A 207,998-nucleotide genomic window follows, 5' to 3' on the forward strand; every position below is an offset into this window, starting at 1 on the left:
AGACATACCACCTCCCCTGCACAAACTCACATAGAACAAGCCTTCCCCCTCTCCCTCACCCACTCACCAAATTTATCACTGCTACAGAGAGCAGAAAGCTGAGAATATTTTCCATTTGCAAAAGGCTGTCCTTCCACGGTCCTGGTGTTGGTCAGGAGAGCCCAGACACTCAGCCAAGCCCTGGCCCGCAGCCTCCTCTCCAACGCCTGACTCATTCAGAGGGGAGCAAGCAATTAAGAGGCCAGCCATCAGCTGCAACTCCCAGGGTGAGGCTTTGCAAAATGCAAAGCAGCCTGAGAAGAGGCTCCACCCAGGAAGGAAGAACAGTTGGCTTTGCAATCCCATAGGGCTAAAACTTTGCATAAATGAGCACATGGAAAACCAGGCACAGACTCTCAACACCTAACACGGGTTCCTGTGCCATGACTAAGGATTTCCTAATTCTGACATGATTAAAGTGGGTAGCCGTGTTGGTCTGTCCGAAGCAGCATAACAAAATCAGAGACCAGTGGTCTTAAAGGTCTTACAGATGCCACTAGACTGATTATGTTGTGCTAATCCTGACATGCTAGGCTTTCTCATCCAGGCTTAACCATATATATATATTGGGTGATATGACCATACCCCCCCTTCCAAAACGACCAATGATGGGCCTGGAGAGGGTGGGAAAGGGAGGTGCCCCAGATGGGTGAGTATACAGTTATGCTTCCCAAACATATTCCACATGCTTGCACCAGTCCTGCAGTTTCTCAAAGCCTGAACAATGTTTCAGAGGTTTCTCAATGGTAAAGAAAGTTGAGAAACGCTGTGCTGGAGGAATGGCATGCTGCAATGAGCAGGAGCACAATCCAAACTCCACAGAATATGTTAATCCACAATTGCAAACCGTGACTTCTTCAAGTAGAATATGTTAATCCACCACTGCCGCACTCTACAGCTCCTTGCCCAGTTTTCCCTGCCACATCTGTACAGAGCAAGGAAAGATGGCATGGACACAGAGTCTGGAGCAGGGAAAGTGCCACAAGTGTTACTGAATGTTGCACAGAGAAAGGCAGAGAATGGATGGGGGGCATGAGGGATGCACAGACAGATATAGACATAGGCAGGGAAGGGGAGAGGAGGAGCCGTGGGTAAGCTGTGCAACTGGACTTCAAGGTATCTGTGCCTAATAGCAGCATAAGAAACTGAAATTCTTCATCTCTGCATATGTAAGATGTGAAAAGTTACTGCTTAGTCACAGAAATAAATCAAGCTACAAGTGAGTTGATCTTTTTGCCTGTTGAGCATCTCTCACTGTAAAGCCTTAGGAGGATCCTTGAGCGGGTCCATCCATTCTCAACTCTTCAAAGATGATAGAATGAGGGACAGGGGCTAAACCAGGGGACCATAGATTTCCTGAACCCCCTTTAGAATACTGATTGTGGGTGCAATCACAAAATGGCTGATGCATAAGGCAGAGCCAACCTCAGAATGTCAGGAAATGAGATTGTGCATATCATCAACAGTAATTCTTCCATAAATTCATCTCCATTTATAAAATTTTACCTCCATAAAGCTCTGAACTGCCCAACAAATACCTGCAAGGGAATTAGCAGTTTGCCCTCAAAGAAGTTCTGGTCCATCTTCTCTCTTCCTGTTGCAGGCCAGACTAAGGAGAAAGAGACTCCATCATACCCTCAGTCACAACCCAGTTCATAGAATCATAAAATAGCATCATAGAATTGTAGAGTTGGAAGGTACCTCCAGGATCATCTAGTCCAATCCCCTGCACAATGCAGGAACTCTACCTGTCTACCCAGTGAGCCCATTTCATTCCCAAGTTATCCCTCTACCAACAATCTCCAGAATCCAGCCAGGCCTGGAGGAAATTCACCTCCCATCCCACAGAGGCAATTAGCAATTCCCTGAGTATGCAAGGAAGGGCCACAAGAGACCAACACTGGTACATCCCTGTGCCAGTTAAAAAGGGGGAAAGGGGTGGGAACCAAAATATCTGTTCAGGAATTAGCAGTTTTCCCTCAGATAAGATCTGGAACATCTCCTTCCAGCCATGTGCTGGGCTGACTGAGGGAGAACAAACTCTAATCATATCTTTAGTCACAATTCAGTTGAAAAGGGGAAAAGGCTCACCCTCTCCTATGTACATCAGATACCTTCCAAGGAATTAGCGGCTAAATCAAAGGAATTAGCTGCTAATTCAAAGGAATTAGCAGTTTTCCCTCAGAGAAGCTTTGGGATTTTCCTCTCCCCTACCGCAGGCCAGACTGACCGAGGAGAGAAAGCCTCCATCATACCCACAGTCAGCACTAAGTTCAAAAGAGGGGAACTTCTGACAACTTCTGAGCCTTTTTCTCTCTCCTGCTGCAGACCAGACTGTCTGAGGGGAAACAGCATGCATCATACTCTCAGGGTGTTTCTGCATGCGAGAAATTTAGCCATACAGCCTCCAAAGGTAGGTGGTATATTCTAGCCCCACCACATGACAGAGGCTGCCCCCAGAGGCAGCTGGCTTGCATATCCTCCATTTTAACTCGTGACTTCAGGAATCACAAAAGTGGATTCAGCAACCTAAAATGTACAATCCCCTGGCAAACGACCAGCCTGCAACCTGCCGAAAGAAGGTATGAAGGGTGAAATGTGCTATAGTCTTTTCAGCTTTGTCCCATACTCGCTTCTGCCCATCCATTTCCTGCACATGATACTCCGTTGGATACAGCCCAAAGTCCCATTTGCCTTTTGAGCCGAGTCACACTGCTGACTCATATTCAATGTATGATCAACTAAGACTCTTAGATCCTTTTTGCACATGCTACTGCCAAGACAAGTCTCCCCCATCCTATATTGGTGTCGATGGTTTTTCCTACCTAAATGCTGAGCTTTACATTTGTCCCTATTGAACTTCATTTTATTCAGTTTAGCCCACTTCTCGAGCCTATCAAGATCATCCTGTATTCTGATTCTTTCTGTTGTGTTTGCTACCCCTCCCAGTTTAGTATCGTCTGCAAATTTTATGTATCCCTCTAATCCCTCATCCAAATCATTTATAAATATATTGAACAACACAGGCCCCAGGACAGATCCCTGGGGCACTCTACTTATTACTCTTATCCAAGAGGATGCTGAACCATTAACAAGTATCCTTTGGGTATGATCTGTAAACCAGTGATAGATCCACTTGACAGAACTAGAGTCCATACCGCATTTTACCAACTTGTCAACAAGAATATCATGTGGAATCATATCAAATGCTTTACTGAAACCCTTGGATGCAATTCATCTGGCCCAGAAGACTTTGTTTCATTTAAAGAAACTAGGTGTTTATGGACTGCCTCACAGTGATCCTAGTCCACCATTCCCATTCCCCTTGTGTTATGTTTTTGCCACATTGAGCACTATTTCCCTCAAAAGAGAAGACTGAGGAGAAATAGGAGTTAAGGAGTTCAGTCACTACTACCAAGTGTGCCCACTACTTCTACCTCATTCACCAGTTCTTCCCTATTGATGAAGTTTGATGATTGGTTCTAAACCTTCAAACATCAAGCTCATGGGTTGGTATTTATCTGGATCCTTCTTCTTTCCCTTCTTGAAGACAGCAACAACATTTGCCTGCCTTCTCCAATAAGTGTCAAAAATAATAGAAGCAAAATTGGCAGAGCACTTGTGTATGTGTGTGTGGCGTGTCTTCCCACTGCTCTTATTCTGGCTCCCATCTAGTCACTGAGGTCTGCAAAGCATTCCTCACAACCTTTCAAGCCTGTTCTTGTTTATAACTACCGAGTTATCTGTATTGCTTCCCTGTTTTAAGTAAACCGCAACAAGCCTCAAGGCAGGATATAAATATAATCAATAAAATAAATTAATAAAATAATAGACACATGAGTCCCTTACTGTCAGTGCTAGGGTTTTCTTGACTTTTATTTCAAAGCTGCGATCCCTGAATTGTCTTTTGAAAATGACATTATGGACCTTTTCCACTCACACTGTTCTTGGAGGGGTGGGGTTACCTCCCCCACCCCACCCCCAGGCAGATAGATTGTTAGTTTGGTTCTTTGGTGGGCAGATGGCATCTCTCCTGCCTGTTGTAAGGAGCATAACCATAGAGCAGCCATATTCCAGCCCAGCCGCATCTCAGAGTCCAATGTTGAAAGATGTCCTTTGACTATCAAATGTTTGCCTTCTTGGTGTCTGGAGCCACCACACTTAAGTCTCTTGCTTCTTGAAAGGGCTTTAGTCTTCTCATGAGCCTCCCAACAGTGCAAGCTGCCTTCGTCCAACCACCCCGGCTCTGCTACCCCTGCCAACCTGGTAGCTGCCCCATTAGCTCCACTGATGCCAGGCCACCGCCTGGCTTGCCCACCCTCCACTCACCAGCCTGCCCTGGGAAGCCATGGCGCAGGGAAGCTAAGCCTTTCTAGTGCCTGTGCTTAAGCATTACCCCAAAAGGCTTGTGTGAAAACTCAGACCTGGCACAGCACTGACATAGCACCCCTGCCAGATCAGGCCAGGGTGGGTCATTCAAGGCAAGCGGCATGACCAACTGGTGGTCAGGTGCCACAGGGAAGTGCCTAAGCAGCCGGCTTGTGCCCTACACAGGCCAGCCTGGCAGATACAGTGTCTTCTCCCACAAGAGAAACCAACCGTACAGTTCTGAGGAAAGAGGTGAACAGCCCGGTGTGTGCTGCAGGAATCTCCAGCAGGATCCTGGGCTCAAGAATGGTCATGATACTAGCAGTCCTCAGCCTGCATCAGGTAAGTGGAGAACACTCAGAATGTTGTACTGGAGCAGACCTTGTGCCAAGGAGCCCACCGCCCCCATGAGGCAGAGTGAGGAGCCAAAGGAATGGCAGCCTGTTGCACAGGACACCCAGGTGCCCCCACTGTCTTCTCTCCCCAGGACAATTGAGTTGTTCTCTGCTTCCGCTAGGGAGAGTTCTGTGCACAATTCAGGCCAGGGCGGAGGGTAACTGGAATGCTCAGAAGGAAAAGCAGGGAGTAGGGGCAGCTGGGCAAGGCCTCTGGTTGCTGCTGCTGCCGTCGCCAAGTCACCAACCAGAGACCTGCCTGGAAGTAGCACAGATCTTAGAGCCACCTCCGCTATCCCACCATACCAAGCTGCTCCCAACTCTGTCCAACCAGACTCATCTTTGTCTCTCCTTGGGTGTCCTGACTCACCTCCAGACAAAATGTTTGCCCCCCTCCCACATGCCACGTGGCAAAGCTGGGGGCAAGGGCCCTTCCCCACAAACCAAGGCAACAGGGGCATCTGCACAAACATGAGGCTCCCCTTTTCCTTGGCATCAAGCAAAGGCAGAAAGGCGGAAGGGCCCACCTGTCCCTCCCCAGCCCTGGGCAAGAAGCCGGTGTCCTCTTTGCCAGCCCCCACCCCGCCATGCCCCTACTTGTAAGTCCAGCAAGCGGTCGCCCACCCCTGTCCCTTGCACAGCTCCTTGTGCTTCAGGAAACAACTCTGCACACGGAACTTGCGGCCACAGTCTTCACAGGCATAGAGGTTGCCATCATGCGTTTTCATGTGCTCTGTGAGATGGTGCTTCAGCTTGAACTTTTTGTTGCAGATGGAGCAGCCAAACGGGCGCAGGCTGAAGGTTAGCATGATATGCCGGTCCCGCTTGGGTTTCACCGCAAACCGCTTCCCGCATAAGCAGCCAAATTTTTTGCCATCAGGCGCTGACATCAGTTTCACAGGTGCATGAACCACCTGCCCGTGGACAGCATGGGCAATGATCTCATTCCCGTGCAGGTCAACCGGCTTCCAGGAGCTCTCTGGAAAAGGTACTGATGAGTCCGAAGAGAGTGTCTGGGCCTTCATGGAGAAACTGGGTGTCATGGTGGAAGAAAATGCCCCACTGGGAAGGATATAGCTTACCTCTCCGGTCTCCTGGATCTCTGCTTGACACAGCCCAGGCACATCAGCCATGCTGAGTGGCCGACCAAAAGACTTGAGGAAGCCGGACTCAGATAAAGAGGACCCTGGGCCACCACCCAGCACCGAAGTGGCTGCCTCGTCAGTGTCAAAGCACTCCTGCTTAATGTAGAAGATTTTGGGGGTCTCATGGGGGGCAGAGCCTGCCTCCCTAGATCCTTTAGAGCAGTCAGCACGGTCCCCCTCCTCAGCTTCATCCAGGATGACCTTCACAGGACTGTCAGAGGAGCCACTGCAGATGGGAGCCTGCCTCTCATCATCCTCTTCCTCCTCTTCCTCCTCTTCCTCGTCATCATCGTGGGGTACCTGGATCTTCAGCACCTCATCGTCTGGGCAACCGTCCTGTACACGAGGACGAGCACGTTCACTCACAGCCTCCCCCTCATCACGGGCTCCAAAGTAGTTGCTGCTGCTGGGCGACTGGCTCTCACTGGCCCGGCCCGACCATGGCCGGCTGGGTCCCCCCTCCAGCTCCTTCAGGATGCCCGAGCACTGGTCCACCACTTGCCACATCTGAAGGCCGCTGGCCACCAACAGGTGGCTGGGCAAAGCCTCCAGAAGCAGCTTGAGGCGCCCGGAGTAGATGAGCTGCAGCAGGTTCTCGAAGGCATCAGGCTCTATGACGCTGGGCAAGACAATGCAGTTAGTGTCATTGAGCAGGAGCTTGTCGTGGAAGTAGGGTGAGGAGGCTGCCAGCACGCTCTTGTGCGCTTGGAAGACGCGGCCCTGAACGTGAATGGAGATGTCACAGAACTTCCCCTCCAGCCGGTGCTTGTTGAGTGACTCCAGCAAGACGGCCGCATAATGCGGGAACTGGATCTGGACGCTGCGCGTCTCAGGTTCCATGGTGCCCCGACTGGCCTCAGCCATATGGGTTGCACAGACAGTACCTGCAGCGACGGGGAGGGCCAAGGAAAAGGGGGAGGGAAGACAAGAAGCCAATAAAGCTCATCACCAGAACCTTGCTGGAGGTTAGATAATCACTAGGGCTACAAGTGGCCACTGACAGGAAGCTCTGTCCATTGTGCTCCCTTTTCCAGCCATCTGTGCTGGTGGCCAGCCGGACCTTAACAGGCAGGGAATCATGTGATAACTAACCCCTTTCTCCTCCAGATGCCCCACCTTGCCCACCTCCTGCAAGGGGAGATATCTTCGTCTGCCCCCTTCCAGCACTCGCCCTTTCCCCCAGCTCTACGTCCACGGATGCCCCACCATGCCGGCCTCCTGAGAGGGGGAAAGATATCCTCCAGCCCCCTCCAACACTCATGCCTTTCCCCAGCTCTGCAGCCACTGCCTTTCAGAGACAGGTGATCACTTTGGCCAGGGAGGCAGAGACCTCCACCTACCAACCCCCTTCCTCCGCCGGGTGCCCCACCATGCCGGCCTCTTGCAAGGGGAGAGATCTCCGCCCGCTCCCTCCAGCGCAGGCCCTTTCCCCCAGCTCTACGGCCAGGGATGCCCCACCATGCCGGCCTCTTGCAAGGGGAGAGATCTCCGGTCGCCCCCTCCAGCGCTCGCCATTTCCCACAGCTCTACGGCCAGGGATGCCCCACCATGCCGGCCTCTTGCAAGGGGAGAGATCTCCGCCCGCTCCCTCCAGCGCAGGCCCTTTCCCCCAGCTCTACGGCCAGGGATGCCCCACCATGCCGGCCTCTTGCAAGGGGAGAGATCTCCGCCCGCTCCCTCCAGCGCAGGCCCTTTCCCCCAGCTCTACGGCCAGGGATGCCCCACCATGCCGGCCTCTTGCAAGGGGAGAGATCTCCGGTCGCCCCCTCCAGTGCTCGCCATTTCCCCCAGCTCTACGGCCAGGGATGCCCCACCATGCCGGCCTCTTGCAAGGGGAGAGATCTCCGCCCGCTCCCTCCAGCGCAGGCCCTTTCCCCCAGCTCTACGGCCAGGGATGCCCCACCATGCCGGCCTCTTGCAAGGGGAGAGATCTCCGCCCGCTCCCTCCAGCGCAGGCCCTTTCCTCCAGCTCTGCAGCCAGGGTCTTTCAGAGCCAGGCGGTCACTTCGAGCAGCGAGGGAGAGACCTCCACCTACCGACCCCCTTCTTCCGCCCTGCCCGGGGGGAGCGCGAGGCGGCGTGGAGCTCCTCCGCCTCTCCCGGGGGCGGCGGCCTGCACGGGCTCAGGGGCGCCCTTGCCGGGCGGTGGGGGTCTCTCCGGGCCAGGCCGCCTCACCTGTCGGCCTCCTCCACCTCTTCGCCGCGTCTCTTCCGCCACAGCGAGAGCTCCTCTCGACTCCCGCGCCCAATCGGAGAAGCGGGACGTCCCCGTCAAGGGTGGGGGGCTGACTCGCCCCACCCATCACCGCAGCCAATAGGCTGGTGTTTCCTGTAGGAACTAGCCGGTGAAGGATCGAGAAACAGGAAGCCCGCCTCCAGAGACCCTCCTGGCCAACCATCGCCTCCACAGACCTTGGGGCCCCGCCCTCAACGTCACCGCCGCTTTGGCCCGGCCCAGGTGGGGAAAAAAAGCTAACAGGGGAGAGATAGGGGGAAGCCGGCCTTTCGGAACCCGGATGCGCAGCCGTCTTCCGATTGGCTGTGCGTCCATGAATCTGCCCTATCAGAGGCGATCCCATATTCCGTTGGGCGCCCGAGAGGTGGGCGGGGCGGTCGGAGGCCGCGCGGGTCACTGATCGGCCCCGTATGACCTCCCTGTGCGCAGGCGCGTGCAGGCTTTCCCTGTGCGACGGCTGCCCTGGGGCTCTGGGGCACTGTATGCTGGATGCCGAGCGAGGCGTCGTGCGCGTGGCCTGTGGGACTCCCCGACACAAGACCAGCCACGCATGCACGTTGCCTGACTGGCGAGATGGGGCAGCACAACATCCCTCGGGTGCAGGCCGCCCGGGCCTCCAGGGCACACTCTGCAAAGCTGCCTGGGGCTGCCTGGCTCAGGCCCCTCGCGGCCCCCGCGGTGGGGGTGGGGCTGGGCTTCTCTTGCGGGCTCCTCAGGGTCAATTTCCTCCAGCCGTTCTCGGGAGGCTCCTGCGGGAGCCTCTCTAGCGAGCCCCCCCCCCCCCCCAGCCTTTAACTGGAGTGGCTGCTGCTGGCGTCGAGCCAGAGACACTCTGCGCGCCAGGTAGAGCCCCATCACTTAACTGAACCAGAACGGTTAGGGATAAAACCAAATATGGAGTAAAATAAATAATTATTAGAGCCCAAAATTATAATAATATCTGCTTTTTAATGAGACGTTTTATGTGTGACTAATAGGTATTCTTTTATGTTTTGAAAACATTTTGGAACTCTAATAATAAATTGTTCATATTTTTCTACATTTGGTTTTATCCCTAATGTTTTTGGAAGTCACCTCTTTTCCGGGTTGGGTTTTTGTTACCCATCTCTGAAGCCATGAATCAGACTGGCCCAATGGAATCCATTTTTGGAAGTACTGCCTTCAGCCATAATATTGATATGAAAAATAAATGCATTGGCAACTTGTATGCCTTGTATGAGCTTAGCCACACTTTGGTGATCCCTCCAGCAGAAGGAAAACAGTTTGTGGTGCCTGTGGAAAAAATAGCACCTGTGGTTTGCTTTTAGAGTGCGGAGAGGTGGCTGAAGGTGAAACGCCTGGTGGTATGATCCTTCCCCTTGTGGATCTGATGTGGGGGAAGGTCACCAACTAGGAAGGAATGCCCCTTAGCCTTCAACCGTAGCAAAGAGCACAAAGACATCATAAGTCTCCGGGTGTCAAAATGTTCCACTTCTGCCACGAATAATAGTAGCTTTGTGACCCATTAGTTTAATTAACCTGTTGGCCATGTTTTATTGATTTGGTCAGTTCCTCCTGCATTGGCACCAGTCCCCCACCCATCTCAGTTCCCCTCTGTAATGCACAGGGGGGAGGGGTTCTGCCTACCTGGTTGCTGTGACTGCTTGATCGTCCCTTGCTTTAGGGTGCTTAGGGCTGATCCTGCATTGAGCAGGGGGTTGGACTAGATGGCCTGTATGGCCCCTTACAACTCTATGATTCTATGATTCCCACAATACACGGGTTCTCACGGGGGAGGGGAGTGCGGGGCAAGGGGCTATATGTCTATTTGACTGCCTCAGTTTCAACAAATTGTTGAGTATGCTTGCTTGCTCTGAATAAATGAAATATTTTGCACCAAGTCAAACATTTTTCTGAGCAACTGAAGATCCTCACAGAGTGATCACTCCTCCAATGCTGGTACTGCTGAGCCACAAGGACCTCAGTACCTAGGTGGGGAGCCAAGTTGTTCTGTAAAAAAATCAGAATCATGTTCCTCAGAGACCAACAACATTCCTGTGACATGAGCTGGCCCATTTGGAGCCCTCTTCATCAAATACTAGTAAGGAGCACTTTACAGAAAATGCCAGGGGCTGCCTTATCATAGGGCCCCACAATCTGATGCCACCCCTCAGAATCATGGAGTTGGAAGGGAACTCCAGGGTCACTTAGTTCAACTACCTGCCCACGCAGTGACCCTAATTCCATGCCCAGATGATACCCCCCTAAAATTGCTTGATTCTCCTGTCCCAGCATCCATGAACATCTTTAAAAAAACTCTCTATAAGGAATCACAAAACCTACTAAATGCCCTGTAAACATACAGTAGCCACTAAGTAGTTTCCACAAAGAAATAGTGTCTTCCAGCCAACTGCAGGGACACATTCTCTGACGTTTGCTCCACATCTACCCAAAACAGACCAATAGAATGATCCGTTGGACTGACTTGGTGGAAGTGTGTGCATGCGCACTGCACACATGTGCAGATTTGGTACAATTTCCACACACATTTTCAAAGCCAGTCAACAGCAAAGCCATACCATGCCCAAGAGGCAGAGCACAGAACTCACTGTCCCTGGTGTGCAGCGAGGAATGTCCCAGGGAGAAACCCTGAACTGACCTTCCCTGGAGCCATCTGACAAGGGGCTGAATCTGGGAAGGTTCAAGGAGGTGGCAGGTTACAGTAGATGAGCGATAGGGTTGTGAGTGTCCTGCATAGTGCAGGGGGTTTGACTAGATGACCCACAATGTCTCTTCCTACTCTGCAATTGTATGAGTCAATGGATCCTGAGACCCACAGAGAGGGTCAGGATGAGACCTGGTGCCCTTGCACAGCCACTCCCCTCACCTGGAAAAAGGGGCTCCTTTGCCTGTCAGAGAGCCAGGGGCAGCACACCAGGAAGAGGAAATGGAGGGACATTCTCAGGGAGGAAGCAGCAGCAGGTGGGCCACCAAGAAGCAAACCTGGCTGAAGATCCCCCTCCCCCCCGAGCTGCCTGCGCCTTGCCTACTCCCATTCTCAGGGAGATTTTCTACAAAGTATCAGCAGTGGCAAGGAAATGCTGGAGACCCTCTCAGAACAGACTCGTTCCTGAAGTCCATCACAGCAGCAGGGGTCAGTAGAGAAGGCTCCCAAGGCACTCCCTGCTTCTTCAGCCGGGATGAGTGGCACCGCTTTGGAGCAGTGCAGGAGCACCTGGATCCATGCGAGGTGGACTCCGACTCCTCCCGACCAGGAGCACTGCTGCTTTCTGCTTCCCCGTGTGTGTGTTTGTGGATGTGGCCCCCATGGCAGAGTGTCCCTGCTTCTCTGCCAGTCTGCAGAGTGAGGGAAGGTTGAGGTTTTAAAATGGCATCTTGATCTCTTCCCTTCCTTTGCTCAGTGGCTGTTTCCTCAGCATTTCTTCTTGGGTGGTCTGTGCCTTGATTTTTTTTAATTGATCTCTATCTGCACATACCCCCTAAGGAGCACATAGGAGTAAAATTGCCTCAAGACAACAGATCTTACTGCCAAGAGATACGCCTTATTTGATTTATACCTGTTAAATGGAACATAGATTTTGGGGTGGAAATAATTGAGGAAGAATCAGAAAACGAGAGAAATGTACCTGGGAACCTGTTCTTATTGCCAAGAAGTTGAATGATTGATATACCTGGTACATACCTAATAAGAGTGAATGAGAGACTCATTATTTTGATTTCATTTTTGGCTCATCTATAACATTGGGAAATCAGCGATGCAGTTCCTTTGTATAGAACGCCTCTTGGCATAGCCTGCTGGGATGCCCTGGAACTTGAGTAGTGGCCAGCTCCTCTCCCCATACGATGGAAGCTCCCCCTTGCCTGCCGCATGGATGGCCCTAGAGTTCCGGTCTGTTCTCCCAGGTCCCCAGAGCAGCTCTGCCTCCTGTTTCCCATGGTTCACAGATTGTAAAAGACCAATTGCTTTTTATTAAACATTATCTTCTGTTTTCACCACACACTCCAAAAAAAATGAGAAAAAATAAATTTGACATAAAATAAACCGGAGAGCTTGAGAGAGAGAGAGAGAGAGAGAGAGAGAGAGAGAGAGAGAGAGAGAGAGAGAGAGAGAGTTTGCCCAGGGGCCCCAAAATGATGTCAAGGCCCAAGAATCCCACGACCAGAACTCCCTCCTTTGGAAGGTAGGCAATATGTACAGAGGATTGAGGTCCACAGAGTTCTTCTTATGTACAGTACAAATCCCGCGGTAATTACACCAGGGGAGGTCCACGGGGAGCAGGCAGCGGGGGAGGGGCGGGGAACAGGTGATCAAGGGATTTCACATATGTACAAACTTTTATATAATATAATAATCATAATAATCATAATAATCATAATTCAGCATCATAATAATACGTATAAATATCTACGGTGCCCGCCTGAGCCACCGTCATTGTCCGGGGAGGGGGGAGGGGGGCAGAGAAGGGGGGAGCGAGAGCAGGAGAGACCTTACAAAAGTAATATGGATCAGAGAGGGCAAAATGGCCAGTGGGAAGCAGGGGGAGGGGAGGGGAGGGGAGAGGAGGAGAAGGAGGGGGGAGGGGGGAGGAGAAGATGCACCAGAATAGCGAGAAAGAACAGCCACGAGAGTTCACCACGGCGCCCAAGAACACTTTTCACCCAGCTGCAGCTCAGGAACCAAAGCACGACGGACAGACAGACGGACTGACGGACAGACGGCGAGCGAGCGAGCGAGCACCACACGCGTGGGGGAGCCGGAGCCCCCTTTCCCTTCGCTTCTCTCCAGCAGACAAGTGTGGGGCAAGCCCCAACCTCCACCCCACCCCACCCTCACCCTGCCCTGAGTGCCCTGCGGCTGGGCAGTTCTAAAATGGCTTCATTGAGATAGTTTGACGGCCCCTCCGAGGAAGGCCGGGGGGGGGGGCAGCTTGAGGACAGGAAGGAGAACAAAAGAGCAAAAGTGTGGATTCCCCCCCCCGAACTGCCCCCCCCCCACTGAGGAAAATAGAACTATGTATATATAGAATAAGAATCCAGAGTAATTTCCAGAAAGAAACAGGGTGGTGGTGGGGGGCACTGTACAGAGCAGGAAAAGCCCTTTGTCAGAGGATGGAGAGCACAGAATGGGGGGAGAGGAGAAGGGGGGCACAGCGTTCTTGGATGCAGGAGGAAGCCTCCCTCCCCGTCTGATCCAGTTCCCCTTCCCCTTTGCTGGAGAGAGCATGGGCAATGGGGAAGGCCTGGCAGGGCGGGGGAGGGGGAATGGGTGGGGGGGGGAGCTACCCCCAACCCTCCATGGCCATGGCCTGAAGCTACCCCATCCCAAGGGACCCGGGACCAGCCTGCCCTGGGGGCAAAGTGCTTTTCCCTGCAGCCGCAGCAGCCGCAGGAACGGGGCGGGGGGGGGGAGTTGTGTGAAGGGAAGGTCCCCTCCTGCGGCCTTAAAAAGCATTATGGCTGCATGGGGAGGGGGGAGGGGATGCCACTCCTGAGAAATATTGGGGGACAATGGGAGGAGCCCCCCTATGACTGTTTTTTTTTGGGGGGGAGGACAAAAAGTGCTCCGGCACTAGGTCAGGTGTGGGGCATGAGAAGGTTTAGATTGTCGTCTGTGTCCTGCTATAAAACACCCTGAAAATGCATCTGGACCCTTTCCTGGCCCCTGCTGTGTGTGGCTCCTTCCGGACCGGCCCCCCACCCCACCGCACCCCACCAAACCCTCTGGCTGGGGGGGCGGGGCAAGGCAGGGGGCAGTCTCGCTAGTGCTCAGACGCGGTGTTGCGAAACTCTCCATTTTCCGTGATCTGGAGTCGCGGGGGCGGAGGCGGTTGCCCGGGTAGGATCCCGTTCCAGGGCTGACCCATAGCGACGCTCAGACGCGGGTTTGCTGCACCCACGGCGGAAAGCTGCCTCTCCTGCAACAGAGCCAGAGGGGGGAGAGAGAGCGCCACTTATTTATTAACGTTGGGGGGGCAGGCTCTCACGGTGAGGTACCCTGACCCCCCCCCAGGCAGACCCAGCAGAGGACGGAGGAAGGGAAAGGGTCTCAGGCAGTCCTGGGGCGAGGCCATGCTCCCCTGGCCACCTCCCTTAAGAGGCCCTGCTCCACCTTTCCGTGCCCACTGTCCTTCTTGCACCAGGGGAGAGAGGCCAGCACGGAGCACCAGCGCCACCTACCGCATTCCTGGGGACTTCCTGGAGGCTGGCCTGTGACCAGGCACTGCAGCCCCTGGTGGGCTCTGGGGGCCCTTAACCTCTGGGAAGATGAAGGGTGAAGGGGTACCCTCCTTGTTGCCTCCATTCCTTCTCAGCTGCCCCAGCTCCCTCCCCATTCATAGGCTCTGGGGCCTTCCCAAGGCAGGGCGGGGGGACGACACAAACCATGGAGAAGGGCTCCCTGGCCTGTTCACACAAAGGAGCGGCTTCTATGGACTCTGGGGTCAGATTCCCCCCTTTTCATAGGAACATAAGTGCCTGCTTTCTCTAGCCCTTCACCTGGCAGGTGGTTCCTTTTAACAGCAGAGCTGCTGTTTCACAATATCCCCTCCCCCCAAGCTCAGGGGGGCAGGATGCAGGTCTCTCTGCAAATGTGGTTGGGCATGGGGAAATTAGGCTTTTGTTTGCGCCCCACCCAAAACACACACTCTGTGGGGCCAAAGGGAGTGAAGGGAGGTGCTCCCTTGAAGCCATATGGAAGAGCAGTATCAAAATCTAATAAATCAATTTTAGCCGAGGACCTGGCACCCAACGTCCGTGTTACTGTCAGCAAGGCAGCTTCCCATTCATTTGACTGATCCTGTCACCCCTAATGCTGGAGCCAGACCAGAGTAAGAGCTTCCCCAGATCAGCTCCTCCATACCACCAAAGCCCCCGAGGGGCAGCACTGAGTTTCAGAGGTCTTCCCAGAGCCCTCAGCAGGCAGGGGACGTCCCGATTTCCAGCCCCTAGGCACCTGCCACCCGCCCAACACTATCCTCTCTGTGCCAGCTGTCCAGAGTAACTCTCAGTGACCTATGCCAAGAAGTCTTCAGAAACCTCTCCTGCCGGACAGCTGGGTCCTCCGCCCTGCCCTGCCTTCTCCTGCCCCCTCTATTTCAGCATTTATATCCTGCTTTTTAAAAAACAAGGTGATGTCCAAATCTGCCCCTTCATGCAGACACACAGATACCAGCGTGAATTCTCTCTCTTTCTGCAGCATCAAGCAAGGACTGCTCATGAGGAAACAGACAGTGGTGCTCTGGTGGAATGTGGTGCAGACAGGCACAAGACAGGGGGGGAGGCAGTGATGCAGGAGGCAGGGCTGGGAGGGGAAAGCCCTGGGATCATACTGGGGGAAATCCTCGGGGAGTGCCGGAGAGGACGTTAGGGGGCCTCCCTCTGCCTCCTACCAATGTTGGCGGGGGGAGGGGGAGGGCAAACAAGGAGCTTCATGGGAGGAGCTTGAGGCAGAAATGAGAGTGGTGGGAGAGGAACAGACCTGACAGAACTGCCCCATCCTGTAAGTAAGGCTTGAGTCTCCCCTCAAGGAAATGCCTTGCTGCACCTTCACTCAGGTGCCAATGGCCGAGCCCTTTGCTGGGTGTGAAAACACCTCCCCAATGCACCACTCTATGCCGCTGACCCCTCCCTGTGGGTGAGGGCACCTCTAAACCCCCTCACACACAGTGGGCAGTGCTGAAGGAGTGGGAAGAGGGAGGGGCTACTCTATGGGGAGGGGAGAGGGAAAGGGCATGTGCAGGACCCACCTGGTCTGCTACCGAACGGCGAGGGTCCCCCCGATCCCTCCATGTGACAAAAGCAGGGTCATACAGAGTTACCTGATGAACAGCTAGGACGAAACGGAGAAAACACACATGGGTCAAGGCCCTGTGGGAGTCAGTGGGTGGAGGCCAGGGGCAGGGCTGGGATCCCCCTTTGTCCTGCTCAAGTCTGGCCGGGGGGGGGGGGGCTGAGGGTTCCTCTCCCCACCTCACCCAGCTGGAACCAGCAACCATCAGCCCTGCTCCCTTTGCTCAGAACACCCAGCCTCATTGCACCTTGCTCTCCTCTTGGGAGCTGAGAAGAGGGCTGGTGAGGCAGGACAAATGCAAATGAGTGGGGTGGTCTCAGCTGCACCCTTAAATGGCTGGGCCAATCCTGGGAGACTGACGACCTGCAGAAGCCTTTGTGGTTTTGACTGTTCCCTGCCTACCAAGGCTGCCCTTTTGGATGGTGGCCTCCCTGGACACATTTACACGAGGAAGGGTTGTTGTGTGCCCCAGCTTGGATGCTCCTGGGAAGCAGGCTTGTTTTCTGCTTCCTCACCACCCCGGGGGCATTCTTGGGCAGCTCTCCAGTTCCTCTCTCTCTTGCCCTCTTCCCAGACCTTGGAGGCAGCAGAGCTGAAGGCAGAATGTGGCTAGAGAAGCCCAGCTCTTTGCAGTCCCCTCCTCCTCTTGGGGCCCTTTTCTTTGCCCCTGGACCTTTTGGCGGCCTTCCTCTTCCCCACAGGGCTTTTTCCTAAAGAGGCAGTGGGCATATCATCGTTATAGAGTTATAACAACCTGTATGCTCCCAGCTTTGAGTTTTGAAACATTTTCTCTGGAGAGGTAGTTTAGATTTAAAAAAAACAATATTTCTAGTAGTAAATCTCTAGCCCCACTCACCTGTTTATTTATTCAAAACATGTGTTAGCCATCTTTCTCCCTTACTAAACTCAAGGCTGCTTACAATGTAAGTAAAACTAAATAAAGACAACTATTATAAAACCTATAAAAGTCACCAATTAAAGCTCCATTTAGGATTGCCAAGAACAAAAGCTAAATCATTCAAAGTGTATTCCAAAAGACAACTGTCTTCAGCTGCCTCCATTCCCCTTTTATCTTCACAGGGAGAAGGCCTGGAGACTTACCTTCTACACAAAAGCTGGGAATTCAGAGGAACTGATGCATTGTTATAACACTATAAGGAAATGTCAATTACTGTTTTTTTTAAAAACAGGAAAAGGGAAAATGCAGGGAACCTGTTATGTGGAAGTCAGTCTGACACTGCAGTGGACCAACACAAGCCTGTCCCCATGTCAATGCCCAGCCAGGGGGCTTCTCTATGCATCACATCTCACCCTCAGCCTGCCTGGACCGCACAGCCTCTTCTACATGTGAGGCCCAGGCCAGGGAAGACAGTGCTGTGAGCTTCACCAGCCAGTTACAGATGGGAGGGTCTGATGTGGACCCACAGGCCCCCAGCCTCCATAAGGGCCCTGGGCTCTGCCCCACATGAGGACAGACAGAAGCACAGCAGACAGGGGCATGCACAGGCGGACAGACAGACAGGCAGACTGAGGGAGACGAGGACGGGAGTGGGATGGCCATGAAGACATGGAATAGAACAATGACATTGTAATTTCCACCTGAGCGTCGAGCAGTCGTTTCCGCGTTTCGGAGGCGTCGAGGGCGGCCGAGTGATCCCTGCGCAGCTCCTCCTCCACCAGCATCAACCTGCAGGGACAGGCTTCACTGGAGTCAATCCGGGCCCCCCCACCCAGCAGGCAGGCGGCGGGAGCCGGGGCCGCCAGCAGCTGCGGGAAGGGGGGCTCCCAAGGGCGGGGCCACAGAGGGGCATGCCCCTCAAGCCCAAGGCCCCGCCTGTGAGAAGCCCCCCAAACCTATGCTGATGACCTCACCAGAGACCCCGCTCACCCCCTTCTTCCTAATCCAATTATCTGCCAGTCCCATCCCTAAACCACTACCTCTGCACCACATGCCCATCTCCTGTCCCTTTGGTGATGAGCCCAGCAAGGGTCTAATCTCCCAACGAACAGACCCCATCGTGGACCCCCTCCAACCCACAGATAAGGGGCTGCGTGGCCACACCTCTAGGTCCTCTCCTTGGCTAGCTCACCTGGCTACGTTCATTACCCATCCCCCCCCCCCCCCCGGCTCCGACCTGCAGCTCACCTGCCAATGATGCTTTTAATCTGAGAGTCCTTCTCCACCTGCTGCTGCCGGAGCCGTTTCTCGCTCTGCTCCAGCCGCTGCTGGTATTGCTGCAGGATTTTGCTCGTCTGCTCCTCTTGCGTCAGCAGGCGTCGCTCATATTCCTCCAGCTTCCGGTTAGACATGTGGAGGCGCTCTTTCAGGGAGTGGATCTCCTCCTCATACTCCTTCACCTGTTGGGCGTGATACAGAACAGTGGAGAATGGCCACCCACTGGATGGGGAATGGGATCCATACACTTGATGCTTGGCTCCTGAGGCCTTGCTCCCAATAGGGAGGGGGAAAGGGCCACAGCACAGCTGGCTGTGTGGCAAGTGCTGCTGGGTCCTCTTTTGCAAGGCCACCTTTAGGGGAAGGCCACAGCAGAAGCTTTGAGGTGAACCAGCCCATACGGCTGACAGAACACGGCTGGGATGTGCCCCTGCTCCCACACAACCACCCACCCTATAATCCAGCCCAACTGTAGACCATGTCCTGCAGGGAGGGTAGAGGCCAGTGTGGGAGTTGGGACCACCGAGCCTCCATCTTACCCGGTCCAGCCGACTCTCATCCATTGACTTGGAGTACTCCTTGAGCTTGTATTCTTCCCGCTCTATGTGGGAGCTCTCAATGTCAGCTGAGAGGTGAGGCATGTTGGAGACCCAGGCAACTGTCCGCTCTGAAGCTGGCATAACGGGGTTCAAGGTGGACGGTGTGTGTGAGGGCTGCCAGAGGAGAAAGGAGCCGGTGAGCAACGCTATCCCAGAGCTCCGCTTCCCCATAGCCAGGCCTACGCCCCCGGAATGTGCTGGCCTTGGTACCAATCACGGGCTCCAATTCAGGCTCATTGGTCCCCAGAGCAGAACAAAGTGCAAGGTCCCAAGAGAGGGTGGGGCAGGGTCTGCCTTTCGGGCAAGGCCACTAAATGGGCTGGCACCACTTAGGTTGCTCCAGGATGCCAGAGATTAGGAAAGGAGTCCTCAAAGCTACGAAGACACTCACAAGACCACGGAGGCTTGGCCTCGTGTGGGCGGCTTGTCTCCGATTCGATCCCCAGCAGCCTCTCAAGTTCAAAGAACCAAGCGGGAGGAGGAGAGAGAGACCTTTCTCTGTTCGAGAGACCCCGCAGAGCTGCTGCCAGTCTGAATGGACAAAGCTGCCCTTTATGGACCCCTAGGGGCCTGACTCAACAACAGGACGCTGCTAGTGCTTGTGTGCCATATATTTCTGCAGGCACACACACAAACAGTCTCAGAGGGAAGCAAGCACTTTTACAGGCGCCTTTAAAGGTGGTTACGAGTCCAGAGTTCTCTCTGGGAAATCTTTTTTAAAGAGTGACCATGAGGAGATGGGTGCCTGTCCAAACAATCTTTGGGAAAGCTACACAAAACCATCTTAGCCTGGCTATCTATTGTTTATGTTTACGGATTTAAAAATTCCTACCTCAACTCCTGGCTCAAAACCAGGCCACCAAGGCAGTTAAAAACTAATAATAATAATAATAATAATAATAATAATAATAATAATAATATTTGATTTACAACCTGCCTTCCCCAAAGGCCCAGGGTGAGAAACATCATACAAACTATAATTAAAAGCAGCCTATTACAAAACCCATAATAAAGTCAGTTAAAACCATAAATTAAAAACATAGTAGATGTGCCTTCTATCACGAGATGGATTTCAAAAAATGCTAAAAGGAACATATCATCATAGGTGGTAGCAGTGCAAAGGGAGACAAAGGACCACGTGATCCCTTTGGCCTGCCTTCGGTGCTCCTGGGCAACATGACTGACAGACAGACAGACAGACAGGGGAGCCATAGGGAGGGCTGAGCTTGACAGCCCGGGGCCTGTCCTCACTAACAATGGAGCTGAAATTATAAGCAGCTTAACAAGCTATGTCCCAACACTGTGGAGGCTGGAAGCAAGGAGGTGTGCTGGTCAGAGACAGATGTTTGTACAGTACTCCAACATGGTTAAATTGAAAGATAAAACGAAACATGAAATTTACGTTTGGCTTCAACCAGGGCAAGGACATTTTCCACTCTGGCCGCTACCTGGTGGGATGAGTTCCTGGAACTAGCATAGTTCTGCAGGCCTTGTAAAGCAGAGCTCTTCTGCCAGGCTTTTGGTTGGGGCCAAAGCTAAATAACATCTACATATTCCATGGCCACACCCATCTACCTACTAGCTACCAATACCGGGTGGAAGAAGCCCCAAATGACTGCCAGACTCCTAATCGCTCTGCTTGTGTCAGCAACTTTTTAATTAATTTTAGCTTACATTTTACTGTTTTAAGTTACTGTATCTAATCATTATATCGTACACTTCCCTGAATTGGCTCACTGGGTAGGGTGGTATAGGCCCAGAGCCTCCCCCCATCCTTCTCAGCAGGACCAAAGGAGGACTAGAGCCTGGACGGGGTTATGGTAAACCACTTTCCCTGATGCCGAGACCACCAAAAAGGGAAACATGGGGTGTCAGGTTGCTTCTGTTGCCCAGAAAACACAGTCTTTGACTTGGCACAAAAGATAGGTTTATTCTAAAGCAAGAAAGTGAACATGACATATACGTTGTCAGAACTGGGGTTCAGGAAACTGAACACAGCATATAACCCTTTCTTCTCCCACCCCCACCTGTGAGAACCCAAATAACACGGGAAGCTTCAAAGGGAAAACAAGCCAGGCTGGTGACAGGGGAGTCCACAGGTAGTCCAAAGGCAGGGAGGATGGATGGGGCGGGGGAAGGTATGAATGGGGAAAGGAAAGGAGGAAGCAATAAATTTTCTTGAGTCAATCTACACATCTAACAACAATAAACCAAATAGCATAGGCATGTTGATGGAAGAGAACAGACATTCCTAGTGGTTTGTGAGAATTTCTAAACTCGGGAATCTACAGGCAAGAACTGGAGATTTCAAAGCTCTTAGTCCAATGCATCAAAGAATCCCAACAAGATTTACAACACAAAAGCAGTTCTTCACAGGAAGACAACACACCAGTCAGTTATAGGGTTGTGCGATTCGGCCGCACCTGCATGGTTGCGCCCGCTGTCACGCCGCTGCTGGCACCGCCCTCCCCCCCCCGCCCTCCCCCCCTGCAGTTCCCCCCCGGAGGGAACGGCCGCCGAAGCAGCCGAATCGCACAACCCTAGTCAGTTACTCTTCAAAGACTAATAGTGTAACTATACACAGAATAAAGTGGGGGGTGGAAAGATACACAATGGAAACACAACAATTTGACTGGGTTTCTGGATAGGTCTTTGGAACGGGCCAGGACATTCCAGTCTGCAATTCCAAAGTGGGACTATCTCTGACAGCTGAGTCTCAGGCCACCACAGAGGTCCCCAGAAAGAAGAAGAAGAAGAAGAAGAAGAAGAAGAAGAAGAAGAAGAAGAAGAAGAGTTGGTTCTTATATGCCGCTTTTCCCTACCTGAAGGAGGCTCTAAGCGGCTTACAGTCGCCTTCCCATTCCTCTCCTGAAAGGCTTCCCCTGAAGACGGTTTCTGTTCTAGAGGCTCTGGTGCACCTTACGTTGAACATGAATTGCCTGCAGCCAGTACATAGCCAGCGTGTCCCTCTCCAAGGCAGAAAAGTCCTTGCAAGTACTCCCGGGATGGTGCCATCTTAGAATCATAGTTGGAAGGGATCTCCAGGGTCATCTAGTCCAACCCCCTGCACAATGCAGGAACTCACAACTACCTGCCCACCCACAGTGACTCCAATTCCATGCCCAAGTGATTCTCCATCACTACAAAAAATCTCCAGAATCCAGCATGGTCTGGAGTAAATTCGGGTAACATCCATAGTAGCTATGCAGGGAAAGGCCACAAGAGACAAACACTGGAACATCCCTTCCTGCCCATCCACTCACAATCTGCCTAAGTTCACAAAATCACCATTTCTGTCAGATGACTAAGCTCTGCTTAAACACTTCCAAAGAAGGAGAGCTTGCCACCTCCAGAGGAAACCTGCTCTACTGAGGAACTGCTGTAACTGTCAGGAACTTCTTCTGGATGTTTAGCTGAAAATTATATTGAATTAATTTCAACCCATTGGCTCTGGTCCGACCCTCTGGAGCAACAGAAAACAACTCTGCTCCATCTTCTATATGACAGCCTTTCAAGCATCTGAAGATGGTTATCATATCACCTCTTAGTTGCCTTCTCTCCAAGCTAAACAGACCAAGCTCCCTCAACCTTTCCTTATACAACTTGGTCTCCAAACCTCTCACCATCTTCGTAGCCCTCCTCTGGACAAGCTCCAGCTTGTCTACATCTTTCTTCAAGTTGTGAAGCCCAAACCTGAACAGAGTACTCCATGTGAGGTCTTACCAGAGCGGAGTAAAGCGGTAACATCATATCACTTGGCATGAGTTGGTGTGCCATGTGTGGCGGGTAATAAATTGAATATGATAATAATGATCTGGACAATATCCTTCTTTTAATACAGCCCCAAATCCCTTTTGCCTTTTTAGGCACTGAGTCACACTGCTGACTCATGTTCAGTGTCTGGTCTACTAAGACCCCCAGATCCTTTTCACGCATACTACTGCCAAGACAAGTCTCCCCCATCCTATTGTGATGCATTTAATCTTTCCTACCTAAATGAAGAACTTTACATTTTTAACTTTTGAAATTCATTTTATTTATTTTAGCCCAGTTTTCTAGCCTGTCAAGATCATCCTGTATCCTGATTCTGTCTACTGCTTTGTTTGCTACCCCTCCCAGGTTAGTGACAACTGCAAATTTAATAAGCACTCCCTTCATCCTTCCTTCATCCAAATCATTTATAAATATGTTGAACAACACAGGCCCCAATTAGTAGAAACTGTAATCAGTGGCAGAATTGTTAGGCACATCAAGAGACAAGCCTTCTGAGGGGAAATCAGCCTGGCTTCTGCAAAGGGAAGTCCGGCCTCACCAACCTTTTTGAGTTCTTTGAGAAAATGAACAAACACATAGACAATGGTGATGTGAGAGACGTTCTGTTCTTGGACTTTCAAAAGGCTTTTGACAAGGTACCTCACCAAAGACCTGGCGGAAGAACTCTGTCTGGGAGACCTCAGCTCTTCCTTAGATAAAACACTGGGCCTACAGAGCCAGGCACTCATTCTACAAAACCTGTGGGCAAACTTCTCCCCTAGCTGGCCAGTGAGGAAGGCCAGGAGACATCATCCAGAGCCTCCCACGGCCCCGCTGGCCTCCTCCCTGCCCTCCGCCCTCCCCGTCGAGGCCCCTCACCTGCTTGGTGATGGAAGGCTTGAGGGCGGAGGGGGTCTCCTTGGCAGAGGACTGCTGGCGGGCCATGGGACGGCCGTAGGGCAGCTCTGGCTGGAGTAGGTTGCCGCTGGATGGGCGGGGCTTCTGGGCAGCGGAGACAGTGAGCTGCTGCTGGGACTTCCCCCGCTGCACGGAGGGCTGCGGCTGTGGCTGCGAGGGGGCCTGGCGCTGCGGCCCGATGGTGATCTGGGGGGGGGAGAGCATGTTCTGCAGGTTCTCCTGCAGGGAGAGCTGGCGCTTGGTGAACTCGGAGCCCTGGCGGGTGAACTCGTCACTGTAGCTGTGGCTGTGGATGATGTGCTTGCTTGAGGAGAGGTCCTCGCTTTTGCTGTAGCCATGGAAGGGGGCAAAGGTGTCAGGGTTGCCCTCCACAGGAGGGCGGTGTGGGTGGGCCGGCCCATCAGAAGCCATGTGGAAGAGGGGGTTCTGGAAGGAGAGAGGGATCCGGAGCTGCTGGGCAGAGGAGGTGCCACCCCCGCCACCCCCATCCGTGGTGACGCCCATCTGGCTGAGGCGTAGGCCAGCTGCGATGCTGGAGCCACTGCCCTGGGAGAGACGGCTTGGCCGCAGCCCCAGGCCTGCTGTGATGGAGGCCTGGCTGCTGTTCAGGAGGTCACCCACGCTGTGCAGGTTGGAGATGCTGTTCATGCGGCTGTCCTGCAGGTCCAGCATTGAGACACTTTTGTTGACACTCAGGACCTTCTGGTCTGGTTCTGTGATGTCCGAGCTGCTGGTGCAGTAGGCAGGGGAGGAGCGGGCCAGGGGGGGCCGGGCCACAAAGAACATGTCCTTGGAGGCCTTGTCCTTGGTGGGTGACGGCAAGCGGGTCATGTCCATGGAGCTGTGGGGGGAAAGCCCTGTGGGGGTCACGCGGGGAAGCGGCAGAAGAGACAGAGGGGCCTTTCCCAGCAGAACAGCCCAAGAACACCAGCACAGGGGAAGCCAACCCCAGTGACCCCTCTGCCCAGGACTGTGTGAAGCCACAGAGAGAGCAGCCAGAGTCATCACATCCCAAAAACCGCAGCTCCCGTGGGGAGGGGCAGCTGGTGCTGCTGCTCTAGAGACTTGGTCTACCCCTGAGTGGGGGCAGGCCTGCAGGGGCCACTGCTCTCCCTCCCTCCACAGGTAGCCCAGTGGGACTCACCTGTTCATGCCCCGCATCATGTAGGGCTGCATGTCCACAGAGCTGTGGGAACAGAGGAAGAGTTGTTGTAAACCAGCAAGAGCCCTCCATGCCAGAAGCCAGCCTCCCTGGCCACCCCACCAGCCCCTCACCCCTGAACTGCCTGGGGGAGGCATTTCCCATCTAGGTGGGGGCAGTGGAGGTTGCTCCTGCTCTTTGGACAGCGTACTGGGAAGACTGCAGGAGGGGAGGGGATCGCCATGCTTCCTCAACGAACTGGGGTCCCAATCCTCTCCAGCTCCCAGCTCTGCCCGCTCTGACCTGTTGAGGTCACGCATCATGTAGGAGGACTGCATGTCAGCCGAGGGTCCACGGAGGATGACAGGCTTTGGTTGCAGGCGCTCGCCCTGGTGGCTCGGCTGTCGCTGGAGGTGTGGATTCCTGAGAGCAAGGCTGATGTCGTTGAGGAGGCGAGGCAGCGGACCCAGCTTGATTAGAGCTTCCTGGAGGGGACAAAACAGAGGCCTGAGAGGATGGGAGGGGGAAGGGGAGGCCCGCCCTCCCGCCTCCACACCATGATCGGCCTACCCACCTTGCTGAGCTGCGGCATGACCTCCCAGAGCAGGGCGTGCAGGGCGGAGAGCTCCCGGCCGAGGTCGATGTAGCCCTCAAAGCTGGTGCTGTTGGTGAGCGTGTCCAGGTTGGAGATCTCAAAGAGGAACTGCTGCATACTGGCCCATTCCAGCTCCAGGAACTCGTTCATGAAGGCCATGTACTCCTCCTTGCTGCCGAACCTGCCAAAGAGGGTGGGGTGGGGTGGAGGGGAGAATCTTAGGAGGGTCTACTGGGGGAAGGAGGGGGAGGAGGCCTCCTGGCCAGCCAGGCAACACACAATGCCCAGTCCCCCTGGGCAACCAGCCAGCTCGGGCCCGAACTCCCACAGTTCTGCAGGGCATGCGAAAGGGAGCTCCTCCACCAGGCATTTGCCTGAGACCGACCACACCTCAGACATCCCTTCCATAGCCTGAAGCAGCCTGACCTCTCTAGGGGGTTTAGCTTGTTATGTTGTTATTGTTAGGATCACTGAAGTGATCCAGTTTGGTGTCGTGGTTAGGAGTGCGGACTTCTAATCTGGTATGCCAGGTTCGATTCTGCGCTCCCCCACATGCAGCCAGCTGGGTGACCTTGGGCTCGCCACAGCACTGATAAAACTGTTCTGACCAAGCAGTGATATCAGCGCTCTCCCAGCCTCACCCACCTCACAGGGTGTCTGTTGTGGGGAGAGGAATGGGAAGGCGACTGTAAGCCGCTTTGAGCCTCCTTCGGGAAGAGAAAAGCAGCATATAAGAACCAACTCTTCTTCTTCTTCTTCTTCTTCTTCTTCTTCTTGTTTAGAACCTCTGTTGGGCTGTTATTGTTGTATATTGACTATGTTGTATGTTGACTCGTTCCATGTATCCCCCTATGATGCTGTATGTAAATCGCCCTGAGCCATATGGAAGGGCGGTATAGAAATAAAATAAAAGAAAGAAATATCCCAGCCAAAGGCAGGTGCAAACCTAGTGCTACAGTGGTCAGAAGGCATCCGGGGGGGGGGGGGGAGTCCACAGAGACACCTGAATTTTTCACTTCCTCTCTAGGTGACTTCCGTCTGACTAGCTGGTCACCATTCTGTATCTTGTTCCCCCCAACCAACCTCATTTGTTACGGGTTGCTGCTAATTCTGCCTCTCATCACTCTGCCTCAATACCACCTTTCATACCAGGCACAGAAAACTGACCCTTGAAGATCCCCGACCAAACTTACACCAAAGCCGCCGCCCCCTCACCCCCCACTGTAACATCTCTTTCCGGTGAGAAGAAGACCCAGCGAAAGCTTTCCTCAAGAGGTCTGGAGATCTACCACCCACAAAAGCCCCTCTGGGATGAAACAATGCTTGTTTTTCAGGGGCTCCAGGGACGGCTTATTTTCTTTTGCTGCAACTGTTCTTTGGAAAATAAAACTGAAGTCCAGGGTCACCTTAAAGAGCAATGACAATTCTTCCACTTTGAGGTTTTGCTGAGTCAGAACCCAATTCCTTAGCTGTGTGTTGGAAGGAAATCATTCTGAATGATCAGGAGAAATGCCCTCTACTCTAGAGCTCACCCCAATAATCCTATGATTGGCTCCACCATACCCCTGCCACAGGGCCCCGTCTGCAACTCCATCATGGGCAGTCAAAACAAGAACCCGTTCCCCCAAATGCAGAGTGCTCAAGCACTTGGGGATGTGAACAGTGGCACCAGGAGGCCCTGCCATTTCACACTTCGATAGAATCTCAAAGCTCCAGGGACCAAGTGTGGCCGGAAAGCATCTCTTCTTCTGGAGCACAGATTCCCAAACAGAGGAATCCTCCAAGCCTGAAAAATTATTTCAGGGGCTCCTCCAAGGTTAAAAGGTTAAAACAGGCTGCTCCAGGGGCAGGAAGATTAGAACGACTGCCATGGATGACAGACTAACAAGGGGAGATTGCAAGATACAAGCCTCAGCCTGTGCCCTGTTGTGGTTGGCTGGCCCCTGGATGAGATGGGTGGCTGGACTGGATGGACCCAGCAGGGCTCTCCTAATGTCCTTAGGAAGGCCTTGGCCTCTCTGCCCTGTGGCTGGCCCTCCAGAGGAACTGGCTAGCCCCTGGGTGAGACGGGAGGCTGGACTGGATGGACCCAGCAGGGCTCTCTTGAGGTTCTTATTAAGGTCTCGGCCTCTCTGCCCTGTTGTTGGTCCTCCAGAGGAACTGGCTGGCCCCTGTGTGAGACAGGGGGCTGGACTGGATGGACCCTCACTGGTCTGACCCAGCAAGGCTCTTCTGGTGTTCTTAGGAAGTGTTCTTCTGCATCATTCTTGTCCCTTCAGAGTAAGTGGCAGGCCCCTGTGTAAGACAGGTGGCTCAACTAGATGGACCCTCCCTACTCCGATCCAGCAGGGCTCTTCTAGAATCGCAGAGTTGGAAGGTACTTACTAGAGTTCAGCCCCTTGCAGAATACAGGAAATTCACAACTAGCTGCCCATCCACAGTGATGCCAATTCCATGCCCAAATGATGCCCCCCTCAAAAAAATCCATGGGTAGTCTAGGCTGGAGGAATTTGCCTCCCAACCCCGAAGTGGTGATCTGCATTACCCTGGGCATGCAAGAAAGAATCACAAGAACCAAGCATAGACATAATCCCTTCTGCCCAGCTACTTATAATCTGCCTAAATTCACAGAATCAGTGTTTCTGTGAGGTAGCTATCTAGTCTGTGCTTAAAAGCTTTCAAAAAAGGAGCACCCACGTCCTTCCGAAGAAGCCTGTTCCACTAAGGAACCTCTCTAACTGTCAGGAACTTCTTCCAGATACTTAGCCAAAAACAGCTCTGCTCCATTCTCTATGCCGGGCCGTGCATGCGTGTTTGCGCCATGCATGGCTGCAAATGTGCATGCGCGGCACTCCCACTCATGCATGCATGTGCTACACTCCCAGGCATGCGTGCATGCATGGCATGCATGGCCGGGCGATCGCCCTCCCTGCTGCCGCCGGTCCGTAGCCTGAAGAAGGTTGCGGATCACTGCTCTATGTGACAGCTCTTCATGTACTTGAAGATGGCTATCATATCATCACTTAGCCATCTCCTCTCCAGGCTAAACTGATCAAGCTCTCTCAAGCTTTCCTCATACGTCTTGGTCTCCAAACCCCTTACCATCTTCATAGCTCTCCTCTGGACATGCTCCAGTTTGTCTATATCCTTCATCAATTGTAATGCCCAAAATGGAACATAGAATTCTAAGTGAGGTAGAACCAGAGCAGCGTAAAGTGGTAACATCCCCATGATGTTCTGATGGATAAACTGAAGGACTGCAATCTGGATTTTCAGATAGTCAGGTGGATAGGGAATTGGTTAGAGAACCGCACTCAAAGAGTTGCTGTCAATGGTGTTTCATCAGACTGGAGGGAGGTGAGTAGTGGGGTACCTCAGGGCTCGGTGCTCGGTCCGGTACATTTTAACATATTTATTAATGATCTAGATGAGGGGGTGGAAGGACTACTCATCAAGTTTGCAGATGACACCAAATTGGGAGGACTGGCAAATACTCTGGAAGATAGAGTTCAACGAGATCTGAACATAATGGAAAAATGGACAAATGAGATCAAGATGCAATTTAATAAAGATAAGTGTAAAGTTCTGCATCTGGGTCAGAAAAATGAAAAGCATGCCTACTGAATGGGGGATACATTTCTAGGTAGCACTGTGTGTGAACGAGACCTTGGGGTACTTGTGGATTGTAAACTAAACATGAGCAGGCAGTGTGATGCAGCGGTAAAAAATGCAAATGCCATTTTGGGCTGTATCAACAGGGTCATCACATCAAAATCACAAGATGTCATAGTCCCATTGTATACGGCACTGGTCAGACCACACCTGGAGTACTGTGTGCAGTTCTGGAGGCCTCACTTCAAGAAGGACGTAGATAAAATTGAAAGGATACAGAGGAGAGCGACGAGGATGATCTGGGGCCAAGGGACCAAGCCCTATGAAGATAGGTTGAGGGACTTGGGAATGTTCAGCCTGGAGAAAAGGAGGTTGAGAGGGGACATGATAGCCCTCTTTAAGTATTTGAAAGGTTGTCATTTGGAGGAGGGCAGGATGCTGTTCCCATTGGCTGCAGAGGAAAGGACACGCAGTAATGGGTTTAAACTTCAAGTACAACGATATAGGCTAGATATCAGGAAAAAAATTTTCACAGTCAGAGTAGTTCAGCAGTGGAATAGGCTGCCTAAGGAGGTGGTGAGCTCCCCCTCACTGGCAGAGTTCAAGCAAAGGTTGGATACACACTTCTCTTGGATGATTTAGGATGCTTAGGGCTGATCCTGCGTTGAGCAGGGGGTTGGTCTATGTGGCCTGTATGGCCCCTTCCAACTCTATGATTCTATCACTTCATGCGAACTGGTCACTATCCTTTTAATACAGCCTAAAATCCCATTTGCCTTTTTCGCCACCAAGTCACACTGCTGACTCATGTTCAGAGTATGGTCTATTAAGACCCCCAGATCTTTTTCACACGTACTACCGCCAATATAAGTCTTCCCTATCCTATAGTGATGCATTTGATTTATCCTACCTAAATGCAGAACTTTAAATTTTTAACTTTTGAAATTCATTTTATTTATTTTAGCCCAGTTTTCTAGCCTGTCAAGATCATCCTGTATTCTGTTTCTGTCATTTCCTGTATATGCTACCCCTCCCATTTTAGTGTCATCTGTAAATTTAATAAGCATTCTCTCTATTCCATCCAAATCTTAATAAAGCCCATGGTAGCTGATATAACGGGTGGTAGCATGGGGGGAGGGGAGAAATAGCAAAGACAGACAGCTAGAAAGAAAGAGAGTGATTAAGAAAGAGAGATATAAAGAAAGAGAGAAAGAGGATAGAAAAAGAGAAAGAAAGAGATAAGAGCGAAAATAGCAAGAAATATAGGTAGAAGGAAAGAAAGAAAGAGAGAGAGAGAAATAAAAAGAAGAGCAGAGAGACAAATCTAGAGATAAAGAGAGGGAGAGAAAGACAGAGAGAATTACAGAGAGAAAGGGAGAGAAGAAAATGGAGAGAGAGAAAAAAAAGACAGAGACAGAAAGAAAAAGAGTGACAGAAAGAAAGAGAGAGAGAGAGAGAAGTAGAGATGTAGAAAGGGATAGGAAAGAGAGAGAAAGTTAGATAGGCAGCTGCGGCATCTCTCAGGCTGGCCAGGGCATTTTTTTGGAACTCTGTCCCCCCCTTACCTTGAAAAGGCCCCTCCAGCTTTGTAGACACTGCGCCGGGCAGCCCTGCAGCCCACACTCACCTGTGGCCAGGATGGCTGCCTGGCGCAGCGTGTCCCAGGCTTGCCAAAGCTTTCTGGGGACAGGGGATGACACCACTTCACACACCCCTCAGCCTGAAAAGGGCCTGTGAACCTGGGAGACATTGTGCTAGGCAGCCCTCCAGCCTGCACTCATTGGTGGGCTGGTGGGCCAGCTCCCCTTGGAGGCCAGGCTACGTCTGTTGGTGAGGCTGCCAGCCTGCACTCATTGGTGGGCTGGTGGGCCAGCTCCCCTTGGAGGCCAGGCTACGTCTGTCGGTGAGGCTGCCAGAGCGCCACGTGGCCACCTTGTGGGAATGGTTGCTCTAGGAGTCAGCCTAATCAGGGAGCACCCAGCTTTGCTGGGCACATCCTGATTGGCCCACAAAGCGTGTCCAGCTGGGAATGAAGTCCAGACACACTTTGGCCACTGTGGCTCTGCGCCAATATATATAAGAACCACTAAGTGTTAAGGATATGTTGAACAACACAGGACCTAGAACAAATCCCCGAGGCACTCCACTCGTCACTCCTCTCCAAGAGGACCCATTTACAAGCACCCTTTCTGTGCCATCTGTCAACCAGTTATCAATCCACCTAACAGTAATAAGATCCAACATGTCACCAACATGTCACCAACATGTGAACATCATGTGAGACCATATCAAAAGCTTTACTAAAATAAAAGTAAACTATATCCACATTACCCTGATCCAGCAATGTAATAACTTCCTTAAAAAAACGAGATAAGGTTAGTCTGACATGACTTGTTCTTAAGAAAGCCATGCTGACTCTTAATAATCACAATCGGCTCCAGCTTCTCAAGGACCGACTGTTTGATGATTTGTTCTAAAATTTTGCCAGCTATAGGCGTCAAGCTGATAGGTCTGTAGTTACCTGACTCCTCCTTTTTCTCCTTCTTGAAGATGGGGACATTTGCCCACCTCCAATCTTCTGACACTTCACCTGTTCTCAATGAATTGTCTAAAATAATACATTACATCTTCAGAAATTATAGAAATTACATCTGCAAGTTCTTTTAGCAACTTTGGATCCAATTCAAATAAGACTTTGTTTCTGATGTTCGTAGGAAGGCCTCCGCCTTTCTTCCCTGTTGCTGGTTCTTCTGAGGAACTGGCTGGCCATTGTGTAAGCTGAGATGCTGGCCTCGATGGACCCTCAAGGGTCTGATCCTGTAGGTCTCATCTGATGCCCTAACTGCAACTTAGCCCCTGGTTTGTCTGGGCCTCTAAAAGGACGGTCAACAGGACTCCTCCTTCCTTCCACCCCACAAGGTCAGGTCTACCGCACTTGACTGAGGATCCTCCATATAGCCTGCTGCCCAGGGGCTAGAGGGAGCATTGTGTCAAGCAAAAGCCCACCCCGGACCCTTCACATCCCTCCCACGCCCGGCCAGCACTCACTTGGTGAAGTTGGCGAGGTTCTGGATGACCTTGGCAATGAGGGTGAGGGTGCGGGAAGTCTGTTCATCAGGGTACTCCTGCATGAGGCCAAAGAGGCTGGGGGACATTACGGCTGGACACAGGAAGCGTAGGAAGAGAGAGGCACTGATCAGGCGGTCGGCAATGTCCTCCCTGCCCCGCTCAGCACAGCGGAGCCGCCAGGATGCAAAGACCTCCTTCAGCTCCCGAGGAAACACGCTGTGGGGGGGGGGAGGCAAGACAGTAGTGTCAGGGGGCCCAGCGGGAGCGCCCCCCCTGCCACTCCTACCCAGGCAGAGACCCGACTCTCCTCCCACCCCTGCTGCTGCAAGCAGAAGAAAAAGATCTCTCCTGTCCCGGCCAGCTCCAAGGGCTCCTCCTGCTCCCCCCTCCCCGCCAGACAACTGGCACTGACCAGTGGGAGTTGACTACTTTGCAGAGGGCCAGCTCACAGCACATGCGGAGGTTTGCTTGGTGATCAGCCAAGGTGGACGCGGAGCACTTCATGGGGTCCACCTCACAGTTCTCCTCTGACTCATACAACGCCCGGATGAATTCACCTGGGAGGGGAAGAAGAGAGGGGCCGGTAGGGCTGGGCCAGGCCAAGCTGGCCTCTGCCGCAGTGCCCCCAAGTTCTACAGGCTGCTGAGCTTCCTCACCCTACTTGTGATGGGAAAGCAGGAAGCCGCATCAAGTCCTGGGGCAAGGGGACTCCCTCCATTCCCCCCCCCCCATTATGGGACCAATTTTCTTAATTTTTCATTTTTAACTAATTTTATACTCATATAACTGAATTTTAAATCCTACTGACTTCTACTGCAATTGTATGATTTGGGGCTTTATATTGTTTGCCCTATTTTGTGCCATGTTACACGCTACCCCAAAGGGACCATTTGCAATGGACCATGACAGAAGTCTCAGAATAAATAAACTAAATAATGGTGCTTCCTCACAGTGGTGTCCCTCTTTTTGCCCTGCTAGGAGGCACCCTTTCCCTGCAGCCAGGTTGCCCCAAGTCCCCAGGCCTGGGGCCCTCCACCCCACGGCTTTCTCAACCGCCTTCCCTGCCCTCCCCATGCTCCCTCCCCAGCATCTCCATGCCCAGCCTAACTCTCACCAATGGCATCCTTGAGGTATTTTTGTCCAATCAGTTTGAGATACTCCTCTATGGCTTTTGTGGCCAGCGTGTTCTCCCGGAAGATCAGATGCTCCCGGTCCATGAAGCGATCCACTTCCGTCATGGCCATGTCAGACAGGAAGTCCTGCGGGGAGTGCTGTGTGAAGCTGCTGCCCACCGCCACAACTCCAGGCCTGCCTGGGCTCCTCTCCCTCCCTCCCTCCCTCCCTCCTGCCCCGGCCATTACCTTCGCCTTGCCTGTGCTCTGGAGGATGTGCACCAGTGCGCAGGCCACCTCCTCCTTGCTCTTGACACTGAGAACGGGCTCCAGCACTGCGCACAGCATGCGGTAGTTGTTAGTGACGTACTCCGCAAACTCCTTGTAGAGCTCCATGGGGAGGATGCTCATGGTCTGGAAGCGGCTCTTGACGCGGACAGCGGGGCAGCCGGACTTGCTTTTGCTGGCGCTGGGCTGGCTGAGCGGGTACCACTGCTCAGCAAAGTGGCGCCCGGTCACGCTGGCGATGGGGATGCTCACCATGCCCACATAGTTGCTCTTGTCCTTCTTGCGTTTCTTGTCGGTGTCCTTGTAGAGGTGCAGCCGGATGGTCCGCACGGCAGGTAGGTTGTTGAACTCAAAGTGCTCCCCCCAGAAGACATTGTCCGTGCGCACCTTGCTGGTGGTGCGCGCATACAGCATGTCGTCCAGGCACAGCTCGCAGTAGTAGCGCTTCTTGGGGGGCAGATCCCGGGCCTCGATGATCCACAGTTTCAGCACATTGTCCACACGTCGGCTGTTGTCCTGAGCAAGGGGAGACAAGCCAACTGCAGTGAATAGAGTCAGTGGAGCAGAAAGAGTGGCGCACAACAGGCGGTGGGAGGGGGGGGGCACGTCAGGGTCTGACGGGGAGGGGCAAGGCAGCTGAGGAAATACATGGTTTGTTTGTCTTTATTAAAACATTTATATCCTGGTTGCCTCGTCATTCAAGGCAATTCCAGCAATTGTTACACTAAGCAAATAAACATGTGCAAACATAAAATGCTAATTTATTTTTTAAAAAACACCTGGGCAGAGAAGGAAGCGTCTTGCCCACAGAAACCACCCACGGTGTTCTACAGTCACTGGCCCATGTTCTAAAAGTTGGAGGGAGGGAGGAGCCCACCCCACATCAGCTGTCCAGTGGCTGGGGACGAAAGAGCCAGACCAGGAAGTGTCCCTGCACTTGCCTGGACAGGGTGTACGTGACAACTGCATATACAGCCAGAAATTTGGGCATATTTGTCAATAGAGGCTCAAGTCACAATAATAATAGCACTGCCTTTTTTCCATCTTTGCCAGGCTAAGCTACTAGCACCCTACCTGGCCCCAGAACACCTGGCCTCAGTGATCCATGCAACTGTCACCTCTAGATTTGATTACTGTCACACACTCTTTGTGGGCCAACCCTTGACCCCAATCCAGAAATTACAGCTGATCCAAAATGCTGCCACGTGAGTCCTCACTAGAACACCTTGGACCAGTACTGCAGTAGCTCCATTGGCTCCCAGGCGAGTCCTGGGTTCACTTCAAGGTCTTGATTTTAACCTTCAAGGCCATACGCAGCCTGGGCCTGGTGTATCTAATGGGCCGCAGGTCTGAATATGGGCGCTTTACATAATTACATAATTGAACATCAGTGATTCTCCCCTTCTCTTCATTCCTGTTCACTTGTCTTCTGATCAGGATAATAATGGTGCACCCAGCTCTATTCTGACTGACCCAACCAACTAGAGCCGGCTCATGGGATTTATTGCATTTACAATCAGGGATTAAGATTTTAACTGTATTTCAATTGTAGAAAGGGCTGCTGCGGATCAAATATCAGCATTCCTGGAGGAAAATTCAGCCCTTGATCCATTCCAGTTGGCCTTCTGGCCTGGCCATGGGGTGGAGACAGCGCTAGTCGCCCTGACTCCGCCACCAGCTGGATTGTGGTGGGTCAGGACTGCTGGCACTATTAGACCTGTCAGCAGCATTTGACATAGTCCATCAGGAGCACTTAGCTCACCACCTTGCTGACACTGGGATATGGGGGACAGCCAAGTGGCTGATCTCCTTCCTCCAGGGTTGTGGACAGAGGGTAGCAGTAGGAGAGAGAGTATCAAAATCGTCCCCAGCTCACATGTGGAGTCGCACAAGGAGCAGATCTCTCTCCTATCCTATTTAATATCTTCATGACTCCTCTTGCCCAGCTGTTGCGGAGGTTTGGCCTGGGTTGCCATCAATATGCAGATGACACAAAGGTCTTCCTCCTGATGGATGGCCACCCTGACTCTCCCCTAGAAGCATTAGCCAGCTGCCTGGAAGCAGTGACAAAATAGCTCAGAGTCATCTGAAGCTCAACCCTGCAAAGATGGAGGTCCTATGGCTGGGTAGGAAGGGATCATGTGAGGAAGCGCATCTGCCCACCCTGGACGGTGCGAAGCTCTCAGCAACTCACTCCGACAGAAACCTGGGAGTGATCCTGGATGCTTCCCTTTCAATAGAAGCCCAGGTCACAAATGTAGCATGGCTAGCACTTTACCACTTCCACCAAGCCAAGCTACTGGCACCCTACTTGGGTCCAGAACACCTAGCCTGCCTGCTAAGGAGCTCTGTCACAGGCCTGCCAGCCCCCCACTTGATCTGGCTGTGAGCTATGGCCCAAAGCCACCTTAAGCTGCTTGGCTGGGGGCGAGGGGAGGAGGCCGTTTCAAGGCCTGTTCTTAGGAATGGGCTTTGCAGCTAATGATATAATAAAAGCTGCTGTCATGCTCTGCAGGCCCTGCGGAACTGTAATAGCTCTGTCATGGCCCTTAGCTCTCCTGGGAGCTCATTCCACCAGGTTGGGGCCAGGACCACAAAGGCCCTGGCCCAGGTAAAGGCCAAGTCTGCTTCCTTAGGTCCAGCAACTTCCCAGAGATTAGCACCTGCAGAGCCAAGAGCCTTGCTGGGGCCATAAGGAGATAAGCAGTCCTTCAGATAGGCAGGACCTGCCTCAGCACCAGCTGGATATGGGCCCTCCAAGTTGTTCCTGTGAGGACCCTAGCAGCTGAATTCTGAATCAGCTGGAGTTTCTGTGTCAGGGACAGTCTGAGGGCAGGTAGCCTTACCTGGTAAAGATGGTAAAATGTCATGTGGGCTACTCTAGTGACCACAGAAAGGGAAGGCATCCAGAATCACCCCCAAATTCTTGGCTGAGGACAAGATGTTAAACTGAGCACCCACCAGGGTGGGTAAACGTGCTTCCTGGTCTTTCGTCTTTCTGCCCAGCCACAGGACCTCCTTCTTGGTGGGGTTGAGTTTTAGGCGACTCTGGTCTAACCATCTAGCACCTACTTCTGGCAAATGGTTCCAGGCAGGAGTTTGGGTGGCCATCCATGAGGAGATAGAGCTGGGTGTCATCCGCATATCAGTGACACTCCAGCCCATAACTTTGGACCACATATGCCAGAGGGTGCCTAGAGGAGAATACCGCCCCCTGTGGGACCCCACAGGGGAGTTGATAAGGGTGCAATAATTCCTCCAACTGAACGGCTGTCCCTTGAATCCTGGTCCCAGTGAGGTGGTAGGCTAACAGCCTATGTTCAACCATGTCAAATGTAGCTAACAAGTTAGGGATACATATTTGATGACCATCAAAACATGTACATGTACATACATGAGGATGGCTGATCCGTCCAGATCCAGCTTGCACTGGAGATCATCCACCAAGGCGACCAGCACCATGTGACCTGGACGGAAACCTACTGGTATGGGTTGAGCACCAAAGCTTCCTCCAAGTTTGCCAGGAGCTGGTCCGCTGCAGCCTTTTCAACCACCTTGCCCAGAAATGCAAGATGATCTTTCCCAGAGGGCCTCCGATCTGCTGGTCCCTTGTCTTGAGCAACTAAGATGGACAGGGATCCAGGGGGCAGGTAGTTGCCCTCATCGACCCCAGCAACCCATCCCCTTTGGTTCCTGAGAGCCAGCTGAAGCCATCAAACATGTACCCCCAAGATGGACATGGGGCCTCTAGTTTCTTCTCTGATTAAAGGCGGCAGGAAGATCCCGGCAGATCAACAAGACCAGGGATGGGGCACTTCTCTTCTCATGTCACACTTCAGAGAGCACAACCGAGCGGACGGGGTGTTTTCACCCCGCTAGGATCAGGCTTAGAGCATTTGGAATGTTGGAAAGTTAGCCATCTGACAAAGAGGCTGATTCTGTGAAGGCTCAAGGGGGTGGCAGGTGACAGTAGATGAGCGAGAGGGTTATGTGAGTGTCCTGCATAGTGCAGGGGGTTGGACTAGATGACCCACCAGTCTCTTCCAACTCTATGATTCTATGATTCTAAGACCTTGCCCGCGAAAAAGCTCACTAAAGCCTCACAGCCAAGAGCCAATTGCCTACTATTTTGGCACCCTTCCTCAAGGGCAGTCAGAGATCAAACTACCCTAAATAATTGGGCTGGGTGAGATCTCCCAGATGCGATGGAGGTGGCATAAAACTCTTGTTTAGCTGCCGCAACCACCATCTCATGTCCCCTCGTAAGCGGGCAGTAGGATGTTCTTGCCGCTTCGTCACGAGTCTTCGTCCACACTCTAGCAGTCTCACTTCCCACTTCCTCTCCCTCACCTTCCAGGTGTACTAAGGGCTAGTTTGAGGTAAAGACGGAGAAGGTGCCTGGGAGCAATCTTGTCAATGGTAATGGCCAATCAGGACTGCCAGGCCTCTACCAGTGCTGCCAGCGAGTTGCCAGGAGGCATCGGGTCCCTCAGAGCATTCAGGAATTAAGTCGGCTCCATGAGTCTCCATGGGTGAGCTAAACTACGCCTGCCACCCACACAGGGAAAGGATAGTATCCTGAGCCAGGCCTTCAGGGCCTGGTGGTCTGACCATGGAAAGGGATCAACTGCCATCAGATCCACCCCTACCCTTGCACCAAATATAAGATTGAGTGTATGGCCAGCCCAATGGGTGGGTCCAGCAACAAACTGGGAGAACCCTAGCGCCACCATGGTCAGCACCAGGTCCAAACCAGACTCAGAGGATGGCAAATCCCCATGGGCACTGAATTCCCCCAGGATTAAAATCCTGGGCTGCTGCAAAGCCCAGGCCATCACCACCTTCAGGTAGCTTGACAGGCTAGCTGGGAGAGCGTTGGACAGACCCAGATAGCCAAGTCCTCTACCGTATCCCACCCTACTCTGACAAATCTCCTGGAGTTCCCCAACCTCTGCCCTGCACCCCATCCACTGGCCAGGGGGACCTGGCACACATGAGGTCAGTGCTCAATCCCCCCCCCTCCCCATGAACTCAAAGTAAGTACACCCAGGAGCTCTGGGTGAGGAAGAAGGAAGTGAGACGACTTGAGCGAGCGTGGAGGAAGACTCGTGACGAGCCCACACAAACCTCTCTTTGCACGCTTATGAAGGAGTATGAGAATGCGGTAAAAGCGGCGAAACAAGACTTCTATGACGTGGAAATTGCATCTGCAAGGTCTCGCCGGGCTCAATTATTTAGAGTGTTTAGATCTCTTACCGCCCTTGAAGATGGGCACCAAACGATAAGGAAATTGGACTTAAGCTGTGCGGTTTTATCGAGCTATTTCGCAGACAAAGTTCTGTCGCTCCGCCATGACCTACCAGCTGCAATTGATAAGTTAGCGAACTGGAAGCTCCGTGGCCGTCACGAGGGTTAGTGTTTGATGGCTTCAGGCGGCTCTCGTTAACCGAAGTGGAGAGATTACTAAGCACAGTGAGGGTGACCACTTGCCCCCTAGATCCTTGTCCGTCCTGGTGGCTTAAATCCGGTGACCAGCGGATAGGAGGTCCTTTGAGGGAGATTATCAACCTCTCCTTAGCATCAGGAGAGGACTTAAGGAGGCAGTGGTCCACCCTTTACTGAAGAAACCATCGCTAAACCCGTGAGACCCGGTCAGTTACCGCCCAGTCTCGCATCTTGCGTTTCTGGGTAAGGTGATAGAGCGGGCAGTGGCAGACCAACTACTAGCATTTCTGGAGGAAACTTCAGCCCTAGATCCATACCAGTCTGGCTTCCGTCCTGGCCACGGGGTGGAGACCATGCTGGTCGCCCTGACGGACGATATCCGGTGCCAGCTGGACCGGGGCGGTTCCGCCATACTCGTGTTGTTAGATCTGTCGGCTGCATTCGATGTAGTCGACCACGAGATATTGGCTCACCGCCTCGCCGGAACTGGAGTTAGAGGGACTGCGCTGCAACGGCTGGTCTCCTTCCTGCGGAACCGATTGCAGAGGGTTGCAGTGGGGGATGAGTTGTCAGACCCCTGTGGGCACCCTTGCGGGGTTCAGCAGGGGTGATACTCTCCCCCCCACTTTTTGACACCCAGCTCTACCTCCTAATGGACCGACGCCTGGACTCCCCCCCAGATACATTTGCCAGTTGTTTGGAAGCGGTGGCTGGATGGCTCAGGCAGAGTAGTCTGAAACTCAACCCCTCCAAGACGGAGGTCCTGTGGCTGGGCAGAAGAGGGCAGGACCAGGAAGCGCGCCTCCCATGCCTGAATGGAGTACAATTTACACCTGCACCAGTTGGCAGGACTTTTCATGCCTCCCTTTCAATGGAGGCTCAGGTCACAAAAGCAGCCAGGACGGCTTTTTTCCACCTTCGCCAAGCCCGGCTACTAGCGCCCTATCAGTCTTCAGAATACCTGGCCACTGTAATCCATGCAATGGTCATTTCCAGATTAGACTCTTGATTCTTATATGCTGCTTTCCTCTAACCAAAATAGTCTCAAAGCGGCTTCCAATCCTCTTCCCTTTCCTTTCCCCACAACAGACCCCTGTGAGATAGGTGAGGCTCTAAAGAGAGCCCCGACAGAACTGCTTGGTCAGAACAGCTCTATCAGTGCTAAGATGCGCTGAAGGTCACCCAGCTGACTGCATGTGGAGGAGGAGCGGGGAATCAAACCCAGCTTGTCAAATTAGAAGCCACCATTACACCAAGCCAGCTCCCATGGCTCAGTGGCAGAGCCTCTGTTTGGGGTTCTGAGAATCCCCAATTCAATCCCCTGAACTTCCAGACTCTTATAGAGCTATCAGTGCTGGGGAAGAGGTCTGCCCAAGACACTGGAAAGTTGGCATCTTATCCTCACAGCAGCCCTGCCAGGCGGAGACAGAGGGCACATGGCCTCAGGGAGCCAAGTGGAAAACTGAATCTGGATCACCCTAATTTCGCTGTGGGTCAGAAGGGGCCTCATGCAGGCTGGCCCTCTCTCCCCAGGGACAGCACAATGGCTTCCACAGGGACATGCAGAGAGGGAGAGGGCAAAAGTCATCCAGGGGCCGCAGGAGGAGAGGACAGTACCTTGTTCGGCTTCACAGCACGCTGCAAGTTCTCAATCCATTTGTCCCGCTCAGCAGCTGATCGACAAGCAAAGCATTTTGTGCCAGAGGAGGTGGTGACCTACAAAGCAGGAGGTGACACGTGGTGGCTGTCTGCACGCCTGCAAACTTGCGCAGTGCGCCTTTGAGCCTGCCCCCTGCCCGCCGGAATACCTCGAAGCAGAACTCCTGGCCGAGGATGCTGCTGTGGACAGGTTTGATGAGGGAGTCCTCGTCCAGGTTGAGCTCCAGGGCCTCCGCGGCGCTGCTGGGGCTGAGTAGGGACTCGTGGGAGTGTGACTCCTTGAAGCTCTGCATGAGGCGGGCCCTGCCGGGGTAGAGGGAGAGGTGAGGAGGAGAGGGAAGTAGGGGGTGAGAAGAGGCGGAGGAAGAGGAGGCGGAGGAAGAGGAGGAGTCGGTCGGCCCAGGGTGCTGTGTCCAGGGTGCAGGGCAGATGGGGCACATCTGGTGCTAGCCACGTCACAACACACGCATGGGGGCAGGCCACAGGAGGGGGGGGGCAGTGGTGCGAGACTGCTCCTGTGGGGCAAGGGAGGGGGGAGTGTGCAGGAGCGGAGGGGCTGGTGGCTTGGGCGAGACCCACACTCAGGTGGGGTACCTGGTGTCTGCCCCTAGAGGGGCAGTCCTGCGGCCTGAAGAACGGGATCGAGACAGATGAGAGAGAGAGAAAGAGAGAGATGGAGAGAGTGTCAGACACAGTCAGCCCTAGCTAGAGAGGCGAGAGGGCGCTGGGGGCCGGGAGGAGCCCCCCACCACCCCCACTCCATCCCAGAGCTCCCTTGGGCATCAGCACAAGCACACTGGAGGCCAGGGTGGGGCAGGTCAAGGGGCTCTCCCGGCAGGTGCGGCAGTCCAGCTCCTCTCCGCCCCACCCCATGACTGGAGTGCCCTCCCAGAGGAACTCCCCCCATGCCACGGGAGGAGCGGAGGAGGAGAGCGGAAGCTGCCGCACAGAAATCCCCACTGCTCTCCTGCTCTGCTCCCAATTGCCGCCCCCAGGCGGATATTTTTAGCCACAGGCGTCAGCAGAGAGCGCCCATGCCTGTCGGGGCTGCCGTCAGGGGGGGGGGAGGCGGGCAGAGGCTAAAAATACACAGGGTCCCTCGGGATGAGGAAGGGGGGGGTGGTCAGAGGCAGTCCACCATCCGCAGCCACCGAGTGGAGGCCGAGTCCCTCAAAGGATGCCCAGGGGAAGGAATGGTATGTGGGGGGGGGGAGGGATGTGAGGACAGGAGCCTGACCGGGAGGAGGGAGGGGTGAGATGGAAACAAGGAACCAGGGCAACGGGATGGGGCATATGCAGGGGCCGGAGGGCCGCTCTAGAGAGGGAAACCCACTCTTTCAGGGGTTCCCTGAGCTCAGCCGATGGGGGGGGGGCATTCCTCTGGCAGCCCTGCACCTGCTCCTGGGGCAGAGTCCATCCTTTCCTGCACCTCCTCTCACCTGTCATGGTCAGCGCTCCGGAACCGAGGCAACATCTGGCGGAAGCTGCTGGTGCGGTCCAGTTTGGGCTGGCTCTTGGTTCGTTTGATGGAGCTCTTCAGCCGCCGGCTCAGGAATCCCTGCTGCTGAGGAAAGCAGAACAGGAGAGGCATGCGGCTGCTATGGCAGGCACCCCTCCAAGCCACGCAGTACCACCCCCAGCAGACAAGGGGCACAGAAAGAGCACCCACAGACATGTCCCCCTGCCTACCGAGGGCCAAAGCAGAGTTGTCACCAAGACAGCAGGAGCAGGTCCTCCCAGCACCTTGAACGCTGCTACAGCAGCTGCTCAGGGCCCAATTCAGATTAGCCCAGGGTCAGGAAAGAGCTGAACCTGGAATGCCCACTCACCACCGGAAACCGCACCCACCCAGCACCAGCCGTCACTAGTCCCTGAAAGGAAACGAGCGGCGGGGGGGGGCATGGGAGAGGGTTCATTCTCCTCTTCCCCCCACATAATAGCTCGCATAGGAAACGAGGAGGGGTAGGAAAGCTGCTCTTGAAAACCGCAATTCAAGTCACCCCTGGGTCCTCCCAGTGTCATGTCACTGGAGCCGGAGGCTGACCAGTACACCTCTGGAGTGCTCCCTCACACCAAGTTCAAGTTCTCAAACAGCTGCCTTTCCTTACAGGGCAGAATAAAGTAGCTCACCCCCCCCCCCATCCCAGTAAACTCTCTGCATATCCCTCTGACTCCTTAGCCAGCTCCTTTAGCTTAGGGGGGACTTCATACCCGGAGGTGTGCATTCAGATAACTCGAGTCAAAATTACCTGGAGAACATCTTTTTCAGGCATTATTTGTCAACCACAGATCCTTGCATCTGATCAGCTACAGGTACAGCTGAGCCAAAATAAATGCCAAATTTTGGCTTTATTTAGGGATATTCAACTATATCGAAGACCAGCTGGGTTGGTGGCAAGACAATCTAGCCCAGGATAGGCACTCTCAGCTAGGGATGCATGATTCAGCTCAGATACTCCTGAAAATTCATTAATGCTGATTCGAGTAGTTTTCAGGCTTATCCAAACTGAATCACATCCCATCCGTTTAAATCAGCCAAATTAGAGACCCCAAATTGATTTGGCTGATCCCCTCTGCTGGGATCAGTTGTTGGCCAGGGACTTTAAATGTCACCCCTGTAGACCCCTCTGAAATAGATTCTGCACAGCCTGAGAAGGGTATGAGACCCCACCAAACAGGTGCACCTCATCATCAGCTGTTTGACAAGTCTCCTCCCCGCATCCCCCCCCCTACAGAAGCCAGTTTGAGGCTGGGATGGAGGGTGCAGAGCTGATGTCAGCCCCATACCTGGCCTCTCTGACCCTGTTGGAGCTGGCTTAGCAAACTCCAAGCCTGTCTGCTGCCCTCCTACACATCCCAGGCTGTGCCGGAAGCATTTAAAAGTACCTGAGCTGCCAAACAGCTGATCCCCAAAGAGGCATATCTCCACAACAGGATCAGCTGTCTGGTGGCTGATTCAACCAAATTGGCTGAATTCAGTTGATTGGAGCTGTACCAAATTAGGAAAATTTGAACCCAAAAAGTACCCATTTTTTCCCCAGTGCACACATCCCAGAGCCGTATGGAAGGGTGGTATAAAAATCTAAAATAGGTAGATAGACAGACATCCCTACTCTCAGCTGATGCCACCCCAGCCAATCCCCTCAGGTCTGTGTGCCTCCCCCCCTACCTACAGGTTTGGGGTCAACTTCTCCTGAAGTGAAGTTTAAACCATGTTGCTTTTTCCTCCCCGGGTCTTTTGACCCCACCCCCACCCCAAATTCACGGTTTAACAGAAAATCCCAGATCCAAATGCCATACTAGTCTTTGGACCCAGGATTTTTTTTTTGGAAATACTGATTTTCGGGGTGGGTCCAAGAACCCTTAACCAGAAACAAGTGATTTTTTGCACACCCCTATTCACACCCTATCTGGAGAGGCTTCCTGAACTCTGGAGAGGCCAGTGGGCGGGCGGGGGTCTCAGGAAGCATGAGCAACTGGCCTGGCCAGCCATGCCCTTGGCTCACCCACTCAGTCCTGGCAAAATGATGCTTGCCAATGGCCCAGGCATCCCAGAGACAGGACAAACTGGGGAAACTGGGACACAGTTAAACTAGGAAGATCTGCAATGGGACAGGGACTGTAAAATGTATCCTGGGGAAATACAGGCCTTCACAGCAAGACTGGGTGGGTGCCTGTTCAGCAGCTGAGGCATAGAGTGGAGGCCCTTCTCTGTTTTTCTTTCTGCAACCAGGTGAAACATTTCTATATTTTAGGTGACTCTTCTCATCCCTGTCTTAATGTCTTAACTACTTTATTTGTTCACAGGGGGGGCATGAATTTTAGAAACAGACTAGAATGAGAGACTGCTGAGTTACAAGTAATCACCACAGAGCAATCACTACACTCAGAACCCAGGGCTTAACGGAGACATTGGTTTCTTCTCATTACACCTGCTGATGTCCTTCAAGACTCATATACACTGTAAACTAACTTGCAGTCATTCACAGGTCTTATCCAGTACCTTCATTCTCTTAGTTATATTTATTGCTCAATTACCTAAACATCTTGACTCTAATTGGCTTTCCTGGCAATACCATCCCCGACCCCCCACCTATAAGGAATGGTTCTGTTTTAATGTATCTGAAATAAAGTATGTGTGCACACCCAAAATAAAATGCTGTTGGTCTTAAAGGTGACACTGGACACAAACTTTGATCTAATTTATTAGAACCTGTGTGTATTTTAAAAGTATTTTAACACACTGTTCCCCTCACCCCCAAGATTCAAACACATAGATCTGTTGTTGGTGTTTAATTATTTTGTTGATTCTGAAGCACCCTTCTGCCTAGCCTTTGGGGTGGGGGTCTGGCACCCAGCAGATGGAGAAGGCCAATCAGGCCCAAGGAAATGCAAGGCCCTCTCCCTCCCACCCTCTAACCTAGCCCCTCATTTCAGGGGTGCCCCATGGGCGGCTCAGTTGGGCCTCTTGCTGGCCCTACACAGAATAATGGACCCCCCAGGCCTCTGCACCCTAGGACAAGAGGGAGGGATATGTCAGCCAGACAGAACAAGGAGGTGTTCTCTCACCGAGGGACGGAAGGGAGGGGCTGGCGGGGTGTCCATATTGATGCTGTACTGCTTCCCTCCAGGAACACTTTTCCGCCGGGAACGGGCTGCGTGATAGTCTGGAAAAGAATAGGGGGTAAAGGATCCAGGGGTGCACCGGGCAAGAGGGAGGGGCACCATCCTGCCCAGCAAGCCCTACCCCTGCTCTTGGCATGGAGACCTACAAGAACAATTCAGAAAGGCTGTGCCATCCACATGCGGGGGGGAGGGGGGGGAGGCCTGGCTTCCAAGACAGCCTGGGGGTTGGTGGCTCAGGGAACAGCCCCAAACCCTACATCTTGCCAAACAGGAAGCCCCTCTGCCGCCATCCCCCCCACTGTAACAATGACACCCTCTTGCCTGCCCAAATATAAGGAAAAGGGACTGCAGCTCCTTCCTTGTGGGCTTCTCTATCCAGCCCCAGGCCACCCAAGGGCAGGGTGCTCCTGGGCAGATGCCAATCCAGACCCTACACAGAAGAAGAAGAAGAAGAAGAAGAAGAAGAAGAAGAAGAAGAAGAAGAAGAAGAAGAAGAAGAAGAAGAAGAAGAAGAAGAAGAAGAACGAGGAGGAGGAGGAGGAGGAGGAGGAGGAGAGTTGGCTTACAGTCACCTTCCCTTTCCTCTCCCCACAATAGACACCCTGTGAGGTGGGTGAGGCTGAGAAAGCCCTGATATTACTGAAGAAGAAGAGTTGGTTCTTATCTGCCACTTTTCTCTACCCGAAGGAGCATCAAAGCGGCTTACAGTCGCCTTCTCTTTCCTCTCCCCACAAAAGGCACCCTGTGAGGTGGGTGAGGCTGAGAGAGCCCTGATGTCACTGCTCAGTCAGAATAGTTTTATCAGTGCCGTGGCGAGCCCAAGGTCACCCAGCAGGGCTGCACGTGGGGGAGTGCAGATTAGAAGTCCACACTCCTAACCACTATACCAAGCTGACTGAGGCTCTGGAGAGGGAACTCCTGAGTCCTGCCCACTCCCCAAGCCCACAAAAGAGCATTGCTGTGAATGAAAGAGGTCAGCTCAGGAAGCCCTGCAGCTCCAAACAGAAGGGGCAGAGAACAAGCAGCCAACAGGACCAGTGTCAGGGACCAAAACAGCAGGCTGGAAGCCCCTCTCTGCCTTTGGCGGCCTGGGGGGAGGAAGAGGAAACCCGGCCCATCAACAGCATGGTCTCTTTTTTGCCTTCCAAGAAGCATTTCAGAGGGAGCGGAAGGGAGGGGGTCCCTGCAGCCAGGTGCTCGCCTTCCAGCCATGGCCTGATGGGAGGCGGATCCATCCCTGGGGTATGCAGGTCACCTGGAAGGCCACTGCATGGGGGGAGGGGGAAACAATAGCCCAACCCAGCTTCACTGCCTGGAAACAGGCTGTGGACAGCCTGTTGGGGCCCTGTCCCTCTGGATGTGGGAGAGGGGCAAGTCCAGCAGCAGCCCTGCTTCTTCTTGTTCCCCCCCCCCTCATCTGCACAGAAGCAGGTTTAGGGGCCCTGGCCCAACAGGTGCCTGGAGAGCCAGCCCCACAGAAGGAGTGAGGAGAAGAGTGGCACTGGCAAGACCCAGTCTCCGTGATGACCCGGTCTCCAGGTGGGGAGGTCCTCCACCCACACCTCCTCCTTTGATGGGTGGGAGGGAATGGAATCATGCCCCAGGCTCACAAATCCTCAGGGGCAGCCTCCCCCCATAGCTGCCCCCCTGCTAGCCAAGGGGTGGTCAAGAAGCAAGCTCCCACCAGGCACAGCCATACCCAGCAGCCCAGCTCAGGGGTCATGAAGGCCATTTGAAATGGCCTCCAAGCGGAAGAGGCTTTGAGAGCAGCCCCCCCCCCCTGAGAAAAACCTTTCCTAGCCCCTATTGGACATGCCACAGGATAGGAAGCCTGGGATCAGTGCAGGAGGTCTGTCCTCCCGCCCCAACTGTCTGGCTGTAGGGTCTTTGTTATGCCCTTTCCCCACAAGCACATGTGTGCACACAGGGATAACTGCCACCGGAAATCAACTGCTGCTGCTGCTGAACTTTCTGCAGGGGTGTGAACCACCCAGCCATGCCCCCCCCCCCCGCCTGTCTACAGCCCAGCACATCCATGGGGTGGCTTCACTTCCTGGGGCCAGGAGGGGACATCTAAGGAGGGCTGAGACCCCTAGACTCTGGCTCTGGGTCAGCCCCTGACACAGAAAGGGTGCTGGCCCAAATGAACCCTCCCTGGTCCCATCCAGGGGGCCTCCTCCAAGGCCCTGCCATTTGGCCCGCCTGCTAGGAAGCCTGACCAGAGCACCCCCCCCCCCTCGAAGAGGGAAGGAGAAGGAGCCCCCTGCCCACCACAGCAAGAGCAGCACCTCCTCCGTCTGGCCATGCGGCTGCCTGGTTCCTCCAGAGGAAGGCTCATCCCTCTTCCCTCCACAGGCAGGCAGGCAGGCAGGCAGACCGGGGATCCATACCCCCACCCAACCTGCGCCTGCCATCTGTTGCCAGCCACCCCCGGCCAGGCAGGCAGGCAGGCAGGCAGGCAGGCAGGCAGGCAGGCAGGCAGGCAGGCAGGCAGGCAGGCAGGCAGGCAGGCCACTGCTCCATCCAAGCACATGGCCGCTCCGGGGTCCCTTTGCCATGGCTGACTTTCCTCCCTGACTCCAGGGGAGCCATTGTGCCCACCCTAGCTCACCCAGGAACAGAACTGCCCCCCCTGCCTCCCACGCCAGGCATTGCTCCAAGAGTCTATGAACATTAATTAATGGCCCTGGAGAAAAACCAGCAGTGGAGTGGGGGAGGAGAGAGGGTCTCGGAAGGTGGGCTGATGGGGAGGGGGTCTCTTGCCCCCGAATTGGAGGGCCCACTTGTGGGGGGTACCAATGGAGGACATCCGGGAGAATGGGGGGCGGGGGCAGACTTCTGCTGACGTTTTCAAGTGTGTGACTTCCCATGATCCTGTGACTGAACCCCCCTCAGAACATCTGGGAGAAAGCCAAAGCGTCACTCCCCACCCCCATGGGACTCCAAAAGAGCCAGCTCACCCACCCCCGGGGGGACACCTTCTCAAGGCCTTCAGCATGGCTCTGAGGGAACTTTCCTCTCACCTCCTCCTCGACTCTTAAGGGGAGGGGAGTAGGCTGTTCCTGGACTCAGCCTTCCCCACGCCACATATCGGTATGGAGACTTCAAGCACTGGGGCAGAGACCCATCCTCTGGACCCATGGCTCTTCAGTGCCCCCAAAGTCCCACACCTCTTCATCCCATCTAGCCAAAGTGGGGGCCAAGCCCAGAAGGACCCAGACCAGCCCTCTCCAGAGGCTGCTTGCTCCAGACCCCGTGTGGCTGCAGGTGTGTGTGTGGGTATGTGTGTGCATAACGCAGGGCAGTTCAAAGCAGCATTTCTCCTGGGGGGCAGTTAGTGTCAACAAAAGGCTTTGCATGGAGGGAGACTGCACAACTTCGCTCTTAGGGTCCCTTGAAAGGGGAGAGAGTAGGCCTGGGGGCGGTCCACCATTTATTTCTGAGGGATTTCAAGGGTGTCAGGGGCAGGAAGAAGGAAGAAGGAAGGGCAAGCCATTTCTGCCCGAAGAGGGTGGCTGCCTAGGAGGGGAGGTGGGAAATTGGTTCTTGGGGGAGGTACCAAAAACAAAAAATGCTGGCGGGGCCACTGCTCCCCAGGTCCGCAGATTTGATGTGGGGGGGGCTGGCACCAAGGCCAACGAGGACCCTCCGGACAGAACTTGACCCTTGGAAAGCGCATGAATGCTACACCGCTCCCCCCCCCCCCCCATATCAAAGCACGCGGAGCCAGGCCAGGCCCGCGGGGCCAGCGCAGGGATGCATCAGCCGAAAGACGGTGAAGGCCTTGCCCCCCTCCCAGCCCCGTCCGCCTGGTGCACGTGCCTGGTGCGCGGAGGGAGGCCTCTGCCCGCTCTCCTCCGAGGCCTCGGCTGCCAACCGGCCGACCTCCCCGTCGTCCCGGGCACGTGCTCTGCCCCCCCCCCCCACGTCCGCAGCACCGGCAGCCCACCTACGCGCGCACGCCGACAGCAAGCAAGCGCGCCGCCCCGCCCGGGCACACTCGCGGCCCCGCGCCCTCCCGCGCGCACGGACCGACGGATGGAGGAGAAAGGAAGGTGCTGCGTCCTGCCCCGGCCCGGCGAGAGGGGCTGCCTCCCACCATCACCACCTCCCCCCCCCCCGCCCTTGCACGCCCCCGGCCCCTCTCCCGCCCGCGTGCCACCCCGCTTGCCCGCAGAGGCCGTCGAGCGTGCGCGGCTGCTGACCTGCGAGCCCCCCGCCCGGGGCTAGGGCCGGCGCCGCATGGCCGAGGCGGCGGGCCGGCGGGGGAGCCTAGGGCGCCATGGGCCCGGCCGGCCGGCGGAGCATCCCCCTCGCAGCCGCCTCGGCCGCGGGGCGGGTGGTGCGGTGCGCGGCCGCCGCCTGCTCGCCGGGGCTGCTCCCGGCCGCGGGGCCGCTCTGTGGCTGGTTGGACGGATGGACGGATGGAGGCTCCGCCGCCGCCGCCGCCGCGCTCGGTGCCGCCTCGCTCTCCCGCAGCATGCCGAGCCGTTGCTAGGAGACGCGCTCGCCTGTCAGCGCCGCTCGCACGAGCCGGGCGGAGGCCCCCCGGCACCCGCGGCCACGGCAGCGCCCGGCACCAGCCCCCCCCGCCCCGCCCCGCCCCGCCCCGCCGCCCGCGCGCGCCCGATCGCCGGCCCGGGGGCAGCCGCGGGAGAGGCCCTGCTCGGCGGCACAGCCCAGGGCCGGGCGGGGAGGGGGCATGCGGGGGGAGCCCGCTGTAGCGAGCCGCAGGGGCTGGGCTCCCCCCGCGCAGGCTGCGCCGCCCACCACCGGGCAGGGTCAGCCGGGGTCATAGCGCGCCGCGGGCGGGCAGGCGCGGCTCGGAGGGGCTGCGCCTCCCGGAACGGGGCATCCTTCCGGCAGGGGGCGCCAAAGGTCCGCGGCAGACGATTGGGGGGGAGGGGCGTCCCTGCCTGGATTCGGCCTGGAGCCCCGCGCCGATCGGCTCCCCTCCCCTCGGGGTTGCCATGGAAACCTTTTAAGACAACTTCGCAGGGAGACAAATTTCTTTTTTTAAACCCCCAGCAGAAGGGCGGGCGGGGGAGGGGGCAGGGCACTGTGACTCTGACCGGGGCAAGGGGCAGCCCCCCGCCGTTCGGCGTCCGGGTGGGCATCGCAGAGCCGGGAGGGCGGGAGGCCCCCTCTCCCCCGGCTGCTGAGGGCCCCATGCAAGTCTGCCGCATCCTGGCAAGACCCCCAGCGCTGAATAGGGCCGTTCGGGAAAGCTGCCAGAGCGAGAGTTCCTATAGCAACAGTTGTCAACCTCCTCCTTGGTGCCGTTCAATGGGATGGGATGAGATGGGATGGCTGGGATGCTGCTGGGAGGAAGAGTCCCTGGCTGGCCTTCGGATCGCAGTATGCGGGAGCAAGAAAGGACAAGGGGAGCGGCACAAGCTGACCTTTCAAGGCTGTGAATGCAGCCCCCATGGGAGGTTGATTGCCACCCTCTCTCTGCCCCTTCCACATAGGCGGCAGCAGGGGGGGGGGGCAATGATACTGCTTCCAACTGGTGGCCCTTCGAGGTGAACCCCATCCATTTAGTCCGGCAGCAGCTCTCTGGGTGTCTTTTGGGCCTTGCCTCCTATTTCAGCCCACTGGGGGTGGTGAAGGGGGACCTTCTGCATGCCAAGCAGGTTCCCTGATATTGAGCCACCAGGGCCCCTTCCCAGGGAAGAGCCCCCAACCTTCTTCCCAGAACAAGGCTTAAGCGAGGAAGATGCAGGGGGCAAGGGGGGGCATGTACTCACTGCTCAGCCCTCCGTCCTGGAGGTTTCTGACACCTCCTCTCCCCTGACAAAACAGGTCACAAATGAAGAAGCTGGGCCACAAGGAGGAGGAGGACGCTGTTCCATGCATGCCAGCACAGCGGCTGCTCCCGCTAAGGGAAGGGGGGAGGTTACAGGTGCAAATTCTGCCTCTGGGAATCTCCACTTCCTCTCCCAGCAGGCACAAGTTGCCCTGGGGCTCCGTGGAAAGCCATTCCGCAGGGGAGCACAGGGATGGGGAAGCAGCTGCCCTGACCACTGCTGCCCTGATTGAGGGCAGCAACCCTGCTCAGAAGGGGGCCAGCCTTTGAAATGAGGATGTAGGCAAGGAGGAGGTCTGGGTGGGGCTCGAAGGAGGAGGCTGGGATAAAACCACAGCTGCCGCTTCATCATCCTCACCCTCATTTATGTGTGTTTGCACCCTGCCCAAAATGCTAGGCGAGCTGCTCCCCAGTCTGGGTATGTGGGTGGGGGAGGGGCTCGATATTGCCACTGCAGCCCGCATGTTCCAGACGGGTGAGGAGGCAGAGCCCCCCCCCCCTGCACCTTTTCCTACTGTCCTCTCCGCCACAATGCCGGCAGAGGCCATGTCGGGGGCAGGCCTTGTCTTCCTTGCCACAGCAAACAGACAGAGAACAGGCAGCCTGCAGGGAATGTGGGGGGAGACCCTCACTGCAGACACATCCTGTGCTGAGTAGCCATTCTGTCCACCTGGCCAAAGGTCACCAGAAGCTTCCTTCAGGCATCTGCTGGGATTTGGCTCTGCACAACCTTTCCCCTCCCTCTCCATCCTTGGCACGTGTTGGAGTCAGCTGCTCAACCCTCACCCCATCCTCAGAGAGCCCCCCTCCCACAAGTGCCCATCTGGGCCCCTACCGTGCTCTGGCTGGGGTCGCCCCTCCACAGGGACGCTGACAGTCCGGCGTAACAGCTTGGTCCGGGCAGGATCCCTCTGGCGTTCTCGGAGGAGCAGGGGGTGAATCTTGGGGTGGGGGGGAGAGGCACAAGACCAGATTAGCATTCAAGAAACAGGCTGAGCCCAAATGGCTTCCTCTCTCCCCACCTTCCACACCATCTGTGGTGGGGAGGCCCCATATATGTGTGTCTCCCCTCCCCACTTTGGTAATTTCCCTCATAGAGACATGGAATATGATTTCCTCTTCATAGCATTTGAAGCTCTGAGTTACAGAACTTTGTGCAGAAATTACCTGAATGTTTCTGGAAGGGGCCCCTGGGGATGAGCACCTTTTGTCCAGAGACTCACACAGAATCCCATCAGAAACCTTCCAGGCAGCTAAACCAGTACATGTAGGGCCTCCCCTTCCTCCTCCAATTCAGATTCACTGGGCCTGCTTTGTGATTATTCTCATGTCTGGAGAGAAGGTAGGGAGTGCCTTTCAGTGACCCCCTAGAGGCTGCTCCTGAGAGGGACTTGCCCTCGACCACCTGGGGACTTGCCCTCCCAAGAGCCCCACAGAGAAACCTACCCACTGGATTGCATCTAGGGAGTCTGAAGGGTGTGGCTGTTTCTGCGTGGCATAAGAAGAGCCCTCACCCAAGGGCCAAGCAGTTTCTCTGGAGGGCCAGCAACAGGGCAGAAAGCCTTTCGCTGGGGATAGAGTTGGAAGGGACCTCCAGAGTCATTTGGTCCAACCTCCTGCAGAATGCAGGAAATTTACAACTACCTGCCCACCCACAATGACCCCAATTCTATGTCCAGATAAAGCCCCCCCAAAAGAAAAAAATCCCTGGTCAGTCTGGTCAAAGAACATCGGAAGAGCCCAGGTAGGTCAAACCAGTGGTCCATCTAGTCCAGCATCCTGTCTCACACAGAGGCCAGCCAGTCCTCTGGAAGGTCAACAAGAGGGCAGGGAGGTTGAGGCCTTCATAAGAACCTCAGAAGAGTCCTCCTGGATCAGACCAGGGAGAGTCCATCTAGTCCAGCCTCCTGTCCCACATAGGGGCCAACCAATTCCTCTGCAGGGCCAAAAATAGGACACAGGGGCTAAGCCCTTCCCCTGATGTTGCTTACCGGCTCTGTGACTCAGGTTGACTGCCTCTGACCATGGAGGCTCCCCTCAATCACCAGGGCTAGTAGCCACTGATCTGTCTATCTTTCATTAATCTGTCCAATCACTGTTTCAAACTGTCTGTGCCTGTGTCTATCACTACTTTGTTAGCAGTGGTGTAGTTATTTATTTATTTTTGAATTTGCCTGCTGCCCTTCCCCAAGGACTAAGCATGGCTGACAACATTTCATAAGAGCAATGATTAAAACATATTAAATATTTTAAAACAATCAAATTTGCATTAAAGCAATCAGGAGAACTCAGTGTCTTCTTTCAAGTGGGGGGGGAGGGCAAAATGTGAAAACCAGTTGCAAATTAAAGAACAAACCCAAAAGCGCAGACTGCAGTGGTTGGGCCATGTCTGCAGAATGAACACCAGCAGACAGCCTCATAAACTCCTCTGGCAAGAACGACCCACTGAATGGAAGATCCAGCAACTGGCACCAAAGAAAACATGGCTAAAACAGACCGAGGGAGACCTTATAATGTGTTATAACATATCAACAAGGCAAAAAATCCAGCAGCACCTACAGCAGCAAATCGTCAGCTAAAGGATAAAAATGTATTTTTAAAGGATAAAAATGTATTTATTATATTTATACACTGCCCTCCCTGAAGGCTCAGGGTGGTTCACAGAACAGAACAGGAAAGATACAGATAACTTAGATTAAAAAGAAGGCGAAAGAAGGAGGGGTGGCGGTAAAGCACTTTGTTGCTTATGACTGAGGGATGAAGTAGCACTGAATCTGCCAGTTGCAGCAAATTCCACATTTTGGTCAGTTGGGATGTAAAGGAGTATTTCCTTTGGACTGTCCTGAACTTGCAGCTAAATTGGATGCCCTCCAGTTCGCCTCTTTTGGGAGAGGGAGATAAATGTCTGTCTGCCCACTTTCTAGCCCAAAGAAAGCAGTTGGGCCTTTGGACCATAAAAGGATTGTTAAAGGAAAATTGGGAGATGGCAGAGATGCTCAATGGATTCTTTGCATCTGTTTTCACTGTGGAAAAGGTTGGGCATGGAAATGTTATGAAGATTAGAAGCTGCCGCTCTTAATGGAAGGTGAATTTCTTCTCAGCCAGACTGGCCAGGGATTCTGGTTTTTTTGGGGGGGGGCATGGAATTGGGGTCACTGTGGGTGGTCAGTTGTGAATTTCCTTCATGCTCCAGAGGGCTGGACTAGATGACCTTGGAGGTCCCTTCCAACTCTGATTCTACCACACTGACTCTTGGGACAGTAGCAGATAGTTTACAGAATGCATTCACAGAATGCAAGGCAGCAGTTAAACAGGCAAAGAGAATGAGCAATAGCGTAGCCTTATATGGAATGCTGTGTGCAGTTCTGGTCTCCCTATCTCAAAAAGGATACTGCGGAACTGGGGAAAGTACAGAAGAGGGCAACGAAGATTATGGGGGGTGGAGTTGGAGCCTCTTCCCTGTATAGCAGTGGTTCTCAACCTGGGGGTCAAACGACCCTTTCACAGGGGTCGCAGCAGGGCAAACAGCTTGGCTGGGGGGCGCCATCTACACAGCAGTCTTGTGGGGTAGATCAATATAGAGCGTTCGTCTGTCTGGAGCAGCGGAAAAGAGCGAGATCAGCATGGTGGGACAAGAGGCAGAAGTGAACTGAGAAACCCCGGGGAAAAAACAATTTATATACAATCACGAACAATGGATCTTCATGCCATCGGTCAGTTTCGGTTTAATTTCTGTGAAAGAACACTTGCATGTTTTTATGGTTGGGGGTCATTACAACATGGGGAGTTGTATTAAAGAGTCATGGCATTAGGAAGGTTGAGAACCACTGCTATATCGGAAGGCTGGAGGACCCGGGACCTTTCATTTGGGGGTGGGGGTGACACATGGTGCAACACCAGTTTGATGCAACACCATTGACAACAACTCTTTGAGTGCAGCTCTCTAACCAATTCCTTATCCACTTATCTGAATATCCAAATTGCAGTCCTTCAATTCATCCATCAGAACATCATGGGGAACCTTATCAAAAGCTTTACTAAAATCCAAGTAAACGACATCAACCTAATTTCCACGATCCAGCAAACCTGTTACTTGGTCAAAAAAGGAAACCAGGTTGGTCTGGCAGGACCTGTTGGAGACAAATCTATGCTGACTTCCTTGGATCACCAAATTGTCCTCCAGATGTTTGCAGATTGCTCCCTTTAATATCTGCTCCATTATCTTCCCCACAGCAAAGGTCAGACTCACTGGTCTGTAGTTTCCCGGGTCATCCTTCCTCCCTTTTTTGAAGATCGGAATAACGTTTGCTCTCTTCCAGACCTCTGGGACATCTCCAGTCCTTAAAGAGGTCCCGAAGATGATGGACAAGGGTTCTGCAAGTTCTCCGGAAAGTTCTTTGAGCACTCTCGGGTGCATTTCATCCGGCCCAGGGGATTTGAACTCATCCAGTGCAGCTAAATGCCTCTCGACAACCTCTCTATCCATGTCAACCTGCCACCCAGACACTATCGCTTGGCTACTGCTATCTTTAGATGCCCCTAAACTCCTTGACTATGCTCAAAATCCTACAAGCTAGGCTCCAGCAATATGTGGACCGAGAACTTCCAGAAGTACAGGCAGGATTTCGAAGAGGCAGAGGAACTAGAGATCAAATTGCCAACATACGCTGGATCATGGAGAAAGCTAGGGAGTACCAGAAGAACGTCTACTTCTGCTTCATTGACTATGCTAAAGCCTTTGATTGTGTGGAGCACAACAAATTGTGGCAAGTTCTTAAAGAGATGGGAATACCAGAGCATCTTATTTGTCTCTTGAGAAATTTATATGCAGGTCAAGAAGCAACAGTGAGAACTGAACATGGAATCACTGACTGGTTCAAAATTGAGAAAGGAGTTCGGCAAGGCTGTATACTGTCGCCTTGCCTATTTAACTTGTATGCAGAGCACATCATGAGAAATGCGGGATTAGAGGAGTCACAAATTGGGATCAAGATTGCAGGGAGAAATATCAACAACCTCAGATATGCAGATGATACCACTCTAATGGCAGAAAGTGAAGAGGAACTAAAGAGCCTGTTGATGTGGGTGAAGGAGGAGAGTGCCAAAGTTGGCTTGAAACTCAACATCAAGAAAACAAAGATCATGGCATCCGGCCCTCTCAATTCCTGGCAAATAGAAGGGGAAGAAATGGAGATAGTGACAGATTTTATTTTCCTGGGCTCCAAGATCACTGCAGATGGGGACTGCAGCAAAGAAATTAAAAGACGCTTGCTCCTGGGGAGGAAAGCTATGGCAAATCTAGACAGCATCCTAAAAAGCAGAGACATCACCCTGCCAACAAAAGTGCGTTTAGTCAAGGCTATGGTCTTCCCAGTTGCAATGTATGGCTGCGAAAGTTGGACCATAAGGAAGGCCGAGCGTCAAAGAATTGAGGCTTTTGAACTCTGGTGCTGGAGAAGACTCTTGCGAGTCCCTTGGACTGCAAGGCGAACAAACCAGTCAGTCCTAGAGGAGATCAGCCCTGACTGCTCTTTAGAAGGCCAGATCCTGAAGATGAAACTCAAATATTTTGGCCACCTCATGAGAAGGAAGGACTCCCTGGAGAAGAGCCTAATGCTGGGAGAGATCGAGGGCAAAAGAAGAAGGGGACGACAGAGAATGAGGTGGATGGATGGAGTCACTGAAGCAGTAGGTGCAAACTTAAATGGACTCCGGGGAATGGTAGAGGACAGGAAGGCCTGGAGGATCATTGTCCATGGGGTCGCGATGGGTCGGACACGACTTCGCACATAACAACAACAACAAAACTCCTTGACCTGTGGAAAAAAATTGATGTAAAATAGGCGCTGAGCCTTTCTGCTTTCTCTTCATCTTCCATTAGAGTTTTTCCATCTGCACCCAACAGTGGGCCTATTGCCTCCTTTACTTTATGTTTGCTCCTCACATAAATGAAAAATCTTTTCTTGTTACAATGGGCTTCCCTGGCCAATCTTAGCTCACTCTCAGCTTTGGCCTTTCTGATGATTGCTCTACAGTGCCTAGTAACCTGTAGGTATTCTTCTTTAGAGTTCTGTCCTTCCCCCCATTTCCTGAACATTTCCCTTCTCTTTCTTAATTCCTCTTGAAGTTCTCAATGTGGCATATCACAAAACAGGGGGATGGGAATGGTGGCCTAGGATCACTGTGGGGGCCAGAAACACCTAATTTCTTTAAATGAAACAAAGTGTTCTGGGCCAGATGATTTGCGTCCAAAGGTGCTAAAAGAACTTACAGATATAATCTCTGAACCACTGTCCATTCTTTTTTGACACTTCTTGGAGAACAGGTGAGGTGCCAGATGATTGGAGGTGGGCAAATGTCTCCATCTTCAAGAAAGGGAAAAAGGAGGATCCAGGTAACTATCGACCTGTCAGCTTGACATCTGTAGCTGGCAAAATTTTGGAACAAATAATCAAATGGTCCTTGAGAAGCTGGAAGAGAGAGCTGTGATTTCTAAGATTCAACACGGGTTTTCAAGAACAAGTCATGTCAGACCAAGCTTATCTCTTTTTTTGAGAAAGTGTGACTCAGTGGCTAAAAAGGCAAATGGGATTTTGGGATGTATCAAATGGAAAATCATGTCCAGAACATGGGAGGTGATGGTACCACTTTACTCTGCTCTAGTTCGGCCTCACTTGCAGTCCTATGTTCAGTTCTGGAAGAAGTTCCTGACAGTCAGAGAGGTTTCTCAGTTGAACAGGCTTCCTCGGGACGTGGTGGGTTCTCTCTCTATATTTGGAGATTTTTAAAGAGAGGCTGGATAGCCATCTGACGGAGAGGCTGATTCTGCGAAGGCTCAAGAGGTGACAGGTTATAGTGGATGAGCAATAGGGTTGTGAGTGTCCTGCATAGTGCAGGGGGCCGGACTAGAAGAAGAAGAAGAAGAAGAAGAAGAAGAAGAAGAAGAAGAAGAAGAAGAAGAAGAAGAAGAAGAAGAAGAAGAAGAAGAAGAAGAAGAAGAAGAAGAAGAGATGGTTCTTATATGCCACTTTTCTCTATCCGAAGGAGGCTCAAAGCAGCTTCCAGTCGCCTTTCCTTTCCTCTCCCCACAACAGACACCCTGTGAGGTGGGTGAGGCTAAGAGAGCCCTGATATTACTGCTCAGTCAGAACAGCTTTATCAGTGCTGTGGCAATCCCAAGGTCACCCAGGAGGACTAGATGACCCAGGAGGTCCCTTTCAACTCTATGATTATATGATTGTTACTTTCTTTGTTTTTGTTTATATTGGCTTTTCTTAACCACTGCTCCCGGGGGTTAGGGTTAGGGTTAGGGAAGCATGTTCATCCAGTCTGGACAACATACAATTAACTGCTTTTGATAAGGTTCCACATGATATTCTTATTCACAAGCCGGTAAAATGCGGTAAGGATCCTAATTCTGTCAGGTGGATCAATAACTGGTTGACAGATCATACTTGTTGTTGTTGTTGTTATTGTTATTGTTGTTGTTGTTGTTGTTGTATTTATATTCTGCCTCCCCAGAAGGCTCGAGGCGGCTTACATAACCCCATCCCCTAAAAACCATAAGGTAACAATAAGTTCCAATAAATTTACAATAGTTGGTGATCAGTTGGACCACAGTGGCAACAATGATGGCTTAGTCTAACTCATTTAGTCTCCATATCCTCAACTACAGGAGGGGGGTTGACACTCTCTACCGCCAGTTTATGGGGGGGGGCTGATCTTCTTTTCTGCCCGGCCTCAACTATAAGCCTGGCGGAAGAGCTCCGTCTTACAGGCCCTGCGGAATGCTGGTAATTCCCGCAGGGCCCTCAGTTATTCCGGGAGCTCATTTCACCAGGTTGGGGCCAGGACCGAGAAGGCCCTGGCCCTGGTCGAGGCCAGGCGGGCTTCCTTGGGGCCGGGAACGACCAATAGGTTAGCCCCCGCAGAGCGTAAAGCCCTGCGGGGGATATAGGGTGAGAGGCGGTCCCTCATATATGCTGGGCCAAAACCACAGATGGTCTTGAAGGTCAGAATCAAAACCTTGAACCTGATCCAGAAGACAACCGGTAACCAGTGCAGCTGCCTCAGAACTGGCTGGATGTGAGCCCTCCACGGTGGGGCTGTGAGGACTCTAGCAGCCGCATTTTGGACGAGTTGCAGTTTCCGGATCAAGCCCAGAGGCAGGCCAGTGTAGAGCGAGTTACAGAAATCTAGTCTGGAGGTGAGGGTTAATGGTTCAGCATCCTCTTGGAGAAGAGTGACAAGTGGAGTGCCCAAGGGATCTGTCCTGGGACCTGTGTTGTTCAACATATTTAGGCACATCTAGACTTGGATGAGGGATTAGAAGGAATACTTATTTAATTTGCAGATGGTACTAAACTGGGAGGGGTTGCAAACACAACTAAAGACAGAAACAGAATACAGGATGATCTTGATAGGCTCGAGAAGTGGGCTAAACTGAATAAAATGAAGTTCAATAGGGACAAATGTAAAGTTCTGCATTTAGGCAGGAAAAAACAAATACACCAATATAAGATGGGGGAGACTTGTCTTGGCAGTAACATGTGCCAAAAGGATCTAGGTGTCTTAGTAGACCATACATTGAACATGAGTCAGCGGTGTGACTTAGTGGCTCAGAGGGCAAATGGTATTTTGGGCTTTATCAAACTGAGTATCGTGTCCAGATCACGGGAGGTGATGGTACCGCTTTACTCTGCTCTGGTTCGGCCTCACTTGGAGTCCTGGGTTCAGTTTTGGTCACCCCAATTGAAGAGGGATGTTCACAAACTAGAACGTGTCTAGAGGAGGGCAACAAAGATGGTGAGGGGTTTGGAGACCAAGACATATGAGGAAAGGTTGGGGGATCTTGGTCTGTTTAGTCTAGAGAGGAGAAGACTGAGAGGGGTTCTGATAACCATCTTCAAGTATTTAAAAGGATGCCTTATAGAGGATGGAGCAGAGTTGTTCTCTCTTGCCCCAGAGGGACAGACCAGAACAAATGGGATGAAATTAATTCAAAAGAAATTCCATCTAAATATCTGTAAGAAGTTCCTGACAGTTAGAGCGGCTTCTCAGTGGAACAGGCTTCCTCAGGAGGCGGTGGGTTTTCCATCTTTGGAAATTTTTAAACAAAGGCTAGATAGCCATCTGACAGAGAAGCTGATTCTGTGAAGGCAAAGGGTTACAGTAGATGAGCGATTGGGATGTGAGTGTCCTGCAGATTGCAGGGAGTTGGACTAGATGACCCAGGAGGTCCCTTCCAACTCTATTACTATGATTCTAGGATGGGGGAGACAGTAGTATGTGCGAAAAGGATCTAGGAGTCTTAGTAGACCATACATTGAACATGAGTCAGCAGTGTGACTCGGTGGCTAAAAAGGCAAATGGTATTTTAGGTTGTATCAAACAGAGCATCGTGTCCATGTCACTGGAGGTGATGCTACCGCTTTGCTCTGGTTCAGCCTCACTTGGAGTACTGTGTTCAGTTTTGGGCACCCCAGTTGAAGAGGGGTGTAGACAAACTGGAGAAGGGCAACATGGATGGTGAGGGGTTTGGAGACCAAGTTGCATGAGGAAAGGTTGAGGGAGCTTGGTCTGTTTAGCGTGGAGAGTAGACGACTGAGAGGGGATCTGATAACCATCTTCAAGTATTTAAAAGGCTACCATATAGAGGATGGAGCAGAGTTGTTCTCTCTTGCCCTGGAGGGATGGACCAGATCCAATGGGATGAAATTAATGCAAAAGAAATTCCGCCTAAGCATCCGGAAGAAGTTCCTGCCAGTTAGAGCGGTTTCTCAGTGGATTATAGTATTTTTATGACTGCTGTGCAGACCATCAGGAATCTGGTGGTGATACCTGATGCCTCCCTTTCTATGGAGACTCAAGCCACCAAAGTAGTTCTGCTGGCATTTTTCCACCTAGAAACACCAACGTAATCCAGTCTAACCCCCTGCCCAATGCAGGAACTCACAACTACCTGCCTACCACAGTGACCACAATTTCATGCCCAAATGATCCCCCCCTCCAGAATCCAGCCTGACCTGCCTGGAGGAAATTCACCTATCATCCTAGGCTACTAGTGCCCTACCTGGTTCCAGTTCACTTAGTCATCCATGCAATGGTCACTTCCAGACTTGACTTCTGTAACTAGTCATTATCATTTATCAAATGGTAGATGAACCCACAAGAGGTTCAGCCATGCTGGACTTAATACTGACCAACAGGCAAGAGTTGGTGGATGAGGTGAAGGAGGTGGGGACCCTAGGGGGAAGTGACCATGTCTTCATAGAATTCCTTTTGAGATGGGGAGCCAAGGAAGCTTGTAGCCAGACGCGGAAGTTGGATTTTCGTAGGGCAAACTTTAATAAACTCAGAGATATGATGAGTGTCATACCATGGACAAGAATGCTGGAAGGGAAGGGAGCATGTGAAGGGTGGGTGCTACTCAAACAAGAGCTATTGCATGCTCAATCAATGACTATCCCAGAAAGACGAAAACACTGCAGGAGCTCTAAGAAGCCTATTTGGATGAACAGAGAACTTCAAGAGGAACTAAGAAAGAAAAGGAAAATGTTCAGGAAATGGAGGGAAGGACAGAGCTCTAAAGAAGAGTATCTACAGGTTACTAGGCACTGCAGATCAATCATCAGAAAGGCCAAGGTCTGGAAGAGAGCAAACGTTATTCCGATCTTCAAAAAAGGGAGGAAGGATGACCCGGGAAACTACAGACCAGTGAGTCTGACCTTTGCTGTGGGGAAGATAATGGAGCAGATATTAAAGGGAGCGATCTGCAAACATCTGGAGGACAATTTGGTGATCCAAGGAAGTCAGCATGGATTTGTCTCCAACAGGTTCTGCCAGACCAACCTGGTTTCCTTTTTTGACCAAGTAACAGGTTTGCTGGATCGGGGAAATTCAGTTGATGTCATTTACTTGGATTTTAGTAAAGCTTTTGACAAGGTTCCCCATGATGTTCTGATGGATAAGTTGAAGGACTGCAATCTGGATTTTCAGATAGTTAAGTGGATAGGGAATTGATTAGAGAACCGCAATCAAAGAGTTGTTTTCAATGGTGTTTCATCAGACTGGAGGGAGGTAAGTAGCGGGGTACCTCAGGGTTCGGTGCTCGGCCCGGTACTTTTTAACATATTTATTAATGATCTAGATGAGGGGGTGGAGGGACTACTCATCAAGTTTGCAGATGACACCAAATTGGGAGGAGTGCCAAATACTCCGGAAGATACAGACAGTGTTCAACGAGATCTGAACACAATGGAGAAATGGGCAAATGAGAACAAGATGCAATTTAATAAACGTAAGTGTAAAGTTCTGCATCTGGGTCAGAAAAATGAAAAGCTTGCCTACTGGATGGGGGATACGCTTCTAGGTAACACTGTGTGTGAACGAGACCTTGGAGTACTTGTGGATTGTAAACTAAACATGAGCAGGCAGTGTGATGCAGCGGTAAAAAAGGCAAATGCCATTTGGGGCTGTATCAACAGGGGCATCACATCAAAATCACAAGATGTCATAGTCCCATTGTATACAACACTGGTCAGACCACACCTGGAATACTGTGTGCAGTTCTGGAGGCCTCACTTCAAGAAGGACTTAGATAAAATTGAAAGGGTACAGAGGAGAGTGACAAAGATGATCTGGGGCCAAGGGACCAAGCCCTATGAAGATAGGTTGAGGGACTTGGGAATGTTCAGCCTGGAGAAAAGGAGGTTGAGAGGGGACATGATAGCCCTCTTTAAGTATTTGAAAGGTTGTCACTTGGAGGAGGGCAGGATGCTGTTTCTGTTGGCTGCAGAGGAGAGGACACACTGTAATGGGTTTAAACTTCAAGTACAACAATATAGGCTAGATATCAGGAAAAAAATTTTCACAGTCAGAGTAGTTCAGCAGTGGAATGGGCTGCCTAAGGAGGTGGGGAGCTCCCCCTCACTGGCCATCTTCAAGCAGCAGCTGGACAGATGCTCACCCTGGATGCTGGAGGCTGATCCTGCATTGAAGGGGGTGGAACTAGATGGCCCCTTCCCACTCTAGGATTCTAGGAATCTAAGTTGAGGAGTGGGATGGGCTGCCCAAGGAGGTGGGGAGCCCAAGGAGATGGGGACACCTAGGAGCGCTGGCTGTCCATCAAGGAGACAGCTCGACTGTGATGGCTGCTGCAGAAGCAGCCTACCCCCCACCTCCTGGGCTTCTTCCAAGTCTGTTTTCACTGAGAAACTAGTGGCATTCTCTGCCACAGGCCATGAGGGCCACAGCATTCATAGAGAAGAGCACAGGGGTGGTTGTGAGCCTCACAGACTGACTCAGTAGAGCCTCCATGTTCATAGGCAGAGACACACTGAATGGGGAGGGCGAGACCAGCAGTGGGAGACTTATAGCAGCCCCCAGCTGGCTTTTCTGCACAGGACCTGGCTGGGCTGGCCAGGCTCCCTCTCTGCCCTCTGGACAGCAGTCCTCCTGCCAGGAGATTCTCCAGCCCCACCAGGAGATTGGCCTCAGGGGGTTGAGGGAGGAGTGGAGCTGAGATCAGAGCTTCATAGAAATCCAAAGGAAAAGAGCTTAGGGACTGGGTGGGGCCCCCAGGGAGGTGATGAGGGGAACTTGGTGGTGGAGGAGAGTCCTACAGCCCTGTGTTTGAGATAGGAGCAGTCCACTAAAGGCTGCGAGGAGCTCCTTCCTCAGGGAGAGCAGAGGCTCCCTCCTGGTTCTCTTGCACGGGGGGGGGGTGTTCCAGACCCTTGGAGCGATTGGGTGGGTGACTCCCCCCCCCCCACGGACAGTAGTCCCCAGGGCAACAAAGTCCTCCAGTTGGTGGCATGGAGGGGGAGGAGGTGCACAGGCAGAATTGGCAGGCTCCCCCAGCCCCCTCACTCACCTCTTCCTCGTCCAGCATCAGCAGCTGATTTCCGGAGATGATGCAGAATCGGGGGTTCCAGGGGCGGTCGTAAGGGGAGTGCATGTACTGGGCCCGGTGCAGGGGGGCTCCTCGCACATCTGCAGAAGGAACAGGAAGAGTTAAGAAGACATGGGCAGTCAGCTTCCTTCCCTGCCCTTCTGCCCCCACCCCACCCCCACATATGCCTTGGTATCTGCAGCAGCCCCCCTGACCCCTCTCCCCCACCCAGCACTCCAAGGGGGGACCAGCAGCCTCCCAGCCCTCCAGAGACCAGCTTGTCAGGAAGCCCCTCTGGAACAGCCACCCCAAGCAAATCCCCCGGAGCACAGGAGGTGTGCCACCTGACCGTTGGGGAACTGAAATGCAGGTGTTGGGTTGGGGTTGGGGGGCAGGAAGGAGGCCTATTTGACCCTTTCCCCTGGGACATTCCTAAACCACACATACCCAGCAGAGGTACTCCATGGTCCTTGGGTGCCCTGCTCACCCGGGGAGGCCAAACCACCCGCCTGAGGCTGCGTGTGCCAGAAGGATGTATGTACAAGGATGTATGCACTGGAGCACCACTTATTTTCCAGAGGAGGCCTGGTGCAAGGCAACCTCTGCATCCCCCAAAGGCCTGGCTGCCACTGGCCTAAACGGTGCCAAGAAGGGGCAGCCATGTGATGGGCAGCTGGGAGGGGGGCATGGGGCACCACATAGGAGCTTGCCTTCCTGCACCACAGGAGAATGTTTGAAGCCTCAGATGCCATTGCGGGGCTTCCAGAGCATCCTCTGGCTCAAAGAGGCGGGACAGTCCCCCTTTCTTCCTGTCCCCTTCAGGCTTCCACACACACCCCACCATGACCTCTAGTGGAGCCTCCTGAATCTCCCTAGGGGATGGCAGAGGGAGGGGGTGGCAGAGGGAGCGTTGTGTAAGGAGGACCTCTGATGGGAGGGTGCTGCCCTCTGGTGGTGAGAGGAAGCCACCGGACTGAGGCTGGGCACCAACAGTGGCAAGGCGGGCGGGGGGGGGAGGGGAGGGGAGGTGGGCAGTAAAGTGTGGGTTCTTCTCCCTAGCATCTCCCACCCACCCCCATCAGAAACTCTGAGGGCGACTTCTGATGGGGACATCAGGGAACCAAAGCTCAACTTGTCAGCATGTGCTTGGTGTGGGATATTTTTAGATCCCCAAAATATATGGCAAAAAAGGAGCACAAGGAAAGGCCTCTGTGGTTCTCTCAGAAGTCCAGGCCTGTGGAGAGTCCCCCAGGGCCATCTTTGCCCCATATCTGTGCCCAGAGAGGGGGACTGCCGGCAGAGCCAAGGGCTCAGCCCCTCTTGACCCCCTTTCCCTCTGCCCAGCTCACAGGAAGCCTCTGAGACCAGCTCCAGAGAGAACTCCTTCATGGAGGGATGCCCCACAGACACAGGCCTTGGCTGCCTAGGACCAGTTCACTCCCCCCTGACCCACATGTGGGGACTTTCCACCCGGGTCCCAGCCGAAGAGAGGCCTTCCTCACCCCCATGCCCATTTTCTGGTTTCTTTGTGGGTTTTATAGTCTGCAAGCCCAGCAGGAGTGCCAAAGTTCCTGCAGGGTTAGGTGTCCTCTTGCTAAGAATTACATCAGGCTGGGGCCAGGGCCAAGAAATCCAATTGGAAAAAACACAATATGTCGATTTATAGGCACATTCAGATCAGATGAAGGGTGGGTGGGTGGGAAAGTCTCCAGAGTGCCCAGTAAGGGCTCCGGGCAAAGGTGCCCTCCTTCGCAGATTCTCTCAGGGACTCTGCAACTCGTCCAGAATGCAGCTGCCAAGGTCCTCACTGCAACACCTCGGAGGTCCCACATCCAGCCCATCTTCCAGCAACTGCGCTGGCTCCCGGTTGAATTCCGGATCAGGCTTATGGTGTTGGTTATCACCTTTAAGGCCATACGCGGTCTGGGCCCAGCATACCTGAGGGACCGCCTCTCCACCTACACCCCTCAGAGAGCCCTGCGCTCTACTACATCCAACCTCCTGGTGGTCCCTGGCCCCAAGGAAGCCCGCTTGGCCTCAACCAGGGCCTCAACCAGAGCTTTCTCCATTCTGGCCCCCACCTGGTAGAACAAGCTCCCAGAGGAGATCAGGGCCATGACATAACCTAAACAGTTCCACAGGGCCTGCAAAAGGGAGCTCCTCCGCCAGGCATTTGGTTGAGGTTGACCCAAACCATCACTTCCAATTGGCCCCCAAGCCCCCCCCCACTGCGACTGACACTAATCGGCCTAACCCACTGGGTCTCAGTAAAAGTTGAGCTGAGGCTCTTGCAATTCCATTTTCTGTTATTGTTATTATCATGTCATTATTGCTATAATGTTATTACTGTTATCACCTGTTACCATATGTTATCTGTATCTTTTCCTGTTCCCTGTAAACTGCCCTGAGCCTTCGGCTCATATATAAATATAATAATTAAATAATTATAATTCACATCCAGGGGCTGGCCTTGTGCCAGGAGACCAACCCCGCCCACCCAAACAGGCCTCTCCTCTGGCGCCCGCTGGGCTCCGGCCTCTCCCTCCCCTCTCCTCCAACTGCAATGAATTCATCCACACATTCAAGAGTGGGGAACACCCTCAGCCCCAGAAGAACCGACCTCACTCCAAGAAGAAGGAAGGAACCCCAGGGGGAGGCCTCGGCCCCCTGCTAGCTCTTCAGAATACCTGGTTGGCCTCCGTGGGTGGAGGCTGGGCTAGATGGACCCTCACCCGTCTCTTCCAGCAAGGCTTTTATGATGTCCTCCTAGGGAACCTCCACATTAAGTGGCACTAAAGCTCCCAGAGCTAGGAGGCAAAATCAGGGGGGAGGCCTCAGCCTCTCTGCCCTATGGTTGGCTCTCCAGAGGCTCCTGGCTCCTGGGTGAGACAGAGGCTGGACTGGATGGACCCTCCCTGGTCTGACCCAGGAGAGCTCTCCTGAGTTCTTGTGTCGTCTGTAGTTTCTGTAGGAGGAGCAGCACATTTGGATGTGCCCATGCAATTGAGGGAGGGAAGACTAGTCTCAGGTGAGCCCATCTGGCAGAACTAGGTCAAGTTCACTGTGGAGGGGATGGGCTGTGGCTTAGTGGCAGAGTCTCTGCCTGGCATACAGAAGGTCCCCAATTCAGTCCCTGGCAGCATCTCCAGGAGGCGTCTGATGGGAAAAGACTCCCACCTGACCCCTGAGAAGTGCTTCTGGTCTGGACCAAAGTCTGCACCAGAGGTCTGATTGTGTCTAAGGCGGGTTTGTGCGGGGAGCCTTCGGGAGTTTGTGCGGGGAGGGGGGAATCTTGACCCAAGCAGGGTTCACACACACATCACATTGGGGAGGCTCAGCATGCAGGCGTGGTGATTATGGGAAACCATTGCAACTGTCCTGGTCCAGTTCCTCTTTTGAGAGCCAGCAGGAGGAGCAGTTCACCTTTGCAGGTGAGCCAGGACTCCACACCAGAGCAGAGGTGCTCACCCGGGGTCAGTGCTCTGTGCCAATCCTAAGCAACATGAAGATACTAATTCTCCTGAGCATCTACTGAGCACACACCCCTGATGCCTGATGCAGGGGACCTACTGGTTCTGGGCTTTCTTGCCCCAGTGGCACCATTTTGACCTTGACAGACTTTGGGATCCAGTTGTAGAACAGAGCTGAGGGGACTGCTGGTGAGCTGCTCACAGGCCTGCCCCCACTTCACCACTTGGTTCAGCCAGGCCTGTCCTCCTCTGAGAGGCAGACTTGGGAACACAAGGGAACACAAGTTCAGAAACCAAGACGGCATGGGAGCCCCCCCCCCCCCGGAACCCACCATCTCTCCATCCTACCCTCTTTGAAGGAGCTCAGGGAAGCATGCAGTACATCCTCACTATAACCCAGCAAGGCAGGGCAAGCTGAGGGAGTGACCTGCGGCTCACTGTCTTGAACCTTGGTCTATAAGCAATCCAAGATCATAGAATCATAGAGTTGGAAGGGGCCATACAGGCCATCTAGTCCAACCGCCTGCTCTATGCAGGATCAGCCCTAAGCATCCTAAAGCATCCAAGAAAAGTGCTTGAAGCTAAAGCATCCAAGAAAAGTGCTTTGCTTGAAGACTGCCAGTGAGGGAGAGCTCAACACCTCCTTAGGCAGCCTATTCCACTGCTGAACTACTCTGTGAAAACATTTTTCCTGATATCTAGCCTATATTGTTGTACTTGAAGTTTAAACCCATTACTGTGTGTCCTTCCCTCTGCAGCCAACAGAAACAGCATCCTGCCCTCCTCCAAGAGACAACATCTCAAATACTTAAAGAGGGCTAATATCCCCTCTCAACCTCCTTTTCTCCAGGCTGAACATTCCCAAGTCCCTCAACCTATCTTCATAGGGCTTGGTCCCTTGGCCCCAGAACATCCTCGTCACTCTCCTCTGTACCCCTTCAATTTTATCTACGTCCTTCTTGAAGTGAGGCCTCCAGAACTCCAGAACTGCACACAGAACTACACTGATGCTGCCTCATCTTGCCTGTTTCTGGGGCCTGCAATGAAATCCAGAAGAAGAGGAGGAGATGGAGGAGGTATGGCAGAAGGGACTCCTGTGATGGCTGCGTTTAAAGAAACACAGAAACCACAGAGCTGGAAGGGACCCAAAGAGGCATCTAATCTAAACCACTGCACCATGCAGGAAATTCATGGCTACTCCCCCTCCTCCAGTGACTACTCCTCTGTGCCCAGAAGAAGGCAAAAGCAGCCTCCAGGATCTCTCTGGCCTGGAGGGAAAGTCCTTCCTGGTCCCAAAGTGACCCTCAGCATTACCCTGGCCATAGAAGAAAGTGCCCACAGGGTGGAGCGCCGGCTCCTCCCTTCCCCCCCCCCACCATTTGCCCACCTTCAGAGCAGCAAATGCAGCAGGAGTACAATGACACCATAATACTAGTGCACACTAGTGCAGGAGCCCACTGAGGATATCTGGGGTCTCTGTGCAGAAGGAGAACCCCCACTGGCCTTGCAAACCCCTCTCCCCCAGGACACCCTCAGTCGGCCATAGTTTGATGCTGCCCAGGCTGGCCCAACCTTGTCAGTTCATGGCAGCTGAGCAGGATGGGTGGCCCCCAAGGTTAGAGACCCCCAAGGAAGTCGAGGCAGGCAAGGGCACACACCTGCTGAGGGTCTCTTGCCTTGGAAACCTCCTGGGTCACCATGTCAGCAGCTTCCTACCCCCTTGATGGTGCTTCCCACCCCCAAGACTTGTGCCAAGGAGTTCCCCAAGTGCCCGGTGTGCAGCCATTCTTCCGTCAAGCCATCGTCCCCGAGGGCCAGGCTGCCAGAGGACAACAGATGGTGAGCCTTCTTTGGAGGCATTATCGCCTCCCTAGTTGGGCTCCCAACCCTTCCATCCTGTCCCTCCTTCCAGCCTCACAGGCCTCAGGAGTGGCAGCCTGCTCCCACCCCAGCACCCTCCTGCCAGGCAGCTGAGGGATGGTCCACAGAGCAAAGGTCTCCCGGGAGGAGGGCCTGTCAGAGGCCTGGATATTGAGGGAAGGGGGCTTAGCTGTGGCAACCAGAGCAGATCTAAAAAGGGTGGGGAAGTGGAAGGAGCAGTTTTAAAAATCCCAGTCTTTAGGGGTAATAGTGCTAGCCCCCCTGTCTTTGTGATCCAGAAATCAGACCCTGAGCTGTCCTATGCCCCCTGTTGAAGCCCCTCCCCAAGAGGCGATGGGGCAGCGCTTGGGGGAGGGACCCGGGGGAGGCTGAGAGAGCTCCAGAGCCATCTTGCCCGATGGGGAGGGTCAGGAGGCCCAAGCGGAAACGCCGGACAGGGCAGCCAGACCCATGCCGACTGGCCCTGCTGAGGCCCCCGGATGTGCTGCGCGGTCTCCCGAAGGCTCCCCTGCGCCCGACTCCAGCATCTCTGCTGCCCGGCTGTCCTGCACCGCTGGCCCATCCCCGGGAGACGAGGAGCAGCTGTCCAGCCTCCCTCCCTCCCTCGTCTAGCTCCAGAGCCCCCTCTACCCTCCCCAGGCAAACCGGGGCCAGGGGATTAGCCCCCCCCCCCCCTCCGGCCAGGGTCGAGGCCTGCCCCCTTCCCATCCTCAGATGACCGGAGGGGCGGAGGGAGCTCCCTGCAGCGCATCACGACTCTCTGGCAGTTAGCTTCACGCTGGTTGGCCGAGCCCCCCCCCCCGCATGCCTCTCCAGGAAGGTTGCCTGGCAACGCCCTCCCCCACCCTGCCACTGGAAGCCGGCAGATCCGGAGGGCCACGGAGGGTGTCCCCCATAGACACCTCCCCTCAAGCGAGAGCCACGGAGAGCTGCGGTAGAGAAGATGACCCCCCCCCCCCACCTGCGCCGAGGAACAGGAGAAGTGGCAGAATAAGGCCATCCCACATATACACACATAGCATAACACAACGCAGCACTCCCAGGGGCTTGAATCATGGTCAGACGTAGGCTTGCCAACTTCCCGGAGGGGCCTGAAGACCCCCCCCAAGACAAGTAATCTCCAGCCGACAGAGAAAATGGACGCTTCAGAGGACAACCTACTCTATGGTATACCATAGATTCCAGGCACAATAATCCCTCTCCACATCCCCTTCCCCCTCCCAAACCTCCAGGAATTTCCCAGGAGAGAGCTGGCAACCCTAGAGGAGGGGAGCTACGCCAAGGGCACTATCAGTGGATTACGGGGGGCAGGGGCTCGTCCCATCTCTGCAAAGGACAGAGCAGCCAGCCCCTGTCGCCGGGACCCCCTCCCCCCCCCTCCCCCCTCCCCCCTCCCCCCTCCCCACACTTTGGCAGGCACAAGCGCATGGCCAGCTCTGCCACACAGCCTTCCGCAGCTCCCGCTTTCCCGCCGCACGGAAAGGGGGGCGCCGTGGCTGGGTGCGAACAACGGTTCCCTCTCCCTCCCTCCCCCCTCCCTGCAGAGAGTGGGCGCCCTGAAATCTGTGCAAGGCGCGGCGCCTGAGCCGGCGCGGAGAGGAGGCGGGCAGGAGCACACCTGCGCACGGGCCTGCCTCCAGCCGGTCAGCTTTCGGCGCCAGAGGGGAGCAGCCCAGCTGGACGTCGGGGGGGGGAGGGGAAGCAGAAGCCCCAGAGGATGGAAAGCCGCTGGGATGCTCCGCTGCTTTCCGGGGGGGGGGTGGGGGAGGGGTGGACCCGGCCAGAGAAGACCCGTGGCCCCGTTCTGAAAAAAACGGAGAAGGCGGCAGGCCGAGTCGCCACGCCAGGGAGCAGGCTAACGGGGGGGGGGGGGGGGTAAGAGAAGGCCCGGACAGAAGCGGAGAGATGGGAGAAGCGGGCCATGAACCACCGGCGCCCCGGAAGGGAAGGGGAGAGGTGGCCTAAGCAGCCCCGTCCTCTGGGGGCCACTCTGTCCCCGCAGGACCCGCCTGGACGGCCTCACCTATTGCCGGGGCGAGCCCTCCCCACCGGCAGTTGGGGGGGGTGCAGCGCGGACTTACCAGTGACCTTTGCATCGACCCCCCCTCCCGAGACCCCTGCCCCGCCAGTCCGTCTCCCGGAGCAGAGGTATGCCTGTGTCCGGCGCGGCCTCTCCCCATCCCCCCTCCCCCCGAGACACGCGCGCGCGCGAGCGCCGGGAGCCGACTGGCGCGGAGGGTACCTCGGAAAGGGGCATAGGACATGGTGCCTTCAGCCGGCCGCTGGCTCGCCGCTCATGGACCGGGCGGGAGGGGGGCGCGGGCTGCGGGGGTGGGGGGCGCCGTTCGGCCCGCCCGCCCGGCCGCCCGGCCGCCCGGCCGTTCGCCCGCCTGCCTGCCTGCCTCCCCCGCACCAGCCGCCTGCCCCGGCCGCCCCCGCCTCTCCGGCTCCGGCTCGGCGGCGGCTGTCCTTGGTGCTGAAGCGGGCGGCAGCGGCTGGCGCTGCGCAGGAGGGAGGCTGGCGCGGATGCAGGCGGGCAGGCAGGCTGGCCCGCGCGCCCTCCCCGCTGGCGCTCGTTCCTCCTCCGCCGCCGCCTCCTCCGCTTTCTCCTCCTCCAGTAGCGGCAGCGGCAAGCAGCGGCAGCCGCGACAGCATCACCGGCGGGCGGGCGGGCGGGCCGCGTAGCGCAGCGCAGCGCAGGGCAGGGCAGGAGCGCCGCGCCGCAGCGCCGCCCCCTCTTAAAGGCGCCCTCTGCAGCGGCCTGGGCGGAAACACGCGGAGAGCAGGAACGGCGACCCCCCTCGCGCCTCCCCTGGAAGTCGCCCGGGCACCCCTCGCTCGCCCAGGGCCCCCGCCCGGCCTGGTGCTTCTGCGCCTCCCTGGGCCTATGGCAGGGCTGGCTCTCCTCCTCGGGCCCCGATGAAGCATGGCCTCCCCACCCTGCCGGGCTTCCGCAGCCTGAGAAATAGCCCCCTGGGGTGGGATGCGGTGGGGGCGCTGGACTATGCGCACCCTCAGGCAGATCCTGCAGGCCCCTCCCGTGTTCCCAGATCCATTCCCTTGGCATCCTCTGAAGTAAACTACTGCAGTGCTCTTCAACTCAGCCTGCCCTTGGGGACTCTCTGGGCAGTGAGGATTTGGGGGCTCCTGTTCTTGAAGAGTCACGGTGGGTGCCAGGCCGGGCTGCACCGGGGAAAGAAACTGGTCTGCACGGCTAACGCCTGGCCTCCTGCGGCCTCCCTCCCCAGGCCTGAAGGTTCTTGGGCAGAGGAAAGGCTGCAAGATGCACAGGCTCCCTGGGGGTGGGGGCCCTGCTCAAAGAAGCTGAGGCTGAGAGACAATGGTCTTTTTAGTGGACAGACAATGGTCACTCCCCCCCCTGTTTGTTTCCCCCTTTTGGAGCACTCAATCTGCTTGGCAGGCAGAAGGCCTCAAGTTCAGTCCCAGCAGCCTCTCCCCTTGAAGGGTCCAGGCTGAGGGGGGGGGGAGGTGGAAGAGCCCTGCCTGAGACCCTGGAGAGCTGCTGCCAGTCTGCGCAGATGAGACTGACCTTGAAGGAGCAGGGAGGTCTCATGCAATAGAAGGTGGCTTCATGGGGTTATAGGTTTCAGAGGTTTGCTGGGTTGGGCTGCACCAGAACAGTGAGAGTTGTTTATTTGCAACTCTTCCACCAGGCCTATGGGTGAGGCTGGCGCCTCCTTGTTAGATTGGGCCCCCCTTCCCCCCTTCCCCTCTTAGGGCTCTATATGCAGTGTTCCCTGGTCTCCTCCCTGGGAATGCTGCCGCTGTCGGGTTGGTTGGGTTGGAAGGTGCATTTGTTTTTGTAGGATGTTTTTATGAATTATGGGTTTTATGGGTTTTTATATGTTGTCACCTGCCATGAGCCTTAGGGGAATGGCGGGCTATAAATCAAAGTAATAATAATAATAACAATAATAATTTGTTTATGTTACATTTTGATGCCGCCCTTCCTGTTAGCAGAGTAAATAAATCATTGATATGCATACGCTGTATTTTTGGGATTAGGAGAAAAGGATTTATTAAGGAACAACCATACTTGAGAGTGCAGAGGAGAGATAGGAATAGCCTGACTACATGGCTGAGTAGCAGAGAGAGAATGAGAGAGAAGCTTCCGAGAAGAAGCAGGAGATTTTCCCTAAGAGGAGCAGTCCGGAGACATTCAAAAGCGTAGCCGATAAAATCAGAGTCCAGAAGCTTCCTCAGACTATGATATCAGACTCTGATTTTATTAATCTGGAGACAGACAAGGAAAGACACTTAACAGGAGAGAAAGGTCTTGACTTCACTGACCTATCTAATGGTCTTCCTTCCTGCTGGCCCCTTCAGGATCTTCTTCTCTTTGCACACCAGACATTGCCCACTTCAACACTTCCCTCGTGGGCTCAGTGCGATTTGCAGCACTAAAGAGTCCAGCAACATGGGGGGCAGAGAGGTCAGATTTCAGGAGTCAAAGCCCTTTTCATCATATATATATGTGGGGGGGGGGATGAACACATGTTGACGTGTCTGTGGGGGGTGCGATCATGATGTCAGTTATAAATTACAGTGTCTCTATGACTGAATGGTCTAGCATTAATAGCCTTGTAAATGGAGTGCCATGGCTGGAAATAACTGGAAGACACCCCCAGATGTATCTAGTTCTGGGTACCCTGTACCATTCCCCCCACTTCTGCACTATGGCCATAGGAAGTCCAAAACCCTCCAGGATCCCTGGGTCAGTCTGGCCTGGAGGGAAATCCTTTCTTGATCTCAAAGAGGTGGTGATAGGCATCACCTAGAACACGTGAGAGCCCTTCCCTTCCTGCACTCCCGCTCACAATCTTCCTTGACTCACACAGTCTGCATTGCTGTCCAACAGTCATCTAGCCTTTGCTTCAAGACCTCCAAAGGAGGAGAGCCCACTTCCTCCTGAGGAAGCATCCTCCACTGAGGAACCACTAAAAACTCTTTTGATTTCATTTCAGTGCCTTGGTTCTGGCCCCACCTTCTGGGGCAACGGGAGCAATTCTGCCTCCATCCCCTATTCCAAATACAAAGAATCCTGAAGAAGGGCTCAATAGAATACAATGGGAATAAAGCAATCAATTGAAGGAAGATTATGTTTTTTGTCCTGTTTTTTTCTTATTTTAGTTTATTTGTAGTTCAAAGGAACATACAACCCTGTCAGGTTTAAGGCATACCACTTGTTGAAAAAGTGATTCCCTGTCTCAGTGTTTTATGTTTAGCATTTTGGATGACTCTTGATGGATAGCCCCTTAGTAAAAGTGCTGATTCAAGCTGCCCTGCTGCTTGTTGAAAACCTTCCTTAACTCGTAGATCCCCATTCCTCACAATCTTCTCTTCTTTATTTTATTTGGGACAATGTTATGTGAAGGTGATGCTAGTAATAATATGTAATGTAATAATTTTGAATTTAACTCTCTGGTCTCAGGACAAAATAATTGCCAGCAAAGCTTTTCACTTTCAGGGATGTTTTCACTCTTGGGTGGAGACGAAGGGGCCAGCAACACATAGTAACTAGATAGATTTATTTCTCCTATGTTTTTGTGAACTACAACTGAATTCAAGGGGGCTGACTGGCTGTTTTAACAAAAAAATATCATATGCCTGTATTTGGATGTTGTGACACAGTTTACTAATTTAACAAAATTAACTTTCACTTTATATTTCCTCTGTTATGATGGTAGTTCATAGTCTGAGAAAGTGCTTGCCCTCGAAAGCTCATACCTTGAATAAATCTTTGTTGATCTTGAAGGTGCTACTGTACTCTGATTTTGTTGTGCTTCTTCTCTGGTGTTAATCCTGTTATGCAGGGAAGACCCATCAACCCAATCTCAGGAGCAGGAGGGAGAAAACCAAGCTGTTTACTTAAAATAAGATAGTCAAAACTTGTCCTGGCTCTTTTTAGACCATTTTCAGCAATGTAGTCTACCGGTGACTCTGAATCATTATTTAACTTATCATTCAAGTGTAAATTAGCTTCAAACTGTATTTTCCTGCTAAATAGTTTTAAAGGACCACAACGGTTCCCATATTCATCAAAGTGTAGTGATCAACTGGTGCAAAGCCTACCTTAATGTCCTGTTAAGCCTCTTATGCCTAGCAAATTCACCTACAGGTAAGCTGTTCAGTCAGTGTGTAGGGTGAAAAGAACTGAAATGTGGTCATAACTAGATACCCATAAAACATTGTCTTCTCCCCTGTGAACCATGGCGTCTAAAAAGGAATCTTACAGAGGTCAATAGAGATTGCAAATTTTATGATGGGGCAATTAGCGCACGATAAAATAATCCAGCAGGTGTGGTGCTGTAAAAAAAAAAAAATCCAGAAAACAGCAATAAAATATATGTTCATAACAAGGGTTAACACCTGCATTGCACAATTGCTTGTTTTCATTGTCAGCCATAAATAGGTTGGCCACCCCTGGAGCCAAGGTGAGCCCATGGCAATTTGAAGCAATTGTAAAAACAATTGGTCCTGGAACCTGAAAATTGTTCTCAATAACCACATGAAAAAGGTCTGACAAATGGTGGGGATAGAACAAATGAAATTTTGTAAGATATGGTCAACAAATTGGGCTAGAGCAGTGGTTCTCAGCCTGGGGGTTGGGACCCCTTTGGGCAGGGTAAGCAGCTTGACCGGGGGGGGGAGGGGGGTCACCGCCACTGTTGCCACTCCTCCTGCAGGCACCCACGCTCAGCTGCCAGCCACTCCAGCAGTGCCTCCAGTGCAGCGCAGTCTCCCACCAGGCATGTCCCCCTCCAGCGCCGCCTCAGCTCAAACCACCACCAGCCATAGCCTGGCCACCACGTCCTCTGCTGCAGGCTGCTGCTCCTGCTGTGCTGTTACCGCTAGCTTCTGTGCCAGGCACCCATTCATCTCCTCCAGCACCTGCTTACCCTACAGCTTGCCCCGCATGGCTGTGCCTCCACCTGCTTGACTCGCCAAGGTCGCTCACCCTGGCAACTAGCTTGCCCGCTCTACTCCGCTGCTTTGGGTCAGGCAGCCGGAGAACACCCCTGATGGACACGTGCCCTGACCTGGCCCAGACATGACAAGAAGCTGTGCTCTCGGGCCCACCTGTGTTGCCTCCCCCAAAGCATGGGTTTCCTTGGCTCCTCCCCTACTCTTCTCTCCAAAGGGGACCCAAAGTGGCCCACATCCCTTTACTGATGTCTCCGAATCAACTTTGTCTAAGGGCGGGTGCCTGCACACAAAAGCTGAATAAATCTCTGTTGGTCTTAAAGGTGCCCCTGGACTCAATTTTTATTCTTCCAAATCGTTGGTTTTTGTTTCTTGGTTTGTACCCTGCCCATTTCTCCAAGGGGGTCCAAAAGTGGCTGACATCGCTTCTCTTCCATTTCATCCGCACAACAAGTTTGTAGGGTAGATCAAGATAGAGCATTTGTCTGTCTGGAGCAGCAGAAAAGAGCGAGATCGGCACGGTGGGACAAGAGGCAGAACTGAATTGAGAAACTCTGGAAAAAAAAACAATTTATATACAATCATGAACAATGGATCTTCACGCCATTGGTCAGTTTTGTTTTAATTTCTGTGAAAGAACACTTGCATAGTTTTATGGCTGGGGGTCACCATAACATGATAAACTGTATTAAAGCATCGTGGCATTAGGAAGGTTGAGAAACGCTGGGCTAGAGGTTCAGGGTTTGTGTGTGTGAGGAACTTTGGTTACTCTGAAAAGCAAACCCTTGGCTTGATGCAAAAGATTTCTTTACTCAGAGCAAGCAAACACTCTAACAAAACTTTGTTGAAACTGAGGCACAGGCAAGGAAGCATAGCGTTTAACCCCTTGCCCTGCAATTGGGAAGACTTCAAAGAGCCACAGCAACCAGATAAGGAGATCCTCCGTTCTGCAGGGGAACGGAGATGGATGGGGGACAGATGAGGGAGACAGAATGGGGGAGGGGTGTGGATGCGGGGATAACTGACCAGAGCACTGGAGCAACAAAACATGGCTAACAGGCTAGATAAACGAACAGACTCCCTGATGGCTAACAAGCTAAATAAACCAATATAAATCACTGCAGGAGCATAGCATCCTGACAGGGGGATCCCCTTCCAGCCACAATAGGTCTCCCTGGAGGAGTGAAAACAGCGTGTGAATCTTAAGTAACACATACATAGTAGGCATTTTAATAATGTTTTTGCATTCCAAAATCTGGCCACTCTCTGTGAAATGTAGCCCAAGCTAAAACCACAATCTTCATAAGGAGATGCCGTATGTTTGAATCGGGGATGGCAAGGTAATATTTTGTGTCACATTAAGAACTTCCTGTTCATAATATGAAATGCTGAGGGCATTTCCACACATTGCTCTGAATAGCAAAACATCCGCGGGATGGCAAAGTGTGATAGTTTATCGTGCCTCACTAGACCTCCACCCCTTATAGCTTCCTTGTCTTTTTCAATCGCATTTTCGTGCTTTTTCCCCTCCTTCTTTGCAGCCTTAAAAGTCATAAGAGAGAGCAACATGCTTTAAACTTGTTGCACTTTGGCCTGTCTATCACTTTAGGCAACTAGTTCCCTCCCTCTTGCTGCTGTTTAAAGGTCTGGTGATGGCCACAATGAATTTTTCTTAATTAAAACGTATTATTTGAAATGCATAGGCACATAATCAGAGAGGCATAGGGTTCTTTAATTAAATTTCAACAATGCACAGTTTTATTAGTTATAGACATTGATCTTTCCTCTACACCCCCATGACATCCCATGACACACCCACAGGTCACTTGAATAAAGCCTCCAGGAAGCACATCTGTAGGCCATTGCTCTTTGCTTCTTCTGAGTGGCCATCTCTGGAGCAAATTTGAAATGGAGAAGCTCCTGCTCGCGCTACTGGCTCAGATCTACATTCTCATGGAATGAGTTTATGCCACCCTCCTTTGAATTAGGGTGGACACGGCATTGTTCCACAAGATGATGATGATAATCCAGAGGAAGGTTCATCCTCCTGGATCCTTCCCCAGCTGTGCTCTGCAAAGCCAGACCTTGGGTCTCTCCAGGAAGACTTGCAGGGCAGCAAGGAAAAGGTGGTTTGCTCTCTCCGAGGTGCATTTCCCCAAGCAGATGTGAGTGGACAAGAGAATCACAGACTGGTGGGATAATTTTGTGTTGTCCACTTGGAGTGATGACCACTGGATCCTCAACTTCAGGATGTCCAGGATGATTAACAAAATCATCAACATGCTTTGGGGGAGGGTGGAGTGGCAGCCAACATGCATGTGCCTGCCAATCCCAGTGGAGAAGAGGGTGGGCGTGGTCTTAGGTACCTCATCAACTCGACGTGCTACAGGCTGGTTTCGAAGCACTTTGGGATGGGAATGTCCACCATTGGTGAGATCGTGCAGGAGTTCTGCTTCGCAATGGAGGTGGTATGCCTTGGCAACGGAATTGGCAAAGTAGGTAGTCTTTGGACCTCCATAAATTTATGAATTTTTTTTACTAGGAAGAACTGCAGCAATGAGTATATGTTTGTGCCCCCCCGCCCCCAGGTCGGCACATGCCACTTTAATTAAATAATTCGGTTTTCCACCAAAACTTTTATCCTTTGTCTATTTCTTCACTGCAGAGTATGGATGGGTTTGGAAGGCTGGGCTTCCCACTTTGTTCTGCTGCGGTGGATGGTTGCCACATCCCCATAAGAGCACCAGAAGGTAGCATCAAAGAGTTCAGGAACAGGAAAGATTTCTGCTCCATGCTCCTTCAGGGAATTGTGGGCCACTCCAGACATTTCATAGATACTGATGTGGGCTGGAGTGGAAGACAACATGATGCCTTTGTCTTCCAGGAGTTCAACTCATGCAATGCCATGGACGCTGGAGTTTTTGTCCCAGGAAACCCAACAGTGACCATCGAGGGAGTCCAGGTTCCAGCTCTGATTCTAGGTGATGGGGAATACCCCCTGAGAAGGTGGCTTATGACATCCTACAAACAGCCACACACCAATAGGCAGAGCTATTACAACCTTAAGCATTCCCGTGCAAGAAACGTTGTGGAGCCGTCAGGACTCACAGTTGAGACCCAGCAAACCCATGCCAAAGACATCACTCTCCGGCTCCAGGCTGAAGCTTTAAGTAGAAGTCTTTATTTGGTAAGTCAGCATCCAGAATCTGCACTTTGCATATGCTTACAGACAGAATCTTTGACAGAGACACCAGGGTAGGGGGTGGCAAGACCTATATACCCGGGCCGTGGGAAAGGGGGCAAGACCAGGGACTGGCATTAGTTGACAATTGGACATTCACACAGGAAAGTAGCATCAGTGTGCTCTTTGAAAGGATAGTTGTCAAAACAGTAGTTCACACATCTGTTGTTTTGGGTATCTGGGGGAAGACAGCCTTGAAGGGAGATAGCAAGGTGGAAGCGGGATGAGATCTTTGAAATGCAAGTGAGGAGCAAAGGGAAGGGGGGTGCTCCTGAGCTTGGCAGAGATGACAGAGCCAGGCAGGAGTTCCAGGAACTATTGGGAAAATAAGCACATACATAGGTGTGGGGATACCGGTCTGTATTGAAAGTAGCTCACATAGGTATGGGGATACCGGTCTGTATTCAATACCGGTCGGTACTGAAACTGGCCACAGGCACCTATGTATGCCTGTGGCCAGTATTATACTATTAATATATATAAGGTTTAAATTCTCAATACTTATTGATAAATATACTGAAGACTCAGAGGACCTGTCACTGATGAAAGAATCTCACTGAAAACGGATATTACCTGGATTCTGTTTTGATAGAAGTCCTACGGAATAAAGAAACAAGGAAAACTACAAAAAAGGACACTTTTCTTTCTTTTATGAATATATTTGCCAGTGGATAGGTCTGCTTCTCTCTGCTTAGTTTAATTATTAGACCGTCCTTCTTATACTCTTGAAGAAGATTACATGGCAACCAATTCCTCCCAGTTCTGTGTCATTTCCCTTCTTGTGTGAATTAGGCCACAGACACCGAAATGCCCCTCTGCCCTAATACATATGGGGTAGTCACAGTACACAGGTTTCCACCCTGTTCCTTCTCCATTTCTTCACTGTTGATAAAATGTTATGTGCCCACATGTTTCTTTCATGGTTGCTCCTTAGAAGAACAGATTTTTGTACCCTGTTGTTTACTACCCAAAGGAGTCTTAAAGCGGTTTACAAACACCTTTTCCCTTTGTCTCCCCACAATCATCAACCTGTGAGGGATGTGGGGCTGTGAGAGGTCTGAGAGAACTGGGAATGGGCCGCAGTGACCCAGCAGGCCTCAGGTGCCTCAAAGCATTTTCCAATCGTCTTCCCTTCCTCTCCCCATAGCAGACTCCCCATGAGGGAGGTGGGGTAGAGAGCCTCACATGGAAGCTGGCAACCCTAAGAGGAAGACTCTCTGTGCACAGCAGTCTTGACCTCAGTAAAGTTTTTTATATTGTTTTTTTTATTTGCCAGGCCAAGGTTAGAAAAACTCATGTCAGTTTCCATGTCTCTCCAGCCACTTACTTGTTTACTATTTACAATTTCAGGCTGTAAATATTTATTTAGATCTTCCTGCACTTTCCAGACTCACAGGACTGATGCTGGTCTGCCTGTCTGCACCCTAGAATAGCGATCCCCAACCTGTGGGCCCCGGACCACATGTGGTCCGTCGACTAACTGGAGGTGGGCAACGAAGGACACCTCCCCCCCCCCCGGCCCTTTACTTCATCCACAATCCAGCAGGCGCACATGGGACTATCTCATTGCAGAGAAACAAGCTCAGGGTTCCCATTGATTTGTCATTGTCATGAGTTAAAATTTCCATGAAAATAAAATGTTCCTTATGTTCATTGTTGTGGCGTGTCTGTATCTTATTTTGAAGGGATGTTTAAACATTACCATAGCGACCAGAGTCAGAGAGCGTTAGGGCAGTGGGCCTCAGTAAAATTGTCAAGCGTTGAGTGGTCCCCGGTGATAAAAAGGTTGGGGACCACTGCCCTAGAATACAAAGAGTTGCTGGTAAGGGCTGGTCATAGCTCATAGCCCAGGAGGGACACACCTGCACCACTCCCTCCCAACTGCAGGCAAAAATGGCTCCATTGAAGGCTGGACTCTGAGACATTGTACGATTCTGAAGTCCCACCTCCAAACCTCCAGGAAGATTTCCAACCCAGGGTAACCAAAGTCCAGGTGGGGCCTGGAGAGCTCCTGGAATTACAGTTCACCTGCAGAGTCTAAAGATCAGGTCCCCAGGCAGAAAAGGCTACTTTGGACAGGGTTGTGGTAGAGAAGAAACATTTAAGGCCTCCCACACAGGTTGTTGTTGAACTGAAAGACTTGAGGCCTACTGCACAGGGTTGCTGTGCAGATGAAACAGGAGACAAAAGAACCTCTGAAACTGCATCCAGTTTCATCTGCAGAATAACACTGTGCAATGGCCTCAAATCTGCAGAGTTGCAAAGAAGAAAGACACACGGCTTGGTCAGAGCAGTTTTTTAAGTGAGAAGGGGCTTTTCTGTGGCCTCCCTGTCAGCTGTTTGGCAGGAGAAATCCCCCCCTCAAAAGGAATGCCCACCCCCATGTCCTCAGGCTCCCCTGCATTGCTCTTGGAAATCCCTCCCTCCCCTCAGTCAGGGGCTGTCAGAGGCTCCTTCCCAGCAGGCCTGCAGGGACAGGGAGGGAACACACTCTGCAGCCTCCTGCCAGCTGTCAGGATTCTGAGGAAAAGTTACAGTTGGACATGGCAGTTAGGACAGCCTTGGGGTGAAAAGGGCTGGCACAAGCCTCTGTTCTCATCCCGCTTGGCAGCCCTACTGACCTCCTCTCCCTGTGGTGGTCAGGGGCAGACTGGCAGCGATGTCTCCAGATTGTTCCTGGCTGGGCTGGGTGGGCGGGCCCTGTCAGAACTTTGGCTTTGTGCCTCCCGACTGGCTGGAACTCTGGTCTGTCCTGGTGAGGGTACAATCTGCTTGTCAGTCTGGGGCCAATCCGGGAGTTTTGATCACAGACTCAGCCCACCCAAACCCTCCTTACTGTTTTATTAAGAGGGACAGATGATGAAGTGAGGGCTGAAGTGCTTAACTCCTATTTTACTTCTCTTGTGAGGGAAATAGTGCTCCATGTGGCAAAAACATAACACAGCACGGGGGATGGGAATGGTGGCCTAGGATCACTGTGGGGGCAGTTCATAAACACCTTGTTTCTTTAAATGAAACAAAGTCTTCTGGGCCAGATGAATTGCATCCAAGGGTACTAAAAGAACTTGCAGATGTAATCTCTGAACCTCTGTCAATTCTTTTTGATACTTCTTGGAGAACAGGTGAGGTGCCAGACGATAGGAGGCAGGCAAATGCTGTCCCCATCTTCAAGAAAGGGAAAAAGGAGGATCCGGGTAACTACCAACCCGTCATCTTGACATCTGTAGCTGGCAAAATGATCAGACAGTTGGTCCTTGAGAAGCTGGGACAGGTAGCTATGATTTCTAGGACTCAGCATGTTTCACAAGACCAAGACATATCAGACCAACCTTATCTGGTTTTTCAAGAAAGTAACAACCTTGATGGATCAGGGGAATGCTGTAGACATAGTTCATCTGGATTTCAGTAAGTCTTTTGATAAGGTTCCACGATATTCTTGTTGACAAGTTGGTAAAATGCAGAATGGATCCTAATTCTATCAGGTGGATCGATAACTGGTTAACAAATCATACCCAAAGGGCACTTGTTAATGGTTCAGCATCCTCTTGGAGAAGAGTGTCAAGTGGAGTGCCCCAGGGATGTGTCCTGGGGCCTGTGTTGTTCAACATATTTATAAATGGTTTGGATTTGGATCAATAGGGACAAATGTGTAGTATGTGCGAAAAGGATCTAAGAGTCATAGTCGACCATACATTGAATATGAGTTAGCAGTGTGACTCGGTGGTTAAAAAGGCAAATGGGATACTCAGAGTACCGTGTCCAGATCACAGGAGGTGATGGTACCGCTTTCCTCTGCTCCGGTTTGGCCTCTCTTGGAGTCCTGTGTTCAGTTTTGGGCACCCCAGTTGAAGAGGGATGTAGACAAACTGGAGCGTGTCCAGAGGAGGGCAACAAAGAGGGTGAAGGGTTTGGAGACCAAGGTGTATGAGGAAAGGCTGAGGGAGCTTTGTCTATTTAGCCTAGAGAGGAGATGACTGAGAGGGGATCTGATAGCCATCTTCAAGTATTTAAAAGGCTGCCATACAGAGGATGGAGCAGAGTTGTTCTCTCTTGCCCTGGAGGGATGGACCAGATCCAATGGGATGAAATTAATGCAAAAGAAATTCCGCCTAAACATCCGTAAAATGCTCCTGACAAAGCAATTTCTCAGTGGGACAGGCTTTCTCGGGAGTTGGTGGGTTCTCCATCTTTGGAAATTTTTAAACAGAGACTGGATGGCCATCTGATGGAGAGGCTGATTCTGTAAGAGCTTAAGGGTTTGGCAGGTTACAGTGGATGAGTGATAGAGTTGTGTCCTGCATAGTGCCAGGAAGTTCCTTCCACTTCTATGATTCTAATAATAGTCATAGTCATAGTAATAGTAATAATATTCTTATTTTGTCTTAAACAAAAATACTAATAAAAACTGGTAATCCCAGCGTAAAAAATAAAATACATGGCAGAATCATGTGGGTACATGACTTCGACGCCACCCAACTGAATCTATCCCAGTTTTGGGCACCCGTAATAAGACATTGCATAGAAAGGGGGGAACCTGATATGTGTCTGTATTACTAGTGGCGTGCAGGTACAGCAAGGGACTCCACTTCAAAAGTGGCCAGAATCCGTTAGCACCAGAGATGCCCAAGACTCAGCTCCATGAAGATGGAAAGTCCTGGAAGAGGAAGCGCCCCTCTCCCATCTTGCCAAAGTACAAGTGACAACTTTGGGGGTGATCTGGAGATTTTTGGTATGGGGGGGAATCACTTGGGCATGAAATTGGGATCACCGTGGGTGGACAGGTCGCTGTGAGTTCCTGCATTCGGCATGGGGTTGGACTAGATGACCCTGGAGGTTCCTTCCAACTCTATGATTCTATAGGCGTCTCTAGTTACATTTCGAAGAAGCAAACTCACCCCCTTGTTGAGGTGGCTAATCTCCCTTGGGCCACTGGCAAAACCTTCCAGAATCCTCTAACTAGGGGGAGGGGGGTCTCCGGGGACTTGCTTGCTTTGCCCCCCCCCCACCTGTCACGTAGTTATTTCCTGCAAGCGTAAAACCATTTTTCTTGCCTTGAAACCGCTTTCTGCCTGGTGTTTCATCTTTGCTGCTTGTCTCAGCAAAGACCTCTCTTAGGGGGTGGGGTGCGCACCCCCTTAGCCCCACGTCTCCCCCCCACCCGCAATGCAATCCCCATGGGGTGGGCGGACACTGTGGCCAGTTGCTCCGCGTTCGCCCCGTCAGGCGTGGCTTTGCAGGGGCCAGGGCGATGCACCCTCCCACCTTGCCTTGCCTCGGCAGCGCCTGTTGTCAACAGGCCGGGAGGAAAAGCCCTGCTCGCCAGTCAGGGGCCGACGACTTGCCTCCCTCCCCGCTGCAGTAGCGTCACGTGGGTAGGAGGCGCCCGAGTCTGGCGGGCAGGGGGACGCGGGACTCCGACGGGGCCGAGGCTGCAGGTAGGGGGGCGCCGATCCGGGAAGGGGTTCCGGGCCGGAGGCGGGCGGTGCACCCGGCAAACTTCGGCCCGGGGGGGGGCGGGGCGAGCACGTGTGCCGGAGCCCCCGTGGCCGGAGGGCCTGCTGGGGAGACTCCCGGCCGGTCGCCCCGCCCTCCGACGGCCCCCTTCCGCCCCGCAGATGCTTCCGCCGTCGCTGCTGCTGCTGCTGCTGTCCGGGCTGCGCTCGGGGCCCCGCCGCGCCTTCCCCGCCGGCCTAGCCATGGCCGCCTCCGCCTCCTCCTGCAACGCAGGGGGCGCCGACCCGGGGCTCTCGGCCGCCTTCGTCACCTGCCCCTCGCCGCAGGTCGCCCGGGAGATCGCCAGGTGAGGCCGGGAGGAGCGCGCGGGAGCGAGCCCTGAAGGGCGGGCGGGCGGGCGTGCTGGGCGGGAGGCTGACGGGCGCCCGGCGGGGGCGTCGTCTCGTGTCTGTCGTCTCCCGGCAGGGCGGTGGTGGAGAAGCGGCTGGCGGCCTGCGTGAACGTCGTGCCTGGCATCACCTCCATGTGAGTCTCGCCGCGCCGCGCCCCTCCCCGGGAGGGCGGGGGACTGCTTTTGGGGGGGACGACCCCCTCCCCTCCTCTCCTCTCCCCGGCCCTGACCCCCGCCGGGCCTCTCTTGGCTGCAGCTACCAGTGGAAAGGCCAGATCGAGGAGGACGCCGAGGTGCTGCTGGTGAGCCCCCTAGGGGGGAGGGGGGCGCTAATAACAGAGGGGCCCTTGCAAGGCGTCCTGGCCCCACGGGGCATGCTGGGATCTGTAGTTCGGCGGGAGGGGGGCTGGACCCATCGCTGCCCTCTTGCCTCTCCAGCCCCTCCTGCTGGCCCGGAGGCCGCCTTGCAGCTGCAGGTGGGGGGAGGGAGTGCAGCAATGCCCTGCCTGGGGTAGGGGCTTGAGTCACTTTGCCTCCCAGGAGAGCCTTGGGCGCCCAACGTGCAAGGGGGGTGGCCTTATCAAGCCCCCTCCCTCTGGGAGAAAGTAGGGGAGGGTCCTCACAGTAACAGCAGACTCCTCTTCCTGCTGCAGATGATGAAAACGCGCAGCTCCCGCATCTCGGCCCTGGCAGAGTTTGTCCGGTGAGTCTTATGGGAGGGGGGCAGGAGCAGGGGGGCTGGTCCCCCATTGGGGGGAGGGGGTTCTGGGCAATAAGAGAGCCTCTTGTGGCACAGAGTGGTAAGGCAGCAAACATGCAGTCTGAAGCTCTGCCCATGAGGCTGGGAGTTCAATCCCAGCAGCCGGCTCAAGGTTGACCCAGCCTTCCAACCCGAGGTCGGTAAAATGAGTACCCAGCTTGCTGGGGGGTAAACGGTAATGACTGGGGAAGGCACTGGCAAACCACCCCATATTGAGTCTGCCATGAAAACGCTAGAGGCCGTCACCCCAAGGGTCAGACATGACTTGGTGCTTGCACAGGAGATACCTTTACCTTTCTGGGCAATAAGACACCCCTCCCCATGGTCTCCCTTCTCTGCTTACAGGTCGATGCACCCTTATGAAGTGGCTGAGGTCATCGCAGTCCCGATCCAGCAAGGAAACCCCCCTTACTTGCAGTGGGTGAAGGAGACAGTGCCAGAGTAGGGCTCACACAGAGGGGGAGATCTCCCCAAGGGAGACACAATAAAACTGGCCTCAGCCTCACGGAGGAGGAGTGTGAATGTCTCCGTTTTTTGCCATTTCCCTGGGGTAAGGGGCTTGCTGGGCCTTCCACAAAAGTGCTCCCACCTGGCCAAGTGACTTTGACCCGCAAACACCACAGGACAGGCAGGACAGTTGGATGGGCGGGGCTCTTGGGACCCTCCAAAGTCGCAGGCATTTCTCTTTCCCCCCCCCAGCCATGCTAGGCCTCCCGCAAGAGCAGCAGCTGACCGGGCTGCGCTCGGGGCCCCGCCGCGCCTTCCCCGCCGGCCTAGCCATGGCCGCCTCCGCCTCCTCCTGCAACGCAGGGGGCGCCGACCCGGGGCTCTCGGCCGCCTTCGTCACCTGCCCCTCGCCGCAGGTCGCCCGGGAGATCGCCAGGTGAGGCCGGGAGGAGCGCGCGGGAGCGAGCCCTGAAGGGCGGGCGGGCCCCGCCCATCCAACTGTCTTTGTTTTCAGCAGAGGGCCTCCCCCCTCCCAGTTTGGCCACACTCCCTGGGCCCAGGAACCAGCCGCAGGCAGGGTCTACCACAAGCTTGGTCTTTTATTCAGCAGTGGGAGGGCTTTGTACAGAGTCATTTCTGCAGCAGCTACAGGAGACAGAAGCAGCGATGCAGGGGGGGAGAGGGAGGGAGGGAGGGAGGGAGAGAGGGGGCAGCCAACCCTTCCCCCCTCTTCTACCCCCTCCCCGAGGAAGCAGTGGCCAGTCCCTCATCCATCTTGGGCCTCTTGAAAGCAGACCTTTCCCAAGAAACAGTAAAAAAATAAGCCAAAGGAAAACTCTGGGTGAGCTAGCAGTCCATCTCTTCCCCTGTGTCTCCAGGCTGTGGACCAGGCCCACATCCCAACCAGCCGTCTGGTTGGTCCATGTCGTTTCAGGCAGGCCTTTGCTGGGCAGAGGAGGAACAAGCTGGCTATGGCCCTGTCCCCCGTGGGCGGGGGGGGGGCTCTTCTGGGGCCTCCATCCAGGCTCCGGGGCATCTAGAACATGCCTCCCCCCCCCCATTCCACCAGGTACTGGACAGTGCCCTCAGTGGTGACACGTCTGGCCAGGACCCGCACGGCGTCTCCACGGGCCAGCCGTCCCACGGCACCAAAGTAGCTGCTGCTGGAGGGGGGGCTTGTGCGGGCGCAGAGGGCTGAGGCGGTGGGCCGGGCAGGGTGTTTGGGGGCGGGCGACGAAAGGGGCAAGAACGGGGGTGAGGGATCTGGGCTGTCGTGGTCCATGGAGGAGGAAGAGGCATCACAAGGGTCGAGGGAGGGGCCGCTGCTCGTGCTGCGGAAGGGGAGAGAGGGAAGGTGTTAGCTTGGCTGGCCCCCAGCCTGGCCTTTGGCCTGTCTTCACCCGGGGGGTGGGGGTATGTGTGTCACAATTCAAGTTGCCCTCACTGCTTTGGCTCTGACCAATTTCAGCTATTTCTGCCACTGTCAGGTGAGCAAAGGGTGCCCCCCATACAGAACGTGGGAGAGTTGTCCTCACACTACCTCGCCTGCCCTCACACTACCTCACAGCCTCGCCTGCCCTCCGCGGAGAACTCGCGTGGTGCTCAAGTGGCAGGAATCTCCCCCAGAGGCAGGGGCTTGGATGCCCAGCCCAGCCCAGCCCACCCCGTGAGTTGTGCCTCTCTGCCAGGGCAGTCTCCAGTGGGTGGGGCCTGTTCCTGAGGGTAGATTGAGTGCTCTCTCCTGCTACGTGGTGGAGAAGGAGGAGGTGGCCTCCATGCGGACTGACTGATGGGTTTGGGCCGGTCACAGCAGGCCCAAGTGTGAGTCCAGCAGGGCCCCTTGAAGGCCCCGCCTTTTCATTCCATGGGGTGAGTACATAGGAGCTTCCCAGGGTGGGCTGGGGGCTGGGAAAATGGTGCCTGCACCCGGAAACTCCTCCCTTGCGCGAAATCTGATGGGTCCTGAAGGTGCCTGATGGGACTCCCACTGGCTTATCCTTGCAGGCTTCTTGCTGGACCGGTCAGGCTGGATTACAGCTCATGTGGCCTCTGCAACCCACTACAGGCAGGCAGGCAGGCAGGCGGGAGGGCAGCTTGGCCAGCCTTGCTTCGGAGGTGCCTGCCTGGGACCCCCAACTGACCCTGGAGGCAGGTGGGACTCCAGAAACAGTCCTCACCTCAAGGTCCCTGCAGTGTTGGCCGAGGGATGGAAGGAGGCAAACATCCGGATGGGTGCGCTGCAAGGAGAGAGGCAGGCTGTCAACATGGGGTGGGGCGAGACCACTGCCCCCTGCAGCCTGCCCCACCAAGGAAGCCCCTCACCTGAATTGGCAGCGGGCATCCGTGCGGCGGAAGTTGTAGGTGCCGGAGGCGCCCCTGTAGCCGCCATAGCTCTGGCTAGCGCTGACGGGGGGGTTCTGCACCAGCTCCTGTCAACACGAGAGGTCACGTGGCCATTGACACGCCCCGCCCTGTTGGGGGGGCTACAGGGTCTCTGTCAAAGGGCCCTCCCCCAACTCCTCCTTACCTGAGTGAGGGCTCTCTCCAGCTGCCCCCTCTCCATGGTGCTGCTGCTGCTGCTGCTGCTGCTGCTGCTGCTGCACGGGGCCACGCCTGGGGTGGGCTCCCCGTGCCTGCGGTGGTGGGGGTGGCGGCGCGGTCTGGCCCTCCTGCGATCCGGCCCCTTCCCACACCTGCCCTGGCCTGAAAGGAAGCTGTAAGAGACCCTCCTTATCTGCACAGCACGGAGGGGGTGCTGGAGGGGTGTGCTCCCCCCACTGCTCCCCCCACTGCCCTGGGGCCGGAGACGGGAGAAGGGAGCGTATTCACCTGCTGTCCGAGATGAGGGGGGAGTCGCCATCCCCACCACCCAGAGTGTGGGGCGCTGGAGGCGGGACCCTCAGGTGCAGCCCAAAGAGCCCTTTGCGTTTCTTGATCTCCTTCCCAGAAATGAACCTGCAGGGTGGGGGTGGGAGGGTCAGGGCCGAGGCAGGCGAATATTGCCCGGCCCCTGACCAGGAGAAGAGGCGTCCCTAGCAAACCTTACTCCCCCACCAATGTGGCTGCTTACCTGTCCTTGTGTGTGGTTAGAGCATTCAGGAGCTGACTGTACCGCTCCCCCTTGGGTGTGCTGGAGAGCTGCAAGGGACAAGAAGGCAGTCAGGTGTCTGTCCCAGTTGCTGCCCCACCCGGGTCTGTGTCCTGCCCCTGGGGTAGCAAACCCATGGTTCCACCTGCCCCCATCCCAGGGGGTTTCCAGGCTCCATGGAGCGTGGGTGTGGGTAGGAATTCTGCCCTGCTCTGCTCGCCACAAGCCCCTGCTGGCCCAGTGGACAGGGGGATTGAACAGGCCCAGACCCACCCTGCAGTGGCCCCTCACCTCTCCCAGGAGCAGGCTATCCCAGTTCTCGCTGGCAAACGGCAGGATCTCTCGCTCAAAGTCAAAATACTTCTTCTTGCAGCAGATGCTCAGGTGGTAGAGGATGAGGTGGGCCACGTCCACCCTGCCGAGAGGCACCACCACTGCCCTGCATCAGCCTCCCCTGGAACAAATCTCTCCCACCCTGCCCCACCCCAAGCAGCTGCAGCTCCCAGAAGCCCCCCCCCCCAATCCACAGAACATAAGAAGGTGGAGAAACGGAGCAGGGCAGAAGGGACTGGGAATAAATGGGGGCCTTGACTTCCCCTGCTTGTGATGGGGTGGGGGTGGGGAGCTGGGGAGGCCCTGCCTTGTCGCCCCTGTTCCTGGGCTGCCCTGCCAAGGAGGACCGGTGGCAGCTGCTTTCGAAAACAAGCCAGAGAAGGATGCAGATCAGAGGGTCTTTCCCCATGGCGTCCCCTTTGCGCACCCAACTAAGGAAGGCCTGCTTGGGTGGTCCTCACGCTGGCTGGCTGGCTGGCTGGCTGGCTGGCTGGCTGGCTGGCTGGCTGGCTGGCTGGCTGGCTGGCTGGCTGGCTGGCAGCATCAGTATCCAACCCTTGCCTGGGCCTTTTCCGTGGTGGCTCCTGCTTGTTGCAAGAGCTATGCTAGGAAACCCAGAAAGTCCCTCCTTTCCATGGCAGCATGAGGCTGGCTTATTTTGACAGACCACAGTCTGGCCACAAAGGTCTTAAGCCACAGAGAGCCTCTCCCCAGAGTACCACAGGCCACGTCAGCCGGAAAGAGAAATGGCGTGGTCTCCCCGCCCCCACCAGACAGGTGAGTGGCTGACTTACCATCTGAGGGGGAGGCGGCGGACAGTCTCCGGGCCCCCTGTGCACACGCAGCACTCAAAGACATAGAACCTGCCAAAGAAGAGAGGGGCCCAGAGGGTCACCCTGAGCTCTGCGCCCTTCCTCCCTCCTTGCAACCCCCCCCCCCGGGCCACAGTCACCTGTCCCCGTAGAGAAGGGGCTTGCTCAGGCACTGGGTGCAGGCCTCATGGAACCACTGTGCACAGCCACGGCACTGCAGCATCTTCAGGTTCCACCTGGGGCAGGAGGGAGAGAGGCAGCTGGCTCTCACTCGCTCGGCTGCCCCCCAACGCTTGCTATGGCGCCCCCCCCCCCCACACACACAGGAGACCACACCAGATGCTGAACCCCAGGGCCTCTTAAGGGCTGGCAGAATTGCCATGCGGGCCGATACCAGACCAGCCGAGCCCTTTCTGAGCCCAAGCAGTCTGCGGGTGACTCTTCCGCCACCCTCCCCCAGGACCCCTCCGCCCCCCCCCTGGACTCACTCCCCAGGGCCTCCGCAGTAGCAGTAGCATTGTTGCCGGTTGGTGAGGTGCTCCCCGTCCCACTCCAGGGCCTTGAGCTGGTAGGGCAGCACCAGCTTCATGCTCAGCATGGCCTTCGCGTAGGGGCCTTTCTTGAGGGCACCTCCCCTCTGCAAGAAAGACAGACGGGCTCACATGAGGCAGAACTGGGAGGGGTCCTGGCCAGACAGGCAGATGTTCCTTTGCATCCTGGCAGGTGAAAGATCATATGAGGGCCAGCTAAACAGCACAAGGCAAAAAACTTAATGCGGGCCCTCAGAGCCTGGCTGGGCAAGAAGGCTTTGCCTGGGCAACTAAGGAGAATAACTGGGTGCAAGCACAGGCACACTTCCCATGCAAAAAACTGTCTTAGGAGACAACCCCTCCCCTAGGGGCCAGGGGCCAGGTGTTTGCTACACCGCCTGCCCGCTGGTCAGGAGGGGGCACCTACCTTGGTGGCCACAGCAAAGACGCACTGCCTGCACACCCACGGGCCATCTCCAAGCACTCTGGGAAGGTGACATTCCTGGTGGTAGGCTGCAGGATGGGGGAGAGAGGGCAAGGGAGGGGGATCAAGAACCTCCAGCTACGTGGGGTTGGGGGGGACGCAGGGATGCCAGCCTCCAGGTCCAGCCTGGGGATCCGCTGGAATTACAGCTCATCTCCAGATTACTTCTGGAATAAAGGGTGCTTCTGTGGTCTTGTACCCCACTGAGGCCCCTGTCCTCCCCAGCCCCCCTCCCCCAATCTCTAGGGGTCCTCAGGGGGTGGGGTCCATACTCACCATGGCTGCATTTCTCGCACCTCACCAGCTGGTTCTCAGGGCTGAGGTCCTCCACGTGGCAGATACAGCATGCCCACTCCTCCCCCGGCACAGCAGCTGCAAGCAAGGCGGGCATGGAGCTGAAAGGTGGCTGGCCAGCTAAAACACTGCACCCCCCCCCTCCAGCACTGCACTGACTTGTGGGCTGCCCACTAGTTTCACTCCTCTCCGCCCCCCCCCCCCGGCCCTGCAGACAGAGTGGGGCTGACCTGGGTTAATGTCCTTCCAGAGCACGAGGAACTGGGAGTCATCCTCAAACTGGACGAGGCACACCTGCCGCAGAGGGTCCACCTGGCAAGAGGGGTGGAAAGTCAGTGGAGGGGCAGCCTGGCCCGGCCCAGCCAGCCCAGGCCATGGCAGCACTTACCTTCTTGATGGTGCCCAGGTAGAGCAGTCCATCCGTCCAGCGTGCCAGGACATCCTGGCCCTCCCAAAATCGGGGCCAGCTGGGGATGGTGCAAGGTCCGCCCGCAGCGGGGGTTCCAGGTGAGGAAGAGGAGGAGGAGGAGGCTGTGGCTGGCCGCTTCCAGGGGCCAGAGGTCAGGCGGGAGGCAGTCCGTGTCACTCGGGCAGGGGGGGTGGGGGGCTCACTCGCCATCACATTGCGCCCCACCTGTAGAGCCGAACAGAGCAAACATCAGCTCCCTCCTTCAGGCACCGAAGGAGGAGCTGTCCCCCCCTTGGGCAGAGGACGCGGGGGTCCTGGACCATGCTTCCCCCACTGCTGCCCTCCAAAGGTGCCCAGAGAGGGAGGGGGAGAGGTATTTCCACCTCTCCCCCCAAATGCATTGGGTGTGCGGCCGCAGGAAGGAGGGATGAGAGATGCTGCTGGTGTGTGTGTGTGGGGGGGGTGTCTGCCTCCCTTTCCGGGGCTGCCCCCTCCCAGCTCACCGGCTCTAGGGTCTCCTGTCGGGGGAAGGGGCTGCCCTGCCCCGGGCGGGGGTGGGGAGCTTCAGGGGCGCCGGAGCGGGACCCTCTGCGGCTCCATCCTCCAGCCGAGCCGAGTGACGCAGCAGCCAGCGCGGGGCGCAACGAGGGGGGATGCCGAGGCACGCCGGCACTGGAACCCCCCTGGCGCCCCCCGGCCCGATCAAGCCCCGCCCGCCCGGGAACCCTCCCGGCAGCTCCTCCGGGAGACCGGCGAGGAGGCGCGCTGGACCCCCAAGGCCAACGGGGTCAGGCCGCGTCCAGGCCGCCCCCAAGGCCCTCGGCACGGCGCGCCTGCAGCCCCCTCCGCCCCCCGACAGCCGGACCCTCCTCCTCTCCCCGCAATGACACCTGCGCCCCCCCCCCCCCGCGCACACCTTGGCGCGTCCTTCAGGAGCCCCTGGGCGGGGGGGGGGCTGGCTGCTTCCTCCCCCTCCCCTCCCCCCGGAAAGGTGGACAGCCCCCCCCCCCGTCCCTCACCCGCTCCAGCTCCCTTGACGCCTCCCCCCTCCGCGCTGGGCTTCGGCAGCAGAGGCAGTCGCGGGAGGGAGGAGTTCAACCGGTAGAGCTTCCCGGGGAGTAGCAGAAGCGGCAGCGGAGAGGAAGCTGCACCGGTTGGGTGGCCGCCGCCTCCCTGTTCAGCTAAGGAGGGACTACGGCCGCCCCGCCCCCGTTCTCGGCCCCGCCCCCGGCCCGCCCCCTCGCCCTGCCCGGGAGCCGCGCGCCGCCGCCGGTAGGGAGGGGGGGGAGCGCGCGCCCCCGGGAGGGAGGGAGGGAGAGGGAGATAGGGGCGAACGGGCGCTGATTGGGCCGTCTCTCCGAGGATTGGTTGCGTCCGACAAGCTCGCGGATTGGTTGCGTCCGACAAGCGGCGTGGAAGGCCATTGGCCGAGCCCTCAACCTGTCGCGGGGACCGACGGGAAGGGACGTTTGAATCCGACGGGCGTTGGAGGGAGAGCGGCGGCGGCGGCGGCGGCGGCGGCTGAGGGGAACCGGTGGGTGTGCGCGCGCGCGGCCTCTTCCCTTCCTCTGGGCACGGGCAGAGTGCGCCGAGAGCGGCGGCGCGGGACTGGGCTGGGGAGGCCTGGCCTGGCCCGCGCTCACCGCCCCCCATCTCTCTCCGCAGCCCGGACGTCGCTCCGCCTGGCGATGGAGGGAAGCGCCTTCCCCGCGAGGGACGCGCCGCAGGTGAGTGCGTGAGTGGGCGGGCCCCTCCCCTCCCTGGGGGCGCCCACGGGGCGGAATAGCAGCCCCTTTCCAAGGCTGTAGCAGGGCGCAAACCCGGGCCCTGGGCCACGTGTCAGACTTGCGTTGGTTCAGGCGCCCATGAGAACCCCACTCCTCTACGCTTTTGTCCTCACGAGGGAGGATGGGCTTGGCTCAAGGGCACCCAGCACCCCCTCCCCGTGCAAATGTGCCCTGTTGCCGCTCGTGGGAGGGCAACCAGGATGGAAGGGAAGGCCTCTGGCAGCAGCCGATGCATACGGACAGCCCTGCTTTGGGCCCTCGGGGCTTACTGCGAAACACTTCTTCGTGCCAGGCTTCTGATGTTCCCCTTTTTCCCTCGTCGTCAGTTCCCACTCACAGAACAGAAGGCGAATGTGGACGGCGGACGGCTGCCCCTGCTGAAAGCTCCCTCCCGGCTTCCCGTGCCCGGCTTGCAGCCCAAACGGCCAGCCACCAGTGAGAATGAGCCCCCGAGGGAGAATAGGGTGAGACGGGGGAGGGGCTGTGGGAGTCTTGTCTCTGTCCCTGTGGTAGACTAAATTGCAGTCCTGCTGGGTAACATCTGGTCTCCGCTTCTTCCTTCCAGAAACGTACCCGGGAGTTTCCACCACCAAGGAGCGTGGCAATGTCTGTTGCAGCCTCCCAGCCAAAAGAGGCCTCTGTGATCCGGCATGGACCTGGCCGGCATGGACCTGGTAAGTGGGGAATGGCTGGGCAGAAGTCCCCTGTAGCTTCTGGGTCTCTGGCTCCTGACTGTGTTTCTCTGTAGGTCGTCGCTCATCTTCTCGAGTGGGAAGGGCCATGGCAGTGGCTTCCACAACAGGTAGGAAGGGGGGAGGCTGGGTTGTTCTGGGGACAGGGGCCGCAGAGTAGACCATTGGCAAGCAGAAATCCCCAGCCCTGGTCTCTGGCCTTCTGCAGCCCTGTGGCCAGTCAGGGTTCTTGAATGGATGGAATGAGTCAGAGTGGTGCTGGGGGACCTCCACCGCACACTCTCACTTCCTCTTTCCCTTCCAGTGCTCAGCCGGCGGCCGGTGCCTGCAACAGTTGCTCCCAAATCAGGTAGGAATGGAGAACTACCTCTGGTGCTTGTGACGGGCTTGACCTCCAGGGAATAAAATGCGGACCTTTAGGGATAATACGCAAAAAAAATCTAGAAGTATACATGTTTCAGTATTGGGCAGCATAGCATCAAAGTCAATCTAGATGCCATAAACATGACTTTAAAAGCTAGGATCCAGGGGCTACTTTAAGACAAGGGTTTATTCAAGGTAGAAGTTTTCACTTGTGTGCACGGAGAAAGTTCTACCTTCACTGAAATGTGTAAGTCCTAAAAGTGCCCCAGGGTTCAGACTTTCTTCTGCTGCTTCAGACCAACACGGCTACCCACTATGAATCAATGACATTTTAGACTATTTAGCAATATGCAATTAAGGAGTACAATGTTTTCAACATTATGAACTTTAACAATTTTCAAATATGCTGTTAGTTTTACCTGCACAATTTCTTTCTCTGACGCAATAATAATTAAAAACCAACAGATCACAATTCTTTCGAATGTGCTGGGTATACTTGGAATTTTTCTGTTGAATTCTGTAAGCATGCCAAACAGTAGGATTCTGTGCCAGAGCAAATGGTGCCTTTCACGTTAAAGGAACAGAAAGAGCCTAGGTTCAATTAAAAGCAACACCCATGTTTCAGTTGTTCCCCACCCCTCCACTCTGGAAACGTTTCTGTTTAAGGCTTCAAAATCTCTGGAAGCCCCCCTCCTCATGTGCCTTGTTGCCTGTGTTTTGTCTGTCTCCTCAGCCCCCCCTGTTCCTGCCCCAGGTGCCGGGGAGAAGAAACGCCCTCCCTGGGATCTGAAGGGGCAGGTGAGCGACCTCCGGGCCAAATTGGGTGCCTTCAAGGAAAAGGTTCAGGACCTGGACAGCGAGAATAGAGTGCTGAAGCGGCAGGTGGCCAGCCTCGAGCAGGAGCTGCAGCAGAGCATTGCTCGGAGTGGGGAGCTGGGTGCCCAGGCGAGGTGAGTGGACCCCCCGGGGGGGGGGGATGGGGACTGTACCTGCTGACTGCCTCTTCCTTTTCCTTTCCACCACTGCTGTTCTTTTTTGTATTTGCTCCTTTCCTTTTGTTTGGCCCACTAGTTCACTAGCTTCAGAACTTCAGGCTTGGCAAGTCCAGGCTAAAGAGAGCCTCCAGAAATTCTCTGAGATCTTGGCAAGAGAGCAGCAGCTGCAGGAGACTGTGGGGAGCCAGAAACAGACCATCGAGGAGCTGGAGGGGGCCAGGAAAAAGGTGGAAGAGGCCAACCAAGGTCTGGCTGCCCAGCTGGAGGCCACAGAGGTGAGCAGCAGCTGAAGGTGGGGGTGGGGAGCAAAGTCACAGAGCTGGGGAGTGTGATGGAACAGAACCCCTGCTTTCCACATGTGCTATCCTTGGTTCTGTGTGTGGCTGGCTTTGCCCTGAGAGGGATGCTGCAGTGCAGTGGCTGAGCCCAGCCGGACTCAGGCAGCTTGCTAAGGTGGCAGGGTTAAGAGTCTGTGGCTGGGAGGAGTGCCATGATGACAAAGCTCCGTTCCCTTCCGTGCCCTCTCTTGTGGCATCACATTCCATCTGCAGTGGCCCCTGCCTGGCCTCGTGGAGGTCTCTGTCATGCTTGGCGGCTGGAGAGAGACTGATCCCCTTTGGGGAGGCTCTCAAGCTGGTGCAAGACAGCCAGGTACTACTGCCTGGGGCAAGGCTTGAGGAGAGTGATCCAGTGATCAGCCCAAGCCCCCTCTGCTCTGTCGTTCTTCCAGGGCCAGCTGCATCTTGCTGAGGTGGTTCTGGCCCAGCAAAGACAGGAGAATGAGGTGCTGCAGTCCCAAGTGGCAGAGCAGGACAAGCGGCTGCATGAGTCTGAAATGGAGCGCCGGAGTCTGCACAATATGGTGCAGGAGCTGAAGGTGAGGGATTAGGACCAGGGTGGGCGGGCTGTCACAGTCCAGAGAGGCTGCGGCTGGGCCCATCCATTGTCATGGTTAGACCCTAGTGACACGTGGTTCTCCCTCTGGTCAGGGCAACATCCGCGTCTTCTGCCGTGTCCGGCCGCTGCTGCCACATGAGAAGCAGGCCCATAAGGGGATGGGGCACCTGTACTTCCCGCCTGATGACAACAGGACCATCATGCTCTCCAAGGCGGAAGAGGTGGGGCTGGCGTGTCTCCCAAACATCGGGACTCTGCTTCCCTTGTGCATAGTTGGGTGGGGAAGAACACTCTCTCTCTCTGACACACACACACAGAGGGAGGGGGAAAGGGAGTGGTGGTGGACTGACCCAAGAATTCAGGTGTGTGCTTGGGGGGTGGGGAGCTGCTGGGTTTTTATGGACTGCAAAGCTTTAGGCAGAATCTTTTGGCCAAATATGGGACAGGGTTTAGCAGAAATGGAATGGAAGTTGAAAAGTAAAGTTTCAATTAAGCTTGAAGTCAAAGGCAGTGGGGGAGGGGGAAGAATTATAGGGGAAAGGTACTCAGTGCTTTCTTATCAAACCTAAACTTCTCTTACTTGTGGAGTAACATAACTTGCATCATTTAGATAGCATGTAAAATTGTACTGTTTGGCATGACTTCAGAAACCACTGCATCCTATGGATGGTGAGATTTTTTGCCATCTATAGAAAATCACAAAGCTGTCTTTGATCTGCTCGCATTACTGAAAAGTAGAGGCAGTCAACAAGTTGACTACCTTGTTTTGTACTGTCTGGCTTAGTAAACTGACCTAGAATTGCATGCCCAGCACAAGCGAGCAAAGCCTGTCAATGAATCCAACTAGTTTAGGTGGGGGGGGGGTGTCAATGTAGGCAGCAGAAAACCTCTCACAAGTCAGATGAGTGTCTGTCCAAAACAAAATGTGAATCCAAGGGCATCATTGAGACCAACATTTACTTAAGGTATAAGCTTTTGTGTGCATGCACATTTCTGCAAACACACACACATACACAAAAGCTTATACTTTGAACAAAACCTGGTTGATCTCGAAGATGTCCCTGGACTCAAACTTTGTTTTACTGCTTCAGCTCAACACATCTGCCCCCCTGAGTCCAAAGCAAGAGTGCAGCAAAACACAAGCCCTTCCCCCTTGCCTTCTGGGTCCACCCTAGACTTCCAGGTACTTGGCAAACACAGCTGCAGGTGAGGAGGTCACCTTTGCACTGGGGATTATTGGAGGAAAGATTGAAAGCAGAGGCCAGCAGTGCAGCGGGGCGGGGGGGTCAAGGTAATGTGTAAAGTAGAAATAATAATAATTATTATTATTATTATATAAATTATAATAAATATTTATAAATACTTATAAATAAATAATAAAATAATTATTATTATTTATTTTCCACCACTGCCTAAACGGCATGTGGTGGGTCGCAATGTCTTAAAACCCCATTTAAAAAAAAATCCAGGAATTGCAGGAACCAAAGTAAACCAGGTGCACAAATATGGCATAACAATATTTAGAAATCAAAAGTAATATCAATAAAGTAGATTCCAGAGTAGAAGGAGTACATAAATTGCTCATAAACAAATAATAAAATATGAAATAAATGCAAAGGGAAGAGCCACTTGCATGAGTTACATGAAATGGGATGGAAAAGCGAGTTTGTCTCTGCAGGGCAACTGGCAATGGGGGAGGGAAAGTGGTAGCCCCTCGCCCCAGAAAAGGACCACTGGCTGCCTTTCTGCAGGAAGAGACCCAGAGAGAGCTGGAGAGCTGCCAGGCTATGCTGGACAGGAGGGGGCAAGCATTCCCTTAGACAAAAGCAGCCTAGGAAGCGCTGGCACACTGCTGTGTCTGCACAAGGTCACCAAGTCATTCCCTGCCTGGGATCACCAATTAAGAAAAGAAAGCCCCCAGGTTGTGTGAAAGACCTGCAGAGAGCTGCTGGTCAATCAGAGGATAGTCAGGCAGCCTCATGAGTGGGTATGAGCTATTTCCTGTGGCAGAGGGAGTGTTTCTTTGAATGCCAGAATATGAGGGTAGTCAAATCTGCAGTCTGGACACAAAGAAGTTGCCCCTACAGTCCCTCCTGAGTGTTCAGGGGGCTTGCTTCGGGGAGGGCGGTATATAAATACAATAAATAAATAAAGCCCTCGAGTCCAACTTATGTCATGGTCCCGGGGGGGTCCATGGCTGGGTGCCCTTCCCTTTGCCAAAAAGAGCTCTTCCACGGTTTGCATGTCCTCCCAGCGAGTGGCTCCCTCATGTGCTCGCTCCCTCTCCTTCCGGTGCCCTCCTGCTGCCTGCAATATAGTGTTTTGGTGGGCCTGTGGGTTGAGTGGGGAGGCCATGGCTGTCTGCCTCACCCCCACCAAAGATTGTGGGTACTCCTCACAACCTTTGAGAGCCTCTACACACCACTGAAGGCTAGCACAAGGGTGGCAGAGCCAGCTGCATGCCCAGCAGAATTCAAGGGGCAGGGAAGAAGAGGGGTCATTTCAAAAAAGCATGCTGAGAAAGGGGAGTGAGAGAATGAGGTGCCCTTTGGGGACCCCCCCTAGTTGCTACTCCTTCTGAAATGGTAGGCCCTGTGCCACCAATGCCTGGGCCCCCAACGCACAACTGGGTGGGAGATGCCCTCCCTCGGCCACTCATGGTCAAGCTACTTCTGTCCACAGTCCCATGTCGGGCGTGAGCGCAAAGATGACATAATCTACGAGTTCAACTTTGACCGGGTCTTCCAGCCCTCCAGTTTACAGGAAGATGTCTTTGAAGAGATTGCTCTGCTTGTGCAGGTGGGGGCAAGAAGAGTGGAGCGTGGTGGGGAGGGGAGTCACTGGTTAGGTCAGAGGTCAAGCCTGGCCGCCTTTAGGCTGGCTGGTAGGGGCTTGTTGTGCCTGATGGAGGTTTCCTCACCTTCTGCCAGTCGGCCCTGGATGGGTACCACGTCTGCATCTTTGCCTACGGCCAGACGGGGAGCGGAAAGACCTATACCATGGAGGGGCCGGAGGAGCTGTCCCCGAGCACGGCTGGCATGATCCCTCGGGCCATGCAGCAGATTTTCCAGGCAGCCCGCCAGATGGAGGCCAAAGGCTGGAAGGTGAGACATGTGGGGAGGGGAGGGTCCTGCTGGTGGGATGTAGGAACGGCCAGAGGGCCTTGCTTTTTCAAACTCCAAGCTGTAGAGAAACACCTCTGCCAATCTGCAAATTACCCTGGGGTCCTGCATATTGTAATGGATGCAGTTGCTTCCTCAGAGGCCATCAGAGGAGGCTGTCGACTGCAGGAAGGCAGCTACCTGTGCATGTACAGAGGCCGTTCTGCTTCTTCCAGGAGCACGCCCTGGCTGTGTTTAGTGTGTGGTGCTGTTTGATGCTGCCTTGCTCCAGCTTCCCTGCCTTGGGAGCTGCAGGAATGATGAGCGGGCAAGCAGTTAGTGGAAGGGGCCTCTCCACGTCCCACCCTCTCACAGGCCCATCAGAGTCCTTCCTTCCCTGCTCCTCTCTGCCTCAGCCAACCACTTCTGTTCCTTCCCCTTGACGAAGGAAAGAGCACCTTGTGGCAGGGGGAGTGTTTCCATAGAATCACAGACTTGGAAAAGTCCTCCAGGGTCATCTAGTCCAACAGACCTTACAACTACCTGCCTACCCCACTGATCCTCCCCACCAGAAATCGCTAGCATTCAACCTGGCCTGGAGTTGAATACATCTACCATCCCTCAGTGGTGATAAGCAATTCCCTGGGAATACAAGGAAGAGCCACGAGAGACAAACACTGGCACATCATTTCCTGCCCATCCACTCATCTGTCTAAGTTCATAAAATCAGTATTTCTGTCAGATGACTATCTAAGCACAGTGCTTCTCAACCTTCTTGGAGCCGCGACCTCGACTTTGGCAGGTGGTGGGTGTGCAGGCACACGACAATCAAGGCGGCGTGGAGGGGGCCACTACCATGGCTCTGCTGCCAAAGTTGGAGTTGCGATTCAGGGAGGAAGCGACCACAGGGAAGCACCTCTCCCTCCCCAGCTGCTGCGCCTGGCCTCCTCGCCTGCTGCTGCCTCTGCCCTGTCCCTTGGCTGAGTATCCCATGTAATGCAATATGCCTGCCCTCTTTGCCAGCGGTGGCAGCAGTGAGCTGTGGGCGAGCGTGGACAGGAGGGGAGCAAAGGGAAGGGGGGTATCCATTTCGGGAGGAAAGGAGATGATGGGGGGGGGTGAGGAGGTCTGGCTCCACCACCACCTGCTGCCACCGTGGCCAGTAATGGAGTGACTCCAAATTGGGTCGCAATCCCAAGGCTGAGGACCACTGATCTAGCCTCTGCTTAAAATCTTCTCAAGAAGGAGAACCCACCACCTCCCAAGGAAGCCTGTTCCTGAATGTCAGGAACTTCTTCCGGATGTTTAGACAGAATTTCTTTTGAGTTAATTTTATCCCATTGGTTCTGGTCCAACTCTCTGGGGCAACAGAAAACATCATCATCTTCTATATGACAGCCCTTCAAGCATTTGAAGATGGTTATCATATTACCTCTTAATCGTCCTCTCCAGGGCAAGCAGACTAAACTCCCTTAACCTTCCCTCATATGCCTTGGTCTCCAAACATCTGAGCTTTGGGGAGTTGGGAGACTAGCCCTAATTCTTGTGGTCTAGAGCAGTGGTCCCCAACCTTTTTATCACCAGGGACCACTCAACGCCTTTTTCTGAGGCCCGGTGTGTGTGTGAGGGGGGTAGTTTACTCCTCTACTCTCAACCACTGCCCTAACGCTCTCTGATCGTTATGGTAACGTTTAAACATCCCTTCAGAATAAGATAGACACGCCACAACAATGAAGTGTGTTGTAAAGGGCTGGGGGGGGATGAAGTAAAGAGCCGGGGGGGGGGAGAAGGCGTCCTCCGGGGCCCACCTCCAATTAGTCGAAGGACCACATGTGGTCCGCAGCCCACAGGTTGAGGATCACTAGTCTAGAGTCACTATCTACAGGGAGATCCTGAAAACGATTTCTCAGTGTCAGGGACAGAATATCTCCTTATCTTTTGATATGTTGGGGTAATGTTTCTTCCAGCTGTTGTCCTCTTGTATTGCATCCTGTAATTGGTGAGACACATTTTCTACCTCTCCCAATTGCCCTCAAAAAGTGCTCCATGAGTTCTTTCTAAGAAGACTTCACCCTTCTTTTTAGAATAAAGTGTGGACAGGCGTTCTTCTAGCTTCTGTACCTTCTCCTCCAACAGTGGTACTAACCTGCACTTTGTGTATGTGTATTTAAAGTTCTTGTTGCAAAATTTAGGCTTAAATTGAAGAAAGTAGGGAAAAGCACTAGGCCACTCAGGTATGAACTAAATAATATCCCTGACGAATATACAGTAGAGGTGACAAATAGACAGAGTGCCTGAAGAACTATGGACAGAGGTTTGCAACATTGTACAAGAGGTAGCAACTAAAACCATCCCAAAGAAAAAGAAATGCAAGAAATCAAAGTCGCTTTCTGAGGAAGCTTTACAAATAGCTAAGGAGAGAAGGGAAGTGAAAGGCAAGGGAGAAAGAGAAAGATACACCCAATTGAATGCAGAATTCCAGAGAAAAGCTAGAAGAGATAATGCCTTCTTAAATGAACAGTGCAAACAAATAGAAGAAAACAATAGAATGGGGAGGACCAGAGATCTTTTCAAGAAAATTGGATATATGAAGAGAACGTTTCATGCAAAGATGAGTATGATAAGGGACCAAAATGGTAGGGACCTCACAGAAGCAGAAGAGATTTTAAAAAGGTGGCAAAATTATACAGAAGAACTATATAAGAGCGAGCTTAACATCCCTGATAACCACATTGGGATAGTTACTGACCCGGAGCCAGACATCCTGGAATGTGAAGTCAAATGGGCCTTAGGAAGTCTGAGCAACAATAAAGCTAGTGGTGGTGACAGCATTCCAGTTGAACTATTCAAAATCTTTAAAAACGATGCAGTAGAAGTGCTACACTCAATATGCCAGCAAATTTGGAAAACTCAACAATGGCCATAGGATTGGAAAAGGTCAGTTTACATTCCAATCCCAAAGAAGGGCAATGCCAAAGAATGTTCAAACTACCGCACCATTGCACTCATTTCTCATGCTAGCAAAGTTATGCTCAAAATTTTACAAGCTATGTTCCAGCAATATGTGGACCGAGAACTTCCAGAAGTACAGGCAGGATTTCGAAGAGGCAGAGGAACTAGAGATCAAATTGACAACATACGCTGGATCATGGAGAAAGCTAGGGAGTTCCAGAAGAACATCTACTTCTGCTTCATTGACTATGCTAAAGCCTTTGATTGTGTGAAGCACAACAAATTGTGGTAAGGTCTTAAAGAGATGGGAATACCAGAGCATCTTGTTTGTGTCTTGAGAAACTTATATGCATGTCAAGAAGCAACAGTGAGAACTGGGCATGGAATCACTGATTGGTTCAAAATTAAGAAAGGAGTTCGGCAAGGCTGTATACTGTTGCCTTGCCTATTTAACTTGTATGCGGAGCACATCATGAGAAAGGCGGGATTAGAGGAGTCACAAATTGGGATCAAGATTGCAGGGAGAAATATCAACAACCTCAGATATGCAGATGATACCACTCTAATGGCAGAAAGTGAAGAGGAACTAAAGAGCCTGTTGATGCGGGTGAAGGAGGAGAGTGCAAAAGTAGGCTTGAAACTCAACATCAAGAAAACAAAGACCATGGCATCCGGCCCTCTCAATTCCTGGCAAATAGATGGGGAAGAAATGGAGATAGTGACAGATTCTATTTTCCTGGGCTCCCAAGATCACTGCAGATGGGGACTGCAGCAAAGAAATTAAAAGGCGCTCCTGGGGAGGAAAGCTATGGCAAATCTAGACAGCATCCTAAAAAGCAGAGACATCACCCTGCCAACAAAAGTGTGTTTAGTCAAGGCTATGGTATTCCCAGTTGCAATGTATGGCTGTGAAAGTTGGACCACAAGGAAGGCCGAGCGTCAAAGAATTGAGGCTTTTGAACTCTGGTGCTGGAGAAGACTCTTGCAAGTCCCTTGGACTGCAAGGCGAACAAACCGGTCAGTCCTAGAGGAGATCAGCCCTGACTGCTCCTTAGAAGGCCAGATCCTGAAGATGAAACTCAGATACTTTGGCCACCTCATCAGAAGGAAGGACTCCCTGGAGAAGAGCCTAATGCTGGGAGCGATCGAGGGCAAAAGAAGAAGGGGACGACAGAGAATGAGGTGGCTGGATGGAGTCACTGAAGCAGTAGTTGCAAATTTAAATGGACTCCGGGGAATGGTAGAGGACAGGAAGGCCTGGATGATCATTGTCCATGGGGTCGCGATGGGTCGGACACAACTTCGCACCTAACAACAACAACAACATTTAAAATTACCCTGAGGTAAAAATACAAACATGCCACAGACAGTACATGTCACAACCTGAGGTCCATTGCCAGCTATGCCGCTTTAATCCATTGCACAAAAAAAACAGACATCTTCTGCGACCTCTGGAAAACTTACAGAGTCCCCTGGCTTGATCCACAAGCCAAGAGCCCTTTAGCTCTTGCCCTTTGGCTGGGTGAGGAAGAGCCTTTTATAGCACAAAGGCCCACCCACCAGAGGGTAGAACTAGCAGTCAGCCCAAGGCAAAGTTGCCAACTAATGCAGATCAGCTAATGTGATTAGCAGCTGTCCCTCACCACCCAGGCAAAGAACAGACCAAAGAAACAACACTCAAATATCCCTCACTGTCCTGCAACCTATATACCCTCACACACTGTAAGCAAGAAACACTCAGCAGTAGCTCCTGAGCTGGCACTTTCTTCTCCCTGCCCAGGAGTTTGCTCCGAGAGACACACAAGCTCCTCCCTGCCTCCAGTACGGCTGGTCTTGATGGTGCTTCTGGACTTGGCTCGTTTCTCCTGCTCCATGCAGACTAATGGGTCCAGCTGCCTTGCTCTCCTTCCCCTTGTAGTACCAGTTCACGGCCAACTTTCTGGAGATCTATAACGAGTCGCTGCGGGACTTGCTGGTGCTGCGGCCGGAGCGGAGCTGTGAGCTGGAGATCAAGCGGGTGAATCAAAGCACAGAGGAGCTGCATGTCCCCAACTTGTCCTACATCCTGGTCAACTCAGAGGAGGAGGTACAGGGGGCTGGGCACAAGGGGCAATCTTGGGTGCTGCACAAGCTTCTCCCCCAGCAACCTGCCTTGTGCCATAAGGCTTCACGGGGGCAGGCGGCTGTGAACTTGAATGCTGCAAGCAAGCAGAGCTGTGCGTGTGTGCAAGTGAGTGGGCTGGACATTCTTTTGTGGTGAGGAAATGATGGACTGGTGGCCCTGCGTATGGCACTCCCCTCTCCCTTTGCTGGTGTGGCTGGCCACCTTGAGGAGCTTGTGGGGGGATATTGGCCCCCAGCTTCTGTCCACAAACATACCTCTCTCTTGGTCAGGTACTGAAGCTGCTGCAGACAGCCAAGGCCAACCGGTCTGTCGCCAAAACCATCCTCAACGAGCGCTCCTCACGGAGCCACAGTCTGTTCCAGCTCCACATTGAGGGCCAGCATGCCAACCGGGATGTGCGCACTTCCTGTGAGTGGCAGCAGCCAAGGTGGAAGAAGGCAGCTGTCTGTGTGTGTGTGTGGGGGGGGGGAATGTGTGTGGTAGTGGATGCCAGGGCTCTCTTCATCTCCTCTGGGAGGAAGGGCGATGCTGCCAAGCCCCTCTTCCTTTCAGTGCAGGGGCTAGCCCAGACGCTTAGCTCACACATGTGTTGGGATCTCAGCCCCCTTTGTAGTTTGTCATGACAGCTGGAGGCTACCCCCTCCCTTCCTCCCTCCCCTGTTCTGATGGCTCTTTTTCCTGCCCTGCCGCAGCGGTACTGAGCCTGGTGGACCTGGCAGGCAGCGAGCGCTTGGACAAGTCTCTGTCGAAGGGGGAGCGGCTCAAGGAGACCCAGGCCATCAACAGCAGCCTCTCCAACCTGGGCTTGGTCATCATGGCTCTCAGCAACAAGGCAAGGCAGAGAAGAGTGGCTCTCCCATGTACACAAGGACAGGGCTCAGTTAGGGACGCCTTGCTGGGCCTTCTCTCCTCTGGAGAGCCCCACACACAATGCTGCTTGGCGTTTTTGGGAGCAGCTGTCTGGTTCCCTGGGGATTAAAGTCCTGGGGCATAGTTCTTCTCCCGAAATGGTAAGAGGCAAGAGAGTACAGAATATTTAATGCTGTACTTTCCAGAAAAATGAACAGCAGATGAGTAAAAAATAATGGTCCAATACAGAACTAGCACAAAAAGTAAATTAGAGAGGACTGAGGCATACATTCGTTGATTCTACCAGGCCCCATCTAACACCTCTCACTCTAGCCCCAGATCGTACCCTGGCCTTTGGGAGAGAACATTGATACTCTGAATATGGGTTACCCTGAGCTGGCTTGCTGGGAGGGCAGTATATAAATATATCATAAATAAATGCTGATACTATAATATATTTGCATGAAGAATCATTTTGAAAACAGTTTTGCAGTGGATGCTGTTCATAGAATCCCAGAGTTGGAACCCTCATGGGTGATTTAGTCCAACCCCCTGTGCTATGCATGACACTCATAACCCTATCACTCATCCACTGCCACCCCTTAAGCCTTCATGGAATCAGCCTATCTGTCAGATGGCTATCCAGCTTCTGTTTTAAAATTTCCAAAGATGGAGAACCCACCACGTCCCAAGGAAGCCTCTTCCACTGAGAAACCACTCTATCTGTCAGGAACTTCTTCCTGTTTAGACGGAATTTCTTTTGAATTAATTTCATCCCACTGGTTCTGGTCCATCCTGCGGAGCGGATAAAATAAAGCCCTAAGGGCTAATGGGGAGGAGTTAGGGTGGGCCCTGTCCTCGGAGCCACAGCTCCTGATTCACCCCTCTGAGTGGCACTCGTGGGCCAAGCAGACATGGCTGCTTGGCCTGGCCTTGCCCACCAGCGGACTCGCCGAACAGAAGGACAAGCAGCCTTCCAAGGGTGATTCCTCCTGGCACCTTCCCCTCGCCTTAGGGAAAGGACCAGGTCCCTGCTCCTTTCCCGCCCCCCAAAACGCTCCCACCCACCGCCAACTACCCCTCTCATCCCCAGACCCCTTCCCATGCCACCGCCGCCGCTTCAAACACAACACGCACACACACGCACCCACCCGCTGCTAAATACCCCCCCTTACCCCCCGGACCCCTTCCCACGCCGCCACCACTTCAAACACAGGGTACTATTATTCTGTGCTGGTTCTAGGTTTGATCACTATTTTTCACTATTTTTCTGGAAAGTAGAGCATTAAATTCTGTACCATTTTGCTTCTCAGTTTTTTCCATATATTTTATTTGTACCCTGTGGGCCATTCCTTTTGGTTGTCCTGAAACCAGCACATTGGATAGGAAGAAAATCACCTATCGGAGTCTTTTTTATAGCAGCTTAATAGCCTGGGCCCGGTGATATGAATTTTCTGGATGGGCTTAAACCGACCCCACTCAACACTCCTGTGGGATTAAGTAGGCTAACTACATTTCCAGATTCAGATGTCTGTGTTTTCAACCCCAGGCTGTCCTCTATTAAGATGGCACTGGCAACTGAAAAGATTCCTTTTTGGGGGTTCATTCCTGGTGACATTCCTGGTGGCAAACAGCCTCTGCAGCAGCAGAGGAATGACGGGGAGAGGGGGCAGGGAGGGCCTCAGTGGAGTCCAGTCACTGCTTGATAGCAGTGATCCCTGGATTGGTGTCTGACCGTCCACTGTCCTGGCACATGCCACTGTTTTGGTTTTAAAAGCACTTTCCAATCCTTGCCCCCAATCCTCTCCATCTTGCAGGAAGCCCATGTGCCCTACAGGAACAGCAAGCTCACCTACCTCCTCCAGAACTCCTTGGGTGGCAGCTCCAAGATGTGAGTGCATGGGAACAGGGTGGCTGCATGGTGGGAATTTGTGTGTGGGGGAGATGCATACAGTAGGCCTTGTGCCCTGCAGTATTCTGGGCAGATGGGGGTTTTTCTGTGTGTGAGAAAGAGAGGTGATTTATTGTCCCTTCTTTTCAGGCTGATGTTTGTGAACATCTCACCCTTGGAGGAGAACTTTGCAGAGTCCCTCAACTCCCTCCGCTTTGCCAGAAAAGTAAGTGCTTGTTGGAGCAGGCACAGCCTTCATGGTACTTCCCATGGGGCGGGGATGAGGCATAGGGACCTGCTGCTTACCACAGCCTACTTTGGTCTTATGTTGCAGGTCAATGAGTGTGTCATTGGCACAGCACAAACCCATCGGAAATGAGGCAGCTGGAGCTCACCCATTGGCATGCAACTGCCATGTCCTAGGAGTTGACTGTTCTTTTCCTCCTTTTAAAATCTGATTCCTTTTCCTTGTAATTTTCTAGTGCATATATTGATCATTAAATTTTTCTAATCAGTAGCAAGTCTTTGTTTTGTGTCAGCAGCTGTTTGGGGACTAACCATGTCCCTCTGTGTGGTGGGAACAGGATCACTGTCCACTGGGTCTCCTTTTGCATGCTTGGGAGGGAAGATGCAGCTAGCCCAGACACTGACGTCAGCTACCATCCTGGGGCCTCTACAGATCCCTGGAAACTGACTTCCACACCCATCACATATAGAGGGGCCAGGAACCGCTAGAAGGGAGCTTCCAGCTTTCCGCAGGGCCTGTAAAATGGAGCTCTTCCACCAGGTCGTTGGATGAGGCTGGGCCGCAAGAACGATCTGGCCCCCCTTATAGCAGAAGTAAGAGCCTCTTGTGGCGCAGAGTGGCAAGGTAGCCGTCTGAAAGCTTTGCCCATGAGGCTGGGAGTTCAATCCCAGCAGCCAGCTCAAGGTTGACTCAGTCTTCCATCCTTCCGAGGTCGGTAAAATGACTACCTAGGTTGCTGGGGGGTAAACGGTAATGACTGGGGAAGGCACTGGCAAACCACCCCGTATTGAGTCTGCCATGAAAACGCTAGAGGGTGTCACCCCAAGGGTCAGACATGACTTGGTGCTTGCACAGGGGATACCTTTACAGCAGCAGTAGCGTGGTTCCATCAGCACCCTCTTCCCTCCCCCCTTGAATGGGTCATTTTGGGGTAGTATAGATAAGACTGGAGTTTTTTTGCCGCATCTGTTTTTACTGTTTTATTGTGTTTAATAATATATTGTATATTGTTTTATTGATTTTATTGTATGGTTTTACTGGGGTTATATGCTGTAACTCGCCTCGAGCCTCCAGGAAAAGGCGAATAACAAAGCTAATAAAGAAATAAATAGCTAGAGGCCAGATGCATGTTACTGGTTAATACATATAAGTAAGGTTGCATGAAAGAAGAGGAAGAAGAGTTGGTTCTTACATACCCAAAGGATTTTCAAACCGGCTTACGGTCACCTTCCCTTTCCTCTTTCCACAACAGGCACCCTGTGAGGTGGGTGAAGCTGAGAGGGCTCAGTCAGAACAGTTTTGATAAGCAGCCCCCCCCCTCCAATTTATAACTTAATCAATCAAGACCCCCAGGTCATCGTGTTCAGGGTCTTCAGCTGCTTCCATTCCATTTAATTAAGCCACCATCTGCTGTCGTTGTTGCATATAAACTTCTTTAAATTTCTTTAAACCGGCACATAAATAAAAAGGCCTATCGCGAGGTCATCCAGCAAGAGGGAGGCGACGGCCAAGCGGGGGAGCCGCGGCTCCTTTGGACGAGGCCAGAGACCCAAGTCTTACAGGGCAGAGCCAGGCGCTACCACCATTCCCGCTACCCCCAGGGCAACGCCCCTTCTCGGCCGCCGTAGGCATTTTGAGGACCGAAGCGCGCGTGCGCAGCCCCTCCGCAGCCATCGCCGGCTTCTTCCGCCGCATGGGGAGAGGGGTATGGGCTGGGAAATCGAGCGCATGCGCAGAAGGGGTCGGCTGAGGCGATCAACGGACGCTGCATCTTTCGAACGTGGGGCCACGTGAGAGGGGAGTGCGCGGGAACAAGGCTCAGTGGCCTCAAGATGGCGGCAAGCAGGCCTTGACCCCGCTCACCGGAAAAGGAAGTCAGCGGCGGCGCAGCCCTGGGGCCAGGCGCTTCCGGTCTTGCGCGCTGGGCGGCGGCGGAGAGCTGAGCCTCGCCTGCCGGGAGCCGCAGCGGCGGCGCCTTCGAGGGAGGGGTCTGGGGCCGGCGGCCCACGTGGGGCGGCGCCCCTCCCCCGGCATGCTCCCCCCTCCCGCGCAGCCCCTCCGCCCCTTCTGCTGCTGCTGCTGCTGCTGCTGCTGCTGCTGAGCCCGACCCGGCATGGCCTCGTCCCCCGGCGCGGGGGTGGGCGGCGGCGGCGGCAGCGTCATCGTCCTGGACGGCGGGGAGGAGGAGGAGGAGGCGGAGGGCGAGGCGGAGCTGGGACAGAGCGGGAGGGGTCCCCCGCCGCCCCCCCAGGCCAACGGCAAGGACCCCGACAGCCTCCGCGCCGAGAACCAGCGCCTCTTCCAGGAGGTGAGCCTCGGGGAGGGGGAGGGACCGAGACCCCAGTCGAGCCTCCCCAGTCCGGCGCAGAGGCTGAGGGGGCGGGGCACCCGGCTGTAGGCGGGCCTTCCCTCCAGGTGGGTTTTCTGAGCAGCTGTCCTGCCTGCAGACCCCCTCGCCGAGGCCAGGTTAAAATAGCTTGCTGCGTGCCCTGCAGCTGAGGCCTTTCGAGCGCTGCTGGCTGTATCGGGCTAGAGCCTGAAGCCCGTGGCTTTTCCGTTGCCTTGAGAGGGATTTTTTAGAACAAGTCTGTCTCTTGGAAGGGGAGAGGTCAGGAGGTTTCCTGGTGAAGGATACCAGGTAGGGGTCTTACTCCTCACCTTGAGCTCAGATGGAGAGACATTTCTGGCGAAGGGGGCTCTCTTGGAGGCTTCTGCCCCATTGCTCTTGTTTGTCTGTCAGGGTGCCTCACTTCCATCCTGTCTGCCCTGCTGCAAACCAAGGTGGCTGCCCCCTTTGCAGCCAGGTCACAAGACTGACATATGGGAGTGGAAAATACTTATCCCTCCCCAGAGGAGCCGAGATGCCATCTTCTCAGGGGCTGGAAGCGTTGTTGTCCCTTGCCTCACATCTTCCTGGAGACCACCTGCTGTCTGTCGACTTCCCAGTTCTGCAAAAGCAGAGCAGAGGTCATCATACTTCTTGTCAAAAGTGACCTGTCCCTCTGTCAGCCTACCCACAATGACACACAGGCCCCCTTCACTACATTCCCATGAGAAATAGATGGCCCTGTTGTGGCCCCCAGGTGCCGCTTTTAGCAGCTCGCATCAAGGATAATATTCCAGCCTCCTTTGCCTCACGGCACCATCCTGACAACAGCACACTTCCAGCCATCAGTCTACTGCACTGAGATCAAAAGCAAAGATGAGCCAATGTGTGGCATTCTCCTCCCAGCCCCCTCAGCCGAAATCATGGCGGGATGCTGCCACTCAAGCAGATCCTGACCAGCTGGTGCTCAGTCAGACAGGAGAGAAGGGCTGGATTGCAGAAGGGAACTGGCAGTCTTAGCCTGGATGTCACTCTAAACATGTCACCTCAAGTCTGCTATACTTGTCTGTCTACTCCTCTGGCAGTGCCAGGTTGTTTCTCTGGATTACTGTGCCTCCCTCAGAGAAGGAAAGTCCCCCCCCCAATCCTCTCTAATATGTGCTGAGTTGCCTTTGCTCTCCCCTGCAGTTTGTTGACTTCTGCTCACAACACACCAAGGAGCACCCAGAGGTGATGCCCTACCTGGGCAGCCGGCACCAGAAGACCAGCCCCATGTACCTGGCCTCGGTGGAGTTCCGCAATGTGCTGGGCCGCTGTCTGACACGTGTGCAGGCTAAGCGCAGCAAAGTCTACGTGTACATCAATGAGCTCTGCACCATCTTCAAGGCCAATTCCCAGAAGAAGAAGCTGGTGCTCAGCTCCTCTGCTCCTGAGGGGGCCGTTGAGACCTACACTGCTCCAGTGGGCTCCTCAGAGCCTCAGGCCGAGCCCCCCAAACCCCGGCGGGGCTCCAGACGTCAGATCCAGTACTTGGAGAAGTTGTTGCAGGCGCACGCAGCAGAGATCCGGCGGCTGCAGGAGCAGGAGTTGGACCTGGAGGAGCTGAATAATGAGGACTCGGCCTACCTTCAGGAAAACCGCTTAAAGAGGCGCATGATGCACATCTTCGAGCGGCTTTGCGAGCTGAAGGACTGCAACAGCCTGACAGGGCGCGTCATCGAGCAGCGTATCCCCTACCGTGGGACTCGCTACCCAGAGGTCAACCGCCGCATCGAGCGCCTCATCAACCGCCCGGAGGCCTTTCCAGACTACAATGACATCCTCAAGGAGGTGCAGAAGGCCAATGGCCGGCACAGCCTGGGCCTGCCCAAGCGTCAGATGGAGAACATGGCGGCCGATGCCTTTCGGGAGGTGGGCAATCGCCTGCAAGAGCGGCGCCACCTGGACCTGGTCTACAACTTTGGTAGCCACCTCACTGACCAGTACCGACCAGGTGAGAGGGAGAGAGGCAGCTGGACCAGAGTCCACCTGTGGGGATGCTTCTGGGTTGCTGAAACATGGCTCTCTACACCAGCCCTTAGAATGCTAGAAGGACTGGAGGCAAAGCCCTCAAAAGAAAAGTTCACAAGCTCTGGCTTTGAGCGAGGGCAGCAGCCAGAGTGTTGATAAGCCCAGTGGTCCTGTCAGTGTGAAGTCCAACACCCCCCTCCCCCCAAGTCCAGAAGAATGGCACTTGATTTTAAAAGAAGAGGAGGGGACTAATGGGAAGGGTGTTACGGGGGAGTTTTAGGAGAGTCACTGTAGGATGATAGTGGATAGTGGATACCAGGTAATAGAAAGGTAGGTAACATTTATGTATATACATATGCATGATTATATGTTTTGCGTCCGACCAACAAAGATTTATTCGCGGCATGAACTTTCGAGTGCTCTTCCTCAAACTCTTCCTCAGACAATAGAACAAGGGTCATAAGAGTAAACATAAACAGCTTTCCAAATAATTGAATAATATAATCGATTTATATAGAAAATGGAAGGAGGACCTTATAAACAAGGAGGAATATAAACAAATAACCAATGCTTGTAGGGAGAGTGTTAGAAAAGCTAAAGCTCAGTATGAGCTTAGGCTAACAAGGAAGTAAAAACAATAGCAAGGGGTTCTTTAGTTACATTCAGAGTAGGAAAAAGACTACATTGTAGGACCATTGAGGGGCCAGACATAGTAACAGTTGATGACAAGAGGGTTGACCTGCTCTATTTCTACTTAGAATCATAGAGTTGGAAGGGGCCATACAGGTTATCTAGTCCAACCCCCTGCTCAACGCAGGATCAGGCCAAAGGATCCTAAAGCATCCAAGAAAAGTGTGTATCCAACCTTTGCTTGAAGACTGCCAGTGAGGGGGAGTTCACCACCTCCTTAGGCAGCCTATTCCACTGCTGAACTACTCTGACTGTGAAAAACTTTTTCCTGATATCTAGCCTATATCGTTGTACTTGAAGTTTAAACCCATTACTGCGTGTCCTCTCCTCTGCAGCCAGCAGAAACAGCATCCTGCCCTCCTCCAAGTGACAACCTTTCAAATACTTAAAGAGGGCTATCATGTCCCCTCTCAACCTCCTTTTCTCCAGGCTGAACATTCCTAAGTCCCTCAACCTATCTTCATAGGGCTTGGTCTCTTGGCCCCAGATCATCCTTGTCGCTCTCCTCTGTACCTTTTCAGTTTTATCTATGTCCTTCTTGAAGTGAGGCCTCCAGAACTGCACACAGTACTCCAGGTGTTGTCTGACCAGTGCCATATACAACGGGACTATGACATCTTATGATTTTGTTGTGATGCCAAAAATGGCATTCGCCTTTTTTACCGCTGCATCACACTGCCTGCTCATGTTGAGTTTACAATCCACAAATACCCCAAGGTCTCGTTCACACACAGTGTTGCCTAGAAGCGTATCCCCCATCCAGTAGGCATGCTTTTAATTTTTCTGACCCAGATGCAGAACTTTACACTTATCGTTATTAAATTGCATCTTGTTCTCATTTGCCCATTTTTCCATTGTGTTCAGATCTCATTGAACTCTGTCTCTATCTTCTGGAGTATTTGGCACTCCTCCCAATTTGGTGTCATCTGCAAACTTGATGAGTAGTCCCTCCACCCCCTCATCTAGATCATTAATAAATATGTTAAAAAGTAACGGACCAAGCACCGAGCCCTGAGGTACCCCGCTACTCACCTCCCTCCATTCTGATGAAACACCATTGACAACAACTCTTTGAGTGCGGTTCTCTAACCAATTCCCTATCCACTTAACTATCTGAAAATCCAGATTGCAGTCCTTCAACTTATCCATCAGAACATCATAGGGAACCTTATCAAAATCTTTACCAGAATCCAAGTAAACGACATCAACCGGATTTCCCCGATCCAGCAAACCTTCTTCTCAATCTTCTCTTGCAAGGGCAGTTGTGCTCAACATGGCAAGATCATTTCATGTGGTGAGGGATCGGAGCTGCAGCCTAGGACCATAAACACCTACTTTCTTTCTTATTTATTTTCGTATTTCTATACTGCTGCTCTCCAAAAGTCTTGCAGTGGTTCACAAGTATAGATAAAATATAATAAAAACTCCTAAAACCATCCCTTACATCAGTGGTCCCCAACCTTTTTCAGGCTGGGGACCGGCAGCAGCAAGGAGAGCGATTGCCCGGCCATGCACGCGCATTGCTCCTGCTCCCCCCCCCCACAGTAAGAAGCTTGCCGGGGCGCAAGCTTGCGGCCTGGTAGGTTTCTTACTGCGGGGGGGGGGGGCAGGGAGAGGGAGCTGCGGCCCAATGTCAGAGCCCGGTGGTTGGAGACCACTACCTTACATGACATTGATCAGATGGCAATCTATTCCTATTAAGTGTTATAATATCTCACTCCCCTGCCCCACCATTCAGTCCATGGGTCAAAGTTCTCCCTCACTGGGAGCGAGGAACCAGATCTAGTCACAAATAGGGATCCTCTGATGAAACACCAAAACCCCGCCCTGGCCTCAACCATACGCCTGGCGGAAGAGCTCCATCTTGTGGGCCCTGCAGAAAGCTGACAACTCCGACAGGGACCATAGCTCTTCCAGGAGCTCATTCCAAGAGGTTGGGGCCATGACCGAAAAGGCCCTGGTCCTGTTCAAGGCCAGGTGCATGTCCCGGAGCCCTGGGACAACCAATAAATTCATACCCGCAGAACGAAAAGCGCTGCGGGGGGCATAAGCAGATAAATGTCAATTACTTGGATTTTAGTAAAGCTTTTGACAAGGTTCCCCATGATGTTCTGATGGATAAGTTGAAGGACTGCAATCTGGATTTTCAGATAGTTAGGTGGATAGGGAATTGGTTAGAGAACCGCACTCAAAGAGTTGTTGTCAATGGTGTTTCATCAGACTGGAGAGAGGTGAGTAGCGGGGTAACTCAGGGCTCGGTGCTCGGCCCGGTGCTTTTTAACATATTTATTAATGATCTAGATGAGGGAGTGGAGGGACTATTCATCAAGTTTGCAGATGACACCAAATTGGGTGGACTGGCAAATACTCCGGAAGATAGAGACAGAGTTCAACGAGATCTGAACACAATGGAAAAATGGGCAAATGAGAACAAGATGCAATTTAATAAAGATAAGTGTAAAGTTCTGCATCTGGGTCAGAAAAATTAAAAGCATGCCTACTGGATGGGGGATACGCTTCTAGGTAGCACTGTGTGTGAACGAGACCTTGGGGTACTTGTGGATTGTAAACTAAACATGAGCAGGCAGTGTGATGCAGTGGTAAAAAAGGCAAATGCCATTTTGGGCTGTATCAACAGGGGCATCACATCAAAATCACAAGATGTCATAGTCCCATTGTATACGGCACTGGTCAGACCACACCTGGAGTACTGTGTGCAGTTCTGGAGGCCTCACTTCAAGAAGGACGTCGATAAAATTGAAATGGTACAGAGGAGAGCGACGAAGATGATCTGGGGCCAAGGGACCAAGCCCTATGAAGATAGGTTGAGGGACTTGGGAATGTTCAGCCTGGAGAAAAGGAGGTTGAGAGGGGACATGATAGCCCTCTTTAAGTATTTGAAAGGTTGTCACTTGGAGGAGGGCAGGATGCTGTTTCTGCTGGCTGCAGAGGAGAGGACACACAGTAATGGGTTTAAACTTCAAGTACAACGATATAGGCTAGATATCAGGAAAAAAATTTTCACAGCCAGAGTAGTTCAGCAGTGGAATAGGCTGCCTAAGGGGGTGGTGAGCTCCCCCTCACTGGCAGTCTTCAAGCAAAGGTTGGATACACACTTTTCTTGGATGCTTTAGGATGCTTAGGGCTGATCCTGCGGTGAGCAGGGGGTTGGACTAGATGGCCTGGATGGCCCCTTCCCACTCTGATTCTATGATAACCGGATCCAGCAGGGCTCTCCCGGGCTGCTCTCCTTTGTGCCCAGGGGAGTATAAGCTGGCTGCCACTGGCATTTGCCTTTGCTTTCCTGGTGCACGCTGGAGTTGGCCCTGGGGAAATGGCGGTGAGGGGACAGACTGGGGACAGAAATACTAACTTGCAAGGAAGTTCAAACCACGAGGCACACAAAGGATGGATTACAGTGTCTCTACACTAATGGACAGAGCATGGGAAACAAGCAGGAGGAACTAGTAGTCCTAACAGTAGTTCCTAATAGAGGAACTAGTAGTCCTAATAGAGATGGGAGTCCAAGAAGGCTGGGAGTTTTCTAAAAGTGAAATACTGAAGGCTCAATCTCAAACAATTCCCTTAAGAAGAAAAGATGGAAGGAGCCTAAGGAAGCCAAGGTGGCTCCATAAGCAGTTGTCAAATGATTTGATGAATAAAAAAAGTCATTTAGGATATGGAAGGAGGGCCTCATTATCAAGGTGGGTAAGCGCACTTCCTGAGCTGCCCCCTTATCACCAAACCACAAGACCTCCGTTTTGGTGGGGTTCAGTTTCAGGCGGCTCTACTCAAGCCGCCCGGCCACAGCTTCCAAACATCTAGCAAATGGTTCCAGAGGGGAGTCCCGGGCGGCTGTCCATCAGGATATACAGCTGGGTGTCATCGGCATACTTGTGACAACCCAAGCAGTAGCTCCGCACCAGCTAAGCCAGGGGGCACATAAAAATGTTGAAAAGCGTGGGGGAGAGCCCTGAGCCCTGAGGAACTCCACAAGGGAGCCCAAATGGACTTGATAACTCGTCGCCCAACACTGCCCTCTGGATCTGGTTTAGGCGGAAGGAGCGTATCCAGCGCAAGGATGTAGCCCTTATCCCCAACCCAGCAAGGCAACACGCCATCAGTTCGTGGTCGACCACATCAAATGTGGCCAACAGATCTAATAGAACCAGCACAGCAGAGCTGCCTCGGTCCAGCTGGCAACAGAGGTCATCCGTCAGGGTGACCAACACCATCTCCACCCCGTGGCCAGGACGGAAGCCAGACTGGTTTAGGTCGAGTGCCAAAGTTTCCTCCAGGAACGCCAGGAACTGGTCCACGACTGCCCTTTCAGCCATCTTCCCCAGGAACGCTAGACGTGCAACTGGTCATTAGCTGGCTGGGGCCTGTGGGTCCAGCGAAGATTTCTTAAGAAGAAGGCACACCAACGCCTCCTTCAGCAACTCTGGAAACTCCCCCAATTGAAAGGAGCAGTTAACAATCTCCGAGAGTTCCTCTCCTATCCGCGGCCCTCCAACTTTGAGGAGCCATGACAGACAGGTATCCAGAGAACAAGTGGTAGCCCACATCTTCCCCACCAGCCTGTCCACTTCAGGTATGAGGAAAGGTTGGGGGACCTTGGTCTGTTTAGCCTGGAGAGGAGACGACTGAGAGGGGATCCGATAGCCACCTTCAAGTATTTAAAAGGTTGCCATGTAGAGGATGGAGCAGAGTTGTTCTCTTTTGCCCTGGAGGGACAGACCAGGACCAAGGGGATGAACTTAATTCAAAAGAAATTCCGTCTAAACATCCAGAAGAAATTCCTGACAGAGCGGTTTCTCAGTGGAACAGGCTTCCTCGGGAGGTAGTGGGTTCTCTCTCCATCTTTGGAGATTTTTAAACAGAGGCTGGAAAGCCATCTGATGGAGAGGCTGATTCTGTGAGAGCTTAAAGGTGATAGTGGATGGGAGATAGGGTTGTGAGTGTCCTGCATAGTGCAGGGGTTGGACTAGATGACCCAGTAGATCCCTTCCAACTTTAGGATTGTTTTCTGAATCCAGCTTGTACCTCTGATATTTGCTTGCGTGAGAAATTAATTTGACAGCCCAGTAGTCCCTGCAGTCCTTGACCATCTCCTTTGGGGGGACTGGGTTTCAATCAAGTGTTTCCAGTCTGCTGGCTGTTGTTTTGTTTTCCATAACTGTGGGCATAATGTTGTTACAATTTTCCATTTCTGCGGCTTGGAGTAACTCTATTGAAATCCCTGGTGTGATTTGTTCCTCCTGGTTGCTCTCAGTGCAGATTTCACTTAGGATACCTTTTGGAGATCAAGGTGTGTTTCATCCACAGCATTCTCACACCCGCTTGATTTAGTAATACTGTCAAACGGAAATATATTAGAGTGAATCGGCAGGTTTCCAAATCCTCCTCCATCATTTTTGTGAAGACCCGGCCACGTTTGCCAGTTTTCTGGCATTCCGTGGCTGTCGGAGCTCCCAAAAGTGATAGAGGCCTTGAGAGTTAATTACCTTCTGGGCCTGAGAATGCTGTTCCTCTGGCAGACGAGTCTTCCTTATGCCCAGGCCTTCTGCTGGACTCCACACTCCTCTTCAGAAGGAGCTTGAGGACGTGGGTAGGGCTTAACCTGCCCTCTGAACAGCAGAGAGGGAAGCCAGCATGGGCCGGTGGTGCATGGATGGGGTGCTCACAGGCAGCTGCCGTCTGCTGGCGCAGACCCTGGGACCCTCCAGGTTGGTCTTGTCCACTCAGGCTAGCAGCAGCTCTCTCCAGGGTTTCAGGCAGGTGGTGGTCTTTCCCCAACACCTGCTGCCTGGTGGTGCTGTTCCCTTGAGATGCAGGCGGGACTCATCCAAAGACCTTGGGCGTTTACAGCCAGCACCCTCATGGGGGGGACCCTTGGGGAGGGTGTGTCCTGCCAGCACCTTTGCGGAGCAGGGCCCTGGAATCAGCCATCTTTCTGCCTCTCTGCAGGCTCAGACCCCGCCCTGGTGGACAGTGAGCTGGCCCGTCAGCTGCGGCACAACCGGGAGCACGGCAAGCAGCGCCTGGAGCAGGTGGTATCACACTTTGCACAGCTCCAGGACAAGAGCGAGGAGGGGGAATGGCGCCGGAAGCGAGGGGAGCCGGCCTCTCCTGGGTCCACAGGGGCTGCCGGCAAAGAGGTAGGGGGCACCTGTTGTGCTGAGGGGGGGGCTCCTGCAATGAGGCTTGGGGGGTGGGGAGGGGGGAGGGGAGGAGGGGAGGGGCGGTCAGCGAGGGCTCCCTTTCTAGTGCTGGAGGTAGGGAGGGAGCAGCTTTTCTTGTCCCCTCTCCCCAGAAGATTTTTTGACAGATAAAGAGGGAAAGGGTCCATCAAAAAAAAAGGCAGAAGGAAAAAGCAAAGAACAGACGTCAATTTCATTACATGAAGGCTTCTGCCAATCAGCTAATCTTTAACTGCTCCTGCGGAGCGGATTAAATAATTCGTTAAGGGCCCCGAGGGTGGGTTCTGTCCATGATGAGGAAGGTTGCCGATAGGCCCCTTCCTCTGGATTGACAATCGGAGGTCCCAATCGGCAGGCGCGAATCGCCTGCCAATTGGGCCCTCCGATTGTCAGTCCGCCGACAAGGGACCAATTGTGAGCCGCGCACAGCGAAGCGTCTACTGATCCGCCCCCCCAACTCGAACCCGTGCAGCCGGCCGCCATTACCGCCCGACCCCCGAAGCCGCCAGGTCCACGACTGGCCGCGTGCCGAAGAGCACCCGCCGACAACCCTGGCGGCGGATACGCCGCATCCCCACAAGCCCGAATGCCTCCTGCGACCCCGCGCCCGCCCCGACAACACCGCCCGAGCCCCTCCTGCCTTCCCCCGCGGCTGCCGCCCCGCCACCAGCCCGGCCACAAACACCGCCGGGCACCCTGCCTTCGCTGACGCCACGTGCGCTTGCAGCCCGCTCCAACCCCACCAATGGCGCCGCAACCCCCTCCAGCTGCACCCACCCCAACTGCGCTCACACCGACGGGTCGCGCCACACGCTGCCGCGCCAACACTGACGACGCCCCAGACCCCAGAACAACCGTCTCCTCTACTGACCACCTTCGGAGACGGCCTGCCATCTCGCTGCTGCCCTGCTACAACTTCGGTACGTCCCACTCCTCCCCCAGACATGGAGAACCCCGCAGACGCCGACGGCCCGAAACAGGCTGGCCCATTCCCGGCCTCCGGTGCTCGGCCTCACACAGCACAACTCTGTGGGCCCCCTAGCGCCCGCTGCATTTAAACTGCAGCGGGCTTGATTTCTAGTAAACTATAATCAAATTTATACTAATTTGCTTTATTTAATCACTAAAGCCACATGTCAGCCAGTCTTTTTTCCCTCGATATTTCCTGCAAGGACTCATAGAATCATAGAGTTGGAAGGCACCTCCAGGGTCATCAACCCCCTGCAAAATTCAGGAAATTGACAATTTCCTGCCTGCCCACAGTGATCCCAATTCCATGCCCAGATGATCACCCCCACCCCATCCCCCCAAAAAGGACCAGTCTGGCCTTGAGGAAATTCACCTGCCATCTCACAGTGGCAATCAGCAATTCCCTGAGTGGCATATCCCTTCTTCCCCACGTATTCACCATCTTCCTAAATTCCTAAAATCAGCATTTCTGTCAGGTGACTATCTGGTCTCTGCTTAAAAATTTCCCAAGGAGAACCCTCCACCTCCCGAGGAAGCCTGTTCCACTGAGGAACCGCTCTGACTGTTGGGAACTTCTTCTGACTGTTTAGCCAAAAATTCTAGTGAATTATTATATTTCTAATTGAATTAATTTCAACCCATTGATTCTAGTCTGGCCCTCTGGTCCATCTTCTATTGGACACCCCGTCTAGTACTTGAAGATGGCTATCAGATCCCCTCTCAGTTGTCTCCTCTCCAGGCTTAACAGACCAAGCTCCCCAAACCTTTCCTCATATGTCTTGGTCTCCAAACCCCTCACCCTCTTTGTCGCCCTCCTCTGGACACACCCCAGTTTATCTACATCTTTCTTCAACTGTGGTGCCCAAAACTGAACACAGGACTCCAAGTGAGGTGTTAGTCCAGCTGGTCTGGACCCCCTGCTGGTGGCTTGCCGCCTGCCTGCTGGACTTCTTGGTGGGCATGGAGACAAGGAAATTCTGGAATTCTTCTCCCCAGGGCAGGTTCAGTCCCAGAGTGGCCAGGAAGGCATTTCTGCAGACGGAGGAGGAGGAAGAGGAGGAGGAGGAGGAGGAAGAAGAGGAGTCCTCCGAATCAGACCTTGAGGCAGAACTGGAGAAGGGCTTGGAGGGCGGCGACGAGGAGGGCGAAGAGGAGGAGGAAGGCCCTGTACCAGGTGGGTCACGGGGAGGGGGAGAGAACAGGAGAAAGGCAGGCTTGCCCCAGGGTTTGCTCTCTCCTTGAAAAAAGGAACCCAGCCCTGATTTGGTTCTAATCACAGCTTCTGGTAGGAAGAGGCGGATGGGGGGGAAGGCAGGAGGGCCCTGCCGTGACGTGTTGGCAGCTTTTGACATGGCAGCCTCTTGGTTGGCTCCTGCGCCCTTGCCCTCCCTACCCCTGGGGGAGGTGTAAGTGTGCTGAGCATGACTTCCGGCAACCCCATGGGGTGTAGGAAGAGCTTGGGAGGTTCTGCCAGCCAGCCCCTGATGGCTTCCTCCTTCCCTCCTCTACCCCCCCCCAGATGAAGACCCCCCAGCCCAGGAGGTGGAGGCTGACCAGCACATGGGGCCAGAGGAGGCAGCAGAGGTGCCAGAGGTGATTTTGGACTCCTCGACTGAGGAAGAGGAGGAGGAGGAGGAGGAAGAGGAAGAGGAGGCAGCAGGAGGGGAGGAGAGGAGAGCGGTCCTGCCGCAGGGAGAGGGTCTGCAACCCCCGGAGCTGCCAGCTCCACTCTTTGTGTTGGAAATTGAGGAGGTGCTGCCCCTGGAAGGCAGTGAGACGCCCCCGCCCTCCCCTCCATCCTGGGCCCAGAAGGGCCGCTTCCCCCTGCTGGGTCCAAAGGGTTCGCCCCCCGTCAAGCGCAGCCGGGCCCTGGAGAACGGTGACGGGTGCACTGGCCCGGCTGACCAGACCTCTCTGCGGGAGCCCAACGGACAGCCCCCCCCATGCAAGAGGGGCCGGCAGGAGCGGTGCCTTTCCCAGAGGTGAGGTCCAGTCCTTTCCCTTCGTGAGGGGGTCCTCCCCAGATCTGCTGGGAGGAGATTGGGGCCAGGAAGACCCTACCAGGCAGGCAAAGGTTGCCCCTGCCTCCCTCTGCCTGGTCAGAACGGTGGCTCATGAGGAGGTGGATGGTGCTGATGCGCAGCCCCCTCTCTCCCCCCCCCCACGCCCTTTCCAGCAGTTGCATCGAGGTGCTCAGTGGGGGCTCATCTGATGAGGATGTTGGTCTCTGCAGCCCACCTCCCCTGCCCAGCCCGGCCCCTGTGGCAGCGGCAGATTCCACCTGGGATGATTCCCCGGGGCTGGCTGTGGTCTCCAGTTCCCAGGGGAGCCCGGCCCCCACCTGCAAGGTAAGCAGCTTAGACAGCGGGAGCAGAGGGGGTGATCCCTGGTGATGTCCGCAGTGGCCCTCCACCGATGCCTCTCCTCTCCCCCCTTCTCTCCAGGCCAGCGTAGCGACACAGTGTGACCCGGAGGAGATCATCGTGCTTTCGGACTCTGACTAAGGCGGCTCACCTCCAGCCACTGGCCCCACTGGAAGTGGGGGGCAGTCAAGGCAGGGGGGTGCACTCTGGTCCCAGTGGGGAAAGGTATCTGCCCGGTGCAGAGGCCTGGCAGCAGATACCAGTATGCTCTCAGGCCCTGGGTTGCTGACACTGGGGTGTGGGGTTGTGGTTGTGCGTGAGGACTTGGGTGAGCTTTCGGGGGGGGGGGGGTTGGTTGGGCTGCATTCAAGCTCGGTTGTCTTGGGAATTCCTTTTGCAAAAAAGCAGGAGGTGGGGTGGGGGGAAAATAAATATTTTTATGTATTGACTTCTGGAGTGTGTGTCTGTTTCCTGATGTGACCCAGCCCGTAGAGAGGGGTTCGCCCCCCCCCATCTCTTTCTGGAAGCAGGGAGGGGGCTGCCCCGAGTGTCTGGCCCCTTGGGAAATATGAGGAAAGGAAGGAGTCCCTGACCCTCAGAGCAGTTCCTCAGTGAATCAGGCTTCCTGGGGGTGAGGTGGGGGGATTGGCTTCTCCTTCCTTGGAAGTTCTTCAGCAGAGATGCGGGACACTCATCTGACAGATGCCGGTTCCCTAAGCCTGGGCAGATGGTGAGTGGGTGGCTGGGCCGGAAGGGATCTGTCCTTCCTTGCAAAGACACCGTGGCTTGGGACGTGACTCCCATCCGGCTGTGCTGGATCTGGGGAGGGGGGGGGACTTCATCTGGGCCTGAAATTGGGGTCGGGGGAGGCAGTTGTGCATTCCCGGCATGCTGGGGGGCGAGGAAGGGCAGTGGCCTCTGAACTGCTGGCCTGGGTTGGATCCCCTCTCCTGCCCCTTCAGCCACGTGAGCCGGCCCAGTTCTCTCTCGTGGGGAGCGCGCACTTCCGCCTATAGCCCCGCCCCTGTGCGCGGGCCCTGGCGAGGGCGCATGCGTGAGGGAGACAGAGGCGGGGCGGACGCCTTAAAGGGGAGGGGGCGGCGGCGCCTTTAAGGCTGGGCCCGGGGCGCGGCGGGAGGGAGGGAGGGAAGGAGGAAGGGCCGCGCTCGTGCTCTCGCGCGTTCTCGCTCGTCCTCGCTCCTTCGCTGCCTGCGGTGAGGGTGCCGAGAAAGGGGCGGCTGGGCAGGGAAGGGGCGCCTCTGAGCGCGTGCAGAGCGCCGGCTGCGTCGCTGGGGAGGGGCGGGACCCGCGAGGCGCGGCTGCGTCCCAGGCCCTCCCCAGGGCTTGCCCGAGGCCAACTAGTCCAGCCCCGCAAGCCCCAGGCCAGGCGCGAGGATTCAGACGCCCGGGATCAAGGGGAGGGGGGGGCCTGGCCACTCCCCTGCAGCCCGCAGCCTCCGACCCACACGAGGCCTGGCCCTATGCGCGTCTAGGCGGGTGGCGTGGCGTGGCGTGGCGGGGAGCTCCCGGGTCTGCCCCATAGCGGCCCTGCCTGGGCCCTGCTTGCCGGCCTCCCGCCTGAACCCGTGCCCCGTGTTCTGCTTTGCAGGGAAGGCGGCCGTGAGCCGCGACACGCCATGGACGCCTCCATCGTGCACGTGGACTTCCCCGAGATCACCAGTGCCCTGCTGGAGAACCTGAACCAGCAGCGTCTGGAGGGGAAACTGTGTGACATCTCCATCCACGTGCAGGGCCGCGTCTTCCGGGCCCACCGGGCGGTGCTGGCGGCCTCCTCGCCCTACTTCCACGACCAGGTCCTGCTCAAAAACATGATGTCCATCGTGCTGCCCAGCGTGATGGACCCCGTGGCCTTCGAGACGGTCCTGGGCTCGGCCTACACCGGCAAGCTGAACATGGCCTCCGACGAGATCGTCAACTACCTGACGGTGGGCAGCGTCCTCCAGATGTGGCACATTGTGGACAAATGTACAGAGCTGCTCAAGGAGCGCCGCGGGGCCCTGCTGGGGCCCTCCTCCTCCTCCTCCCGGGCCCACTCCAGCCGCACCAGTGAGAACCAGTCCCCCAGCAGTAGCAACTATTTCAGCCCACGCGACTCTGGTGACGGCCCCGAGCACGGCAAGTACACCCCACGGGGAGCCTCCTCCTCCTCGACTGGGGAGCGGGACGGCACGGAGGACCACGATGAGGAGGTCATCTTCCAGGCGGAGAAGGGCCCCTCCCGCTGCTCCGACCCTTTTGCCGGGGGCAGCAAGTTCATCCTGGAGACGGACGATGACGTCAGCGACAGCGGGGAGGCGGGCAGCTGCGAGGGGCGCCGGCCAGCCTATGTGCGGCCCAGCATCATGCCCCAAAAGCAGTGGGTTTTCATCAAGAAGGAGCGTGCCCAGGAGGACCTGGTGCTCACCTGTGAGGAGGACGAGGACCCCGTGGAGGCGGCAGCAGTGGGCCCTGCACCGGAGGCCGCAGCCCTCAGCATCACTGATGTACGGACCCTGACGCACCCTGGGGGGGGCAAGCTGGAGGAGCAGGTGAACTTCTGCGAGTCCTCCGAGGACTTCCCCTCTCCCTATGAGGGCCTGGAGGACGCCTCCCCGCTGCCAGGCGCCTATGCCCCGCAGCGCCCCCTCCTGCCCATGGACATGCAGGGCAACCAGCTCCTGGTCTTCCCACCCCAGCCCCCCGTAGAGCACGGAGCCGTTCAGCTGGCGGCCAGTTCTGGGGACGGCAACAAGATCTTCATGTGCCACTGCGGGAAGGCCTTCTCCCACAAGAGCATGCGGGACCGGCACGTCAACATGCACCTCAACCTGCGCCCCTTCGACTGCCCTGTCTGCAACAAGAAATTTAAGATGAAGCACCACCTGACAGAGCACATGAAGACCCACACGGGCCTCAAGCCGTATGAGTGCGACGTCTGTGCCAAGAAATTCATGTGGCGAGACAGCTTCATGCGCCACAAGGGCCACTGTGAGCGGCGCCACCGCCTTGGGGCAGTGGGGGGCACGGGTGGGCCGCTGCCCTCGGGGACAGTCAAGAAGGAGGCACCGCCATCCCCTGTTAGCAGGGACCCTGAGTGGGCACCCGGCAGGCCCCCCCGAGGCGAACTGGGCTCTGCGGGCAGCAGCAAGATCTGAGGGGGAAGGGCCCAGATGGGAGGGCCCTGGGAAGAGACTGGGCTCGATCCGGGTGGTGGTCCCTCTACGGGTCATCCCATTGCAGCCCCTTGCCTGTGAGGGATACCACTCCCTGGGACTTGGACTGAAGGCCTTGGCTACCCTTCCTCTGTCCTGCCGGGGGGGGGGGGTGAAGCCCCTAGGGACTGCCCGTGCTCACTGAACCCCTCCCATCCAGTCTTTTGGCATCTGCTTCCCTTGTGCCGGGGGCTGTCTCTCCCAAGAGACCGAACACAACACTAAACACTCCCTCCCCAGCATGCTGTTGAGGTGGGGAAGGCCTCTTTGTGTACCAGCAGCCCTTCTATTGACCCTCTCCCCCCCCCCCCAGCGTAAACGGGGGCTGGGACCTGCCGCCAGAGAAAGCAGGCTTGAGGGGAGGGAGGGAGGGAGGGTGGATGGGAACTGACATGAGGCTGAGCCTCTGCTTGCAAGGCAGAAGGTCACCAGTTCAAGCCTGGCAGGCTGAGCATAGGTTGCTTGAACCCAGCCAGAGATGACCTTTCTCTCCCCACCCCACCCCCAAGACCCCAATGGGCTAATTCCGCAGAAGGTGGTTTGCTGGGGCTTACCTTGAGAGGAACTCTGCATTCAGGTTCACCCACTGGCCCCCTTTCCCAGCCCATCTTCTGAGCAGCTGAGGTCCCTGTGCCTGGGAAGGTCAAACATCAAGAAGAAGTAAAAGAGTTTGTTTCTTATATGCTGCTTTTCTCTACCCAAAGGAGTCTCAAAGCAGCTTCCATTCGCCTTTCCTCTCCCCACAACAGACACCCTGTGAGGTGGGTGAGGCTGAGAGAGCCCTGGTATTACTGAAGAATAATAATAAGAGATGGTTCTTATATGCTGCTTTTCTCTACCCAAAGAAGTCTCAAAGCAGCTTCCATTCGCCTTCCCTTTCCTCTCTCCACAACAGACACCCTGTGAGGGAGAGGATGCTGAGAAAGTCAGAACAGCTTTACCAGTGCTGTGGCAAGCCCAAGATTACCCAGCTGGCTGCTTGGGGAGGAGGAGCTGGGAATCAAACCTGGCTCACTGGATTAGAAATCTGTGCTTCTAACCAGTAGGCCAAGCCAGCAAGGAGAACCCAAGTTCAGCAGCCATCCCTCCCACTCCTTTCGTGGACCCCCCCCCCCAGCTCTGCCACACCCTTCTGTTTTTCTCGTCTCCGTCGCACCCGTGAGTTTGAGTTTTGGTAACCATATCTGGTTCGGGGTTGTTGTTTTTTTTTTAAGTGATTATAAATATTTATTGATCTGTTTGATGCCCTGCCCTGGCTTCTTTCGTGTGGTGGTTTTTCCAACTAAGGAAGGGATGGGCGGCAGCTCGGTTCTGAAAAACGATGGAAGTTATCGGTCTAGTTGGGGTGGGATGGGGGGAGGAGGTGTTCTTCTGTATGTTCCTCCAAAATTCCTTGAAATTGGAGTGAGCAAGGAGTGGCTTTCAAGGGAATTGGAGTCTGGAAGAGAGGCAACCAAGAGGGGCCTTGAAAGGAGTTCAGAAACCGATGTCCAGGGGGTGAGCGGGAGAACTTTTTCTCCTTCTCTCAAGAGCTGGAGAGCATCCAATTAAGCCGATGGGCATGGACAAGACAAAATATTAATTTTATACCGAGAATGACTAAAACGTGGAATTTGCTGTCAGAGGATGCCGTGATGGCCACAGGAATCTACTGCATGAAAGGGGAGAAGAGGCCTCTCAGTGGCTATGAAGACGGAGGGAAACCTCCATATTCAAAGGAAGTAGAGCCTCTGAATACCAGAGGTAGCAGGTGGCAGCAGGCTGGACTGGGTGGACCCTCCCTGGCCTGACTCAGCAGGGGTCTCCTGATGTCCTTAGGAAGGCCTCAGCCTCTCTGCCCTGTGGCTGGCCCTGCAGAGGAACTGGCTGGCCCCTGTGTGAGATGGGAGGCTGGACTGGAGGGACCCTCCCTGGCCTGACTCAGCAGGGGTCTCCCGATGTCCTTAAGAAGGCCTCGGCTTCCCTGCCCTGTGGCTGGCCCTGCAGAGGAACTGGCTGCCCCCTGGGTGAGACGGGGGGCTGGACTGGATGGTCCCTCCCTGGTCTGACCCAGCAGGGTAGAATAATAGAGTGGGAAGAGACCTCTAGTCCAACCCCCTGCAGAATGTAGGAAATTTGCAACTACTTGCCCACGCACAGTGACCCCAATACCATGTACAGATGATGCCTCCCACACCCGGAAAAAAAACCCTGAATCCATGGCCAGTCTGGCTGGGAGGAGATTCCGCTCCTGACACTAAAGAAGAAGAACCCGCCACCTCCCGAGGAAGCCTGCTCCACTGATGAACTGCTTTAACGGTTAGGAACTTCTTCCGGAAGTTTAGCCGAAAATTCTTTTGAATTAACTTCATCCCATAGGTTCTAGTCTGACCCTCCAGAGCACTGGTTCACAACCTTCCTAATGCTGCAACCCTTTAATACAGCTCCTCATGTTGTGGTGACCCCCAATCATAAAAACATGCAAGTGTTCTTTCACAGAAATTAAACCAAAACTGACCAATGGCGTGAAGATCCATTGTTCGTGATGGTATATACATTGGATTTCTTCCGGGGTTTCTCAGTTCAGCTCTGCCTCTTGTCCCACCATGCTGATCTCACTCTTTTCCGCTGCTCCAGTCAGACGAACGCTCTATATTGATCTACCCCGCAAGACTGTTGTGTAGATGGCACCCCCCTGGCCAAGCTGCTTGCCCTACCGCGACCCCTGTGAAAGGGTCGTTTGACCCCCAAAGGGGTCCTGACCCTCAGGTTGACCACTGTTCTGGAGCAACAGAAAACAACTCAGCCCCATCCGCTATGTGAGAGCCCTTGAAGTATTTGAGGATGGTTATCATATCAGCCAGCTTGCTGGGGGGTAAACAGTAATGACTGGGGAAGGCACTGGCAAACCACCCTGTATTGAGTCTGCCATGAAAACGCTAGAGGGTGTAACCCCAAGACATGATCCGGTGCTTGCACAGGGGATACCTTTAGCTTTATCATATCACCTCTTAGTCGACTTCTCTCCAGGCTAAACAGACCAAGCTCCCCCAAAATTTCCTCCTACGACTTGGTCTCCAAGCCCCTCACCATCTTTGTTGCCCTCTTCTGGACACGCTCCAGTTTGTCAACATCCCTCTTCAACTGGGGTGCCCAAAACTGAACACAGGACTCCAAGTGAGGCTGAACCAGAGCATAGTAAAGTGGAATGCTATACTCTGTTGGATACAGCCCAAAATCCCGTTTGCCTTTTTAGCCACTGAGTCACACGGTTGACTCATCTTCTGTGACTGGTCTATTAGGACCCCTAGTTCCTTTTCGCACGGACTACTGCCCTATTGTTCTTATGAAGGCCTCTCTGCCCTGTTGTTGGCTCTCCAGAGGAACTGGCGGGCCCCTAGGTGAGACAGGAAGTTGGGCTACGTGGACTAGCCCCTTTGTCACTTCCAAAAGGATGTAGACTAAATGGAGAGGGTGCAGAGGAGAGCAAGGAGGATGATCTGGGGCCGCCTGGGGACCAAGCCTTAGGAGGAAAGGCGGAGGGATTTGGGAAGGTTCTGCCTGGAGAACAGTTGGCTGAGAGGGGACAGGATGGCTGTATTTTAAGTATTTGAAAGGTTGATTCAAGTGTTAGTATGAAGCAACAGGGCGGGGGGGGAGCATTGGAGGGGAATCTGTTCCTTCCCCCGCTAACCCCAAAAAGGTTTTCTGAGGCCCCTCCAGGCTGTGATGGGCCCTTTCAGGAGGGGGGGGAGCACTGCGGGGGACTCCTTCCCTAGACATCCCGGGCAGCCATGCCAAGGCCTGGCAAGATAGCGGCCAGAGCTGCTTGGGGCAGCGGGGACACGGGTGCTGGGTTGCCTTCTCCCCCCCCCGCCCCCAGCAGCTCCGCCGAGGCCTGACGAGGCCAGGGCTGCTTGGGGCAGGGGCAAGCATTGGCAGCAGCTCCCTCCTTCCCCCACCCACACTGGCCCCACCATCCCAGGCCCGAAGCTCCGCCTCCCAGCTCCTGCTTACATGTGGAAGACGTTGGAGGGGGATGCAGCCAGGGGCAGGACATCCCTCCAGATTGGCTGTTTCATGGATGGATGGCCAATCAGGAATGGGACAACCTACCTGAGTGGTAGGCAATGAGTCCCTCCCAGCACACTCTTCCCATCTTTAACCGGTCCTGTGGTAAGGGCGACTGGGGAGGAGTTAGGGTGGGCCCTGTCCGGGATAAATACTCGGAGGGCCCAATCAGGAGCTGCAACACAGCGAGGCTGCTCGGGTTGGGAGAAGGCCCTGGGACGCTGCCGGGGGGGGGGGGGGGGCGGCGCCGGCCTTGTCCCGGGGATGAGGGCCTAGTGCCCATTTTATTTAAATATAAAATGGGCTTATATTCTAGTTTTATTTATATGATGATGATGACTGGTATCAAAGCCCATTGTAAAAATGGGCTTTTAAAGGGGCGGACTGGGGATCCCTTGAGTGGCACTGCCACGGGAGGGTTCCTTTAGCCCGGGAGGTTCTCTTGCTGCAGTGAGAGAGCTTCCCGGGCTAAAGACATAGCAAAAGCTACCCCCCCTGGCGGCAGTGCTGCCATGGGAGGGTCCCTTTAGACCGGGAAGCTCTCTATCCCTTCCCCTGCAGCCTAGAGGCAGCAATCGTCGACCCCCTGCCCCCCACCGGTGAAAGCGCGGCTTCCCCCCAGGCCGCAAAGCACACCCGTGGCCTAGCAGAGGGGAAGCGATCCTCACCCCCCTCTACTCACGCCGTCGCAATGTATCCCCAGAGGCCGCAGACGGGCGTAGAGGTAACCGCCTCACAACGCTCCCAGTGGGGGGGGGGGGAGGCGCAACGCGGCTCCCATTGGCTAGAATCATAGAATCATAGAGTTGGAAGGGGCCATACAGGCCATCTAGTCCAACCCCCTGCTCAACGCAGGATCAGCCCTAAGCATCCTAATGCATCCAAGAAAAGTGTGTATCCAACCTTTGCTTGAAGACTGCCAGTGAGGGGGAGCTCACCACCTTCTTAGGCAGCCTATTCCACTGCTGAACTACTCTGACTGTGAATTTTTTTTTCCTGATATCTAGCCTATATCGTTGTACTTGAAGTTTAAACCCATTACTGCGTGTCCTTTCCTCTGCAGCCAACAGAAACAGCATCCTGCCCTCCTCCAAGTGACAACCTTTCAAATACTTAAAGAGGGCTAACATGTCCCCTCTCAACCTCTTCTTCTCCAGGCTGAACATTCCCAAGTCCCTCAACCTATCTTCATAGGGCTTGGTCCCTTGGCCCCAGATCATCCTCGTCGCTCTCCTCTGTACCCTTTCAATTTTATCTACCTCCTTCTTGAAGTGAGGCCTCCAGAACTGCACACAGTACTCCAGGTGTGGTCTGACCAGTGCTGTATACAATGGGACTATGACATCTTTTGATTTTGATGTGATGCCCCTGTTGATACAGCCCAAAATGGCATTTGCATTTTTTACCGCTACATCACACTGCCTGCTCATGTTTAGTTTACAATCCACAAGTACCCCAAGGTCTTGTTCACACACAGTGTTACCTAGAAGCGTATCCCCCATCCAGTAGGCATGCTTTTCATTTTTCTGACCCAGATGCAGAACTTTACACTTATCTTTATTAAATTGCATCTTGTTCTCATTTGCCCATTTTTCCATTGTGTTCAGATCTCATTGAACTCTGTATCTTCTGGAGTATTTGGCAGTCCTCCCAATTTGGTGTCATCTGCAAACTTGATGAGTAGTCCCTCTACCCCCTCATCTAGATCATTAATAAATATGTTAAAAAAGTACCGGGCCATGCACCGAACCCTGAGGTACCCTGCTACTCACCTCCCTCCAGTCTGATGAAACACCATTGAAAACAACTCTTTGATTGCGGTTCTCTAATCAATTCCCTATCCACCTAACTATCTGAAAATCCAGATTGCAGTCCTTCAATTTATCCATCAGAACATCATGGGGAACCTTATCAAAAGCTTTACTAAAATCCAAGTAAACGACATCAGCCGAATTTCCACGATCCAGCAAACCTGTTACTTGGTCAAAAAAAGGAAACCAGGTTGGTCTGACAGGACCTGTTGGAGACAAATCCATGCTGACTTCCTTGGATCACCAAATTGTCCTTCAGATGTTTGCAGATCGCTCCCTTTAATATCTGCTCCATTATCTTCCCCACAACAGAGGTCAGTCTGTAGTTTCCCGGGTCATCCTTCCTCCCTTTTTTGAAGATCGGAATAACGTTTGCTCTCTTCCAGTCCTCCGGGACATCTCCAGTCCTTAAAGAGGTCCCAAGGATGATGGACAAGGGTTCTGCAAGTTCTCCGGAAAGTTCTTTGAGCACTCTCGGGTGTATTTCATCCGGCCCAGGGGATTTGAACTCATCCAGTGCAGCTAAATGCCTCTCAGCAACCCCTCTGTCCATGTCAACCTGCCATCCAGACACTATCCTTTGGCTATTGCCATCTCTAGATGTGCCTAAACCCTTTGACATGTGGGAAAAAACAGATGTAAAATAGGCGCTAAACCTTTCTGCTTTCTCTGCATCTTCCATTAGAGTTTGTCCATCTGCACCCAACAGTGGTTCTATTGCCTCCTTTACTTTACGTTTACTCCTCACATAAATGAAAAATCTTTTCTTGTTACAGTGGGCTTCCCTGGCCAATCTTAGCTCACTCTCAGCTTTGGCCTTTCTGGTGATTGATCTACAGTGCCTAGTAACATGTAGGTACTCTTCTTTAGAGCTCTGTCCTTCCCTCCATTTCCTGAACATTTCCCTTTTCTTTCTTAGTTCCTCTTGAAGTTCTCTGTTCATCCAAATAGGCTTCTTAGAGCTCCTGCAGTGTTTTCGTCTTTCTGGGATAGTCATTGATTGAGCATGCAATAGCTCTTGTTTGTGTAGCACCCTTCACATGCTCCCTTCCCTTCCAGCATTCTCGTCCATGGTATGACACTCATCATGTCTCTGAGTTTATTAAAGTTTGCCCTACGAAAATCCAACATCCGCGTCTGGCTACAAACTTCCTTGCCTCCCCATCTCAAAAGGAATTCTATGAGGACATGGTCACTTCCCCCTAAGGTCCCCACCTCCTTCACCTCATCCACCAACTCTTGCCTGTTGGTCAGTATTAAGTCCAGTATGGCTGAACCTCTTGTGGGTTCATCTACCATTTGATAAATGAAATTGTCAGCCAGGCAGGTCAGAAAGTTGCATGACTGAGGACGCTTCGCAGAGTTTGTTTCCCAGCACACATCTGGGAAATTGAAGTCGCCCATGATGACAAGGTCCTGCCGCTTGGATATTTTCTCAAGCTGCTCACAAAGTGCAGCATCCACATCTTCTCGTTGGTCAAGCGGTCGGTAGCAGACACCAACCACCACACTGTTTGTTTTCCCCTCGCTTATTTTCACCCAGATGCTTTCCATTGTAGATATACTCTCCTTCACTAGAATTTCCTGACAGGTAAGCCCTTTCCTCACATACAGTGCCACTCCTCCACCTCTTCGATCTATTCTGTTTTTTCTGAACAGTTCATATCCATCCACTATTACATTCCAGTCATGAGAATCATTCCACCAAGTTTCTGTGATGCCTACTAGATCATACCTTTCCATCAGCATGAGAAGTTCCAGCTCTTCCTTCTTCTTGCCCATGCTTCGGGCGTTAGTATAAAGGCATCTGAATCCATTTACTTTTGGTTCCCTATGAGCTGGCCTTCCTGGCTGGGCTGCCCCCAATCGGTCTCCTTCCTTACACTCCCTATGTTGAACGTCTCCTTCTCCTTGTAGCTTGATGAATCTCCCCAAGTTCCTGCCAAACACATTCTTCGATAAGTGCAGTCCATCAGGTGCTAGTAGGCTTTCCTCAAGAAAGCCTATCCCATGGTCCCAGAAACCAAATCTCTCCTGCCGGCACCAACTACGCAGCCAGTGATTCACCTCCATTATCTTCCTCTCCTGATGCATTCCTCTTCCCTTGACAGGCAGGATTGAAGAGAATACCACTTGTGCCCCCATTTGCTTGAGCTTCCTCCCCAGATCTTGATAGTTTTAATAGGAGCGATGGTATTCATGGACATGTCATTCGTTCCCACATAGACCATCACAAATGGGTAGCGATCCGTAGATTTGAGGAGTTTGGGAAGCCGTTCTGAAATGTCTTTAATTTTCGCCCCTGGCAAGCAACACACCTCTCAGGTTAGGGGGTCGGGCCCAGCCACATGGCGATCCATTCCTCTTAGCAGGGAGTCTCCAATTACCAGTACTCTCCTTTTTTTATCTTCTCAACTCCATTTCCTTCTATCCCCATGGCCTCTTTACTTTGTCTTTGACTTTGTTTTGGGACCTCTTCCCTCGTTGACACTTGCACCTCCTCTGCAAGGGCCTGAAATCTATTCTGGAGCTCCAAAGGCCCCAAGAACCATCTTACTCTACGCCGTTGAGTCTTTTTCTGAACTTCCTGCAGAGGCTCCGAATGAGGTCAATCCCCTTATCCTCTTCAGGACTGGTTGTATCCTTTGTATTCCGAGTTGCACAGTTCTGGTCTATGAACTCCTCCCTTTTCTTAATTTGGGTCAGAGTAATAATGCTGTCTTCTAATCCCCTAATCCTTTCCTCCAAAAGGCTTACCAGTTTACACTTGGGGCAGATGTAGTCCATCTTGTCTTCAGGGAGGAAGGCAATCATGTCACACTCACTGCAGATGATGGGATGAGTGTCCTGGAGGTCCATTGTATCTTCTACGCAGTGCAACTACTAGGGAAATATAATCTACTGATTCGAATTGCTAGGCCAAGAACCCCAGGCCAAGAGCCCTTTGTCTCTTTGGCTAGCGCCAAAGGCCTGGCAAGGAGCAGCCCTTTCTAATCCTCCCAGCAATCACCCAGCAATCACCTCACTCAGCACCACAATAGGCTCACCTGGTCAGCAGCAACACTTCCCAGTAGCTCTCTCCACGTGCTCTCAGTTGTCTGAGCTCCCGGCTAGAACTCCCAGGTTGCCATGGCCTGCCCGGGTGAGGGCCCTTATCCTGGATGCTTGAGGCTGATCCTGCACGAAGCAGGGGGTGCAACTGGATAGCCTGGAAGGCCCCTTCCCACTCCAGGATTCTAGGAGTCTAGTTCAGCAGTGGAAGGGGCTGCCTAAGGAGGTGGGGAGCTTCCCCTCACTGGCCGTCTTCAAGCAGGGGCTGGACAGATCCTTCTCCTGGATGCTGGAGGCTGATCCTGCACTGAGCAGGGGGTGGGACTAGATGGCCTGCATGGCCCCTTCCCAGTCTAGGATTCTATGAGTCTAGTTCAGGCATAGAATGGGCTGCCTAAGGAGGTGGGGAGCCACCTCCTTAGGCAGGACCCCCTCACTGGCGGTCTTCTAACAGTGGCTGGACAGATCCTTATCCTGGATCCTTGAGGCGTATGAGGAAAGGTTGAGGTAGTTTAGTCTGTTTACCCTGCAGAGAAGATTAAGAGGTAATATGATTGTTGTTATGTGCGAAGTCGTGTCCGACCCATCGTGACCCCATGGACAATGATCCTCCAGGCCTTCCTGTCCTCTACCATTCCCTGGAGTCCATTTAAGTTTGCACCTACTGCTTCCGTGACTCCATCCAGCCACCTCATTCTCTGTCGTCCCCTTCTTCTTTTGCCCTCGATCGCTCCCAGCATTAGGCTCTTCTCCAGGGAGTCCTTCCTTCTCATGAGGTGGCCAAAGTATTTGAGTTTCATCTTCAGGATCTGGCCTTCTAAAGAGCAGTCAGGGCTGATCTCCTCTAGGACTGACCGGTTTGTTCGCCTTGCAGTCCAAGGGACTCGCACGAGTCTTCTCCAGCACCAGAGTTCAAAAGCCTCAATTCTTTGACGCTCGGCCTTCCTTAAGGTCCAACTTTCGCAGCCATACATTGCAACTGGGAATACCATAGCCTTGACTAAACGCACTTTTGTTGGCATGGTGATGTCTCTGCTTTTTAGGATGCTGTCTAGATTTGCCATAGCTTTCCTCCCCAGGAGCAAGCGTCTTTTAATTGCTTTGCTGCAGTCCCCATCTGCAGTGATCTTGGAGCCCAGGAAAATAAAATCTGTCACTATCTCCATTTCTTCCCCATCTATTTGCCATGAATTGAGAGGGCCGGATGCCATGATCTTTGTTTTCTTGATGTTGAGTTTCAAGCCAACTTTTGCACTCTCCTCCTTCACCCGCATCAACAGGCTCTTTAGTTCCTCTTCACTTTCTGCCATTAGAGTGGTGGTAATATGATAACCATCATCAAATGCTTGAAGGGCTGTCATATAGAAGATAGAAACAATTTGTTTTCTGTTGCCCCAGAGGGTCAGACCAGAACCAATGGGTTTAAATTAATTCAAAAGAATTTTTGGTTAAACATCTAGAAGAAGTTCCTGACAGTTGGAGCAGTTCCTCAGGAGGTGATGGGTTCTCCTTCCATGGAAGTTTTTAAGCAGAGGCTGAATAGTCATATGACAGAAATGCTCTTTTTATGAATTTAGGCACATGGTGAATAGGTGGGCAGGAAGGGATGTGCCAGTCTTGTGGCCCTTCCTTACATACCCAGGGAATTGCTAATTGTCGCTGCGGGATGGGAGGTGAATATCCTCTAGGCCAGGCTGGAATCTGGAGATTTCTGATGGGGGGGGTCACTTGTACATGAAATTGGGGTTGTTATGCGTGGGCAGGTAGTTGTGAGTTCTTGCATTATGCAGGGAGTTGGACTAGATGACCCTGGAAGTACCTTCCATCTCAATGCCCTGCAGAGGAACTGGCTGGCTCCTGGGTGAGACGGGAGGCTGGACTGGAGGGACCCTCCCTGGTATGACCCAGCAGGGCTCTCCTGAGGGTCTTCTCAGGGGAAGGCCTCGGCCTCTCTGCCCTGTGGCTGGCTCTGCAGAGGAACTGGCTGGCCCCTGTGTGAGGAAGGAGGCTGGACTGGAGGGACCCTCCCTGGCCTGACCCAGAAGGGCTCTTCCGAGGGTCTTCTCAGGGGAAGGCCTCGGCCTCTCTGCCCTGTGGCTGGCCCTGCAGAGGAACTGGCTGGCCCCTGGGTGAGACGGGAGGCTGGACTGGAGGGACCCTCCCTGGCCTGACCCAGCAGGGCTCTTCCGAGGGTCTTCTCAGGGGAAGGCCTCGGCCTCCCTGCCCTGTGGCTGGCCCTGCAGAGGAACTGGCTGGCCCCTGGGTGAGATGGGAGGCTGGACTGGATGGACCCTCCCTGGCCTGACCCAGCAGGGCTCTTCCGAGGGTCTTCTCATGGGAAGGCCTCAGCCTCTCTGCCCTGTGGCTGGACCTGCAGAGGAACTGGCTGGCCCCTGTGTGAGATGGGAGGCTGGACTGGAGGGACCCTCCCTGGCCTGACCCAGCAGGGCTCTTCTGAGGGTCTTCTCAGGGGAAGGCCTCGGCCTCTCTGCCCTGTGGCTGGCCCTGCAGAGGAACTGGCTGGCCCCTGGGTGAGGAAGGTGGCTGGACTGGAGGGACCCTCCCTGGCCTGACCCAGCAGGGCTCTTCTGAGGGTCTTCTCAGGGGAAGGCCTCAGCCTCTCTGCCCTGTGGCTGGCCCTGCAGAGGAACTGGCTGGCCCCTGTGTGAGATGGGAGGCTGGACTGGAGGGACCCTCCCTGGCCTGACCCAGCAGAGCTCTTCTGAGGGTCTTCTCAGGGGAAGGCCTCTGCCCTGTGGCTGGCCCTGCAGAGGAACTGGCTGGCCCCTGGGTGAGACGGGAGGCTGGACTGGAGGGACCCTCCCTGGTCTGGCCCAGCAGGGCTCTTCTGATACTCTTATGAAGGCCTCGGCCTCTCTGCCCTGTGGCTGGCCCTGCAGAGGAACTGGCTGGCCCCTGGGTGAGGAAGGAGGCTGGACTGGAGGGACCCTCCCTGGTCTGGCCCAGCAGGGCTCTCCTGGTCTCCGCCGAGTTGAACTGATTGGTCATTCTGAGAGGCCAGTGGGGCTTTTCTGAGGTTCTATGGCTTGTGGAGTCAAAATGGTTACCTGGGTTGAGTTGTGGGGGGAGGGAGTGATCCAGGGGCTTTTGGGCCATTGTCAGATTTTATAATTGGAGGGGGGTGTCAGTCTATGTAATTGACAGAGAGGTGTGGCAAAGACTTTCCTTTATAATCCCCGAGGATCAGACATGACTGAAGAGATATCATCATCATCCTCTTCATCATCATCATGTTGGACAACACAGCCCCCAGGACAAATCCCACTTGTCACTCTTCTCCAAGAGGATGCTGAACCATTAACAAGTGCCCTTTGGGTACATTCTGTCAACCAGTTATCGATCCACCTGACAGAATTACGATCCATACCGAATTTTACCAACTTGTCATCAAGAATATCATGTGGAACCTTATAAAAACCGTCACTGAAATCCAGATAAACTATGTCCACAGCATTCTTCTGATCCAGCCAGGTAGTCACTTTCTCAAAAAAATGGTTAGTTAGTCTGACATGACTTGTTCTTGCAAAACCCGTGCTGGGACCCTCCACCGGCTGCCTTGGCGGGCCGCCCCCTCCCCTGTCCTCCTCAGCCGGTCCTGGCGTGGCCCTGCAGAGGACTCTCAGGACATCAAGGCCTACGGGCCCCGAAATTATCCTGCCCTGTGCTTGCTCGGAGGCGGCCCAGGCCGAAGCGCCGCCCGGCTCCCTCCCTCCCGTCGGCGAAGCGAAAGCGAAAGGAGTCCTGTCCGCCGCCGCGCGACGTCGAGCGATCCGAAGCGGCTGGCCAGGAGATGGGCGCGACGCCGGGGCCCCGATCCAGTTTCCCGCTGCTGCTGCTCCTGCTGCTGCTCCTGGGTCAGCCTGCTGCTGGTGGGCGAGGGTGGGGAGGCCGGCGGGCGAGCCCTCAGGAAGCGCCGCCGGGGAAGGCTTGGCCTGCCGCATGGATGCCTGGCGGCTCGAGCGGAGGGAGTGGGGGGGGGGGGCGCGCCGTGTTTGGCTCCCCTTCCGCTTTCTCCTCAGGCGCGCGCGCTCACTTTCTCTCCCCCGGCCGGCTGTCTAGGCGCGGCGGCGGTGCTGGGGGCTTCTTCCGCGGCGGGCCCCCCGACGGTCACGCTGGCCTGCTGGTTCGTGGAGGAGGCCGCCGGCGGCGGCGGCGGCTCGGTGATGCCCAGCAAGCTCCAGCAGCGCCCGGCCCTGCTGCTCCTGCCCCCGCCGGGCACACGAGGGACCGACCAGGGGCGCTTGGCGCCGGACCTGCCCGTCGCCCACCTGGAGCCCGGCATGGCCTTCCAGCTCCGTGGTGCGTTGGGGAGGGAGCGGGGGTCGGGGGCTAGGGTTAGCCTGCCCCCCCTTGCAGGCGCTCTACGCCAGCAACAGCAGCCCCCCAAAGAGTCAAGGAGCCCCGTAAAGAGCAATAGGGGCGGGCGGGGGCGGAAGCGCTTGCAGGACTCCCGGCTCCCTCGGCAGACGCAGCTCTTCCTCCTCAGGGACCCCAGGGCCTCCCATGCCCTCTAAACAGTCCGCATCCAGCAGGCCCCCCACCACACCCCGGAGTGGGGAGGGAATTTTTCGGGCTGGCTGCTCACTTCTGCGGCAGCAGCGGGGGGGGGGGGGATTCATGTCCATACACAGCTGGAGCAGGATTTCGGATGCAGGTGAGGGACAAGAGCCTTCAGGACTCACAGGGGAAGGGCTTCCAGGGGCCACTGAGTCCAGGATATGCTGGAGACACCCTCGTGGAATCTCCTCTTGGCCAGGGAAGCCAAGCTTCACTGGTACTTGCTGAGCCTCACCTACCTCGCAGGGTAGTTGTTGTGAGGATCAAACCGAGGCCTAGGACAGGAGCCCCGTTGAGTTCCCACAGGAGGTAGAGTGAGGTATAAAGGAAGCCCCTTTATAGTCAATGTAAGCAAAGCATCCTTAGAGTGCCCTAAACCTCCCAACTGCCTTATTCGGAATGGAGACTGGGAGCCCACATCCTCCCGTTCTTCCACTGAGGAAACTGCGGCGGGGGGGGGGGGGAGGGGCATGCAGCTGGATCCCGGCAGGGCTTGGTTCCAATAAGATTCCCGGATTCTCTGGCCTCTTTCTCCTGGCCTAGGGAAAGTCTGCGCCTTCTAAAAAGACCAGGACCAACCAGCTCACCTTCTGAAAGGTCAAGAACTGGATACAGAACCTGAGGCCTTCCTGTGAGGTGGTCTCCCTGTCTCTGCGATTCAGGGGTTTAGTCCCTCTGAATGTGGGGGCTTTCCTCAGTGACCATGACTTACCCTCCCCGAATCCATCTAACCCCACCTTGCATGTTGTCTATTCCTGTGGGCATCATCACTGCAGCAGCCAGTGCCCCCTTTTGACACCACTCTCTTTACGGAAGGGCCTTCTGGAAACCTTCTGGCCTCTGAGCCATCTTGTGTCACACCAGGGGTGGGCTGGAGGTTGTGGGGGAGCTTTCCTGAGCTCCTCAGGCCGGCTGTTCTAGGACAGGAGAAGGATGCCCATTGGCAGGGTGGCACCAGCAGAAGCCTCGGGACAGATGAGGGAAAGGGTTGAGGCAGAGCACGGGGTGTGAGTGGTCTGGCAGTGCTTTGGACAGAAGAGTCATGACCTGGAATGGAGGCTGGTATCTGAGGGGCAGGCTGGGGGCCTTCTCTACCTTGCTCTCAAGAACAGCCTGCTGCCTCTGCTGCCGTCCTCATATTGCCCCCCCCCCAAGACAAGGCCCTGCAATACAGTCATCTTGGTGTTCCTGTGACTGAGGCCTACTAGCTGGCCACATCTGCTGTGGAAAGGGAGGCAGCATAAAGAGGGAGCAATCCATCCCCGTAGGGCCTGAAGGTAGAAAAGCTCTTTTGAATCAGAGCTCACTTGGTCAGGCACAGAGGGAGGTCCAGCGTCCACCCAGGTCAAAGGAGGGCCGGTTGGAGTCGACATGCCAAGAGGCTAAGGACTACAGGTGGGGGGGGGCAGAGGTGGGAAAAGTCAGAAAGCACACACACCCCACACACACGCCTCTGCCACCTTAACCCACCTTCTCCCCACTACTCCCATCTCTGCAGACCCGTCTGGGACTCTGTGGGGAAGGGGCAACCCCAGTGCCCCTCCCTTCTGGCTGGGGACAGCTCCTGACTCCGTGTCCTGCGAGATCAATGCTTACACACCCCAAGAAGCCCACGTGTCCTGGGCGGCAGGGCTGGGCAGCCAGGAGAGCTGCCCCCGCTCCCTGGAGAAAGGGAAGTGGTTTATCACCAGCATCCAGAGCCCAGAGGCAGGCTACGGCATCAGCAGCATCCTGCATGAGGAGGTTCCGTTGCCTGGGAAACAGGAGGCAGCCACCAGCAGCATCACCATGACAACAGGTACCCAGAGCAGCAGCATTTCCCCTTCCCCCCCCCCCTCGGTTAGTGGGATAGAAGCTGAGGAGGTTGGGGGGGGGGGTTGCAGCCAGATGTACAGCCCGGAGTGTCCATTATTGCTGGCTAGCCTGCCTTCTGCCGGCACTGCGGTGCTGCCTTTGGTGACAAGGGAGCCGCCCTCTGGTGCCGGAGAGGAGTCACCTCTGTGATCTTCCCAGGGTTGGTTTGGTCAATGCAGTGACCTAACCCTGATCTCCTGAGGGGCTGTGAACACAGGAGGACAGGCGACCTCTCCTGCCATGGAGACGGCTGTTCCCCGCCCCAGAACAGGGCAGCAAAGTGGTCTTTTAAGAAAACGGCAGGGCTTCCAGCAAGCAGCTGCTGCCACTAGCAGATCATTGGGGAGACTGGCCAGCCTTCCTGGCCAACGTGGAAATCTAAATGCTCTAATGCTCGTTTCCAGTGTGGTAGCAAAGGCAGATCACACAAAGAGAGCCGGAGGCAGTTAGTTTAGACTGCAGTCCTCAGCACAATAGCCCAGGGATATCATAGACTCATAGAATCATAGAGTTGGAAGGGCCATAGAGGCCATCTAGTCCAACCCCCTGCTCAACGCAGGATCAGCCCAAAGCATATCTAACTGATAAGTCAGATCAACTGATTAAGGGACTTTTGATTGGCCCCAGAAAGGTCCCGGCACTTAGTAAGCGCACCCTTGTCCAGAAGTAATTCTGTTTCAATGAAGCCAGTGAATGGTTCCAAAAAAAGTAGCTGGCAGGTGCCCTCTTAGTACATCCTCCTCCTCCTGCAATGGCCTTTCTGCTCTGGGGAGGGGCTGCATCCTCGGGGGGTGGGGGGGGACCGACTCCCACACAGGAAAAGCAGGGCTGTTCACTTATTGACTGTCCAAAACGCTCCAGAGTTTGGGGTCATCTGCAAATTTAATAAAGTCCCCCTCTATTCCTTCGAGTATGCTGAACAACACAGGGCCCAGGACAGATCCCTCATCACTCCTCTCCAAGGAGATGACAGGCCATTTAGAAGCACCCTTTCTGTGCAATTTTTCCACCAGTTCTCGATCCACCTAACAGTCCACCTAATCCACTCCGCATTTTATCAACTTGCCAATAGGAATATCATGGGGAACCTTATCAAGAGCCAGCTTGGTGTAGTGGTTAGGAGCACAGACCTCAAATCTGGCGAGCCGGGTTCGATTCTGTACTCCCCCACATGCAGCCAGCTGGGTGACCTTGGGCTCGCCAGGGCACTGATAAAGCTGTTCATACTGAGCAGTGATATCAGGGCTCTCTCAGCCTCACCCACCTCACAAGGTGTCTGTTGTGGGGAGAGGAAAGGGAAGGCAATTGGAAGCCTCTTGGAGACTCCTTCGAGTAGAGAAAAGCGGCATATAAGAACCAACTCTTCTTCTTCTTCTTCAAAAGCCTTGTTAAAGTCAAGGTAAACCATGTCCACAGCATTCCCCTGATCCAGCAAAGTAGTCACTTTCTCCAAAAAAGAGATGATGATGATGATGATCTGTAACTGCTCCGCATAAATAAAACAGTAAAGGGGGGCGCTGTCCGGGATGGGGCGGGGCAACGGTTGGCCCCTGGCCCCGGACTGACAAGCGGAGGACCAATTGGAAGGCAAGGGGCCAATCAGCAGCCGTGCGCAGCTTGCCCCAGGACTGACCACGTGCAGCTTAGAATCATAGAATAATAGAGTTGGAAGGGATCTCATGGGTCATCTAGTCCAACCCCCTGCACTAGGCAGGACACTCACATCCCAATTGCTCATCTAGTGTAACCTACCACCCCTTTGCCTTCACAGAATCAGCCTCTCCATCAGAGGGCTATCTAGCTTGCCCCAGGACTGACCCCCCCCCACGTGGGCCACACCCACCCCACAGCAGCCATTCCTCTGCTGGCCACCGAGAGGCGAGGTAGGCCCAGAGGTAGGACAAGAGGGGGAGGGAGATGCGCCGGCCCAGTTCTTTCCCCGGCTACAAAGCCAGGAAGCTAGGCCAGGAGGGGGGCGGCCTTTGGGGCCGGGAAAGAAGAAGGGCCCTGCTTCTTTCCTGCCCCCCAAGCCACGGCCTCCGGTGGGGGGGAAGACTCGGGGGGGGGAATACCCTTCCCCATCGCTCGGTCAGCGTGGCCACCAGGTCAAAGAGCTGCCCAGGCGGCATGCTGCCCAGGCAGCGGGGAAACGCTCCAGCCCGGAGGGGGGAAAGCCCTCCCCCACCGCCTGGAGCCGAAGCTCTCCCCCACACCCAAACCGCAGACCCCTCCTTCTCCTCCCCTCCTTCTCCCTCTGCCCCATCCCCTTCAATGGCATCTTCCTTCCTTCCTTCCTTCCTTCCTTCCTTCCTTCCTTCCTTCCTTCCTTCCTTCCTTCCTTCCTTCCTTTTCTATCTCCTTCCTTCCTTTTCTATCTCCTTCCTTCCTTTTCTATCTCCTTCCTTGCTTCCTTCCTTCCTTCCTTTTCTATCTCCTTCCTTCATCTTTCTCTATCTCCTTCCTTCCTTCCCACTCCACTTCCAATCTCCTGCCTGCCTGCCTGCCTGCCTGCCTCTCCCTCTCCCTCTCCCTCTCCCTCTCCCTCTCCCTCTCCCTCTCCCTCTCCCTCTCCCTCTCCCTCTCCCTCTCCCTCTCCCTCTCCCTCTCCCTCTCCCTCTCCCTCTCCCTCTCCCTCTCCCTCTCCCTCTCCCTCTCCCTTTCTATATGCTTGCCTGCATGCCTACCTTCCCTCCTTCCTTCCTTCCCTCCCTCCCTCCATGGGGGGGGGGGTCTCCCACACCTACCGATTGCCCGCTAGCGCCCGCTGTATTGTTCTTACAGTGGGCTTAACTTCTAGTTATTTATTAAATTTGTTTCCCACCACTCTCAGAATCCCAGCTCCTGACGGGTTACAACATAACCCGTCTCTCACAACGGGAGAATTCCTGGAGGGATTGAAAGAGGCTGTGATACGCCCACTGCAAAAAAAAAACATATCTAGATCCGTGAGAGCCTCACAATTACAGACCCGTCTCGCAGTTAGCTTTTCTGGGGAAGATAATTGCAAACTAACTGATGGAATACCTGGAAGAAGCTTCGGTCCTAGACCCATCCCAGTCAGGTTTCCGGCCTGGCCATGGGGTAGAGACAGTGCTAGTTGCCCTGATGGATGACCTCCGTCGCCAGTTGGATCGAGGCGGGTCAGCACTGCTGATATTACTAGACCTCTCAGCAGCGTTCGACACAGTTGGACTAGATGACCCATGAGGACCCTTCCAACTCTGTGACACAGTCAATCACGAGCTACTAGCTCGCTGCCTCATTGATGCCAGGATACGAGGGACAGCCCTTCAATGGCTGATCTCCTTCCTCCGGGATCGGTAGCAATAGGAGAAAGAACATCAGACCGCTGACAGGGAGCAGTCCTCTCTCCTATCCTATTCCCACAGGGAGCGGTCCTCTCTCCTATCCTATTCAACATCTTTATGCGCCCTCTTGCACAACTGGTACGGAAGTTTGGACTGGGTTGCCATCAATATGCAGATGACACCCTGCTCCTCCTCCTGATGGATGGCCGCCCTGACTCTCCCCAGAAGCATTAGCCAGCTGCCTAGAAGCAGTGACGAGATGGCTCAAGCAGAGTTGTCTGAAGCTCAATCCTTCAAAGACGGAGGTCCTGTGGCTGGGTAGGAAGGGCCCATGTGAGGAAGCACGCCTGACTACCCTGGATGGTGTGCAGCTCTCTATGGCTCACTCCGCCAGGAACTTAGGCGTGATTCTGGACGCCTCCCTCACAATGGAGGCCCAGATCACAAAGGTAGCGCGGCTGGCATTCTACCACCTCCGCCAAGCCGAACTACTAGTGCCCGACCTGGCCCTGGAACACCTAGCCACAATGATCCATGCGACGGTCACCTCTAGACTGGACTTTTGTAACTCGCTCTATGCAGGCCTGCCCTTAGTCTTGACCCAGAAGCTACAGCTGGTTCAAAATGCAGCACCAGGATCCTCACTGCAACACCGTGGAGATCCAAAATCCGGCCCATTCTCCATCAACTGCAGTGGTTGCCAGTTGAATTCTGGATAAGACTAAAGGTTCTGGTAATTACCTTCAAGGCCATACGTGGTCAGGGCCCAGTGTACCTGAGGGATCGCCTCCCTGCCTACGCCCCCAAAAGAGCCCTGAGCTCCACTGCTACCAACCAGCTAAAGGTCTCTGGCCCTAAAGAAGTCCTCCTGGTCTCAACCAGGGCCAGAGCATTCTCTGTTCTGGCCCCCACCTGGTGGAACGAGCTCCCAGAGGAGATCAGGGCCCTGACGGGGCTTAAACTGTTCCGCAGGGCCTGCAAGGAGGACCTCTTCCGCCAGGCATTCGGTTGAGACCAGATATATATAACCAGCAGCGACCAAAGGGCCCCTGCTCCCCGCCCCCCTCAGAACATCACCTATACACTCTGGACCTGCTTGTATGTTGCAACGTTGTATTGTTTATTGGTTACACAATTATAATGTTATATGTTTACAATTATGTTACTATTGCACCATTACCCAAATGTTTTATAAGACTGTTCCATGTATTGTAAAAGAGCCTCTTGTGGCGCAGATTGGTAAGGCAGCCGCCTGAAAGCTTTGCCCATGAGGTTGGGAGTTCAATCCCAGCAGCCGGCTCAAGGTTGACTCAGCCTTCCATCCTTCCGAGGTCGGTAAAATGAGTACCCAGCTTCCTGCTGGGGGGTAAACGGTAATGACTGGGGAAGGCACTGGCAAACCACCCCGTATTGAGTCTGCCATGAAAACGCTGGAGGGCGTCACCCCAAGGGTCAGACATGACTCGGTGCTTGCACAGGGGATACCTTTACCTTTTACCATGTATTGTTCTTGTGTTATTATGTAAACCGCCCTGAGCTCCCGGGGAGGGCGGTATATAAATATATAATAAATAAATAAATAAATAAATAAATAAATAAATAAAACTCCACATCAAGTAAAATCCCATTAAATCCACATTAAAACACATTACAAAAATTACTGCATGGTACTAACAAGCAATCCTTCCGGTGGATGTCTGCCACTGGGGCGGCAGAGGGCATGTCATCTGGTCGTCATGACTCATGATATTCTAAACAGGTGGCGTGTCTTCCTGGGGGGGGGCAACCAGATCTTCTTCCTGCACCAGCCTCAAACATAGACCTGGCAGAAGAGCTCAGTCTTACAGGCCCTGTGGAAAGCTGACACCTCCCACAGGGCCCGCAGATCTTCCAGGAGCTTATTCCACCAGGTATGGACAGCCATCTGATGGTGAAGCTGATTCTGTGAAGGTTCAAGGGGGTGGCAGGTGACAGTGGATGAGTGAGAGGGTTGTGAGTGTCCTGCATAGTGCAGGGGGTTGGACTAGATGACCCATGAGGACCCTTCCAACTCTGTGATTCTATGATTCTAAATTCTGTCTAAACCTCTGGAAGAAGTTCCTGTTAGAGTGGTTTTTCAGTGGAACAGGCTTTCTCAGGAGGTGGTGGGTTCTCCATCTTTGGAGATTTTTAAACAGAGGGTAAATGGCTAGATGACCCATGAGGTCCCTTCCAACTCTAGGATTCTATGATTCCCAGCATGGCTACTAGTGCCCTACCTGTCCTCGGAACACCTGGCCACCATGATCCATGCAACGGTCACTTCCAGACTACACTTCTGTAACTTGCTCTACGTGGGCCTGCCCGTATCACTGACTTGGAAATTGCAATAGGTACAGAATGCAGCTGCAAGGATCCTCACTAGGTCCTCTTGGAGGGCCCACATCCATCTGGTGCTGCAGCATCTGCAATGGTTGCCAGTTTGCTTCCTGATCAAGTTCATGGTTCTGGTTTGGACCTTTAAGGCTTTTGTCCTACCTCTCTGACAGACCGCTTATCTCCTTATGCCCCCCACAGGGCTCTTCACTCTGTGGGTATGAATCTGCTGGGTGTCCTGGGGCCCCAGGAAATTTGCCTGGCCCCAACCTGGTGGAATGAGCTCCGAGAAGAGCTAAGAAGAGCCTTGACAGGGCTCTCTGGGCTCTGCAGGGCCTGCAAGATTCCGCCAGGCGTTTGGTAGAGGCCAGGGCAGAGACCGGAGTTACCAGTCTGGGGATCCCTCCCTGCCTTGTATGATCTGGGCTCCCCCGGACTAACAACGCCCAGAGTCATCTATTAAAAGAACCAACGACTGGGAGCAGTGGAGCAGCAGGTCCACGAGGGTGTACAATCCATTGATTATGGATTGTAAAGGGGTTTTTATGTTTCATATTTTGTGATTTTTATTGACCTGAATTTTGTAGAATGCCATGAGATGGCCAGGCTGAGAGTGGCAATCTATAAATCAAATCAATCATCAATAAATAATACAACATTGATGTGGGAGAATCCCGGCCTAAATAAATAATAGTCCAGTGAGGGCGGCTCCTGGTTTGACCGGTGTAGCATAGGTGGCCAGCCAACCACGTCTTCCCCAGGCAGCCAGCCATGGGCTGCCCCATCAGCCTCCTTCGGTCAGGGGTCCGAGGGACGCCCCATCCACAGGCACCGCCGTGCCTCTTGAGGTGGCCCTTGTGGGCACAGAATGGAAGGAACCGCTGTGGGTCTGGCATTGCTGGGTGCCTGTCGGGAGGGTCTACTTCCTGCTTTCCTGGCTCTTCTCCCTCACCTCTTTCCCCTCCTTGTCCTCCAGCGGTCTTCTCAGTGTTCACTCGGACCCCTCACCTGCAGTCCCGCCTGGGCCAGGACGTGGTCTTGGACTGTGGCTTCTCAGCTCCGGCTGCCCCATTCTCGGTGGAGTGGCGCCATCAGCACCGTGGGGCAGGGCGGGTGATCCTGGCCTACGACGGGGCTGCCAGGCGGATCTCTGTGGCGGAGAAAGGCACTGAACTCTTCCTGGACCCAGAGAGCGGCAACGTCTCCCTCGGGCTGCGTGGCGTCAGGGTGCATCACGAGGGGACCTACATCTGCACCATCTACCTGCCCCACCTGCACGCCCAGCAGGCCCTGGAGCTGAAGACTGTGGGTGAGTGAGTGAGGGAGGAAGGGAGGGAACATCTGGACCTGGGGTGGCCTGTGTCCCTCCTACATCCCCCCACTCCATACACACACACCGGCAGAAATTGACCATCCCAGGAGGAACTCCCCCACTAGGTTAGAAAGATGTAAAATTTTCAGAAATTTGAAGCCATGGGGAAAATCCTATGGGTCTCTTTCCGGTAAAAAGCTTGAATGTGGGGAGAAAGTTAGGGAAATACTTTCTTCCCCAGCAACATAATATGCATCACTAAATTAGCATATGTAATGGTTCTCTTTGCTCAGAGCGGGGGGGGGGGGGGCGTGAGCTGGACAGGCTTCTGGGGGGTGGGGGGCACATTCCCATGGGATCGCCAGGACTGTCCCCGCGGCTGTGGATGGCTTCTTTTTTGCAATGTCTGCCCCTTTCTCCGCAGAGCCTCCCAGGGTGACCCTGCGCCCTGCCCCCCTCTCCTTACCCCCCAGCGGCCATGCTGAGCTGGCCTGCGAGATCTCTGGCTTTTACCCACTGGGGGTGTCGGTGAGCTGGAAACGCAGAAGGCCGGGGGCTCCCCAAGAAGCGATCCCTGAAACCTGGGAGTCGGGACACAGGCAGTCGCCTGACGGCACCTTCAGCCTCACCAGCTACGCCCGCCTGAGAACCGTTCAGCCCCATGACAATGGGGCCTCCTTCAGCTGCCACGTGGGCCACGCTGGGTTGGGGGACTTGGAGCTGCAGAAGGCCGTGAAACTCCAGGTGGCAGGTAGGGAGGAAGTGGCCGTTCAGGGGGAGGAGAATCTGAGCGATGGGGCATTTGGGGTCTCAGTACTAAGCCCCTCCCTCGTCCCTGGCAAAGCCTCCAGAGGCACATCAACAAAATGGCTGCTGCAGGAGGCGGAGCCAGCCACAAAATGGCAGCCGAATATCCTTGTACTGGGTTGCCTCAGCCGCTCAGGGCAAAAGCCCCAGCAGACTCCGCCTGCTCTCAGGGAATATCCTGATTGGGAGTACAGCGGCTTGGCGGGTCATGTGGCAGGGCTGTCGTTTGGGTGGTCCCGGAACCTCTTGTAGCCTGTGGGTGTGGGGAGAAATGAATCCAGTGCTGCAAGCTATAAACTCCCCAGGCAAGATTTGGGGGTTGGTTTTTAGGCTGTACCGCTTACTACACACAGTCTTGCAAAACTAGTATTCTTTCAGTGTGGGGGATTTGGGGTACCAGACCGAGAAAAGCCAGACCCAGTTCCTACGAGCCAAGGGATCTGCAGGGAGCCTCTCAGCTGTGGCTTTCTGGCTCCCGAGGGGCCAAGGAGCTCTTGCCAAGCGCTCTGCTCTCCTGTGTCCCCAGCAACTCCTCACTTGTCCAGATCAGCCCTTGGAGTTGCTGGGTGACTGCTTGGGGTGAGCTAGCAAATACAAGGGGGGCAGTGCGGAGGCCCTGGGGTGAAGGATGAAAGTGCATCTGGCTTTCAGACGAGATGGGGCAGCCAAAGGGTTGGCCTGCGACTGTGGGGCACTGGGAGCCAGGCAATGGCTCTCTGCTGAGCCTTCCTCGCAGGATTGTCATGTGGACAGCACAGGGGAAGGTGTCAGCTCCTTAAGGAAGAGATAGAAACTCTCAATGGGGGGGGGTGGCCACTCCTCACGTTTCCCCTCTAATTCTCCCTCCCCCAGGCTCCTCGGGACCCTCCTGGGAGGATGCCACCGGGCTCTTCTTGGTGGCTTTTGGGCTCTATGGGATCCTGCAGTTTTTCTTCAGGTGGGGTAAGTGACTCCCGGACAAACCTCACTCCCCTCACCCTGCCCCAGCCCCACAACTTCCACTGGCCCTACGTAATCTTCCCCTCTCTCTTTCTCTCCTGGGCAGCCTCCAGGGACAGGACCAAAACTCAGGTAAATTCTCGGATCCCTTTGCCTGTCCAGGTCAGCCTCTGGTATCCATGGGGGCGGCCAGACCCTCCAGCACTTTGGACCAGGCAGCCCGTTGGGGGGAGGCAGCGGGGGTGTGGGGTTCCTGAGCCCCCCTCCTCAGAGACTAGAGGCCAGGCAGTTTTTCCTAGCTGCTCCCTACATCTTGTTGGAATGGCCCCACAGTGTGTGGGGAGTTCTGGTCATGCGGGACAGGACTTGTCTGCCGCATGGAACTAAAGGCAGCTTTCAGTGCAGATAAAAGTCACACCGAAGACTGGGAGGGGGGGGCTGCTGCTGGAAAGTCCCCCTCCCTCCCTTGTGTGCTCCCTAGGCAAGCTGCTCTGATCGGGGGAGGGGGGGGGAGAGACGCAGGCCCCATCAAGTCTACTTTCCAGAGAACGGGGCAGGCAACATCCTCCCTCCATGACCCCCTCCTCAATAAATCCTGCATTCCTGTCTCCTCTCCACAGAAACTGGAGTGAATGTGGATGGCTGAATCCCCCCTTGGGGTTTGTGAGCCTGGCCTCAGATGCCTTGGAAGAAATGGAAGAAATGGAAGAAGTACAGACTGGCAGCCTCTTCTCCCCCCACCCCTCGCTGTGTAGGAAAAGTGCGCCCTCCCCTCCCTGCATGGCTTGTGGGGTGGGGGAATCTATGTTGTGTGTGCAGAGCTGTAATGGGGGTGGGTGCTCAGAGACAGCCACACTCCCCTGGAAGAAGCCTCTTTGGGAGGGGGCTTCATTCCCACCCCCACCCCGATTGCTTCTGGGAGCCTCTGGTGAAGTGCAGGGGTTCTTTTGGGGTTCTTTGGACCGCCTCTTAGAGCACTTTGTTGCTCAGCCCTGGTGGGACCCAGACACGCCGTCCGTCCGGGTGGGCCTGTGGTCCCGCTCTGCTCTGGACTTTTGGTCTTTAACTGAACGTGGGCTGGCCGGGGGGGGGGGGGGCTTCTGCACCGACCTTCTTGGGAGTGAAATGGTCAAGTGACCGCTTGTCTTGTCCCGCCCCCGACTGTGCTGACGGCAGGGAGTGAGTCCTACGGCTGCACAGGGGCTGACCCTGTGGCCGGTCCCCCCCCCTGCCGAAAACCAAAAAAGGAAAACCGCCGGTCTGTAAGCCCTGCGCGGAGGGGCAGCCTACGCTGGAAATAAACACGTTTTGAAATGGGTGTCGCGTGTCACGCCGCGGAGCAGAGGCAAAAACGGAACCGAAGCTCGGGCGGGGGGGGCGGGGAGTCCCTGCCGGGGGCTAGAAGACAGCTGCAGCCAGGGCTGCCAGCTTCCCGGTGGCGGCGGGAGATCCCCGCTCAGACCAACGAGGCCCAGCTCGCGCATCAGTTCCCCTGGAGGACGTGGCTGCCTTGGGTGCATTTCTCGACCGGGAGTTGGCGACCCTAACAGTTCTCGGACAGCCGCTCTTCCTCTTCCGGCCCCTCCCTAGGAGCGCCCGGGTCCAAGATGGCGGCCCTCCGTCACGAAGCAGCCGCCGCGCCCTGGCCCATGATGGACGCTCTCGCCTCCAGTTCCGCAGGAGCCCTGAGGCGACTTTCCTTCCGGGGCGGACGACGGCCGGCTCTGATTGGAGGGGGTGCTTCGTTCCGATTGGCTGGCGGGAGGCGCCCGGAAGTGGTGGTGCGCGTGGCGGCCAGGGGCTGCGCGTGGGTGCGGGAGGCGCGCCATGGCGGGGGGCGCCGGGCAGGTGAGACCCCACAGCCCTGCGATATGGGGGGGGCGGGGGGAGCGGCTTCGGGCCCGGGCCCGCCTGGGGATGGGCTCGGCGGCCCCCTCGTGGGGCGCTTTCGGAGCCCCCAGAAGGGGAGGGGGCTGGACGGGGTGTCCCTGGGAGGCGGGGGTCTCTTGCGGCCCGGTGTGGGATTCCGATGCCGCCTCGGCCTGAGGCAGCTTCCGGCAGGATGGCGTGGAAGGGCCAGGCAGGAGGGAGGAGAAGCGCCTCAGGCTGAGCAGGCGATACTCACCTTCGTGCGCCGCCAGCGGTCCGATTCGGCCCAGGATCGCCTCGTACCTGAGCAGAGGCTTGAACGTGGCTCATCTATTCTACACGCTCCGTAGCGGCAGTGAGATTTGGGACCGGGGCAGCCTCTCCAGCAGCCCAGGTGGTGCCCAGGTGGTGACCATAGGTGGCAGCTTCTGTCTGTGGCCAAACCTCTGACCGCTGGACCACGCTGGCTCTTCAGGAAGACATCTTTAAAAACAATTGTCAGGGATGCTGGAGTTCAGCACCTTCCAAGAGCTAAGCAAAGAACTGAGATGAACCCTCGTCTTTCTTCCAGGGGTGGGGGAGACTGGGGTTTCAGTGTCCTGGAACATGCCAACCTCTGAGCATGTGCAGAGCACCGTTTCCTCCCCACTTGCAGGACCAACAGAGGGGCAACTTCCTTCCCAGGGGATCCCGGAGGGTAGCCATGTTAGCCCCCAGGAGCAAGGCAGATCTCAAGACCGGCAGCACCTGAACTTAATATTAGCTGGGGCTGACCTGGCCTAGCTTCCAAGATCTGCCAAGGTCAGGCTACCTTCTCGCCCTGCCCTGAATAACATCCCCTTAGTGGTTGGGCCTCTCCCCCCAGAGGCCCTCTGCATTGGAGCTGTTTGCGGACTGCAGCCGTCCAAACGCCCCCTCTCCCTGCCTTTGGTCCCCAGAAGAAGAGGCCGCAGCGATACTGGGAGGGGGAAGGGAGGCAGCCTGAGCCCCCACAGCAGGTGGATACCCTGGTCCCAAAGAAGCCACGTCAGGATGGGGGCCGCATGGAGAAGAAGTTGGAGCCTCGCAGCAGGGACCAGATTTCGGGGGTAAGGTGGGGAGGCAACATGCTACTGAACCAGTCTGGGGGAGGGGAAGGTTCTCTGTGGTGAGGGGGCTGGCCCCTGCCCCCCCCCAGTAGCTGGCCTGGTCTTTGCAGAAGGTGGACCCGTTTCCTGGGGCAGCCATGGCCCCCCACGAGCGAGTGGAGAAATTCCAGCGCGTGACCAAGCTCAAGGTTGGTAACACTTCTCCCGCCTCCCCTCAGCCCAGTGTGGACTTTGGAGCTGTGTCTGATCTCTTCTCTGCCCCATTTGGTGCCAGTTTGGTGTAGTGATTAGGAGTGCGAACTTCTAATCTGGCATGGGTGACCTTGGGCTCGCCACGGCACTGATAAAACTGTTCTGACCGGGCAGTGATATCAGCGCTCTCTCAGCCTCACCCACCCCACAGGGTGCCTGTTGTGGGGAGAGGAATGGGAAAGCGACTGTAAGCCGCTTTGAGCCTCTTTCGGGTAAGGAAAAGCGGCATATAAGAACCAACTCTTCTTCTTCTGCAGGGTAAGGTGTCCAAGAAGCACCTCCGCCACCAACTGACCCTGCAGGAGGAGAAGGCTGAGGCGGCAGCCCTGCAAGCCGCTCGGATGGACCTGCTGCTCCTGGAGGAGCCTGGGTAATCCTCCCGCACCTGATGTGCCTGCCCCCTTGGCACCTGGGCTCTGTTGCTTCAGCCCCTCCTCCCTGATCACTGTGGGCTGGCTTCGGGGGAGGGGGAACGTTCTGGCAAGGAAGGCAGGGTCTGTCTCGCTGGTGCTGCAGTGCAGCCCATTGTCTCCTGCCGTGCCTGAAATGAAGAGGTTGGGGGTGGAGGTGGTGGCTACCCAGAGAAGAGGCTGGCTAATCAGCTGCACTGTCCCTTGTGGGCCACCTGTTGAGGAAGCTGTGGTGTTTTCCACTAGGCCGCTTTCTATGCTGATAGCAACCAGGGCCATGGTTGTTTGGGGACATTCATCTGCTGCAGAACTGGCTCTATTTGCGGGCAGGAAAAGGAGCACTTGGGGGTGGGGGTGAGCCCTGCTGTTCCTGAAAGGCTACTGGCTAGACAGCTCAGAGGGCTGTGGACTCCCCCTGCCTGTGGGGACAGCTGCCTGGCCATCAGGAAGGCTGGTATCCCGGGCAGGGGGGTGGCAACTAATAGCCCCCCCTCCGGGCTCTGGGGCTGCCCTAGAGTTTTGCCCTCTGACTGCTTTTTGGGTGCAGGATGTCAGAGAGCTGCTAGTCTCCTGGGGGCCACAAGCTACAGTTCAGGGCCAGGAGCCTCCATCAGCAGGAGGGGGGGGGTGTGTGTGTCATTTTTTTGTAATCCTAGCTAGGAGGAGTCGAAACTTGCTATTTCCCTAAAGGGAGCAGAGGCATTCCTGATGCTGAGTTGTATGCCTGGTGGGTTGTGCCATTGCTCTCCAGCAGGCCCAAAACACAAAGGAGGAGTTTCCTTCCTGAACTTCCCTCCCTGCCTTAGCTGGGGGGTGCTTGGCCTGGGGGGTGCCCCCTCACTGAGCCTCCCATTCCCTCCCCCCCGGCAGATTCCTGGAGGGCGAGGAGGGGGAGGACACCTGCACCATCGCCCAGGCAGACATCGCGGATGCTGTGGACCTGGCTGCCAGCGCCAAGGTGTGTGTTTGGGGGGGGGGGGGGACGGGACAGACTGAGATGGGGGCGTCACTTCCTGGCTTCTGATCCGGCCCCTCTTCCTGCAGAGCTTTGAGCTGCGGCTGGAGCAGTTTGGCCCCTACCGGGTGAGCTACACACGCAATGGCAGGTGAGGAGGCCAAGGAGTTCCGGAGGAGGGGCTCTGCTGTGGGTGCAACGTGGGGGGAGGCTCCTCCACCCCACACCACCCTGTTCTGCTTCTCAGGCACCTTCTGCTGGGTGGACGGCGGGGCCACGTAGCTGCTCTGGACTGGCACACGAAGGCCTTGATGTGTGAGATCAGCGTCATGGAGTATGTCACGGACCTGGCGTGAGTGGGGGCACAGGGGTCACAAACAGTCAAAGCGTGCCTGCAGAAGAGAGCAAGGATTTGGGAAGTTAGAGAGCTGCAGAGGTCGGCTTTTTGTGCTTAGCCTGCAACACTGCCTGCACCCCTTGGTGGGCAGAGTTCCACAGTCGTGGGTGCCAGGGTGGTGGCTGAGGTGCCCTCTTTTACCTCCTCCCCAGTTTCCCCTTCTCTCGGGGCTGACCTGGACCTTATTTGGGGGATCTCAGTAGCCACTGGCCACGAGGAGTAGAAGGAGCCACCCATGTTCAAGGGCAGTCAACCTCTCAGTACCAGAACCAGGAGTCGGTATCATGGGAAGGCCTTGGCTTCTCTTGCCCCTATTGTTGGACCTCCAAAGGAATGGAACCGGTTGGCCCTTGTTTGAGACAGGGAGGGGGCCTGTCTCGGATGGGACTCTGCTGCTGACCCCTGTTCCTCTGCTGGCAGGTGGCTGCACACCGAGAACATGTTTGCGGTAGCCCAGCGCCAGTGGCTGTATGTGTACGACAACCAAGGCGTGGAGCTGAACTGCCTGAAGCGCTTCCACCGAGTCCAGCGGATGGAATTTCTGCCTTACCACTTCCTCCTCGCCACTGCAGTGAGTATGGGGGTGCGCTTTGCCCAAATCTCTTGGAAGACGCTGCAGCCCAATTGACATTTTAGAAGATCGGCGCAGCTGAATCCCTTAGCCCCCCCCCCTTTTCCCATGGCCTGGTCTCCTGAGGAAGAGGGTGGTGGCAATCTCTCTCTCCCTCTGCTGGCCTCCAGTTCTTGCCCTCTGCTCTGGGGGTCTTTTGGTGGAAGCATTGCCAGGAGAACTCAGGTTAGCAGTCACTCTCCTTCCCTGCCCTTCAGGGGGAGAGTGGGGGTATTTGGGGATGGGGCAGGGGGGAAGTGTGCTGGTCAACTTGGTCTCTTGTAGCAGACCTGGCTCCGCCCTGCACTGGCTTCTGCCCGCAGGAGGCCCTTGTGAACAGCCCAGGCTGTGACTTGGTCAGCCTTAGAGGCAGATTCATGGTCCAAAGAGCCATTATGCACCCTGCTTGCCCCTTCCCCAGTAGAAGGGGTGCTGCTGCTGCTGCTGCTTGCATTTCGTAGGGAAAAACAGTCTCTGTGTGGGGAGAGGGTTCTTGCCCAGGAGGTAGGCTTCACAGCCAGGCAGGGGGGAGGCTGGTGGAATAACCCAGGCAGGCAGGCACACACAGAACAGTGTAGCTGGGAGTCAGGAATCCCCCACCCCCTGTATTTGCTTCCCCCTCCTGGGCCAGCCCCTTTCCCCACAATGCTTCATAGAATCATAGAGTTGGAAGGGGCCATACAGGCCATCTAGTCCAACCCCCTGCTCAACGCAGGATCAGCCCTAAGCATCCTAAAGCAGTGAGGCCCCAAGTGGGCTTTGGATGGAACAGCCGCCCCCAGCTGGGAGCTCACCCTCACCTGGCACCAGGAGGCTGGCAAAACCTTCTTTGTGTCCGACACCCAGTACGTCCTCAAAGGGGCAGAAGCGCAGGGCATGGGCAGGGCGTGGCAGATGTAGGGCTTGGGGGAGGGGCAGACCAAAATATCCTTGTATACCTGGGGGTGGGAGGAGAGAAATGGGGGCAGAGCCAAGACAACTCGGGGGGGGGGATTCCTCCCCACTTCTTTCCCCCTCCCTGCATGGTAGGAGCCCACCCCTCGCCTGTCTGCTGGCCTGCCTGCCTGCCTGCCTCCCTACCTGGGGGCGTCATTCAGGGACCCTCATGTATTCGCCATCCCCAGATCGGGTCCGAGGGAGTGGGGCCTTGGGGGAAGGAACTGCTTGTCGGTCTCACCACCGTTTCCTCTGCTGCGCAGAGTGAGACAGGGTTCCTGCAGTACTTGGACGTCTCCGTGGGGAAGGAGGTGGCAACCCTCTGCACCAAGGGGGGGCGTTTGGGGGTCATGGCCCAGAACCCCGCCAACGCCATCGTTCACCTGGGCCACAGCAACGGTGAGTCCGCCTCCCACCCACCCCCTCCAGGGCTCTCCTCGCCCCTCCCTCCGCCCCGGGTCTCTCCCCCAGGAACTGAATGCTTCCCTCCCCCCCCCCCCCCCCAGGCACGGTGACGCTGTGGAGTCCCAACATCAAGGAGCCCCTGGTGCGGATGCTGTGCCACCGCGGGGCCGTGAGGGCCGTTGCCGTCGATCCCTCTGGAACGTGAGTCGGGGCTTCTTCATCGCCCCCTTGCCTGATTGATTGAAACCTTCTGCCGTTCCTTGTGGAGGAGGAGAAGGAGAAGAGCTGGTTCTTCATGCCCCCACTTTTCATCTACTGGAGCAATCCCAGAGTGGCTGGAAAACCCTTTAGTCCTCTTGGTGTCCTGATCAGGAGTGCGGACTTCTCATCTGATCCCCCCCTCCTCTCCCACAGGCAACCAGTTGGGTGACCTTGGGCTTGCCACAGCCCTGATAAAGCTGTTCTGACCAAACAGTTCTTTCAGGGCTCTCTCAGCCTCACCTCCCTCACAGGGCATCTGTTGCAGAGAGAGGAAAGGGGAGGCAAATGGAAGCAGCTTGGAGACTCCTTTGGGTAGAGAAAGACCCCTCCTGAAGCTCTCCCCGGGGTGGGACCCCCTTCCACAGAGCAGGAGCTACCAAGAAAAAGGCCCTTGTTCAGACTGATGGATGCCGGGGAGGTTGCCTTGAGCAGTGGACCAATGCCTGTAGTTGTGGGTCAAAGGGGGGGTGGGGTGGGGTGTGCCTGACAGAGCGGAGCAGGTCAAGCCCTGTGCTCTCTTCCGGCACAGGTACATGGCCACCTCCGGGCTCGACCGGAAGCTCCACATCTACGATGTGCGGGCATATCGGCGCCTACACTCCCTGCTCCTGCCCACGGGGGCTGGACACCTCGACTTCAGCCAGCGGGGGCTCCTGGGGGCCGCTTGTCAAGAGGTGGTCCAGGTATTTTGGGGGGAGGGGAGGACACAGGGATTCTTATGAATTACGGGGCAGGGACATCCATGGGGGACACCATTTGCTTAAGTCACTCCGACCCAAATCCCCCAAGTAGAGTCCCTGCTGGACAGACCCACCTGTATAGTGCTTAGAAGGGGCCCTTGGCCCCACCCTACCCCCCAAAGGGCTGCTGGGCAACTTGGAGCTTCCACCAGGGCCTGGCTTTGCTCTTGCTTCTGATCTGGGTCCTTTTGGAGTTCTCTGTGGTTATTCCTCGTCCCCTGGAGCATGGCCATTCACCCTGGTTTGGCTCCCTCTGATGGATGTGTCTGTAGCCTTGTGGGGCAATGGGGCAGGGGGTTGGGTGTGGGTGAGATTCCCACCTTTGCTCTACAATTCCTGCCCTCTCCGGTTGGGTATTTGAATCGGCTAATGCAGGCTGGTGGGGGAGGGGAGTCGTCCCTGTTTGGTGCTTAGCAGTCCTGCGGCTGGCCGGGCTCACTAGAAATGCCTGGCTGGATCCAGCCCGGGATCCCCAGCTGTCATCCTTTACAGGGATCGTGGTGGGTCCCCTGCTAGAAAGTTCCTTCTGTTCCCCTCAGCCCCAACCAGCCTGGGAACCACGCCCTCCCTTGGTCCCCGAATCCCCCCCCCCCCGAGTTGTCTTGGCTCTGCCCCCATTTCTCTCCTCCCACCCCCAGGTATACAAGGATATTTTGGTTTGCCCCTCCCCCAAGCCCTACATCTGCCACGCCCTGCCACGCCCTGCCCATGCCCTGCGCTTCTGCCCCTTTGAGGACGTGCTGGGTGTCGGACACGAAGAAGGTTTTGCCAGCCTCCTGGTGCCAGGTGAGGGAGAGCTCCCAGCTGGGGGGGGGGGCTGTTCCAACCAGAGCCCACTTGGGGCCTCACTGATATTGGTGCTTTTTGCAGGAGCCGGGGAGCCCAATTTCGACGCCATGGAGATCAACCCCTTCCGGAGCCGGAAGCAACGCCAGGAGTGGGAGGTCAAGGCACTGCTGGAGAAGGTAACATGGGGGGCAGTCCTCCATTCCCCTATCACTGGACAGCTAAGCGAGCAGATGTGCAGAATAGTGGAGAGCATACGTTCCTCCAGCACGCAAGTCAAGCTGCAGAGGAAACTGCGCAACCCCCCCACCCCCCAGTCCTCAATTGTCATTTCCTTGATGGCTTCTAAATGTTGAAGCCAATCTGTGGGAGTTGTGTAGGGGTTCCTGGTGGCTTTGCGTATCTGTGGAGCAGCCGGTATCCCTTGGGCAGCTCCTTCCTTTCTTCCCTGGGGCCTCCAGCTGGCCATGTGGCAAGTTAGGAACATAACAAGAAAATAAAGAGCCAACCCAATCCCAGGAGAAAAAATAAAGCCAAGGCCAATGGTGCAAACATTTTAGGTTTAGGTGTTTTCTGAGTTAAATTTCCCAACATTCCCTGCACGATACACCAGAAGGCCTTGTTAGGAGAATCTGCCACATTTAATAACAACAACGGGGCTGAGATCAGGTCGAGTTAGGGGGAGAGGCACCTGAGTCTTCCACCATGTCCCCCTGTGGGTGAGCCTGCTCACGGGATCGGGTTGATGATCCCTACAGATCCCGTCGGAGCTGATCTCGCTCGACCCTGGGCAGCTGGGCACTGTGGACGCCGTCTCCCTCGAGCTGCAGCAGAAGGAGCGGACAGCCAGGCTGGTAAGGGGCACAGAAGGGGGGGGGGCGGCACAGTGAACAACAGCAGCAGCAGCAGCAGCGCATCTCCAGCAGGCTCTGTTGCGGCTGCACTTTGGGGTGCAGAGGAGGCCTTCATGCATCCCTCTTCTCCCACCCCCCCCCACCCCACCCCACAGGGCTATGACCCCCAGGCCAAGGGCAAATTCTCCCCTCGCCGGCGGCAGAAGGGGAGGGACTCTACAGGAAGCCGACTGAAACGCAAGCAGAAGGTGGCTGCTGAGCAGCAACGGGTAAGTCTCCTCCTTGAGCCCTCACTGCCAGAGGCTCCCAGGGGCACGGAGGTGGCACCAGCATCAGGGAAGGCTTCAGCCTCTGGGCGCTGCTTGCTCGCCCTCCAGAATTGCAGGGCTGGAGGCCCTTGCTGCAGGCAGGCTCAGCCCAAAGCACCCAGGAGAAGTCTGTCCAGCCGCTGTTGAAGGCGGCCAGTGAAGCCCACATAGGCCTCTGTGTGAGGCGGGGCTGGAGGGCCCCTTCCTAACCTGAACACAATGGAAAAATGGGCAAATGAGAACAAGATGCAGTTTAATAGAGATAAGTGTAAAGTTCTGCATCTGGGTCAGAAAAATGAAAAGCATGCCTACTGGATGGGGGATACGCTTCTAGGTAACTCTGTGTCTGAACGAGACCTTGGGGTACTTGTGGATTGTAAACTAAACATGAGCAGGCAGTGTGATGCAGCAGTAAAAAAGGCAAATGCCATTTGGGGCTGTATCAACAGGGGCATCACATCAAAATCACAAGATGTCATAGTCCTATTGTATACGGCACTGGTCAGACCACACCTGGAGTACTGTGTGCAGTTCTGGAGGCCTCACTTCAAGAAGGACGTCGATAAAATTGAAAGGGTACAGAGGAGAGCGACGAAGATGATCTGGGGCCAAGTGACCAAGCCCTATGAAGATAGGTTGAGGGACTTGGGAATGTTCAGCCTGGAGAAAAGGAGGTTGAGAGGGGACATGATAGCCCTCTTTAAGTATTTGAAAGGTTGTCACTTGGAGGAGGGCAGGATGCTGTTTCTGCTGGCTGCAGAGGAGAGGACACGCAGTAATGGGTTTAAACTTCAAGTACAACGATATAGGCTAGATATCAGGAAAAAGTTTTTCACAGTCAGAGTAGTTCAGCAGTGGAATAGGCTGCCTAAGGGGGTGGTGAGCTCCCCCTCACTGGCAGTCTTCAAGCAAAGGTTGGATACACACTTTTCTTGGATGCTTTAGGATGCTTAGGGCTGATCCTGCGTTGAGCAGGGGGTTGGACTAGATGGCCTGGATGGCCCCTTCCCACTCTGATTCTATGATAACCGGATCCAGCAGGGCTCTCCCGGGCTGCTCTCCTTTGTGCCCAGGGGAGTATAAGCTGGCTGCCACTGGCATTTGCCTTTGCTTTCCTGGTGCGCGCTGGAGTTGGCCCTGGGGAAATGGCAGCGAGGGTTTGGTGAGGGGACAGACTGGGCTAAGACCTCCAAACACACACACACACACACCCCCACACCCACAATAGAGCCCATGTGCTCCCCCCACGGAGCCTCCCCTTCCCTCCCCTGCCCTCCCTTCTAATGCCTGCCTCCCATTTCCCTCAGACTGCCCTTCGGAAGAGCCTGGCCAAAGACTCAGCCCGTGAACTGGAGAGCCCACGAGAGGCGGTCCCTGCTGTTCAGCGGTCAGTGCTGGATCGCTTCCGGAAGTAGGAGCCAGACCGGAGGAGGAGGAACTGCCCTCCCCACCCCAGGGTGAAAGGAGCACTGTGTGGGCAGTGGGGGCGTTCTTTCTGCTGTGCCCTGCTGGACGTTGTGGGCTCCCCCTGGTGGCTCGTGTTGGACTCCCTGGCGCTCTCCTGCTTCTGGGCTCGCTCCTTGGAAGGCCGGCCAGTGGCGCCTGAGGGAGGCGGTCCTTGGGGGGCTTGCCTGCCAGAGGACCTGCATGGGAATCCCCCTCCCCATTATGGACCTTGGTGATAAAGACCCTTCCGAGGTCTCCTTCCTTCGCATTCTTCCCGCCTGCCTCGTTCTTTCTGCAGGGATGGGGGATGTTCTGGCCTTGTCGGGTGGATGGGGGGGGGGGGCTGGCAGGTGGCCCAAAGGCTGCTGGCCTTGAGGGGTTGTCCCTGCAGCCCCTTCAGTGGTGTGTGTAGAGGAACTCTGTACCACCCCCCCTCCTCCCAGTTCTGCCCAAGGAAAACAAAATGTGCCAAAGTTATTTGTGCTGGGCGACATCTCTCTTCTTCTCCCATCTGTGCAAGGGAGGGCTTTATCCTCACGCCAGCCCTCTGAGGTAAGGTAGAGACCTGTAGTTGGATGCTCTGGCCGCTGGACCATGCCCCATCCAAAGGGGAGAGCTGAATGGCTAGGGCCCTCCATAGCTGTCCTGAGCAGCCTTCCCCGCCCCCTTTCAGAGTCTTCTTTGTGGAGTGTCATTCTGGATGTGCCCCTCAAGAGGCCGGAGAAAGACCTTTGTTCCAAATCAGGGGCTGCTCTCCTCCACAGGCATGTTGTGCCAACAAGGACCCATCTCCATCAGGGAGCCTGGAGGGCGGTCTCAGCACGGGGGCAGGGGGGGCCCTTCCCACCCCAGGGCGTCAGGGGTGTACAAAGGGGACCCACCATTTCCAATTCTCCTTTTTGCATCCTGGGAGAATGGCATCTATTCCAGGAGCTTGCCTCTGTTTAACCAGTCAGTGAATTACTCAATTCCTTCTAGAAGAAGACTTGGTTTTTATACCCCACTTTTAACTACTCATAGGAGCCTTAAAAGAGGCTTACAATCCCCTTCCCTTCCTCTCCCCCCAACAGGTACCCTGTGAGGGTGGTGGGGCTGAGAGCTCTGAGAGAACTGGGACTCACCCAGAGTCTCCCAGCTGCTACATGTGGAGGAGTGGAGAACCGAACCCAGCTCTCCAGATTACAGCCACCACTCTAACCAGTACATTAAGCTGCCTCTCAGCTAGAGAGACTGGGCCAACCTGGCACTTTTGCAGGCTCTGAGAATCAAAGTTAGAAGGGGCTATAGAGGCCATCTGATCCCAGCTGCCTGATCAAGGCTGGGCCTTCCTCTTCTCACAACAGACATTCTGTGACAGAACTCCTCTGTGAAAACAGCTCTGACTGGACTGCGACTAGCCCAAGGCCATCAGGCTGGCTGCATGTGCAGGAGGAGTAGGCAATCGAGCCCCGCTCTCCAGGTTAGAAACTTTGACTCTTAACCACCACACCAAGCAGATAGTGAATCCACTGAAACATCTGGACTGAGAAAGGCTGAGCAGTAAGATCGAAGGTCTAGAGGTGATCAAATAGCTTTTAGATTGCTTTTGATCCATGGTGACCAATTAGCTTGGCAGCCTATTCTGACAGTATAAAGGCTAAGGGAGAAAGGGGCAGATTGTACAAAGGGGGGGGGTCAGCTAGAATAAGAAAGGGAAACGGTCCTGCTCCGTGATCCTGAAATCTCCCAGTGTCCAGGGAGACGGAGGGACCCGCCACCCCATAGTCCTCTGCACTGGATCTGTTAGCAGACCCAGGAGAGCGATCATCCCCAGGAGCTGAGCTGCCTAGTCTTTGCCAGCCAGGGCTGTCGGCCGATTTGGCTGGTCAGAATCCTGCGAGATTGCAGGCCTGATCTTTAAAAATCCAGTGTAACTTGTAACCACGTCAGGTCCTCCCCCAGGAGGTCTACTGTAGCTTCCTCCAACACACATACACTATCATCCAAACATTAAAATCACCCAGTAACCGAAACCTAGCTTCCGGAAACTCCACAGTAAGCAGCCATGTGCCCTAGTCCCCACAGAGAGGCATGGCCATGGTAGAAGGATCTAAACCAGTTTCTCTGTGTGTTTGCCGCTCAGGGGAGTGGCCGGACCTTGCCTGGGGAGGCTTCCATTTTAAAAGAATGGCGACCATTCAGATCCGCTAGGCCAGTGGTCCCCAACTACCGGTCCGTGGATCCTCCTTGTCCTCCTCGGGGGCTGCCCTGCCACTCTGCCACCAGCTCACTTTTGGTGCTCTCCAGCAGCCGCCATGGCTGGGGCTCCCCCTCAGCATGACACTGCGCAGCTGATGCTGGCAGCGCCCCCAATGGGCAGCGGGAAGTCAGGGGCACCGGCGGGAAAGCAAGTGGAGCAGGGGCTCAGGCAGCGGTGGTGACATCCCTTGGCAAAAGACTACCCAGCCCCACCGGGCCTCAGTAAAATTGTCAAGCAATGACCAGTCCCCGGTGATAAAAAGGTTGGGGACCCCTGCGCTAGGCTGTCCAAGCCTCACCTGTAGAAAGTGAATTCAGAATGATTTCTTAGGGGTCTAAACCATCTTCCTTGTGCGGAATCAAGAGCCCGGCCAGTCGGGCAGGGGCTGTGTTCAGAGATGAAGCTTACTTGGGAAGGTCGTCTGTGGGTGGAGGGGCCGTTCTGGCTCCCAGCAGTCTATTTCTGAACTCCAATCTGGCAATTATTGCTTTTTGGTCTCCCAGTGGCACGAAATCCTCCCTCGCGGAGCTCTCCAGCTGAGGAGGAGGAGGATCCCAATTATGACATCAGCGGGTGACCCGTCTGCTGAGCCCCCTTCCTGGGCCATTTCTGTTCTCTGCTCAGTTCTGCTTCTGGAGAATTCTGGGAGGAGGGGGAGATGGTTGTGTTAAGGAAGAGGCACAACTGAAAAAGGCCTCTGTGCCCAAGTCCTGCTTATTGGGCCTGTTAAGAATTTTGGTTTTAAGCGGATTCATCGGGGGAAGGCACTGTTCTTGCGTCTCTTACTCAAAGGGTGCAGAGGGTGTTGTGCTCGGAGCTCCGCTTGGGCAGGGAGAGGTCTGTTAAGGGGGCAGGTGGCCAAACACGCTTTAGTGCCTTGTAGGACCAGGACTTGAGGGGCACTTTTCACTGTGGGGAAGCCAGGTCCCTGTTTGTGTTGTGTGGAAAGAATGTCACATAAAGGGCCTCCTTCCCAACTGTCCCTCAATTGCTAACCTCCCCCCCCCCCGCGCCCCAAGGGGTCCTCCAGCCATTCTTGAAGGAAAGGAAAAGAGTGGTTTAGCGATGCATTTCACATTTGTCCTTCGTAGCAGACTCCCCTTCCCCTCTTTCAGCCTTAAGGGTCTCCTGTGCTACGTGCTCTTGTGCCTTATCTGTGCTGTCATCTAGTGGAGCAAAGTAATTTCTGACTGGCAAGTCATAGAAAACGCACGTCTCTGCTGGGGAGAACGCCATAATGTTGGTTTGCTTTGGGTCCTCTTTCTGGCATCCATAGATTGTTCCTTTCCTTCATAGGATAGCTGCTCCTTGACATCATAAGGCAAGATTTATTTTTGTCTGACTAATAACTAAATGTTAAGCTACTGATAGTAGAAGTTGAAAACTTGCAGTGAGGTTAGTGTCCTCTGTCCCCAGAAGCAGGGGCCACAGTGTGTGTGTGTGCATGTGGGGGGGGGGGCTTCTGGAGTTCAGGACCTGCGGGTGGCTCTCCTGACAGACCCACTGTGTGACTCAGAGAGTGGCCACTGGCTTCTCTTGTGCTCTTCTCCCAGCACCCCCCCCCCAAGAGCGGCCCCCTGGCAGGTTCTGCTGGAGGTGTGTTCTCTGCCTGGCACCTTCCCCAGAGCATGGTCTGGGTCTTGGGGGGGGTGGGGGTGGGGGGTAGAGACTAGTCTGGGGCCTGAGCTTTGCATTCAGGAAGTCCCCAGTTCTATTCCTTGCAGGCAGTGCAAAGAAGCCCTGGAGGGCTAACTGCAGAAAGGGGAGGAGAGGCCGTATTTGGGGGGCGGGCGATGCTTTGGCAGAAGAGCCCAGCAGCATCTGGCCTGCGGGGTCCACCAGTCTCTGCCTTCTGCCTCCCTCTGTGACCAGCCTCTTGCTGTGAAGGAATCGTGTGGCTGGGGTATGAGGCCCCTGCACAATGGGCAAGCCAGCCAGAGGGGTAGTGTGATGAGGATGATATTATTATTATTATTATTTGATTTATTTCCCGTCTCTCCCTATAGGCTTGAGGTGGGTCACAGTAGTCTCAACCCCATTAAAACCCCCATTAGGACTTTAAAATACCAACATGACAGCAGAAAATCCCACCCACCCCTCCCGTTATTAATAATAACGGAGATAATGGGAAAGAGCGATGTACACTTCCTGACTCCTGGGGGGGGGGGTGATGTCTCTGGTTCGCTGGCCCCAGCCTTAACCAAAAACCTGGTGGACGAGCTCTGTTTTGCAGGCCCTGCAGAAAGCTGGCAAATCCTGGAGGGCCCGCAGCTCACCCGGGAGCTCATTCCACCAGGTAGGGGCCAGGACCAAAAAGGCCCTGGCCCTGGTCGAGGCCAGGTGAGCTTCCTTAGGGCCGGGAATGATCAATAGGTTCTCACCCGCAGAGCGTAAAGCCCTGCGGGGAACATAGGATGGCAGGTGGTCCCTCAGGTATGTGGGTCCAAACCCGCATATGGCCTTAAAGGTTAGAACCAAAACCTTGAACCGGATCTGGGCAGCAATTGATAGACAATGCAGCTGCCTCAGCACGGGCTGGATGTGGGCCCTCCAAGGTGTGCCAGTGAGGACCCTGGCAGCTGCATTTTGCACCAGCTGAAGTTTCTGGATCAAGGACAAGGGCAGGCCCACATAGAGCGAGTTACAGAAATCTAATCTGGAGGTGACTGTTGCATGGATCACTGTGGTCAGGGGACAGGTAGGGCGCTAGTAGCCGAGCCTGGCGAAGATGGAAAAAAGGCCTGCTACTCTCTTGACCTGCGCCTCCATAGTCAGGGAGGCGTCGATGGTCACATCACACCCATATTCCTACCTTGGGGCACGATGGTAAGTTGCACCCCTGCTAGGGTGGGTAGATGCGCTGCCTGTTCCAGCCCCCTTCCCCCCAGCCACAGGACCTCCGTCTTGGAGGGGGTTGAGTTTCAGGCGACTCTGCTCGAACCATTCAGACACTGCTTCCAAACATCTGGCAGATGGTTCTGGGGGAGAGTCTGGGCGACCATCCATTAGGAGACAGAGCTGGGTGTCATCAGCGTACTGATGGCAACCCAGCCCAAAGCTCCATAGCAGCTGGGCCAGAGGGCGCATAAAGATGTTGAATAATGTGGGGGAAAGCCGCGCCTTGTGGGACTCCACAAGGGAGTCTATAGGGCTGCGAGAACTCCTCCCCCACAGCAACCCTCTGGGACCGGTTCTGGAGGAAGGAGCGTATCCAGTGGTCCCCGGTGATAAAAAGGTTGGGGAGCATTGCCGTAGAGCATTCCGGAAAACAAGTGGATCCATAAGTCTCTGCGAGCGGGCAAGAATACGCCCGCTGCCCAACTGGGGAGCGGGTGGTATCCCAAGCCGGGCCTGCAGGGCATAGTGGTCTGACCATGATACAGCTAAAGCTGCATCCAGCTCCGCCTCTATCCCGCCGCCACAAATCAAGTCGAGCGTGTGGCCGGCGTGATGGGTTGGCCCGGCCACAAATTGCGAGAGCCTCAGTGTCACCATGGATGACACCAGGTCCCCACCAAGTCCTGAAGAAGGCGAGTCCGCGTGGACATTGAAGTCAGCCAGGATCAAAAGCCTGGGAAATGGCCATGCCCAGGCGGCCGCCGCCTCCAGCAGGCAGGGCGGGGCAGGGCGTCTGGTGGCGCCTTGGGCGGATGGTCTACCAGCCAGATGGCCAAGCTCTTGACCGCATCACACCCAATACTGACACACTCCACTGACTTCTGGCCCCGGGAGAGCCCTGTAGGAGAAAGCCTCCTGGACCAAGATTGTGGGCCCGGGATTGGTGAAGGACCAAGTAACCTGGGGGGGGGGGGGTGGCGGTTCTCTCAAGGCCACTGGGCTTGGCAGACGCCAAGAGAAGGGTCCGCGGGGCAGTGCTGAAGCCAAGGCAGAATGCATTCCCCAGATCAGAAAGCAGGAGGGCTGCTTTTAAAGGAGCACAATGAAATCAGAGTCCAGGGTCACCTTTTAAGACCGACAAAGATTTATTCAAGGCGTGAGCTTTCAGGTGCAAGCACTCTTCCTCAGACTAAAAAGCAGGAGGTCTGCCCCAGCAAAGTGAGCAGGAGGGAATCCAGGCTCCAGCAGAAGAAATGCAAAAGCAGACTGAGGAGCAAGTTGCCAGGAGGATCAGGGCAAACCATTAACTTGTCTTTAAATGTAGCTGCAGGGCCTGTGGCTGACCAAGAAAGAAGGGGGATTGGGGAGATGGCAGAGCAGCTCCATGACCTCTTGGCTGCTTCTGTGTTTGCTGTGGGGAGCGTGGGGCAGAGGCCTGAGCCACAGCCGTTGTCAGGAAGAGAAGCTGAAGTATTGAGCCAGGTTTGGAGGTTCTGAGACCTTCTTGGGGAAATGAAAAGAGGAGCGCCCAGGTCCTGGGGGCTTGCACCACCACCCCTATCCTTGGAGGTCTCCCATCCAGATCCTAGCCCCAGGCTTAGTCCTGCTTGGTTCAAAAGGGCTAAGACCCAGTGAAGTAACTCTATCTGGAAAAATATGCTTGCATACAAGAGACCACTTCCCTGACCAGACTCAAATGTTGTTCTGCTGCTTCAGGGTAACACGGAGACCCACCTGAATCTATCAAAGGCACACAGAGGGGCAAAGCCTGCTGAAGGAAAACCAAAGGAAAGCCCTGCCTGACCAGCCTTTTGGGGACCATGAACAACAGACGCATGGGGCCATGGCCACCCCGTCATGGACTCTGGCCTTATCGGCAAAGTTTTGACCAGAGCAGTCTTGGCATTTTTCATTTCATGCCTGCAAATGTGTGCCTGTTTTTCTACTGAGTCACCAGTGTCCTTGCAGCCCCCTTCTTAAGAATGAATCAATGGCTTTGAGCCCAGAATAAATGCAAGAATATGCCAGAAAAGAGCATTCTTGGAGAAAGTGCCCTCCAGATGCCCCGTGGGATCCTGGCCCTTGTGTTCAGAGAAAACCAATCAGATATAAGTATGTTTGGAGAGATGGCCACACCCTCAACCACCACTCCTTAATTCTCAGGTTGCAGAAAACACTCCAGTCAGAACCTCAGAAATGGTCTTGTTTTTTAAAATTTTAAAGGTCAGAATAGGGAATTGCTACTTTTTATTGTTCACTCCCTTGACATAGGAGGTTGGGAATTTTTTGCATCATTATTCTTTATTTAAGCATGCCGACTGCTTTTGAATAATCTTAAAAAGCAAAAGTGACCTTTAGTTGAGATACAAGGTTTCCACTTCACCCCTGGAATAAATAAACCTGTGCCTTCTCTTCAGGCAGAGGGCCCGTCCCGGCCTGGCTATTGAGGAGACCCACCGCCTTAGCATAGTCCGGCAGCCTCATGGTCAACACCTGGCTTGGGAACAGACAGGCCCTTCGGTGCCCCCCCCCCCCGACAGTCCACGTTCCCTACCACCACCAGGAATCAGACAGAGCACTGTGGACATTACATACCTGTCTGCCCAAGGGGCTGTTGTCAAGGTAGAGTTGGCAGAGGACAGTATTCTGGAGAGTGAAAATCGAGCCTGGCTATGAAGCACCTGTGAGGGACTCTCCCTGGTCTGGTCTGCAAGGGCTTTTCTTGTGGTCTTAGGAAAGCCTCGGCCTCCCTGCCCTGTGGCTGGCCCTGCAGAGGAACTGGCTGGCCCCTGGGGGAGGCGGGAGGCAGGACTGGATGGACCCGTTCTGGTCTGATCCAGCAGGGCTCTTCTTATGTTCTTAGGAAGGCCTCGGCCTCTCTGCCATGTGGCTGGCCCTGCAGAGGAACTGGCTGGCCCCTGGGGGAGGCAGGACTGGATGGACCCGTTCTGGTCTGATCCAGCAGGGCTCTTCTTATGTTCTTAGGAAGGCCTCGGCCTCTCTGCCCTGTGGCTGTCCTGTGTAGGCCCTCCCTCTTGGTCTGCAGTACAACCACCAGCAGTTCTGGTGAGATTTCCAGCAGTTCCAGAGAGATCCGCTTGTTTTTCTGGGCATGGTGTTCTGTGAGTTCCCTTTGTCAGTTACCAGAGCCTGGACTATGGAAGGCTCACATCCTGAAGATCTTAGTCGTTCGGATGCTCCTGGACTCCTGGAATTTTCCCAGCCCGGATGACTGGACCAGCAGCATGGGGATATGTTGAAAAGACTGTGAGCCAGTCCAGTCCAATGCTCCATGTCAAACAGGGGCCCTCAGAGGTCCACCAGCAAGGCCAGAACTCCCTCACTTGCCCTCCAAGCACTAAGAAAACAGAATATGAAGCCACCACGTTGTATCGGGCCAGTGGCCCCTCCAGTCCAACACTATGTCTTGATACAGTGTCCAAAATTCAGGGGCCACCAGGAGATCCACCAGCAGGGCCAGGAGTCCAGGACTGTCCCCCAGGCAGCAACAAGAGAGCGCAGCCCTGCCCCAAACAGAAGAGCACCACTGCAGCCATGTTGGATCAGGCCAGTGCCCCCCCCCCCAGTCCAAACCTTTGGTTCATAAATCCCAGGGGCCATCAGGAAGTTCACCTGCAGCACCAGCAGTGCAGGACTGTCCCAATGTTGCCCCCCAAACACCAAGAAGAGGTCGCATCCCTGATGGCCCTGAGATTGGGCCAGTAGCACCTCCAAATCCCGGGGGTCCGCAGGGGGTCCGCCAGCGGAGCAAGAAGGCGTCCCGTTGTTGCCCCCCAAGCCGCGAGGAGAGGGGCGGTGGCGGGCGCGAAGCTCCAGGGAGTCAGCCGGCGGCCCAGGCGAGCAGACGGCAGCGGAGGAGGCCCAGGGCGCGCTGGAGAGCGGTGCAGGCGTCGCGGTCGTCGGGGGGGTCGTGCCAGGCGTGCTCCATGGCGTCGGGGGCGACGCCGTGGACGCTGAAGAGGAGCTGGCGGTAGCAGCAGGGGTCGGGCGGCAGGCGGGCGGCGCCGGCGAAGCGGGCCAGGTGGCGGGGGGCGATGCCGGCGCGGCGGGCGCAGAGGCCCACGAAGGCGTCCTCGACGGGCACGGGCGGCACGTGGGGGGCGGCGGCCAGGAGGGCGGCCACGGCGGCGCCGGAGAGGACGTAGGCGGTGCCGCTGCAGTAGGGTGGGAAGGCGGCGGGCGGGTAGAGGGCGGCGGGCACGTGGTGGCGGGCGGCGGGGTCGCGCTGGGCGGGCACGCGCCAGTGCACGCGGCCCAGGTAGAGGCGGCGAGGGCCGGCCGGGGCGCCGTCGTCGAGGGCGGCCAGGTGGCGCGCCAGGGCGGGCAGGTTGACGAAGACGTCGTCGTCGGCCTTGAGCACGAAGCGCGCGTCGGGGCAGCGGGCGGCCGCCCAGGCGAGCAGGGCCAGCGTCTTGCGCGTCAGGTTGCCGTAGGTGTCGGCGAAGCGGCCCTGGATGAGGTCCCCGTGGCGCCGCGCCTCCCGCTCCAGCGCCGCCTGCGCCCCGGGGCCCTCGGCCGCCGCCGGCTGGCCCACCACGAAGAGCGTCCGCACCGCCCGGCCCGCGGCCCGCCGCGCCCCGCCCCAGCTCCGGCGCACCGCCGCCCGCTGCCGCCCGTGCCCCGCCGCGCTCGCCACCAGCGCCAGCACGAACGGCGCCCCCCGACCCCCGCACGCCCCGACGCCCGGCTCCAGCAAGAAGGCGCCCGCGGGCGGCGGCGGCGGGGCGGGGGGGGCGGCCGTCTCCGGGCCGGGCGCCGGCAGCCAGAGGGGCAGCAGGGCCCGCGAGAGCAGCTCCTCGTGCGCGCCGCTGCCCACCAGCCCCGCCGCCCACAGGCACGCCGCCCCCGCCAGCAGCGCCGCCGCCAGCCGCCGCCCGCCGCGCCAGCGACCCGGCCCCGCCAGCGCCATGGCCAGCGCCGCCGCTCCGGCCGCCTCCTCCTCCTCCTCCTCCTCCTCTTCCTCTTCCTCCGGGCGGGGAGCGGCGAGGAGGCCGGCAGATGCCAGCGCCGCCTCCGCCCGCGAGCCCTTCTCTCGCCCCCTCCGTTTGCACGCCGAGAGCCTCATTCTCCCCCCTCCCCAGCGCCTCCTGTCCCGCGGCCCGTGACGCAGGTGACCCCCCCCGCCCCTGACGGCATTCGCGCGGGGGGGGGGCACCGCATCCAGGCACCAGCCTGGCAGCAGAAGGCGGTCGTCCTCCATCAGTGGCCCTTCTGTTCGGTGTAAAAACCAGTCAACAGCGGAGCAAGAAGGATTCCAGGGGCTACGCATGTCTCTGCAGACCACCCCTTCTGCCTTGTTTGCTCCACAATAGAATAAGAGTGCAGGCGACTCTTTCCTTGGATAGGTCAGATCCCTGCCGCCTTGTAGATGAAAGCAATACCAGACTAAACTAATGGGGAACGGAGCCTGGCCTCAAAGAGAGCCGCTTTGGAGTGTCTTCAGAGAAACTGGAGGGCTCTGGGGGAGAGAATCCGCGATCTGAAAGTAGACTGAAATTCTTGTGAGACCTTTTGGGAAATGGCCATGAAGGGCATAGTGGTATGAATCTGGTGGTGGGCCCGGGTTCCCTTGGGAGCCGGTTTAGTAAGATTTCATGCAGCCAAGGGATTGTTGTTGTTTTACTTGTGTCTTACTGGGGTTTTATTGCAAACCACAATGGGCGGTCCTGGACCGGGAGTGGGGGTTAAGGAATCAAATAATTAAATAAATCTGGGTACCGCAAAGGGCTGAGCCATCCCACACTGGTTCATGTGCAGCAGCAATATGGTGACCTTCTGGACATCTGCCTTTTATCAGTGTAGTCCCTGTGAAGGCTTCAGCTGCATCACTGGCCAAGAGGAGGAGGAGGAGTTGTTCTTAGATGCCGCTTTTCTCTACCCGAAGGAGTCTCAAAGCGACTTCCAGTCGCCTTCCCTTTCCTCTCCCCACAACAGACACCCTGTGGGTGAGGCTGAGAGAGCCCTGATATCACTGCTCGTTCAGAACAGCTTTATCAGTGCTGTGGCGAGCCCAGAGTCACCCACCTGGCTGCATGTGGGGGAGCGGGGAATCAAGTAAGGTTCGCCAAATTAGACGTCCCCACTCCTAACCACTACACCAAGCTGGCTCTACGAAACTCATCCTCGTCCTCAACAAAAAGGATCATGCTGGGGTGAAGCTGTGCCCGTTGGGGGAGGGGTGTCACCTTCCCCACACATTCCAACCTCACAGAGGCACACAAGCACTCCACATACATACACCTGGCTGCCGAATGTGGGCTGTCCGCCTTTAGAAGCTGACTGTCAGAATTCCCAGGTAAAATCCCATGATTTTAATTTTTTTTTTCCAATGAATTGATTCTGTGGCCTGCTTGGCCTGTCTTGCCCTGATGTAACACAGGTGCTTTGGTTTGATGCTCCAAGGTGGTTTGACAACTCCCCCCTATGCTCCCGCACACTGCCTTCCCTGTTTGGGGCTAGTACCCCCTAGACCTGCTGGCCACCTCTGAGGAGATTGCTCCCGAGTGCCCTCTGCGCCCTTGCCTCAAGCAGGCCCCGTGGTTCACGGCGGAGCTTCGGGAGAGGAAGAAGGAAGTGAGACGGCTAGAGCGAGTGTGGTGGAAGACTCGTGACGAGGCAGCAAGAACCTCTCATCGCACGCTTAGGAGGGCGTAGGAGATGGCGGTGAAAGCGGCAAAGGGGGACTACTTTGCCACGGAAATTGCATCTGCTAGCTCTCGCCCAGCCCAATTATTTAGGGAAGTTTGGACCCTTACTGCCCTCGAGGGAGGGCATCCAAATAGTAGTCAGTTGGAACTTGGCTGTGAGGCTTTTGCGAGCTTTTTTGCAGATAAGGTCTTGTCACTCCGCCGTGACCTTCCTGCCACAAGAAGCTCCGTGGCCGTTACGGGGGGGGGGGGGGGTTTGATGGCTTCAGGCAGCTCTTTATCCGAAAGGGACAAATTGCCAGGGTCAGTGAGGGCGACCACTTGTCCCCTTGATCCCTGTCTGTAGTGGTTGCTTAAGACCAGCGACCCTCGGATTGGTGTTCCCCTGAGGGAGATGATGATGATGATGATGATTCTATTTATTTCCCATCACTCCCTACACGCTCGTGGCGGGTAACAATATTATTATTATTATTATTATTATTATTAGATTTATTTCCCGCCTCTCCCGATAGGCTCGAGGCGGGTCACAACAACTAATCCCATTAAAATATCAATCTACTAACTAACATGGCAGCTAAAAATCCCATCCCTCCCCCAATTATTAAGAGGTGAAGAGGAAAGGATAGGGGAGTAGCGTACACTCCAACTCCTAGGGGGGGAGCGATGTCCCTGATTTGCTGACCCCAGCCTCAACCATAGACCTGGTGGAAGAGCTCCGTTTTACAGGCCCTGCGGAAAGCTGACAAATCCCGCAGGGCCCGCAGATCACCCGGGAGCTCATTCCACCAGGTAGGGGCCAGGACTGAAAAAGCCCTGGCCCTGGTCGAGGCCAGGCGCGCTTCCTTCGGGCCGGGAATGACCAACAGGTTCTCACCCGCAGAGCGTAAGGCCCTGCGGGGGACATAGAGCGGTAGGCGGTCCCTCAGGTATGTGGGTCCCAACCCGCGTATGGCCTTGAAGGTTAAAACCAAAACCTTGAACCGGATCCGGGCAGCAATTGGCAGCCAATGCAGCTGCCTCAGCACCGGCTGGATGTGGGCCCTCCAAGATGTTCCAGTGAGGACCCTGGCAGCTGCATTTTGTACCAGCTGTAGTTTCTGGATCAAGGACAAGGGTAGGCCTGTGTAGAGCGAGTTACAGAAATCTATTCTGGAGGTGACTGTCGCATGGATCACTGTGGCCAAGTGGTCAGAGGACAGGTAGGGCGCTAGTAGCCGGGCCTGGCGAAGGTAGAAAAATGCCTGGCCCGCTACCTGTTCCTGCCCCCTTCTCCCCAGCCACAGGACCTCCGTCTTGGAGGGGTTGAGTTTCAGGCGACTCTGCTCGAACCATTCTGTCACTGCTTCCAAACATCTGGCAAATGGTTCCGGGGGGGGTTCGGGTGACCGTCCATTAGGAGATAGAGCTGGGTGTCATCAGCGTACTGATGGCAACCCAGCCCAAAGCTCCGTACCAGCTGGGCCAGAGGGCGCATAAAGATGTTAAACAATGTGGGGGAGAGGACCGCACCCTGAGGGACCCCGCAAGGGAGTCTATAGGGCCGCGAGAGCTCATCCCCCACAGCAACCCTCTGGGACCGGTTCTGGAGGAAGGAGCGTATCCAGCACAAGGCTGTGCCCCGTATCCCCGTACCGGCCAGGCGATGGACCAACAGTTCGTCAAAGGCGATGTCAAAGGCCGCCGATAGGTCTAAAAGGACCAACACGGCTGACCCGCCTCTATCCAGCTGGCGACGGAGGTCATCCAGCAGAGCGACCAAAACCGTCTCCACCCCGTGGCCAGGACGGAAGCCAGACTGATATGGATCGAGTGCTGAAGTTTCCTCCAAGAATGCCAGGAGCTGGTCTGCTGCCGCCCTCTCCACCACCTTGCCCAGGAACGCTAAATGCGACACTGGGCGGTAGTTAACAGGGTCCAGCGGGTCCAGCGATGGTTTCTTCAGGAGAGGGCGGACCACCGCCTCCTTGAGCCGCTCAGGAAACTCTCCCGTACTCAGAGAGGAGTTGATGATGTCTCTGAGCTGGCCTTCTATCTTCTGGCCACCTCCCTTGAGGAGCCAAGAAGGACAGGGGTCGAGGGGGCAGGTGGTCGCCCTGACTGAACCTAGCAACTTGTCCACTTCAGAAGAAGAGAGCCGCCTGAAGCCATCAAACCTCACTACCAATGGCGGCCAACAGGTCTCCAGTTCATTAACTGTATTAATTGTGGCGGGAAGGTCGCGGCGGAGTGACAAGACTTTATCCGCAAAATAGCTCGCAAATGCCTCGCAGCCGATTTCCAATTGTCTGGTGTTTTGGCGCCCCTCAAGGGCGGTAAGTGATCTAACTATCCTGAATAATTGAGCCGGGCGAGAGCTTGCGGACGCGATTTCCGTGGCAAAAAACGTTTAGCCACTTTCACCGCCATCTCATACGCCCTCATAAGCGTGCGATAAGATGTTCTTGTAGCCTCGTCACGAGTCTTCCGCCACACTCGCTCCAGTCGTCTCACTTCCCTCTTCTTCTCCCGGAGCACCCCCGTGTACCAGGGGGCCCGTTTGAGTCGAGGGCAGAGAGGACGTTTAGGGGCGATCTCATCTATGGCGGCCGTCAGGCGGGACTGCCAGTCCCCCACCATGGCCGCAAGTGAGTCGCCAGGAGGCATTGGGTCCCGCAGAGCATTCTGGAAACCAAGCGGATCCGTGAATCTCTGCGGGCGGGCAAAAATATGCCCGCCGCCCAACTGGGGAGGGGGTGGCATCTCGTGCCGGGCCCGCAGGGCATAGTGGTCTGACCACGGCACAGCCAAAGCTGTATCCAGATCCACCTCTATCCCGGAGTCAAAAATCAAGTCAAGTGTGTGGCCGGCGTAATGGGTGGGCCAAGCAACAAATTGCAAGAGCCCCAGTGTCGCCATGGATGACACCAGGTCCCCGTCAAGTCCTGAAGAGGGCGCGTCCGCGTGGACGTTGAAGTCACCCAGGATTAGAAGCCTGGGGAACTGCAACGCCCAGGCGGCCGCCGCCTCCAGCAGGCGGGGCAGGGCATCTGGCGGAGCCTTGGGCGGACGATATACTAGCCAGATAGCCAAGCTCTCGACCGAGCACAACTCAATACCGACACACTCCACCCCACCGATTTCCGGCCCCGGGAGAGCCCTGTAGGAGAGAGCCTCCCGGACCGATTGCCACCCCCCTCCTCTCTTGTGGGTCTGGGATTGGTGAAGAATGGAGTATCCTGGTGGGGCCAGTTCTCTCAAGGCCACCTCCTCTCCATCTCTCAGCCAGGTCTCCGTTATGCACGCAAGGTCAGCCTTTGACTCCGCAAAGAAGTGTTGCAGAGTCGCAGCCTTGTTCTTGATCGACCTTGGATTGCACAAGACCAATGTCGGACCCACTTTCCTCTTAGCCTCCACCCTCACATTCCTGGGGATGGGACGGAGGTTAGAAGGGGATCGAGCACACCCAGAGCGCCGGTCGTGTTTCCACGGCCGGGCCCTATACGGGACACCAGTGCTCCCAACCCTTCTCTTGTCCAACCTCCTCCCCCAGCCATAGCGCCCCTGGCCTGTGATCGTCGGGATCCCGGCCCCTCTATATGTTCCCCCCCCTGACCAAAACTTCCCCTCCATAATTCCTCCCACCTACCCCTATTTTAATAGTCTTAAAATCCCCCATTAAACCCCCGTTAAAACACTATAAAAATACCCAACACGGCGGAAAATACCAGTCTCCCTTATCCGAACAAGGGCATTGGGGGATGGAGGGTGATGATGACTACTTCAAACCCCCCAGGGGGGCAATGTTCTTCCTCACCAATCCCAGCCTCCACCATAGACCTGGTGGAAGAGCTCCGTTTTACAGGCCCTGCGGAAAGCTGACAAATCCCACAGGGCCCGCAGCTCACCCGGGAGCTCATTCCACCAGGTGGGGGCCAGGACAGAGAAAGCCCTGGCCCTGGTTGAGGCTAGGCACGCTTCTCTGGGGCCGGGAACGATCAGTAGGTTTTCCAAGATATTCCAGTGAGGACCCTGGCAGCTGCATCTTGCAGTAGCTGAAGTTTCCAGATCAAGGACAAGGGCAGGCCCGCGTAGAGCAATTATTGTTGTTGTTGTTGTTGTTGTTGTTGTTGTTGTTGTTGTTGTTGTTAACCTCTCCCTTACATCAGGATAATTCCCTTAGCGGCTCAAGGAGGCGGTGGTTCACCCTCTTCTGAAAAAGCCATGGCTTGATCTGTGGGGCCCTGCCAGCTCCGCCCAGTATTGCAGCCCTGAGGAAAGTAGTTGAGAGGGCAAACCCCTGTATTGCTTGTTGTATGCTTGATGCTGCAGCCCTGACACTGCCTTCGTTGTATGGCTGCAATGCACAGCAAATCCGGATCCCTACGACTATGAGCAGTAAACGAAACAAAAAGCAAATACTTGAACCGGGTCGGTCCAGGCAACCAGCAGGCTGGCCAAGACGGATCACATCCACTGGGGGTCTGGATGCCATTTGCCATTTCTTGGAGCTTCTTGAGCTTGACTTCACTCTGGCTTAAGTCAGAGCAGCGCGTGCCTTCCAAGGAAGACCATCCCAATCCATGTTGCAGCCAGAGGAACTCAGTTGCTGCTGTTTTGCAAAGTTGCATCTCCTCTCACACTCCTCACATCCATACTCAAGGCATGTATCGCCTGGGAGGTGAAGTTCAAACTCTTAGCCACGGCACAGCCTAAGGCATTGATGCTGAGGGCATTCCTAGTCACTCCTCCACTAGTTCCACCAAGCGACAGGGCCAAGGCAGTGTGGTCCCCTTTGGTAAGTAATGGAGTGTTAGAGTCGCCATCGGAGGGGAGTGGGAGTGGGCCCGGAGTGGGCAGCATCAGTGTGAATCTGGGTATTGTGCAGGGCCCTCCTGTGGTGTTTGCTGGGACATACGAGAAGCCGTCTGACCCCACAATAGAAACCGTCCCACCGGAAACTCACGGCAGGTCTCTTGGAGGGGGGGGGGAGTGGTCTCTGATTGATTACATTGGAGGTCATTCTCAGGGACATGATCCAAGTAACCCTCTTTGCACCCTGAAAAATAAAAATCTTCCTCAGATATTGTCACATTTCGAACCTGTAACTGGGCCATGCAACGATGCCCGACTGTGTCCGCTCAGATCCCGCCGACAAAAGAGCCACTGAGTGGAATGCAGTGCAAAAAAAAAGAAAGGATGACCAAATCTTCAAAAAAGGGAGGAAGGATGACCCAGGAAACTACAGACCAGTGAGTCTGACCTCTGTTGTGGGGAAGATAATGGAGCAGATATTAAAGGTAGCGATCTGCAAACATCTGGAGGACAATTTGGTGATCCAAGGAAGTCAGCATGGATTTGTCTCCAACAGGTCCTGCCAGACCAACCTAGTTTCCTTTTTTGACCAAGTAACAGGTTTGCTGGATCGGGGAAATTCGGTTGATGTCGTTTACTTGGATTTTAGTAAAGCTTTTGACAAGGTTCCCCATGATGTTCTGATGGATAAGTTGAAGGACTGCAATCTGGATTTTCAGATAGTTAAGTGGATAGGGAATTGGTTAGAGAACCACAGAGTCGTTGTCAGTGGTGTTTCATCAGACTGGAGGGAGGTGAGTAGCGGGGTGGCTCAGGGCTCGGCCCGTTACTATTTAACGTATTTATTAATGATCTAGACTAGATGAGGGGGTGGAGGGACTACTCATCAAGTTTGCAGATGACACCAAATTGGGAGGACTGGCAAATACTCTGGAAGATAGAGACAGAGTTCAACGAGATCTGAACACAATGGAAAAATGGGCAGATGAGAACAAGATGCAATTTAATAATAAAGATAAGTGTAAAGTTCTGCATCTGGGTCAGAAAAATGAAAAGCATGCCTACTGGATGGGGGATACGCTTCTAGGTAACACTGTGTGTGAACGAGACCTTGGGGTACTTGTGGATTGTAAACTAAACATGAGCAGGCAGTGTGATGCAGTGGTTAAAAAGGCGAATGCCATTTTGGGCTGTATCAACAGGGTCATCACATCAAAATCACAAGATGTCATAGTCCCATTGTATACGGCACTGGTCAGACCACACCTGGAGTACAGTGTGGAGTTCTGGAGGCCTCACTTCAAGAAGGACGTAGGTAAAATTGAAAGGGTACAGAGGAGAGCGATGAGGATGATCTGGGGCCAAGGGACCAAGCCCTATGAAGATAGGTTGAGGGACTTGGGAATGTTCAGCCTGGAGAAAAGGAGGTTGAGAGGGGACATGATAGCCCTCTTTAAGTATTTGAAAGGTTGTCACTTGGAGGAGGGCAGGATGCTGTTTCCGTTGGCTGCAGAGGCGAGGACACGCAGTAATGGGTTTAAACTTCAAATACAACGATATAGGCTAGATATCAGGAAAAAAAGTTTCACAGGCAGAGTAGTTCAGCAATGGAATAGGCTGCCTCAGGAGGTGGTGAGCTCCCCCTCACTGGCAGTCTTCAAGCAAAGGTTGGATACACACTTTTCTTGGATGCTTTAGGATGCTTAGGGCTGATCCTGCGTTGAGCAGGGGGTTGGACTAGATGGCCTGTGTGGCCCCTTCCAACTCTAATATTCTGTGATTCTATGAAAGTGAAAGCTGAATAATGGTAGGAATGGTTTTGCGTAAATCCTTCTTCTTTCACTTTATTAGAGTCTTGTGGTTTACAAAGATGGAATCTTAAAAAAAAATCGCGCAGTTCCCCAGGGAACTGCACTGCACCCCCCCCAGAAATCCCCTGCGCGAGGGGGGGGGGATATTTCGCTCCTTCCAACGCCAGCGGCCCAAAAGAACACCAATGAGAATTAAATCCGAGGTCGCGTCATCAGTCTCCGGGCAGAGACATCAGCCGCTAGTCCCGCGTAGAAAGATGTATTTTTTTCCACCCGTCGAATGAAGACCCGGCAAAGGGGCAAGTGTGTGTGTGTGTTTGTGTGTGTATGTACACACATACATGGGGGCAACAAAGCTTGCGTCCAGGGGCAACTTTAGGGCCCCACAAAGTTTCCTGTTGCGCATCAGCTCTCCTCTGCAGGCGCAACTTCTCCAGCCCCCTGGAGGCTGCTGGGTGCCCTGCGGGCCTTCCCTGTCGGGGGGCTTCGGCCGCCGGATGCTGGCCTCCACCCACCCACCCACCCCCCGCCACCCTCCGATACGCGGGGCTTGTGGGAGTCCGTGCCAGTGGATCGGGAGACCTGTGCGAGCAGCACGCGGAAGAATGAAAGTCTTCGGCCCTGGGCGCCAAGTTTGTGCTGCTGCTTTGAACCAAGACGGCGACCCTCCTGATCTAAGACTCCGCTTCTGCCCACCCAATTCTTTCTCCTGGGATGGCTGCCCCCGCGAAGCCCCCGCTGCCCCCCCCAAGCGTCTGCCTAACCCGCTGGTAACTGAGAGCAATCCTGTGCAGCAGAATTCGCGATCTCTTTCTTTCCTCCCCAGTCATGACGGCTCAAGCGCTGACGTTATCTTCCCTCCAAACAACCCTGCGAGGTGGGCTAGGCGTGCGGAGAGCGACTCGCCCGAGAACCCCCCCCCCGTGGGGGAGTGGGATTCGAATGTGGTTCCCATTCTTGCCCCTGAACCACCCACGCGGCTCGGGGCGCCTTCGCCCTGCTGGGACACTTTCCGGGAAGACCTTGTCCGCAGCTCCGTCTGTCTGCGGCTCGGAGGCGTTTGGGGCCCCCTCTACCCAGCAACAGGTAGGTCAGCACCCAGGCCTTTTTGTCATTGGCTGCCTCAGTCCCCCGCCCCCCCCCGCCCCGATCCGGGCTTAGTCCCGCGCCTCTGCCCCGCGGCTGCCCCATAGCTGCCTGCTGCTCCTTGCCGCCGCACGGGGCTCCTCCCGCCGCTGAGATGGCAACCGGAATGAAGGGCTTGGCCGGGTACCTGTGGCTGCTGCCCCTCCTGGGTTGCCACCTCGTGCCAGGTAAGCCATGTCCCCCCCCCCCGCCCGGGAGGGAGGGAATCCTGGGCGGCCAGGAGGGAGGGGGGGGAAGAGAAGCTCCGGATGCCCTCCCCCCCCCCCCCCGCTGGCCAGGCTCTCCAGGCGGGGCTCCTGCCGGCCGGAGATTTTGACTTCGCCAAAGGAAGCGCCCCCCCCCCCTACAACAGCAGAAAAGCAGGCTGGGTGTGGTGCTTAGGGGTGCCTACTGATAATCTGGCTAGCCGGGTTTGATTCCCCGCTCCTCCTCCATCTGCAGCCAGCTGGGTGGCCTTGGACTCTCCACAGCCTTGATAGAACACTTCTAACTGAACAGTTCTGTCAGGGCTCTCTTTAGAGGTTCAGCCCCCTCACAGGATGTCTGTTATGGGGAGAGGAATGGGAGGTGAATGGAAGAAGAAGAAGAAGAAGAAGAAGAAGAGTTGGTTCTTATATGCCGCTTTTCCCTACCCGAAGGAGGCTCAGAGCGGCTTACAGTTGCCTTCCCATTCCTCTCTTTGAGACTCCTTGGGGTAGAGGAAAGCGGCATATAAGAACCAACTCTTCTTCTAAGTGCCCTACGTGGGGACGGGGAGGTTAAGGGCCAAGTTCTCTGTGCTGACTGGGCAGAGGCCTTGGGTGAAAGCCCGCCTCCTCTTGCACTGGCTCTGGGGGGTGGTGGTGGTGAATCTTCATCTGTCTATTTGGTCAGGAGAAGTCAAGTGGGGAGGGGGGAGAACAGCTCCTTCCAACAGCCCTCCCCCCCCCCTTGGCCTGGCTTCCGCATCCCCTCCCCCCAGCTCTGGAAAGGGGGAAGCAGGTGCTTACATCAAGAATTACCTCCAGGCCAAGCTGAATTCTGGAGATTTTGGGTGGGGGGATCACTTGGGGCTTCCTCTGGAGGTGGTGGGTTCTCCATCTTTGGAAATTTCTAAACAGAGGCTCGAGAGCCATCTGACAGAGAGGCTGATTCTGTGAAGGCTCAAGGTGTGGCGGGTCACAGTGGGTGAGCGAGAGGGTTGTGAGTGTCCTGCATAGTTCAGGGGGTTGGACTAGAGGTCCCTTCCAACTCTATGATTCTATGAAATTGGGGTCCCTGTGGGCAGGCAGGTATTTGTGAGTTCCTGCATTCTGCAGGGGGGTTGGACTAGATGACCCTGGAGGTCCCTTCCAAGTTTAGGATTCTAGAACCGGCACCGCAAGGGTGCCCTACTCAGCTGCTGGGTGGGCAGGCAGGGCTTCAGACTGGATCCTCCCCCTCCCACCCTCATGGAGGGGGGGCTGGTGGGCGGTCCCATCTCTTCCTTTCTCTCCTCACCACCAGGCAGGATTGGGACCGGGCTGCCCAGAGCCACTATTCCCCCCCCCCCACAGACACACACACACACACACAAAGTGTGAGCTGCTCAGAGAGTCCCCTTTTCTTTAGCTTGCGAAGTGTGAATGGCGGGGAGGCCCACGGCAGGCTCCCTCTCTCTGGCTCTTCCTGCACCCCTCTTCTCTCTCTCCCTGCCCCTGCCCCGGTCTTTGCAGGGGAGGAAGTGCTGTCCCAGGTGGCCTTTGTGCAGCGCAGCCTGAACTCCTCTGAGCAGGGCCCTGGAGAGTTCATGTTCGACTGGGATGGGGACGAGATCTTCCACGTGGACCTGGAGGACAAGGAGACCGTCTGGCGGCTGCCCCAGTTCCAGGAGTTCACCGGCTTCCAGGCCGAGGGGGCCCTGGGCAACATCGCAGTGCTCCGCTCCAACCTGGACATCCTCATGCGTCGCTCCAATTACACCCCAGCCCAGAACGGTACTGAGGTGGGGCACAGAGGGAGGGATGGGGGTGTAGACAGGACCCCCCCCCCAAGGGATCCGCCTAATCCCAGCCTCCTGGTAGGGGCTCTCCAGAGAAGTCTGCCTGTCCCCACGCCCCCCCACCCCCCAGCTTTAGCTCTCTCCTGACAGCCACCCCCTCTCCCTCCCCCTCCCCACATGCCTCTAGTCCCCCCGAAGGTGATGGTGTACCCGGAGAAGCCGGTGGTGCTGGGGGAGCCCAACGTGCTCATCTGCCTGGCAAACGAGTTCTCGCCCCCCGTGATCAATCTCACCTGGTGGAAGAACGGGCAGAAGGTGAAGAACCAGGAGAAGGAGATAGACTTCTACCCCAACGTGGACAACTCCTTCCGGAGGTTCTCCTACCTGCCCTTCGTCCCTGACCCCGAGGACATCTACTACTGCCGGGTGGAGCATTGGGGTCTGGCTCAGCCCCTCACCAAGGAGTGGAGTAAGGATCCGGGGTGGGAATCAGGGAGGGGGGTTTTCCCCTCACTTGCAGACCCCTCCCCCCCCCCCCCGGTATCTGAAACAGGAGAGTCCTGCCAAGGGACCAGCCCTCCAGTGCAGCACTGACCAGGGGAGCCGATTCTCACATGGAGTCCACAGAATCACCCAGGAGTGTCATGGCCACCTTCCCTCAAAGGCCCGAGAGCCCAGCTGGGGGTCCTGGGTTTTGCAGGAAGGTAGATTTTAGGGGAAAGACTCCTGACCCAGTTGGGCTTCCAGATGAGAACCCTTTCCCCATCATCCCCCACAGGATCCCTCCCGCCCTCTCACCACCTGCAACACTAGAGGGGGCCTATCTGGTCCGGTGGGGGGGACTCATCTCCAACATCCCAGACCCCCTCCCACACACACACACACTGACAAAACTCTGTTTTCTGTGCCCTCCACGTCAGACAGAGGAGTCCATTTTGGCCACCCCTGGGCTTAATCCTGCCCAAAGAAAGCATCGGAAAGAAAACAGCCACCCTGTCAAGAGGGCTACTCTTGGGTCAAGGGGGGGGGAGAACATGAAGCCCTGGAGGAGGCAGAACCCAGGGGAGGGGTGCTGGATCCGGCCCCTCCCCCTCTCCCACTTCAGCTAAGGCGCCTCCCCCTCGCAGATACCAACATGCCCAAGCCCCTCCCGGAGACAGCGGAGAACGTGGCCTGTGGCCTGGGCCTGGCCGTGGGCATCGCGGGCATCGTCCTGGGCACCGTCCTCATCTTCAGGAGCCGGAGGAAGCACGACGAGGACAACTTCCGCCGGGGGCCCCTGTGAGTCCCACCAGCCGCCCCTGACAGAGAGCTTGGAGCGGAAGGCCTGACAATGTGGGTGGGGAGACACCGCTCCTGGGGTGGGGGTGAGGAATGTGGACCAAAAGGAAGGACCCTAATGTTGCATGGGGGCGGGAGGGGGGGCTTGCTGTTCTAAGTGGGATTCAGGTGGGTCACCGTGTGGGTCTGAAGCAGCAGAGCAAAGTCGAAGTCCAGGGGCACCTGGAAGACCTTGTTGCAACTCTTCTGGGTCGAATCTCCGGAGAAGTCTCTGCATGCCCCCAAGTGCCTCTCTCCAGGCTAGAACTCTGCTGGTTTTAAAGCTGCCCCTGGACTCCTGATGCGTTCTAAGCATGAAGTGGGCGGGGCTCCCCTCTGGGGAGGTCTTTAGCCAGGCAGATTCTCACACAAGCACTCTTCTCCTTCCCTTCCAGGTAATCAAGGTGACCCTCCCTTCTAGTCGAGATCTGCACCTGCCTGATTTCCGACTTGCCTCCTCTGCTGCTCCTTGCTTGGCCAAACCTGTCCTCCTGGAGGGAGAAATGTGGGGCACCCCCTGACCCCCAGCAGCCCTCCCACCAAGAGGGAGCCAAACCTGAAATGGCCGTGCAGGGGCCCAGTCAGCTGGTGGCCAGGGAAGGGGTCAGCCATGCCTCCCCCCCCCCGACAGTCCTAAAAGGGAAGTTAGTGGGCCCACAGGAATCCCTCCCCCTTGGACCAGGGTCAAGTGAGGCCCCTTCCTGTTCTTTTGCCCCTCACGGCCTGAGTCATGTCCTTCCCTGGTGCTCCTGAATCTCTTCCCAAGGAAAGGGCTCCCCTCCAGTCTCTGAGATGCTCCATTTCTGGAGGGGAGGTGGGGATTTCCCTGGAGATGCAGACTGTCTCTCACTGCTGGTATGGGGGGGGGGTCCCTGGCCTAGTTTCTGGATCCAGGGGATCTCTGGGAAGAGCCTGATTTTGGTCTTGAGTGAGCTGGACACAGGATTTCTTCCATGTCAGGGATCTGGAGAGAGCCTGCTGAAGTTCTGGGCATTATCCTATTATCTCCCATCTAACTGCTAGCAGTCTGTCAGTGAGGAAGGAGGCCTTGGGGATGGCTCCTCTCCTGTGACTTTAGCGGCCACCTGGAAGGGAAAAGTCATGCAGGTTGTGGACTGGCAGTGTAGCCACCAGGAGATGGTTCTCGTAAGATCCTGCCCCATGAAGACACCCCCTCCCACAGCCATCCGCAGCCTATTGCCAAGGCTTCCTCAAGAGCAAATCCAACCCCTTCTGCTGTCCTGGCCCCATCCCTATCCTGTCCGTCTTCTGAATCAGGAATAAACAGAAAGGTGACTCCCCCCCCCCAGTTCCTCCCAGTCTTTTTTTCTGTTTTTCTAACCTGAAGCTAAAAGGTAGGAGAACCCACAAAGGTGTCACTGGGTGCTTTCCAATATTGTTTGTCCCATTTAGAAGAGGCTTAGAGGGTTGTTTTTGCTGGCAAAGTTTAAGGTAACAGAAGAAAGAACCTACCATAGGCTATAATTAACATTTAAACAATTTAACAATAAATACAAATAGAAATGTCTTATGTCTTCTTTTAATCGTCATAAAACAACCAAAGCAGCCTCCAGATTTAAACCATTTCAAAGTGGCATTTTCATCAGTGGTTGTTTTTCCGACTTAGTATTTGCTGATGGTCTAGCCCAGTGGTCCCCAACCTTTTTATCATCGGGGACCGATCAACACTTGACAATTTTACTGTGGCCCAGGGGGGGGGGGGAGTCAGCCTTGGAGAAAAGGAGGTTGAGAGGGGACATGATAGCCCTCTTTAAGTATTTGAAAGGTTGTCACTTGGAGGAGGGCAGGATGCTGTTTCTGCTGGCTGCAGAGGAGAGGACATGCAGTAATGGGTTTAAACTTCAAGTACAATGATATAGGCTAGATATCAGGAAAAATATTTTCACAGTAGGAGTAGTTCAGCAGTGGAATAGGCTGCCTAAGGAGGTGGTGAGCTCCCCCTCACTGGCAGTCTTCAAGCAAAGGTTGGATGCACACTTTTCTTGGACGCTTTAGGATGCTTAGGGCTGATCCTGCGTTGAGCAGGGGGTTGGACTAGATGGCCTGTATGGCCCCTTCCAACTCTATGATTCTAGTCTTTTGCTGAGGGACGTCGCCGCCTGAGCCCCTGCTCCGCTTGCTTTCCTGCCGGTGCCCCTGATTTCCCACCATCCACGGGGAGCGCTGCCAGCAGAATCTGTGCAGTGCCATGCTGAGGGGGAGCCCCAGCCATGGCAGCCGCTGGAGAGCACCAAAGGTGAGCCAGTGGCAGAGTGGCAGGGCAGCCCCCGAGGCAGCAGCCGGGGAGGAGGACGAGGAGGAGCCACGGACCGATAATGTTCCCCAGACCGGGGGTTGGGGACCACTGGTCTAGTCCTTTGCTACGATCTATTCTTCACAGAATTTAAACAATATATAGGTCTTTGACTGCTCTTTAGAAGGCCAGATCCTGAAGATGAAACTCAAATACTTTGGCCACCTCATGAGAAGGAAGGACTCCCTGCAGAAGAGCCTAATGCTGGGAGCGATCGAGGGCAAAAGAAGAAGGGGGCGACAGAGAATGAGGTGGCTGGATGGAGTCACTGAAGCAGTCGGTGCAAACTTAAATGGACTCCGGGGAACAGTAGAGGGCAGGAAGGCCTGGAGGATCATTGTCCATGGGGTCGCGATGGGTCGGACATGACTTCGCACATAACAACAACAAATAGGTCTTTGGCTCAAAGGTATGGGGAAGCTTAGTCTTTTGTTTAAATGTTAATTATCGCCTAGGGTAGGTTCTTTCTTCTGTTATCATATTCATGTCAAACCGTCCTTTTTCATGGCAGAATTTAAGGAGCACAGCAGCAGCTACTTACAGAAAAAATGGCTTTACTGAGTAGAAGCAACTTTGTAATGAGAGGAGAGATATAGCCCTAACAGTGTAGCTGACTGTTTCTGAGGAAGTGTGTTTGCACACAAAAGCTTATCCCTTGAATAAAACTTTGCTGGTCTCAAAGGTGTCCCTGGACTCAGACTTTGACTCACTATTGTTCTTCATTCTGGAGGCAAGCAGGTAAGTGAGCTCAAAGGAACAGGAAGTCTCCAATTGAACTAATCAGGAGGCAGAAGGAGATTATCTGAAGAACACCTGATCTGAATATGCCAACTACACATTTCCTCCTGCAGGATATTTTTCCTTCAGTGGTGAATCAGGCATGCTTCGGATCATCATGCATATTCAAAAAGTTATTTCCCTCCTTGCCACAAAGACTTTCGGCTGCCCATTTTCCTCCAATTAAGAGACTGGATATTTTCCTCCAGGCTGGTTGGCAACCTTAGCAAGCAGGCACCTCCCAGCTCTCTGGCCTGGTGGGGACCAGGGGAACATGTTTCAGTGGGGGATTCCATAGTTGGGGTGTCAGAGCAGAGAAGGCCCTGTCCCCTGTACTGTGTGCAGTTCTGGAGGCCTCACTTCAAGAAGGACGTTGATAAAATTGAAAGGGTACAGAGGAGAGTGACGAAGATGATCTGGGGCCAAGGGACCAAGCCCTATGAAGATAGATTGAGGGACTTGGGAATGTTCAGCCTGGAGAAAAGGAGGTTGAGAGGGGACATGATAGCCCTCTTTAAGCATTTGAAGGGTTGTCATTTGGAGGAGGGCAGGATGCTGTTTCTGCTGGCTGCAGAGGAGAGGACACGCAGTAATGAGTTTAAACTTCAAGTACAACGATATAGGCTAGATATCAGGAAAAAGTTTTTCACAGTCAGAGTAGTTCAGCAGTGGAATAGGCTGCCTAAGGAGGTGGTGATCTCCCCCTCACTGGCAGTCTTCAAGCAAAGGCTGGATACACACTTTTCTTGGATGCTTAAGGATGCTTAGGGCTGATCCTGCGTTGAGCAGGGGGTTGGACTAGATGGCCTGTGTGGCCCCTTCCAACTCTTCTATGATTCTTCAAAGCTGCCCACCCAGTGCCACAGAGGATGTCTGTGTGGGCAGATACCCAGGTTCTCTCATTCACACAGTCTGTTCACGGGGGAACACTTTCAAAGCCAAATGTGTCATTTTGGGCTCCTTCCATGGAAACCAGCCGGGATGTGGCCAGTCTTGGGCACAAGGCCATGCCTCACATGGAAACCACCGGGGGTGGGTGGTGGGTGGTGGGTGGGATGAACCGTCTCCCGCCCTCACAGGAAATAGTAGAGGGGGGGTGCACCTGGCACTGTAAGGGGGCTCCAGAGCAGAGGGTCTGAGGGTCAGTTCTCCGGTGGGGGTGGGGGTGGGGGTGGGGGTGGGGTGGCCAGGTCTTGATGCCACAAGAGACCATGCAAAAGCCAGCAGAGGGGTCTTTCCCTCCCTCTCCCAGCAGAGGGGCACTTGATGAGGTTGGAGGCCAACAGACTCAGGTCAGGAGGGAGAAGGCCCCCTACCCCCAATGCCGTGAGCCTAGGGGCTTCCCTGCCACTAGACCCTGGCTTAGAGGGCTTAGTTGGGGAGGGGCATTCTATTAAGGGCTGCTTGTGATGCTAAATGGAACCTCCATCTTCAGGAGCAGTGTACCTATGAATGCCGGACTGGAGCAGGGTAACCCTAACCCTCGTGACCAGCAAAGTTGCCTTGAGTCCAGGCAGGCAAGGCAGGATACAAAGAGGCATGACAATAATGCCCATAAAACAGTTTTCAGAAGGGAAGCAGTAAACAGCTTTTCAAGGCCTCCTCAGGGGAAGGAGTTCCTCACTTGGTGGAGGAGGCTCTTTGGAAGCCTCTCCCCAGACTCAGAGGCCAGGAGAGCCCTCTGTGGACCTCAAGGCTCAGGGAGGCCGAGGCGAGGGAGGAATCCCTTCAGACGCCTTGGACCAAAGGCTTCTGCACCAGCCTCTTCAACTGGGCCCAGAGACAATTGGGAAGCGTCCTCCCTGGATGAACCCCTGGTTTCTATGCCAAGACACAAGTCCTAGTTCAGGCTCCTGCAGCCATGCTTCAAATCAGCTGTGAGTTTGAACATGTCTTCAAGGGTAGCCCCTTGGGCAGCAACTGCAGCACTCTAGTCAGCGTGTGGCCTAGGCATGTCTAATGGTTGGCTAGGGAGTGGAGTGGACTGCAGGGTATCCTTCCCCTCCCTGAGGCTTGAATTTGGAGTTGACATAAGGCAGGTAAAAAAGTAAGCAAGGCAGGAAGCCCCAGAAAAACCAGGGGTAACAGGGAGAGGGTTGCTTTGCCAGGTCCCTGGAGAGCCCACAGCATCTCTGCTGAGATGGGACCCACTTGGGGGTGGGGATCCACTTGGGACACAGCATTCACAAACCATTAAATCCACAGGAGTTTGGGGCCCCTCTTGTCACAGGGGCCACGAGATGGGAAACTCTGGCCTCAAAGGGCCATCTCCTTCTCCCTGTACAAGAGATCCTTCTTTCAGAAGTCACCGTTTGGCTGCCCAGTAACTGATGACTCTGCCAGCCTTGCAGCCTGTGAGTGGTGCAGCTGGAGCTCTAGAGGGAGGTGGGGGGAGGGGGGGAGAAAGTCCCAGCTGAACCCAAACACCCAAAGCCCTGATCAGGTGACAACAGCCCTGAGGAGTCCCTGGCATGCTTTCAACATCTCACGGGTGGGGTGCAGGGAGTTGTTGAAAGCTGTCTTGATCTAAACAAAAGAAAGAAAAAGAAGGACACATTCCATGCCACAAGTGGCCCAACCCAAAAGTGGCCCAACCCAAAACGCTTTTGAGTTCTCCATTAAGCCAAGCGCTGCAAAATATAAAAACTGTGAGGAAACCACATTTCTGAGGGCATCAAGCTGCAGGTCACTGTAGGCCACGACAATCAGTCCCCTCTTAGTCTGTCTCTTGTCCTCCTACCTGTCTATTCAGAAGAGCAGGCCAAGGTACTTGACTTCCTTAGGCAAGTCCAAGTTACTGCAATATTTTGGTTAATGTTGTGGCAAACCTTATGTAGCCTGCGGTGCAGACACTATTCTACCCTGCCCATCCAACGTCTTCCAACACCTGGAGAGGCCTCTCCCCTCCCCCCTCAAGTAACTAGCCTCCACCAACCACCTGACCTTTGTGGGGAATTGCCTGATTCTCAGCTTACAAGTTCTGAGGCTCTACCTCTGTGCCTATTGCTGCTCAGCACCTGGCCATCCCAGGGGCAATGTACTGCCTTGTGGTGCCTGGTGGAATAGCTGCTTGCCAACTAATTTCGAAATCTCAGTGTCATAATCTTTTGTGCCATACATGGATACAACTCTTATTTGAATTACTCTTGCCTGTATTAGCTATTTATTCATTTATATCTAGTATAAATACACCATAATTTTCAAATTGTGCATATAAAACTCCATTTTTAGTAATTGCGCATCTGTTTCAATTAAAATTGAAATTAAATCCACACTTTGTCAAAACTGACACACTAAGCAAATTGTCTGATAGTTCTGGTAAGTAAATTACATCACTTTCCTCATTATACACGGTCTTTACTCCTGTAGCACATTTAACCATCACTGTTCCTTTTCCTTGAACAGATATTCTATTTCCATTTGCAATCGTAATTGCTATTTAACTCTTTGAGAATATCAGAATTATTACCCATGTGCATTGAAGCTCCTGAATCAATTAACCATCTGGAATAATTAATATTATTACGTTTATTATTTCTATAATCTGAGATTGCTATGCTGTTTCCATGCACAATAAAAACTTTTAGTGTAATATCTGCTGCCACCTGGTGGCCTTTGTAATTGCTACTTTTGTTTTATAGAGTCTCTTGTTGCAAAATGGCCAGTTTTCCCCATGAAAAACAATTTTTTTTGTCTTGCTCCTTTTATTGTAAAGTGGATTTATGTTAAACATTATACTTATCAATATTTTGTACAGGAAGAACTTGAGTCTCATTTTCTTCTGCCTTCTCCGTTCTCCTAGCTGCTGCTGCTTTAAGCCTTGAAGCAACATATTTCATGGAAAGATTATCTTTTTTCCCCTCTAAAACATGTATCAAAGAATTATAACTTTCAGGCATAACTTGATAAAATTAAAATGACTTGGTTCTCATCATCAAATTTCTTGTCTATAGTATGCCAGACAGTCCTAGGATGTCCCGGCTAGACTCCTCATGCTCTAGGATAAATAAAATAACCAGAGCCACAGACCCCCCCCCCACACACACACACACAAACAGAGGATAACAACAGCGTGCCACTCCCCACCACCCACCCCGCTCAGAGTTGCTGCAGCTCTTGTAGGTGGACCAAGTTCAACTGGCAGCAAAGCTTATCGGACTCTTGAGCCCTCCGGTGCTCAGTGGTCCCTTTCAGCTTTACTGAGGGACTTTGGTCAGCTTCTCAGAGAAAGGTCTGAGGCATACCTTGGATTCTGACTGTCTTCTGTTAGAAAAAAAGACAGATGATAAAGATTGACAAGAGAGACCCTTACCTTTCTGGGGTGGAAATTTCCCACAAACACGTCCTCTAGAGCAGGGGTAGTCAACCTGTGGCCATCCAGATGTTCATGGACTACAATTTCCATGGGAATTGTAGTCCATGAACATCTGGAGGACCCCACAGGTTGACTACCCCTGCTCTAGAAGAGGGGCCACAGCCACATGCACCAGGCCCCTGTGACAGGGCGCAGGACTTAGGTTTTATGGGGGCCACCATTCCGCCGCTCACTCCGCTGGGTGGGACCCTCTGCTTGGTTCTCTGGCAGAGGCTAAATATAAACCCGCATGTGGAGACTTATGGAACCAACCAGATTCCTCAATGCTCTGCGGGACTCAATGCCCTCTGCTGACTTGTTGGGCATTGGTGGAGGACTGGCAGTCCCGCCTGTCTGCCGCCATTGACAAGATCGCTCCCTCTCTGCTGCCACCTCCAGCCAGCTCCGGGGTGCACCTGGGAGCTGAGGGAGAGGAAGAGGGAGGGAGAGGAAGAGGGAAGTGAGACAGCTGGAGTGCGGACGGACGAAGAGTCGTGACGAAGCGTCAATAGAACCCTGATGAAGGCGCATGAGATGGTGGTTGGGGCAGCGAGATCTCACATGTGTGAGATCTCGCCCGGCCCAATTATTTTGGGTAGTTGGGTCCCTTACAGGCCCTGTCAACTTGGTGGGCCAAAGCAGAAGTGGGTTTAGAAGAAGAAGAAGAAGAGTTGGTTCTTATATGCCGCTTTTCCCTACCCGAAGGAGGCTCAAAGCGGCTTACAGTCGCCTTCCCTTTCCTCTCCCCACAACAGACACCCTGTGGGGTGGGTGAGGCTGAGAGAGCCCTGATATCACTGCTCGGTCAGAACAGTTTTATCAGTGCCGTGGCGAGCCCAAGGTCACCCAGCTGGATGCATGTGGGGGAGCGCAGAATCGAACCCGGCATGCCAGATTAGAAGTCCGCACTCCTAACCACTACACCAAACTGGCTCTCTTTAGGAACATCCTCAGCCCGGACAACCTGACTGAGGAGAGGGGAAAGCCAGACTGGATACATGGACCTTATTCATGACCACCTGATAATTTTTTGCAAATGATTGGTCATCTGGGTTGGTCATAATCCAAGAGTAGTTGCGAGACTCTGATTGGGTTAAAAGGGTGGACAGATCAGCCGAAAACGATATCAGATCCAGTGGAAGTTTCACGGAGCAGATCCAAAACTCTGCCCCCTCACTTCCTGTCTGGCAGGCGGTTGAAGGAGAAGGGCCTCCAAACCCCTCTGGGCCCCTCCTGGAATAGGGGGATTCATGTGCCCCCTGCTAGGTTCTCAGGTTGCGTTTATGCTGCTCTTTTAAGCAAAATTAATGCTTCGCAAGGCAAAGATACTTTTTGGATAAGCCAAGTAACATGTTGTCAACATATTTTTCTGGACCAGGGGATGGCCTGAAAATCTGAAAGTTATTAAGAGGGAAAATTCCTGTTAGAGCTTCTGTATTAATAAGACTCTGCAATGGGACCCAATTGCTCCCTCCGTAAGATTTGGGAGATTAATTCCTCTTCCACACACAGGAACTAACACAGGGAAACAGTTTGCTTTTTTTTTTTTTTTTGCTGTTTAATTTGTTTCCACGGTGATTCCTTTTGGGCATTTCTGCATACATAACCATAAAACCCAACTGATGGCCCATAGGCTATTGCAAAACAGTGTGCTATGCACTAGGAACCAACAACCCAGTGTGCTTCGGCACTCACAGGTCTGGTTTTAACACACGCCAGTTCTTAACACATATGAAATATGTACAGCAGCCAGTAAAAGCTCCAGCGTGAGAGCTGTAAAGTACCAGAGTCACTTAATGAATTTAGTTGGACTTCGTAAACTGCCACGAGCCTCTTGGGAATGGTGGTTAATAAATTTATGATGATGATGATGATGATGATGAAAGGCTGCCAAAAATGTCAATGGTGTGTTCTCGTTCTCTTATTAGTGCATGTATCGCTATGAGGGACACTGCAGGTTGTCATGTAGTGATCTCTCCCATCCCCCCCCTGCCTGGGCCTTTTATTTATTTTTTATTTATATTTATATACCTTTGCTCACAAAAGTCTTGACGCGGTTTACAGAGATTAATAAAAACAATAAAATCCCATAAAAACCCATTAAAACATAATTAAAACACAACGTCACGATGACGACAGATAATAAATCTATAACCCACTCCCCTCTCCCCGTCCAGCTAGGTCTACTACTCTCTACCTGGGAGCGAGGGACTTAGTTGGTTTTGGCTGGAGATCCACAGCTGCCGATGCCGGGAGTTGCCCTGGCCTCAACCATATGCCTGGCAGAAGAGCTCAGTTTTGCAGGCCCTGCGGAAAGCTGACAAATTCTGGAGATTTTACCTGGAGATGCCGCCAGGCCTGACCCAGGGCCCATTTGCATGCCAAGCAGAGGCTCTGCCATGGAGCCACCAGGGCCCCTCCCTTACAATCCAGGACTACACAGGGTTGCATTCTGCAGGATCTAGAAATGGGGGGTGGGAGGCAGGAGACCTTTGCAGCCCCCTCCAGCACCCATGTCCTCATCTCAGCAATTAAGTGGCAGGGTGCGTGTGCCATTTGCCCCTGGGTGAAAATGGCCCAGGCAGAGCTTGCTTGAGTGCAGGAGGCCGGGTGGTCAGATGCCTGCATGAGTGACAGCTGGGGGGGGGGAGGGCTGCTGGAAGTGGCAGAGGAGAGGTTTGTGGCCTCCAGCAGAAACTGCCAGCACTGCCTTCCTCCTCCAAGGAAGCCACTCTAGAGAACTCCTCCCACCCAGCAAGGGACAAAACCAGATCATTATCTTCTTTTCCCCAATTCAAGCAAGCCACCTGCCTGCTGCAGAGTTGGTCTTGAACCAAGAAGACAGAAGATCAAGCATTGGGCCTCGACGTCTTCATGGGCACTGCACTGCACACAGGTGGGTGTTGACTAGCAGGTCCTGGTTAACAAAGGAGGAGACACTCCCCCAACTAACAGAAAGGTCTTCACATAGAATCATAGTTAGAAGGGACCCCCTGGGTCAGGCGACCCCCCTGAACTACGCAGGACACTCTCATCCCTATCTCTCATCCAGTCACCTGACACCCCTTGAGCCTTCACAGAATCAGCCTCTCCGTCAGAGGGCTCTCCAGCCTGTTTTAAAATCTCCAAGGATGGAGAACCCACCACCTCCCAAGGAAGCCTGTTCCACTAAGAAACCGCTGTCAGGAATTTCTTCCCATTGGGTCTGGTCCATCCCTCTGGGGCAAGAGAGAACAACTCTGCTCCATCCTCTCTATGGCACCCTTTTAAAGACTTGAAGACGGCTGGCTAAACAGGCCAAGTTCCCCCAACCTTTCCTCGCACCTTTGGGTCTCCAAACCCTTCACCATCTTCGTTGCCCTCCTCCCACATCCCTCCTCAACTGTGGTGCCCAGAACTGAACACAGGACTCCAAGTGAGGTTAAACCAGAGCAAAGTGGTACCATCACCTCCCCTGATCTGGACACGATACTGCTTGATACGGTTCATGTTCAATGTATGGTCTATTAGGACTCCTAGATCCTTTTTGTACATGCTATTGCCAAAACAAGTCTCCATCTTATATTGGTGTATTTGGTTTTTCATACCTAAATGCAGAAATTGACATTAGTCCCTATTGAACTGCATTTTATTCAGTTTAGCCCACTTTTCGAGCCTATCAAGATCATCAAGAGAGGATGCTAAACCATTTACAAGCACCTTTTGGGTACGATCTGTCAACCAGTGATCGATCCACCTGACAGAATTCAGATCCATACCGCATTTTCTTCTGTAGGGCGCAACCCGGTTAGCCATTTAAGCAAGGTTCGGGGGCCTAACTCATTCAGGGAAAAGCATGAAGCATGGCTGCAGGGCTTTATGGGCACCTGCAGAGGCTAGGAGTAGCCCCCCCACAGGAAGCCACACTACCCTTTCCCTTCAGGGCCTGCTTCAGGGGCTACTAGGAACCATCTGCACATCCTCTTGCTTGCCAATTCAGGTGGGCTGCCGCGTTGGGAGCTGAAGCAGGAGAGCACGGAAGAGTCTTCTAGAATTAAATGGTATGAGTAATGGTCTTTAAGATACCCCCAGCTTCCTGAGCAGTCAAGCAATTTCAGCCTCAATTAAGATTTCCCTGGATGGAGGTCTCAGAAGACGAGGAGGGACATTTCATTTAGATGATACTGGCAGGGTTCATTTTTTTATTAAACAAGACGACAATAAAACCAGAAAACTGTTCTTTTTATCAGGTTCTGTCCAGTTTGCCGGTTAAAGTTCCTCCCTCCCTGTTTTGTATGATCAAAACTCAAGGTTGAGGATAATGTTCCGAAAGATAAGTCCCGGAGGATTCTGCTGCTAACAGTTGGTGCAGACAAAAGGTTTGGAGGGTGTCAAGAGCAGAAGCAGGGACTCACAAACGCTCCTGCCCCACCCCTTGCGTTGCGGCAAGACTGCCCATCTGGCGGCCTTCCCAGAAGAACAGAGGGCGACCCAAAAGACCTTCGCCTGACAAGGACTTCTAGAAGAGCCCTGCTGGGTCCGACCAGGGAGGGTCTACCTATTCCAGCCTCCTGTCTCTCACAGTGGCCAGCCAGTTCCTCAGGGCAGAGGCTGCAGTCCAATTCTTTTGAAACTCCGGGGTTCTTTTGAGGAGAGGCTCCTGTAGTCATGCTACGAGTTTGGTGCCTCTCTCTGAATACCCTGCCGCGCCTCACGCAAAGAGAACATTTTCCCTTTAGTTTAATGGCCCCACAGTGTATCCAAATTGATTTGGATCTGGCTGAATCAGAGCCAGGGATGTTTTTTTCCCCGCATGTCTACTCTGCCATCTCTTTTCTGAGCCAGAACTGTACTCTTCACATGTGAGCATAGACTCCCAAAAGCTCCTCCTTCCGTCACTTTTGGCTGACCTTGAGAGTTTGTTTTGCCAGAACTGAGGACTTCCCACTTCTCAGAAGCAGCCTGTTTTAGGCTTCCGTGCTTTTTAACCACACAGACCTCTTCCGAGCCACAGTGGTGACCTTTGGTGATGTGAGGCATGCATCGCACCTGAGCCGCAAATAGTTTCCAGGCCTCCTCCAGGGAGTAGACTTTAGGGTGCAGCTTTCTGCTTTCCAGGCCTCTCATTCTAGCGGAGCTCCCGTTTCCAGAATGAAAATAATAATTCTTAGGGCAACCTATGCTTTGGCACCACCTGGAAGGCAGTGTGGCTGAGGAGGGGAAGACAGCAGGGGGAGAAGAGCAAGGCGGAAGAGGCAGCCACACAATAGGAATTCAGGCAGTGCAGGGGGGACAAACGGGCAAAGGCCACAGTAGCCCAGGGCCTGTCCCCAGTTCCCAAGTATTGGGGGGCAGGACAGCTGCTTGCCTGCCTGAGCCAGAGTCTGTGCCAGCACACTCCACCCACCGCCCAGACAGCAGTGAGCACCCCCCACCCCCAGGGAGGGAGGGGACCACTTGCAGAAGACGGGGGCTGGGCAGAGGCACAGCAGCCCCACCCAGCCCCTCTCACCGCTCATCACAAAGCCTGCAGCAGGGTGCATAATAGGGTTTTTTATTTACATGTTAAAGAGCCAGAAAGTTTAACATACAGCAAGATGAAAATGGAGCCCCAGGAGTTGAACAAGGCTGGGGGGGGGAATAAAAAGAACAGTAGAAAAAGAATTGTACAGTCAACATAAAAAAGACTGGGGGAGAGGGGGAGAGACAGGGTCTGCCCCATCCCAAGGGAGGGAGGGGGGGTGAAGAACATGCTGTCTCCCTTTGGACCAGGGAGATCCACAGGGGCATCGGCTCCACCACCCAGGGGAAACCACCGATGGAGAAATAAATAGAAGAGCCTTGCCCTGTCCCCAAAAGCAAAGGCTCCCTCCCCCCTCCCCAAACAGCCTGTATGCAGGGGGTGGGTCCCAGCCCAAGTGGGTGAGGCACACGCAGCCTGCCCTCGGTCCCTCCTGGGAGGGAGCCCCACAAACCAAACTTGCTGAACGCTTCATAAAAACCACACTTTTTTAATTCAACCAAACAGTAAAACACTGCTGCCCACCCACCCCCTCGCTGGGGCAAACTGTACAGAGCCCTCCCCCCCCCCATGCCACAGCACAAACACAGCCGGGCCAGCTCGCGCCCCAAAGTCCAAGGGGGGGGGAGGCAGCTGGCCATGGACCCCCTCCTCGTCCTCCTCCCCAGCCTTCCTGCCATGCAGCCAGGCCGTCCTGCCGCTGCTGCCTAGTTCTGGTCCTGCAGAACCTTTTCCGTGCATGCCCAGGGGGCTCCCCCTTCCTGCCCCCTTCCTGGGTGCTGCCTAGCTGGAGTCCGAGTCGCTGGTGTCAGAGGAGGAGGAAGAGGAACTGGAGCTGCTTGAGTCGGAGCTCGAGGAACTGGCGCTGAGGCGGGAGGCTGAGATGGCCTGTGGCTGCTGCAGCACCAACTCCGGCTTTTCGAGGGCTGAGCAGAAGAAAAGGGGGGTGGGAGGGAGGGCTGGCGTTAGTGGCTGGGCTCTGCAAGTGGCCCAGGGACCAGGGGGGGGGGGGAGCCAGGCAGGCAGGCACTCACCCTTCTTGGGGGGCTTCTTGGCGGAGTTCAGCTGCCCACTGACGTCCTGCAGCCTCTTCTCCAGTTCCCGCTTTTTCTCCAGAGCCAGCTCCTCCTTCGTCTTGCCCACCGGCTTCTTCAGGGCTATTCGGGGGGGGGGGGGAGATAAGAAGGAGGTGCTCAGAGCCCACTGAGGGATTCCTGCATGTGCCTTAACCCCCCCCCCCACTGCCCCCAAGATAACCCCACAGAGCTGCTGGCCTGCAGGACATGGCCGGGGCGGGGGCGGGAGGGGGGTGGGCTGGCAGGAGCGCCTAGAGCTTAATGGTGCCAGGCCCTGGAGCGAGGGGCAAGAGGCACAGAAATGCTCCCGCAAAAGAGAAAAGAGCAGCACAAACATTGCCTTGAGAAAAGCACATTGCAAGAGAAACTTAACTGCCCTGACCTTGTCTCACTGCGTAACCCCCCCCCCACTGCTCCCTATCCCGAATTCACTCTTCTCCAGGAAGCAGACGCAGCCCTTGCCTCCCCCCCCCCCACACACACACACACCACTCCTGCCCCAGGGTGGGGTGGGGTGGGGTGGCCACTCACTCTCGCTGTAGGGCTTGCGGGGCTTCTTGCGCAGGCAAGAGAGGACGTAGCGCTCCAGCTCCCGCAGGGTGGAAGGCTTGAGCGTCTCAAAGTCAATCTCAATCTCCTCGGGGTTGGAGTCGCGCAGGGAGGGCTCCCGTGACTGGATTATGTGCACCACCCGGCCCAGCTTCTCCCCCGGCAGCTTGTTGATGTCCAGGCTGAGCTGGCGCTTCTCGTCATAGGTCATCGGCTTGCTCTCCTCCTCCTCCTCAGAGTCGTACAGGACGGGGACGGGTGGGGGGAGGGCCTTGGAGGCAGCAGCCTTCTTGGAGTTCCTGGGGGGGGGGGAGGGGGGGGCAAGCCACAGGCGTCAACAAAGCACCCACCCCTGGTCCACCAGACTGCTGGGGCCCAACCACAGCCATCAGTCAGTCTCGGCTTGGTTGATGCAAGGACTTCACCACGGTCAGTCGGCCGGGGAAAGAGCGTCATAACGCAGCTGGGAAGGAACCTCCCCCCCCCCCCAATCTGCTCCCAGTCTCCCCCCTCACTTGCTGCTGATGCCTCCCGCCTTCTGGGGCTTCTTGAGTTGGGCCTGGTGAGGGCGGGCCTCTTCGCCGCCTCCAGCTTTGGCCTTGTGCTTCTCTGAAGACTTCTTCCTTTTCTTCTTCTTCTCCTTCTTGTCCCGCTTCTTCTTGGGCTTGGAGACAGGTCCCTGGGAGAGGGCAGCCAGCTGCTCGTGCACGGCCCTCAGCTGGAGGGAGAGGAGAGGCCACAGTGGCAGGACGGCTCTTTGTGGCTCCAGCCCCACCGCCAGCCAGAGGGAGGCCCTGAGCACCGCCCGCTCGGCCTCACCTGCTCCTGGAGCTCCGCCAGGCGATTGGCCCGCTCCTCCTCAGAGTCAGAGCTCTCCTCGCTGTCAGAAGAGCTCTCGCTGCTAGTCTCGTCTTCGTCCCCTTCCTCCTCTTCCTCTTCCTCCTCCTCCTCCTCCTCCTCATCGCTGGAAGACTCATCTGTGGAGGACTTCATCAAGAGCCCCGGCTGGGGGAGGGACGTGGAGGGTGGGCTGACATCTAGAGGTTCGTCGGGCATCTTGGCATAGCTGAATTCAAAGACATCCTGTGGCGAGAGCGGAAGAGCACAGCAGATGGTCTGACAACTGTGACGGCGCAAGGGGGATGGGACGCCTGCCAGCGGCTAGGCCTGCCCGCTCACCTGCAGTTTGCGAGCCATGGCCACCACGTCATGATCAGGAGGGTTGTACTTGTAGCAGTTGGAGAACATCAACCGCACATCTGATGCAAACTCCTGCGCATCGTGGTATTCACGATTCTCCATCTTGCGCTGCACAAGCAAGGCCGACAGAGGAATATTAACAAGAAGGCAACAGAAGAATGGAAGCACGTAGTGCAGTGAACAAGCCCAGCGGCCATCAGGCCAGAACACTGGGAGCCCTCCCACTGGAGCCCCGCAAGCACCCAGAAGAGACTGTCCATCGCCACGCAGACATGAGGCGGTATCAGGCACTAGGTCAGATCAGGCCAGTGGCCCGCCTTGCCCAAAGCTGTGTCCCAGTGTCCCGAACCCAGGTGGCTTCACAGCAGGTCCGCCAGCAGGTCCAGAATTTCAAGAAATCCCACCCCCGTTAAGTCAGAGCGTCCTTGCACAGACATAATGCGAGACCTCATGTTGGGTTGGGTCAGGCCAATTGCCTCTCCTGTCCAACACGGTGGCCAAACCCCAGGGGCCATGCTGCGCAGAAAATAATAAACCAGGAGGTCAACCAGCAGGGCCTGTCTGGAATCTTTTCAATGGCAACAATCACCCAAACTGCAGGCTTGGTAAAGCGCAGAAGCCAGCACCAAAGCACGAAGTAATGCTAAAATGCAGAATACGCCACTGGGTATTTAAACGAAGAGACAGCATGTATGACTTCGGCCCTGCCTATCTGAAGGTCTGCTTGTCTCCTTATGCCTCCCCCCCCCCACAGGGCTGTCTGCTCTGCGGGTGCCAATCTACTGGAGATCCCGGGCCCTAAAGCAGCGGGGCCTGGCCCCAAAAAGGTGGAATGAGGTCCCGGGAGAGCCGAGGGTTGTGACGTTGCTGTTTGTGTTCTGCAGGGCCTGCAAAACGGAGCTCTTCCGTCAGGTCTTTGGCAGAGGCCAAAGCCAGGAAAAACAGGGGCCCCCTCCACAGGCCACGCGGTAAAATCTAGCATACTCCACCCTGGGGGGTAGACAGCTGCATGGAGGGGCTACGACACCAATGAGTCCGGTGGGCAAAAAAATCTAATAAACAAAAAAACTAAGACCTGCATCCTCACTGCAGATAGTAGCCCTACAAAAAAATTCCTCGTCATTTTAAAATTTATTTTTGCTTATTAGACTGATACGCCATCCTACCCAGCAAGTCAGCTCATGGCTGTGTACACCGTATCACCGACGTCAACAATGACTAACTAGATCTTTAAGATTCAAAATACAGCCTCTGACATTCAAAACAAAACAGTGGCGTTGCTGGTCTAATTTTGTCTTCTGATTCCGAACCCCCAAGCGACAAAGGCCAGCCCTGCTTGTGCCAGAGCTGTGGCTGAGCCACTCCCCCCCCCCCCCGCCCACCTTGATGGTGCTGAGGTCCATGGGGTGCTTGATGATCTCGTGGTAGTCGTGGAGGCCGAGGGCAGAGGCATCCACCGGCTTGTAGAAGGGCCAGGCGTAGGCGGCATGCTTCTTGGACACCAGCTCCTTCAGGATGCCACTGCAGTACTTGAGCTGCTCCGACAGCTTCCCCCGCTTGGAGGTTTGGTGCTGCTGAGAGTCCGGGAGATCCTTGCGGGGGGGCTTGATGGGGCGCCCGCTCTCCCGCCGGAGGGGTATCTTGGCCGCCTTGACCTCCAGCACGGGGGCCGAAGGAGAGGACTCCCCACCGCTGGTGGCGATGATGGCCGTGGGGGTGGGGGTGGTTGTGTCCGCTTTCCGCTTCACGCCCTTCTTCTGTGGGACGAAATCAGAGCTGTTGGCGCGGGGGGGGTGTCTTCCAAAGGAGGGGGGCACAGAGCCCCAAGTGTGGCCCTTGGCAGCGCCCACCGCCCCCCTCGGCCCCCCTCGCTCACCTTAGCCATGGGAGGAGCAGGGGCAGGCACTGCAAGCACTGGCTGGGGAGAGGCGGTTGTGGCATGGAGGGGCTTCAGGAGGGGCGTAGCGATGACCGAGGGGTGGGGGATGCTGACCACCGTGGTGGGGATCTCCGTGCTGGGGGAGAAGAGCTGCGTGTGGGAGACGGAGGAGACAGCCGGGACTTGATGTACAGCTGCGCCAGCTGCCGCCTGGAGGGCTGGGGGAAAGAGAAGTACTCGTCAGGGACACCCACGACACACCAAGCCCCCCGGCCCCCCAAAGCCCACCACCTTCCCCACCCCAGCAGCCCCAACAACGTAATCCCGGGAGCTCGGCCACGTGTGAGCAGCCATCGACTGGGGCCCCAAGTCCACCCCACGAGCCCCCTTCTTCCAGGGAGACCCACCCAGCCCAGCCGACTAGCCTGAGCAGGGGAAACAGCGCCAAAAGTCACCTGCTGCGCGGGAGGCTCCCTTCTTGTGGCTGTTCTTGGCCACCGTGAGGACAATCTCCTGCTCCTCTGGAGGCATCTGAGCCACCTTCTGCAGGAAGATCTTCTCCAGCGTCTGGGCCATCAGGACAATGTCGTCCGTGGGCTGGAAGGAGACAAGGCGCCGTCAGTTGAGGAGCAAGAAGGCTCTACACGCCTCTCCCAGTCTCCTCCCCTCCCCACACTTCCAGCTGCCCCGCAGTCTGCTTCTGCTTCTCCTCCCCCCCCCCCACCACACACAGGCAAAGCCAGCCCCAGACACACCTTGTTGTAGATGTAGCAGTTGGTGAACATGGTGTTGAAGTCCTGCATGCACTCAGCCGAACTCCAGTAATAGTTGTTCTCCAGCCGGCGCTTGATGGTCCCCAAGTCCATCGGCTGCTTGATGATCTTGTGATAGTCCTAGAGGGGAAGGATGGGTGGAACCAGGCGGTGAGGTGGGGGCTCTTGGGGGCTGTGTCCTGCTCCCATTCCACGCCCAACAAGGAGTCCTGCTCAATTCCCATGGCCAGATTTTGCCCAGGAGCTCCTGCCTAAAAAGGGGGAGGGAGAGGCAAGGGAATGAGACCCTCCCCTCACCTGTCCAGCCTGGCTTCCTGCCCCTTCCTTTCCAGGGGACTGACTAGGCTCTGCAGCTGAAGGGCACGCCCCAGAGGACAGCAGGGCAATGAGAAAGCGTAGGGGATGAGCCTGCCTATGTTGGTTTACCTCTGGGCTTTAACTCCTTAGGTGCCACAGGTGCTGGCCTTTAATTGGGGGGGTCCCTTGATGTCTTCTACAAAGTCATGGATGGGAATCTGCAAAACGCATTCAGGGCATAAGAGATTAGAGACCAGGGGGGGTGGCTTGATAGCGCAAAAGCGGCTGCATCATCTCATCCATACCTTTGTAGGGAGCATCGGGGAGGGGCAGCTAACCCAGCAAGGACCAACTGCCCCACGCTGAGACAGCTGCCCTTCGCTAACACAGGCCCCCTGGGTCAAGCCGCGCAACCCCAGAAAACAGCTCCGCACAAAACAAGGAAGGCCGTCGAGTCCCCGCTCAGTTCACAGCCGGCTTCAGGTGGCGAAAGGAAGCTTTTGTGGGGCTGAGAAGCCCAGCTTCCTGCAAAGCCCAACAGGGGTGGGCTTCCACAGACAATACCCCCACCCACCCACCCTTTGTGGGGCTTCAGAGGGGCACGCCCCCACCCCAACTCCGGGCTCCTGGGACAGGCAGGCAGGCAGGCAGGGACCAGGTCGCCACAGCAACAAGGGCGCCCCGCTCCCTCCATACGAAGGGCGGCGGCATCAGTGGGGGCGGTGGGGGGGGGCGATCTTTACCGGGAGGCCCAGCTTGACGGCGTCCACCGGCTGGCGGAAGGGCCAGGCGAACTGGTGCTTCCAGAGGGCCTTCATGACCACCTTGTGGAGGTACTGGAGCTGGTTGGTGACCCGGCCGGGCTTCTTGCAGTTGGAGACCTCCGGAGGGGGCGGGTTGGAGGAGGCCAGCGGCAGGGCCGGGACCGAGGCCATGGTGGGGCCCTCGAAGCCCTCGTACAGCAGCGAGGGCTTGCGGATGCGCTTCCCCGGCGGCGCCGACTCCACCGCCAGGCCCACGAGGCCCACATGGCCCTCCCCAAGGATCCTGCAGGGGGGCACGCAGGGCAGAGAGGCGCCGGTCAGGGGGGACGGCCGGGAGACCCCCCACCACACACACACCGGACATGCAAGAGACCTCTGGCCAAAACAGACCCCAAACAGCGAGCGCGTTGAGGGAGGCCGAAGGAGAAAGGGCACGGTCAGCACTGCCCGCCAAGCCCCGCCACGGCCCAGGATGCAGAGACCCCCGCAGGGTCTTCCCCGAGAGAGAGAAGGGGGGGGCGGCCCGGCCTCCTGCCGACTGGTTCACCGACGCCGCGGCCTGCGGTTGGGTTGGCCGCCTGGGGGGCAGAGGGGGCATTTGCAGGGCGCAGGACCGCCGCCCAATCCTCGCGGGAAAACGCGGCCTCCCCGCCCCGTCCCGTCCCGCCGGCCCTGCCCGGGCTACGTACTTGCCGTTGGGGTTCACGTTCTGCAGCATCCCTCCTCCTCCTCCTGCTGCTGCTGCTGCTGCTCCTCCCGCCGGCGAGGCCTCGGGGGGCCCCCCCACTTTGCTGCTGGGCCGGGTCAGGGGCGCATGGCCCGGGCGGGGCGGGGGCGCCGCCGGGAGTGCGGGGGAGGGGGCTACTGCATGGCGGGGGGGCGGGCGGCGCGCCTAGACCAGCCCAGCCCAGCCCCCTCCGCGCCGGCAGCAGGAAGCGGCGGAGAAAATGGCGCCCTCCGAGGCGGCCGGCCGGCCGGGCGAGCGAGCGAGCAGCAGAGGCGGCGGGCGGTCGGGCAGAGGCCGGCAATTCCGGGCGCGGCGGTGTCGTCGGAGGCGGGCGCGTCGGGCGGGGCGGCGCCCGGGCGGATCTCGGCGGGCGGGGCGGCGGATGCCTCCGGATTGGGCTGCCGGGGGGCACTGGGGCGCTGCGCGGGGGCTGGGCGGGCGGCGCTACGGAGGCCGGGAGGAGGAGGAAGAGGCGGGTCCGGAGAGCAGCGGCTCGCTCGCCGAGGATGGCGGCGGATTGAGTCCGCCCACCCGCGTCCGCTCTCTGCTGCTCGCTCGCCCAGTCGCGCGCGCGCCGCCTCGCCGGCCACAAGCCTTCCTCCGCTCCAGCGAAATGGCGCCTCTCGGCCTGCCCCCGACCGCCCTTATATAGACGCCAGCTCGCCGCCCATTGGCCGGCAGAGCCGCTGACATCACCGTCACGCCCAGGCCCGCCCCTCTGCCGGCTCAGACGAACCCCGCGGGCGGAGGCGGAGAACAGGCCGAGGAGCGATTGGTCGACGCCGGGATCAATCACTCCTCCCGCGTCCGCCTCCTGTTGTGTGGTCCCGGCCGGCCGTCCCCGGCACCCAGCTCCCACATTGGCCGGCCCTGCCATTCGTTGCCGCCCGATTGGCCGGCCGGTCACGCGGGGGCGGGGCGACCCTTGGGAAGCGGCCGTTGGCTGTTGGGGCGCGCGCGCTCTCTCTCCCCCCCCCTCTGTCTAGGCGCCGAGGGGGGAGGGGCGGAGGTGCCATTTTGTGGCCGCCGGAAAAGCGGGACGCGCACAGGGTGGCCCGGGCCGCGGTAGCCGCGGGGATACAGCCCCACCGCACGCCGCGCGGGACGCTCTGAGGGCCCCGAGGGCGAACCCCGCCCCCCCCGCGCCCCTCCCCCTTCACGCCGGCAAGGGGGGGGGGGAGCGGGGGCGCCAAGCCCCAGAGCCGCCCCCCCCTCGGAAAGGTCTCCCCGGGCAGCCCGCCCGCTCGGCCTCCGCGCCCCCGGTGACGCAGCACTTTGCACGGGCGCCATCTTGGCAGGGAGGGGGAGCGGGCCGGAGAGGGAGGCCCCCCCCCGCGTTACCCGGGTCCCGAGGCCGCCGTCCGGAGGGGGCTTCACGGAGCCCCTCCTCCCCTAGCCGCGCTCAAATAACGGGGGGGACGGGGGACCACGGGACTGCCGACTCCCCCCTTGCCCGTGACATAAGGCCGCGGACCCTTTAAGCGGCCTCCGCCCCGGCCTGACTCTCTGGCTTTCCCATTGGGCACAAGGCTCCTGGTGAGGCGGGACCAGCGTCTTGATTGATAGCTTCCTCGGCCTCCCTCCCCGCCGCAGCCGGATCACGTGACGCGAAAGCACTCACACCATTGGCCACCGGAAGGGCCCCGACCCGACAGGCCCCACCGCGGCCCACTCCTACGAAAAACTCACCGTCAGTCCTCCGAGGGGGTGAACGAGAAAGACGGAAGAAAAGCAGCCGGGGAACGAAAGCGCCGCGGCCGCCGCCGGACGGGAAAATCACAGGCCGCCGACGTCACCGCTCCCGGATTGGCTCCGCGCCGTCACGTGACGCCTTCCGCCGTTCCCAAGGGCAGAGCCGAATGTCCGGGGAGGGGCGCGTCCCTCCCCGTGGAAAAGAAAAGCCGCCGAAACGGAGAAGCCCCCCTTCTCGCGAGAAGAAAGTGGGGGCGAGACAGCAGCCCCCCCTCCCCCGCCGCGGTCCCACTTTGGGGGGTGAAGTCAGCATGGCTCCCGCGACGCCCCGCGAGGCAGACCGCGCATGCGCCGGGTGGGGCCGGACGCATGCGCGCTGCCCTCCTGCTGCAGTCCGGCACTCGACAGGGAGCCCCTCCCCCCGTCCTTGGGCGCCTGCAGAGCGACGCGTGGTTCGGGGGCATGTGCAGAGTGCCCGCGCGCCTGAGCCCGGCGAGACACCCGTCGTGTCTCCTCCCTTTGCCTCCCCTTCCGGAATGGCGCGGAGAGCGGGGCGCAGGAAAGAAGCCCAGCGCGGGCGGGGAGGGGGGAGATGCACGTTCCGGAGCAGAGGGGGTGGCCCGGAAGGGAGGCCGGCAAAGCAGGGCGGGGGAGGCTGGTAGGTTCCTCCCTGCTGCAAACGGATGCCACGGCCAGAAGCGCCTGGCCGCAAGAGGGACCCCCCTTCCGAAAAGCTTCGCAGTGAGCAAAGCGGAAGGGACTCTGTGCCACCCCCGGGGGAGGCCCGGGGATCCTCGGCTTGCGAGGACAGCTCCTCCCGCGACTGCAGCGATCGGCCCGCGTGTCCCGTCCGCCGCCTCCCCCACCCCAGAAAAGGGCTGCTTGGGTTCTGGGGCAGAGAACCCCAGTGAGGGAGGCCCCTGCCATCCCCAAATCTCCAGATGGCCGGTGGAAGCACCTTCAGAGTCCCAGCCCAGCTCCTTATGTACGGAAAAGGTGCTCCCGGAGCCAGGGCGGGAGGAGTCCGGGGAAGGAGCACGGAGTGGTGGTGTCCTGTGGAGGGACATCGGACAGAACAGCTTGCAAAAAGCACAGCCCCCAGCCTCCCCCATGTGGGGTCAACAGTGACATGTCAGAGAAAGGGAAACCTTCGGGAGTCTCCCAGGGCCCCAGGCCTTGCACTGTCTCTCTGTGCCCTGGAGACCCCAGGCCAGGGAAGGAGGCACCCAGCAGAGGACATCCAAAGGCAAGCAGCCACCCTCCCCACGTGGGAACCTGGAGCAAGGCATGCCAACCTCCAGGCAGGGCCTGGAGACCACCCAGAGTGAGAACCCTTCTGCAGGCTACAGAGACCAATTCCTCTGGAGGGGAGGAACAGCTGCTATGGAGAGGGGGTACTCCCTGCTGGACTCTGGCTCATTCCACAGCTACAGACAAAGACGGCTCTGCCCACCTGAGTCTATCCTGTTCTTAGCAACTGTGCCCCATTCGCGCCCTCTCTCCCCCCCTTGTCAGCCCACAATCCCATCAGCAAGTCACAGAGGTCTGCAGGGAAGGAACACCTGGAACTTCCTGACATGTGCGAACACCACTGTGGGTGTGACTCATTGCAAGGAATGTGTTGCAGGTCAGGGTCAAGCAAAATGTGATCTCTGGGCAGGGCGAGGCTGGGGCAGTCCTCCCCTGTCCCTCTTCCCCCCCCCCACCTCTTCCCTTTCGGGCAGGGGGCTGTGCCTTACAGGAATGCCTGACCAAAACGGCGGGAAAGCAGTTGACCCTGAATAAAAAAGGTAACCAGAAAGGCTGAGATTAAAGAATAGGAGACTAGACCTTGTAGTCGGGGACCGCCTCCGAGGGTGGGAGAGAGCCGGCGGCCCGGCCACAGCAGCTGCACATAAACGCGCACGCGCAGTTGCCGCGCATGCACGTTTTGCCGCTAGGTGGCGCTAGCACATATGCAGAACAGCCGCACATGCGCGTTTTCGCCAGCAGGGGGCGCAAACACGCATGCGCGGCGGCTCTGCGCGTGCGCGTTTGTGTCGCTGGCGTGCCAGCGGCCAC

General features: G+C 55.2%; 12 protein-coding genes across 38 annotated transcripts; 7 read left to right on the top strand and 5 right to left on the bottom strand.

Annotated features, from left to right (window-relative positions):
- Positions 1-3,888: 3,888 nt before the first annotated feature.
- ZBTB9 (zinc finger and BTB domain containing 9) lies at positions 3,889-8,337 on the bottom strand. 2 transcript variants are annotated; one of them, XM_077324452.1, is made up of 2 exons: positions 8,124-8,337; positions 3,889-6,831 (listed from the first exon to the last, which is right to left on the bottom strand). In XM_077324452.1, exons 1-2 carry the CDS (start codon positions 8,248-8,250, stop codon positions 5,396-5,398), a joined length of 1,563 nt encoding a protein of 520 aa, XP_077180567.1. In that variant the 5' UTR covers positions 8,251-8,337; the 3' UTR covers positions 3,889-5,395. The 2 variants fall into 2 exon arrangements, with proteins under 2 accessions (XP_077180567.1, XP_077180568.1); XM_077324453.1 differs by lacking the exon at positions 8,124-8,337 and adding an exon at positions 7,984-8,114.
- Positions 8,338-11,914: 3,577 nt separating this feature from the next.
- SYNGAP1 (synaptic Ras GTPase activating protein 1) lies at positions 11,915-71,674 on the bottom strand. Of its 11 annotated transcripts, none has more exons than XR_013228887.1 (20): positions 71,260-71,672; positions 63,649-63,767; positions 51,610-51,715; positions 44,909-45,006; positions 41,779-41,903; positions 40,489-40,642; positions 40,298-40,396; positions 33,197-33,751; positions 32,950-33,094; positions 32,248-32,392; positions 31,815-32,051; positions 25,134-25,335; positions 24,863-25,044; positions 24,563-24,604; positions 23,380-24,259; positions 18,688-18,861; positions 18,119-18,330; positions 17,572-17,659; positions 15,929-16,011; positions 11,915-14,098 (listed from the first exon to the last, which is right to left on the bottom strand). XR_013228887.1 is itself a non-coding variant. In XM_077324456.1 (20 exons), exons 1-20 carry the CDS (start codon positions 70,037-70,039, stop codon positions 13,943-13,945), a joined length of 3,822 nt encoding a protein of 1,273 aa, XP_077180571.1. In that variant the 5' UTR covers positions 70,040-70,054; the 3' UTR covers positions 11,915-13,942. The 11 variants fall into 11 exon arrangements, 10 of the variants coding, with proteins under 10 accessions (XP_077180571.1, XP_077180570.1, XP_077180569.1 ...); XM_077324456.1 differs by lacking the exon at positions 71,260-71,672 and adding an exon at positions 70,033-70,054 and having other exon boundaries at positions 17,572-17,672; XM_077324455.1 differs by having other exon boundaries at positions 11,916-14,098; positions 17,572-17,672; positions 41,779-41,900; positions 71,260-71,674.
- A 12,688-nt stretch (positions 71,675-84,362) lies between these two features.
- Positions 84,363-86,318, top strand: CUTA (cutA divalent cation tolerance homolog). Its single transcript, XM_077324471.1, has 6 exons — positions 84,363-84,638; positions 84,819-85,003; positions 85,123-85,182; positions 85,305-85,350; positions 85,702-85,751; positions 86,154-86,318. Exons 1-6 carry the CDS (start codon positions 84,378-84,380, stop codon positions 86,251-86,253), a joined length of 702 nt encoding a protein of 233 aa, XP_077180586.1. The 5' UTR covers positions 84,363-84,377; the 3' UTR covers positions 86,254-86,318.
- Positions 86,319-86,836: 518 nt separating this feature from the next.
- PHF1 (PHD finger protein 1) lies at positions 86,837-93,449 on the bottom strand. 3 transcript variants are annotated; one of them, XM_077324469.1, is made up of 15 exons: positions 93,225-93,449; positions 92,185-92,430; positions 92,027-92,108; positions 91,779-91,874; positions 91,446-91,531; positions 90,977-91,125; positions 90,629-90,724; positions 90,471-90,539; positions 89,635-89,758; positions 89,326-89,393; positions 89,085-89,210; positions 88,783-88,969; positions 88,578-88,684; positions 88,433-88,492; positions 86,837-87,586 (listed from the first exon to the last, which is right to left on the bottom strand). In XM_077324469.1, exons 2-15 carry the CDS (start codon positions 92,413-92,415, stop codon positions 87,292-87,294), a joined length of 1,776 nt encoding a protein of 591 aa, XP_077180584.1. In that variant the 5' UTR covers positions 92,416-92,430; positions 93,225-93,449; the 3' UTR covers positions 86,837-87,291. The 3 variants fall into 3 exon arrangements, 2 of the variants coding, with proteins under 2 accessions (XP_077180584.1, XP_077180585.1); XM_077324470.1 differs by lacking the exon at positions 93,225-93,449 and adding an exon at positions 92,709-93,031; XR_013228888.1 differs by having other exon boundaries at positions 87,455-87,586; positions 88,783-88,958.
- Positions 93,450-93,576: 127 nt separating this feature from the next.
- On the top strand, positions 93,577-108,374 carry KIFC1 (kinesin family member C1). The gene is made up of 18 exons (XM_077324467.1): positions 93,577-93,739; positions 93,871-93,932; positions 94,319-94,456; positions 94,558-94,666; positions 94,741-94,794; positions 94,989-95,033; positions 95,781-95,997; positions 96,119-96,317; positions 96,773-96,919; positions 97,032-97,160; positions 99,622-99,738; positions 99,870-100,043; positions 104,911-105,078; positions 105,387-105,525; positions 105,810-105,949; positions 107,784-107,857; positions 108,008-108,083; positions 108,192-108,374. Exons 2-18 carry the CDS (start codon positions 93,894-93,896, stop codon positions 108,234-108,236), a joined length of 2,010 nt encoding a protein of 669 aa, XP_077180582.1. The 5' UTR covers positions 93,577-93,739; positions 93,871-93,893; the 3' UTR covers positions 108,237-108,374.
- Positions 108,375-109,985: 1,611 nt separating this feature from the next.
- Positions 109,986-123,016, top strand: DAXX (death domain associated protein). Of its 2 annotated transcripts, none has more exons than XM_077324466.1 (7): positions 109,986-110,412; positions 111,619-112,423; positions 119,101-119,291; positions 121,299-121,476; positions 121,822-122,284; positions 122,536-122,650; positions 122,747-123,016. In XM_077324466.1, the coding sequence occupies exons 1-7, from the start codon at positions 110,218-110,220 to the stop codon at positions 122,804-122,806; spliced, it is 2,007 nt and encodes a 668-aa protein (XP_077180581.1). In that variant the 5' UTR covers positions 109,986-110,217; the 3' UTR covers positions 122,807-123,016. The 2 variants fall into 2 exon arrangements, with proteins under 2 accessions (XP_077180581.1, XP_077180580.1); XM_077324465.1 differs by having other exon boundaries at positions 109,987-110,412; positions 122,479-122,650.
- A 778-nt stretch (positions 123,017-123,794) lies between these two features.
- Positions 123,795-127,127, top strand: ZBTB22 (zinc finger and BTB domain containing 22). The gene is made up of 2 exons (XM_077324472.1): positions 123,795-123,879; positions 124,275-127,127. The coding sequence occupies exon 2, from the start codon at positions 124,303-124,305 to the stop codon at positions 125,818-125,820; it is 1,518 nt and encodes a 505-aa protein (XP_077180587.1). The 5' UTR covers positions 123,795-123,879; positions 124,275-124,302; the 3' UTR covers positions 125,821-127,127.
- Positions 127,128-138,489: 11,362 nt separating this feature from the next.
- TAPBP (TAP binding protein) lies at positions 138,490-151,260 on the top strand. The gene is made up of 8 exons (XM_077324482.1): positions 138,490-138,664; positions 138,870-139,109; positions 140,866-141,165; positions 147,861-148,193; positions 148,621-148,947; positions 149,856-149,945; positions 150,049-150,074; positions 150,563-151,260. Exons 1-8 carry the CDS (start codon positions 138,601-138,603, stop codon positions 150,572-150,574), a joined length of 1,392 nt encoding a protein of 463 aa, XP_077180597.1. The 5' UTR covers positions 138,490-138,600; the 3' UTR covers positions 150,575-151,260.
- Positions 151,261-151,557: 297 nt separating this feature from the next.
- On the top strand, positions 151,558-161,527 carry WDR46 (WD repeat domain 46). 5 transcript variants are annotated; one of them, XM_077324474.1, is made up of 16 exons: positions 151,560-151,790; positions 152,753-152,899; positions 153,010-153,087; positions 153,409-153,521; positions 154,432-154,519; positions 154,606-154,667; positions 154,764-154,868; positions 155,334-155,484; positions 156,723-156,858; positions 156,966-157,065; positions 157,655-157,808; positions 158,504-158,651; positions 158,736-158,830; positions 159,410-159,505; positions 159,661-159,774; positions 161,121-161,527. In XM_077324474.1, exons 1-16 carry the CDS (start codon positions 151,770-151,772, stop codon positions 161,226-161,228), a joined length of 1,716 nt encoding a protein of 571 aa, XP_077180589.1. In that variant the 5' UTR covers positions 151,560-151,769; the 3' UTR covers positions 161,229-161,527. The 5 variants fall into 5 exon arrangements, with proteins under 5 accessions (XP_077180590.1, XP_077180589.1, XP_077180588.1 ...); XM_077324473.1 differs by having other exon boundaries at positions 151,562-151,790; positions 152,750-152,899; XM_077324476.1 differs by lacking the exon at positions 151,560-151,790 and adding an exon at positions 151,939-152,612 and having other exon boundaries at positions 152,750-152,899.
- Positions 154,891-171,790, bottom strand: B3GALT4 (beta-1,3-galactosyltransferase 4). 3 transcript variants are annotated; one of them, XM_077324480.1, is made up of 2 exons: positions 168,932-171,790; positions 154,891-154,908 (listed from the first exon to the last, which is right to left on the bottom strand). In XM_077324480.1, exon 1 carries the CDS (start codon positions 171,624-171,626, stop codon positions 170,178-170,180), a length of 1,449 nt encoding a protein of 482 aa, XP_077180595.1. In that variant the 5' UTR covers positions 171,627-171,790; the 3' UTR covers positions 154,891-154,908; positions 168,932-170,177. The 3 variants fall into 3 exon arrangements, with proteins under 3 accessions (XP_077180595.1, XP_077180594.1, XP_077180593.1); XM_077324479.1 differs by lacking the exon at positions 154,891-154,908 and adding an exon at positions 161,648-164,140; XM_077324478.1 differs by lacking the exon at positions 154,891-154,908 and adding an exon at positions 164,203-164,805.
- An 8,956-nt stretch (positions 171,791-180,746) lies between these two features.
- Positions 180,747-185,563, top strand: LOC143831476 (HLA class II histocompatibility antigen, DR alpha chain-like). 2 transcript variants are annotated; one of them, XR_013228889.1, is made up of 5 exons: positions 180,747-180,922; positions 182,450-182,710; positions 182,903-183,184; positions 183,843-184,050; positions 184,431-185,563. XR_013228889.1 is itself a non-coding variant. In XM_077324483.1 (5 exons), exons 1-5 carry the CDS (start codon positions 180,850-180,852, stop codon positions 184,432-184,434), a joined length of 774 nt encoding a protein of 257 aa, XP_077180598.1. In that variant the 5' UTR covers positions 180,748-180,849; the 3' UTR covers positions 184,435-185,563. The 2 variants fall into 2 exon arrangements, 1 of the variants encoding a protein (XP_077180598.1); XM_077324483.1 differs by having other exon boundaries at positions 180,748-180,922; positions 183,843-183,996.
- Positions 185,564-196,997: 11,434 nt separating this feature from the next.
- On the bottom strand, positions 196,998-206,297 carry BRD2 (bromodomain containing 2). Of its 6 annotated transcripts, none has more exons than XM_077324486.1 (12): positions 205,935-206,297; positions 203,498-203,801; positions 202,440-202,577; positions 202,140-202,281; positions 201,682-201,902; positions 201,188-201,562; positions 199,785-199,913; positions 199,425-199,688; positions 199,121-199,323; positions 198,588-198,904; positions 198,015-198,137; positions 196,998-197,906 (listed from the first exon to the last, which is right to left on the bottom strand). In XM_077324486.1, the coding sequence occupies exons 2-12, from the start codon at positions 203,687-203,689 to the stop codon at positions 197,764-197,766; spliced, it is 2,247 nt and encodes a 748-aa protein (XP_077180601.1). In that variant the 5' UTR covers positions 203,690-203,801; positions 205,935-206,297; the 3' UTR covers positions 196,998-197,763. The 6 variants fall into 6 exon arrangements, with proteins under 6 accessions (XP_077180601.1, XP_077180603.1, XP_077180599.1 ...); XM_077324488.1 differs by lacking the exon at positions 203,498-203,801 and adding an exon at positions 202,884-202,972 and having other exon boundaries at positions 205,935-206,295; XM_077324484.1 differs by lacking the exon at positions 205,935-206,297 and adding an exon at positions 204,212-205,344.
- Between the last annotated feature and the right edge of the window lie 1,701 nt (positions 206,298-207,998).

This window comes from Paroedura picta, chromosome 3, assembly GCF_049243985.1.
Source record: "Paroedura picta isolate Pp20150507F chromosome 3, Ppicta_v3.0, whole genome shotgun sequence".
In the NCBI taxonomy this organism is placed as follows: domain Eukaryota; kingdom Metazoa; phylum Chordata; class Lepidosauria; order Squamata; family Gekkonidae; genus Paroedura; species Paroedura picta.

What these genes read in the sequence shown, in the direction of transcription:
- ZBTB9 (XM_077324452.1), bottom strand. Translation starts at nt 8,250, where the DNA reads ATGGGTGGGGCGAGTCAGCCCCCCACCCTTGACGGGGACGTCCCGCTT. An exon ending in GAGGTGGAGGAGGCCGACAG is followed by an intron (nt 6,832 to 8,123) that starts GTGAGGCGGCCT and finishes CCGTCGCTGCAG; the next exon opens with GTACTGTCTGTGCAACCCAT.
- SYNGAP1 (XM_077324454.1), bottom strand. Translation starts at nt 71,281, where the DNA reads ATGTCCTATGCCCCTTTCCGAG. An exon ending in AAAGTAGTCAACTCCCACTG is followed by an intron (nt 32,052 to 32,247) that starts GTCAGTGCCAGT and finishes CCCCCCCCACAG; the next exon opens with CGTGTTTCCTCGGGAGCTGA. An exon ending in ATGATGCGTGACCTCAACAG is followed by an intron (nt 24,605 to 24,862) that starts GTCAGAGCGGGC and finishes CTGTTCCCACAG; the next exon opens with CTCTGTGGACATGCAGCCCT.
- CUTA (XM_077324471.1), top strand. Translation starts at nt 84,378, where the DNA reads ATGGGGTGGGCGGACACTGTGGCCAGTTGCTCCGCGTTCGCCCCGTCA. An exon ending in CGACGGGGCCGAGGCTGCAG is followed by an intron (nt 84,639 to 84,818) that starts GTAGGGGGGCGC and finishes TCCGCCCCGCAG; the next exon opens with ATGCTTCCGCCGTCGCTGCT. An exon ending in AGGACGCCGAGGTGCTGCTG is followed by an intron (nt 85,351 to 85,701) that starts GTGAGCCCCCTA and finishes TTCCTGCTGCAG; the next exon opens with ATGATGAAAACGCGCAGCTC.
- PHF1 (XM_077324469.1), bottom strand. Translation starts at nt 92,415, where the DNA reads ATGGCGAGTGAGCCCCCCACCCCCCCTGCCCGAGTGACACGGACTGCC. An exon ending in CTAACCACACACAAGGACAG is followed by an intron (nt 89,211 to 89,325) that starts GTAAGCAGCCAC and finishes CCCACCCTGCAG; the next exon opens with GTTCATTTCTGGGAAGGAGA. An exon ending in CCCCTCATCTCGGACAGCAG is followed by an intron (nt 88,970 to 89,084) that starts GTGAATACGCTC and finishes GGTCTCTTACAG; the next exon opens with CTTCCTTTCAGGCCAGGGCA.
- KIFC1 (XM_077324467.1), top strand. Translation starts at nt 93,894, where the DNA reads ATGGAGGGAAGCGCCTTCCCCGCGAGGGACGCGCCGCAG. An exon ending in TCATGGCTCTCAGCAACAAG is followed by an intron (nt 105,950 to 107,783) that starts GCAAGGCAGAGA and finishes TCCATCTTGCAG; the next exon opens with GAAGCCCATGTGCCCTACAG. An exon ending in TTGGGTGGCAGCTCCAAGAT is followed by an intron (nt 107,858 to 108,007) that starts GTGAGTGCATGG and finishes CCTTCTTTTCAG; the next exon opens with GCTGATGTTTGTGAACATCT.
- DAXX (XM_077324465.1), top strand. Translation starts at nt 110,218, where the DNA reads ATGGCCTCGTCCCCCGGCGCGGGGGTGGGCGGCGGCGGCGGCAGCGTC. An exon ending in CACTGACCAGTACCGACCAG is followed by an intron (nt 112,424 to 119,100) that starts GTGAGAGGGAGA and finishes GCCTCTCTGCAG; the next exon opens with GCTCAGACCCCGCCCTGGTG. An exon ending in GAGCGGTGCCTTTCCCAGAG is followed by an intron (nt 122,285 to 122,478) that starts GTGAGGTCCAGT and finishes CGCCCTTTCCAG; the next exon opens with CAGTTGCATCGAGGTGCTCA.
- ZBTB22 (XM_077324472.1), top strand. Translation starts at nt 124,303, where the DNA reads ATGGACGCCTCCATCGTGCACGTGGACTTCCCCGAGATCACCAGTGCC.
- TAPBP (XM_077324482.1), top strand. Translation starts at nt 138,601, where the DNA reads ATGGGCGCGACGCCGGGGCCCCGATCCAGTTTCCCGCTGCTGCTGCTC. An exon ending in GCTCCTGCTGCTGCTCCTGG is followed by an intron (nt 138,665 to 138,869) that starts GTCAGCCTGCTG and finishes CCGGCTGTCTAG; the next exon opens with GCGCGGCGGCGGTGCTGGGG. An exon ending in CAGCATCACCATGACAACAG is followed by an intron (nt 141,166 to 147,860) that starts GTACCCAGAGCA and finishes CTTGTCCTCCAG; the next exon opens with CGGTCTTCTCAGTGTTCACT.
- WDR46 (XM_077324473.1), top strand. Translation starts at nt 151,770, where the DNA reads ATGGCGGGGGGCGCCGGGCAG. An exon ending in TGGCGGGGGGCGCCGGGCAG is followed by an intron (nt 151,791 to 152,749) that starts GTGAGACCCCAC and finishes TTTGGTCCCCAG; the next exon opens with AAGAAGAGGCCGCAGCGATA. An exon ending in TCACCTGGGCCACAGCAACG is followed by an intron (nt 156,859 to 156,965) that starts GTGAGTCCGCCT and finishes CCCCCCCCCCAG; the next exon opens with GCACGGTGACGCTGTGGAGT.
- B3GALT4 (XM_077324480.1), bottom strand. Translation starts at nt 171,626, where the DNA reads ATGCGTAGCCCCTGGAATCCTTCTTGCTCCGCTGTTGACTGGTTTTTA.
- LOC143831476 (XM_077324483.1), top strand. Translation starts at nt 180,850, where the DNA reads ATGGCAACCGGAATGAAGGGCTTGGCCGGGTACCTGTGGCTGCTGCCC. An exon ending in TTACACCCCAGCCCAGAACG is followed by an intron (nt 182,711 to 182,902) that starts GTACTGAGGTGG and finishes ACATGCCTCTAG; the next exon opens with TCCCCCCGAAGGTGATGGTG. An exon ending in GCCCCTCACCAAGGAGTGGA is followed by an intron (nt 183,185 to 183,842) that starts GTAAGGATCCGG and finishes TCCCCCTCGCAG; the next exon opens with ATACCAACATGCCCAAGCCC.
- BRD2 (XM_077324484.1), bottom strand. Translation starts at nt 205,122, where the DNA reads ATGGCAGGGCCGGCCAATGTGGGAGCTGGGTGCCGGGGACGGCCGGCC. An exon ending in GGGAGCCTCCCGCGCAGCAG is followed by an intron (nt 201,903 to 202,139) that starts GTGACTTTTGGC and finishes TCTTTCCCCCAG; the next exon opens with CCCTCCAGGCGGCAGCTGGC. An exon ending in CAAGAAGCCCCCCAAGAAGG is followed by an intron (nt 197,907 to 198,014) that starts GTGAGTGCCTGC and finishes TCTTCTGCTCAG; the next exon opens with CCCTCGAAAAGCCGGAGTTG.